The sequence below is a fragment of the Schistocerca serialis genome, chromosome 6 (genome assembly GCF_023864345.2).
Source record: "Schistocerca serialis cubense isolate TAMUIC-IGC-003099 chromosome 6, iqSchSeri2.2, whole genome shotgun sequence".
Taxonomy (NCBI): domain Eukaryota; kingdom Metazoa; phylum Arthropoda; class Insecta; order Orthoptera; family Acrididae; genus Schistocerca; species Schistocerca serialis.
This window is the reverse complement of record NC_064643.1, coordinates 83277407-83565764: the sequence shown is the minus strand read 5'-3', so window position 1 is coordinate 83565764 and position 288358 is coordinate 83277407. Positions and strand designations below refer to the sequence as shown.

The following is a 288358-nucleotide window of genomic DNA, read 5'->3' as shown; positions in this document are numbered from 1 at the left end:
ATCACACTTCCACACACAGAACAGCTACACTTGTGCTTTGGTTTCGTAGGTTTTATAGTTGCTGGGGACTTAATTAATTAATTGTGTTAACAGGAAATTTTCATTTCATTCATTGTTGTTGTTCTATGCAGTCAGATTGCGTACTAAAACTAGTCAGGGCCAACCGTTTACGAGACACAGCGTAATCGGACTTACAGCTACCCAAAATATTTGCATTGTATATAATTAAGCCCCCATGCACGTGGCGACCTTGCCAGGATTCGAACCTGGAATCTTCTGATTGTAAAAATAGTAGACAGTAGTATTGTTGTAGTAATTTGTAGTTTAGTAATTGTAGTCTATTTTGCATGTGTAGATTTGGTAATTGTCATTCTTCTAATGGTATTTCAGAATTTAATTTTATTGTCTTGTATACGCGTTTGACAATTTAGAGCAATTATTTCAATTGTTCGATTAATCGTGTTTGAGGGAAACATTTCGTGTGAATGGTATTGTTGGAGATAAAGAGTCATTGTGTGTAATTTTCGTACAGTGACGAGTTTTGTATGTTTTGTAAATGATTACACGATCGATGAGAAAGGCAAAAATGATGGATAGTCAGAATGACGAAATTGTTGACATGGCGAACTCGCCAACACAGGGGAACAGTATGATGAATAATGAAGTGGCAAACAATTTAATAAGTCGGGAAAATAGTCCAGAACCATTTCAAAATTTTTCTCAATCAGAAAATTCACAGAATCCGAGATTAACGACAGAAGATTCTGGTATAGTATCGTACACAGATAGCTTTATGGCTATGCAGAAGGAAGTTAGTTTTGCGGGAAATGTTAGGGGCGAAAAGTATTTTGAACCATTTAATATGGAGCAGTTGATGGGTGCAATATTAAATTTGGGATCACGCTTAGACTCACTGGGATCACAATTACGATCTGAATTAAAAACAGATAGGGGAACAATGGAAACACGGTTAGACTCACTGGGATCACAATTACGATCTGAATTAAAAACAGATAGGGGAACAATGGAAGCACTGTTAGACTCGCTTGGATCACAGTTGGGATCTGAATTAAAAACAGTGGGATCACAAATAGGAACAATTAAAACAGAGATGGAAACAATGGAAACACGGTTAGACTCACGAATAGGGACATGTTTCAAAAACATGAAAGATGAATTAAAGAAAGAAATCAGAGAAGAAGTACAACCGATTTTGAATGCTCACAATAATAGATTAATTGCAGTAGACATTAGACAAAGGGAACAGGATAGAGAACAGGAAGAAAGAGATCGCGTGATAGTACAGAAATTTTCAGAGTTAAATTTACAACGTGCAAAAGATAAGGAAGAAATATTTGAGAGAATCGAGAAATCTGTACCAAATGACAGAATAAATAACCTAACACAACAATATGAACAGTTAACTACCAAATGTGTTAATACTGAAACCCGAGTCGCGACACTTACGGAAGACGTAAATAAACAGAAAGAACAAATAGGTGATTTATCGGAAAGAGTTGAGGAGATTTCAGACAAATTGACAAATCTTAGTTTAAATGGGGACAGAGATTCGGATGATACAGCTCCATTACCATTTGCAGAAACCGAAGAGTACCAGAACATAAATAAACATGTTGAAAATCAGGGAAAATTTAATGAACACGTTAAAAGGGAAGTTGAGGCATTACGAAAGCAAGTCAAACAAATCGAAGGCGAAATTGTAGGAAAAGACAGTAGAAGAAATTTAGAATCACAGATAACAGAGGGGTTAGAAGAAAATAATTTGTTTCATTTACGGGATGCAACAAGAGAGCGCCAGGCACGCGAACTTGACAATAATCAACATTGGGACTGGGACAGACGCGGTAGGTCTTTGTCGCCACGAGGCGAAAACTTTGACTATAAACACTTTTTGACTGTTCGGAAATTTAAGATCTTTCGCAATTCTAAGAATGACATACATCCATGTGCATGGTTAGATCAATTTACGTGCGCACTTCCACCAAATTGGCTACTAAGTCACAAACTGGAAATTATGTGCGGCTATTAAGTCCTCAGGGGATTCACTACTCTAAGTGAATATGTGCCGTAGCGTGCATAGGGCCCCGAGCTGTAGTGGTGCTATTTCCCTTTTAGTTTTCTGCACCGCTGCCTACTCTTTTACTATTCTTTGCATCTGTCAAAACAACTCTTCGACTATCAATCTATCTAGACAGTAGATAAACAATAACCGGATATGACTATTTTACCTAAAAGTGATTTCGGAAATTACCATTTGGACTTACTGTATCTTCAGCAGCATCCATTCGTAGCTTAAATGAAATTTTACCTGTTTATCTTCGTGACAATATTACTTCATATGTTGACGACATTCTTATTGCTAAACATTCTTGGAGTGAGCACAACAAAATTTTGGATTCATTATTACGTATCTTTGCAAGAGTTGGCATTACAGTGAACTTGGAAAAATTTGAATTTGGTCGTTCTCAGGTGAAATTTCTCGGTCACATTATTTCTGCAGAAGGTATTCTTCCTGATCCAGAAAAATTAGACGCTATACCACAAAACGTGAGGTTCGTAGTTTCCTTAGTGTCTGTAATTTTCTTAGACGCTTTGTTAGATTGGACAATTTGGCCACACCTCGTTTATGTGAACTATCCGGAATGAATTCTAATTGGTGTTGGGATGAGGAAGCTCAGTCAGAATTTGAACAGCTTCGTGATGCTTTAGTTGCTGCTCCACTTCTTTCACATCCGGATTTATCTAAAGATTTTTGTTTGGCGACGGACTCATCATACAAAGGCCTAGGTGCACATTTATTTCAAGAGATAGAAGAAAACGGCGTTGTAGTACAGAAGACTATTGCATTTGGAAGTCGTGTTCTTTCTAAATCAGAAAAGAATTATTCGATTACGGAACTTGAAGCTTTGGCTGTTGTTTGGGCTTTTACAAAATTTCGGACATTTTTGTTTGGCATACATACTAAGGTTTACACCGATCATCGAGCTCTGGAATTTCTTATGTCGACAAAATTAACTCATGGCAGATTGTCACGATGGGCGTTGTACCTACAGGAGTTTGACTTTAGTATTGTTTACATACAGGGTTCTTCAAATATTGTTGCCGAAGCTTTATCACGTGCACCTATGGGTTTGAAACAAAGTGCTGAAGAGGACTGCATAGAAAACAATTATTGTTTGATGTATATTCAAGGTGTTGCGTTTGAGAACTTTATTTCGTCTTCGCTCCAGGACATCGCTAAGGAGCAAAATAAGGATCCAGTCTGGAAGGACATTAAGGAGAAGTGGAGGAGAAAGGAAAGCGTAGCATTTGGCAGCATTATTTAGTCCGCAATGACATTCTTTTTAAACGAAAATCGGTCGACAACTCTGTTTGGTTAGTTTGTATTCCTGATGAGTGGGTTAATAAGCTGATTTGGTATACGCATTTTAGTTATGCACACTTTGGTCCCAGAAAATGCTTTCATAAATTACGGGAAAATTGCTACTTCAGTAATATGGAAAAACGTATTCGATCTGTTCTGGCCAAATGCAAATTATGTCAAAAGGCTAAGCCACCAACAATTTCTCACAGAGCACTGTTGTTTCCTACCATTCCAGCGAAATTAAAGGACATGGCTGCAGTCGATTTGTTCGGTCCAGTGGTTCGTTCTACTAATGGTTTTGCGTACATTTTCGTAGCAGTGGAGTTGACATCAAAATATGTGTGTTTTACACCGTTACGCAAAGCAACAGCTCGTTCAGTATCTAATGCTTTCATTAACCATTTTCTTAAAGAAGTTGGTCATGTTGATAAGGTTATATCAGATAATGGATCACAGTTTCGCTCTAAAATTTGGCTTCATACTCTACGGCGTTGTAAAATTAAACCAATCTTCATTTCACTTTTTCACCCTCAATCTAACGCTTCAGAGGGATGGATGAAGGAAATCAGTAAATTGTGTCGTCTTTATTGTCATCAGAATCACAGAACGTGGGATCAGTATCTTCATATTTTTCAAAACATTCTGAATGAACTCCCTAATGATTCAACTTCTTTACTGCCAATACTGATATTAAAAAACAAAGCACCGACAAATCGCATATCTGAAATCGTTCCTTTTCCGCCTTCACGGAAACTGCGGCATTCTGAAGTTGTGAACATGGCTCTGCAAAATATTGCATCTGCGGCTGCTAGAAGAGAGAAATCAGCTAAACATCCTGGTCGTTTAAAAATCTTGAAAGTTGGTCAGAAGGTGTTAATTAAGTCTCATCGTTTGTCTCACAAAGGAAAAGGCTTGTGTCGCAAATTTTTTCTGCTTTATAACGGTCCATATAGAATTCGCAAAATTATTCATGATAACACTGTTGAAGTAGAAACTCTTAAATCACGACGCTCTAAGGGAATACATCATATATCAAACGTTAAAATTTTTGTGGAATGACGTACTTTAGAGAAACCAACAGTTTACGTAAACATGCAGAGAATACAAGGATACCGCGCTGTGTTTTGCCGGCGGCACATACTCAAAGCAACAGTCAAGTCTGCGCGCCGCACAAGGCAGTCGTTGACCGCAAACAATTACTTCCTACGTCACGCGCCTACAGCTGACCGAGCGCTCAGTGCGAATGCACTGACAGCCGTAAACAAATACACAGTTTAATTTCTCCGATTAAATTCAGTATAAAGCTATAGTGACTTGATGAATTATGTTATTAACGTTCAGTATTTTTCAGGATACGGTTGTATAAAATATTTAAGAACTTCAGGTAAATTCTGTGTGTCTCCGACGTTAAGAGGACTTGCTGTCGAGAAAATTTCAGAAAGAATGTAATTTCGAAGAAAAAAGTAATGAACTAAAAAGGTAACTATTAATTGAGTTCATTTTTCAGGTAACATATTTGGCTCAAATGGCTCTGAGCACTATGAGACTTAACATCTATGGTCATCAGTCCCCTAGAACTTAGAACTACTTAAACCTAACTAACCTAAGGACATCACACAACACCCAGCCATCACGAGGCAGAGAAAATCCCTGACCCCGCCGGGAATCGAACCCAGGAACCCGGGCGTGGGAAGCGAGAACGCTACCGCACGACCACGAGATGCGGGCTAACATATTTCCACTTAGGTACGTACTTTAGACGTAATTTGCTGTTCGCAATTACGTGATTCATACTTTGTGCTAAATTTCATGTTCTATGAAATTACTTGTGAAGCGACGTGCTTGCGTACGTTAACTGATTTTGACAATGATTATTAATGAACAGGGTTGTTATTTGTGTATATTATGCATCGCTTGGCTGCACTGCTTTTTCACTGATGTCATATTTTTTTTATTATGTGCCTGCTGTGCTTATTTATTTAAATTATAATTGTGCTGATGTAGTTAGGTATGTAAGTTATACTTTGTGATTTATCTGCTTGCGCCTTCATGTTTACTTATTAAGATTAAATATGAACATTTATTTGCTTATGCTGATATGATGCTAATGACCTGTTTATTATGTTAGATAACATATTTGCTGCCTTGCTTATGGATTGCATATTTACACATTTCTGTTTGTTGTCATAATTACTCTTTAATTTGGTATATAGAAATGCTGATATACTGTGTACGAACATAGAGTGTAGGTCACACTATTGTATTAATTATAGATTGTTCGCTTGGCAGAGCCTCGTTGTAAGAATTGTGCTGTATCCACTTGTTGACATTTTGTTCTCTACTGGTATATTTACTCGCTGTTGCTTGTTTTGCTTACGCTCAGTGCCTTATATTTTTAAGATAAGAAAATGAACTTCTATAATTCGACGAACGACATTAGTACAAGAAACTTCATAGAAGTCACATGAGCTGAGGTTTTATGGAAGCTGTATAAATTTATGCTAATAGGAAGGAAGCTAACGACATGACATACCAAAACTAGGTTTAGACCATTGACAGTTATTACACTGCATTTTTCGTGAGCAATTGAAATAGGAAGTGACACTTGACACAAGAAATACTCCACATGTTTGCTTCTGTTTGCCATAATTCTTGAAGTGGTGTACACACTGTGAAATATTGTGATTATTCACACTCCGTAATCGTCCTTAATTACTGAGAGTTCTTCGAACTAAGTCTGTTAGAGGTCATGTATGCATTTCTTTGTTTATAATTCATAATGAGTAGAAGATTTGGCTCAGATGGATTACACAGAGGTTGTGTGTTGACAGTGTGTCTTCGGATTGTATGGGATGATGAGGTTTGCATTAGGATTTTATCTGTACTTGTTCGAGGAGACTGACTAGAGGAAAGAGTTGTTATGGAAGTGAAATGATATTAGCGATAAGGTTTATATGTGTCGACGTATTGAAGAGATATTATTGAGGTATTGAGATTATTGAAGTTGATGATTATTGGAGTTTTTGTGGACAAGAGGTAAGGTAAATGATATTGATGATAAGATTTATATGTATCGACGTAAGAGGTATTATTGAAGTATTGTGATTATGTGATGCTGATGATTATTGGAGTTTTGGTGTATAAGAGGTAAAGTAAGTGAGGTGTATATTTTTTTTTTTGTTGGTCTATATGGAACAAGGAGGATGAAGATAGCAGACTAGAACACTAAAGTGGAAGGAAGATTGTCTACACACACTTTGTTAAATCACTAAGCAGTACATATTTTAATTTTTTGGAGAGAGGAAGTAATTGCATATCTTGGCTCACTGACAGTTGTTCAGCAACCGTACATTTTGATCTGGCTTGGCAAACATTGGTCTTGACATGATGACTATGAGTTTGACTTAACTATTATTGACTGTTATACATTGCTGCCACTACTACTTGATACACATGATGAACACCAAATTTTGACAGAATTGCATTTACACAGTTAACACTATTCAATTACACAGTAGTACTTAATGTGGATGAAAGATGAGTGAGTGTGTTTTGTGTGTTTTCCTTTCCTAATCCCAAAAAAAAAGGTACCGACCTATCTCCTGAATATTATTTTACTTGTTTGTTGTGGCTTGCACTGACACCCATAAATATTATAGGTTTACTGATATTTGAGTATTTGTAATAGTTAATATGACAATTATCTGATATCATTTGTGTGTTTATTAGAATTTATATGTTTAGTGTGTAAAAGCATTTGTATGTGTATTCAAACTATTGTTCATGCCTGAACTGTCTGATTAGTGATGGTGAATATTATGGACTGTTACCTGCACTTTTTCAACATAATGGGTGCCATTTAGAAATGATTAATTTCTGCTGATGAACTGTGTGATTAGGATAGTGAATATTATGGACTGTTACCTGCACTTTTTCAACATAATGGGTGCCACTTAGAAATGATTAATTTCTGCCAATAAACTGTATGATTAGGATAGTGAGTATTATGGACTGTTACTTGCACTTTTTCTACATAATTGGTGCCACTAGGACATGTTTAATTTCTGCTTATAAACTCTGATGAACAGTGTGATCAGTGATAGGGAATATTATGGACTTCTCTCTGGACCTGCTCATCTTTACTGGGTGCCACTGATGGACTGCTTCTACTGAAATAATGTCACTTGTTGGTGTCTGCACCTACTCAACATTGCTGGGTGCCACTAATGAACTGCTTCTACTGACATAATGTCACTTGTTGGTGTCTGCACCTGTTCAACATTGCTGGGTGCCACAGATGGAACTGCTTCTACTGAAATGACGTTGATTCTTGCTGTCTGCACCTGCTCAACATTGCTGGGTGCCACTGATGAACTGCTTCTACTGAAATGAAGTCACTTGTTGGTGTCTGCACCTGTTCAACATTGCTGGGTGCCAATGATGGACTGCTTCTACTGAAATGAAGCCACTTGTTGGTGTCTGCACCTGGTCAACATTACTGGGTGCCACTGATGGACTGCTTCTACTGAAATGATGTCACTTGTTGCTGTGTGTACCTGCTCAACATTGCTGGGTGTCACTGATGGACTGTTTTTACTGAAATAATGTGACCTGTTGCTGTGTGCACCTGTTCAACATTGCTGGGTGCCACTGATGGACTGCTTCTACTGAAATAATGTCACTTGTTGCTGTGTGTACCTGCTCAACATTACTGGGTGTCACTGATGGACTGTTTTTACTGAAATAATGTGACTTGTTGCTGTGTGTACCTTTTCAACATTGCTGGGTGCCACTGATGGACTGCTTCTACTGAAATGATGTCACTTGTTGGTGTCTGCACCTGTTCAACATTGCTGGGTGCCACTGATGGAACTGCTTCTATTGACATGATGTCACTTGTTGGTGTTTGCACCTGCTCAACATTACTGGGTGCCACTGATGGACTGCTTCTACTGAAATGATGTCACTTGTTGGTGTCTGCACCTGTTCAACATTGCTGGGTGCCACTGATGAACTGCCTCTACTAAAATGATGTCACTTGTTGGTATTTGCACCTGTTGACCATTGCTGGGTGCTACTGCTGGAACTATCAACTACTTGTTTTTTTTTTGAATCATTAAAATCATTTTATGTGAACATTTGTATAAACTGATTTTTTGTGTATTGTGTAAACTATTATGTAAAGTCACATGTATAAAAGAATTTGTATTGCTTACTGTATTTTATATATTAGGTTATTGAAAGGTCAGTGCAAAGCCAAAATTTTATCTAATTATGTGATAGTTACGTATTAATATTATCTTTTATTTTTGTCTGTATTTTTGTGGACGAATTTGGTGGTACTTTCACCACCAATGCTGGCGAAAATACCATCAAATTCTGGCCCGTGGAGGAGGGGCATATGAAAGGTGGCTACACTGAGCCACTGCGCCAGAGATTGCGCCAAAGAGTATTATTCAGCCGCCTCCACAGGCAGTGCTTGGGGAGAACTCGTGGTAGTCAGTGCTTCGGGAGAACTCGTAGTAGTCAGTGCTTGTTGAGATGTGCTAGTGAAAAGTGCTGGTCGAGAACTCGTAGTAGGCAGTGCTTGCTGAGATGTGATACTGAAAAGTTCTTGTTGAGATGTGATAGTAACGAGTCAGTGTGGAAATATTGTAATGATTAGAGTGCTTTTCGTCAATATATGAAGGTAAAAGAAAAAAAAATTTTCCTTTTCTTTTTATTATCTCAATGTCTTAAATAATGCACCATTACAGGTTCAGTCAACAAAGCATCTGGCTTGTGTTCTTGTATTAGAGTGTAATTCTGCTTTCCTTACGCAGTTATAGTATTTCTATTTTTTAGTTACTTCAGTATAAATGATATTTAAAATTTCTTGTCTTAGTGAAGAAGAACCGTGCCAGATGTGTACGTTGAATCACACTTCCACACACAGAACAGCTACACTTGTGCTTTGGTTTCGTAGGTTTTATAGTTGCTGGGGACTTAATTAATTAATTGTGTTAACAGGAAATTTTCATTTCATTCATTGTTGTTGTTCTATGCAGTCAGATTGCGTACTAAAACTAGTCAGGGCCAACCGTTTACGAGACACAGCGTAATCGGACTTACAGCTACCCAAAATATTTGCATTGTATATAATTAAGCCCCCATGCAACGGGTGAGGAGGATCGAGTTTGCGGGAGGTGTACAGGATCCGTATCCTTTCAAGGAAAAGGAGGAGGTGGGGGAAGGGGATGAGATCGTACAGGATCCGCGTGGGGGAGTGGAGACAGATGCAATAGGCGTGGCGGAGAGCATGATGTTCAAGGATTTGGAGGGATTTATAAAAGGTAGGGGGGGGGCAGAGATCCAAGCCGGATGGGCATAACAAAGGATAGGGCGGATGAGGGACTTATAGGTGTAGAGGATGGTGGAGGGGTCCAGACCCCACGTACAGCCGGAGAGGAGCTTGAGGAGACGGAGTCAGGAGCGTGCCTTGGCTTGGATTGTTCGGAGGTGAGGAGTCCAGGAGAGGCGACGGTCGAGGGTGACGCCAAGGTACTTAAGGGTGGGAGTGAGGGTGATAGGACGGGCATAGATGGTGAGATAGAAATCAAGGAGGCGGAAGGAAGGGGTGGTTTTGCCTACAATGATCGCCTGGGTTTTGGAGGGATTGACCTTGAGCAACCACTGGTTGCACCAAGTGGTGAACCGGTCAAGATGAGATTGGAGAAGGTGTTGGGAGCGCTGTAGGGTGGAGGCAAGGGCAAGGAAGGCGGTGTCATCGGCAAACTGGAGAAGGTGGAAGGGGCTGACGGCGGCGACATGTCCGCCGTGTACAAAAGGTACAGAAGGGGGGAGAGGACGGAGCCTTGGGGCACACTGGCAGAGGGGAAAAAGGTGTAGGAATTTGTGTTATGGATGGTGACATAGGAAGGACGGTGGGAGAGAAAGGAGCTGATCAGACGGACATAGTTAATGGGAAGGGCGAAAGTTTGGAGCTTGAAGAGGAGAGCGGACTGCCATACGCGGTCATAGGCACGTTCGAGGTCCAGGGAGAGGAACATTGCAGAGCGACGGGAATTAAGCTGCTCGGAAAGGAGATGAGTGAGGTGAAGGGGAAGGTCGTCAGAAGAGAAGGACGGCCGAAAGCCACACTGGGTAACGGGAAGGAGGCGGTGCTGGCAGAGATGCTGGTGGATGCGTCGGGTGAGGATAGATTCCAGGACCTTGTTGAAGACCGAGGTAAGGCTGATGGGACGGTAGGAGGAGACGGCGGACGGCGGTTTGCCAGGTTTAAGGAACATGAGGATACGGGAGGTTTTCCACAGGTCGGGGTAGTAACTGGTGGACAGGACTACATTGTAGAGCCTGGCCAGGGTGGAGAGAAAAGAGACAGGAGCTTCACGAAGGTGACGGTAGGTGACACGATCATGACCAGGAGCGGTGTTACGTTTTGTGCGGAGTGTAGCAATGAGATCCTGTGTAGTGATAGGGGTATTGAGTTCCGTGTGTGCAATGTGGTCCGAGTACTGGAAACCAGGAGCGAGGATAGGGACAGAGGTGTCAGTTCGATCGCGGATATCCGGGAAGAGGGTGTAATCAAACTGGGGATCATCAGGGATGGAAAACACATCGGACAGGTAGGAGGCAAAGTGATTGGCCTTACTAAGGGCGTCAGGGAAGGGATGATCATCATGGAGAAGAGGATAATAGGGGGAGGACTTAGTTCCGGTAAGGCGACGGAAGGCTGACCAGAACTTGGACGAGTTGATAGGTAGAGTAGTATTTAAACGGGTGCATGTCTGTCGCCAGTCCCGGCGTTTTTAGCCGCGAGCAAATTACGAATGTGTTGCTGGAGTTGCCGGTGGCATCGTAGCGTGTCCGGGTCACACGTGTGGAGGAAGGCACGGTAGAGACGGTGGGATTCACGGAGGAGGAGGACGGCCTGTGGGGGTAAGGTAGGACGGTGGGGGTGGATGGCGACAGTAGGGACGTGGGCCTCCACGGCCTCAGACAAGGTCTGCTGGAGAAAGGAGGCAGCATGGGTGACATCATCGGGGTGGTGGTAGGTGAAAGGGTGGCTATCGACCTGGGTGGAGAGGGTATCCTGGTAGGCATTCCAGTCGGCACGGGAATAGTCATGGACGTACTTAGGGGGAGGGTCATTACGAGGGTCAGGTCGGGGGCGACTTCCATCTGAAACGGTGAGGAGGACAGGGAGACGGTCACTACCAATAGGCTCCAGGACATCCACCGTTATGCGACCATGGAGGTTCGGGGAGGAGAGAATAACATCGGGAGTGGAGTTGGATTCGGGACCGGTGTGCTGGGGGATGGGGACGAGGTCGCCTTGAAGGGTGGAGAGGAACCGATGCCACCGCCGTAACTGGGCAGCGGAACGACTATGGATGTTGAGGTCGGCGGCGATCACATAGGAGGAGAAGGTACGGTCGACATGGGAGAGGAAGTCGAAGGGAATAGGAGTGTTGGGGCGGACATAGATGGTGGCACAGGTAACGGTAAGTCCGGGGAAGAAGAGACGAAGGATCAGGTGTTCGGTGGGGTCGGGAAGGAGAGGTTGGAGCCGAACGGGGATCTGGCAGTGGTGACCAATGGCTACTCCGCCACGCGCAATTGGGAGGGGATTATCGGAGCGGTGGAGGAGATAGGGTGAAGTGTGGATGGTGTGGTGGGGTTGGAGGAGGGTTTCATTAAGGAGGAAGGCATCCACGCGGTGGGTGGCAAGGGTGTGCAGGAAGAGGTTCTTGTTGGCGGGTAGGGAGCGGATGTTGTTGAAAAGGATACGTTGCTGTCGCGCCATGACAGGGATTTAGACGAGGGTGTCAAGGCGGGAGAAGGTCAAATGGGCCTGGTTGTTGGAGTAGCTGGCGTACATTTTGAGGTGGAAAATGGAACGGGCAGTGAGGGACACCTGTTGGAGGGTGTGGGGCCCTGAAAGGGATGGACATTCTGGAGGACGATGGTGAGGAACTGGATGATGTCTTCAGCGGTGGGGGGGTACGAAGGGAATTTCCAGGAGGGGTGGGGGCGTCCAGAGGACGGACAGGGACGGTGAGTTCAGGAGTGGTCGGAGGGGGTCGGGCTTTACACTTTTGGGAGTAGGTGGGATGGGGAAGATTGCAGGTATTACAGGAAGGAGGGGATTGGAGGTTAAGGCACTGCCTGAGGAAGTGCGCTTGCCTACAATGCGGGCAGGTGGGGGCCTCGCGGCACTCAGCTGTGGGGTGCTCGTTATAGCGCAGACACCTCTGGCAGCGCAGGGACTGAGGAGGGGAACAGGAGGGGTCGACCCTGTAACGCTGGTGGAAGAGGAGGGCACCCTCCTTCAGGAGACAGTCAATGCAGGGGGCGTCCTTGGAGATAACCCGCATAAGGCGGGTGGGGCCGGCCGAGTTGAAAATGCGGCAGACTGCCCGCACCTCCAGCATGGGATGCGCCTTGAGCTCCGCCAACACCTCCTCCTTCGTGATCGACGGACTGAGCCGAGTGATCACGGCGGTGAGGGTCGGCGGGTGATGTGGGGGTTGGGGTTGGCGGGTAGGAGATGGGGAAGGAGCAGGGGTGAGGGAGGCGTTGGGGCCAAAATGGGTGATGGGGAGGCGGGAGAGGATGTCAGTATGGAGGGTGGAGCTGGGGGAGGAGATGAGAACGGAATCCCGTCTGGGAGTGAGGAGAGAGATGGGTGCACCAGGGAAGTGTTGACGGAGGAGGAGGGAGAGATTCCAGGCCTCAAGAAGGGAAGGATCGGGACGAGAGAGGAGGTATTTGTAGAAAAAGGGGGGGGAGGAGGAGGAGGAGGAGGAAGAGGCGGAGGGAGCAGGGCCAGGTGGGGAGACATCCATGGCACCCTGGGGGGGGGGGAAGGAGGACGGGGCGGGGCCTTTTTGGGGGCGGAGGAGGTGGTGGTGCCACTAGGGTGCTTAACGGCGGCAGAAGGGCGGGTGGTGGCATGAGGGACGGGAGCTATAGGGAGGTGGTGGGAAGGGACAAGTCCCAGAGTGGACGCAGCAGGCAGCGCCGGAGATGGTGACGGTGACGGTGACGGCGACGGTGACGGTGGCGGCGGTGATGGCGAAGGCGACGGGGAGAGTTGGGCATGGACAGTGGCCCGACGGGGCACCACCCGAGCCGGAGCTGCAGTGACAGGCTGGGGGAGTGGGGGGAAAGGATCAGATCGAGAGGAGCAGGAGGAAGAAGCTGGAGAGGGGGCGACAAAGAGCGAGGGCGAAGGGAGATTGAGAAGAGGAGGGATGGAAGGAGGGGGGTGGGACTGGGCACACCATGTTATAGTGGTGGAGGCGGCCGAAGGGGAAGTATAAACGATGGCGGTGGTGGTAGCGGTGGCGGTGGTGGTGGGGGCGGACATGACGACAGGGAGAAACAATAACGAACAGAACGAAAAGGAAAGGACACAAACTGGGGACAGACGAAGACGAAGACAAAGACGGATGAAGGCGAAGACGGCCGAAGACCAGGGTCAGGACGGCGACGGCGACGGCGACGGCGGGGGGCAGGAACGCCTCAGCTGCTGCTGCTGCTGCTGCCGCGGACGGGGCCGGGGCGGCGGCTGCTGCTGCTGCTGCTGCTGCTGCTGCTGGCTGGACCGCTGTTGCTGGCTGGACCGCTGCTGCTGCTGCTGCTGCCGCAGGAGGACTGGCGGGCTGCTGCCGGCTGGACCGCTGCTGCAGACTGGGACCGGGGCCGGAACCGGGACCGCTGCTGCTGCTGCTGCTGCTGGCTGGCTGGACTGCTGGCTGGCTGGTTGGACTGCTGGCTGGCACCTGCAATACCTAACGCTTCGATTAAACCGAATGGTCAATCGAAGGGCGGTATCCTACCGGATTACCGCCGAAGATTTTACCCTTGCATGGAATGATTGAATTAATCACTGATAAATGCTCCAAACCAATGCAGCGAAGCTAGATATTTACTTCTATCAGGGGGCCTTTTAAAGGAACTGACTGACATTTAAACCTCGCTCTTTGAGCACCACGTAGTAATTAATTTAGACTCGGCAGGAACGACCAACAAGGCACCCAAATATTCATACTGACGGCCCACAATTGCATTGCCGTAACAGACTCCTTCTCGTTTTCGTGACCCACACCGATAGCAGCGCACTAAGCGGCCAGTAAGCAACACTCTGAATACGACACCGGATGAGTGAGGGTACTAACGTTTATAGTGCTCTGCAGCACTGTTTTTACAATAGAGCGTCTATTTAGTGCAGTGGTTTCTGGGACCAGTACCCCCTGAGAGCAATTACATATCTGCTAGTACCCATCAGCATTAGCAACTGACCAAATTTTAGAACGAAACAGAACTTGTTTTGAACAGTTTTATTTTTAAAATGATAAAAAAATAAACATTATTTAGATTTTGTAGATGTTCCATTAAACCACAAATTATTGATTCAATGAGATAACTGCTAGAACATTTTTAATAGAATGGTGGAGCAGCTGACAGAGCGTCACGATTGCTACCTAAAGTCCCTCTCAGAGAAGAAAGCCAACTACTCACATTGAGGGTAGTCACTTGTTACAAGGCATGGTTTCTCTGCAGCAGTCCTCTCCCTAGCAGCACATGGCTTCACCCACATACTGCATCCCTATTTCAAATCAACTATACATAGTTTGTAAATCCTTCATTGCTGGACTCTTTTACTTCAGAAATGAAAGCGATTAGCATAATTCAGGCTGACAGTGTTTAGTAATAATAATAGTAATAACAGTAGAGTGTAGGCCTTACAGCAATATAATGGTCATATCTGTAATAATTGTTGCGTTGTCAATTAGTTCCTTTAGCTGCTGCCAAATGAATAATGAAGCCTTTTAGAGTTTATTGCGAAACTACCTACAACTCGGAGGTTTTTCATGCGATGTTTAAGCATATTTTAAGTATATATCTCAATTTTACTCTCATAGATGAATGGTATAAAGCACAAAGTAATGATCAATACCTTTCAGAAGGTGTAGCCTTCACCATATTGAGCCAAGGGCCGATGCTAGTACGTGAAAAACTATGTAATTAGTATTACAATCTTTTTAAATAGTGTGGCAGTACTAGTTTGTCACAAGTCACGAAGTGACAATATACATATACATATAAGTGGAAGAGCAGGGTCTGTGGTTTCTAGCATTTTAGCTCCTGTTTCTCCCAGCTGCTGGAATGTGGCGAGACGTACCACCTGCAGGTTTTACGTGTTGGGAAGACAATGGCAGAAATCCGAGAGGTTTACCACCAGGAGTTCCCATGGACAGTGGTCGTGTGAGTGAGCCACTGTGAGTGCCTCTTAGGCCAGAGTACTTCAAAAGATTCTTTTAAAGCTGTGAAAGTCACAGGAGATCGTCAGAGAGTTTCAATAAAAGCTCACAGGTTGCCCTAAAAGCGGAAGGGGACAAGTTGGGTTGGGTTGTTTTGGGGAAAGAGACCAGACAGCGAGGTCATCGGTCTCATCAGATTAGGGAAGGACGGGGAAGGAAGTTGGCCGTGCCCTTTGAAAGGAACCATCCCGGCATTTGCCTGGAGCGATTTAGGGAAATCACGGAAAACCTAAATCAGGATGGCCGGACGCGGGATTGAACCGTCGTCCTCCCTGAATGCGAGTCCAGTGTCTAACCACTGCGCTACCTCACTCGGTGAAGGGGACAAGTGAACACCGCTATGTTTCTGTGAACGGTATGGGAAGCGAACTGCATTTATACGCCCAGACATCATGCCGCCAATCGTAAGGTGAGGGCCAGGACACTGGCTACTTTTAGTTTGTTGACAGAAAACACAAGTACTGGGGAAGATTATTCTGCAAGCTTTCGCTACATGCAGCAACAAAGAGGGAGATTTTCAGTTGTCACAGTGGCAACCCTGTGATTTTTCTCTCCTCTTGCGGTAATTTGGAGAACTATGTCAGAGCAGGTAGTCAGTAGTGCATTTTGGGGCGAGCACACCTTAGCGGCGGTTCGTGTCTCTTTCGAAAGTCTGTCTGCGGCGCACTGCTGCAGCGTCACGCTCCTTTCACTGTTTCTGAGTGAGACTCGCGTTTGCGTCGTCTGCGCACTGCGTAGCTGACACTTGGCGAGTCTTTTTCGTGAGTTTGTGGCTGATTTATGTCGTTAGTTCTCTCTCATACTGGGATCAAAACTCGAAGCCATCCAGTATACGTTGCTTTTGTGAGTTGAGCAGCCTTTGGGAGGCGATTCGCATGTTATTACGCTAGTGCTTCAGAAAAATCTTAACCTACTACGCATATTCCAGTTTAAATTTTTTGATGAAAGTAATTGTAAATCAATCCAACTTCAACTTGAAAAATATTGATTGAGAGAAAATAAATTAATTATTTTCATATGAAGCGACCTTTTTAATGAAAAATATCGTCAGAAGACTCTAGCTCACTAAACTGCAGTCTCAAATGACGCTGTTTCCGATATAATAGAGGTGCATTTACAGCTTCGTTTCTTTTAATTTGGAAAGTTAGCTGGATACTTTCTAATTATACGAACTGAATTAAATTTTATTTTGGGAATAACAAAACTTCACCTGCATTGGCATTTAGCAGCATTAATAATTATCAATTTAACACTTGTATTATTGTGTTGGATTCTGCCTGAACTTAGAATCGCTTGTTCGTCATTTGTGTGTTGAGTTCACGTGCGTGGCAAGCAGCCTGCAAAACGAAACCACTGCAGAACCTCAGTCGACTCGCACAAAGTACAACAGGTGCGGCAAAGAGTCATAAACAATTCAGTGATAATAATAGAAATAATTTTATAAATAATTTAATATCGTGACGAACACAATCTAACCCTTTCTGTTTTCATCCCTCAGAAAATTTCATTTTGTCCCTCAGGGGCAATTACCCCCAGGTTGGGAAACTTAACTACCATAAAAAGCGACAATAACTACAAAGAAAATGGCTCTGACCACTATGCGGCTTAGCTTCTGAAGTCATCAGTCGCCTAGAACTTAGAACTAATGAAACCTAACTATCCTAAGGACATCACACACATCATTGCCCGAGGCAGGATTGGAACCTGCGACTGTAGCAGTCGCTCGGTTCCAGACTGTAGCGCCTAGAACCGCACGGCCAATCCGGCCGACTAACTACAAAATCACACCACGTTTGTCATTCTTTAGTTTCCTAAGGACCCTGGAAGGTACCATACGGTACAACACAGAATTGTTTATTTACACTTCTGTTGTACCGTACAAATATTTACCGAATAATGTTTTCCTTTAATAACAAAAAACTGTTAGCAAATACCAGAAGACCTGACCCTGAACATAATGACATTATATGTCTACACTAAAAACTCGAATTTTGTCCACCACACTTCAGGCCAAATCAATGAATTTGGATCATGATTGCACCTACATTACTTAATGTACGAAATACGCCACCACAGCTGTAGCTTGAGATAAAACGCCTCAGACGTGATAATAAATCATCAAAAGCAATAGAACTGTTTCCCAATAAGGAATGAACCGGTTCCACACATCTTGCTAAATTTGAACCACAAACGGCAAGGAACATCAACACGTTCGTTTTTGAAACAAAAATAACTTGATTTACAATATTATTCGCGTGTTAGAGAGACGAGTGAAGTTTAAGAATAGGCGAATCGTTTGACTCCATGAACTTGTTTAAGTGTCAAGGAAAGTATTTATGAAAAATAACAACAGACAACATGAGAAATATGGACTTCACATGCTCGAAACACACGTTTATATTCCCTTGTGTTTAGCGGAGTAAGCTGCATATATGTACGTACTTGAACGTACATCTTTACAGATAAGTTGTAGCTTATGTTATTGAATTAACGTAAATCGGTAGGTTTCACACGAGTGTCACTATAATTCATGTCTTTAGGTAATTTACTAACGTAGGGAACACAAAAGTATAACAACCGTTTCGTTAATGGAATAGAAAATAAGTAAGAACCAACGTTATCGCCAAGACGCACCTGGCTGTCTGCGTTCTCACCGCTTGGAGCGCTAGTGTCACTGCGTCCGTCAAACGATGACAGACAGTAAAATCGTGGATCTGTAAGAAGACCGATGCGGAAAACACAAAACCACCATCATCACCTAGCGAAAGATCTTACCGAGAACCCGAGAAAGTTCTAGTCGCACGTAAAATCTCTCTACGGGGCTAAGACATCTACCTATCACTTTGTTACCAGTCTAGTGTGGAAAACTTGCCACGTAAGTCAATGAAAGTAAAGCCGAAGTTTTAAACTTAGCGTTTAAGAAATTATTCGCCCAGGCATTCGAGGGTTGGATTCCCTCTCTTCTTCATCGAAGAGTATTACTGCCTGGGCTACTCTCAGGGTGCACCTTCGACGTGGAAGATTCCCGCCGTGTCGTCTGCTTGCCGTCGCCGCCGCCGCTTGGTCGCCGCCTTCCGGTCCTCGCCGCCGCCTGGTCGCCGCCTGCCGGTGCTCGCCGCCGCCGCCGCCGCCGCCGCCGCCGCCGCCGCCGCCGCCCGCTGGTCGCCGCCGTTGTCGTCTGCGCCGCCGTTTGGCCGCCTTCCGGTCCTCGCCGCCGCCGCCGCCGCCGCCGTCCCCGTCTGCCGGGGCTCGCCGCCGCCGCCACCGCCTGCCGGTCGCCGCCGCCGCCCTTCTAGCGCGCCGCCGCCATGTCCCAACCCACCACCACCACCACTATCATTTTTACCTCTCCCTCCGCTGCTCCAACCACCATCACATGGAGCTCCTCCTCCACCCCACTTCCCGTCCTTCCTTCTCTCCCTGTCCACCCCACCCCTGCACCACTTTCGCTTGTAACCACCCCCAACTCCTCCTCCCCTATCACTGTCTCCCCATCGACAGCTACTGACTTTCCGCCGCTCCCCGCACCGCCTCCGACAGGCTCCAAGCCAGCACGGATCTCTGCTCGACGTTCCACAGTCTCAGTGACACCCACGCCCCCTCCGTCTGCGTCATCCGCTGCTCAGGGTGGTCCTGCCCCCCGCCATCTCCCCCTGCAACCCGTACCCCTGCCCCCTCTCCACCCGGTCGTGCCCACGAAACCTTCTAAGCGCCCGAATGCTGACCCTTCCCCTGCAGTCTCCTCCAAAAAAACCCCCAGCCCCCGTGACCCACCCACCCCCATGGACGAGGCTCCGACCCCCGCACCTGCCCCGCCTGCCACCCACACCTTTGTCCTCTCCAATCCTGACCCTCAATTCCTTGATGCCCGCTCCCTCACCCTCGCCATCCGGAAATACTACCCCAATGCTCCCATCTCCCAACTGATTCCACGCAAGGACTCGGTCCTCATCAAATCCCCCAGTGCTTCCCTCCACACCGATCCCCTCTCCCGCATCCCCCGTATCCAATTTGGCCAACGTGCAACCCTCACCCCCTACCACACCCCGTCCTCTCCCCGTCAGCCTCAACCTCCCCGGCGTCCGCCAACCTTCACTGCTGTGATCACGAAGCTTAGCCCCGTGATCACGGAGGCTGAGGTGTTGGCGGAACTCAACTCCCGGCCCGACATTGAAATCCGCTCGGCCCGTCGCATCTTCAATGATGCCGGGCCGACTTTTCTCATGCGGATATTCACCGAATCCTCCTCCTCCATTGACCACCTCCTCACCGAGGGAGCCCTCATCTACAATCAGCGCCATAAGGTGGACCCCTCCCGTTCCCCCGTCCAATCCTACCGCTGCCAACGCTGTCTCACCTACAACGACCACGTTACCTCTGCCTGCAGGAACCCCCCTACTTGTCCCCACTGCAAAGCTTCCCACTTCCTCAAGCATTGCCCCAACCTCACCTCTCCCCCCTCCTGCAACACTTGCAATGAACCACATCCTACCTACTCCTCGAAGTGTAAAGCGAAACCTCCACCAGTAACCCCTGAGCTCACCGTGCCTGTCCGTCCTGTTGATGACCCCATCCACCCCAACAACTCGCTCCGCCCTCCCCCTACTGCTGAGGACATCATTCGTTTCACCACCATTGTGCTCCAAAACATCCACCCCTTCCAGCGCTCACACACTCTTTCCCAAATCGCCCTCGCTGCCCGTTCCATCTTCCATCTTACCACCTATGCCACATACTCCCACAACCAGGCCCACTTCACCTTCACCCCCCTCACCACCCTTGTCTAACTCTCCACTCCCATGGCACAACAACCGTACCGTATCCTGTACCACAACATTCGCTCCCTGCCCACCCACAAACTCCTCTTCCTCCACACCCTACGTCAGCACCGCGTGGATGCCTTCGTCCTAAATGAAACCTTCCTTCAACCCCGTCTCTCTGTCTCCACGGCTCCTTACACTCTACACCGCACCGATAACCCGTACCCTCTCGCGCGTGGCGGAGTTGCTATAGGCCACCTCAAGCACCTCCCTGTGCGTCCCCAACCTCTCCTTAACAATCCTGCCGAGCATCTCACCCTCAGCCTCTTCTTCCCCACCCTTACCATCACCTGTGCCACCATTTATGTCCGCCCTCGCACCCCTATCCCGTACGATTTCCTGGCCCACATTGACCGCACCTTCTCCACCTACGTGATTGCCGCCGACCTCAATATCCACAGCCGTGATCCTGCCGACCTCCAGCGGTGGCATCAGTTTCTCACCACTCTCCAGGGAGACCTGGTTCCCCTGCCTCAGCACACCCGGCCCGAATCCAACACCACTCCTGATGTGGTCCTTGCCTCTCCAAACCTCCTTGGGTGCATCACCGCGGATGTCCTTGACCTCATTGGCAGTGACCATGCTCCTGTCCTCCTCACTATCTCTCACGGTCGCCATCCCCGCCACGCTCCTCGCCCTCACGTCCCTCCTAAACTTGTCCATGATTTCTCCCGTGCCAACTGGGATGCCTACTGGGATTCCATTCACACCCGGGTTGATGGCCACGACCTTACCCTCCAGTCTCCTGATGACATCGCTCGCGCTGCTGCCTTCCTGCACCAGACATTGTCTGACGCCGTCGCCACCCATATCCCCACCAAAGCCATCCACCCTCACCGCCCCGCCCTGCCTCCACAGGCCGTCCTTCTCCTTCGAGAGTCCCGCCGCCTCTACCGCTCTTTTCTCCACACTCGTGACCGGGATACACTTACCCGCCACCGGCAATTACAGCGACACATCCGCAACCTGCTTGTTGCGAAGAAACGCCGAGCCTGGCGCCAGACATGTACACGACTCAACACCACACTCCCCATCAACTCTTCCAAGTATTGGTCTGCTTTCCACCGCCTTACTGGGAACCGCCCCACCCCCCAGTACCCTCTCCTTCTTAATGACCGCCCCTTTCCTGACAACCTCAGTAAGGCCAACCACTTTGCCTCCCACCTCTCTGATGTTTTTTCCATCCCAGATGATCCCCACTTTGATTATTCCCTCTTCCCTGATGTCATGGACCGTACGAATACCTCTGTTCCTCCCCTTGCTCCTAGCTTCCAGTACTTGGGCCACACCCCACCTTCTGCACTTAACACTCCCATCACTACACAGGACATCAGCCTCACACTCCGCACTTAACGCAACACTGCTCCCGGCCACGACTGCGTTACCTACCGCCACCTCAAACACTGCCCTCCCTCCTTCCTTTCCCTCCTTGCCACCCTCTACAATGTCATCCTTGCCACTGGCTTCTATCCCGACCTGTGGAAAACCTCCCGTATCCTGATGTCCTCCAAACCCAATAAGCCTCCATCTGATGCCTCTTCCTATCGTCCTATCTGTCTCACATCGGTGTTCAGCAAGCTCTTGGAATCCATCCTTTCCCGGCGCATCCATTTCCACCTCCACCAAAACCACCTCCTCCCAAACACCCAATGTGGCTTTCGACCCTCCTTCTCTGCTGATGACCAACTCCTCCGCCTCACTCATCTCCTCTCCCTCCAGCTTAACTCCCGTCGCTCCGCCATTTTTGTCTCGCTTGACCTCAAAAAGGCCTACGACCGTGTCTGGCATCCCGGTCTCCTGTTTAAACTCCAAACCTACGCCCTTCCTATCAACTACATCCGTCTGGTGGCCTCCTTCCTCCCCCACCGCCCCTCCTATGTTACCGTCCATCATGCCACTTCCCACACCTTCTACCCCTCCGCTGGTGTGCCCCAGGGCTCTGTCCTCTCCCCTCTCCTCTACCTCCTGTACACGGCAGATATGTCCCAACCCCCCCCCCCCTCCAGTACACCTCTTGCAATATGCTGATGACACCGCATTCCTCGCCCTCGCTCCTACTCTCCAACGGTCCCAACGCCTTCTCCAGAATCACCTTGACCTTTTTGCTGCATGGTGTAACCAATGGCTCCTGAAACTCAATCCTTCCAAGACCCAGGCAATCATCGTAGGTCGTACCACTCGCTCCTTCCGGCTCCTGGATTTCTCCCTTACTGTCTGCGCACATCCTGTCCGCCTCACCCCCACCCTCACCTACCTTGGCCTCACCATTGACCGTCACCTCACCTGGATACCTCATCTCCGCTCCATCCAATCCAAAGCCCACAACCGCCTCCGACTCCTCAAACTCCTCTCTGGCCGGACATGGGGGTTGCACCCCTCTACCATCCTCCACACCTACAAATCCTTCATTCGTCCCATCCTCTGTTATGCCAGTCCTGCCTGGATATCTGCCCCCCCCAAATTCTATCAGTCCCTCCAGATCCTTGAGCGTCATGCACTCCGCCTCGCCTTCCGTATCCGCCTCCCGTCCCCCACGCGGATCCTCTATGATCTCATTCCTTTCCCCCATCTGCTCCTATTCCTCGAACATATCCGCATCCTCTACACCTCCCGCCGTCTTGAACCCCCTCACCCCTTGGTTGCTCCTCTCCTATCCCGTCCCCGCCCCCTGCCACGTCTTCACCGTTGTGTCCCCCCTACCCTCCATCTCTACACCCTACATCTCCTTTCCCAAGGTGGCTTCCGTCAACTCCCCCTCCCGGATGATGCCCTCTCTCCCTCCATTTATCCTTCCTATCAACTCTGATCCTCAATCCCCCTCCTTTCCTCTGTCCTTTCCCTGGGCTCCCTCTTCCCCCCCCCCCTTCCGTCCTGTTTTTCCTCCTCACTAAACCTCTCCCTACCTCCCTTCTCCCCCCCAGTCCTTTTGTATTCCCCTCCTCTGCCTACCCCACTCCCTGTCGCGTCTGCCCCCCACCCCTCTTATGGGTCCTCATCCTACTTCAGCTCCTTTCCCGGCTCCCCCCTTCGTTTTTACTCTCCTTTCCCCCCCTTTTTTGTTTTCCCATCTTCTGTCCAGTTTCCCCCCACCTGCTCTCGACTGTGGTGTCAAATTTGCCAACGTTTTAGTGCAGTGTTCCAGTGACTATTCAGTGTTGTTTGTCTTTCTCGTGTTGCGAACAGAAACCATGCTGTCGCTCGGTGTGAATTTTATTTCCTTTGCGAATAGAATCCAGACTGTCGCCGTGTTTCTTTTTAATTGTCTATTGTTTTCCCTGTCTACTTCGTATGTATTTTTATTAGCGTCATCATCCCTGTGTTGTTGTTTTAAGTTCCACGATTTCTTTTCGCCTTGTTACTCTCTAAGTCTCCGATTTTATCGCCTGTTTTTTATTATTTGTTTCTCTTGATCTTTGTCACAAAATCTGTCGGCTGAAGAGCGGCGTACTAAGCTGCTGCCAGCCCGCCCCCTTCGGGGGGAATTGAAATTCAATAAATGAAAAAAAAAAAAAAATTCGCCCAGGAGGATCGTACAAACCTATCGTAGTCTGACCGTCGCACAAGTTCCCGTAGAGAGGACAGAGTAATAGGCTTCGCTGATGTACAGAAGCAACTGAAAGGGTTGAAAACAAAGAAGTCACAAGGTCTGAAAGGAGTCCCAGTTCGATTTTACACAGAGTTCCTACGGCATCTGGCCCTTACTTAACATACATTTATCTCCAGTTTCTCACCCAGTGCAAAGTCCCAAGCGACTGGAAACAAACGGAGGTGACTCCTTTTTATAAGAAATGTGAAAGGACCCATAAAATTACAGATCAATATCCATAACATGCGTTTGCTACAGGATTCTCAGTCGAATATATATATATATATATATATATATATATATATATATATATATATATATATTAGTAGATTTCCGGAAACAACTTGACACAGTGCCCCATTGCAAACTGTTAAAGAAAGTTCGAAGATACAGAGAATGCGAGAGCGTTCGAAGGATTCTTAAATAAAAGAACTCAGTATGTTGTCCTCGACGGCGAGTGCTCATCACAGACAAGGGCACCGTTTGCAGAGCTCGAGGGAAGCGTGACAGGACCGCTATTGTTATCTATATACATAAATGATTTGGCGGACAGGGTAGGCAGCAATCTCCGGTTGTTTGCTGATGATGCTGTGGTGTACGGTAAGCTGTCGTAGTTTAGAGACTGTATGAAGGTACAAGACGACTTAGACAAAATTTCCAGTTGGTGCCATGAATGGCAGCTTGCTCTAACTATAGAATAGTGTAAGGAAATCCAGATGACAAGGGAAACAATCTCGTAATGTTCGAATACAGCATTAGTAGTGGACTGCCTCACACAGTCGCCTCGATTGAATACCTAGAAGTAACATTGCAAATCTGAAATGGAACAAGAACGGAAGGACAATAACAGGGAGGGCTAACGATCGAAATAGGTTTGTTGGGAGGATTTTAGTAAAGAGTGGTTCATTTGTAAATGGGACCACGTACAGAACACTAGTGCCACCCATCCTTCAGTATTGCTCAAGTGTTTGGAATTCGCAACACGTTGGATTAGAGGAAGACATCCAAGCATTTTCGAGGTTTATTGCTGGTGGGTTTCATTAACTGAAGTGATTCTCGAATTCAATTTAGAACGCGACTGAGAAAATTTATGAAACCGGGTTTTCAAACTGTCTGCGGACCGATTCTACTGTCGCCAACGTACATTTCCCGTAGGGCTTATAAAGACAAGAACAAGGAGGGCTTGTATACACACATACGAGAGAGCGGCTCTTACGTGCCGCCCTGTTTGCAAGTTGAACGGGAAAGGATATGGCAAATAGAGGTATACAAGGTACCTTCCGCCACTCACGATATCGTGGCTTGCGGAGTATTTACTGCATGTAGATGTTCGTAGTGGGCCTAATAGTGGCCCAGGACTGTGCGAGGAAATAGTACGGTGCAATTACACCCAAAACCTCAACATCCAAAGTGAAAGTCTCCTTCCAGCTCCAGAGTGTTTCATAGAGTCCACATATTGTTTGGTAGCATCATTTTAAGTGTCGGGTTTGGGGGAAGGGGCGGAGAAGTTGGTAAAGTAGTAGTTTTTATCAGTTTTTCTTAAATATTTCGCAATTTAATCTACATTAAATTGTGAACAATTATAGCAATGTGCACATTCTTGTTAAACTGAACGGTTCCAGAGTTACATAGGGATTCAAAAGTAAAAATGTTTCGTACTTTCTACATGTTTTTGTATACATATGACATTGTCACTAACGAAACTAATTTTTCAAATATTCTTTTGCTTTCTAAAAGTAAATCGTAAGTTTAGTGGCCGGTGGTATGTTAGTGATAAGCCCTTGAAGGAACGACCTCACCACTTTCTCAAGGGGCGCTACTTTTTAAGGGAAAAGAGGCTTCCACAGGCCTAGGCCATATAAACCTGTGGTACGGAGAAACCCATTCTGAACTTTCTCTGGACAATGCCACATTATGTATGAGTATCTCTTCAGGATAAATGATTTTAAATTATGAAAATATGATGTGTATAATAATTATGTTATATAATTATACCACTTTTAATCATAACGTTTTTAAAACTGAGGCTTTTGGAGGTGTTTCTTTAGAAATAGGCATATTTGATTGTATATTGCAACCATATTTTACTCAAATTTTTGAAGTTCAGGAACCGAGTTCAGGAGTAATATTGAATAAAAATGTAGAGTGTTAAATGCGACCTAAAATTAATGTATTCATCAGTATTCAGTACCTCATCTACATCTTCATGTATGATATTCGTGTCCCTGTTATCATATCCTAGGGCTGAACAACTACCACATATTTAGTTTAGACCCCTCTTTCTGCACTCGCAGTTACGGACGCATACGTCTTTGCAAGCACACGCTACGAGGGACAGTAATTCCCAGGCAGCTGCAGGACGTACTGTTGTAAATACTCTCAGGTGTTCGCCAATCTTCTTCCACCCGCACTCGAGCGTATTGTTCTCATTCAGCCACTACTGCACCTGGTAGGGTGGTAGATTCTGAACGAATGCTGCCTGAAAGCTGCTGAAGGGGGAGGGGGAAGGTGGGAGGTGAAAGGGCAGCCAACTTCAACAACAGCCTACAAGTAACACTGGTAGTGAAAACAATCTAGATCAGACGTTTCTTGCGAAGAGCGTTGTTGGCTAGCACTTTTCTGTACAACGCAGTTTTCCCCTTGTTGTAGATAGTTGACACAGTGTCTCTTCCTGTGAAGGCGTGTGTTGCTAAGGGTATGCCTTTCATATCCCCAGTGCGTCGCCGAACGTCAGAAATAGTGTACACATTTTGCTGCTGATTGCCTTTCTTTGGTACCACCATTTTCAGTTTATTCTGTGACGGTACGTGGACAGTCAACGGGTCTGTGTCATCACCAATCACACAAGATTCAAATCCTTTCATAACTTCATCTATCGTTTTAAAACTATTAATAAGTCATCATCATCCGATGCTTGATGAACTGTGAACCATCTCTTTGCAAGTGCCCAGTAAGGAGGGAAATAAGGCCCATTTTGCTTTTAGCGTTAGCTAGAAGTTCTCTTTGATTGACATTTACATGGATGGATCTTCTACTATCACATCAATCTTAGTGGTTGAACGTGATCGGCGTAAGTGTTCTTCATCTTTTGTGTTTCCTTGCTTGTATCCATAAAGTAAAAAAGTTGCTTGCCCATAACGATTAATTATGTAATCTGCGTACTGCTTGAAACCTGTCTGTAGGTAGCTGGGTGTCACCAGACATCACAATGAAGGAGGTGACCTCCATCAATGACGTAGGACACTTACTCTGAATGTGGTGTGATACATGATTCATTTGGATCTGGAATCAAGCCAGCCACCATTGAAGACTTGCTTCCCTTCCTCATTAAGCCAGATTCGTCGTAGAACGATGGAGGATAAGCACATAATTCGGAGCGAAATATTTCTTCAAGTCTCTCATCATTCCTTACTGTGCACACCATCTGATATAAGAGAGTGTTAGGGTTCACACATAGTGTTGTAGTTAGTTGTAATAAACTTGGCTATAGCGGATAGAGATTTAACAGCTAACTTTCTTTTCAAGTGTATCTCATTGAATGTATGGTTCTCAATCTCTTTCAAGGCTAGTGTTTCAACTTCAAGTGCTTTATCAGAGTTCACGTTCTCAACTGCTACAACCTCTGCCGACGACGGAGGGAGTTCGGGTGTTTTAGAAAACGGATTGTGTTCCTCATTCCAAGAAATAAAAGTTTGCAAGTCCTTGCAGTTTCTTTTCTGCCTTGCCTTCCGTAGCTCCACGTTCAGCTCTGAAGAGATGCTGCACACACCTGCATATTCTTCCCTTGCTTCTCAAAACCGAGAACAAGCTGGCATGGACTAAATTCAAGTTGCAATAGTTTTCGCTGTTATTCCTCTGCCTCCGGTCAATCCACAAATGCTATTCGAGGATCTCATCGAATCCGGTTCACTGGTTATGTCTCTCCAGACTACACATCAAAATTTTCAAGTACTTCGGATCGTGAAATAATCAGAGTTAACGAACAAGTCGTTTTCTGGTCTCATTCTGTTGTGAAGATCCAGCGAATCTTGCAGGTAAACATGTGCACATTTAGCGGTGACGAGAGAGTTCCAAACGTCCTCTATAGTTCCTCTTTCATTCATCAACTTGGCTTCTTTAAATCCGTCACCAGGTTATACGGCTCTTCTTCAAGCTGCCACAAAAGGGACCAGCAATGGATGTAGCATAACACCAGCGTCTTTTAATCAGCCTTTGTACGCTAAATGTCGTGTAATAGTAGCGAAGGCCCCTGGTGATAGCCTATTGAAGTCAGCCTTCATTCGGCTAGGAAGATTGCACATGTTAATGCATTTCCATGCAGCCACTCTAATTAGGTTTACATTCTTCGGGACCTAGCCAGGTACCATCCAACCAAAACAAATTAAGTGTTCGGGCTTGTTCATATGACTGTGGTTTTATTTTCAGGGAAGACATTTTTGTAGCAACTGTTTTCGAATACCCAGATGTACGTTGGGCTCTGTAAGTTTGGAACTTAAACAGGCCACGTTCTCAGCGTGAGCAGTAAAGGGAAGTGTCAAATAAATCCCTCCCTTCTCTATTCCTTTCACTCATGCCTACTGCTGCTAGCACTGACAATTAGAAACCCACATCCCATAACTTATATTATGCTGTTTATAATGTGCGAATATAAACTTTGTATATGTGTCTTTTTTACACGCACTATTATAGCTTGTTGTTGTTGTTGTGGTCTTTAGTCCTGAGACTGGTTTGATGCAGCTCTCCATGCTACTCTATCCTGTGCAAGCTTCTTCATCTCCCAGTACCCACTGCAACCTACATCCTTCTGAATCTGCTTACTGTATTCATCTCTTGGTCTCCCTCTACGATTTTTACCCTCCACGCTGCCCTCCAATGCTAAATTTGTGATCCCTTGATGCCTCAAAACATGTCCTACCAACCGATCCCTTCTTATAGTCAAGTTGTGCCACAAACTTCTCTTCTCCCCAATCCTATTCAATACCTCCTCATTATTTACGTGATCTACCCACCTTATCTTCAGCATTCTTCTGTAGCACCACATTTCGAAAGCTTCTATTCTCTTCTTGTCCAAACTGGTTATCGTCCATGTTTCACTTCCATACATGGCTACACTCCATACAAATACTTTCAGAAAACACATCCTGACACTTAAATCTATACTCGATGTTAACAAATTTCTCTTCTTCAGAAACGCTTTCCTTGCCATTGCCAGCCTACATTTTATATCCTCTCTACTTCGACCATCACCAGTTACTTTGCTCCCCAAATAGCATAACTCATTTACTACTTTAAGCGTCTCATTTCCTAATCTAATTCCCACAGCATCACCCGATGTAATTTGACTACATTCCATTATTCTTGTTTTGCTTTTGTTGATGTTCATCTTATATCCTCCTTTCAAGACACAGTCCATCCGTTCAACTGCTCTTCCAGGTCCTTTGCTGTCTCTGACAGAATTACATTGTCATTGGTGAACCTCAAAGTTTTTACTTCTTCTCCATGAATTTTAATACCTACTCCGAATTTTTCTTTTGTTTCCTTTACTGCTTGCTCAATATACAGATTGAATAACATCGGGGAGAGGCTACAACTCTGTCTCACTCCTTTCCCAACCACTGCTTCCCTTTCATGCCCCTCGACTCTTATAACTGCCATCTGGTTTCTGTACAAATTGTAAATAGCCTTTCGCTCCCTGTATTTTACCCCTGCCACCTTCAGAATTTGAAAGAGAGTATTCCAGTTAACGTTGTCAAAAGCTTTCTCTAAGTCTACAAATGCTAGAAACGTAGGTTTGCCTTTTCTTAATCTTTCTTCTAAGATAAGTCGTAAGGTTAGTATTGCCTCACGTGTTCCAACATTTCTACGGAATCCAAACTGATCTTCCCCGAGGTCCGCTTCTACCAGTTTTTCCATTTGTCTGTAAAGAATTCGCGTTAGTATTTTGCAGCTGTGACTTATTAAACTGATAGTTCAGTAATTTTCACATCTGTCAACACCTGCTTTCTTTGGGATTGGAATTATTATAGTCTTCTTGAAGTCTGTGGGTATTTCGCCTGTCTCATACATCTTGCTCACCAGATGGTGGAATTTTGTCATGACTGGCTCTCCCAAGGCCATCAGTAGTTCTAATGGAATGTTGTGTACTCCCGGGGCCTTGTTTCGACTCAGGTCTTTCAGTGCTCTGTCAAACTCTTCACGCAGTATCTTATCTTCCATTTCATCTTCATCTACATCCTCTTCCATTTCCATAATATTGTCCTCAAGTACATCGCCCTTGTATAAACCCTCTATATACTCCTTCCACCTTTCTGCCTTCCCTTCTTTGCTAAGAACTGGGTTGCCATCTAAGCTCTTGAAATTCATACAAGTGGTTCTCTTCTCTCCAAAGGTCTCTTTAATTTTCCTGTAGGCAGTATCTATCATACCCCTAGTGAGACAAGCCTCTACATCCTTACATTTGTCCTCTAGCCATCCCTGCTTAGCCATTTTGCACTTCCTGTCGATCTCATTTTTCAGACGTCTGTATTCCTTTTTGCCTGCTTCATTTACTGCATTTTTATATTTTCTCCTTTCATCGATTAAATTCAATATTTCTTCTGTTACCCAAGGATTTCTATTAGCCCTCGTATTTTTACCTACTTGATCCTCTGCTGCCTTCACTACTTCATCCCTCAGAGCTACCCATTATTCTTCTACTGTATTTCTTTCCCCCATTCCTGTCAATTGTTCCCTTATGCTCTCCCTGAAACTCTCTACAACCTCTCGTTCTTTCAGTTTATCCAGGTCCCATCTCCTTAAATTCCCACCTTTTTGCAGTTCCTTCAGTTTCAATCTGCAGTTCATAACCAATAGATTGTGGTCAGAATCCACATCTGACCCTGGAAATGTCTTACAATTTAAAACCTGGTTCCTAAATCTGTGTCTTACCATTATATAATCTATCTGATACCTTTTAGTATCTCCAGGATTCTTCCAGGTGTACAACCTTCTTTTATGATTCTTGAACCAAGTGTTAGCTATGATTAAGTTATGCTCTGTGCAAAATTCTATCAGGCAGCTTCCTCTTTCATTTCTTCCCCCCAATCCATATTCACCTACTATGTTTCCTTCTCTCCCTTTTCCTACTGACGAACTCCAGTCACCCATGACTATTAAATTTTCGTCTCCCTTCACTACCTGAATAATTTCTTTTATCTCGTCATACATTTCATCAATTTCTTCATCATCTGCCGAGCTAGTTGGCATATAAACTTGTACTACTGTAGTAGGCATAGGCTTTGTGTCTATCTTGGCCACATTGATTCGTTCACTATGCTGTTTTTAGTAGCTAACCAGCACTCCTATTTTTTTATTCATTATTAAACCTACTCCTGCATTACCCCTATTTGATTTTGTATTTATAACCCTGTAATCACCTGACCAAAAGTCTTGTTCCTCCTGCCACCGAACTTCACTAATTCCCACTATATCTAACTTTAACCTATCCATTTCCCTTTTTAAATTTTCTATCCTACCTGCCCGATTAAGGGATCTGACATTCCACGCTCCGATCCGTAAAATGCCAGTTTTCTTTCTCCTGATAACGACGTCCTCTTGAGTAGTTCCCGCCCGGAGATCCGAATGGGGGACTATTTTACCTCCGGAATATTTTACCCAAGAGGACGCCATCATCATTTAATCATACAGTAAAGCTGCATGTCCTCGGGAAAAATTACGGCTGTAGTTTCCCCTTGCTTTCAGCCGTTCGCAATACCAGCACAGCAAATTTGTAATGTATTCTGTCTTCTCAAAGGGAACCTGTAATCTTACTTTCTCAGCTATCTCTGTTAGCTGATGAATCTTAGTGATTGGTGAGTTAATGTTGTTGAAAAAAATGGCTGTGTTTGGGTCCTAGTTTGAACAATTATTCATTCCCATCCTTTTAGCTCCATTCTCGAATGACCTTTTCCAACATACAGATAAAAAAACGAGTACCTAACAGACATTTTACTCGTATGCCTGATAATGTTTGTGAAGTTGAAAATCTGCTCTAGGCAGGTCGTCCTTTCCTGATATTAGCCTGTTGCTCATTAGTCTGTTTATTAATATAATCTTCAATTCAGTTCTGTAGTGTTTACGAGATCATCTCCCATAGAACAGATACTAATGTAATATGCCTTCAACGGCTGATCACCTTTCGAGCCACCATTTTATGGAGAAGGCGGAGTAGGGCCGATAGCCAAACAGAGGATACCCGACCAGATCTCTGTATCTCCTCAAAGAGTTCAGCTGGTATCTTCAGAATATCTTCATTCGCCAGCTTCAGGAACTCTGCAACAATTGATTCCCTTCTTGCTGCTATATTATTCGTTAGGCCATCCATGTTTTGTTTAATATCTGTCTTAGATGTGTGGATGCGGCTTTGTCGCTATTCGAGTGGTTTGTCGTATGAGTAATTTCCATTTAAGTTCATTCCTATTACGCAGTTTTCTTAAACACGCTGTCAAGGTATTAGAGTATTAGCCTATTAGATTTTTTGTTCACGATCAGCGTTCCATTTTTTTTCTCTGAAGCACTAAACTGGGCGTTGATACACTTTCAGCTTAGACTTAAAAATTTGTTTGAAATCCCTGAAATTGTTCTTTAGCGTATCCTGATCAATACGCTCCATCTGTTATTTCTAAAATAATTGCGTTACGAGTCGAATCAGAGGGGCTGTGTGCTTCCGACTTTTACAAAATGAGTTAAAATCTTCATGTTCCTCCAGCGAGATTCATTTTTTCAACGAATGTGATCTATGTGCGTAATTTTGGTTCCACGTCTAGTTGCACAATCTAAGTTTCCGTTTGCGACCTTTCAAGATTGAAACCTTAGCTGCTTCTTGTACTGTCTAATGTACTTTACTGTACTGTCTGCCCAATTCTTAGACTGAAATGTTGGTTGCTGATGGCACTCTCCCAATACCTGTTAACTGTTTTCTAATTTTTCCACATCATTTCCGCATTTGTTCTTTCCAGCTGTTGGTAATTTTATCCTGGAGAGCTAATTATCAGAATGATACTTGGTACCTCTCTGGACTTTAATATTGTTGATTTCCTTCATCGCATTCCTAGAATGGGGCATGAGGACGATTTTTCATCGTGCGATTTTCCAAGTGGACGCCGTGTCTCCTCCTTACTTAGTTTGCGTTTGATATTAAACTAAACAGTTCGACAAAATCAAATTCAAAATGTGTTGCTCCTTCCCTGCGTAGGGCGTTTTCATAATTTGCTTCTATTCGACGTCAGCTTACAGTCGTCGACGAAAATCTTAATATTCTTCGTAGTTAGTTTCGCCTTCTCCTTCTCTAGGAGGTCCCAAAATTGCTCTATTTTCTCTGGACTATGGCTGTTGTTCTCACAGATGAGATAGCCGCATGAACATTGAACAGGCTGTAGCCGCCTCCCGCAGCAAAATGTGAGTATTGACAGTTATTTGATTCGCTAGAAAAATTCAGTACTGTGTTGATAAACGTTTTTATTACAGAGAAATCTGTTGCAAACATTGATACATTCTTGCTGATATTCATGGCTTCCTTTTTATCATAGAATCTACATTGTCAATAACGTTTTCGTCCTGATTATGTGTACCTTGAAAACCAGGATTGTGATGTTTTGGTAGTCCAACAAATTGTAAATCCCTCGTGTTTACCAAATGTTCCCAAATATTTCATTTTTATCGTACCACTGTAATAATTTTGTTTCGTTTCCAACTTAATATTTCTCGATGCGGAGTATGCAAGTCCCTCTGACTTCTCTTAGAATGCAGCTGCAGGCCTAAATGATCCAAAGATACGCTTGCACTCCTAACAGTGATGGGTTTCTGCCTACAGTTGCCACCGGGATTAGTGGTTTCTTTTTGACGACTTTCCCTGATGTCTGATTGTTAGAGAAATGTGGGTCGGATTTGTTCCTTCCCGGTAGTAGACTCAAAGTATTACGCCATGAAGCTTGGAGTTCGTTTGTACACCTTTGGTACGAATGGTCCTCTTCTGCTTTAAAAACCGCTGACTTTTTCATCTGTAATCCTGGAAAAGTACGCTTTCAAGTTGCTACCAGATGGGGCAGCTCAACCAATATCTTACTTCTTTTTTTTTTGTGACAGGCAGAGCCTGGTTTCGTGTTTTGGTCCAGATTGTGGGATTGATTGTTTGTATTATTGTTTGTTTGTTATTAGTAAGATATACAATTCATTCTGAATTAGCTAACTTATTTCCACATATTTACAGTTGTTCTTTCGTGATATTTAAGACGTTGAGAGTTATAAGTATTTTATCTCCCTGATTATCTGGATGTTTCAATCAATGATATGTTGGTCTTTAATGCTACCAGAGCCATCTTTCTTTATCTTAATTTTTCATTATCATCATATTGTACATTGAGCATTCCTGAGAATTTAATTGGGCTTTTCATTAAAGTGTCCCATCATAATATTTTATCACTTTGTTGACTCATTACCTGCTGTTATGGTAGTCTTCCTACTTACATGTTATTTGGGTTTTTAATCTCAGTGTTTTGTTTACCCTTATGAATAACTTTAACTGTCGCCAAGAGAGGAGGACTCCACAATGTGTGTCTGCATGCATACTACGAACGCAGGATCCAATTTATGGTGTCTGGGGAGGGTGAATTTGTGCAGACTGGGGATGACGGGCTGTTCTTACCATAATCCTTCTACAGGGGTTGTAGTCGGGGCTACCGTACTAAACTAATGGCTGATGGCTTTTACTAAAGACTGCTGTTAGTTGAGGGCAGGAAATAATCAAGGATATGCTTACACTCTTTTCCTGTGGTTAACTTACTGAAAGCTTAAACATTTTCGTAAAACTTCTAGGAGCTCGCTAAGTCGAGGAATTGTCCGTACGCCTTTCATAGTATTGGAAGTCCTGATGTGGAGACGTAAGTCTGCGAGTCTCGTGTACATCACATTGGTTGGTTACTGATCCGTCGTGACCAGTGGAGTTACTTTTGTGAGACAGAATACCTGTGAGAATTATTTTTTATAAGCAATGTCCGGACTTGCTGCTGTATGTTGATAATTTTTATTTTTTTCCCTTTGGCTACACATTTGTTTCGACTTAACTGCCATTAACAAGTGACCTGTTCTACAATGTGGGTGACGTTACTCTCATTATACATTTTTTTGTTATAGTAGGACAGTTTAGTCGAAACAGATCTGTAGAGAAGGAGAAGGAAACAGCAATGAATATCACACAGCAGTGAGTCTTGACATCCCTTACAAATATGTCACATGCTGACTTATACTACTCCCATTATTGTGTAGTATGAAAATAAGGCAACCAGTCTGAAAGTATTCGTAGTTTCAATGAATAAGGAAAGTATATTTAAAACGTACTCCTTGTACGTGGTATCTCTTTTACAATGTAGGCACCTAATTTTGTGGAGAAAATTTCTAAACTCACGCACGAGTGCATACACACACACACACACACACACACACACACACACATGCACATGCAAAATCAAATTTATTCCAAAATTACATAAAGATTGTAACTTGCTGCGTTTTGTAGTATTTTAAAGGGGGTTCAAAAATATGAAACACCCAGCAGCATATTTATCAAAAATATTACGTAAATCAGCATTTCGGTACGTGCATAGCTCGAAAGAATCCTCAAATTAATTGCTCCCACATCTAATTGCTGTCAGGCGTCACAAGGTGGACAGAAAACCAGCGGAAAACGAAGCTTAATGAATCTGCATTTTACAAACCTCAGGGTGTGTGAGGTGAGCACACATGCATTTTTGTCCAGTCGACAAAATATAACATGCTTGGAGATTGCGAAAATATTGACTCGCTGCCTAACAAGGGATCTATCCCAGATGTAAATAAATGTTCTTGATGATATTTGGTGGGTACGTAAACTGGCCCACATATTGCAATACACATTTTTTTCCGTTTTTGCCCATTTTCACACAACCCAAATGTAATTTGGTGCATGGTGAAGAAAAAAGTGTGTGTCCACATAGAACTGTATTAACTTTTCTCTGGTATAAACTGAATTTTTCAACAAACTATCGCACCACTATCAATAAATTTGGAGAAATTAAAACTTCCGTTACAACGTCAATTAGAGACACTCTCTTTCCATATCCATCGACATGTAATAAAGCTTCATCCTAAACGCCATTTTTATGAAATATGTTACACAAAAGAGCTGTAGGAGTATTCTCAACGTATCTAATTGAAATACGTACATCTTCATTATGCTTCTAATTCTTTGCCTTATTTAGCTTCGATTTATGTTTCCAAATGATATTTTACTTTTAGAATTCATGTTTTTTGTCTTTGTTTACCAATTCACACATGTGTAAGATATCAATTGAAAATAATTGGTAACTCTTTCTGATAATGCGAAATCATTACAGTAATGATAACCTGCAAGGAAAAGCTTGACAAATTTTTTCTTCTGTCAGATATCTTTTGATGTGATCAGACGTTAGTTTATCAAATTTCGATGTTGTGACGAAAACATTTGGGGCTTTATACAAGAGGTTCTCGAATCTTCGCTGCAAACTCTCCATTAGTTTCTTTTAAAGGAATGGAAACAGCATAATCCGTTAGCAGGCCGCATAGGCTCTGAGCTGAGTCGTAAAACTCTGAGTAACTGACGACAATGATTGCAAAATGGATGATTTTTTAACCCTTTGGAAGGCATTAGATCCCTAAAATTATAAAAACAAACTTTCGAGATAATTTTTGTCGCTTATATAGTTTCTAGATATAATCTCTATTATTCTCCATAATATAATTGCGTGTATCTGTTTAAAATTGAATAGTGCTTTGGGGCTTGCCTTGAAATACTTTAACTTTACTTTTCTGCTCAATTTCAACGCCCACGTTTGAAGATTAATGTTATGACGATCAGTTGATTATCGATAAACTAATGTTTTTTTAATAAGTTCAGCAGTATAGTACCTTCATCTTACCTCAGAGCCATTGACTAACACACTTTTCCCAGCGAGAAAGCTGTGCCACTCTACTAACTTGAGATATTTACGCTTCAAGTATGAGGGGGACTCTGTGTGTTTGGCAACTTTCGATTTTCTTACTGAAACCCTTTCGCCTACTGAGCAGTTACATCACATACGATACGATTTCAACGGTTACCGTTAAAACCCCTTACAGTAACAAACTAACGCTAAGGGGCTTAAGTCGTACAACAGTGTGAGTAATGTCTAATTTTCCAGGTTTACAAAATAAATTCCTCCGATCCTCATGTCACTTGCAACGTATCACTTCTCTCTCCTAACGTTTGTAGCGTGGTCGAATTCCACAGTTCTCGCGACCTGGTATTTTTTGTATTATTTTTCACTTTCCGGCTGGTTACCCTTCATAGTTGTGACGACCACGGCGGACAGAGCCATCACACCGACGTCATCTCAGACGCCGTCGCAATCTGTTCCACCGCGCGACCGTGGCGCGGGGCGCGGACGGCGGAGGGAGCGCGCCGCGGGCGGAGGTTATTTACATCGGCCGCCGCCGCGACCGAACCCAGTTCCCTCTGAGCAGCCATAGAGTACGGATCTCCGTGCCGGCACGTTCACAGGAGCTCAGTCCGTCAGTTCACCTGATGATGGCGACATGTATGATCGCCGAAATATTGTGCCCGTTGGACACTATAGACCGGCAGCACACCCGTGGATATTTTGATTAACTATATTACATTTTCCTATCTCACTGTAGTTCTGAAGGAATCCATGTTTAATTGAATACACAGACAGCTCGTATGTAACACTCAAAAGGCGTCCTTTTGCTGCTGCATTCCGTAGAAAAAATTTGGGTTTGCTAACGTTTACGACGACAGGCAGAGCTGACCCACCAAACCTACGACACCTGACACAGCTTGTTCTCCTGACACCACAGTAGGGGTCATTTGACACTGTCCCCTAAACAGTTGCAAACATTTTCCGTGAAAAATTGACTAAAATCCATTTCATTTAACGAGGCAGTTAAAAAAACCGGTTTTGCTAGTAATAAATGAAAATGTACTTTCAGTGGGCCTTTCTCACAGAACAAATCTGTTAATGAAAGTTTGGAATAATATTCAAAGTAAGTCGTTTGGCAGTCACGGACAAGAACTTTGATTTAATTCGTATTTTTGATCCAAGGACCTGAATCATCAACAACTGTTGCGGTTCTGCTATTACAGGTGCGCTTCTGCAACTCAAAATATTCTATTCTCTTGTATGAAAAATACCTTTCCGATTACGTCTGCTGGTAATTATGACTTTCCATAGTCTTCATTTTTGAAACACTTTGGCTCCACAACAGTTTAACTGATAACAATCTCCAGTCTTCAGAACCCTTGATACATTGTTTAAATGTGAAGACCTGTTTGAACAGTTATTTGTGTTTTGGGGCGTTAGTGGGGAGGGTTAATAAGTGCTGTTTTTGTTTTGGTTGTTTCCTATTACAGGGACATCCTGCGGTAGGCACATGGCTGACATTTAATAACTGAACTGAGTAAGCATAGCTAGACAACAGATGGAACAGAATCTGTAAACAAACTTATTTAGAATCGTTTAGTTTCTGATCAAATATTCTGATTCTGTAAAATAAGGGTGTAAACACATACATCAAAATTTCAATTGCACATCAGGTTGAGACACAACGATTTGGTCTTTGACATATAACCACATTACTGGGCCTAGTATATATGAACTATTATTTATGTTATTCTTCTACTCACCACTGCTTGCATAGCTAAAGCTTTCACAATACGTTCGTTACCTCTGCCACTGGTGTGTTGTCGGCTTCTTCGTGCAGCTCCTCCATACACCTGTAGCGGTCCTGGGCGCTTCCGAAATGCTTCAGCACCCACGCAGACACCAGCTCTTGCTTCTCTTTCGAGTAGGTTTCCTGCAACTGGAAAACACAGTTAGATTAATTCAGGATTACTTTCCCTGTCAATGAAACATATACCTATCAAAACAAAGAGTTGTCAGTATTTGTATTCCAAAAGATAACCGATTTTCCGATCTTCTGTTATTCATCTCGTCTACACTTCCGTCCTGCAACAGATGAAGACACTGCAGTCAGTATAGATTGAACGAAACGCTAGGTCCGTTTAAATAGAAACGTCTCTCTATACTGAGCGTTAGATCATTGTTGTAAATGATGGCGTGGACGAAGAACACACAGAGAATGGAGAGGGGTAAATATATCAGTCCAAAGCATGGGACCCTCGTCCAGAAACGACCGAAAATAGTTTTGATACCGCTGACAGTATATCACTTCTACTGCAAATTCTTTGCTTTTCGTGTTTTGGGATTAGGTAGTGTGAACCAAAACAACAAAAATATCCAGCAAATAAGGGCTCTAAACCGCATACCTAATGCGCTATGAGTTGCTGTTCAGTAGAAGACATGTATTTCACAGTAGCAAAAGTTAACAACTGCTCATAGCTCTTCAGGTATGCACGTTAGAGTCCATATGTAATGAACCATTTTTCTTTTTCAGATCCATTCTAATTCCTCCCCAAGTGCGGACAACGAAGGGCCTGCAGCAGAAGGGCGACTGCCAGACACACCGGAGCAGTTTTCGCTTATAACTTTCAATTCAGTCGTTTACTGACCATAGCCGCTTTCGTTACGTTGACACATTTACCTTTTTCTATCAATCCTGAGTCTTTGTAGTATCATCATGGAATCACACTGTAGACTGTTATTATCCTCCAATTAAAACATTACCGATAAGTACAGTTTGTATACTGCTTGGCAACAATATTATTAACTTTTTTTGTGATTCAACACTTGATATAGTAGCATCTTTGCTTCCAACTGCTAATATATGAAGATTTGAATGAGAAAGAGAGTATGTTTATTTTAACACATCTTCTTGTATCTGTAATTAACCGTAATGGTCGGTACTCACACAGCCTTTCATTAACGTATCTACAATGTGTGTATCAACGCGTCAGATAAAGTGAGAAAGGCATGACAATTGCGAAATTTTATGTTGATTATGCCTCACTCATTATCGTTTGACGACTGTTCTGTATGTATCAACGTGCGGTATAGAGGAATAAAGACAGGATATTTTCACATTGTAGCCTAGTATGTAACATCCCAGTTCGTCGTTATCTGTAGGAAACCCCAACGTCTAACGCAAGTTCTTGTGTTCCAAAAATGTAGCATTTCTGGTTGACATATGAGAACACATCAGTTTGGATGTTACCCGCCAACCGCTAACGCAGGTACAATTTGACCTTTGTGTTACCCATAGGGTTTAATGTAGCCAGGTGGTTTCTTGGGGTCGTATAACGGAGAGGTGATTGCAATAGTTTACAACCAAGACAAATCTCCGAAAACAGAGGACAGAACCGGGAAATTGAAACCATTTTATTTCTGATTGGATAGGAACATGCCCCAGCAGGAATTATCAAGGTCATATTCATAAGCATGTGTAACAGGACAGATTCGGTGATATTTGTGACGAGTGTTACAAGTAGACTGCAAATGGTGAGAAGATCGTGAAATATACTGGGTTTCTAAATCAAGGCTATCAAAATTTTGTCTATGAAAATGTCATATTCTCTAAAAGTAAATTAAAATTTATTCCTATTCCCCAGTTTCGAACAAGTATTTAGAAAAGCTGACCTAAATTTATAGACTTATTCCAGTCTGGAAAACGTCCCTAAATATTTTCAGATGGGAAACGATCTGATTACTACCAAGTCAGCTGCCATTTGACTGACAAGATCTGGGCTGTTGATTCTACCTCAAACTATCCATCTACTCACTTGGGAAAGAATAAAAAGTATAGAAGGATAATAATGTCAATTTTTCACGTTGTACCATTTCCTTAATTGCGTAGTATCATTTCTTTTATGGGTAGAGCCAAGGTTACATTGTGTCTCATAGATTATACTGCATACGCAGACTGAGTTACTATTTATTGCTAGTCTTATTTAAATTAATCTTCGCCGGCCACGGTGGTCTCGCGGTTCTAGGCGCACAGTCCGGAATCGCGCGACTGCTACGGTCGCAGGTTCGAATCCTGCCTCGGGCATGGATGTGTGTGATGTCCTTAGGTTAGTTAGGTTTAAGTAGTTCTAAGTTCTAGGGGACTGATGACCACAGCTGTTAAGTCCCATAGTGCTCAGAGCCATTTGAACCATTTTTAAATTAATCTTCGCTAGGCGTCTGTTGTGATGAGTACAATAAACAGTGTATCACAATTTTCCTTCAGGTGAAATGATGCCAAGTACTCTCTATCATAACTCAGTTAACTACTAATGAAACTAATGAAACGGCTGTTGGACAAGTAGTAGCATCTTACATGTCTTTATAAAGATAACGTAAGTTCTGTGCGTATTTCTTTCAATACCTACCGGTATTTTGTTGGCAGGGCACTGTTTGTTAGCCCGACTGCGAGGTGTCGGCGTTTCTTCAGGATGAACTCTGAAATCAATTAAATATTTTTAGTTTTATTTATTCATAAATTTAAAATCGCTTTTACACAAATTATTCATACTAGGAATTACACATGTAGCAGCCATGGCAAACAGTTATATAGCTAAGATTACTTTAATTTGATTAATACACATACATGATTATCTCACTTAAATAACTCAAAGTCATTGATACTTGGGTAACTGATACAATTTGAATCTTGGACATTCTTCATAGGGATTCATTGAACTTGGTTGAGCTATTTCCCTACATTCAGAATTCTGAAGAATGAGAACTACACTCCTGGAAATGGAAAAAAGAACACATTGACACCGGTGTGCCAGACCCACCATACTTGCTCCGGACACTGGGAGAGGGCTGTACAAGCAATGATCACACGCACGGCACAGCGGACACACCAGGAACCGCGGTGTTGGCCGTCGAATGGCGCTAGCTGCGCAGCATTTGTGCACCGCCGCCGTCAGTGTCAGCCAGTTTGCCGTGGCATACGGAGCTCCATCGCAGTCTTTAACACTGGTAGCATGCCGCGACAGCGTGGACGTGAACCGTATGTGCAGATGACGGACTTTGAGCGAGGGCGTATAGTGGGCATGCGGGAGGCCGGGTGGACGTACCGCCGAATTGCTCAACACGTGGGGCGTGAGGTCTCCACAGTACATCGATGTTGTAGCCAGTGGTCGGCGGAAGGTGCACGTGCCCGTCGACCTGGGACCGGACCGCAGCGACGCACGGATGCACGCCAAGACCGTAGGATCCTACGCAGTGCCGTAGGGGACCGCACCGCCACTTCCCAGCAAATTAGGGACACTGTTGCTCCTGGGGTATCGGCGAGGACCATTCGCAACCGTCTCCATGAAGCTGGGCTACGGTCCCGCACACTGTTAGGCCGTCTTCCGCTCACGCCCCAACATCGTGCAGCCCGCCTCCAGTGGTGTCGCGACAGGCGTGAATGGAGGGACGAATGGAGACGTGTCGTCTTCAGCGATGAGAGTCGCTTCTGCCTTGGTGCCAATGATGGTCGTATGCGTGTTTGGCGCCGTGCAGGTGAGCGCCACAATCAGGACTGCATACGACCGAGGCACACAGGGCCAACACCCGGCATCATGGTGTGGGGAGCGATCTCCTACACTGGCCGTACACCACTGGTGATCGTCGAGGGGACACTGAATAGTGCACGGTACATCCAAACCGTCATCGAACCCATCGTTCTACCATTCCTAGACCGGCAAGGGAACTTGCTGTTCCAACAGGGCAATGCACGTCCGCATGTATCCCGTGCCACCCAACGTGCTCTAGAAGGTGTAAGTCAACTACCCTGGCCAGCTAGATCTCCGGATCTGTCCCCCGTTGAGCACGTTTGGGACTGGATGAAGCGTCGTCTCACGCGGTCTGCACGTCCAGCACGAACACTGGTCCAACTGAGGCGCCAGGTGGAAATGGCATGGCAAGCCGTTCCACAGGACTACATCCAGCATCTCTACGATCGTCTCCATGGGAGAATAGCAGCCTGCATTGCTGCGAAAGGTGGATATACACTGTACTAGTGCCGACATTGTGCATGCTCTGTTGCCTGTGTCTATGTGCCTGTGGTTCTGTCAGTGTGATCATGTGATGTATCTGACCGCAGGAATGTGTCAATAAAGTTTCCCCTTCCTGGGACAATGAATTCACGGTGTTCTTATTTCAATTTCCAGGAGTGTATTTCTAAAGTGCCAGCACACAGCTTCAGACAATAAATTTGGATAAGCCCAAACACCCCACCCCCACTCCCTCCAACCCTAGAGGTCACTGTGTGGGGCAGTAATTACAGCATATTCACGAATTCAGCTGCGCTACATAGTAAGTTCCACGCTGAAGAATTCTGTACACACGGCACAACACGCCGGACTCACCTGCTGGTCCTCCTGGACCTGCGGCCTCGTGGCAGCCCAATGCAGAGGCAGCAGGCCAGCAGCCGCTGCAGCAGGCCGCGCCTGGTCTTGGCCTCCCTCACGACCTCCTCCTCTTTGCCTCCCTCTTCCTCAACCACATCCCGGTGCTGCTGCGGCGGCTGCTGTCAGGCTGCTTCGCCTCCGCCTTGCCTCTCTTGCACCTTACCTGCTGCCACATTTGGTACTATGTACGTGAGTGCGGGTCTCAGGGATGGCTCAGACTGCACGTCAGACTGGACCTACATTCTGCACCAGTACTTAGGACTTGGAACAGAGGCATAGATGGAATGAGTGTGGGGTATTATGCTATATCCAAAGCGACGGTATTTTCTCAATAGTAGTCAACGTATTGTAAGACTCACATCAAAATTTTTGTCAACGTTCAGTTCAGCAATTATTATAAAAATGTATTTCATCACATACTATCGTTAATAAGAACAAGATAAAGCATGCTTGCACCGATGTGCTAAGATAAACTTTTAAGATTATTCTGTAGATTACGTATAAATCTCTTCAAATGAATGTTTATCAGTCATATATCTAGTTATGACCCTAGCTCCTATTAGTTTACTAAATAATATCACGGATAAGATTTTCTGAAGCGACGCTATATATTTTTATTTCTGTGCCAGCAGAGCTACAAATTATGTATATGTGTCCAAGATGTATAGAGAAACGCAACAGGACGACAAAACTATGCGAAGAGTCACGTGTAAATTGAGGTCGAGTATTTAAATACGGTTTGCAAAGGCAAACGTCTAGTACCAGGTTTCTCTTTACTCGAATTATTGTACGAACCAGAATTCCAAAAATCGAAGCACGCAATCACCCACAATCCGTTGTATGAATTGAAATCTTCTGCTTTTCTAACCGTGTCATTTTGTAACATTACCATACAACCCAATTAAAGACAGAGAATTCTTTTACTGAATGTGACCAACAGATGAAGGGGCCGATACACAGGCAGAACCTCAGTCGCCGTGTTGGTCTTTCGCTGTGTTACAAATTAAATGGCGAGAACACAAATAATATGAAGTTAAGTGTCATACGCTGCCATTAGCAATAATCGACATTTCTTGTCACCTTCGTCGAACTTTCTTGCGTTTTGAGCTACAAAAGTATTTCAACATCCAAACGAATTCAACGTTTCTAATCGAAATTTATTTACGAGCACCATTTTGTAAGGTGCATGGCAAAGTTTGTGAGTTTCTAGCCCATGCTACCGGAAAAGAAATTTTCTTTTCAATAAACAAAAATGGAAGGGACAGTGTGTTGACAGGAAGGTGTAAGATGAACATCAATAGCAGTAAAACGAAGATAATGGAATGTTGTCAAATTACATCAGGTGATGGTGACGGAATTAGATTAGGAAATGAGACACTTAAAGTAGTAGATGAGTTGTGCTATTTGGGGAGCAAAATAAAAGATGATTTTCGAAGTAGAGAGGATATAAAATGTAGACTGGCAATTAAAAGGAAAATGTTTCTGAAGATGAGAAATTCGTTAACAATGAGTATAAATTTAAGTGTCAGGAAGTCTGTTATGAAAGTATTTGCATGGTGTAGCCATGTATGGAAGTGAAACATGCACGATAAACCATTTAGACAGGAAGAGAATACAAGCCTTTGAAATGTGATGCTACAGCAGAATGCTGAAGATTAGACGGGTGGATCACGTAACTAATGAGGAGGTACTGAACAGAGTTTGGGAGAAGAGAAATTTGTGACACAACTTGACCAGAAGAAGGGATCGTTTGGTAGGACAAATTCTGAGGCAGCAAGGGATCACCAGTTTCATACTGGAAGGAAGCATGAGGAGTAAAAATCGTAGAGGAAGACCAAAACATGAATACACTAAGCACATTCAGAAGAATGTAGGTTGCAGTAGTTACTTGGAGGTGAAGAGACTTGCACAGGATGGAGTAGCATGGAGAGCTGCATCAAAACAGTCTTTGGACGGAAGACCACAACAACTACAATAAACAAAAATTTTCACTACTTAGCTTACCATTCCGTCAAACAATTTAATATTTAACATACATCGAAAAGACAATTACCATCTGCTTCCAACAATTCGTTGTTCGCTGTCTAGCTGAATATAGAAGTTGGAGGGTAGCAATGCATGCTGATGGAAATAAAATCACCTTTTACAAAAATGTGTGGAAACTTTGTATCAAAACTGTGGCTGTTGTCAATATCAAGTCAACGTAAAGAATCGTATTACGTTGAAATTTATACAGAGAAAACGAGACACTTAAGTTGCATCTCACTGCACACATAAATATGAATCAATAATTCGTGTCACGATAATACACTCAAACCCATGATTCACTGGCAAGAAAAGTAGACACAGATTCCGGTAAGGTGGTGGTACTTGAGTTCGATATAGTCGAGGCACAATAAACTATTAGCTGGGGAGACCTTTTGAGTTACTGTCTTTTTTGTTCGATTAACTCAATAGTAAATACGAAATTTTTGGATGCCGCTCAGGGAGAAGACGAGCTCGCACTACCTCCGATACACACTTTCAATCCAGACACACAACATCGATTTCGACCACAAGAAGAGAGGCATAGTGTAGCAAGCGCAATTTTGCATCATTGTATTGGTCTTGTAATAAATAATATCGCAGCCTACAACGGTGGATGTTGTTAAGTCTGTAGCAACACGAATTGAGTTTTATTGTGTGCGAAACAACGAGAATCTTTATAGTTCTGTAACTTCTAATTAATGCAGCTACGAACTTGATGTAACACTGCGTGGGGCGTGTTCTTTAGGTTTCCATACCGACGCAAGTGCACGTATTGCTCCTGCTTCTTCACGTCTGGAACAGCAGCTGGAACACTGCTGGTTCGCTCAGCCATTGTGAACCAACCGATGAGAGGTGTTCCTGCAGCTACAAACTTAGCGATCGTCAAATGTAATCAACTGATTTATGTTCGGGTTCGAAACTGCGTATAAATCCCGTACAATAACATTTCTGTTTTCAAAGAAAGTCGTGTTGTAATGTATCGAGATTAGGAAAGGCAAGGCGTCTTTATCAGAACGCAAACATTATGACTTCATGATGGCTCCTTCCACAACTATTGGATAGCAGTTACAAGAGGTGTATTACTCTGATACACTTCACACTCGACTATTATCTAAAGTCAGGATTCTTCGTGGTAGGTGAAGTAGAACTGCAGCGATAAAATTTCGTAGGTTTGACGGGGATATTTTTTCATCATTTTGGAATCAGGGACCCACGGGTTCTGGATGTTTTTTACCGAGCACTTGCATTTCTTTTGGTTTCCTATTCCCGCTCTTGTTTGTATCTGTATTGTAGGGAAATTATATGCCCATCATTGCAAGTGTCCACTGTATGTGCTGTGTTTCTTGTTTGCAAACAAGTTTGTACCATTTATCTATCGTATTTTTTGTTGATAATAATATGCCCGCTAGACTCTTCGTCCTCCATGTTGTATTCAGTAGGGTTCACTAAGTTTCTGCCTGGGTTTGGATTTGCGACAGTGTCACAGTGATACACCGCAGTGCGGATAAGTTTACTGACGAAGAACAGGCCGACTTTCCTCTCGTGTCTGGGCTGACTGAGTGCGGTGGCAGACTGCCACTACTCCGTGCTGACTGTTCCTGCAGCCACAGAGAAACGCATCACTGTACTCTTAGCACTGTCCGAGGGTTTTTGCGCTACAGTGTTCTGTTTCGAATCTTTTGTTGATTGCTTATCACATTGTTTTTTACTATTGTGAGGATCCTTTCAAAGAAATATACGTAAATGTGGTAAAAAGTTGAATAAATCATCATTACATTATTATTCTATAACGAGGGGCTGGTGACCACGAAACCCTTATACTGAAATACTCATAAACTGCTCACAAGAACTTCAAGAGTTCGGATTCGCCCTGTATTTTGGGTCTCATGTCTTGACTGCTTTACCTTGCACAGAGATAATTCAAATCACTGCTGACAGGATAGTAAAATATATTCACACTGTCGCCTTAGACAGCATCACCTGTACGAAGATTTCTTTGTAATTTTGTGAGTACCTTAGTTCATGTTGTTGAGTACAAGTCCTCGCTCCACAGGTTGACTCAAACCTTAACTGTCATTATTACACACGCGATGAGAGATACTAAAATTGGTACTATGTGATACGAAACTAATAGCCGGTAATGCGATAAACAAGTTGACGTCACTGTAAACTCAGTTGGTGATTTGTGGATCTACCTTACGTGTTCGCTTACTACCCCCAAACTAGTTTCAAAGGTAACTCGAATCCTTCCATGTTTCTACTTTGTTAAATTGTTGCACTTTCCTTGCCGGCCGCGGTGGTCTAGCGGTTCTAGGCGCGCAGTCCGGAACCGCGCGACTGCTACGGTCGCAGGTTCGAATCCTGCCTCGGGCATGGATGTGTGTGATGTCCTTAGGTTAGTTAGGTTTAAGTAGTTCTAAGTTCTAGGGGACCGATGACCACAGATGTTAAGTCCCATAGTGCTCAGAGCCATTTGAATTTTGCACTTTCCTTAGCGACATTTCTTGAAGAGGGACATACAAGTTTAGGGGCTTGGGACAAAGGTCTCTGCTACAGTGGCAAATGGTTCAAATGGCTCTGAGCACTATGGGACTTAACTTCTGAGGTCATCAGTCCCCTAGAACTTAGAACTACTTAAAACCTAACTAACCGAAGGACATCACACACATCCTTGCCGAGTCATGATTCGAACCTGCGACCGTAGCGGTTGCGCGGTTCCAGACTGTTGCGCCTAGAACCGCTCGGTCACGCCGGTCGGCTCTGCTACAGTGATTACTGTTTCAGCGCTACATATATTTACGATCGAAACCGCTAAATAAATATATAAATTTAGTGACGCAGACGCTGTTTTCCATCATGATACAGTGGTTACGGTTATCCGACATTATGCTTTGTATTATGCAAAATAATTGTACCGAAAACGGACAACTACAAGTAACATTAGACAACCGAAATGCACGGAAAAATTCAGATTTTTATTGATTACGTGAAATTCGCGAATGAAGATGAAGTTACAGTGAGAAAGACAGCATCCTAGACCAATCTGCAATTTTTTTGCGTAGATGTAAGGGAGATAAGAATGATGGGAAATCTTCTAGGTAAGAATAGAAAGCAGGAGAAGACGTACATACGTCAGTTACTGGCCTTGCGAAGTTTAGAAGGAAATATTAGCTCCGTCTGAGGTAAAAGAGGATAGGGTTAAGATGGAAATGAGTTTTAACTGATCATGCCGAATATATCTAAATACGCGGTATTGCATATAATTATTCATTATTTTTCAAATATATGAAACAAACAAAAACTCCCATAAACATCACAAGTAATATACAACTGTTATCAACACAGAGTGAAATGCATCTTTTGTGATGATTTGTTCCTTGTACATAAAACAACGGTTTTATAAAGAATTTTGACTTATTTTCATAGTCTACGTGATAGATGGTACAACTGTTAAGAAAGTTAATTCACGCAAAGTAGACAACGCCCAGTTCATGTAGAACAGATACTGAGGAAAAACGAAAATCCGAAAACAAAAGAAGTTGAACATTATTTTCTGTTATTTCTAGAAGGTGAATATGTTCCGCCACCTGACTTGACATTATATAGCGAAAATAATGGCATTCCGAACAAAACATCCAGTAAGCCAAAAACCTTTTTTAGATAATCATTTTTAGAACAATTGTTTCAAATCTGTTACTTAGGTGACGATATTGAAAATAAAATGTTTAGTCAAACTGTCTTTCGGACCAGTAACAGAAAATTGACTCCTAAAGTGCAAAAAGGAACCAGTACTAAATTTTATAAACTGATGGTGATTACTTTGTTAGACCTGCCAGGTTAGCCGAGGGAGTTAATGCCTTGCTTCCTGGACTCGGGTAGGCGCGCCAGCCCTGGATCGAACCCCCCCCGGTACATTAGCGACGAGGGAAGGCGTGGCGGCCAGCCTGGATGTGGTTTTTAGGCGGTTTTCCACATCCCACTAGGTGGATAACGGGCTGGTCCGCACGTTACGCCTCGGATAAACTACTCGCAGACATCTGAAAACGTTCGCACTATTTCATGGCTGACACTAGAAACGTACAGGTGGGGTACACTAATTCCATCCTTAACATCGCCAAATATATTGTACAAGGTTGACATCTTGCTGAAGTGGAACAAAGGCCAAAACGAAATTAATGATGACGGATCATGGTGATTACCTTGTTACACTACGTAAATGAAACTTTGGAGAACACAAAAAGAAAGAACAGAGCCGTGATTGGAGATGAAAGAACAGAGTTAAATATTTTCAACATGAAAATCAAATGAATCGAGAAAAATCGACACAAATCCTCATGAGAATTCGAGCTTCCAAAGAAATTCGTGAAATACAATTCGAATGGTAAAAGAATTATTGGAGGACTTGAGGAAAGACTGAAATGAGTGTTAAGTTTGGAATGGCCAAGAGCCTAATTCTTCAAAGGAAGATGATGATGTGATGTGTATCCATCGCCGTAACGCATTTTCGTTTAATCGTTATTGGGTAGAGGGGAGGGTGAGCTCGCATTCCTGGCTATGGTTACAAAGTTAACGTTAAGTTTGTGGATATGGGTTCCCAACCCATTGCGTTCAGACTTGATCGGATGGCCCATTTTTGGATGTACCATGTTCTTGACTATCTATAAAACTGAAGTTAAGAAATACTTTTAGTGTTTCATATACTCCTAACTCGTATTTGCTGCGAAAATTGTAATATTACTGATGTTATGCAAATAATATTACAACCAGTGTCTGCTGACATAAACATGAACAATGATTACAAACCACATATGCAACGGTAGTTTGACGTGTAAGATGCACAAGAAATTGTAAAGGTGCACTTACCCTGTCTACGGCCTTTTTACTGGAAGAGTTCCCGTGAAAAATGATAGGAAATGAACACGGCGAATAATTAATTGAAAATGGATAAAGAACAACACTGCTTCTTCGTAATTTCCCGTGTTTCATAAACGAAGTTGGTGGATATTTTCTTTCACTCGGAGCAATTCTTAGCCACAGTTTCGTGAATGGAGATATAGTCGGAAAAAACCGAACAGATAGACTTTCAATTGCTACCGTGTACTATCACCAGACGCTACGACGTACGACAACGAATTACCAACAGGAACGTACAACGGATGAGTAGCACACGCTGTAAGTTCACGTCAGTTCAACATATTATTAATGAAACGCAAAATAGATACAAAATGGAAGCTACAGTGATTAAATCCTTAGATTCGAAATGTGTCTTAACGATAAGCTAATTTTGATAGTCATACATAACGTCTTTTACATTTCGTCTATTTACAAGCTGCATAGCTCAGAAAACCACGCAAATCGACCCACATTTTAAGCAAAGAAATAACGACTACATTGTGTTTCAGTATCTTTGTCTCTCATAAACAGTTATATCCTTGGATGTAACTTCCAAAGTCGCTGAGTCCGTATTAAAGTAGTTTTATGAAAGCGGAGCGGTGCACACTGCATCCGAATTCTGTAGCTTCTAATCTGTGCCTTTCCACTGCTACGGATCTTACCTGAAACCGTGTGCAACACATCACTTACCTTTCCGTAATCGTGCCACGGCACGTAGTACGGCTTCCTCTTCGCCTCGGGCACAGAGACAGGAACACTTCCGACGCGCTCCGACATCTTGAAGTGAATGAAGGGATGCGTTTCCGCGGATATGATCTTAGCGATCGTCAACTATCATTCATTTATGCATGTGCCGTCTCTTCTGCAATATCAATTTTATTGTTTTTGTAGGATTAAAGCCGAGCCGTCACACGGACTGCATGCCCAAGAATAGCGCTTTTAATCATTTCAGAGTGTTAAACCGGATTGTAGATTCTCGCACACGACATGCAAAACCCGCATACTGGCACGCAGGATGTATTTAAGGCTTCTTTTACACTGTTTGTTTCAGTTGTTTATGGGAATAACTAACCACATCCGTTAGCAATATGTGACCTTCGTCCTTCATTGACATCTAACTATAATATGTGTGTCGAAAAATGAATTTAACTTTGCCTGAAATAGGGTCGATCTAAAATTGCTACCAATCCCCGAGAAATTATCAGTTGGCTTCTTGCCGATGCGTTAAACAACATGTAATATTTAATATAACCATATATGTTAATGGCTTTCTATTCGATCTTTACATTTAATGAAGGTAGTTTCTGGAAAACTGTAGCTGTTCATTCGAAAACTTATATTTTGCGTGGTAAACACGTGTTTCATCTCACTTATTTGATGTTTTCCCTTTGAGAATGCTATATGTCTACAGCATCACTTAGAAAGAGACGTCACGGCTTAGGAATAGTTTGAGGTAAAGTCATGAAACTTAGTTCTTGAAATGATTTTCAATCAACACAGTACGTGACCAGAAAGAGGCCGTAAATAAATTTTATATGTAATGAAAGTTCTGAGTAAAATGTAAGAATAATTCCATTTTTCCTTTCACACGGGAAACGTACTGTTTTCTAAAATTTGCACTAATCATTCTACAAACGACGACCTAGAAGTGAATATACACTACTGGAAATGGAAAAAAGAACACATTGACACCGGTGTGTCAGACCCACCATACTTGCTCCGGACACTGCGAGAGGGCTGTACAAGCAATGATCACACGCACGGCACAGCGGACACACCAGGAACCGCGGTGTTGGCCGTCGAATGGCGCTAGCTGCGCAGCATTTGTGCACCGCCGCCGTCAGTGTCAGCCAGTTTGCCGTGGCATACGGAGCTCCATCGCAGTATTTAACACTGGTAGCATGCCGCGACAGCGTGGACGTGAACCGTATGTGCAGTTGACGGACTTTGAGCGAGGGCGTATAGTGGGCATGCGGGAGGCCGGGTGGACGTACCGCCGAATTGCTCAACACGTGGGGCGTGAGGTCTCCACAGTACATCGATGTTGTCGCCAGTGGTCGGCGGAAGGTGCACGTGCCCGTCGACCTGGGACCGGACCGCAGCGACGCACGGATGCACGCCAAGACCGTAGGATCCTACGCAGTGCCGTAGGGTACCGCACCGCCACTTCCCAGCAAATTAGGGACACTGTTGCTCCTGGGGTATCGGCGAGGACTATTCGCAACCGTCTCCATGAAGCTGGGCTACGGTCCCGCACACCGTTAGGCCGTCTTCCACTCACGCCCCAACATCGTGCAGCCCGCCTCCAGTGGTGTCGCGACAGGCGTGAATGGAGGGACGAATGGAGACGTGTCGTCTTCAGCGATGAGAGTCGCTTCTGCCTTGGTGCCAATGATGGTCGTATGCGTGTTTGGCGCCGTGCAGGTGAGCGCCACAATCAGGACTGCATACGACCGAGGCACACAGGGCCAACACCCGGCATCATGGTGTGGGGAGCGATCTCCTACACTGGCCGTACACCACTGGTGATCGTCGAGGGGACACTGAATAGTGCACGGTACATCCAAACCGTTATCGAACCCATCGTTCTACCATTCCTAGACCGGCAAGGGAACTTGCTGTTCCAACAGGACAATGCACGTCCGCATGTATCCCGTGCCACCCAACGTGCTCTAGAAGGTGTAAGTCAACTACCCTGGCCAGCAAGATCTCCGGATCTGTCCCCCATTGAGCATGTTTGGGACTGGATGAAGCGTCGTCTCACGCGGTCTGCACGTCCAGCACGAATGCTGGTCCAACTGAGGCGCCAGGTGGAAATGGCATGGCAAGCCGTTCCACAGGACTACATCCAGCATCTCTACGATCGTCTCCATGGGAGAATAGCAGCCTGCATTGCTGCGAAAGGTGGATATACACTGTACTAGTGCCGACATTGTGCATGCTCTGTTGCCTGTGTCTATGTGCCTGTGGTTCTGTCAGTGTGATCATGTGATGTATCTGACCCCAGGAATGAGTCAATAAAGTTTCCCCTTCCTGGGACAATGAATTCACGGTGTTCTTATTTCAATTTCCAGGAGTGTAGTTTTAAGTACAGCTATTCCCGTTAGAATTTCCAATTGGGGAATATTAAGCGTTGGCAATTGTACAGCGCCGCTCCTTGTTGATACGACTCACTTAAATTACAGGTGGACTATAGCTGTGATAACATTGTCGGCCAGTCAGTCACTTTCTGTTACTGAATGCGCATCCTGTGCATTTATCCACATGATTAGCGATTTTCATGCACTACCAAGATGTGTCTTACATTCTACCAATTCACGTCTTTCACATATTTATTGTTAGATCTAGTGTGATTATGCAAATCTGGGTAAGGAAAATAAAGTGGAGTGACTCAGATTATCCGAGCGGTCTACGGCGCTGCAGTCATTAACTGTGCGCTTGGTCCCGGCAGAGTTTCGAGTCCACCCTCGGGCATGGGTGTGTGTTTGTCCTTAGGATAATTTAGGTTAAGTAGTGTGTAGGCCTAGGGACTGATGACTTTACCAGTTAAGTCCCATAACATTTCACACACATTTGAACATTTCTTTTGACTCAGATTGTTTTTCATTCTGATGCCAATTCCTTACTATACGCTGAAGCCGTTCAGGATAACTTTTTATATGAATTCTCAAAGAAAGTCATCATTTACATTGAAGGTATCGTTACGTGTTTTCTGTTGTTATTTTCGCCAGTTGCGCAAGTAAATGAATCACCATGCTCTGTAAGAGCAATTCTATTAAAAATAAAAAAAATAAAAATATAAGAATGACCATGAGGCATAGCGCTTCATAACACGCCCATATTAAGTAAGAAACGGCAGCGGGTAGCAGCTTTCAACAGCGAGTCATGGTTATTGCATGACAGATACACTCTGATACAGTAGCTAGATGCAAGTAGTTACGTCTGTGGTCGAAAGACATCAGCTTCTTATGGACTATGAAATTATCTGGCAGTTAATACCTAATTTGGAAACAAAACTGTGGTTATCATACTTATTACGACTGTCATTAATTATTGCTAATTTGTTTAGTAATTTAAATGATGGTGTGAATGGGAAGTAAGACATTAAATGATTATTATTATGGCTATTGAATAAGTACACGTAAGCGTGAGAACTGTGATTGTACAGAAAAAGTAAATTATAGTCTTAAAGATATTTTGTAATGTACAACAAGCCAGGTTATTGGATTGGGAAATCAAGGAATATAAAATTTAGAAAACTCTGTTATTTAACCCTCTGTTAGAAAGGTGGATACTATAACACCCACACAAAGAAGGGGTGGGGGATGCTGTACACTCCGATGTCTACAACTATCCCGCCTCATTGCCGGCCGCAGTGACCAAGCGTCTCTAGCAGGCCGAAGTGGCCGTGCGGTTAAAGGCGCTGCAGTCTGGAACCGCAAGACCGCTACGGTCGCAGGTTCGAATCCTGCCTCGGGCATGGATGTTTGTGATGTCCTTAGGTTAGTTAGGTTTAACTAGTTCTAAGTTCTAGGGGACTAATGACCTCAGCAGTTGAGTCCCATAGTGCTCAGAGCCATTTGAACCATTTTGAACCAAGCGTCTCTGGGCGCTTCAGTCTGGAACCGGGCGACCGCTACGGTCGCAGGTTCGAATCCTGCCTCGGGCATGGGTTGGTGTGATGTCCTTAGAGTAGTTAGGTTTAAGTAGTTCTAAGTTCTAGGGGACTGATGATCTCAGGTGTTAAGTACCATAGTGCTCAGAGCCGTTTGAACCATTTTTGGCGCTGTACCTGGATACCTACTGGCGCTTGTAATGCTGATCTCGAAGAAGGGCGGCGGCGAGGATTTTGAGGTACTGTTGATTGTAAGCGTTGCCCGAGGCGAGTTGCAGAAGGGTATGACTTCCCTGTGATTCCAGGGACGTTGAGTAGCGAGAAGAAGATCGTGAGTGGCCATCTTCTGCACGTTCGGCTTGCGTCGAAAGTTACGCACAACTGAATGACGGTGTCGTTACCGCCATTGGCCTTATTGTAGCTGGTAATCACCACAGGCTTCTTCTTGTCCCCAGTCGATTCGTCTATATGATCATCACGGTGAAAGGTGGGGAGAAGAATCACAACCGTCTTCTTTCTGGGAATGTACGCCAAGGTGATCTGGTTATGAATCCGTACATGCTGCTGTAGCCTGCGTGGCCGATAGTCTCAGTGAATGTCTTTGGGATTTATTTTTTGTCTCTTCTAACCGTTCCAACCAGAGTCATCTCGTGCTTGCGTAGGAGTGCAGTGGGCAGTGGAACGCTAATGTACCAATTGTCCGTCGTTAGGTGTGTTGCCGATCCAGTTACCTGGGCTGTGAGCCGTTTAATCACATCAGATGGTGAGGTACCATTGTGGGAAGCTCGGTCAGGTTGCTCTCCAGCGTTCATCTGCTTACAACAGCTGTAGAACACCTCCGAGTCGCAAGTGTATTGTAATAATTTTGCAGCATAATGATTAAAACACCACAAGGGAGTTCCGCGTAGTGGAACCAGCATGTGCTATGAAGAGGACATTATAAAAGCAAGAAATTAAATAATGATATGAAAGAGTGTTTCTACCTATTTGGGGGACCTTTTGTTGTTAAAAGTATTCCTCACGCTGCGGCAGTAGTGCTGAAAGAAGTTAATAATGATAAGGAAGTAGGGAAACGTAATGTTCAACATATAAGAAGTACTTGGTGGCTAATGTTGTTAAAAGTAATGGTAAACATAATTTTGTGGGAAACCACAATGACGGTTTAGAGAAGGACATCTACCTTGAATTGTGGTAAGAATGTACATATGAATGTGGGTGGAGTCGAAAAGATTATCAACAGAACTGAATTTATATTACTAAATGAAGTAGGGAAGAACAGAATTGTAACAGCGCTAAAATTATTACAATTTGATGTCAACATCTAATCTGTAGATGTATATTAAGAAGTGGGAATGAACGAAAGCTAATGAAAGAAAAGAAGGAAAATACAAAAAAAATTCAACAGAAGGCAGACAGCCTCAGGATTATCAGAAGTATTAAGAAAGAGAGAAATTCGTGGGAGATGTAAACTTGTGGTTATGGTAGAGTCTTCCTGAAGCTTCTGCGGGTACTAACAAAGAATGTGCTCAGAGTAGAGAGTACAAATTTAGGTATATTTTATCTTTACTTGTTTCAAAGGCCTATTACTTGTTTATAAGCATTAAGCTATTTTTCATTTATTCGTGACTTGAATTGTGAAATAATGCTTGATGTAAACAGATGTAAGGTAAAGAATTAAAACCTTACAGTGTCGTTAACAAAATAGAATGTAAGATTTTGTGTGTGAATTTTAGTATAAGCTTCGACCACAAAATATGTAGGAATCTACGCCCAAAGATAAGCTGCAATCGGCCCAATGAAAATTTCTTACCTTACAATGATGTTCGTCGCCTCATCGTGTACCAAAATGTCTGTATTAATATAATAACATCTTATCTACGACATGTGTAGAGAAAACCAGGGGAATTTGATGCAATTTTTTACCATATGTTTGCACAACGTGTTGTTCGATATATTGTAAAATGATTGTAACTAGAGGACTAGGAGTTTGGACGGGCCATACAACAGTTTTGGCAGGGCAGTTTTTGCTCGGGCCGCATGAAATTTCTTCATATCGGGAGCCGTAGTTGCTACGAACCGTCGCTCAACCCGACTGCCGAGCAAATGCAAATTTTATGTTGTTATACGAGTGCAGCGCTGTTCTTTTAGTCGAGTAAATTGTCCTATGCCGGTTTGGATCGTAATAAGGACAGCCCTCTAATCCGAGATCCCGAGGCGGAAATTAGAGCTCAACGAAAGGCAGAAAGTCTATGCTAGGCTCATGTATAGCTACAGCTGTCAGTGATCTCCAGATTGAAGCAAAGTCATTAAAACAGTGACATCGGCCGTGCCGCAGTTGTAACCGGAGTTAAGCGATGTCGGGTTGGGCTAACACTTGGATGGGTGACCATCCGGTATGCCGAGCGCTGTTGGCAAGCGGGCTGCACTCAGCCATTGTGAGACAATCAGAGGACTACTTGACTGAGAAGTAGCGGCTCCCGTCTTGGAAACTCACATACGACTGGCAGAGCGGTGCGCTGACCACATGCCCCTCCGTATCCGCATCCAGTGACGCCTATGGTCTGAGGATGACACGGCGGCCGATCGGTACCGTTGGGCCTTCATGGCCTGTTCGGGAGGAGTTCATTAAAACAGTGCCAAAGACAATATTTGTAGCGCCAGAGATAGACTTACGTGAGCGATTGGTAGCTAGTCGCTGGTGTTGTGGACAGATCACTGAAACTACTAAGCTGTGGCTTTCTTTCTGCGTGTGTCAACACTTTGCTGTTTCAAAATGGTTCAAATAGCTCTGAGCACTATGGGACTTAATATCTGAGGTCATCAGTCCCCTAGACTTAGAACTACTTGAACGTAACTAACCTAAGGACATCACACACATCCATGCCCGAGGCAGGATTCGAACCTGCGACTGTAACAGCAGCTCGGTTCCGGACTCAATCGCCTAGAACCGCTCTGTCACAGAGGCCGGCCTTTGCTGTTTAAAGAATCGCCGAGCCTGAAGGTGACTTCAAGGGTGACCGTGCTTTAGCACGATTAGAGAGCAAGTTCTTATCCACATTTGCGCCAAATTTCCAATTTAGGCATCGCAGTGGGAAGCATTTACGCAGTTTCGACGTAGTGATCCTTTAAACTTATTGTGCAGTGTAGTAGTAGGGGAAGCAGGAGATAATTTTGTGTGGCGTGAACTACTTAATGTGATGTAATAGTAAAGTTGTTTGATTCAAAAATGGTTCAAATAGCTGTGAGCACTATGGGACTTAACATCTGTGGTCATCGGTCCCCTAGAACTTAGAACTACTTGAACGTAACTAACCTAAAGACATCACACACATCCATACCCGAGGCAGGATTCGAACCTGCGACCGTAGCGGTCGTGCGGTTCCAGACTGAAGCGCCTAAAGGTGTTTGAGATATGGCGGGTAGTATGTTCAAGATGAAAAGATACTGATCCTACTGACTGAAGTCGCTAACGGGGTGCATGTGTAGATGATTAAGTTCTTGCATTGGCATGTTTTGCAGTGGGACGATGAGCTATGTGAGATGATAATAAGTTAAGCATTGTACCCAAGTCTGCAACCGTTGTTCTGTCATTTCTTCGAGGTTGGAGCAGGATCTGAACTGTGAAGTCAGGGGCTTTTGATCTCCTGTGAAGTTTCGTGTCATAGAATACATAAGAATTTATTTCCTTGTTTCCATGTACGACAACCACTGTCTCCTGCATACCTTGCGAGCAGTGTAGTTGGGAGGCTGGTAATGTATTAGTAGAGAAATTAATGGTTTTGTTTGGTTGGGCGTTTCAGTGGGATGGAAATATAGCGACGCCGCATTGTGACGAATCTGCTGCGAGCGTGACGATTTGTCAATGCAGAAACGTCGATGTGTACGGAACATTTTTGAAACAACACTTCAGTTGTGAAAGATTTACTGACAGCCGCAGACCATTCTAACTTAATGTCTTTCTTTCCTAGTCAGTTCGAATGTTAGACCATATCGGACGCTTTGGGGATGAATTGGCCGTAATATGTAAAGTTACTCAGTAACGGACTCAGCTCTTTCAAGATTTTGGGGATTGCCAATTTATCTGTGTCGTCGAAGTTCTTGGCCTGAGTCCAGATTTGCGCGACATATGTTCCTAATATTTAATCTCAGGCTGCAAAAAAACTGAAATACTGCCCGGTCAGTATCTAAGAAGAGCGACCAACGAGCCCGAACACTGTTTTGCTACTGCACTATACTGCCAGACCGCATACTGCACGAGTTGACAATACGACCTATGAAGGAGTTTGGTTTGGTGGTCAACACTCTCCTCTGTTACTCTCCTGATTTTGCGACGAGAAATTTTTGCGTTTTTCTCTAAAGTTTCGCAATAGCGTTTCGCGAGAAGAGCCTTTTCTTCCCTCCAGTGATTCCCATTTGTGTTCATGGAGCATGTCTCTGGCACTCGCCTCTTGATCGAACCTACCGGTTCCACACATACAGTATCTGTAAGACATGGTGGGGATCTTAGGCACTCGAGTAGCGCTCAAGAATTGATCGCACAAGTGTTGTGTGCGGTGTAGTACGCAGATCAGATACACAGCCCTACATTTCTCCGAATAAACATGAGTCGACCATTCGCCTTCTCTGCTACCGATCTTGTGTACTTGTTTCGTTTCATGTTACCTCGGAATATTACGCCTCGATATTTAATCTACGTGATTGTGATTATCAACCCACCAATAATACTGTATTCGAAAATTACAGGATTGTTATTCGTGCTCATCTGCGTTAACTTATATTTTCCGTGTATATAACAAGCTGTCAGTCATGACATAAATAACATGTCTGTCCAAGTCATCCAGACACTCGTCAGTCGCTCCACCACTGCAGTTCCCCTGGACCAGAGCCTCCTCTGCAGACAGTGTCAGACCGCGGCTCACCCTGATCCTCTCAGGCAGTAGCGGCTTCCCTGGTCCAGCTAACACGGCCTCTTCTCGCTGTCCTGTTACCCAGGGTGCGTCGGGCCCGCATGGCAGTAACACGCCAATAAACGGCTTACTATCTCCGCCGTTTTAACAGTTTCAGTTCAGATACAAACGCTGTTGTTCGTGGAAAGTGAGGCACAGCATCTCCTGCAGCGCAAAGCGTTCGACGGTGAGACCAGCTGCTTAATGACCCCGGCTATTTACGTATGAGAAAATCCACCGGTGGGACCAGTGTACTCCTTCAAGCCACTGAGTGCATTCAACAGAGTTGTGCACATACTACACAGGTATCTGGTCGTCGTGCTAGCTGTGAGGTACCTCATCCTTTTACAAAAGCATCCACATACCATCTTGGGCTACGCTTTGCAATTAAGTTTCTGATGGTGGGTTCAATGGATCCTTCACAAAGTTTGAATGTCCTCGCCACCGGTTATATGACAAACACAGAATCGACGCGCAAACGACCCTAGGAAGCGAAAACTGCTACATTACGTAACACTTTATTTTCAATTTTCTTGTAATCTATTGGCATTTACTGGCGAATTTCGTGTTTTTTAAGAAAAAAGAAATTGATAGTAAAGAGCAGAGAACCGATCTTTTGTAGAAAGGCGTCATATATCTACTCAGTAACGTGAAATTTTCTTCATTACACTTCCAGTCAAATCAGTGGCTGTGGAACATAGCTACCATGAATAGAATACGATCCTACATTATTTAACGCAGCAGATAAGCGACCACAACTGTAGCTGAAGAAAAAAGATCAAAAGCAATAAGACTGTTTTCCAACACAAAGAAAGCAATTCCATATTTGTTGCTGCATCTGAGCCACAAACGGAAAGAATTTTCTACACATTCACTTCTGAAACAAAAGTAATTACAGTTACAAAAGTATTTCTATATGAGAAAGTCGAGTGAAGAGTAAGACTGCGTGAAACATTAGGCTCCCTAGAAACTTGTTATGTGTCAAGTAAAGTGCCTGCTCTGATGAAGAAAACAAAAGAAATATATTCGTCTCATGCATTAAGTTTGTCTTCCTATTTTCTTGTTTCCACTGGAGTAATCTGCTACTGTCCACATATTCGAAAGTATTTCATAATCATTGAGTTGTAGCTTATGTCACCGAATTAACGAGGCTCAACTGTTTTTACATGTATGTCATGACCACTCATGTCTCTTAAGAATTTCGTGTAGCTTGGAACACAAAAATTTACTATCTATTTCGCTAATCGACTAGAAAAATGATTAACAACACACTTTAATTTTGCGATTGCTTACTCGCCGCTTGGGGCGGTAGTCTCAGAAGGTAACAATTTTCACAACAGTGAAGTCGCGACTGTATTTGTTAGACTGTGGTTAGTCTCTCGAAAGTTAGTCTCAAAAGTTGGTCTCAAGAGTTTGTCTCAATTAGCGAGATGCAATGAGAGGGTCTCAATAAGTTAGTCTTCTACGGCTTTAGACTCTGCAGAGCAACTCAAGTTCTTTTACTAGATACTTTGAAAATATTGCCCACTTGTTGGAGAAACTAATTGCTTCGCTGATTTGGGTAGAGTTTAAGCGTACCATGTGCAGGGAAAAGCGGAAACGAAACTTGTGACGAAACTGAATTTTGTGGGTAGTAGCAGTTTAATTTAAGTCTGAGATTAACTTCTCCTGCCAATTTTGTGTGGACGCAGTGGCTGAACGTTGAGAACACTTGATAGCCATGCGTTTGTAGGTGTACAGTGTCTCTTTCAGTTGGAGATTTTTCCGTTGGTTTGTGGAAGGGGAGGGACGATATCACGGAAAGTCATTATTTGATTTTGTGAGGAGGTTTATCGTATGCACTGAGGGAACAGTGGCGTTGCGTTGGTGTATTGTGGTTGTGGAATAGAAAGCAAGCGTAGTGCCTTTGCGATTTTCTGTTAGGGCATAATTTGTGACTTCAGCGTGAGGGTGGTGCATTGTAATAAATATCGGAAACCTCTTTATAGATGTAATGAAAGCGTAATCTTTGTTGTGAGGAGAACAGACGTCTTTGTTGTTAATGTGATATTGAAACCAGTCGGAAGTTGACAGAGATTTCATACGCAATCTCGATTAATATATTTTCCAGGGTCCTACAACGGTAAAGTAAGAGCCATTTTATAGCGAACTCGCTAGCTGCTCTTATTTACAGAAGGAGAGTAGTGTGTTTAGTTATTTAAATATTAGTGGGTTCGCGGAAAGTCAACGCCTGAGGTGTATTTAAAGGTCACATAGTCTAAAAGTAGTGGTGACACATAATTTCTTTTTATTTTTTTTATTATTATTACGTTACCACTTATAAGGTTTTGTGTAGTTATCCAGCACTCTTAACAAGATATGCTGACTTGTATCTAGTCACTAGATAATAACAGGCAATAAATACAGAGATTTTCTTTTTTAAACTACAAAAACGAGTTCCCGTGAATCATTTACCTCCGAATTACTACTGTAAAGATATTTGAAAATAATGTTCAGTATTAAAGAGACGATTAATTGGCCAATATAGCAAAATATTAAAGAGAATCCACAGGTACGTAAAGAAAAAGTTTGGCATTGTGTCGAATCAAAGTTAAGAGATCTCAACCCTCAAGGTAACTGAAATAATAATTTATATTTATTAATTTGCAACGAGAAGGAAGACATTAACGATTTGAGCAAGAGGAAAGGGTTTACGATTTATGAAAAATAATTCATTTAAAGAAAGATATTTCATTAGTTCAGGTAGGCTGAAATCTTGGAGAAAGAGTTAAGACGCTAAAATTCGATTTAATCAATGATCTTGTCATAAGGAGAATTACGTATAGTCGTTATCGTTTACTAACAACGACTGTTTAGTAAAGATTAAATTATGTCTTTAACAGTTGATTGTATACTTAATTTTACGTAAACGTACATAAAGTTCCCATTGATTGGATCAGTTTGCATGATACTTTGAAGCTTTGGTAGGGAAAGCATTACCTGGGATCAGCGGGTCAGACAGCCCACATTTATCAATGCTATGCGTTGATGGCATATTTTGGTTACGCCGTTGCGTAGCGAAGTGCGTCGCCGTGTTGTCAGCTCATACACTGTCAGATTTCAGTTAATCGTTGCAATTGTTAATGCAGAGTATCTGATTTCTATCCATCGCAAACTCTTGTACTTAGTATTCTATCACTGGGACTGAAATTAGCTTTGGTAGTAGTTAACCTTACGAACCTAGTGAGATCCTGTGAGTCAGATGCACGATTAAGATCCATATTTTAGCATATCCTGGTAGCTACCACTAGCCGCATTATACCACGAAAATAGTAACTGTGGCTATCCTTCAGTACACAACGTCGATGTAGTGATATGTAGTGCGATCTGTATAGAGAGAAAATTAACATCGAAGCTTACATACCATGACTGTGCCTGGATAGACGATCATTTCTGAATACACAGATTACGTCGTTGACCTCAGGCACTGTCTTCTCTGCGCACTTAAACGACGTATTCCAATGCAAGGGAAAGGAACAAAAGCGCCAGGCAGGAGCAGTTTCATGAAGAATAATCAAAGAATGCTCAAGGAAAGGTGAATGAGGAATGATGGATGAGTATGAGTGAGAGCTGATGGATGAGTATGAGTGAGAGCAATCAATTGAGAAATGACGACATAATGAGTCTCAGATCAATGAGTGGTCAATTGGGGCCTACTCAGGCATAATGACCCACTGGAGAGGAAATATCAGTGAGTATCATTTACAGAGCAGTCAGTGAAAGACCAATGAAGAATGACAACTTAGGAAGAGCAATCAATTAGAGAGAAATGAGGCCCGAGAGTCACCTTTTCGTCGCAAGGAATGTGATCTGATTCCGGTTTTGGAGAAAACGTTTCGCTGTGTCAGTTTTCAGACACTGAGCTGGAGGCCTACATTCATTCCTGCACTTGCATTATCACACATCCTGATAAATAGTGCGAATACGACACTGAATAATAAGTGGTACAGTAGGTCTCTTTTTTGGACCCTGATTAATGTAACAAAAGGTTCAAACATTTGATCTAAGCAATCGGTTTTTAAGATAAAGAATAATTACACCTCATTGGTCGCAAATGTAAGGATGCAGTTTCCACTCTTTATTGTGCATGTGCGTGTGAGAGAAAGAGAGAGAGAGAGAGAGAGAGAGAGAGAGAGAGAGAGAGAGAGGCAGACAGACAGATTGTTTTATCCTTGTCTGATCAGTTTTAAATGCCAGGCAGAAGAGTGTCATCCGATTAATCCTATCAGTTAATGCAGAGGTTAATACAATGGCACACACACTAACACAAACACAACTCACTCACACGTGACTGCAGCCTCTGTGTGGCTTCAGTTGGCTATATGCAACTCAGCATCGCTTTCCTTTTCATAATATTGTTACTTCATATTGTAAAATTTAAAAAAAATGTTTATTGCTTTTAATGATTTCTTATACCAGATTCCACAACTATTTCAAATTTTTCAGAAAAACTTAACCCAAAAATTCAAGGATTGGTGGTGAGCATGACTTTCAACAGCAAATGGCATATTCAAATTTTCTGATTCAGGACCTTTCTTACACATCTACATGCCTTTAAAAAGTATGTTGTGTCAATGACAGTTAATGAATTTTTTTAGCACAAACCAACCCCCCACCCCTTCTTGGTAGTGCATGTTATGCAAAATTCACTCATATTGCTAGGGTTAATGAACTCAGAAGAAAGATGAAACAGGAAAGATGAAGAAAAACAACTGCTTTCATAAAGAAAATGAAACATTTACAAATGCAAAATTAACACAGTAAAAGACAAAACTGCTGTATGGGTATTTGGATAGGGCCTTCCTGTGGAAATCCATGATGAAGGAGAGTGTTTTTGGAGTAGTAGTAGCAGGCTCCATTGTATTTGTTACTCGAGTGTCCCTCAAAAACTATGTTGTTTAATTGTTTTGTGTGATATTGTAAGGCATAATCTGCAGACATTTGTCTTTGTTTTGTGAAATGTGTGACTGTCAAGAAATATCAAGTAAATAATTGTGCACACTAACAATTTTGCATACAGGAATTATATTTTTCTTGGATAAGAGATGGATGTTAAAGGAAACAAATACTCTTAACTGTAGCTAAGCATAAAATTGTAATGACAAAGAAATGCAAAGCAAATGTTCAAAAATGGAATAAAGTAAAGGAAATAAAATAAGAGAAGCCTCAAAATGGTGCAGGCAATTGTAGTGTGAGATGCGCTAGTCTGGGCACCATGTAGGTCCCTGTTTCCAAACAGCCAACAAATGTTGTTTGTGTACATTGCGTGATCACGGTCTGCAACTCACTGTTCTAAAGACAGATTGGTATTGGATGTCAAAGATACAGTGTGTCATGGGACAGCAATGTTCCATTAAATGGTGAGGTCGCCAGACGAAACATTAGTACCATGCCACATCACAGTGCAGAGTGCCAGACTGTGAAAGTGAGTTTATTAGTGGCCATTTATAATGCAAAAAGTTAATATGTAGTTTCTGCATTGAGGGATTAGCAGTGACATAGCTGAATTTATTTATGGCCAAATTTGTATTTGTAATACATATCCTTGACAAAAGTTACATGGTATGTGTTCTAACTGGGAACACAAGGAAACAAAGCTGTCAAAGAGATACAATTTCTTGGACCCTCATAAAGTCACTACCCACATCAGGTGTCGCTTGTGTAGTGCTGCACAGCAGACCTGGTGACGGCGGTCCTTGACTAAACTGCTTCTAGGGGCCACTTCGTGTAGTTGTGGGCACACTGTTTGAATGCCAGTGTCCACTTCATTTGTCATAGTGACCTGACTTATGCGTATGCTATGAACAGTAGGTGTAATAATTGGTGAGTTACTACATGTCTCCTTCCTTGTGGGGTGTAAGACCAGGTGTCACTGTCTATAATGCTGTGACTGAAGAGACATCTGTGGCATCTGTAGTGGTGCCAGGGGCGGGAGACAAAGGCACAAGAAGTTCCCAATCTGCCAGGACCAGCGAGTACAAATGAAAGTGCACAGGACCGGCAGCAGGGGGCAGAAGCCGTATGGATGTCAGAGTCTATGACAAGGGAACCTTGCACACAAAGTGATGATGATGGAATGCAGTGGAGAGTTTCTGGTGATAGAGACCCAGCTTCCATCCCTACTGACAGTGTTACCTGCTCAGCCCAGTGAGAGGCACTGGCGACAGGAAGCAAATTGTGCCATCGGTGCTGACGAATCCCTCACTGTCAGGGTAGACGGGCACAGCCAGGCCCATTCGACACCCAGAGTGCCCAAGGCTGACAAAGAATGGGGCATCGGGCCTGAGGAGGGGATCTTGTGCCCATCTCAGGGAGCAGCTGGTTCCGATAGCATACATCGAGTCGATCTTTGGTGCGAACTGTGAGGATGAGGCGACGATGCTGTCAGTGGATGAGGACTTGAATCTGGGGTGGGCACTGTCCAAATACCGTGGCATTGAGTGGTGTGCCAACTGTGATGTTGGCAAAACTGGTACCACTGGGACATGCCTGCCTGGCAGCAAGAGGTTGAGTAGTGTCTGTGGCTGACAGCCATGCAGGAGCTCAGTGGGATTCCTGGCACCAATTGGTGTCACTCTGTAAGAGCTTGAAAAATAAATGTGAGGGCCTTATTGGCTGGGAAATTTTCTATGTATGTACACATACGTTTCTTAAATGTTTGGACAAGGCATTCTGCCCCACCATTCGACTGCGGATGGAAAGCTGGCACTGTGATGTGGCAAATGCCATTGTGTGTATGCAGGTACTCGAAGGATTGTGCCACAAACTGAGGACCATTGTCTGAAACTGTAATGCAAGGCAAGCCTTCTGTGTTGAATATCTTCACCAGGACCTTGACATGCATCTGCTGTCACAGACGAATGATGAACAACATAAGGAAAATGAGAAAAAGCATCAATTGCTAATAACCAGGGAGTGTCTAAAAAGGACTGGAAAAATGTTAGTGGATTTTTTCCTAGGGCTGTGTAGGGGCCATCCATGGCAAAAAAGCATTGCTTGGTAATGCCTGCTGACCCAAACACTTGCAGCAGGCTACAACAAAGTGTTCCACCTCTGGATTGCTGCCCGACAGAAGCACATGGCAGCACGCCGACAGTTTTGTGTGAAAGACCCCCTCATTGACCCTCGTGTAATAAACAGAGGGTCTCCTACCACAGAGCAGCTGTAATCACAATGCAGGGAGTAAATCCTTTGATCGACAGGGAAATAACACCATCCAAGAGGGAGGTTGTGGGATTGAAGGGACGAGACTGCTACGGTCATCGGTCTCTAAGAGGGAGAGGTGGTGGTGCAACTCATAAAATTCCAAAGTGGGTTCAATGCCCAGCCCAATAGATAGTTGGACAACCTATGTTGTGTACTGCATATTACCCCCCGGAGCACTGGGTCCTCCATTGTAGCAGAGCAGTAACGGAGCTGGTGATGGGGAGCCATTCACCATGTGCCTCACCTCTGCATCTAGTTGAAAACCAAGCAGTCCCTCCTGGTCAGACGAGTGATCAGGGCACATGGTGAGCAACGAAAGAGCATCCATGTTTACATGTTGTGATATGGGACAAAAATGTATTTCGAAATTGTACCAGGATAAGAATAAAGTCTATCACTGCAGACAATAAGCAGCTTTGTCCAGTAAGAACACCAATAGGTTAAACAGAGAAACCAAGGGCTTATGGTCGACAATTAAATGAAATTTTTGCACCATACAACAACACATGAAATTTTTTTAAATCGTAGAGCAAGAGCAATAGCTTCTTTTCCCACCTGAGAATAATGTCACTGGGCCGATCTGAGTGTTTTCAACACAAAGGCAGTTGATTCAATGCCATCTGAATGGTGATGGGCCAGGACAACCCATACCTTGTACTGGGATGTCTCTGTGGCCAGGTTGAAATTTTGCAGGACATTTTACAGCATGAAGACTATCCTTAAGCCACACCAAAGCACGCTCACAGGGTGCACACTAAACAACAGGAGCACTTTTCCAAAGCAGTAGATACGAAGGGTGGGCGACAGTAGCTGCTCTGGGAATAAACTTGTGATAGCATGCCACTTTTCCCTCAGGGGCTGAGCATTCATTTGGTGGGTATGGATTTGGCAATCCCAGGATTCCTGAGGTGGGGACTGGTAAGTGCTGCCAGTCCTCTGTCGCCATGAGCTACAGACATGCTTCAGGGACCACTATATGGTGTGGCAGAGGGACGTTCTGTGTCATAGGCAATGGGGATCTCGGCTTGTCTGCCTGGACCATGAAGAAGGAAAAAACCTCTATAAAAAGCCCTAAATATCAAGGTATGAGGTGCATGGCTGTGGGGTTGGAACATTTGTTAGTGGTAACCCGCCGTTCTTCAGTTGTTAAAGCTTACTCAGACATTCAGGGCTCTGTCTGAGTAGACCTGTATTCCCCTAGCTGCTCATATGACCAAGATGGAACCCTCAAAATTAAATTCTTTCACTCCCAGTTGAATGGGAATCAGCACCCAATCCAGCAATAGGGCTTATGTGGCCCGTCCTCCTGACTCAAGAGATCTTTCGGAGTACTTACGTTAATGGTAACAGAATGAATGCTGCTGGTCAGAATGCATTTTATAATTGTTAAGAGGAAGGCATCTTCAACAAAGTTTCCCTTTTTACATTCAAAAAGGTTTACAGGAAATTGCAGTGAATTTAAAATCTGACAAGTGATTGTGCACTGAAACACTTGGTAGAAGCTTTTAATTTCCAACAAGTAAAAAAACCATCAGAAAGTCAATCAGACAATTGTGTTGTGGAATGCTGTTGGTAGCAACTGTTGGTTTCCAACAAGTAAAGAACTTCCAGAAAACTCAATACTTGGGGAGTATGCAATAGAAACTGAACTGCTCAATACCTTGAACTACAGCAAAGGTGTTGTGCCTTGCAGGGATCTGATTGAGATTCTGAGGCAAGAACTGAAAGCTGAGTGGGCCAAAGAAGGTATTGTTGACATGCCAAACATAATGAAAAGGGTGGATGGCAATCTGTGCTTTGGGCACACTATTCTAAGTTGTAAAGGAGAAACCACTTGTTGCAAGTACGGTAAGGCCACCCACAAAGGAGTTGGTTGTTCATCTCCTCCAAAGTGTGTCAGCAGCTCTGGGGATCACACAGTCTTGAGTAGAGACTGCTTGAAGAAAGGAAGAACCAGGAAACAAAAACAACAAAGTGCATCCCTTATAGAGAAACCAAAAAGACCTAGTAGGCCATGCAGCTACCCATTTTTGTTGCCTCCTTTGCTTCCATTCTCAAACAGCCAGTCCAGAATACCAATGCTGCTACACAAACTGATGTTTCTAGTGTCAGCCCTAGTACCCGCATTTGTCAATGCACTTCTGCACTGCAGATTGCAGGTTCAAGATGGTAGGATACCTGCCATCATCAGTACATGGCTCTATCATATAAGCTCCCTGATATTAAGGGAGATACATGGCACTGAAGTAATCTATCTGAAGCTGAGTGGCTTAACTGTTGTTTCAGTCTACAAACCACTGAATATCCAGTGGCCACTCCAGTCTTACCCTCTGTACCTCAGCCATGTATATACGTAGGTGATTTCAACAGCTGTCATGCCACTTGAGGTTATAAAATGATGACAATAATGGAGAGAAACTAGTAGAACAAGTAGAAGAAAAAAAACTTAGTATTAGTTATGATGCCAAAGAAATGAAAACCTTTGGTTCTGCTAGGTGGCAGACTGGTACCAAACGTGACCTGTGCTTTCTCTCCACTGATTAAAACATACTTCCTTTGAGTCATACCAGAAAAGTCTTAAAAAGCTTCCAAAGAAGCCAGCACCACCCTACAATAATAAATACAGGGCTTGAGATACCCATAATAAATTCCACTAACAAGCAAAGATGGGTTCCAGGAAAGTTAACTGGGATCAGTACACTGGAGGTTGACAGCAACCTATGTTGGATAGCCCCAAAGCAGAAAGCTACAAGAGATTTGTGGGAGTCATCATTGGTGCATCCAAATTCAATGTACCACGAGGGCTCAGGAAACATTACATCCCTTGCTGGGACGACACAACAAAAAACATATATGCAGAATACCAACAGACTGAAAACCCTAGAGCACTGAATGAAGCCAGAAAGTGGAAATGGATGGACTTGACTTCCAGTTTAAATTTCATTCATTCAAGCAGAAAGGCATGGACATTATTAAGGAAGCTTGGAACTGCAATGAATGTTTGCTGCCAGCAGCCAAAGAAAACTTCACCAGAACTAGCATTACTCATCGGATCAAGAGCTAAGAAGGTCTCTATGGACACAACCACCAAAGAAAAGATAAAGAATGAACTGAATGAAGAAATAGCTACCTTCATGATAACACCACCTTACCAGATTCCTTTAATGAAAGAGAGATAAATGAGGCTATCAACACAGCAAAATTGTGGCAAGAAGCAGGACTGTATGGCATATTACATGAATTTATAAAACAGACTACGCCGGTGAACATGGAAGAACTTGGGTGAAGAGGTTCTATGGTGATGCACTCAAGTCTGGAAAAGTAGCTCAACAGTTCAAAATTGCACATAACACTAACAATCCTCAAGTGTGAAAAGCAAGTAGACGGCCCCTCAAGTTTCAACCCAGTTGCACTGCTAAGCACATCCTTCAAACTAATGTAGTGACTTATCCTTAGCAGGATTCAAGGAATAATAAATAATATAACTCCAGCATATCAAGCTGGTTTCAGAAGCCAGCGCAGCTGCTATGAACAGGTTTTAGCCTTGACTGCCTACATTGATGCTCGATTCCAAAAGAAACTAAATACATTAATGGCCTTTGTTGATCTGTTAGCAGCATGTGATACTGTGTGGCTAGCTGGACTACTGGTGAAACTAAAAATCATATCCCAAGCAGAAACTGACAAAACTTGCGGGCAGTATGTTAACCAACAATTACTTAAGGGTTAGTGTTGGACAAAACAGAATAAGTTATTTACCATAAAAAATGGGCTTCTCCAAGGACAGATTCTCTTCAACCTGTGTACCAGTGACACGCCAAACACTACTAGCAAAAAGTTTTGCCATGGCGATGACCTCGCTATAGCCACACATACCAGTGCACTTGTCCAAGAGTTTCCCTCTTGGGTGACCTTTTCAATCGACTCAACCTCATGTGCCTTAATGCTGGAGCACCCATGTTCCTTACAGACTCCATGCATTCCTGTTCCCATTTGGACCTCCCACTCTGCACTGCCAAGCTTCCCCATTGTCTCAAGTGGTCCTTTCTCTCTGACACATACGTGAGCGACCATTTCCCATGTGATATCCATTTGCTAACTCTTGCCCCACCTGCATGTAAATCCAATTGGCAGCTTTCTAAGGCTTACTGAAACCTTTACTCCTCCCTCGTGACCTTCGACGAATGTTTGCTCAGTTGTGATGACCAGGTAGAGCACCTTATGAATGTTATCATTATGACTGCAGGATGTTCCATACCTCGAAACTTCATCTTTACCGTGTTGTGTCCTGGTCCCATCGTGAACTGAGGCATGTCGCAATGTGATTTGCATGCAGGAATGTGCTCTCCATGCTTTTAACCATCATCCTACTTTGGTGAACGGTCTTTTTTTATAAACAGTTATGTGCATAGTGCCATTGAATTCTTCAGGAGAGCAAAAAAGCTAGCTGGATTTCATTTGCACATTCTTTTAGCAGTTTCAGTCTCTCTTCCGTCATGTGGGGCAACCTCCGTCAGCTCACTGGAACCAAGGTCCATTCCCCAATTTCTGGCCTGACCATAGCAGGTGATGTTATTGTGGACCCTACTGCTATCTCCAACACCTTGGACCAATATTTTGCAGACATTTCGAGGTCCACCCACTATTGCCACACCTTCCTCCCTCAGTAATGAGTGGAGACTCTGGTGATATCCTTGTCCTCTCAGGATTGTGAATGCCACACTGCCGCCATCGCTATGAGGGAGCTAGACCATGCTCTTACTTCCCTCCGATCTTCCTCCCCAGGTCCAGACCATTTTCACATTCAGATGTTGTAACACCTTTCACTTGCCGGCAAGTACTTTCTCCTTCATACTATCACATTTGTGCCTCCTCACGGGCTCGCCACTCTTAAGCGAGTTCATGCTTGACTACCATGGGGCCCCAGCCTTTGCAGCATTTTTTTCCCTTCCATGCTGCATGTCTATCCTCTTGTTCTTTTTCCCCTTCCTTGGGGAACATGTCAGGGCTATTTTTGTAAATGTATTCTGCGCTTTCGGTAGTTAATATCATAATACTCTCCACTGTTTTTCATTCCTTTTTCCTTTCTTTGTTCACCTTCTCCTACTGTTCCTCCACTTTGGCATTTGAGGTTCCTCTTTTTCTTCTTTCTCCCTGCGCACTCCTGAAGGCCGGCCCATGAGTCTGATGCGTAACAAGTGACTGGGTAACGCATAATTCCCAGCCACAGGCCAACAGGTAGGGTTCGCACGTACCCCCTGGTACAGGGCAGGCCCAGGGAGGCTTGATTAATTGAGCTGATAAGTTCTCAAATTGCTGATTGGTCCCTTTGTCAGCTGTTTGGGAGGTGTGAACAGTCACCTAAGGTGGGTGTGCCCTCTTCTGAAAAAGGCCCCCATTTGGAAGGAGCACACCATCTGGCAGTCATGGGGGATTTCCTCACAATGAACCAATCATCTTCACAGTCAATAGCTACGAAACATAAACGGAATGAGGCTAACTATTCAAAGATCCTCCTAGCTGCACCATGGTTCCTCATGGCTTCACATACTGAAGATGGTCAGTCCTTCACTACAGTAAATCAGTTTGTTATTCAGAAAGGTGTTGATGTAACTGCTGGCCCTGTGAAATCCTGTTCTCATTTACACAGTGGCACTTTGCTTTTGGAGACTACTTCAGATTTTCAAGCACTACAGCTGTTTGCACCTTCATTCCTCCATGGGTGTCCTGTTTGTATTGAGGACCATCAAACGCTGAATTCGTCCTGTGGTGTTATTTACACTAGGCTGCTCAATGGTCTGCTTGAGGCTGAAATCCGAATGTACCTCTCTAATCAGGGTATATAGCAATCCATCGGGTGATGAAAAAAGTAGATGCCTCCTTAGTGCACACACATACTCTCTTGCTCACCTTTGATAGACTGGTTCTTCCATCAAAGATCAAAGGAGGTTATGAAGTATCACAGTCAGACTGTATATCCTGGACCCGATGTGCTGCTACCAGGGTCATCGTTACAGCCACAATTGAGAGTCATGTCGACACCTGGTCAAATGTGTAACCTGTGGTAGCAGTGCTCACAAGGGTGATTGTCTGCCTCCTCCTCCCACTGCATCAACAGCAATGGCGACCATGCCGCCTCCTCCTGCGATTGCTCCATGTATCTCAATGAGCGGGCTGTCTAGGAGATCTGGATGAAGGAAGAAGTGCCTTATCCAGTCGCTCACAAGTTTTTGGCTCATTGGAATCCCTGCGTTCTACCATCTCACACCTACAGTACTGTTCTTGCTACATTTCGCTCCACAAAGGATGTGGCCATGCAGACATACAACCTCAAATTTAGCACCGCGGTTGTGAAGTCACTCAGCATCACAGTGGTGTCCCCGTCTCCTCCTCCAGCTGTGCAACACACCACCAAACTTTTGGCTCACAGTGTGAAGTCACCAGCTACACAATTGGCAAGTTGGAAAGAACAGAAGGAATATTCACATGAAGACTTCCTAAGTCCCTCCAGATAACCAACATCTGAGTCTTTCTCTGCTAACTGGAAACGCTCCAAGAAGTCAAACAAACGCAAATGGTCTTCTCCTTCCCAGACTTGGAGATCCTCTTCAACAGTATCACCACGTGAAACCCTCGCCTGGCCAACCTCCATGTCATTGGTGCACACCATGAACTTTTTTTCTGCCCTGGACTCTGCAGACCAACAGCAGGAGAATGCCAACACTTCTGTAGATATCATGGAGGAGGACCCTCCTGCCTCCGTGCCCTGCAGCAGCAACTCCTTGAAAGCTGGCACTCGGCAGCTGCTGAGGTGACATCCCTTCATTTTTTCCTCATCATGAATCTCCTCCAATGGAACATTCACAGTCTTCGATCCAACAAAGAGGATTTATGGCTACTCTTAGAATCACAGTATCAACTCGTTTTTAGGAAAAAAAGTTCTGTCCCATGACTGCTTTGAGCTCTCACATTTCTTCCCAGTTCATTTTGACCTTCCCCCTGAGGACGGCATTCCATTTGATGGGGGAGTCATGCTGCTCATACGACATGATGTCCATAGTCAGCCCTTCTCCCTGACTACCCACCTTCAAGCTGTTGCATACATTTTCCTTCCTCACTTTACCTTTTCCCTTTGTACCATTTACATCCCTCCATCATACAATGTCATCTTTTGTACTATCTACACGTGGGACTTCTGTTTTTCAGGAATTTTTAAAAGAAAGAGTTTTCAAGGTATATGTGGGTTCTGCCTTGTTGGACACCTTTATCCTGGAAAATGGTGTGCCTCAGGGTTCTGTCCTGAGTGTTGTTCTCTTTGCTGTCGCCGTTAACCCTATAATGACCTGTCTCCCACTGGGCATCTACAGCTCTCTTTTCATTGATGATTTTGCCATCTATTGCTGTTCTCCACAGATCTATCTCATTGAGTGGCATCTTCAGCGGTGTCTTGATCATCTTTACTCATGGAGCATCAACAGTGGGTTTCATTTCTCCACCGACAAAACTGTTTGTGTGAATTTCTGGTAGTGCAATTGGTTTCTTCCACCATCTATACGTCTTGGGTCTGTTGCTCTTCCGTTCATTGAAACTAAGAAATTCCTGGGCTCATGCTTGATAGGAAACTTTCATAGTCCTCCCACATGTCTTACGCAGCAGCCCACTATATGCAGTCCCTCAGTGTCCTAAGTGTCCTCAATGGTACTTCCTGATGTGCAGATCGCAGATCGAATCACCCTCCTCCATTTGTACTGGTCCCTTGTCCATTCGAAACTGTACTATGGGTGTTTCGTTTATGCATCTGGATGTCCGTCCCTTTTACGCCGCCTCAATACTATCCACTATTGTGGCATCTGTTTGGCCACTGGTGCCTTTTACACTAGCCCAGTTGAGAGTCTGTATTAAGAAGCTGGCAAACTATCACTGTCCTACTTCCTTGACTTTCACCTCAGCAGATATGCATGTGGCTTGTTTGCCATGCATAGCCACATATCCTATACCTCTTTCTTCAATGACTGCTTTGATCGTGAATATGGGGCATGTCCTTCTTCTCTGTTACCTCCTGGAGTTTGCTTTCAGCTCTCTCTCAGGCAGCTTAACTTCAAGCTACTTTCAACTTTTTGGTGGGTGCAAACCCTTCACTGCCTTGGCTTTGTGTGTCAGCCTGTGTTCACTTTGGCCTTCATTCGCTTGCTAAGGACACCACTCCAGCCTCTCCCTTTTGCCTTCAGTTTCATGACCATCACATCGAACTGATGGCTCTTTCACATCGAACTGATGGCTCTTTGACTGACCATGGTGTCAGGTGTGCCATTGTCATTGGCATTGATGTTTTTCAGTATTGGTTTTGGAACATTGCTCAGTATTTACAGCAGAGCTCTTTGCCCTGTATTAGGCCATGCAGTACATCCGGCAACACAGGCTTTACAATTGTGTCATCTGCTCAGACTCACTTACTGCCCTTCAAAGCCTCTGTGTACTGTACGCTGTCCATTCCTTAGTGCAATGGGTCCAGGAAAGCTGTCACTTTCTCACTCTTGATGGAGCCACTATGATGTTCATGTGGGTTGCCGGTCATGTCAGTCTGACAGGAAATGAGGCCGCTGATGTTGCTGCCAAGGCTGTAGTCCTTCTACATCAACCCGCTAGTTCATACATTCCCTCTGATGTTCTCCTTGAAGCCATCCGTCAGCAGGTGGTGTCACTTTGGCATCACCACTGGTCCTCCCTTCATGGTGACAAGGTCTGTGTTATTAAGTCTCTCCCAGCAGCTTGGACGATCTCCTCTTGGCTGTGTCACCATGAGGAGGTCATTTTAACTAGGCTGCGTATTGCACATTGTCTTTTTAGCCATCGTCATTTGTTGAGTGGTGATCCCCCACCACTCTGTGCACATTGCACTCAACTTTTGACGGTCCATCATTTCGTGATGGAATGCCCTTCCTTTAACCACTTACCTTTCATTTATGTTTGCCTTCTGAGTTATTGGCTGTTTTAGTGAATGACACGTGAGCTGTCAACCACATTTTACTTTTCATTCGTCATAGCAATATGGTGAAGGCCATTTAATTTTTAGTTCTGGACCTCCGTTTCTTTATGGCATGGTTTATAGACCTTTCTCCATGTCCCTGTTTTTAGCTGTCTTCACTTCTGTTGATTGAGATTGACATGTAGTCGTTTTGAACTCTTCTTTGTCTTGGTGTTCTACAGTTTTGACATGAGCACATATGAAACTAGTGGTTTTTGTGCCCAAAAACAAAACAAACATAAACAGTCGCATTTGTGCATATGGCACGTTTCCCAGATGCTGGCATGAAGCCACTGTAATACCCCTACTTAAGTCTAGTAAGGACAAACACCTTCCTTCTAGCTGCTGCCCTATCTCTCTCACCAGCTGTGTTTGCAAGGTGATAGAAAGTTTTATTCATGGTCAGCTGATATGGTGGCTCGAGTCTCACAATTTACTAGCCATTGCACGGCGTGGATTTTGAGTGCGCCATTCTGCAATGGACCATCTCATCACTTTGTTAGCCCATGTTATGAACAGTTTTCTGTAGTAATACCAGACTGTGGCTGTGTTTATGGATATGGAGGAAGCCTACAACACCTGCTGGAGAACTGGTGTCCTCTGTACTCTATACATGTTGGGGCTATACATGTGGGGCCTCCATGGCCACCGAGTTTTCTGGATACGTGTGGGCTCAGCCTTCTTGAACACCTTTATCCAGGAGGAAAACTAGTGGTTTTTGGGCCCTAAAACAAAACATAATCTTCTTTGCTATAGCCATTGACCCTATCATTGACGGTTTCCCGCCAGGCATCTCTGGCTCCCTTTCCATTGATGACTTTGCGACCTGTTGCAGTATACCTCAGACCTACCTCCTTGAGTGCCATCTTCAGCAATGTCTTGATCATTTTTACTCATGGAGCATCGACAATGACTTTTACTTTTCCACTGACAAAACCGTTTTATGAATTTCTGGCAGTGCAACAGGTTTCTATCACTGTCTTTACGCCTTGGACCTGTTGCTCTTCCATTCACTGAGCATATGAAACTCCTAGGGCTCTTGCTGGACAGGAAAATTCTTGGTCCTCCTATGTGTCTTACCTGCCTGCACACTGTACCTTGTCCCTCAATGTCCTACGTGTCCTAAACGGTACTTCCTGTGGAGCGGATCAAACCACCACCCTCCTCCATTTGTACTGATCCCTTGCCCATTCAAAACTAGCCTATGGCTATTTCGTTTTTTCATCTTCACATCCATCCATCTTACACAGTCTTAAGAAAATCCACCATTGTGGAACATGTTTGACCTCTGGTGCCCTTTACATTAGCCTCGTTGAGAGAGTCTATTCAGAAGCTGCTGAACTGCCACTGTCATATTGGTATGATGTCTTCCTCAGTGGATACACATGCTGTTTGTCAGCCATGCCCCACCACCCGTCCTACGCCTTCTTCTCTGATGCCTCCCTTGACTGCCCTTGACACAGTGGGGCAGGTCCTTCTTCTCTGTTACCTCCCAGAGTTCACTTTCGACTACTGCTTCAGAAACTTAACTTCACACTACCTTCCAAGTTCCCAGTGGGTGTGAACTGTTCACTGCCTTGATTTTATGTGGCAGTCCATGTTTATCTTGGACTTCATTCACTTTCTATGGACACTACGTTGAATTTGATCTGTCACTGTAAGTTGATCCTTGCATGCAACTTAGTGATAGCACCTCTCTGTACATTGATGGCTTTAAGACTGGCTGTAGTGTCAGGCATGCCTTCATCATTGGCACTAACCATTTTCGGTGTAGGCTTCCAGAACATTGCTTGATTTTTACAACAGAGCTCTTCACCCTCTGTCAGGCCACAGTGACACAGGCTTTTCAATTTTCATATGCTCAAATTCTGTCAGTGCTTTTCAGAGCTCTGTGTGGTATACACAGTCCATCTCTTAGCACTGCAGGTGCAAGAAAGCTTCCACTTGCTTGCTGTTGAGGGAGCCACTGTGATGTTCAGGTGGGATCCTGGTCACGTCAGTCAGTCTGACAGGAAGTGAGGCTGCTGACTCTGCTGCCAAGGCTGCTGTCATCCTACCTTGGCCTGCTAGTTCTTCCAGTCCTTTGGATGAGCCCCATGTTGTTGCCTATTTGCAGGTGGTGTCACTTTGGGTTGATCACTGGTTTTCTCTCCATGGAATAAGCTCTGGGGAACTAAACCTCTCCCAGCAGCCTGGCCAACCTCCTCTCGGCCCTCTCATCACGAGCAGATCATTATAGCTAGTTTGCATATTGGGTACTGTCTTCCTAGCCATCACCATTTGTTAAGTGGTGATCCCCCACCACTTTCTGCTTATTGTCATCAACCTTTGAAGGTTCATCATTTTCTGACCAAATGCCTTTTTTTTTCTTATCACTTATTTTCCAGTGTATAGGTGCTGTCTGAGCTATCAACTGTTTTAGCAAATGTCACGCTGGTTTTACTTTTTATCCATCATAGCATTATCGCGAAGGACATTTAACCTTTGGTTCAGGACCTCTGCTGCCTCTGGGGTGTATTTTATTGACCTTTCTTCAAGGGGAAGTCTTTGTTTTTAGCTCATTGCTTCTATCGATTGGGCTTAATGTATAGTCGCTTTTTTTAACTTCTTTTACTTATTCGCACTCTAAGGTAATGACATGGGCACTTATCACTTCAGTTATTTTTGTCCAATTAAAGAGAGAAAAAGAGAGAGAGAGAGAGAGAGAGAGAGAGAGAGAGAGAGAGAGAGAGAGAGAGAGAGAGAGAGAGATGCTGTTTTGATTCCGCGTCTAACAGGATCCAAAGGTAGGATTCCACCAAGTTGATTTCTGAAAAGTATTGATGCCAAGAACAAGGACGGGCAGAGGGTTGAGTGTGATATGTGCCATGAAATAGTTTGTGCAACTTAACTCTCGGGCAAATAGATCTGAAAACTCAGAAGACAAGGGACCCATTTCATTATAAGACATGTGGTCCAACACCAGATGCATCGCATCCACGATAGAAAAACTAAAGGAAGCAAAGGCATCTAACCCAAACAGATTTTCAGTGCTCACATCATTAACAATTATGTGTATAATTGAATAGACTACTGACTTGTAAACTGTGTCAGCTGTGGCTTGGCTGAGAATAATAGGAATCTGCTGTTGGTTATAGCTTGCCAAGTGACACTCGACACATGTCAGTGGTGGTGGGGACCCCAGCCTGGTGTACGTTTTTATGTTGAGTAGGAGCGCTGGTGCCCCCACATCAACTTCTAGGATTAATGGCTTATCCATCACCCACGCTTCAATAAAAAATTTGAAAAATTGTTCTGGCCTGCAAGCAATGGTGAATATAACAATGAAACAGTATGAATATCGTGCCCATTGATTCCTGCAGTGACTCTTTGGGGAGGGGGGGGGGAAGGGGCTTAAAGATTGACGTACCATTGCTATGTGACCTTTTTTTCGTTTGAGGCAAGATACCCAGTACTTGGGTCAAGCCAAAATCTCATGCTGTAGGAAACAAGGAGGACACAAAGAAAGTGGTGTTCACTGTTCCTGTTGCCGACAACATGTTTGTCCATGTCAGCCCAATTGATTGGATTGGCTTGTTTGTATTGCAGCTACCTCCTCTGACCCCCCCCCCCCCCCCCGCTCCCCCCCTGGTGCACCACTAGGCTCCATGTGCCAATACTGCACACTATCAACAATGGCAACATAACTCCAACCCTGTAACTGGCGGCCCACAGCATGGGAGACATTGAACGACTGTGCAATGTTCAAAACCTCTTGTAACATAGGATACTCAAACTGAAGGGCAAGTTGATGCACCTGCTTATCTGAGCCAGGATGAAAGATTGCATCTCTGATCATCGTGCACACATAACACTGAACCGGCATGACTGTGGCCATAAAGCTTGGTCACGTAAGCTTGATACAGTTTCTGCAGCGGTTTGTGACATTGTTGGAATTCACCACGTGCAGCAACCATATGCATATGCTTGTGGTAATAGGATAGGAAACAACACACAGTGACAAAGAAAAGTGCCACTGATTCTTATAGAAGAGGTAACTGGCACAGCAAGTGATACATATGAGGCGGTATCCACCATAAGGAAAGAGCCTCAAAGACCTCCTTGGCGGCACCTGAGTCTGTGTCAACATAGCTAACTACTGATCCAACACAGCTGTTGCAGAAGGGACTGGAATAAAGCCTCCATCGGAGAGTCAAATGGCAGAAAGACTACAGAATCTGAAACCTGCAAAAATTCTACCCTTGATGTCACTACTTGTGTTCTAATTAGCTACACAAGGAAACACATGAAAAAGAGGTACAATTTACTGGGTCACAGCATAACACCCATAAGAAAACAGTGAAAGTAGTTTACATTTCTCGAAGACATTAATAACTGAGGTCCTTGAGCCCCATGCATGCCCATATAAAGATGCTATCCACATTAGGTGTTGCTGGCATGGAGCTGTGTGTGCAGAGCAGACCTGGTATGGTGATGAGTGACAGAGCTACCCCTGGTGACTGCCTCAGGTAGTTGCAGGTACACCGTTTTGAGTGTTGGTGCGCACTATGCTGGCTAAGCGGCTTGACTTACATCTGCTTTGGGCACAAGGTATAGTAATCAGCGTGTTACTACAGTATGTTCTACACAAGGCAAGAACCTCAGTGAATGGAAGAAATATTGATGAGACCTTTCACAACTTCGGTATTTAATTGTTCAAGATAACATATGCATATAAACAGTATAACAATAATTAGAAGGCAGCACACACTTCCTTTACATATCATTTTCTTTTGTGGCAAATAACTTTAAGGAAAAACAAAAAGAAACTGAAATTCTATCCCTTAATGTAGCTAGCTCTTTCACTATTGAAACAAATTTCACAATAAATGTGTTTTATGATGACCATGTGCATTTTTGGATTTTTTGTTAGCCTATGTATTGTGAATATTTCTCTTTCAAGTATTGACTCCATCCCATGGGAGAACACTTACAGGAAAACCATTGACACAATTGAGTCAAAATCTGAAACAGAATTGTCAGTGAAGTACAACACTTAGCACTGAAAGCACATTTGTTAGAGGCATCAATGTATAGATAGAACAGAACTGCCCCTGGGATGGAGAAAACTGCTGTTCATACAAAAATAGAATATTTTAGAGTATGCAAACATTACAAGCAGAAGAAATATTGAGAATCTTCTAGAAATGGTAAATACTGAATAAAAAATATTTGCCGGGGATCAGATTTGAACTGGCAACATACAGCACACCAGACAGTGATGATAACCACTGCTTCTCACTGTGTGCAGTACAGCTCATGGCAGTATCTAATTCTCATGCAACCTTCATATGAAAACAAAGAAAAAAATTAAATTAAGAAGCCAAAAAAGCACAACGTACTTGACTATAATATAAGTGTAGTGAGATTAAGTTAAGTCACTCTCATTATATCACTGTTTGCTGTGGTAATCAGCTAAAGTTGATTCTTTAATTTGTCACACACACAAAGTTTGGACCTGTATCACTCATTTTCTCCCAAATAGATTTTTTCCGTGTTCACAATGTAAGCACTGACCAAGGTGGCACAGAAGTTAGTATAATGAACTCACATTCAGGAAGATGACGATTCAAATTCCAGTCAGGCCATCCAGACTTAAGTTTTCCATGATTTCTCCTAATTACTCAAGGCAAATGGCATAATGTTCCCTTTGAAAGTGGATGACTGAGTTTCTTTCTCATCTGTCCTTGATTTGAGCTTGTACTCTGTCTGTAATAACCTCATTGTTGACAGGATGTTAAACTCCGATGTTCCTTCCTTCCTTTTTCACAATTTAAATGCTAAGCTTTCAGTAAGATTTAATGGTCACACACAGTCTATACTGATGATATTCAGTATGCGATAGAGTATACATTGCAACACAATAGTTACTTCTTTGATTCTGGCTTGACCATGTGATCAGTTCGGATTCTGTGCTCCTGAACCTGCACTGTGTAGCTACACTGGTACAGATCTCTACTGCAGGTTCTTGACTGCCATGATGCACCACCCATAACTGATCAGAATTTCTTCTGTTATTGTGTAACTGCTTTCTACTATACTGCTCCCCACCCTATTTTGAAGCATTTCCTAATCTGTTTCCATTACTTTGTCTCCTTATTAAAAATTTGCTTTCTGTCTTTTTATCATTCTCATATTTTGCTTTTCTGCAGTTGACATTTTTTTAATGTTTATCCCTTATATCTGATAAATAAATCACATTCTATCTTCATTTGATTGGGTTTTCAAATCTTGTCTGATGCAGTCTCCAACAATCAGTCTTTCTTCCTCATCCTGTCTGGTAAGTCTCCCCTGACCCAGGATTCTGGACAACTTTTCCGAACTCTGCCCCCTTTCCTAAACCAACTCTGCCCCTTTTCCTAAACCTAACCAGTCCTTTTCCTTCACCTCTCTTCCTTCCTCTTCAAGCCTTCTGCCAGAAGAAGGAGCGAGCCACTGGCTCCAAAAGCTTGCCCACTTTAATAACCTTACGTGTGTGCTCTCCTGTGCTTTCTGAGTAGATTTTTTTTATCTATCCAATACATTACATTTGCAAAAATTAATTGTTTATATTTGATGATAGCAAAGAAGGGAAAGCAGAAAGGTGGAAGGAGTATATAGAGGGTCTATACAAGGGCGATGTACTTGAGGACAATATTATGGAAATGGAAGAGAATGTAGATGAAGATGAAATGGGAGATACAATACTGCGTGAAGGGTTTGATAGAGCACTGAAAGACCTGAGTCGAAACAAGGCCACGGGAGTAGACAAATTCCATTAGAGGTACTGACATCCTTGGGAGAGCCAGTCCTGACAAAACTCTACCATCTGTGTGAGCAAGATGTATGAGACAGGCGAAATACCCTCAGACTTCAAGAAGAATATAATAATTCCAGTCCCAAAGAAAACAGGTGTTGACAGATGTGAAAATTACCGAACTATCAGTTTAATAAGTCACAGCTGCAAAATACTAATGCGAATTCTTTACAGACGAAAGGAAAAACTGGCAGAAGCCGACCTTGGGGAAGATCAGTTTGGATTCTGTAGAAATGTTGGAACACGTGAGGCAGTACTGACCTTACGACTTATCTTAGAAGGAAGATTAAGGAAAGGCAAACCTACGTTTCTAGTATTTGTAGACTTAGAGAAAGCTTTTGACAATGTTGACTGGAATACTCTCTTTCAAATTCTAAAGGTGGCAGGGGTAAAATTCAGGGAGCGAAAGGCTATTTACAATTTGTACAGAAACCAGATGGCAGTTATAAGAGTCGAGGGGCATGAAAGGGAAGCAGTGTTTGGGAAGGGAGTGAGACAGGGTTGTAGCCTCTCCTTGATGCTATTCAGTCTGTATATTGAGCAAGCAGTAAAGGAAACAAAAGAAGAGTTTGGAGTAGGTATTAAAATCCATGGAGAAGAAATAAAAACTTTGAGGTTCGCCGATGACATTGTAATTCTGTCAGAGACAGAAAAGGACTAGGAAGAGCAGTTGAACGAAATGGACAGTGTCTTGAAAGGAGGAAATAAGATGAACATCAACAAAAGCAAAACAAGGATAATGGAATGTAGTCGAATTAAGTTGGGTGATGCTGAGGGAATTAGATTAGGAAATGAGACACTTAAAGTAGTAAAGGAATTTTGCTATTTGGGGAGCAAAATAACTGATGATGGTCAAAGTAGAGAGGATATAAAATGTAGACTGGCAATGGCAAGGAAAGCGTTTCTGAAGAGGAGAAATTTGTTAACATCGAGAATAAATTTAAGTGTCAGGCAGTCATTTCTGAAAGTATTTGTATGGAGTGTAGCCATGTATGGAAGTGGAATGTGGACGATAAATAGTTTGGACAAGAAGAGAATAGAAGCTTTCAAAATGTGGTGCTACAGAATAATGCTGAAGATTAGCTGGATAGATCACATAACTAATGAGGAGGTATTGAATAGAATTGGGGAGAAGAGGAGTTTGTGCACAACTTGACAAGAAGAAGAGACCGGTTGGTAGGACATGTTCTGTGGCATCAGGGGATCACAAATTTAGCATTGGAGGGCAGCGTGGAGGGTAAAAATCATAGAGGGAGACTAAGAGATGAATACACTAAGCAGATTCAGAAGGACGTAGGCTGCAGTAAGTACTGGGAGATGAAGAAGCTTGCACAGGATAGAGTAGCATGGAGAGCTGCATCAAATCAGTCTCACGACTGAAGACCAAAACAACAACAACAGCTTCATTCTTCAATCATTTTTATTATTCATGTAGTCTATAATGTGGCATACAGGCAAAAGATCCAGTACATTCCTCTATGGCATTTAATGTTCATAGCAAATCTTTTGCTCATTGATTTTTGTTGTGTTAATGCAGCAAATTTCAGGTATTGGTGTGGGAAGCTCAGTCAGTTGAGCATTGCCTGTGAAGGCAAGGTTATGTGGATTGGAGACCCAATCTGGCACACTGTTTTAGTCTGTCTGGAATTTCCAAAACTATGCACACTCGATTGCAGAGTGGAAGACTCACTGTGTAATTATAAGATGCACTTTACATTTGATGTAAGGGTAGAGGTATGACTTATGTAAACAAGGGTAGTCTGATATGGGAGCAGCAACATATTGCAGCTTTCCTTGTGTCATTTGGTTGCTGATATTTCAGGCTATGTAGGACTGACAGCAACATATTTCTCATATTTTTCTAACCAAAGGAATAAATACATTGATGGGTGAGAAGGCAACCATTCTTATCCAAATGAGAATAGCGTTGTGTGTGAATAGTAGACTCCATTGAGATGGCCTGATGATTACGAAAGTAATCTGTCCATCATCATCAAAACAATCAGGAACAGTTTCCACCATTGTTTTGATCTGTTCAATATATTATCTTCACAATTTTCCTGTATTTTCTGAAGTGCTGTTCTACCACCAACCCGTTCCAGTCCCCTCCTTTTTTCTGAATTCTTGGTATTTTGCCCTAGAGCTTCAGTTCATGCATTTTTCTTGAAATTCTGTCGCATGTTATTCTCTCAACACATACGTACTGCTTAAGCCTTGCAGGTTCTATCCACTGTTTCTAAGTGTTTCTGTACCATCTCCCACTTTCTTAATTTCGTTGAGTTCATCCTTGATACTCCCCCTCTGCTTCTGTGAAATTTCATTTTATATGCCTGTATCTTGCTAAAGGAGATCAGATGTGGAAGTGACCATAAAAACTGAATATTTCTTTCATGCCCCACAAAAATAGCAATTTCCCCCACTTTCAAAAGTGTATGGTTTGTTAATATTTGTACTTTTATTTGGCTTAAAATGTTGTGCGTAGCTTGTGGCCTCTTGCTGTAGCCACTTCCTCTTTTGGTTCAGTGATGTTTGGCAAACAGAAAAATGGATTTTTCTTGAGTTTTGTCAGTCACTTTGTCAGAAAGATTCCACATACATGTTGAAGAAAGCCGTGACAGGTAACAGAGCTTATAAACACACTACTTTATTTTTTGTTGTCATGAATTAAGATTTGTAAAGATTGCTTTCTCCATTCCTGATAATATCAGACATTACTACATATGATGTCTGTGACTTTAGCTTTTCAGTTTTGTTTCCATGTTTGTGGTGTACAAAATAAAAAGAGTGAAGAAATTTAATATTAATCTTAAGTTCTGTAGCAATCAGTTTAAAACTGCAACAGTTACCAGGGATGCTGTGGAAGATTGATCTGTGCAACAAGAGAAATCGCCATGTAATAGTATCAAATGCAAACTTCCTTTTATGTGGAGACTCTTCTGGCCATTACGTGTAGTTAATGACAGACAATATTGTAACATAAGAAAGCTGAAATGAAAAGGTCATGTCCAGAAGTGAATCGGAACAAAGTAAAGACATTAATGGAACCACCTTTCAAGTGGAAAATGTATAAAATGGCCCCAGCCCCCTCCCCGTAAAAGGCAGTCATATTGTGAAAATTAATAAAATATTGTTTATGGTAGTGTGTCATAAAACTTTCAGGAGTGTTAATTCCAATTGCTTTATTGTTACTCAAAAAGGCCTTACTTTCATTTGTTTCAGGACCATATAGACTGTGAGGTAGCACTATCGAAATACAAAATTGCTACTCAGTATGCACGTGAATCAGCACCATTGTGGAGTAACATTGGAATGTGCTTTTTTGAAATGAAAAAGTTCATTGCAGTAAGTCATTGTGGTATTACAAATATAAAATGCAAGTTGAGTGTACTGTTCTGTTCTCATTTCTTGTCTTTTCTTCCTGCCCATTCATTGCATTTTGTACAACCTTCACAGAGCACAGACTAAACACCTCGACCTTGTCATCGTGTGTTAAGATTTTCATCATACCACCCTAATTTTGATTTTCTTTGATTTTCTGAGATCAAATTCAGGTAATTTGAATAGCAGGTTGGTCCTTGCAGTGAAACAATGCCCAAGGTTTCCACTATCAAATGTCAGTTTGCATCTGTGCTTCATATTGAATGACCTTATTGCCAATGTGACATTATGTGGTAACAGTTTTTCCATTGTTTTGTTGAATGTTCTTATTCTGTCAATGATCCCAATTCTAAATTATTTTCTCCATTCTCTTCTCAATTGTTTTTTGTCCCTTCTTAGTTATTTAGTGTTATTTTTCGTCTCTGTCACCATCTTAAAAATCTTATTGGCTCCAGTATAAAGAGTACTACCCTTTTTTCCTCCTGCTTAATAATGTGTAACTAATTTCCATTGAGCACTATTTGTAATTTGGTTTGCCACTTCTTAACTCAGCACATTACTTTCTTTTTACAATTATGACTTATGTATTTTCAGGCCATCAGCTGCCTTAAGAGAGCAAATCACCTGTCTCCTTTTGATTGGAAAATATTATACAACCTTGGACTGGTTCATTTAGTGACACAGCAGTATGCATCAGCTTTTCATTACTTGTCTGCATCGATAAATCTCCACCATAGATATGGGAATGCATTTATGCTGCTTGCTCGTAAGTTTATTATACTGAATTAGTTATCAAAATATTCAATGAATTGTACACTGTTTATAAAAAGCTAACTAGTGGCACACAGTGACATTGTTTCAAGGAATATGAATTGTTCAAACTGTATAATTTTGTCACAGAAAAGAAGGGGAACCTGAAATGTAGTGGAAAAATATTGGCCAGCTATGAGTAGGACTCCATACAAACTTCATTATGTATATGTTATAAAATGGGTAGATTGCCACTCACTATACAGTGGAGATGTTAAGTCGCAGACAGGCACAACAAAAAGTCTGTTTGTTTAGCTGTCTTTTTTTTCTGTCTGCAACTCAGCATCTCCACTATGTGGTGAGTAGCAATCTATCCTTTTCATTGTATTGTAATTATGTATACAGACAGTTCATCCATCCTGGGAATTGATGATACTGACAGTTTTTGCTTGTTATTGACATTCATACTGGCAAGATATTGGTCCTGAAAATTCAGTTTTTTGAGAATCTTTTAATTATAATTTTGAAATAAGACAACAAATGACAAAAAAATGTTTGTTTTATATGACATAATTACATATTTACACTTTTCAGATGTTTTTTCTATACTTGCACTGTAAAAAATTGCTGTTTCTGTAATATTGATTCTAGGCCAGTGGGAAGTACCCTATAGGTTTTGATGAGCAAATTTCTGGCTATCAAAGTATGTGACATAAATGGCCATATGTTGTGATTACATTGACTTAGAAGCTTCAGCTTCAATTTTTTGCACCAACAAAGAACCATGTGTGACATAAATTTCAACTTGATATAACTACTTGTTCCTGAGAAAATTGGTTTGTAAGAGTGATATAACTACTTATTCCTTAGAAAATGGGTTTTTAACAGTCTGACAGACAGATGGACAAAAAACAAAGTCATCATATAAGGGTTCCATTTTTACTGATTGAAGTACAGAGCCATAAAAAAGGCAAAAAAGCTAATAACAGACTTCTGTGGATCAGTATTTGCTCCCAAAAAATTTTATATATCCAAGAAACTAATACTTATGACAGGATAGCAAACAGGATTGTTTAAAAACTGACGCAAATGGCAGCTTTCAGAACTAGAGATTTCTTCGTTTGAGAAAACTGTGGAATTGGACTATTTGGGGATTAAGTGAAATGTCATTTGATATCCTGTGTGAAGACACTGGAGTTCTTTCCAGCAGTGGTTCCTATTTTCTTAATTGACAGGAATCCTTGGCATTTGCTTCGAATTACAGGCTTTAGCCTGGCAGTAAGTATCTCACTGTAATGTACACTGTTTATTGTTGTGCCCCTTTCCCTATAATGTTCCAGTACTGGACTTTGTGCATCTCAAAAAACTTTAAGCATCAGTTTTTCAGGGGATGGTTGGGTCTTGCACTTTTTCTTGCACGGTGAATTTGGATGTTTCCATTCCATGTTCTGCCATTTACTCTCCGGCTTGTTATGATGGATCCATTTTTTGTCACCTGTCTATTTTTTATATTACAGGCAATCCTAGAACATTGCCTCATAGGGCCTGTATAATGCCTGAAACTGACAGCTTGCTTAACAAACTAATGTACCTGCAACTGGTATTCAAGAAACTTCAATATTCGTCACAACGTTTAATGAAGTCTTTCAAGAAATAATGATAATCAACCATGGGAAAATGTTAAATAGTATTTCTTGCATGTGTAAGGAATGTTCCTTTAAAAGTGCTAGATTCATGAAAATGTTTGAACAGAGGTTCTCTTCAGCCAATTGACCAAGATGGAAACCTTTTTGAGGGCTGTGAAGGATGAATTTTTTTGTGAACGATAGAAATCTACAAAGTTTTGTGTGACTGTGTACAACAGACATCTAGCATACTAAAAGAATCAACAACATAGGAAAAGATATATTGCTACATATTGTAAAGAACACATGTCAAGTTGTGGACAGTCATGATTAAAAGACACTCACCTGTAGTTTTCGGTCACAGCCTTTGTCAGTAAGGAGGACACACACACAACATTCAGACTTCCACACAAACAAGCACACCTCATGCACTCACGACTGCCAAATCCAGTGTCTCTGGCCACACACATTGTAACTTTAAATTACTTACCAGACAGCAGCGTAATATTTGGTGTCCTACAGAAGAAAGTAAGAACTGTCCAGTTACAATCTCATCATTAGCACCATAAAATTTTTGGCCTATAACCAATAAAATAGTTACTTTAATACCAATAAAATTTATATTGTAGCTCTTCACTCCACATCTTAATCAGGTTTCCAAGTTAATGTTACCCTGAACTGTCAATAATTATATAGAAATAGAAATTCCATTACTGATACTGAGCAGGTAGAAATGAAGAATCAGTTAAAAATCATTGTTTCTGAAGGCAAATTGCAGACATGAAAGGCTATTTTGCTGAATTTTGATATCTGGATGAGCAGGCAAATACAAAATCCAATCAAAATCACTGTGCTCGCATACTGATGGTAACATGTTTTGTCACTCTTGCATTGTCTCATACTCATATAAATAAAAATAAATAAATAAAGTAACAACATCTTACTATACTTCAATACTGACACTGTCTTGCTCTGATCATCTCACATTTCACTTGCCATATTTATTTCTGACAGTCATCGTTTGTGTATTTATTTCAGATGCCAGACATTCATCGTGATGTATGAGTATAAATTAAATTAGTAGCCCAGTCAATAATTATATTCACACGTTAACAAAATAATAATCTGCAGTGCAACTGTCTACACTCAGCCCAGAGCACATCCCAGCAACAATATTACTTGACAAGAACTTCCTCATTTCTTACACTAATTACATGTTGGAACAATTTAGCTCACCTATACATTACTGAGCAATGCAGAGTTACAGGTATCAAGGAATTAACCCTTTGGCTACTGTTGACAAGTTAACTGAACATGCTCTTCCTCTCCCCAGGTGCTGTTATTAAGTGCAGCCTCAGGGTTTTCCTTCAGCACTATTGACAAGTCAACTAAGACTCCCCCGGCTAACCCCTCAGTGTTGATGAGAGGCACCTGCGTTCTGTTGATGAGTTTAAGCATACAGCGAATTTCTATCCTGTAGCTAAATTTTATTTTGGTACTTTGTCTGTTGTGATCTCATATTGTTCCATTCAGCTTATGTTTATGTCTTATTGATCATCAGAATTGCATCACAGTGTGTTTCTCATCATCTGTTCAACAAGGACAACTGTGGTTGCACTGAGGCAGAGATTATGGAGATACAAAGAGCAACAGTGTGGATCAGTTATTCATTGTTGACAAAAGCAGTAACTCCTCCACAGATTCTGAAACTGACTATTCTGCACCACCTGTGTCAGCAAGGGTGAAACTACAGTCTTATGACTCAACTAGAGCTGTAATGATAGTTTTTATCAGTCCAAACAGTTTGAAAGTTTGGATTTTTTGGAGTGGGGTACCAAAATTGATTTGGAAACAGTTGAATGAGAAGTCCTCTTTAAATCTCTGTAGAATTTTAACATGAGTAACTTTGCAAAGAAGTTTCAAAGTTAGAAACTAATTTTTTTACAACTTCAATAATGTTCATTTCAGTGGTGACAAATCTCAGATTGACTGAAAGAGACATGACAAGAAGCACTTCCGAATTAATTAGCACAGGGCAAGGCAGGCCACTTGCTTCATCCCAGCCCAATGCAGGCTACGTAGCACAGATAGGTGGGTTAGATGATTGGATTAGATTAGATTAGTACTTGTTCCATAGATCATGAATATGACACTTTGTAATGATGTGGAATGTGTCAGTTTAATAAAAGGTGTCTATACAAGATATTACACTACACAAAATATTACATGACACTTAATATTTTTAATTTTTTTTCTTTTGTTTCTTTTTTTGTGGGGGTTGGAGAAATTACCCACTTACTATATCCAAAAATTCATCTAATGAGTAGAAGGAGTTGCCATTAAGAAATTCTTTTAATTTCCCTTTAAATGGTATATGGCTATCTGTCAGACTTTTAATGCTATTAGGTAAGTGACCAAAGACTTTTGTGGCAGCATAATTTACCTCCTTCTGAGGCAAAGTTAGATTTAACCTTGAGTAGTGAAGATCATCCTTTCTCCTAGTGTTGTAGCCATGTACACTGCTATTACTTCTGAATTCATTCATATTGTTAATATCAAATTTCATAAGTGATTATATATATTGTGAGGCTACAGTGAAGCTCTCAAGCTCTTTAAATAAGTGTCTGCAGAATGATATGGGATGGAAATGGAAATGAGCGTTTGGCGTCATTGGCCGGGAGGCCCCTCGCGGGGCAGGTCCGGCCGCCATATCGCAGGTCTTATTACATTCGGCGCCACATTGGGCGACCTGCACGCCGGATGGGGATGAAATGATGATGAACACAACACAACACCCAGTCCCTGAGCGGAGAAAATCTCCGAACCAGCCGGGAATCGAACCCGGGCCCAGAGGACGGCAATCCGTCACGCTGACCACTCAGCTACTGGGGCGGACATGATATGGGATGAGCTCCAGCAATTATTCTGATTACACGCTTTTGTGCAATGAACACTGTTTTACTCAATGATGAGTTACCCCAGAATACGATGCCATACGAAAGCAGAGAATGAAAATGGGCATGGTAAGCTTATTTACTGAGATGTATATCGCCAAAATTTGCAATGACCCTAATAGCATAAGTAGCTGAACTCAAATGTTTCAGCAGATCTTCAATGTGGTTTTTCCAGTTCAACCCCTCATCAATGCATACACCTGGAAATTTTGAATATTCTACCTTAGCTACCGATTTCTGATCGAAGTCTATATTTATTAATGGTGTCATTCCATTTACTGTGTGGAACTGTATGTACTGTGTTTTGTCAAAGTTTATGAGAGCCCATTTGCAGAGAACCACTTAATTATTTTCTGAAACACATCGCTTACAATTTCACCAGTTAATTGTTGTATGTTGGGTGTGATCATCGGCAAAAAGTACCAGCTTTGCATCTTCGTGAATACAGAATGGCAAGTCATTAATATATATTAAGAACAGTGCAGTGTTCATCTCAGCGTATAATGTACATGTATGCACCAACCAACTGGGTAATATAACAATTTACACACTAGGGGATATAATTAAACATTCTTAACCCTTCACTATAACAGTTAAACACAATCACTGTTGTTCATACAAGGCACATAGCTTTCATCAAATTAGTTTTAAAATTGTATCCTGATCCTGCATAGTTAAAAAAAATGGATGCTAGGAGTCACTATTATGCAGGCTTACATAAACATCAGATCCAAAGTTCTCCTATATTGATACCAGGTGGCAGTGTCATCTCAAAATCTCCATGACTGTGGGTGAACAAAGAATAGATTATCAGCAGTTTTATAAAGTTCAGAGGTATTTCTGTCACTGTAGCTGAATACTATGTTTCTCACAGCAACTGCATAAATTATGACTTTCAAATGTTTAGCATTTCCTCAGTTTTTAGGATGTTTTGGTAAAGGGAGCAATGTAAATGCCTCTGGAAGACAACATAACCAACTGGGATGATGGCTTCCATTTTATACCGTTCCTGGTGTCCACTAATGCCTTAACTCTAAAAACTATGGACAGACATTTTTGGAAGATCATTGTTTGATATTCTGTGACTTGTCACCAGTTTTTATGGATATCCATCTCCTCATGAACAATGGCATGCTTGCACCTTATACTGAGCAGCAATATGGTTTTTGTAATAATAATAATAATACTTACGCTATACCAATATTGACCTATTCATTTGGAGTAGTGAAATGGAGCAACACAGAACTAGAAGCACTTCTTCTACGTGCATCCAGAGTTAATACATTTCATATATGTGCAGGAAACAATGTATTGATGTGACCATAGAGTAAGAATATCTATGGAGTGAGCATTCAGAAGCGCAGAATGAAATTTTTGTTGCAAATACCTGAAAGTCACATGGCTGTAATGCTACTACAGGCAGATACCACTCAAAAGCACTACGGGTTTTGTACACATGTTCATTGTCTGCAGCTGGTGGTCAAGTAGTTAGCATCACTGCCTGTAGATCACAGGGTCCTGGGTTCAATTCCTGGCTGACTCAAATTTTCTTCACAACTGGGTGTTTGTAATGTCTTCATCACAAATATGTGCAAGTCTCTGAAGTAGCACCAGATAGAAAGACTTATACCAGGCCCAGGCAGCCAAACAACCCCAGAGGCTAGGTATGGTCATTTCATAAGTATACTAATAATTTTTGTTTTATAACTGGAATGAACTCAATTTCTTAGACTTATCTGGTGATTTTGTGACATCTTGTTGAATTGGGTGTATTGTTGGTGGTCTGCATTTTTCTAACACAATATTTCGATTTTGTACCTTGGCGTCTTCATCAGGTGCTTTCTGCGACTGAACAACAGGCTGACCATGCCCCGTATTTATATCTGGACCATGTCTGGCGTTCCCTACATCATCCATTCCCACTGTGACCATGTCGGTTGGTCGCCAGATGTTCCATCTTCCGTCTGCGACCACCCCCACTGTTTTCCCTGGTGGCAGCCATTTCATGGCATTTCCTACTAGGTCTGTGCCAGCCAGGCTCATTCCTCGCACTGTTGACAGGCTGTGTTTGTTGCTGGTGACCGTTCCGACTTTCTCCAGTGCCCCTGTCATTCTTCTGGTCTTGTGTTTTCTTCCGTTATCCACTGTTTTCCCCGGTGGCAGCCATTTCATGGCATTTCCTACAAGGTCCGTGCCAGCCAGGCTCATTCCTCACACTGTTGACAGGCTGCGTTTGTTGTTGGTGACTGTTCCAACTTTCTCCAAAGCCCCTGTCATTCTTCTGGTCTTGTGTTCTCTTCCGTTGTTTTTGTAATAGGTCCAAAGCTGGGTTCCACACCATGCCGAGTTGGTATCCAGTTTCCCGGTTTATCAAGTTCTCTGCAATCTTGATTTCAATTGATTCAGTGATGACACTATCCAAAAATATGGGGGCTGAGATAAGATCCTGGTTTTATCATAATTCATGGTGTGCTCAAGTTCCAAGCAATGTTCTGCTACTGCCGATTTAGTGGCTTGTCATAGCCTGGTATCCCTTTGGTGCTCTTTACATCTTATGTCTACGGTCCTGGTGGTCTGGCCAATGTGAGACATACTGCATTCATATGGTATATGGGAGATACCAGGTTTTCTCAGTCCGAGATCATCCTTAACCATTCCAAGAAACACTTTGATGATCTTGTTTGTTGGGCAGAACAGGCTCTTGATATTGTGCTTTTTCATTATTCTGCTGATCTTAGAAGATATAGGTCATGCTTATGGTAGAAAGGCTACCATCCTGGTCTCTTTATCTTATTCTTCTCCCTCAGTATCAGGCCATGTGGAGGGGTTTAGTGCCTTGCGGATGTCCCTTGTTGAGTATCCATTGTCTGCGAACACTTCCTGTAGATGTTCTAACTTTGCTGCAAAGCTGTCTGAGTTGGACAGTGTTTTGGCTTGGTGAACAAGTGTTTTCAGCGCTCCATTCTTCTGTGCTGGATCACGGCAGCTTTCAGCTTGTAGGTATAAGTGGGTGTGTGTAGGTTTTCTATACACACTATGGCCTAATGTGCCATTTGTCTTCCTTTTCACCAGGACATCCAGGAAAGGAAGTTGACCATTATTTTCTAGTTCCATTGTGAACTTAATGCTTGGGTGTATCGAGTTCAGATGCTCAAGAAACTCGTGCAGTTTTTTCCGACCATGTGGCCAGATGACAAACGTGTCATCAATGTACCTAAAGAAATAGGTCGGCTTGTAGGCAGTGGTCATAAGTGCCTCATCCTCGAATCTCTCCATAAACAGATTTGCAACTACCGGAGATAAGGAACTACCCATCGCCACTCCTTCAGTCTGTTCATAAAATTGACCTCCACATAGGAAAGAGGTCGAGGTTAAGACATGCTTGAAAAGGTCCAAGACAGCTCCACCAAATTTTTCACTGATTAATCGAGTGTGTCCTGAAGTGGTATCCTAGTGAACAGAGACACAACATCAAAGCTGTCCATGATGTCTGTGTTAGAGATTAGTAGGTTTTTGAAACGTTCCACGAAGTCTGATGAGTTACAGATGTGGTGGACGCACTTTCCCACATACGGTGCTAACATCTTCTTAATGTGGGTGACTGTAGGATAGGTGGTTGCACCAATATTGCTTACAATAGGATGCAATGGTATACCCTCTTTATGGACCTTGAGCAATCCATGTACTGGTGCCTTAGCTTTCAGTTACTTGATAAACTTCTCAGACCATCCTGTTTCCTTGACCAGAGCTCTGGGTTTCCTGTCCACTCTATCGGTGGGGTCATTCTCTAGTGGACTGTAAGCAGGTTCCTGTAAAAGCTGACTGATCTGCTCATTGGCGGTCTTCAACAGTACGACAGTAGAGTTTCACTTGTCTGCTGGTAACACCACTATGCTTTCATCTTCCCACAAACTGTTGCAGGCCATCCTCTCATCTCTTGAAATGTTTTTTTTGGGTGGTCTGGCTTTGGTGAGCGCCCTGTACATCTCTCTCCAAATCTCTTCTGCAACACTTGGTATTTCCGCAGAGCTGATGAAGCTGGGGATTGGCAGGTTTCTAGGAGTGACTGCAAAGTTGAGGCCCCTTCTGAGCACTTTTAAGGTGGCATCTTCTAATGGGCAACCACTCAAATTTACCACCTTGTGAGTATCATGTGGCTGTTGCACTTTTTTTATTCATGCTCTCAAATTTCGCCAGTTGTCGAGCTGTAGCATTGTGTTTAATGCATGCCATCAGCGACCATGTCATACCGTCCATCCTGTTCCAGTCCTCTGGTACTAAGTTGTTTGCCAAATCCAGCTGTAGTCGAAGCAGATCCCTGTAGGTAACGTCCAGTCTATGCCGCATATCGCGGATCCTTTCCCTTACCAGGCCCATACTGGTGCAATGCTGGATTCTGTTAGCAGCCTTAGATGTTATATGGTGTTTAGTTTTGGCAAAAAAAGACACCAAATCATCTTCTCTGCACTTAAGCAGGAAACTGAGCACGCTCCCCATCCTCTCTTTGCACTGTCGTAACTTCTCCAGTAACTTCATCTTCTTGCATATTTCCTCCCCGTAGACTCTTGCAATGTAATTTCTTAGACTTTCCCAGTGATTTTGTGACATCTCGTTGAATCAGGTGTACTGCTGGTGGTCTGCGTTTTTCTAACACAATATTTCAGCATCGTACCTCGGCATAAAGGGGTACGCCATGAAACGGCCACCACTGGGGAAAACAGTGGAGGTGGGCGCGGACGGAAGATGGAACATCTGGCGACCAACCGACACGGTCACAGAGGGAGTGGAAGGTGTAGGGAATGTCAGACATGGTCCAGACATAAATATGGGACATGGTCTCAGCCTGTCATTCAGTCACAGGAAGCACCTGATGAGGTCGCCAGAGGGCAAATGTAAGGATGTAGAAGCTCATAACACTAGGGGTAAGATAGATATTGCCTACAGGAAAATTAAACAGGCCTTTGGAGAAAAGAGAACCACTTGTATGAATATCAAGTCATAAGCAAACAAAAGCAAGCGGAAAGGTGGAAGGAGTACATAGGGGGTCTACACAAGGGAGACATACTTGAAAGCAATATTATGGAACTGGAAGAGGATGTAGATGAAGATGAGATGGGAGATATGATACTATGTGAAGAATTTAACAGAGCACTGAAAGACCTAAGTTGAAACAAGGTCACAGGAATATACAACATTCCATTAGAACTACTGATAGCCTTGGGAGAGCCAGCCATGACAAAACTCTTCCAGCTGGTGAGCAAGATGTATGAGACAGGTGAAATAACCCACAGAAGAATATAATAATTCCAGTTACAAAGAAAGCAAGTGCTGACAGTTGTGAAAATTACTGAACTATCAGTTTAATAAGTCATGATTGCAAAATATTAACATGAATTCTTTACAGACAAATGGAAAAACTAGTACAAACCGACCTCGGGGAAGATCAATTTGGATTCCTTAGAAATGTTGGAACACATGAGGCAATACTGACCCTACGACTTATCTCAGAAGACAGATTAAGGAAAGGCAAACCTATATTTCTAGCATTTCTAGACTTGGAGAAAGCTTTTGACAATGTTGACTGGAATACTCTCTTTCAAAATCTGAAGGTGGAAAGTGTAAAATACAGGGAGCGAAAGGTTGTTTACAATTTGTACAGAAACCAAGTGGCCATTATAAGAGTTGTGGGGCATGAATGGAAAACAGTGGTTGAGAAGGCAGTGAAACAGGATTGTAGCCTATCCCCCATGTTGTTCAATCTGTATATTGAGCAAGCAGTAAAAGAACCAAAAAAAACATTTGGACTAGAATTAAAATTCATGGAGAAGAAATAAAAACTTTGAGGTTTGCTGATGACACTGTAATTCTGTCACAGACAGCAAAGGACCTGGACAGCTGAACGGACTGGACAGTGTCTTGAAAGGAGGATATAAGATGAATGTCAACAAAAGCAAAATGAAGATAATGGAATGTAGTATCAGGCGATGATGAGGGAGTTAGATAAGGAAATGAGACAATTAAAGTAGTAAATGAGTTTTGCTATTTGGGGAGCAAAATAACTGATGATGGTCGAAGTAGAGAGGATGTAAAACGTAAACTGGCTATGGCAAGGAAAGCGTTTCTGAAGAAGAGAAATTTGTTAACATTGAGTATAGATTTAAGTGCCTGGAAGTCCTTTCTGAAAGTATTTTGTTTGGAGTGTAGCCATGTATGGGAGTGAAACAAGGACTAAAAACAGTGTAGACAAGAAGAGAATATAAACTTTCAAAATGTGGTGCTACAGAAGAATGCTGAAGATTAGATGGATAGATCGTGTAAGTAATGAGGAGGTACTGAATAGAATTGGGGAGAAGAGGAGTTTGTGGCATAACTTGACTAAAAGAAGGCATCAGTTGGTAGGACACATTCTGAGGCATAAAGGGATCGCCAGTTTAGTATTGAAGGGAAACATGGAGGGTAAAAATCATAGGGGGAGACCATGAGATGAATACACTAAGCAGATTCAGAAAGTTTTAGGTTGCAGCTGTTATTTGGAGATGGAGAGGCTTGTAGAGGATAGAGTAGCATGGAGAGCTGCATCAAACCAGTATCTGGACTGATGACCATAACAAGAACAACAATAAAAAGGGTAAAAATGTTATTTAAAAAAAAAAAAACTACTTGAAAATTAAGGTGTGTCTGTAGCATATTATGGTCTATAAAATACTATATGTAACTTCATAAAAATACTGAATTTCCTGCAGAAGGTGACTGAAAAAGTGAGTCATTTCTTCTGCTTACTTTCTTAACAAACATGTCAGAAATTGTATCAGTAATTGTTGTCCATTGTTGCTGTTAAAGATATTTATTGCTATTGGACACTTAATTGTCATGAATGCTATCAGAACATCAGATATTTAAAGTTTACTGTTGCTAAATGTAAGTATTTTTCACTGATTATGTTTACAGCAAGCTCCCAATTACAAGGGATAATGTATATCTGAGACTGCAATGATCAGGATACTGAAAGCTGCTATTTACTGTATTTAGAGAACATGTTACATGCCATATTTGAAAGCTCACTGTAAAATGAAGACTTCTTTGCGAAATTACACTTATAAAATGCACACTATTTTGCCTCACTCACTTTCAGTTCACCTTCTTTCTTTTTCTGTGTTTTTCACTTTTTTTCCTGGTAATTGTTTTTAATTTCTGGAGAGCTGAAACAATGATAAGGTCAAATAAACTTTGTCCTGTATAATCTAATTACAGACCAGTGCGCTTCAGTGTGGAGGTGTGCTTTATAATGAGCGCCTTATACACCTCGTCTTCACTCTCTTCCTCTATCAAGTATACTTCGTTCACTAAATTTGTATCACATAGCTGCTCAAATCCCGGATTGTGGGAGTTGTTATTTATTCACTTGCAGAAGTTTTTGCCATAAAAGTCTTCACTACAAAAAATTTGGTTCATAAGAATGACAATCAATGATTGCAGTTTGGTAAGTGGAGGGGAGGGAGGGATTGTGTTGAGTGGGAAGTATAAAGGCAAAAAGAGGCAGGAAAGCAGGAAGAAGTGTTGCAGATGGGTTGCTAGAGGCTCGGAGCAAAGCAGCAGGTGTGCAGGATAGGAATGCGGGAGGGAACTGTGACAGATGAATGGGCTAGGATGTGGTACACAGGCCGCAACTCATGAGTTTGTGTGGCGTACAGTGAAGACACAAAGCTATGTATCCACTGAGGGGAGGATACATAAACAAATCTGTAACATAGCTATGGGCATCACCATGGCACCCTCGTATGCCATCTTATTTATGGGCCATCTAGCCTCCCAAAACCCCAAACCACCTTGTCTGGTTCATGTACGTTCATCCTTGTGATTGGAGGTCTGAGGGACTTAGCCATTTTCTTATGTAGTAAACTGGAACACCTCCAGGCATCCTTGTGATGCTATTTATTATATGGCTACCAGTTTTGGTGCTTCAGGGCACCATCTTCAAGCCTTAACTGATGCTGAGGAGTTAATTCACTGGTGTACAAAATTAAAGCAACAAACAGAAATTTTGCAAGTTTGTGTATATTTTGCTACAAAATAGTATAAACAGGTGATAGTAAAGTAGAAACATGGTGAGAATACAGAATGTAAACAACTTCAATATGCATAATGGTAGACAAAAGTGTTCTTTGTTTTTTTCCAACTTAACAGATTTTCACACACATTCCGACAACTGCCTAATGTGCTCAGTATGGGGTACGACCATCTCTGGCAGCAATACGGGCCTGACAACAATGGAGCAGGCTGTGAATGACATAATTACTCTCATGTTGAGACAATAACACCCAGTCTTACTGGAGACCTGCTCACAAGTCTTGGGGAGTGGTTGGTGGATGCTGACATGATTCAGCCTGTCTCCCTAGTGCACTCCAGACATGCTCCATGGGTTTCAAATTGGGAGAGTGAGCTGGCCACACCATGTGTGCAGCATCTTCCATTTACAAGAAAACATCAACTTCTCTTGCTCTATGAGGTCAATCATTATCGTCCATGAAGTCTGGGCCCGCCCCACCTTGCAGGAACTGCACATGAGGCCCCAAGACCTCGTCGCAATACCTGACAGCAGTTAAACTGTGCCGATTCACCCATACAACTTCATGAAGAGGTGTTCATATGGTCAACATAATCCCTGCCCACAACATTAAGCATCCTCTTCAATGTCAGTCTCTTTCCATAATGTTTACATCATGAAATCGTGTTCGATGTTCCCTCCAGATGTGACTCTCAAGACCAAATCGGGACTCATCTGTGAAAAGAACATTGGCCCACTATTCAGCTGTCCAGATAGTATATTGATGACTCCACTCTAGACATTCAATTCTGTGAAGACATGTCACAGGTACACATACAGCAGATCTCCAACAATAAAGGCCATTCTACCGAAGTCTTCAGTAAACCATTTGTCTCGATACAACGTGTCCAGTGGATGCTGCTAGGTCAGATGCCAGGTGCCATACAGTACTAAGGCGATACTGTCATGCCCTTATATCCAAACAATCATCCTCTCTTTCTGATATCACATGTAGTCGGCCCTGTTCTGGTCTTTGGGGTGTTGTTTTCCACATATGAGAAACAACAAAACGATTCACATTAAGCCATCGGGCCTCCTCACTTTACGACTGTCCTGCTTCCATTCTCCTTACGATCCTCCACCCCAGGAAGTCTGGTAGGTGTCTTCTCTGTGCCGTACCGCACCATCAGTGATTGTTTATACAGTCACTGATGCTCCAGTATGATTGTGGACGTGGGACTACCCAGCAAACACTACCTCATTTGGTACGTGCCCTGATGTCATCGTTGATGTGGTTGTCCATTGAGCAGAATGCTGTTTTTCATGCAGAACGTGATTGTATGGACATCTGTTGACAATTTGTATGATTATAGAATGAATTAGACACAAGACAGGGGAATAGAGGTTTGTTGCTTTACTTTTAAACATCAGTGGTCCATCTGCATACACACTTTATCATTGGCCAACATCTATGACTGGTTTTCACAGACTACCTGTAACAGCGATGTTATCTCTTCAACCATCAACTTTCAACTGTAGCTGATGGTTGGAGAGACAATATCACTATTACAGGTAGTCTGCAAAATCCGTATCATTTACACAGGGGGTGTTAACCCCCAGTGTCAATTAAGGCCTGAAAATAGTGCGCTGAAGCACTGAAACTTGTAACCGTATAATAAATAACATCGTAAAGATGGCTGTAGGGGTTCCATTATATTACATTATCTGGTTCAGGTTCATTGATGACATCTTCATGATCTGGTCACAGGGTCAAGACCCCTATCCTCATTTCTCCACAACCTCAACAGCTTCTCTCCCATCCACATCACGTGGTCCTCCTCAACCCAGCATGTCGCCTTCCTGGATGTTAATCTCCACCTCTGTGATGGCTCCATCCATACCTGTGTCCAACATCTCTGACCGCCAATAGTACCTGCATTTTGATAACTGTCACCCCTTACACACAAAAAAGTTGCTGTCATATAGCCTGGCCATCTACAGATGGCATATCTGCAGTGGCAAGAATTCCCTTTCATAGTATGCTGAAGGTCTCTCATATTCCTTCAGAAATAGGTGCCACATGTAGTCTGCAAACAGATTTTCCCCTATCGCATCCACACACAGCCCTGATCCTCCAACCAAGAATCAGATTGTAAGGAGTATGCCCCTCTGTGTCAACCAATACCACCCGGACGGGAGCAACTGAACCATGTCCTTCACCATGTCTCTGATTATCTATCACCAGCCCCAGAAATTAAGAACATCTTACCTACGATCCTTCCAGCCCCTCCTTCAGTGATCTGTCATCCACCTACACAACCTACACAACATTGTGGTCCATCCCTAAGCCACTTGCACTCACAACCACATGTCGTAGGTCTCATATCCCTGTGGAAGAACCAGATTCAAGACCTGTCAGATTCACTCACTGAACACATCCTACTCTAGTCCTGTCACAGGCTTTCCCATTGCATTAGATGCTGCACTCACATCAAAGCAGCCATGTTATATACCAGCTCTGCTGCAATTACTGCACAGCATTTTATGTGGGCATGACCAGCAACCAGCTGTCAACCAGAATGTATGCCAACTGCCAAAAAGTGGGCAAGGACAGAGTGGACAACCCAGAGGCACAACACACTGCTGACCACATGCTATAATTCAATGGCTGCTTCACAACCAGTGCCACCTGGGTCCTTCCCTCCAGTGCCAGCTTTTCAGTACTGTATGGATGTATCCTTGCAGCACTTCTTTTGCTCCCATAATCCTCATGGCTTCAATCTCTGCTAACCCACTGTCTCCACACATTCTGTCCAACAGTTTCCCCCTCCTCTATCTTGTCACCCACTGCATGAACTCATCAGCTCCAGTGCTTGTGTGTCACATGCCTAGCCCATGTACCTGCACCCTTCCCTCCCGCATTCCTATCCTACACACCTGCTCTGTGTTGCTCCAAGCTGCTAGCAATCTGTCCCAGCACCTCCTCCTGCCTCACGTCTATTTCTTCATCTAACAGCCCCACCTGCTGAATTGCCATCCTGGAATTGTCGTTCCAGCCAGCACAATATAGGAATGTAGGTGTACAGCTATGAGTGTGCAAGCTAGCAGGAGTCTGCAGTCTTCTTTTTTATGTGCCTGTCATTGACTCAATACTTAAAATTTTTTATTGCGTATTCACTCTTTGCAACATATAGATAACTTCTAATTTCCTTTTGATCATTAGAATAACACTTCCACGTTTATCTGTCAAGTTGCTAACACGTATAAACCACCCATTACTTCAACAATATACTACACAACGTGATATATGCTAACACTTTACCGAGAAAGGTGGCGCAGTGGTTACCACACTGGACTCGCATTCGGGAGGACAACAGTTCAATCCCATCTCCAGCCATCCTGATTTAGGTTTTCCGTGATTTCCCTAAATCGCTTCAGGCAAATGCCGGGATGGTTCCTTTGAAAGGGCACGGCCGATTTCCTTCCCCATCCTTCCCTCACCCGAGCTTGCACTCCGTCTCTAATGACCTCGTTGTTGACAGGACGTTAAACACTAATCTCCTCCTCCTGCTAACAATTATTGTCAATGATACATTTTTGAAGCTACCGTGTTATTGAAATCTGTCGGTGTCATGAAAAGTACAATGAACAATTGTGTTTCTCTTGACAGTGTGTAACAGTATATACTTCCATTCTGTATCTACACAAAGCATCTGAAGGAAGCTTTCTAACAAGAAAAAACGAAATCATTTTCTTTTCTTTTACTATTGGCTTTAAGTTTGTAATTATCAGCTCTTAGCTCTTCCATTCAAATTATGACAGAACATCGAGCTTCTGCCAAACTGAGAATGGATAAGCTGCAAACTGGATATTTTCATCACGATGATCAGGTGTTTGTTGTACTAATCATTGAATCAGCAGCATGAACCGATGTGTGTAAGTTGATTATGCTAATAGCTTGCCTTCCAAATTGTTAGAATGGCCCACATATCTAACTTTTAAATTTGTGAACCAGTATCTCCACTGAAGGTTATTATTCAGCCATTTTATGAAGTGGTAAACTATTATATTTCATGCCTCCCAGAGCACTGACCCAATAATTTTCTTTGAAACTATATAGTCTCTCCTTATGGAATTCCACAGCTCCATCAGCTCAGAAATTGTCCCGTTTACTATCTCACAATGATCAATTCTCTCACTTCAATGACATGCCACGTTTCATGAGAGCAAGTCAATTTCTGGTTGAATTATCAATAAAAAATGTTTCCTTTTATCCTGGAAAAACAACACTATGTACTGCAGTAGATCTTTTTTTGTTACTGAGAGCTAATACAAATTTCTAAGACTCTATGGACGTACAGACAATGTCTACTTGATGGTGCTACTGCTGGTACAAAATTAGATTAAGATATTTTATTCTGGTCTGTACTTATTGCTGTCAGGGCACATTATTTAGGGCAGATTTTCACTTCTTTTGCCATTATTCCCATCCTCTTGCCCTTTTGCCTCTTACCTCCCTCTCCTCTCCCTCATCCTCTTCCATCGCAAGTAATTCTGGACACAGGTCATAGACAAACAAGACATGTTGAGCACCTATTTCTTGTTTTATACCTTGTTTCTGCAGTCACATATTGAGAGGCCAATGTAATTTTACCTTAAGCTGATGAAGATTACTAACTGGAGCTGTACAGCCATAAATATCATATTGTTGGATGTTACATTCATATGTCTTGTATAGGCATAGTTCTCCCATTCCTATCCAAGTGCCACATAGGTTAACCTATGAAGCAAAACACTTCAGCTTGTGTGCTGTAAGCTCATCCAGAAAGTTAGGTCACCTGGTGCTGTTATCATAACAATTATAGTAACACGGGAACATTTATTTAAAAACAGATAGATCGATCATTAGGCGGGTTGATAACACACTCGGCACTGAAATTGAAAAGCTTGTAGTGTCAAAGCCAGATGCCAGAAACTGGAACCAGTTTGTGACAGCTACTTACACCTTTTGGTCTTTGTTGTTATGTTGACCAGACAGACATTTCTACAGATTTAAGAAAATATGGAAAGCACTGGGAACTAGGTCAGTACTTCATGATGAACTGTCAATCACCCCAGTATAATTTCTGCAAGAAATGTTTGCGCACTGAGGTGTATGTTGAAAGAAATTTTCATGGTTGAGAACAACATGTACATACAGTGAGTACCCCACACTTCTTTTGAAGTATCCATTGAAAATTCCAAATTATGAATATCTGTGACAAATTCAGTTGTAAAGGGAAAATTCTCTATTTGGTATATCTCACTTACTACACGAGGTCATCATCAATGAAGCTGCTCCCAAGCGTGGGTAAGAAAGGAGGAAGGGGAGGACTAACACCCATTAAAAAACTTCAGCTTACCTACCCCTCGTGATTCACCTCACGAGGTTCCCTTGCTGGGACTGCAGCAGAAACTTCTGTTGGCAGTGAAATGGGTGAGCTGGCAGATTAAGCAATCCTCCTTTCAGGGGTAGTTTAAAGGCTCGGGAGAAGGAAAATTCTGAAGTAAAAGCTGTGCAGTGTCTGTTTCACAGGTTAGGAGTGACTGCAGAGGCATCTGTTCTCCAGGTTAGAAGCAGCCTAAAATTAACTTTGAAGTTCACAACCTCAGTTTTAAATCTCGAGAGTGGGTTATGCCCACCCTCTCAACTGCCTTTGAGAAAAATGTTTGGTAAAGGGAACTACAAGAGGTAATTGGAAACAGAAATCCTCCACTGCCATGAATGGTGTGATAAAGCCATGAGATTCTGGAGCTTCCCACAAACTCAGCATGGGGGATAACATACAAACAAACACATCCTCTCAAAACCCTGAACGTTGATGTGTTCTTGAAAACAGGATCAAACTTATCACTGTTTTGGGGATGTACATCTACATGACTACTCTACAATTCACACTTAAGTGCTTGGCAGAGGGTTCATCAAACCATTTTCACATTACTTCTCTACCGTTCAACACTCTAAGAGTGTAGGGGAAAACAAACGCTTAAATCTTTTCCTGTGAGCTCTGAATCTTCTTATTTTAATACAATGTTCATTTCTCCCTTTGTAGGTGGGTGTGAAAATAATATTTTCACTGTTTGAGTAGAATGTTGGAGACTGAATTTACACAAATAGATCTCATCACAATAAAAAATACATTTGATTTAATGATTACTAAGCCAAATCTGTGACTTTCTCTCCTATTTGACAATAAAACAAAATGAGCTGCCCTTCTCTGAACTTTTTCAGTGTCCTCTCTGAAATGTGTCTGGTAAAGATCCAATACTGCACAAAGATGCTCTATCAGATGTAAGTGACTGATAGAGATGGGTTGGGGGAAGGGGCCTCACAGTGTCAATCAAACAGCCTACAATTCCAAATGTTTTATTATGGTACCCCACTGTATCTCCGTACAAGAAGTGTTAGCTCAGCAGCGGCATTCAGCGGACTCCTGCACATTGTCGCTTTGCAGTGCTGACAGAGCGTATCATTGACCCGGCAGTGGCTGGTGATGCAACTCCTTCTGTCAGCAGCAAATCCAGGAGCAGATAGCCTCAGCTAGCTGTGACCGTGTTTGCTCTGGCAAGGCTCACACACCCCATGCTGTCTGGAAGGCAGAAAGCTGGTGATGGATTGATCCATTGCAGTGAGTTGATGGCCAGAGAGATGCTTCACTGGGCCAGTGCAGGTCCGTTGTGGTGGTGGCTACATGTCCCGCTGTCTCTGGGTGAACTTCCCTGACGTGGATTTAAACCATGGTCCACGAACAGCATTCCATGCAGCAGCCAAGTTACACAGCTCTATGATGATAGAGCTGCAATACTAACAGAAGTGGCTTTATTATAAATGGCTAGGTATTTAGAAGCTTCCGAGTTGTGCTTGTTTTGGGTTTACTATGCATTGTGGCACGTGTGCTAAACATTTTGGTAACTACCAGTGTGTATAGGCTTTTGACACGTACTGGTTGGGTACTGCTGTGTCAACTGTTTCCACATTGTGCCAGGTCAAGTCGCCTTGCAACATGATCAGTGTTGTTTCTTTCTGGTACTGTTTCTCCCTGTAGTACTGGTCTACATGCTGAGTTAATGCCTCCATGGAAATTTGCCCTTCCTGTTCATTAATGAGTTTGGTTATGGACTGAATTAACTCAGCTCCTAAAATCTGTTTCAAAGCAGCCAGATTAGTGGCTGGTAACACTTCCATATGTTCCTTTGACTAGTACAGCCAAGGCTATGAAATGCCCAGATGTGTTATTCCTGAAACTGAGGCAGGTGGACAGAAAGTAGGTCCCACTGTTTTGCATGATGTTCTGTTTATTAGCAAGTCATTACCACCCAGTTCCATCCTTGTTGCGGCCATGAGGTTCTCCTGTTCATAGCAACTGGCTACTGCTATCACTTTATCGAAGACAGAGTACAACCAGTGTGCCCAACGTGTTAGAAATACAACTCAGACCTAATCACCTCTTTTGTGCAATCCTTGCCTGTTTTCTGACCCAGCAGTAACTTCACTGTGCAGGAGTTTTGACTCTGTCTCACAGCTCTGTTCAGACAAACCCTAACTTCACCCTGTAACACTTCTATAACTCTCCTTCCTCCATTTCCACACAACTACTCTAATCCTCTGCAATTAGCAACAACCCCTTACCCCAACAAACTTCCTCAGCATCCCCCACATGACAGAATACACATTGATAATGTAACATTGGTAGCATGCCTGCTTTCATGCTACTGTGAAAGGAGACTGAAAAATTGAAAGGCAAGTTTTCATGGCTTTGTTCCATTAACATCTGTAATTTGGGTGGTAGTTCTTTTTGCACATTACCTTCCTGCTTCTGAGCATGTTTCAATAAGTGCATCACCAGTTGTCCTCGCATGGCATCTCGAATTTCAATACTGATCCGCATTCACCTCATACTCTGTTCACCAAGACTGCAGCCACTTCGTTATCACTAATTCCCTACCAAATCACTTTGGCTTGCAACATCTTTGGATAATTCCATGTCAGTTTGGCGCAGCACTCAACCAGCCCTACTCAGATTTCATTCAAATTTGATGCATCCAGTGATTCAAATAAGAGATGGAAAACTACTGATTTGCAGAGGTGTTTCACAATTGTGATGAAAGTTAGAGGTCTGGAAAGTTTGGAAATTGTGTGAAGTTTACATGTGTGTGTCTAATCATAAATGACTATAATTCTGCTTCTAATCCACATGCAGTGATAAAGCTTGTGTCACTGAAGAACTAATGAGTAGGGCTTTACCATTGATATGCAACATAGCAGGTTTCTAAGAATTTTCACATTCTAGGTCACTGTCCTCAACCTTTGATCATGAGTATCTATTGTGTCAGGACAAAAAACAGAAAGGTACTGCTCCAGTATGCTAACATAAATGTGATAAATGTCTAGATGATACGCCAAAGGCATCATGATAAAAAATTTATTTCATCTACGTCACTACACTAACAGAATGCAGTACTGTAACAAGCACTGTTGTTCCGACAAATATAGTAAAATTTTTTTGCTGTGAACAGCCAAAGAGATTTTATTTCAACCAATCATGCTTGATTCATGCATGTAGCTTTTTTAATCAAACTGTATTGTACATACGCTGACAGTGTAACGGTAACACCGACAACTTTAAACAGCAATCGATGCTAACATTAAACTCTGCGAGGAATTTCTGACCATGAGATAACCTAATGGGAACAGAAAAATCAGACTAGGATTCATTTCCGAAACACTCCAGCAGAGTATAACCAACACCAAACAGGTGGGTCAGGAACAGACGTCTCCCAGCACAAAAGCAAGTTGTAATATTACGTATTCATATCGATCGCCAGCCTAATTTGACATTCTTGTGTCAAGCAATATAATAAAGCAGAAGGCAGTGCTAAGATTAATCTAACCTTCCTTGACACACACACTATATCTAGTCACACTACAACACAGTAACCTAACAAGGCAGATAAATGCACTGCCAACTTGGAAGTCAGACAAACAACTGGCCAATGACATAGAAAACAGTAACATATTCCTCTCAACAATGTGTACCTTAAATGAACAAGATGCAGCAGTTTATAAAACTAATCGCCAACACACATGAAACTAATAGCAATACTAAACAGGGAAGGGCATAAAATGATTCTGACTTAAATCAAGGGATCATACTCTGTAATGATCATACTCTATAATTCCCATACAATCATACTCTACAACACCATTGCTTAGTACAGGGTCTCTATGCCTGTGCATTAACCAACTTGCAATAGAATCGCTAACACAGTAAATATTTCTTTCTTACGATTAGTTTGAAGCAGTTAAACAGAAAGCAAATCTAACTACACTGGCTCTGAAGGAGTGTTTGCTTTGCTTCATTAACTAAGTAGCATAGCACATGAGGGCCCTTAAACTTTCATGGTTTGAAGAAGTTCAAACACTTTCTCATGAAATGAACCCTCATAAAACTGTAATTCTGATCAAAGTGCATAAATGCAACAATTAATAATCTTCTTCACTTCAAATTAATACTATTTTTCTTTAAACTAACAACTTAACTATTTTCAGGCAGCTTTTCAAGTAAGGCAAATTATTCAAGAAAATGACTGCAGATTGATTTTAAAATGTGCTGGAAGTGGTGTATTTCTCAAACTATAAAACTGAACTTTTAACACTATCACTCCACACATTAGGAAATAATCACACCTATTTTTACAGCTGTTGATTAGGTCTTTCCATAATAAATTAGGATACTTAAATTCACTAGGATGGGATTCCTGTCCAGGTTTGTGGTTTGGGATAATCATGGGTGTAAGATAAGAGTTTTAAGCAACACCATGATTAATATTAAAATCAACCAAATTTCACGAATACCTGGTCCATTAACAGAGTGCCAAATATAAACAATTTAGAAGAAGGCTGGTGGCACTGGTGGCATAATTTTCAGTGGCTGTTAACATGGCGGCAATGCAGTCATGGCAATACTATTGGCCTCACCCTGTTACAGATTTTCTTGGTGTCGAAATTATATTTTTACAAGGCCAGAAACCATGCCATAATAATAGTATCACCAAATGCAGCATCTGAAGCCCATACATACTGCTCTTAAGCTCCTCAGGCCTCAAAACTCCAAGAATATGAGTCACAATGATTCACTACTGCTAGTGAGATGTTAACCACAGCACATCTCAGCCAAGTCTGCTTACCCACTTGCCACTTGTGTGCCAACCACACCTTTTCAACTCTGCCAGGCTACTTCATAGTTTTGGGGCTTCCCCACATCTTTAACATCCACCCTAGATTCCTGTGGTGTGCGTACTGTAAGACCTTCGGCACACACACCATCACATTATTTGACTTGTCGCTCTAACGAAGTAGGCGAGTGTCAGCAATATGTCTTGTGGTCTTATCGTGGTGTGTTTATCTTCTGCCATTAGGTCAGACGATAGAAATGCCACTTGCACGCTTAGAGTAGCGGTTTGACGGTGACTAACTGTAAATAGAACTTGATTAATTTTCACACACATTTATTAAAATAATAAAAAGCATAGACATTACGTAACTTGATTCTGGATGCTGTTTACAATTGACAATCTGAAGTTCCTTTGGTCTTGGTACGTTAATCTTATTCTCACATACCTCTGATACTGGACAAAGTGTATATTCATTTATCTTCATGGCTATGTGCAGGAACATGATAACCTCATTAGGTGCAGACTGAAACTTGACTATAGACTGGTACAGACAAATGTAGACTGGTACAGACAGGTGCAGGTAAATGCAGAAGCATACAGACTAATGCAGACTGACTGATCGGAGGTCTGTACACTCGTTGTAATACCTCGCGTGTTCAGGTATCACTGCGCGAGTGTGATCCGCGAGGAGAAAAAGTTCTACGTTAGCAGCAATCTCATTGGCTGTGTTACATATTAATACGCAGATTGGCGGAAGCAGAATTTGGTCCGTCTCTAAGGCAGCGCCATCTCGTAGTGCAGAGACGGACGAGAGCTGCGCCTGCGCTGTTGTGCGTAGCGCGGCACGCTCTAGTGGGAAAGTTGTGTACGCGCTGACTATGCAGAACTATGTACACAACAATTCCCTAACTATGGAACAAGTCATTTACAGTACATTATATAACAATCATTCCAGTAATTACTTAAATCCACAAGCCCAGTCTAAACAACAATGTTCAAAAAATTCACATAACTGAAATATGTATTCTTAGTCAAAGAATTTCCATGACAGATATGTACAACACTCACAACAAATTGACATAGAAATATCGATACAGATACAAAATAGATCAAAAATAGGTGTTACAATGGTATTCAGTAGTAGCCTGTAAAAAAGAATTTAAGGTCAAAATTCTGCTGTTGCAATCCATTTAAAAAAGAAGATAATGCAAAAGTATAGAAGAATATGAAGAATGTTGAGTGGATGCTAAAAAAGTCCATGAAATGTGTTCGCTGTTGCAAATATGAACAACCATCAGCATTATAATGGAATGGTGACAATGAAACTTTGTGTCAGGCTGCAACTCGAACCCAGATTTCCCACTTATTGTGAGCAGTTGGCTTACCATTAGGCTGTCTGGGCATGCCTCACGGCCAAACCCACACATGCATACATTGTCAACACATGTCTACAACCTGCACTGGTAGATCCATTATGTACATTCCCATACAGGGGAGACATTTTAATTGATAGTCACTTGCTTGGTGTCAGTGGATTAGCTGGGCAAGTGACTTTCAACTTTTCTGGTACCATTTCTCATGGTCCCAACGTAGGTCCTGTACACAGCAACTGATCCTGCATACAAAACTGTGACTGTTTACATTTGTCACTCGTCTTCTGTTCTGTTCACCATTTCTTAAACTCATTACTTACTATTTGCAACACTGCTACATTCCTGTATTTCTTTCTAGGTTTATGTATAACATGAAAATCAACTTCACTCAATTGTAATGCCCATCATGTCAATCTACTAGATGGATCCTTCAGCCTCTTCAACCATTTCAATGCTGCATGATCTGTTTGCACCCAAAACTTCTTTCCATAGAGAAAAACACTTGATGTAGGTGATTCAAACAATGGAAAATCCAGGATGGAATGTAACAATACCAGAGAAGGAAAGTTGCTACTCACCATATAGCGGAGATGCTGAGTCGCGATAGGCACAATAAAAAGATTCACACACTCATAGCTTTTGGCCATTAATGCATTTGTCAGCAATAGACACACACACACACACACACACACACACACACACACACACACACACACACACACACACACACACTCATGCAAACGCAACTTGCACACACATATGCAGTCTCAGAGAGCTGCAGTGTAGTTTCAGTTCTCTGAGACTGCGTACGTGTGTGCTAGTTGTGTTTGCATGAGTGTGTGTGCGTGTGTGTATGTGTGTCTACTGCTGACAAAGGCCTTAATGGCCAAAAGCTATGAGTGTGTGAATCTTTTTATTGTGCCTATCTCGACTCAGCATCTCTGCTATATGGTGAGTAGCAACTTTCCTTCTCTGGTATTGATGTAGGTGATTCCATAGATATGGCTCAACATTTCCATTGTGTGGTCTTCTTTCTCAATGCATAGACCACAGGATGTTCTGCATCTTCAGCCACCTTCCTCAGCACACACTGAGGTGTGGTTGGTTGCATTGCATGACTGAATGAATTCCTTATTTAAATTTGGAGACACTAAGACTGAACTCACTCTCAAAATTTCTTTCAGTTTCCCAAACTCATGACAATCTTCCAACCATATAAATCTTGAGGCAATATCTGAAAGTCCATTTATGAACCTTCTATAATAATTCACAATGCCAAGGAACGATTGCAGTTCCTTCACTAACTTAGGTACAGGAAATTCACATGTAGCTGTAATTAACTTTGGGTCTGTCTTAACCCTATCCTTATTTACTATGCAACCAAAGTATGCCACCTATTCTAGTACAAAATTACACTACTCTGTACTCATTGTTAAACTTATAGCCCTTAATGTCAAGAATACGTCTCTTAGGCATTGTATGTGCTGCTCCATGTTACTCACAAACATGATTATGTTATCAAGATACACCATGCACTTGTAAAATGTACACTTTCACATCAGGAAATATCACAATTAATAAAATGTTCTGGGCTCTTATGCTGTGGTCAAATGTATTTCACATTTAAACCTAATGTTTTGTCCCTATCTGCGGAGTACATTTTCAAGAGGGATTGTAGTTCCTTTGAATTCTGATTCACACCTGGCTCACTGCTGAATGCAGCAAAATTTCGTTTACGTATGCTTCCACACAGTGGTGTGACATCACATGTCTTGAATACCTGAGTGCTGTTGGCTGTTCTTGATTCCCATCTGCTGTTTATAGCACCCCATGGTAGAAGACTGGTACACATCTTCTTCAGTAGTGGGATTCAAATGTCATTCAGTTTCATGTTATCCTTCGTGTTCAAACACCTGGGTTATTTTACAATCTCTATGACCTCTCCTATTATCTTTCATGGTATCTGCTTGCGGCTGCCAGTACTTGAGTCCTATCAAAATGAATGTGGTGATCTCCTGGCAGCAAAGCATGTTCCGCAACAGCTGATCTGTCAGTCTCCCCCCCTTCTGCAACTGCCCTTGTGCTCTTCTAGACATTTTTGACCATTCTTTTTATAGGACCCATGTACACCTAGTCACAACTACATGGAATCCTATAAATTCTTCTGCACATGCCTCACCATTTAACCAGCAGTCCTGTTGACATGTCAAATTTCCTTGCATTCTACTGCTGATCTGACAGCTGCGCACAATTAATTGGAACCATCATACTTTCCTTGACATTTATGAAGGCAAGACTCTTAAAAAAGTGTCAAGCGCCCTCTACTCAGCTTCATGTAAAATTAATTCATTCACCACAGCATTCTGTCCCACCCATACAAACAACCATTGATCTTCATTATCCAGTCAACAAATTATTCCACTAATTCTCCATGCCTCTTTATTACCATGCCCTACTGTTGTCTAAAATGCCTGACACTGTTCTGATTTCTGTATGTTTAAATAACTGCCTTTCAAATTCTTCAACTGTTTCAGCTCCTTTGAGAGCCTCCGTATAAGCATTAACATTTGATTTTCCAATTAATTTTAATCTTGGTACCTTAAGACCATTTGTCCATCTGTCCCAAACTCCTAAGGGCCTCCACAAATGCTTGCACATACTCAGTTCACTTACCAGATAAAGGAACAGTTAAACTTGCAATTGACAAATCTATATTTCACTGTACTCCAAGTTGGCCACATAACTCCCTATTGCCAGATGTCAGTTGTGCTACCCTTTTCAAAAATATATGTAGTGCCCCTGGTTCTGGTACTCCTTGCAACTCTGACTCTGCCAATGCCTAGCCCTTCTCCATCTCATTTTGGAATACCAGCAATTACAAAATGTACAAATTGAATTACATTAACTTAATTCTTACACCTAATCATCAGCCATTTTTAATTCCTGCCACTGTCTAGCCATGTATCTGTAAAGCTTAAACGGGAATCATACTACTGCTACTGACTGAACATGACACTGAATGACCATCCAAGTTACACTGCGTGTATCTGACAGGTACTAACCAATCATAACCCCATTACCTCTAAAGTGTGACAAATCCACCAGATCCTTACTTTTTACAAAATTTATGTTACAAAAAGCATTGTGATCAAGTTTTTTTCTGTGACAAATACACTTTCATGAAAATTAAATTTCTTGACTCACTGTAAAGTTGGTTTAGACGTTGAGAAAGGTGATGACAGTAGTCTGATAGCAGTTGTAAGCAGACTCGTGGAGATGAGATTGGGGGAGAGGGACACCCAGTGCCAATTAAACAGGCTGCAGTTCCAAATGCTTTATTATGGCACCTTGCCTTAGCCCAGTACAGAAAGCAGCAGTGGCAGTCAGTGGCCTCGTGCATGTTGTTGTTCCACAAAGCTGTCAGAGTGCAGTGTCAGCTGGACAGCAATGCACGACCCAAGTGTTTTTGCGTGGTTCATGAACTGTGCACTGTCCAGAACATGGCAGACCGGTAATTTAATGGCAGTAATACACTGCTGCCTAGTCAATGGCTGGCAGGCTGCCAGCCAGGGCCAATACTGGGCTATTGTGGCAGCATCTCCAGGTCCTGTGGTCTTTGAAGACATTGCCCTGATCCTGAGTTGAACTGTGGCCCCCAAACAACATTCCAGGTGGCAGCAGAGTGATGATGATAGCGCTGTGATACTAACAGAAGAAATGGCTAGGTATTGAGCTGCTCTTGTTTGGGGTATACTATGCCTTGTGGATCGTGTACTAGACATTTCAGTGGCTCCTTGTGTAGAAAGGCTTGTGGCATCTACCACTTGTCTATTGCTGTGTCAACTGTTTCCACACCCTGCCAGGCCGGCTCGCCTCACAATGCTATGATGGCTGTGTTATATTTCATAAAGCGTAACACCCGAACTTGACTGTGGCTGGTACTGTTGTAATTCACCTCCAACTTCGCATGTCTATGACCAAAAACGGCCTGTGCACTATGTTGAGGATGGGCAAGTGTATTGTAGGCAGTGTCTTTAGTAAACCTATTGCATCTTCTTAGTGTTCTGCCAGATTAGATTGTTACTTCTTCCATTGATCATGAGTACGACACTTCGTAATGATGTGGAACATTTCAGGTTAATAAAAGGTGTCTATACAGGATATTACATAACTCAAAATATTACATGACACTTTTTTTGTGGGGGTTGGGGAAATTACCCACTTATTATACCCAAAAATTCATCTAATGAGTAGAAGGAGTTTCCAGTAAGAAATTCTTTTAATTTCCTTTTAAATGCAAAGTGGCTATCTGTCAGACTTTTGATGCTATTAGTTAAGTGACCAAAGACTTTTGTGGCAGCATAATTTACCCCCTTCTGAGCCAAAGTTAGATTTAACCATGAGTAGTGAAGACCATCCTTTCTCCTAGTGTTGTAGCAATGTACACTGCTATTACTTTTGAATTCACTTGGATTGTTAATAACAAATTTCATAAGTGAATATATATATTGTGAGGCTACAGTGAAGACCTCAAGCTCTTTAAATAAGTGCCTGCAGGATGATCTTGGATGAACTCCAGCAATTATTCTGGTTACACACTTTTGTGCAATGAACACTCTTTTACTCAATGAAGAATTACCCCAGAATATGATGCCATACAAAAGCAGAGAATGAAAAAAGGTGTGGTAAGCTAATTTACTGAGATGTATATTGCTAAAATTTGCAATGACCCTAATAGCATAAGTCGCTGAACTCAAATGTTCCAGCAGATCCTCAGTGTGTTTTTCCCAGTTCAACCCCTCATCAATGCACACACCTAGAAATTTTGAATATTCTACCTTAGCTACTGATTTCTTATTGAAGTCTATATTTATTAATGATGTCATTCCATTTACTGTGTGGAACTGTATATATTGTGTTTTGTCAAAGTTTAATGAGAGCCCATTTGCAGAGAACCACTTAATGATTTTCTGAAAAACATCGTTTACAATTTCACCAGTTAATTCTTGTCGGTTGGGTGTGATAGCTATACTTGTATCTTCGGCAAAAAGTAGCAGCTTTGCGTCTTCGTGAATATAGAATGGCAAGTCATTAATATATATTAAGAACAGCAGAGGGCCCAAGACCGAACCTTGCGGCACTCCATTCTTGTTTGTTCCCCAGTTTGAGAAATCAGTTTTTTGCATATTATGTGAACTGTTTATTTCAACTTTCTGCACTTTTCCAGTTAGGTATGATTTAAACCATTTGAACACTGTCCCATTCATACCACGGTACTTGAGCTTATCTAGAAGTATTCCATGATTTACACAGTCAGAAGCCTGTGATAGATCACAAAAAATCCCAACGGGTGACTTCCGGTTACTCAGAGCTATTAATGTTTCATTAGTGAAAGTATATATAGCATTTTCCGTTGAAAAACCCTTCTGGAAACCAAACTGACATTTTGTTAAAACTTTATTTTTACAAAGGTGTGAAGCCACTCTACAATAAATTACTTTTTCAAGAATTTTGGATAAGGCAGTCAGAAGAGAGATTGGGCGGTAGTTGTTGACATCAGACGTATCCCCTTTTTTATGCAGTGGTTTAACAATGGCATACTTCAATCTATCTGGGAAAGTACCCTGCTTCAGAGAGCTACATATGTGGGTAAGAAGCCCACTTATTTCTTGGAAACAAGCTTTTATTATCCTGCTGGAAATGCCATCAATTCCTTGTGAGCTTTTATTCTTGAGAGAGTTTATTATCTTCCTAATTTCAGAAGGAGAGGTGGGTGGAATTTCAATTATATCAAATGGTGTGGGTAAGGCCTCTTCCATTAACTGCCTTGCTTCTTCTAATGAACATTTAGATCCTATTTTCTCTGCAACATTTAAAAAATGATTATTCAAAATGTTTTCGACTTCCGGCTTGTTTATCAAGTTTTCATTCACTTTGATGGTGATGCCATCATCCTGTACTCTTGGTTGCCCTGTCTCACTTGTAATAATATTCCAAATTGTTTTGATTTTGTTATCAGAGGTATTAATCTCAGACGTGATGCACATGCTTGTGGACTTTTTAATAACCTTTCTTAATGTAGCACAGTAGTTTTTATAATATTTGGCTGTTTCTGGGTCATTACCCTTTCTTGTTGTTAGATACAGTTCCCTTTTGTGGTTGCAAGATACTTTTATTTCTTTAGTAAGCCAAGGTTTTTTGCATGGTTTCTTATAATTAGATTTAACTACTTTCTTGGGGAAACAGTGTCAAATTCTCTTACAAGTGTATCATGAAATAAGTTATATTTTAAATTAGCATCGGGTTTCTTGTACACCTCATCCCAGTCTAACTGCTGAAGATTGTCTCTGAAATTTCTAGTTGTTGAGTCATTAATTGAATTCACAACTTTGGAGGGTAGTTTCGAATTACTGAATGGAACTATGTCATATACTGTAACTAGCTGAGCATCATGGTTAGATAGGCCGTTCTCAACAGGACAAGAATTTGTGTTTTTAAACCTATCTTGGTCTATGAAAGTGTTATCTATCAACATGCTGCTGTCCTTTACTACCCGAGTAGGAAAATTAATGACAGATGTCATATTGAAAGAACCGAGCAAGACTTCCAGGTCATTCTTCCTATTACACTCTTTCGGTGAATCAACATTGAAGACCTCACAAATAACAATAATTTGCTTTCCTCTATCTGACAGATAGCACAACAAGGCATCCAAGTTTTCCAGGAATAAATGAAAGTTTCCTTAAGGGGCCTATATAGTGTTACAATTGTAAAAGAGCCCTCCTTCAGTTTAAGTTGACAGGCACATGCATCTATATGTTGCTTTAGACAAAATTTTTAGTATCTAAGCTTTCTACACAGTGATAAGTTTTGACATATATGGCAACTCCTCCTCTCACCTTATTCTCTCTACTCATATGTGCAGCTAGTTTATAACCACTGATATTTACCTTCTCCATATCAGACACAATGTCTTCAGTTTGCCTTCCCCATAACGTTATCTGTGTTATTGTTCCAATTTAAAATGTTTGTGATTGTAATTCTTAAGTATTTAGTTAAATTGACACCCTTTGGATTTGTGTGATTTATCATTTAATCTAAATCTAATGGATTTCTTGTAGTACTCATCTGGTGATCCTACATATTTCATTATTTAGGGTTCATTGCTACTTTTTGCACCATACAGATATCTTGTTTAAAGACAAGGAAACATTTACATACTGACTTTTCAAGAGATCAGATACCTGAATGAACATCCAATAGAATCAGAAAGGTACAGAATCTATAACGGAAAACCTGTTATAAATATAGCTCAAATGTGATGACTCTATGAAGCCATTGTAGTCAAAAATAATATAATGGAATCCATCCACAGTTTTACATCACCATCAAAGAGGAATAGATGAGATGAAAAAATAACAGGTGAATGTAGGGAATCAATGGTTATCATCCATATATACAAATATAGAGATAATTGAAATCAGAAGAACTGAGGGGGAATTTCACAGCTAGTCACAACATACAAAATACTGTCATGTATTATATTGCGAAGACTCACATTCTTTACTGATGACATAACAGGCGACTACCAGAATGGTTTTTGAAAAATAGATCAACAATAGACAGCATATTCTGCATCAGGACCATCAATGAAACAGTATTGATATACAACAAAGACATTTATTACCCATTATCGACTTTTTAGAAAGCCAACGATTAAGTGCACAGAGAAACTTTATGGGAGATCATGTCAGAATACAGAATCTCTAAAAAACTTAGCATCCTGGTCAAAAGTTGTATGGGGGAGATAGTAAGCAGCGTGACATACTGCAGCTCAATAAAATTTTCTCGGGCTTCCAGGCGCATCAGGTGCTTAAAATCCCACGAGCTTTCGACTGAGCTCTCCTCCGTCATTGTCAAGTGGTAAGACTGACTGCTGTGTCACCGTGGCCGTGTCGTTATATAGCTGCACTGCTGGTTGTGACATCACTAGTGCTCTCTTCCTCACCATATATAGTAATGTTTTCATCCCGTGTCTGTCGCACCCGTTTTAACCTCACGATGGCCAAGCCCCAGGCTGTGCTGAGCTGCAAACCACCATCCTTGTTGATGGTGTTTTCAGAGGTTTTTATTTCAATAGCTTCTTTTATGACACTATCCCAAAATCCCTTTGTCCTCATAACGACAGATGTTTTGTCGAATAGAATTTGGTGTCCATTTTCTAAGGCGTGTTCTACCATGGCTGATTTTTCTAGATAGCGTAGGCGTAAGCACCTCTCATGTTCTGTCCGGCATTGCTCCATAGTGCGTACTGTTTGGCCGACGTAGTAACAGCCATACTGACATGGTATCTTGTACACTACAGGCGTTCTAAGCCCTAGATCATCCTACACAGGTCTCATAAGCTATCGAATTTTAGCCGGCTCCTGAAGAGATATAACCTTTCATCGGTGTTCAGGCCCCCAACAAAAATTCGACAGCTCAAGTTACCAGAGAAACCCAGAAAATAAATGGACAACTTTTGGGAAACTTGACGATGCAGCAAAATTCCTCACCATGTTAAAATGTTGCTCAGTGAACTCATTGCCCAAGTGATTTGAGAAAATAAAAGTAGAACAATAGTGGGAGACTACCGAGGACATGTAAGAACCAATGGTGAAGGGGGAAGACTTGCCGCCTTCTGTAGATTATCCAACCTGCAGCTGAACATACTTCAAAGCCCACCAAAGAAAAAAGAAAATGTGGAACACAGTGTCCTTCCTTCAGCAAATGTTCGGCACAGGTGGAGTCTGACTTATGCAATCTCCAGCTGTATTTGTGTACCATCAGCCTAGTTGTTATGGTCCTGCCTGTGTGACCAATATACAGTTTGTTGCAATCGTTGCAAGTGATTTTGTAAACACCACTTTTAATAAAGCTATTTTGTCCTTGCTGTTCAATAGGCTATGGACTCTAGTGCTCTTACATAAAATGAAGTTTTTTTAATTGCAGGATTTGAGGATTTCGGCTAATCTTTCAGATAGCTTTGCTTAATATGGGGTACTACACTTGGTTGGTTTTAGATATGACTGTTGCTGCAGAGGAGGCATACACAAAGGGTAAGACCAGGGCCGGCCAAACGCTGCACAGTGTGCAGACGTGCGGAAGTGCTGCACATGTGCGCACATGTGCGACAGCAACATCTGTTATTAGACATGTGTCCTAAGTGAACGGCGGCAGCTCCACTTACCTGTTTATGTGGTACAAGCAAGAGCTGGTTTGTGAAAGATTTTTCTCGGTGATGAAAATGAATAAATCAAGGTTTTGATGAAGCATAAGTGATGAAAATCTTCGCAACTTCTTGCGTTTGTCAATGAGTCGTGCTTTTGTGCACGATTTTAACTATATCATTTGTCATGACCAGTGATAAACATGTTCGGATTTATTCCTTTCATAATTAAAAATTACTGTTAACTAATTGTGCATTATTGCCTCATTCTGCTTCATGTTACATTATTATAAGGAAAATTGGTCATTAAACCGATTGTTCCAATGTATACTTACATTTAGGGGTTTTTATTAATGTGTGAAGGGCTACGCTCAGCTGAAGTCGATAAAACATAACATTCATCTAATTGTCGGTTATTATGCAGATTTCAGACGGAACTGATGAAAGATATAGCAATAATGGTACTGAAATAACAGGGCATCATCGAGAGGTCTGCGGTTATCATTCTGTTCAAAGATCAGTGAGACAGAAATTATGTGGGTGTAAGTCAGGGCACTGAGATTTAGTTATAAGAGACCTTGCATTAGTTTAATGTTATTTGAAATCATGAATAAGGTTCGCCGGAAGTCGCTAAGTGCTCTCTTTCTTAAATACTAGCTCAAAAACATTACACGTATTTACGTGCCGTCAGTCAAGCTGCCTTAATAAAAACCCACGGTTGTTAACTGTATTGCTTGTCTTACTGGGTTAAACTGTTAACATAAACGTAGACGTCTCAATGAGCAGTGACAGTAATGTTAAATATGCGAAATACCTTCCCATGGTTGGCTTGCAAGCTATGGAAAGAGCACTAGAATTCGCCGGGACAGAGTATCCCAGCAAGTGGATAAAGCGACATCTGTGCGTAGAAACATGCACTACATGAACGCTGACGGCTGCGGCGTGCACGCTGTGACCCGGAAGTTGCACATGTGCAGGAGCACCGCACGCATGCAGAATTTCTGGCCGGCCCTGGGTAAGACTTTCTTCTTTGTTCTTTTTATGTAAAAAGTTGTTAATTAATTCAGGGGTAAAGCCATTGTTCAGTGTAGTACATTTAATTGTGTCTGATTCTGTTGGAAAATTCTGTTTTGACATTGGTATCTACATAAGACAATATACCATGAAATAGAAGGCAACATGTTTGTGTGATATTAAATCTTGGGAACATCAGGGTCTGTGTATTTTCGTTTTGTGAGTTTAAATGTTCAAGGAATGCATTCCCAATTGTCTTTTGGTTCCAGTCCACAGACACAGTACATCTTCTACATATCTGTACTAATATTTGATATTATCACTGAGAGGCTCATTATGTAGGAACTGTTTATCGAAATGGTCCATGAAAGTTTCTGCTAAAAGAGGACTGAGACGAGGCCCCACTGCAAAGCTAACTATCTGTTTGCATTGAGTATCTTCAAAATGAAAATAATTTGTTGTAAACATGTCTGGGTGATCAGTTTTGTGTCTTCTACTTGTACAAGGCTGATACCTGCCCTGTATAGTAGTTCTGTCAAAATATCAAGGTGCTGTTTCACTTTCTATGTTTGTAAATAAGCTGCTAACATCAAAAGATACTAGTTTTATGCTATGTGGAATAGGGTGGTCTTTAATTTTGTCAACAATGCCCATGAAATTAATAATGCCAATCTAAGATTTAAATTTGTCTCAGTTTTGATACAGAAATGTACTTCTTTGATAATTTTGTAGTTTGGTTTGGTGTATGTTGGCACAAAAGATCATAAAAGTGGGCCTTTCCTGTGTTGTTTACGAGATTCACATGCCACTGGGTTCATGTTGTTGAAATACTTAGCTTCATATTCACAAGTTACACTTTTGCAGGTCTTGGTTAAGTCTTTAATGTCTCTGTTGGTGGTTTTGGTGGGATCTTTGGTGTAGATATGGTAGCAATTGAGTGTGAGAAATTGTTTCACTTTCTTAACATAATTAATTTCATCTGCTTTTGTGATAATGTTGTCATTTTGAGTAATTTTCTTCGTTATGTTCTTCAGTGCGTTGTGGTCCACATATTGTGATGCAGAAGTTTCTAACTCAAGCCATTTTTGTATATCATGACTTACTGTGTACTTGTTTGCAATTTCATTGTTTTCTACATCTTTCATTGTCTTTCCCGTCCATTTTTCACCACCCCCTCCCACCTCTGTTAGGTGCAATGCACTTATTCTCACTCTTATTAACTCATGCATGATGTTTTAGTAGTAATTTCTATCTTGCATATTACCCTTTTTTCTTCCTTTAAGCTCTCAGGTTTTCAAATCTCGTCTGATGCATCCCCCAACAATCAGTCTTTCCTTCTCATCCCATATGGTAAGTCTCCCCTGAACCACAGTTCTGGTTCACTTTCCCAAAATCTACCCCTTTTCCTAGATCTCTCCATTCCTTTTCCTTCACCCTTCTTCCTTTCCCTTCAACCCTTCTGCCTAAAGAAGGAGCCACTGCCTACAAAAGCGTCCAAATCACGACAGTTTTTTATATGTGTGTTCTGCCACCGCTTGGTAAGTAGATTTTTGATCTATGCAATTAAATAATTTTAATAATATATAGTACAAAAGATAACAAAAGCTGTTTCAGATACATAATACAAAAAAAGAAATAATTTAAATTTATTTGAACAGATATTCATTTACCAAAGGAAATAATTTAAATTTATGTTAACGGATGTTCATTTGCAGTATAATAGCACCTGTCGTGTAAATATGTTTTCAAAGCCACTTTGAATATTTGTGTTCCTTTTATTTCCTCAATGTGGTATTTCCAAGTAGTTTTTGGCTTATGAGACTATCTTCAGCTTTAGGGAATGAGTATAAAAGTTACCTGAAACAGTTCTGTGGTGTCACCACCAGACACCACACTTGCTAGCTGGTAGCCTTTAAATCGGCCGCGGTCCGTAAGTATACGTCGGACCCGCGTGTCGCCACTATCAGTGATTGCAGACCGAGTGCCGCCACACGGCAGGTCTAGAGAGACGTCCTAGCACTCGCCCCAGTTGTACAGCCAACTTTGCTAGCGATGGTTCACTGACAAAATACGCTCTCATTTGTCAAGATGATAGTTTAGCATAGCCTTCAGCTACGTCATTTGCTACGACCTAGCTAGGCGCCATTATCAGTTACTATCGATATTGTGAATCATGTACCATCAAGAACGACGTTCATCATTAATGGATTAAAGTTAAGTGTTCCACCAGCTACGTCCGTTTTTCTAAATTCTAATTTCCTTGTCCTGTTCCAGACCTCACGCCAGCATGCGTGAGCTAAAACGCGTGCCTTTCGGCCTCCTCTAGTATCACGGTGTTGGCTCTCCTGCCAACCACAACAAGTTCTTTCCATGAAAGAAATGGAAGTGCTAGTAAAAGGTTTCAAATATGTTCCTCCCCATAAACCTTCTGAAAAACAATTCTATTTTTTAAAAGTTGATATAGAATGCAGTGTAAACAATGACATTGCAACCAAACACATAGTGAGTCATGATATACAAAAGTGGCTTGAGTTAGACACTCCTACATCACAATATGTGGACCACAACACGCTGAAGAACATGAAGAAGGAAATTACCCAGAATGACAACATTCTCACAAAAGCAGATAAAAGTGATTATGCTAAGAATGTGAAACAATTTCTCACACTCAGTTGCTACCATATCTACACCAAAGATCCCACCAAAACCACCAACAGAGAAATTAAAAACTTAACAAAGACCTGCAAAAGCGTAACTTGTGAATATGAAGCTAAGTATTTCAACAACATGAACTCAATGGCTCCTAAACTGGGTGAATCTCTTAAACAACACAAATAAAGGACAACCTTTATGACCTTTTGTGCCAACTTACACCACACCAAACTACAAAATTATCAAAGAAGTACATTTCTGTATCAAAACCAAGACAAAATTTAAATAAAAGATTGGAATTATTAATTTTATGGACACTGTTAACGAAATTAAAGACCTCCCTGTTCCACATAGCATAAAACTAGTATCTTTTGATGTTAGCAGCTTGTTTACAAACATACCAGTTTAAGAGTGCCTTGATTTTTGACAAAACTGCTGTAAAGGGCAGGTATCAACCTTTTACAAGTAGAAGGCACAAAACTGGTCACCCAGACATGTTTACAACAAATTATTTTCAATCTGACGCTGGTCAACACAAACTTTGCAGTGGAGCCTCCCCTCAGTCCTCTTTTAGGAGATATCTTCATGGACTGTTTCTAAAAACAGTTCTTACATAATGAGCTTCTCAGTGATAATATCAAATATTAGTGCATATATGTAAGAGATGTACTGTGTCTGTTGTCTGGAACACATTCCTTGAACATCTGAACTCACAACACGAAAACACACAGTTCACTATGGAGATCGGTCCGCCCCTGGCAGCTGAGTGGTCAGCGCGACGGAATGTCATATCTAACAGCCCAGGTTCGATTCCCAGCTGGGTCGGAGATTTTTTCCACTCAGGGACTGGGTGTTATGTTGTCCTTACCATCCTCATTTCATCCCCATTGACACACGTCTCCAAAGTGGCGTCAACTCAAAAGACTCGCACCAGGGGAACAGTCTACCCGACGGGAGGCCCTAGCCACACGGCATTTCCATTTACTATTGAGATCGTTGAAAAATCCATTAATCTGTTAGATCTTCACCTACGTACCACTAAAAACACACAGTTTGGTAATTTACAGAAAACCTACCTCAACAGATTCTGTAATACACTCATGTTCACAACGTGCTGCCTTCTATTCCATGGTATATTGCCTTATGTAGATACCAATGTCAAAACAGACTTTTCAAACAGAATCAGACACAATTAAATGTACTACATTGAACAATGGCTTTACCCCTGAATTAATTAACAACATTTTACATAAAAAGTACAAAGAAGAAAATGTTACCCTTTGCGTATGCCTCCTCTGCAGTAAGAGTCATATCTAAAACCAGCCAGTGTACTATCCCATATTAAGCAAAGCTATCGGAAAGATTAGCCAAAATCCTCAAATTCTGCAATTAAAAAAACTTTATTTTGTGTAGGAGCACTAGAGTCCATAGCCTATTGAACAGCTGTACAGAGCAGGTGCGGGCCTCACACACTGAATGCCTCCGAATGTCATGGCAACCTCGGCCGGCGTCCTCCCGAGAGATAGTTACGTGAGGCCGCGCTGCCAATCATAACAGGACACGACAAGCGGACTCGGTTACGCCAGGTGTATTACTCCGCCACTTGCCCTATATAGCCGCATACACCGCCACACCTGGCACTCTCATGTTGGGCTAACTACTTGCTACGTCGATGTCGCACCCAGGAACGACGCTACACTGTGCTACGACTGTTTACTATACCGGACTTGGACTCTGCAGCCGAGTCACTGCCCTTGATCAAGCACCAAGTTGTGATAGTATTGTGGAACTGTTGGCAATAAACAGAATTTGGAACTCACACCAATCGTTATTTGTTGTTTCTTTAATTACAGATACAACATTATTAACAGTGGTGTTTACGAAATCACTTGCAGTGATTGCAACAAATTGTATATTGGTCACACAGGTAGGACCATAACAACTAGGCTGATGGTACACAAACACAGCTGGAGATTGCATAAGTCAGACTCCACCTGTGCCAATCATGTGCTGAAGGAAGGACACAAATACCAAATCCACAGTGTAGTGCTACATGTAGGCAACAGAGGAAGAAAACTAAGCCTATTAGAAGCACTTGAGATAAACAAACATTTAGCTTAAAATCCCCAGCTGGTTCTGAATGCTCAATTTCAATTGACTAGATTGCCACTTTCAAGCTTCATGTGTTGCTATCAACCAGCCATGTACCCACAAACCACCACAATGACACAAACTGCTACACAAAATTAAAACATAACAGAATTTCATATTCCTCACCACACAATCTTCAACAATATAGATTGAAATACTTTATATTTGAATAGTGGACTATGTTCAGTATTGCAATTGCATAACATTGTTGTTTACAGTGTAAAACATTTTTGTTTCTCAACATAAGTTACTAGTACTGTGTTAGGTAGCTTTCAACCAATTTCACGATCTCACAGACTATGGCATTGTAGCCATATATCCCATAGTAATGTAAGATTATTTATTCCAATTATTGTGTATAATATTGTCCATTGCCTAGAGTTTAATTTACAGTGTTGGAAAACATGTCTGTTGCAAAACATAAATGAAGAGTACTCCATTTAACGGTATCTCGGGTTAAGAATCAAGTTTAATACACAACACTATATGCAAGAAATTGTATCTTCATCTACAATGTTCTATTACCTGGAACAACTGTCCTTTTCAGATGTTAGTTCGAAAAACAAAAATGAGTGGAGGATAAACTGTGTACTTATTATTCAAGCTTAAAAGAGTAATGTGTAAAAGGTGGAGGAAGAGTTCAAAAAGAAGAACGCGAGTGACTTTTACAGGACCTCCAGAGAGATACTACAAAGAAACCAGCCACCATGTCTGTGTTTTAGGCAAATGAGTGTTAGCATATTAAGAGAACAGTCAGCTCTTGACTGTTTCATAGTGCTGTCAAACTGTGAAGAGCCTCTGTAAAGATGGGATTCTCAGAAACAAATCCACTGTAATTTAGACTCCAAACCTTGGTAAAATTAAGCATGTAATCACAGAACTCAAAAATAATAAAGCACAAGGTGAAGACAGTATTGCAGCAAAAATGTGGAAAATTGGAGAGGAAGTTGCTGCAGATGGAATACATCGCCTTATAGAAGAAACATGGAAAACTGAAAAGATACTAAAAGACTGGAAATGTTGGTTTCCAAAATGCAGGTCATGGGTGGAACAGATATTCAACTTCAAGTCCATTCTGAGAATTGAGCAATAAGAAGGAAGAATATAATAGTAATTTTTGATTCCAAAAGATTGCATGACTCAGTTGATGGTCAAACTTTTTTAGGGTTTCAGAGGAATTCTGACTATTGGAAAATGATGGAAACTGTAATACAAACCCTGAAAGACACCTTCCCAAAAGTTAAGTATTTTTTGAGAAATCTGAGAACCTTTGAAATAAAGACAGGGGTCAGGCATGAGAAATATTAACCCCCAATTCTCTTCAGTATCATCCTGAAGAAAATAATGAAAATCTGGGAAGAACTCTGAAGTTGGGAGGAGTGAGTGAAATACACCTTGGGAAGAAAGGAAACAACTTTGAAATCAGGTATTTAGCTTTTAGCAGTGACCTGGTCCTTTTAGATGGAAACTGGAAATCTTGCATGAAATCACTGGAAAAATAGGTCTAAAAGTCTCATGTGAAAAGGTGGAATTATATGGAACATAGACAGCAAGGATAGAAATACTTGGAGGTAAAATATGGGAAGATTAAAAGACAGATTAATTTAAATACCTCAGAGAATGAATCCAGCCCAGTGGACTGAATAGAAGTCAAAGTAAGAGCCAGAAAATTAGACCTTGCGTGACACTAACACAGAACAAGTACAACAAATGAACAATATCCTAAAGGCCAAAATCAGGCACTGTAATCCAATTATAAATTCAGAAGGCATTTGTGTTTTTATGTGTCTGTTTATTTAGAATAAGGAACAGTCATGGAAGTACTTGAAAAGGAGGAAAGGAAGAGTCTGAGGAAAATTCCAGGACCCCAAAAGACTACTGGTGGAACTTCAAACAATAGGAAAAAATGAAGAGATCCATAAGAACATCAAAAGGATTGTGGACTAAATGTGTAAACAACAGTTGAAATTTCATCGACCCCTAGCTAGAATGGACAAAAACAAACTTTTTAAACAGACCTTGTCATATCACACATTTAAAAGTTCACTTTTAAGTAGTGGCAGCTGGTGATCATGTGCTGCAGCACACTATAATTTCACACTAAAATTGTGCCATTTCTCTTCAAGTGTAAGCTGTAAATCATGCTAAAATTATGCCAATTCGTTTCGAATGTGAGCTGGACATCCCACTAAAATTATGCCATTTCTCTTCCAATGCGTGTTGGTATACAAATAAAATGGGCAAAACCATGATTTGTGGTGCTGCCTCCATGATGACCAGTACCAGTATAACCAATATCGAGTACTGAAATGATGGTCAGCCACACTATGATAAAGTCAGAGAAGGGATGCAGATGTCTGTTGTCAATAACACATGCTCTGATCTTATATCATCCCTGCTGGCACTGAGGGTGCTGTGTTGCCCGCAGAACCAGGTCAATATTGTTTGATGAAAATACATGAAAATTATTGTGAAAGTATAGAGTACAAGCAATTTTAGAGGAGCAGCTGACATATTGGTACTGTAGCCCAGTGGCTAAGGGCGCCAACTGGCAGTTTGCTGAGTTAGGTTCGATTCCCAGTGCTACCATCATGTACTTTTTTAATTTCTTGTGGTGTTAAATGATTATTATAAGATTTAAATATATTTCAACAGTTCAATTTATATATGCAAAATAAATGTTCAATTTAGCTACAATTACTACCCTTATAAGTCAAAAGGCTATTATAGGGAGTGGTAAAAAAGAGCAAATATATGAGGAAATTTAGTATTTAAGTCTATGGAAAGAGTTGTATATGTGGGTTTGATGTTCGCAATACACTTTTCTGTTTTCTTTGTTTATTTTCTGTAACACTGATATGTGTAGTACTGGGGAAGTGAAAGATCTATGACATATTAAAGCATTAATAATACTAATAATAATAATAAATAATGGAAATCATAGCAACATACTTGATCTATTGCATTATGTAAAACTAATATTGCAACAATTTTAAGTCATGACATAGTGCAACACAGTCTGTTTATTTTTGTAGTATTGTAGCACATTGGTAAAATTTTGCATGAACCGCCACTGCTTCAAAGTGGGTGGGAGAGGTGTAAAGAGATCCACAAGAAAGTGGCATTATACTAGAACTGATTGAAACTAAGAAGGATTCAGGAGCAAAATGCAGGGGGGGAAATCATTTGAAGAAACCATTAAAAAAGAGGTCCACACATTACATTTTTAAGAAGGAGAAAAAGCGAAGAAGTGAGAGACTGAATAGGTTCCAGGAAGATAGGATAAGAGTAGCCAAGAAGCCTACCATGAGGTCCACAGTTGGCCGAATTCAGAATAAAGAAGGAGGATGACTGGCCATTGGGTTCATTGTAGTGAACATGTTGATGACTTACACTGCTTTGGCTATGAAACTGTATATGTACCTAGTACGGGTAACCATTGTATTATGTGAGCTGAAAAATGTTGTCATGTACTATCTCTTGAATGCTATTCACCCAGAATAGTGGCAATACTGCAAACACAAAGTATCCACTCAAAAGCCACATGTTACACCTTCACTCATGTGGTGTGGGAACTTACTGTCTGGATAATACTTGTATTGTTGTTGTTGTGGTCTTCAGTCCAAAGACTGGTATGATACAGCTCTCCATGCTACTCTAACCTGTGCAAGCCTCTTCATCACCAAATAACTACTGCAACCTACATACTTCTGAATCTTAGTGTATTCATCTCTTGTTCTCCTTCTACGATACTATAATGCTTGTATTCAGTCAGCATTCTCTGTATTAACTTTGTGTGTTGGGAGTTACTATGAATATTAAAAGTTAATTCATTGCTAAATATTTCAGGTTGCCTTAGTGAATGAGATTTTAATTTCCAAGACACTCCTGTGTCTTTCCAGCTTCTGTACAAAGAGTGAGTGAGTGAGTGAGTGTGCGAGTGTGCGCATGTGTGCATAGCCACAGTTTTGTTGTTGTTGTTGTTGTTGGTGGTGGTGGTGGTGTAATATGTAATATATTTTAGTGTAAAAGTTGTGTGTGTGCTGTCTTTTAGTGCTTTGTTTTTATATGCACAAATGTAAAGCATTTTAGGTGTTAATCATAGTAGAGTAAGATAATATGAGACTGAGTGAAAGACCAAGTAGCTGTTGTCTGTAAAAAAAAATAAATAAATAAATAAAATAAAATAAAAAAAATAAGAAAAAAATTAAGTGGTTCAACAAGTTATGAGAAGGTGCTGTTGATTGAGAGGAAATAAGTGTTGAAAGTAGTGGTTGTATAAAACATGTTAAAGGACACAGGTGCTAATTTTTCTGTTCCAACAAAACAATTGAAACCTTTAATAAGTGACAGGTGGTTGTTAGTTTTGTGGTAGGTCTCAGTCAATGACAAGGACGGGGAGGGGGGGAGAGAGAGAGAGAGAGAGAGAGAGAGAGAGAGAGAGAGAGAGAGAGAGAGAGAGAGAGAGAGAGAGAGAGAGAGAGAGTGTGTTGGAATGTATCTGTTGTGATGTTTGATGTTGCCAAAAATTGAATGGCTCAGATAATAAAGTGTGTTTGGTGTATCCATGCATTATAGACAAATTCTTGTAGATGGAAAATTCAACTGTGATGCTTTAAAAGCTCCGATGTTCTGTTTTTGACATTGGGGGAGGCATTTCTTCCATGCATCATGAAAGCCCTTCCATTTGTTTCCCATTAAACTGTATCTTCATTTAACATAGAGTCTTTTGCATATGGGACTGTGTCATAAAGCCTTTTGTGTATGGTACTCCACCGTATTGTAAATAACTGTCACCTGGGTTTCAGCTATGGTTGCAGTGGCTTCCTCTTGGGTCTGCTGGTGTATTTTTTATGGTAAAGTCACGTATATTTTGTGTAGATTGCTCTGCTTTGCATGACATTGTGTCATAGTTCTAAAAACTATTGTGTCATAGTTCTAAAAACTAAAGATATTATTGGTTGCTACTGGCGGGAAACATCTCTTGTTATTAGTGCACCCTGTTAGGCTCTGATTGCTGGCAGTCAGGATGGTGCAAGCTTGAGTCTATCCTCTCTATTCATGCTGGGGTGTTTTAATTTCTGAATGGCCTCTCATATCCTATATTTCACACTCCCTGGGTGTGTGATAAGTACACAGGTTTCAAGAATTTTATTTTCTTGCGTCAGTCTTCTACTGTTTGGCCACTGCATATTTGTTGTGCTGCCAAAGTTGAATGTACCACTCATACTTCTGTATGTTTGCTGCTGCAGGCTTGCTGGTTTTACTGATGTAGACTGGCCCAAACAAAAGAATGCACAAAAGACTGGACATCAACCAACTAAAGCTAGCAGCACACTTACCGTATGTGAAGAATGTCATCAACAGAATTGGTAAACATCTGCATGAGTTGGTGTCCAGGCCATCCTCTACAACACCTGCAAGATTCAGAATGTATTAGGCTCGAACAAGGACAAGGTAAAGTGTCTGCAGATTGCAGGTCTGCACAATGTAGACTATGAGTGTGGAGAAATCTACATCGACAGAACTTTCAGATCTGTAGCAATACACTGGAGCATGAGCAGTACATTCAACTTGGGCAGCACAACAAATCTGCAGTGAGCAAACGCCATGAAGGCTGTGGCACGAAAATAAAATTCAATGAAAGCTGCATTCTGGGATGGTAAAACACAGGATCAGAGAGGCCAATGGGATATTAAAACATCCTAACAACATGAACAGAGAGGATGTACTCAGACATGCACCATCCTAGCTGTCAGACATCAGAGTTCAGCTGGCTGCACTAACAACTTGAGACAGATCATTATGAGCACTTAACTGCCACTGCATGGCCTTTGTCCTGCATGAGGAAAATGAGAGTCCATACGCCAGTTGTCAGAGTTTAACAATCATAGCGCACTTTGTGAGGAACAATAGAAAACAGCAGATATGCACTTCTTCTACCACAACCTATCATGTAATACCTTAGTTTTTTTTAGGACTGTGACCTTATTTTATGTTCAACACACCATTTTTGCCAAAATATAAGGTGCTGTACAACAAGAATACACTGGCTGACCCAGAAATGACCAAAACGTTGGTGATAGTTATTTACAATAAAAGGCAATTCCATAGCCCAAAGGCTTATGTTAACTGATTCTGGCTGTGGAAGCTTATGCAGTTATATCTTTCTTCATTTGTATGTCCTGAAACAGAGAAAAAGAGGGACATTGGGAACATTAACTAGGAAAGTTTGTGTGTAAGTTGCACTGCTTCATACATGTTTGGTTACTGCATGGTAGTGTAAGGATAGATTAAATCCTAGATAAGACTGAGAGATAAGAAATTCATTATTCTTCTTTGTTTACAGATGCTTGAGGTTGCAAGCAAAATGTTGGAAACACTTTCTGTAGAAAGTGCTGCTTCTTTATCAGACAATAAGCCTGCTGATGTTCATACACCCACACCTGATTACCCCCGTATGGGCCCTGATGAAGTCTGAACAATTGTAACAAATTAAAATGTAATTAGTTGGTGTAATAGCAATTAGGTGGCTTTTATATTTTGTACATTCTGTGAGATGAAATTAAAGTATAAGTTATTATGAGAAGGGTGATTCTGTTTTCTTTTTTTTCTGTCAGCTGTTGCACAGCTATGTACATTATCATCTAAACTCTGACTTTGATCAAGATAGGAGATATAAATGTTAAGTATTATTGTACAGAGACATTAATATAACGTAGGTTAGCTGCAAAAAAAAAAAAAAGGGGAGGGAGATGTAGTTTATTTCAGCCTTTAGTGAAGTGTACAATTTTATGTTAGCTCATGTAAAGCAAGGAACAGTCTTTGCACAACCTTGAAATCTTATCCAGATCAGAACGAATACTTGCACAGCTTCTTCCAGACAGTACTTCACTGTAGATAAATGATCATCTGCAAAACACCAGAAGTTACATCTGTATCTATTAAATGAACATGTAGATAACACGCTAGACACTCCCTACCAAGAAGTCCTCAATCAATAACCAAGTCATGAAATTTATTTGATTCCCCATTCGCTCATACTTTACTTAACAAATGTTGTAGTGAGACAAGTGCTTTTTGAAAATCAGGAAATATTACACTCAGTTAATCTCCTCGATCTATGGATTTCAGGTTGTCACATGGGAAAAGTATTGACACCAGCGATATTGGATGGTAATTTTGTGGATCATTTCTCCTATCCTTGTTCTAAAAAAGCTGACCTGTGATTTCTCCCAGCGACTCATCATAATAGTTTGTTTGAGTGATCTATGGTGTATTATGGTCAAAAGAGGGTCTAATTAAACCTCAAATTCTGTATAGAATCTAATGGACATCAACTATGATTCTGTGTATGCGTCACATAATAGTACATTGGTAATGTCATATGCAATACAGGACCTGGCCTATTTAGCCTCTTCACTCTCTGGTGGTCTTCCCACCTTCACGTGCCCCACTGATAAGCTCTGTGCTTCTTAACATCAAATGGAAGACTGTTCCAGGTCTTAGGGGGATTACCACCCCTCGTATTATCCTCTTATGGTTGCGACAAATCAGCAAGAAACCCCATTAAGTGGTTCATCTGCTGAGGTGCCACCCTAATTATCTCAAATCCTGGATGGCCAACCGAGCCAGTTTTGGCAGCTGGTGAGATCACTTGCACAGATGTGATGAGTGCCTGTGCTCCTTCTCACCAAGACTGGACTGGAGATCATCTGTCACCATACCCATCCTGTGGTGGCCAACCTGGCATCCAGACAGAGAGACATGGGGTGTGCATTACCTGAGGTGTACCTGCTCCTTTGCAAAGCTTCATAGATCACCACTTCCTGCTCTTGTTTCCTAATAGGAGACTTTAAGGGATGAAGAGACGAAGGAGACACCCAGTAGGCACAGCAAGACTTTGACATCACAGTGGAGCATCATCTCTGAACATCTGAAGGAATTTACAACCATTTGGGGCAGAGGACAGTGTGTTTCCACCAGAGGACAGTATAACACAACCTATACAACCTGCTGACACTGCCATTTTTGGAGCATCTAACAGGGCTTCCTGCTTGTGCTCCATGTTTCTCAGCTTTGGACAACATTATCAGCCTATGCTGAGGTCCCAGCTTCACCCTCTTAGGCCTAGTCCACATGTGCTAAGGGCAGTAGGCTTGAGGAAAGAGGTGAAGACCTGGCGACCTCAGTGTTCTCGAAGCTGCCATGAGAGGTGGATGTGGTACTGATTGCAGTTTACCAGAGTCATCGTTGCCTTCAGGAGGAATCATGGGAGCTGTGTATATTGACTTCTAGATAACACCCAATACCCTGGGGCTTGTGGACTTCCAAGTGGACCTCTTCACCAAGAAGCTAATCTCTATTGCTGGCTCCATCAGACCCTCAGGAGATCATCATTTGTTTGCTGGGTACAAGTTTTGTGAACCCAGGGTTCCTGAAGTGGGGACTAGTAAGTGCCACCAGTCCTCTGTTGTCGTAGGCTCTGTTGGCAAGGCAGAGGAATATTGTGTACCCCAGGGAACAGAGATCTCGGCTTGGCTGCCCTGATTGTGAGAATGGGACAAAGCTCTCTGTCTTGAGATATGTTGTTCACTGATGATACACGTCACTGTTGATGTTGAACAGTCATTTAGTGGGCAACATTTGGGGAAAGTGCAACACCTCAGTGGTGTAAGGCTTACTGAGGCAAGTGGGTCTCTCTGAGTAGACCCTAGCTGCTCATGAAACCAAGAGGGAATCCTTGAGATCTTCTCCTCCTCCCAGCATGATGGCTGTACCAGTTGGGAGTACTCACACCTATTCATCCAAACGAATGAGGGAGGCTAGTCCTTCTGATAGTCAACATGTGTTTGGTAATGGGGCTGAAGCAATCATAATCAGAATGTTTTTTAAGTGATCAAGAGGAAGAAGGGGATGTTTGAAAACCCCGTCTATATTCATAAAGGCTTAGAAGGGTGTGTTGGCACCTTAAAGTCTATCAAGTGATTGTGAAATAGTTATTTACTGGTGTAAACTAACAGCGTAAGGCAGGTGGAACTACTTAGGAAGTCATATAAATTTGCTGATTGTGACATAATTGTTGAGTTGCGTAACTCAGTTAACTCCAGCAATGGTGTAGTCACACACCATGACATTAGGGAAACGGATGTAACAGAGCTGAAACAAGAGTGGGTATTAAAGAGAATAATGGACGTGGGGCAAAGGACATAGGAATAATGGAGAAACTGAGACTGGTGAAGTGACCTGTGGCAGTGTGGAGAGGAAGGCCATGAAGCTGGGACTTACTATCTGTCTCCAGCTGTCTGTTTTAACTGCTCTGAGAGTAACCCAGTCTGGAGCCAAAACTGCCGTGTTCTTTGCTGAGGAACGCAAAATTCAAGAAATAGGCAGCTACGACAGAAGAGACCAGCAATGTTCTTGCATTGAGCATCAGGAAGGCATCCCAAAGGAAAATGCCTCAGAATTCCCACTTTCCTCAAAACAGAGTGCCTCTCAATACCCTCTTTCCCCCTCACCCTTGAGGGAAAAGATCTCAGCATTCAGGTCAAAAGCTGTCCCGGGCATCATCAAACATCATTCTCATGTGTCTGACTCATGGTGAGGACATCATGTATTTTGATGCCTCATCTTCAGACCCCTCATTTTAAGCAGATTGACGTACCTGTACTTGGATGCTACAATGTACCTGTACTTGTATGCCATCACCCATGCAGGAAAGACGAGCTTACTGGTGACAGGGCAAAAGATGGCGTAGCAGTATTTGTCAACGTCACTTTCCACTCCTCAGCTGTGCCCTTAACCACAACACTACAAGTGGTTGCTGTTTGGATACTGGCCCATGTTGCACTCATGGTCTGTTCTGTGTACCTGCTGCTCCATGAGCCCATTGACAGTGAGATCCACACACATCATCTTGACGAACTAGTCTGTCCCTTCTCCTTATAGGGTATTTTAAAACACTCAGTGCACTATGTGGTTCTAACACCACTTGCCTCAAGAGTCAGATACTTGAGGATCTAACATGCAGTGCAGGTATTACATTGATGAACAGGTGTCAAGGTATACATTTTAAGACCACTAAAGGTTCATCTACAGCCATAGACCTCTCCTTCTGCTTGCCTGTCCTTGCAGACACTGCTCAATGAGGAGTGGGCGACAACCTTCATGGCCACTACCCTGTCTGGATTCATCTGCCCAATGGAGCAGATGCCGAAAGGAAGCTGCTGACCCAGTTCTTCAGAAAGGCCAACTGGATGATTTACAGGCAGTTAGTTGTTTTTGAGTAATGCAACGGTGTCCAGAACTGGGTGGATCGCATTACAGCTGTGAACCATGCCACTGGTGCATCCATCCCAAAGTTTGTGGGGATGTCTAGGAGACAATGTGTCCCTTGATGGAATGATTGTTGTTCTGCATCAAGGACAGGAGAGCAGCTATGTGCAGATTCAGTCTGTGTCCTATGGATGCGAATCTTGCAACCTTTCGAATGGCACATCCAAAGACGAAGAAAGTAATTTGGGAGAGTATGCTCTTGGTAAGACTCCCTGAACTCCATCAGTCAGCATCATTTATTCTGACAGTCAATCTTTCAAAGTTGCCAGACTGTATTGGAGCAGGATTTCTCTGCCTCAAAGTATGATCATATGCCCCAAATCCAATGTGCTACTTGAAGTGCCAATGCTTCGGTCACACCACTATTGGTTGTAATGGTCAGGCTACATGTGGCTGATGTGGCAGCCCAGCACATGAACAGGGTTTCCAGTGCACTGCACCACCCAGGTGTGTTAATTGTTCCCAGACACATCCTGCTGGGAGCAGGGATTGTCCTGTATATGCTGAAGAAAAGAAGATTCAGGACATAAAAGTCACCCAATGTATCTCGTACTCTGATTCAAAGAACGCATTTATGGCCAGTCAGCCACCAATTTTCATCAAGTCTTTCATCTTGGTGTTGGTGCAGCCCGTACAGGTCAGTGTTGGCACCCAGACTATGACTGTTGAGCAGTGCACATCTACTCGTAACTGTAAATGTTGCTGCCAGTCTGCACTGGTGGTCCCTATCGCTGAAGCATTGAATGTTCCTGAACATAATGTCTGCATAGTCAGCAAACCTTAACAGCTGACATTGGAAGAGATTCAGCTGGGAACGAAGGCCAAATGGCTGAAGTGGTCGTTTTGAAGCTGTCGGACCATGGGACCTTGCTGTTGTCTGATGAATCTGAGGAAGATCATACCATCACTGGTAAGGACATCAAAGTTTGCCTGAGGGTACCATTGAGTCCTCAAGTGATTCCCCCCTCCCTGCCAGACAGAGTGAACCTCCATTGTTAAAATGGCTTCCATACTGCAATGGAAAATCAATGGGATCAGGACTCATGTGGAGGAACTGAAACTTCTAGCACACACGTGCCCCTTGTGCTTGTGTTCACAAGAAACACATTACAGGTGACCCTGTGCTACAGGGTTATGCGCTATACCACAAGGATGATGTATTGAGGGAAAGAGCCAAGGGAGGGGTTGCAGTGATTGTCAATAATGCACACTGCTCCTCTGCTCTCCCCCTGGCTACATACCTACAAGCAGTTGCAGTTGAAATTTGTGCCGTCAGAGGATTACTGTTTGCTTGCTGTATTTTCTTCCACTAGATGTACACTCTGAGGCATTCACAGCTCTTTTGGAACAACCATTTCTCCACCTGGGAGACTTCAGTGCCCATCATGTGTTGTGGGGCTTCACCACCTCTACTTACCCTCGTGGTCAGGTCTCGGAGAGCCTCATGATGTCTCATGAGCTGTGCATCCTCAACATAGGTGCTCACAATCATTTCTGTACTGCTACTGGGTCATTCTCAGCCACTGACCTCTCTCCTCTCCCGTCATTGCAGACTCTGTTCCGTGGGAGGTCACTGATGACCTTCATTCCAGTGACCATTTTTCACTCTGTATCCACCTACTTGATGGAGCACTACCTGAAGAGAAGCCACCAAAATGGATAGTCAGCAAGGCTAAATGGAAGCTCATCAGCCAGCTGGCTGTGTTAAAACATTCAGCATCCATGGGTGAGTGGACCACATCACACGAGTTATCCATTATGTCACTGACCTATCCATCCAGAAGTCCTCAGGCCATCATAGAATGCAACCTGTACCTTGGTGGACAGATGAGTGCTGCTTACAATCCAGGACAGGTGTGTGATTCTTCGACATTTTAAATGCCAATCAACAGCAGACAACCTAAGGGCCTTTCGAGCCACGAGGACCAAAGCTTGATGCGCCATTAGGAAGAGTAAGAAACAGTCATGGTAAGCATTCCTGAACTCCATCAATTGTTTCACTTCCTCTACAGAAGTATGGGAAGCCATCTGGACGATTTTGTGTGAACACAGTCATTTACCAATCACAGCAGTGCTGAAAGAGGGGTGTCTCCAAACAATATCTGGAAACATCGCTCAGATGCTGGCCAAGCATTTTGCAAAAACTACTGCCAATGTAAGCCAGGATCCAGCATTTTGTCTCAACCACGTGACTGTAGAGAGGGGTAAATTGGATTCCAGATCCAACAGTTCTGAGGCCTACAACATGCCTTTTTCTCCATGTAGGAGTTAAAATCTGTACTGACTGATACTTGAGACACTGCACCCAGTCACAACCAAATCTGGTACTGCATGCTTCAACATCTGCCAGCAGGACAAAGGAAATCCTCCTAGCATGTTTTAATCACATGTGGTGGACAGGCAACTTTCCCAACTCGTGGAAGGGGGACCAATTCTGATACCTCTCCTCAAACCAGGAAAAAACTGCACATGTCCCACTACTTATTGGAGTATCGCCTTAGGAAAGACCATGGAGTGAATGGTTAACTGTTGTCTAGTCTGGTTGTTAGAGACCAGGCAACTTGTTAACCACTCTCAATGTGAAGTACAGAGATTTGAGTCCACTGTTGACAACCTGACGCTACTAGAGATGGCTATTCAGCAGGCTTTCCTACATAAGCATCACTGTATTGGCATATTCTTTGATATCAGTAAGGTGTGTGATACTGCTTTGACACACTGTATTCTCACACAACTGCATCAGTGAGGCTTTCATGGCCACCTCCCCATCTTTTTTACAGTCTTTCCTGTCTAAGCGGTTTTTTAGGACCTGACTTGCTGACACACTGTCAGATTGATTTGAGCAGGCAACTGGTGTCCCTCAGGGCATGTTTTGTGTGTTACCCTCTTTGCCGTAGCCATAAACAGTATAATGTTTAAGGTAAGGAGTCCTGCACTGTACTCCTTATTTATGGACAATTTTGCTGTTTTCTTTTCCTCCTACAGTGCTGCAACAGCAAGCTGCCAGTTGCAACTTACAGTCCAGTGGTTAGAGGAGTGGGCTGCAAAGATGGGTTTCCAGTTTTCTGTGGACAAGTGTGTGTGTTTCATTTTAATCATTCTCGTCAAATTTTTAATTTACTTGGTGTCAGTGAGGTTTCTGGGCCTCATTTAGAACTCCAAATTGTCATGGTAGCCATACCTAAGAGACCTGAAAGCCAGAACCTTGAAGGCACTGAATATCTTGAAAGTGCCTTATCCACAGTTCTTGAGGAGTGGACAGGGCATGCCCCCTCCAGTTTTGTAGGGTTTTCATGCATTCACAGCTACATTATTGGTGCATGGTGTATGTGTCAGTGAGGCCCTCTTATTTGAAGATTATCGATGCTATCCACGATGAGAGGACTCGGCTGGCCACAGGTGCTTGTAAGAACAGTCCTGTACTCAGCCTGTGTGCTGAGGTGGGGGAACTGCCACTTATCATCCAGTGGCAGCTTCTCATAGTGCATCAGGCATATAAGATCCTGTTGCTCATCCATCTCTGGACTGCCTTTTCTCCAACTGTTCTCGAGCCACAATACTGTTTGGGATACATGTGCAGTGTGTGCTGGAGTCACTCGGTGTGGAGCCAGTATGACCTGAAATCCTGGGTTTTAACCATCTGCTGCCCTGGTTACCGGAGAGGCCCAGAGTGATTTTAGATTTGATGCGGCATGGGAGACATTTCCCTCCCCCCCTTTTTTTTCTTCAATGCGATATTTTCTGACATTTTATCTGAGCACCACGACTGCGTCACTGTTCATACACATGAGTCAAAACAGGGAGATTCAGTTGGTTGCTCTGTTGTTTCCCTGGATGGTGTCCTCGAGCTCTGACTACCTTAAGTCTTTACTATGCAGAATTGTATGCAATCTTACGGGCACTGGAGCTGGCGCGATATTCTTCCAGTGCTAAATTTCTTGTCTGTTCTGATTCTCTGAGTGCCCTTCACTCTCTGAAATGTTTGTACCCAGCAGATAAAGTAGTCCACACTATCCATGATGCCCTGCTCCACCTACAACAACTGGGCAAGGAGGTGTCTTTTTGCTGGGTACTAGGACACCTGGGCATTGTGGGAAATCAAAGGGATCTAACAGCCAAGTAAACATGCCTTGCTCCTCAGGTATTTCAGTGTGCCATCCCTCTGCATGCTATGACCTTGCTTTCAAGTTCCAAAGTCGTGTGTCAAGTGGGAGGATGAGTGGCTGGAAGTGAATGACAATAAGCTCCATGTCTGGAAGCTCACAACTAGGCAATGACGTACCTCCTTCCAGCCATGTCAACGGGATGAGATTCCCCTCACTCACCTTTGCACAGGTCACAGCCCTATGATGCATGACTGCTTGTTCCGGTGAGAGGACTCTGCAGTGTGTGGTGCTTGTGGCGTACAGATCACTGTGCGCCACATTTTATTAGACTGCATTTTGTTTTCTGAACAGTGGGCCATGGCTGATTTGCCAACAGATTGCCAGCCTAATTTAGGTAAAAATCAAACAAATGTGGTTAGACTTTTAAAGTTTTGTTAATTGTCCAACATTTTTACCAAAATTGTATGGAGATGGTTTCAATATGTTTACAGGGTGAGTGTCTCACCCATATTTTGTTAAGTGGTCAGCGAGTGACATTTTCCTGTGCCTTTTTCCCTGTGCCTTCCTTTTAACCCCTTTGTCGTTTTATTCGTGTTTAAGTCTCCTGTATAGCATCTTTTATTATTTCCCACTGTTCTAATGTGTATGATCACATTTTATTAATTTTTTTCCGTGTTCGTTTCTTTTAACTTGTGCAAGGGTGGTGATGACCTCGCCATTGAGTGCCCATAAGTACCAAATTCACACACACTGATCTCCATCAGTAGGTCCACATCCACAAGTAAAGTATGGGAAGCCATCAGAAGGATCTCAGGGTGCAACTCAGGATGGCCAATAGCAGCAGTGCAAGTGCAGGGGTCTCTCCTAACATTGCCAACCTCAGTAGTTATCATAGCATTAGCCTGGTAAGCTATGGAGGAAAGACACTAGAGTGCATAGCCTGCTGGCACCTGATGTGGGTTCTCAAAACCAGATCCTTACTACTGGGGAAAAAAACTCACTGATGCAGCTGCCAAGGAGGCTTGCTCTCTTCCACCTCCTGCTGACTGTTCAGTCTCCATGCAGACTGTCATCTCATTTTTGTGCAGGGAGGACATGCATTGGTTTGAGGCTCAGTGATTGGAAGTGAGGAATAATAAAATACATTCCACGTGTGATGGTGTGAAGTAGTAGCCTTTACATGGCTTACAGTGGGACAAGTGGCTTCCTCTTACATCACAAGCAGCCGCCAATATATCATAGATGCAGGACACAACTATTGATATGACATATTTTACATGAGTGTGTTTTGTATGACACATTGGGGTTGATGTGGGTCTCCCGCATGACTTGCCTTCTGTTTTAAATGATAATGAGGCAAATGTTGTTCATGTTTTAAGATTTTGTGTGGTGTTTGGAATTCTGCCAAAATATTGGGTGTGATATTTTAATGCCACAGAGCAGGTCAGTCAGTCACTATTTACAAGATGTCATCCAGCCACAGTCATCTATTCCCCCCTTTAACCATGTCTTTACTGGTATTTTAGCCATGATTTTATCTAGTTATTGTGTTGTGTGTCGTTGAGATTTTACTACAGGCTTTTCTGAAGCTCACCTTATCAAGGTTGCCTTTCAATTCTTGTGGGGGAATGCAACTTTGTTTCCTGTTTTACTCTCATTTTTAATAGACTTTCGCCATGCTCATCAGTGTATTATTAATGCAAGGATGCTGATGACCTTGCTATTTAGTGCCCTCAGTCATAAATCATCACCATCAGTGGCTCCATCAGTGGTCATCTCCTGCTGCAATCGAAGCCAGTCAACTTTGACAGCATCTGGAGGCCAGTCACAACTGAAGAGGTTGCAGCTTCCTTGCCATCCAGAGGGTTTGCCATTTTGGCCCTTATAGCGTCACACTGATGCAGCTCCATTGCATGCCACATGAGATACTGGAGCAGAGCTCAAATGTATTCCTTCTAGAGAGGATGCCTCCCTCCTCCATGCCCAAACCACACTGCTACCCAACAAGGCTGCCTTGACATCACTTCATTGACTTTCACCCCAGTACAGTTTGTTTTCTGCTTGCTACAGTCTTCACATTTATCTTGGATCATGCTCTTTCCAATGCTCTCAGTTCATGCCAATCTGTCACCGAACTTTTCCGAAGCATTTGACTCACTGGACCATGTCACCCATCACCCAGCATTTAGAGTGCATGGCCTGCATGAGGATCGAGTGAGGTGGCACAGTGGTTAGCACACTGAACTCCCATTTGGGAGTATATGGTTCAAACCCATGTCTGGCGATCCTGACTTAGGTTTTCCATGATTTCCCTAAATCGCTTCAGGCAACCGGGATGGTTCCTTTGAAAAGGCACAGCTGACTTCCCTCCCCATTCTTCCGTAATCAGATGGGACCGATGACTTCACTGTTTGGTCCCAACCAGCAACCAACCTGCCTGAAGAATTTACAGAATACATTGAGGGGTGCTATGAGAGCAGCGCAATGGAAATATTGGGCAGTGCTGGTGAGTCCATGTTTCCAGTTGGGTACATCAGGGTGATCCCTTCTCTCCCTTCCAGTTTAACTTGGCTGTAGATACTGTTTTAGGCCTGTGCTGTCACACATCTGAGCCCAGATACTCAGCTGCAGAATCACTGCTGCAGTCTTTGCTGATGACATTCTATTCTTCACTTTGAGAAGAGAAAATTTCAGAGCAGTCAAAGTTTTACAAATAAACATTACCCAATTAAAAAAATTAAAAACCAACTGATTTAGCACTGTTGCTGTGGCAAACTGGTATATCATTCTTTACTGTGATATTAGTAAGAAATGAAAAAAGGCCATGTTATAACCAAGACCTCACAAACAGTCAAATACCCCAGTTCCCCAGAACTAAAACACTGATATCAGTTTTAACTGGTCAGGTTTTCCCATCCCAACTAAGGACTGTTAATGCTGGCACTGTAGCAAAATATATGAATAATTTAACTTCAAGAATTCATGATGAATGGAGTGTTCATTACCGCAATAGGAACCAGCTTTTTCTCATGCTGGTGATATTTATTCATTATCCTGTCTATTCCACAACACGTTATTGGGCTGTATAACTATTACCCTTTACAATATTTCTGTTGTCGCAGCAATAAAATCCTGATGCTATCCACCATTGCACTCTATATCGATCAGCACAACCTTTTCAAATGAACTCTTGGGTAGTGAGGAACGATTGTCCAAGTCTCCACAACTGTTCAGCTCTAGGGAGCTGTTTAGCAACACACTTTCACATTACAGTCGAGTTGGCAAATAAATTGCCAGCGTCAGTCACAGCACCATGAATGTTAGCAACAACACAGTGTGCATGTTGTATCCACCTGTTTATATGGACTGATTCAATGGGAAAATGCCACCCGCATCATCACTGAGTGAGTTGATGTGTGACTGTCACCCCTCTGTGGACCATACTTGGGTGGACTGGAAAGGTGACCAATCTGCTGTGCACTTTAAAGGCAGAATCTAGCTAATGCATGAAACTAGCACTGTGAAGGACAACCAGATGTTGATGCAATGAACTGATCCAGTTACCTTCCATGATATGTTATGCATCAGTGAAACCCCATTACACTCGTGACAAAGTTAATCTCAGTGCACATGTGATGACCCAAAATAATACTACCATAATATCAGGTTCATATTCAGTGATTTGTGTTCATTACATAAACATTCATGTTGGATGTCAATGATTTTTGTGTTCATTGTCATGTATTTTGTTCCATTTCTTTGCTGTCTTGTGTCTTACCAATTAACTGTTGATTTGACAAGTTTATACACACTCGTTATTAAGAATGCCATGCTCACACAAAGATTTGTTCTAAATTTGATTGGCATTCTCACAGTACTCATACCGTATTTTCACAGAAACTATTTAGTAAGTTGAAATATTATGCTGTAATGTGCAAAATGTCATTTAGTTTCAAGGCAGCTGCTCAAGTATTTACAAACACGGCTAAATTTAAACATAGCATTGTAAGGTTGATATTTTACGTTTTTTCAATGTTACTCAACTTGTGTTCTGTGTGTCATTGATTATAAAATAATGTATTTTTGTAAACAGCTTTTGTGAATTTGTGTCGTCATGACATCCATAAGATGTTTCAGTATTTGCAAAACATGACTAATATCTACATATTTTCTAGATGACATGTATTGTCCATATAATTTGAATTAATATAGATATTTTTTAGTTATGTCATATGAGTCAATCTCGTATCACAAATCTTTTCATCCTTTAATGAAATGAATGAACAGGGAACCACATTTGATGAAAGGCAGAGCAACAGATTTAGTTTTATAACATAATTTGGCTATGACCTTAATAATGAGATTCTTGAGTTTGATCAGCTGCATGCACAGCTTCACTTTGTGGTGGTCAAAAAGCACCCACTATCACGGGTGCAAACTATTCTCTCCACACCTTGCAGCAGCCCCCTGACTCTTAAAAAGTGACATGGCACAGGTCTCTGCTGGTGCCTCAACCACTGTGGGCTCGACTGAAGGATTGGAAATGCTGTTTCTGCGATCGGCAAGGTGAAATTGCTGCTGGGCCCACGATCATTTGCCAGCAAACAACATTATAGCCAGCTTAAAATGCCTCCATGAACAAACCAAAACCAGGACAACCACTGTTAACAGCTTGTTTTAGTATGCTCCTAATCGTGCAGCACAATTAATATGAAATTACCAGTGCCTTACTAACATGTGCTTACTAAACTGTGATTTTTAAAGTGCAACGAATTCAAGTCTAAATGACTTGCTATATATGAATATAGTAGAGGGAAACATTCCACGTGGGAAAAATATATCTAAAAACAAAGATGATGTGACTTACCAAACAAAAGCGCTGGCAGGTCGATAGACACACAAACAAACACAAACATAACACACAAAATTCAAGCTTTCGCAACGGTTGCTTCATCAGGAAAGAGGGAAGGAGAGGGAAAGACGAAAGGATGTGGGATTTAAGGGAGAGGGTAAGGAGTCATTCCTATCCCGGGAGTGGAAAGACTTACCTTAGGGGGAAAAAAGGACAGGTATACACTCGCGCACGCACACACATATCCATCTGCACATACACAGACACAAGCAGACATATTATCCTTTGGAATTCTTAAGTTCAGGACCCATAGGTAGGCCCATAAGTTCTTCATGTTATCAATTCAATATTGTACAGTAATTACAGCATGCATCTGAAAGGAGTGTCCAGATCTTAATTAACTTTCTGTGTCAAGGTAAACATTTTTACACACAAGGAATTTTGTACCCTATAACGAAAACATCATCACCTAAGTGAGGCCAGATGGCATCCCATAAGTGATAGAGTGTACTTGCCAGATCTGTTTCTCCGCCATGGCTACCAGCCATCGTTTCACACCCATTGCTGTTCAGAATCTCTGCTGAGAATGCCAGTTCCCAAGATATCATCCACCACAATTAATTCGGAATATTAAAGAAAATAGGGTATGAAAAACCAAACTAATATTCCAGTACCTGACCCACTTAGACACTCACTGTGGCATTAGTAAACAAGACAATACAAAAAAATCAGCACAAAAAAACCCATAATTCGACTACAATTTGTCTGCCGTGACGTGCAAGATTGGGAGGAGGAAGACTCAAATGTACCAATGCCTCTGATTTTAAAATGTGTTTTCTACAATAAAAAATCATGAATATAACTCACCCTTACAGACAGATCAGTGGTCTTTGGGCATTTGTTGTTGTTGTGGTGTTCAGTCCAGAGACTGGTTTGATGCACTCCCCATGCTACTCTATCCTGTGCAAGCTTCTTCATCTCAAAGTACCTACTGCAACCTACATCCTTCTGAATCTGTTTAGTGTATTCCTCACTTGGTCTCCCTCTACGATTTTTACCCTCCACACTGCCTCCAGTACTAAATTGGTGATCCCTTGATGCCTCAGAATGTGCCATACCAACCAATCCCTTCTTCTAGTCAAGTTGTGCCACAAACTCCTCTTCTCCCTAATTCTATTCAGTACCTCATTAGTGATGTGATCTACTCATCTAATCTTCAGCATTCTTCTGTAGCACCACATTTCAAAAGCTTCTATTCTCCTTTTGTCTAAACTATTTATCGTCCACGTTTCACTTCCATACATGGCTACACTCCATACAAATACTTTCAGAAAACACATCCTGACACTTAAATCTATACTCGATGTTAACAAATTTCTCTTCTTCAGAAACGCTTTCCTTGCCATTGCCAGCCTATACATTTTATATCCTCTCTACTTCGACCATCATCAGTTACTTAGCTCCCCAAATAGCATAACTCATTTACTACTTTAAGCATCTCATTTCCTAATCTAATTCCCACAGCATCACCCGATGTAATTTGACTACATTCCATTATTCTTGTTTTGCTTTTGTTGATGTTCATCTTATATCCTCCTTTCAAGACACAGTCCATCCGTTCAGCTGCTCTTCCAGGTCCTTTGCTGTCTCTGACAGAATTACAATGTCATTGGTGAACCTCAAAGTTTTTATTTCTTCTCCATGGATTTTAATTCCAACTCCAAATTTTTTTTTTGTTTCCTTTACTGCTTCCTCAATATACAGATTGAATAACATCGGGGATAGGCTACAACCCTGTCTTACTCCCTTCCCAACCACTGCTTCCCTTTCATGCCCCTCGACTCTTGTAACTGCCATCTGGTTTCTGTACAAATTGTAAATAGCCTTTCCCTCCCTGTGTTTTACCCCTGCCACCTTCAGAATTTGAGAGAGAGTATCCCAGTCAACATTGTCAAAAGCTTTCTCTAAGTCTACAAATGCTAGAAACATGGGTTTGACTTTCCTTAATCTATTTTCTAAGATAAGTTGTAAGGTCAGTATTGCCTCACGTGTTCCAACATTTCTATGGAATCCAAACTGATCTTCCCCGAGGTCAGCTTCTACCAGTTTTTCCATTTGTCTGTAAAGAATTCATGTTAATATTTTGCAGCTGTGGGTTATTAAACTGATAGTTTGGTAATTTTCACATCTGTCAACACCTGCTTTCTTTGGGATTGAAATTATTATATTCTTCTTGAAGTCTGACGGTATTTCGCCGGTCTCATACATCTTGCTCACTAGATGGTAGAGTTTTGTTAGGTCTGGCTCTCCCAAGGCTGTCAGTAGTTCTAATGGAATGTTGTCTACTCCTGGGCCCTTGTTTTTACTCAGGTCTTTCAGTGCTCTGTCAAACTCTTCACACAGTATCATATCTCCTATTTCATCTTCATCTATATTCTCTCATGTCTATAATATTGTCCTCAAGAACGTCACCCTTGTTTAGACCCTCTATATACTCCTTCCACCTTTCTGCTTTCCCTTCTTTGCTTAGAACTGGGTTTCTATCTGAGCTCTTGATATTCATGCAAGTGGTTCTCTTTTCTCCAAACGTCTCTTTAATTTTCCTGTAGGCAGTATCTATCTTATCACTAGTGATATGTGCCTCTACATCCTTACATTTGTCCTCTAGCTACCCCTGCGTAGCCATTTTGCACTTTCTGTCGATCTCATTTTTGAGATATTTGTATTCCTTTTTGCCTGCTTCATTTACTGCATTTTTATATTTTCTCCTTTCATCAATTAAATTCAATATCTCTTCTGTTACCCAAGGATCTCTATTAGCCCTCATCTTTTTACCTACTTGATCCTCTGCTACCTTCACTATTTCATCTCTCAAAGCTACCCATTCTTCTTCTACTGTATTTCTTTCCCCCATTCTTGTCAATCGTTCCTTAATGCTCTCCCTGAATCTCTCTACAACCTCTGATTCTTTCAGTTTATCCAGGTCCCATCTCCTCAAATTCCCACCTTTTTGCGGTTTTTTCAGTTTTAATCTACAGTTCACAATCAATAGATTGTGGTCAGAGTCCACATATCCCCCTGGAAATGTCTTACAATTTAAAACCTGGTTCCTGAATTATTACATAATCTATCTGATACCTTGTAGTAACTCCAGGGTTCTTCCATGTATACAACCTTCTTTCATGATTCTTGAACCAAGTGTTGGCTATGATTAAGTTATGCTGTGTGCAAAATTCTACCAGGCGGCTTCCTCTTTCATTTCTTTTCCCCATTCCATATTCACTTACTACATTTCCTTCTCTTCCTTTTCCTACTGTTGAGTTCCAGTCATCCATGACTATTAAATTTTCGTCTCCCTTCACTATCTGAATAATTTCTTTTATCTCATCATCATACATTTGAAGTATTTTCAGTTCGAAGTATTTTCACTGGGGGGAATGCAGTGGGGAAGCCAGTGGGCATTCTGGTGAGATCCTCTCGTGGCACTGCAGGTTATGTAGCAAGAGTAAGTTGATAGAGGAGCAGGAGCGTAAGATCTGTGCCCCTCAGGTGCAGTTGAAAAACGCACAGGAGGAGCTAGACAGGATGAGGAGGGAGAAGGGGGTTAGGGAATGGGAGCTGGCTGTTGGCAAGAGATCTGTTAGGAGAAGAAGATTTTCAGATAGTTTTACTATTGGTGTTTACAATAGATATGACCAACTGTCAGAGTCTAGTGGAGAGGAATCCCTAGTAGCTGTAGATGTAGGAAGTATGCAGCAGACCTCAGTAGTTACGGTGGATAGAACAGTTGCAAAGTCTAAGAGGAAGAAGAAGGTTCTGCTGTTAGGTAGTTCTCATGGCAGAGGTGTAGGCCAGCAGTTGCAGGAAGTGCTGGGGAGTGAGTACCAGGTCACCAGCATTGTGAAGCCTAATGCAGGATTGGCTCAGGTGACTGTTAACATAGGGGGGTTATGTAGGAATTTTACTAAAGAGGATCAGGTAGTGATTGTGGGTGGGGCTGGTAATAGTATTGGTAGGGATGGGGAGTATGAGATAGAGGGTGACCTGGAAAAGATAGCCACTCAGACTGGCAACACGAATGTGCATTTCGTGGAACTGTTTCAGCGTCATGATGGGCCTCATCTTAATACAGCCGTCAGGCATAATAACATGAGACTTGGGGGTGCGCTGATGACAGAAAGCATGGGTCACATTTCAGTGGTGTCGGTGGAGTCTATCAGCAGGACGGGTTTCACTAGACATGGCCTGCACCTCAACAGGTATGGGAAGGGGAGGTTGGCAAAGCTTATACGTGACAGCATAGGTGAGGTTGGTGGGATCACTCATGGAAAAATTCCTGTGGTAGTGGGTGTTAGAGCTGCACCTTTTTTAGATTGAAGTCAGCTGATAGGTATTCCTGCTTAAGGGAAGTCTCTCTAACAAAGGAACCACTTTTGACAAAGCTTAGGTATCCGAGTAATGAGGGAATTAGTATATTTCATCAAAATATACAAGGTATTAGACATAAAGTTAGTGAACTGCTTATAGATGTTGACTCTGAAATTATTGGTATATCTGAACACTTCTTAAATAAGGAGATAATTCAGAGGCTTCCTTTACCAGGATACAGGTTGGCTGGCAGTTTTTCGAGGAGCTCTTTGCGGTGTGGGGGAGTAGCCATGTATGTGAAAAATGGCATCCCATTTGAGTCAATTGATGTTTCAAAGTATTGCACTGAAAAGGTGTTTGAATGTTGTGCGGGCGTGGTTAAATTTAATGGAGCTAAACTTCTAACTGTTGTTATTTATAGATCCCCAGACTCCGATTTCACAACATTTTTTCTAAAGCTAGAGGAGGTTCTTGGTTCACTTTATAGGAAATACAAAAAGTTAGTTATATGTGGTGACTTCAATATTGATTGTATAAGTGATTGTGCAAGGAAGAGGATGCTGGTAGACCTCCTTAATTCATATAATCTAATGCAAACCATATTCTTTCCAGCGAGAGTGCAAGGGAACAGCAGAACAACCATAGACAACACTTTTGTTCATTCCTCATTACTAGAAGGGCATTCTGTTAGCAAAAAGGTGAATGGCCTTTCAGATCATGATGCACAAATTTTAACTCTAAAAGATTTTTGTGCTGCAACACGTGTTAAATATAGTCATCAGCTGTGTAGGATAGCTGATCCAGTTGCTGTAGAGACCTTTGTAAACCTTATCAAGGAACAAGAGTGGCAAGATGTTTATAGCGCTGATACAGTAGATGATAAATATAATGCTTTTCTCAAGAATTTTCTCATGCTCTTTGAAAGTTGCTTTCCGTTAGAACGTTCAAAACAGGCAGCCTGTGTGGCTGACTAGAGGGATGAGAATATCTTGTAGAACAAAGTGGCAATTATATCAAAACGTTAGAAACAGTCAAAATCTAAATGCAGCAGCCCATTACAAACAGTATTGTAAGGTGCTTAAAAATGTTATTAGGAAGGCAAAAAGTATGTGGTATGCAGATAGAATAGCTAAGTCTCAGGATAAAATTAAAACCATATGGTCAGTCGTAAAGGAAGTGGCTGGTCTGCAGAGACAGGTCGAGGATATAGAAACAGTGCGTAGTGGGAATGTCCGTGTTACTGATAAGTCGCATATATGTACAGTATTTAATAATCACTTTCTGAATATAGCAGGTGAACTAAATGGAAACCTAGTCCCAACAGGGAATCATTTAGCCCTCTTAGAAAAAAGTGTTCCGAGACTTTTACCTGAAATGCTCCTCCATGATACTGACAAGAGGGAGATTGAGTTAATAATTAAATCACTAAAGACCAAGAACTCTCATGGATATGACGGGGTATCTAGCAGAATACTGAAGTATTGTTCTATGTATGTTAGCCCAGTACTTAGCCACATCTGTAACTTTTCCTTTAGGAGTGGTCGGTTTCCTGACCGATTATAGTACTCGGTAGTGAAGCCACTTTATAAAAAGGGAGACATTGATAATGTTGACAATTTTAGACCTATTTCTATGCCATTGGTGTTTGCTAAAGTTATCAAGAAGGTTGTATATACAAGGGTACTGGAGCATTTAAATTCACATAATTTGCTGTCAAATGTTCAGTTTGGTATTAGAAATGGTTTAACAACTGAGGTTTTGGATGGATTAAATAAAAGGTTGCGATCATTAGGTGTTTTCTTTGATTTAATGAAGGCTTTTGACTGTGTTGACCACAAAATATTACTGCAGAAGTTGGACCATTATGGAGTAAGGGGAGTAGCTTACAATTGGTTCGCCTCTTTAAGAACAGAAAGCAGAAGGCAATTCTCCTCAATATTGAGAGTGGTAGTGATGTTCAGTCCCAATGGGGCACTGTTAAGTGGGGTGTTCCTCAAGGGTTGGTGCTGGGGCCACTGCTGTTTCTTATTTATATAAATGATATGCCTTCTAGTATTACAGGTGATTCGAAAATATTTCTGTTTGCTGATGACACCAGCTTGGTTGTGAAGGATCTTGTGTGTAATATTGAAACAATATCAAATAATGCAGTTCATGAAATAAGTTCGTGGACTGTGGAAAATAATTTGATGCTAAATCACAGTAAGACTCAGTTTTTACAGTTTCTAACTCACAATTCAACAAGAACCGCTATTTTGATCAGACAGAATGGGCATATTATAAGCGAGATGGAACAGTTCAAGTTCCTAGGCGTTCGGATAGATAGTAAGCTGTTGTGGAAAGCCCATGTCCAGAATCTTGTTCAGAAACTAAATGCTGCTATATTTACCATTAGAACAGTATCTGAAATAAGTGACACTTCAACACGAAAAGTAGTCTACTTCGCATATTTTCGTACGCTTATGTCGTATGGTATTATTTTTTGGGGTAATTCTTCTGATTCAAAAAGGGTATTTTTGCTCAAAAACGGGCTGTTCAAGTTATATGTGGTGTAAGTTCGAGAACCTCTTGTCGACCCCTATTCAATAGTCTGGGAATTCTGACATTGCCCTCACAGTATATATTTTCTTTAATGTCGTTTGTTGTTAGCAATATTAGCCTATTCCAAAGAGTTAGCAGCTTTCACTCAGTTAATACTAGGCAGAAATCCAATCTGCATGTGGAATGCACTTCCTTGACTCTTGTGCAGAAAGGAGTGCACTATTCTGCTGCATCCATTTTCAATAAGCTACCACAAGAACTCAAAAATCTTAGCAGTAGCCCAAACTCTTTTAAGTCCAAACTGAAGAGTTTCCTCATGGCTCACTCCTTCTATTCTGCTGAGGAGCTCCTGGAAGAGCTAAAAAATTAAGCAAATTCCAGTGTTACATTGTTGATTTTCTTTATTTAAACTTACGACTTGTCACCTGAATATGTTTTTTAATATTTCATTTTATCTGTTTCTAATATTGTGTTATAATTTCATGTTTTGACTCGTTCCATGACCATGGAGACTTCTCCTTAATTTGGTCCCATGGAACAATAAATAAATAAAAAAAAAAAAAATTCATCAATCTCTTCATCATCTGCAGAGCTAGTTGGCATATAAACTTGTACTATTGTGATAGGCATGGGCTTCGTATCTATCTTGGCCACAATAATGTGTTCACTATGCTGTTTGTAGTAGCTTACCTGCATTCCTACTTTTTGTTCATTATTAAACCTACTCCTGCATTACCCCTATTTGATTTTGTATTTATAACCCCGTATTCACCTGACCAGAAGCCTTGTTCCTCCTGCCACTGAACTTCACTAATTCCCACTATATCTAACTTTAACCTATCCATTTCTCTTTTTAAATTTTCTAACCTACCCGCCCGATTAAGGGATCTGACATTCCACACTTTGATACGTAGAATGCCAGTTGTCTTTCTCCTGATAACAATGTCCTCCTGAGTAGTCCCTGCCCGGAGATCTGAATGGGGGACTATTTTACCTCCGGAATATTTTACCCAAGAGGACGCCATCATCATTTAACCATACAGGAAAGCTGCATGCCTTCGGGAAAAATTATGGCTGTAGTTTCCTCTTGCTTTCAGCCGTTTGCAGTACCAGCACAGCAAGGCCGTTTTGGTTAGTGTTACAAGGCCAGATCAGTCAATCATGCAGACTGTTGCCCCTGCAATTACTGAAAAGGCTGCTGCCCCTCTTCAGGAACCAAGGTTTGTCTGGCCTCTCAACAGATACCCCTCCATTGTGGTTGCACCTACAGTACGGCCATCTGTATAGCTGTGGCACGCAAGCCTCTGGACCAAACACAGTAATAGTTCTTTTTTACAGAGTTGGCTAATGGCAGAAGTAAACAGAAGAGAGGTGGACACTTGAAATGAATTTTTAGGATGTGAATGCTACCTCCCTGAAAGACACAAAAGAGGCATACACAGATAAGCAGTACTGTACAACAGCTTGAGATCACAAATTTGGATTTTCACTGCACAACTGGAAATTTATAAATTTGTAACAGGAGAAATGTGATAATTATAAATAATACATTAAGAAGCACAAATGTATCATTCCATAAAGCTAATAATCACTGACAACTGTATTTCTTGACTAACATTCGAAGCATTGTAAATGTCTAGAGGACCATTTACAACTACTTATTTCAGAGATGGCATCTAAGGAACACGTTGTGTTGTGTTGTGTTGAGGTCTCCAGTCCGAAGACTGGTTTGATGCAGCTCGCTATTCTACTCTATCATGTGTAAGGCTCTTCATCTTTGAGCAACTGCTGCTACTTACATCCATTCTTCTGTAACACCACATTTCAAAAGCCTCTATTCCCTTCTTCTCAGAACTGTGTACTGTCTGTTTCACTTCCATACAATGCTATACGCCAGACAAATACCTTCAGAAAAGACTTCCTAACATTTGAATGTATATTCAATATTAACGAATATCTCTTCTTCAAAAATGTTTTTCTTGCCATTGTCAGTCCACATTTTATATCCTCTACTTCAGCTATTACTTTACTGCTTAAATAGCAAAACTCATATACTGGTTTCAGTATATCATTCCGTAATCTAACTCCCTCAGCATAGCCTGATCTAATTGGCTACATTCCTTTAGTATTATTTTACTGTTGTTGATGTCCATCTTACAACCTCTTTTCAAGATACTATCCACTCCATGCAACTGCTCGTAAAAGTCCTTTTCTGTCTCTGACATAATTATGATGTTGTTGGCAAACCTCAAAGTTTTGTATTTCTTCTCCCTGAACTTTAATTCCTTCTCCAAATTCTTATTTGGTTTCCTCTACTGCTTGCTCAATGTACAGACAGAACAACATTGCAGGTAGGCTACAACCCAGTCTCACTTCCTTGCCAACCAGTGCCTCCCCTTCACACCCTTCGACTCTTGCAACTGCCATTTGGTTTCAGTACAAGTTGTATATAATCTTTTGCCTCCTGTATTTTACTCCCTGCTACCTTCACAAATTAGAATAAAGTATTCCAGTCAATATTACCAAAAGTTTTCTCTGAGTCTACAAATGCTATACACATATAATTGCCTTTCCTTAATTTGTCTTCTAAGAGAAGTCACAGGATCAGTATTACCTCACGTGTTGCTATGTATGTTAGAAATCCAAACTCATCTTCCCTGAGGTAGACTTCTACGAGTTTTTCCATTCTTCTGAAAGTGATTTGTGTCAGTATTTTGCGACCATGACTTATAAAACTGACAGTTCAGTGATATTGACACCTGTTAGCACTGCTTTCTTTGGAATTGGAATTATTACACTCTTCTTGAAGTGCGAGTGTATTTCAGCAACATGAGTAACTTAGAAGTACAGCATTTCAGCTTAAATCAATTAATCAAGCCAAGGCCTCCAGTCCTGATTGTATACCAGTCACGTTCCTGTCAGCATATACTGATACAATAGCTGCACATTTAGCAAACATATACAACCAATCACTCGTTGACTGACTAGAAAGTTGCACACCTCACACCAATATCCAAGAAATGAAACAGGACTAATCTGCTGAAATAGACTCCAGCAATTTGTAGTAGAATTTTAGAACACATACTGTTTTCAAAAATTGTGAGTTACCTCGAAGAAAACAATTTACTGACAAACACCCAACATGAATTCAGAAAATACCATTCTTGTGCAGCACGACTAGTTCTTTATTCTGACGAAGTAATGAGTGCTATTACCAGGGGATATAAAAGTGTTCCATTTTTTTTCCAGAAAGCTTCCAGAAGGTCACAGTTCATGGTAACTGATGGGAAGTCATTGAGTAAAACAGAATTACTATCTGGCGTTTCTCATGGAAGTGTTACAAGCCTTCTGGTGTTCCTGATCTACATAAATGATTTAGGAGACATTCTGAGTAGCACTCTTAGATTGTTTGCAGCTGATGCTGTAATTTACTCTTATGTAATGTCATCAGATGATCAAATGGAATCACAAAATGATTTTAGACAATATATTTGTATGGTGCAATTGACTCTAAATCATGAAAAATGTTGAATCATCTACATGAATACTAAAAGAATTCCCATTTATTCCAGCTACATGACAAATCACAGAACTCTAAAGGCTGTAAACTCAACTAAATACCTAGGGATTAAAGATATGAATAACGTAAGTTGGAACAATGTGATAGATAATGGTGCTGGTTAAGCAAAGCAAAGTCTATGATTATTGGCGTAACACTAAGAAAATGTAACAGGTCTACTAAAGAGACTGCCTACACTGCACTTATACGTCCTCATCGGGAGTATTGCTGTACGTTGGGGGATCTGCATCTGATAGGATCGATGGAGGAAATAGAAAAGTTCGGACGCGAGCAGCTCATTCTGTATTGTTGCCAAACACCAACAGATATGATACATGGATTGGGGCACCAATCATTAAAACACAGGCGTTTTTTGTTGCGACAGGACGTCCTGAAGAGATTTCAATCACCAGCTTTCTCCTCGGTGTGTAAACATATTTTTTTAGCACCCACCTAAATGGGAGGAATGGCCATCATGATAAAATAAAAGAAATCAGAGCTCGCAGAGAAAGATTGAAGTGTTCATTTTTCCTGCGTGCTTTTCGAGAGTGAAACAGAGAAATTTTTAACAAGGAAAAATCGCCAACAGCCATATGTCTTGAAAAGTTTTTTATTTAGACAAGCAGTTTCAGCATCTCGATAATGCCATTTTCAGGCCCCATATGCACTTCATGTATCAACAATCAGATGTATGTACACTAGCATACTATGAGTATCTGGATACTCTGAATTCATTAATTGAGTGTTTCCTTCGAAGACTTGACAATATGAAGTGCATATGGAGCCTGAAGATAGGTATCGAAACTGGTTGTAGAAATAAAATAACTTCTCAAAATGTACAGGTGTTCGGCGATTTTCCTTGGTAAATATTTGACTAGCCGCTGTCCCCCATCCATAATGGGTCAACAGAAACAGTAGAGAAATAGCTTGAAGGTGGTTCAGTGAACCCTCTACCAGGCACTTAATTGTGAATTGTGCAGTAATTGTGTAGATGTAGGCATAGATGTAGACTCACAGATCTTACACCGCAGGTGGAATAGTTTTGTCATGGCTTATTCTGCCAAAGATATGACCGGTTCTGTCATCGAGTGTAGAAAATAAGGACTGGTGGTAACAAAATCGATCCTAAAAGAACCCATGTCACTTTTACTTGTATGTGGTGAGCGATTTCAATTAAATATCCATATTCAGATTAGAATGTCTGTGTGGGAAGTATCATTATGTTAGGTACGCCTGAATTGTGTAAACTGCAGTCGAAACCAGTACCAATCGTAAATAAAATCAGCTTGGGCAGAATTAAATAATATTTTTACTAATTGTTATGACAGTTTCTGCCATGTCATCAGGTATATATGATATAAAAAGTCAGCCGGCCGTTGTGGCCGAGCGGTTCTAGGCGCTTCAGTCTGGAACCGCATGACTGCTACGGTCACAGGTTCGAATCCTGCCTCTGGCATGGATGTGTGTGATGTCCTTAGGTTAGTTAGATTTAAGTAGTTCTAAGTCCTAGGTGGCTGATGACCTCAGATGTTGAGTCCCATAGTGCTCAGAGCCATTTTGAACCGAAAATCGTCGGCGCCAATGACGAAGGCACACCAAACACCATGAACAGTCTGAAAGCCATCAGTGTACATCAGTGTGTCTTCCATACGAAGGTAGCGAAACTGAAGGCGATAGAGTGAGGCTGGAGTAGTATCCTTTGGAAGGAATGAAGGCCAAGGTAAACAAGGGCCGCCACGTGAACCCAAGGTGGTGAAGGGTTAACATCCACTGGGCTAGTTGCAGGCAGCTTCAAGTTAAGCTGCCAGAACAATATCTGAATGCGAATTCCAGAGGGTAGCTGAGAAGAGGGACGTGCCCCATACTGATGATCAAAGGAGTCATCAAAGAAGGAGGCAGAGGGTGGGTAGCCACGTTTGGCAGACATATGGCATGCTGAGGACAAAGTCATAGCATTAGGACAGCAATAGTTTAGTAGCTTCTTCATACACACTGTCAACTGGGCTAGTGTAAAAGGCACCAGTGGCCAAATGGATTCCACGATGGTGGATAGTATTGAGATGGAATAAGAGAGACGGATGTGCAGATGCATAAACAAAGCACCCATAATCTAGTTTCGAATGAACAAGGGACCGGTAGAAAATGGAGGAGGATGGTTTGATCTGCACTGTAGGAAGTACCATTGAGGACACCAAGGGCACTGAGAGATCGTGTACAGTGTGCCGCCAGGTATGACCACGAGAGGACCAAGAGAGTTTCCTATCGAGCATGAGCCTTGGGAATTTCGTAGTTTCAACGAATGGAAGAGCAACAGGCCCAAGATGTAAAGATGGTGGAAGAAACCAATTTTGCCGCCAGAAATTCATACAGTCGGTTTTGTCAGTGGAAAAACGAAAGCCATTGTCGATGCTCCATGAGTGAACACGATTGAGACATCGCTGAAGATGCTGCTCAATGAGACAAGTCCGTGGAGAACAGCAATAGAGGGCAAAATCGTCAACAAGAAGGGAGTTGGAGATGCCCAGTGGGAGACATCCTTTGGAAGGATTAATGGCGCCAGCAAAGAGGACGACGCTCAGTATGGAACCCTGAGGCACACCATTTTGTTGGATGAAGGTGTCTGACAAGGCAGAAACCACACAGACCATGAAAACTCAGTCTTTTAAAAATTCCTCAAGGAAATGGGGCATGCAGCCACATAAACCCCACGTGTAGAGAGTATGGAGGATACCAGTCCTCCAGCAAGTGTTGTAGGCTTTTTCCAAACCGAAAAACAAGGCCACAGTCTGAGATTTCCACAGAAAGCCATTCATGACATGAGTGAACAAGGTGACAAGATGGTCAACTGCAGAAAGGCGTGCTCAAAATCCAGCCAGGCATGAATCATATGTTCCATCACCTTGCAAACACAGCTGGTGAGAGAGATGGGGCGGTAGCTAGAAGGTAGATATTTGTCCTTACCAGGCTTAGGTATGGGTATGACAGTGGCTTCACGCCAGTATCTGGGAAACGTGCCCTCTGACCAGATGCAGTTGTACATATTAAGCAGAAAATGCTTGCCTGCAAGAGAAAGGTGCTACAACATCTGAATGTGAACATTGTCTGGCCTTGGGGGCGGAGGATGGAGGTGAAGTGGGAGCGTAATCTAACTCCCTCATAGTAAAGGTGGCATTTCTAAGACGATAAGGTTATCGCCCGAGCCTCCTCCACTGTTTATACTGAATGCAGTTTGCCATCGTTAGATGATGTTTAAAAATGCGAAGAGCTTGCCTCCACGCACGAATTGCGCCGTGGCATGCCTCAGTCCACCAAGGGACCAGGGAATGGCGTGATAAAGAGGAAGTGTGGGGAATGAAACGTTCTGCAGTGGTAAGGATAACATTATTAAGATAGTCCACCAGGTCATCACAACTGAGGAAATCGTATTTGTCGAAGGTCGCCAGAGAGGAGTAAGCCAACCAGTCAGCCTTAGTAAGCTGCCATTTGGGTGTGCACACGGGTGGGGTAGGAGTTACCAAACGGGTAGACATGGGAAATGCTCGCTAGAGTATGTGTACGAAAGAACAGACCACTCGAGACGATGGGCAAGTTGGGCAGTGCAGAGGGATAGATCCAAATGGGAATAGGTGTGTGAGGACTCTGAAAGGAATGTGGGTGCTCCTGTGTTAAGGCAGAAGAGGTTTAGTTGATTAAGAAGGTCAGCCGAGAGAACATCTGTCTGACAGATTCTAGGAGAACCCCAAAGGGGATGGTGGGTATTGAAGTCACCAAGCTGCAGAAATGGGTGAGGTAGCTGCCCAATAAACTGGAGCAAGTCTGCCCTGGTAACATGGAATGATGGACAGATGTAAGTGGTACAAAGGGAAAACGTTAGGTGAGGAAGGGAAAGGTGAACTGCAACAGCTAACAGCTTGAGAACGGGTAGTCAGGGATGTGGGTTGACTATGAACATCATCCTGTATGAGCAGCATGACTCCCCCACAAGATGGAATGCCGACCTCAGGGGGAATGTCAAAATGGACTGGGAAGAAATGTGAAAGCTCAAAGCGGTCATGAGGTCGCAGTTTTGTTTCCTGAGGGCAGAGTACAAGTGGATGCTAAAATTCTAAAAGCATCCGTAAATCCTCTTTGTTCGATCGAAGGCCACAAACGTTTCATTGGAGGAGAGTCATGATGAGGAATGATGGGGTGTCACCTCAGCGGCTGCCGAGTGCCAGTTTTCGAAAAATTGCTGCTACAGGACATAGCGACAGGAGGATCCTGCTCCATGAGGTCTTTCTTGTGCCACATTTCCCTCTGTGACGTTCAGAACCGATTTTCCCACAAACCCTATGATTTTATCACAATTAGAACTTTTCTTAAATTTGAAAACTATAAGCAGTTACTAGGTATATTCCTACAGAAATGGTAGTAAGCAAAATATCTTAGGTAAGGTGTGATATGGCTGGTAGTATATAAGGGAACAACACCAAAAAAATATAAAAATAACAAATGAGCAGGGACCGAAATGTAAGCTCAGAAAGACAAAAAGTTAAGCAGCTGTGGAGACAGAACCCAAAAGGGATCAAACCCCATTAAGTTTGTAAATAGTTTTTTATACATTTCCAGAAATTAATGTTTTTTACTTACATCTGTGTTGATTGTCTTCTCCGGCTGATATTTGCAGTGCAGAAATTGAAAGGCTTTGAAAGCGAACCAGTTCGGAGCGTCCACTTCCTCAACCCTGGCGCCAGGCTTTTCAGGCTCATTTTTCTTCTGGCAGGCTTTCCTGTAAGTGGCTAAGAAGCTGGTCATATATATATATTTTTTTAATTCGGCCACATCCACGCGGCGTTCTGTCGTAATCGAATCCCACGCTTCGCTTTTCTTTTTTAAATTTTACTTTATATTAGGAGTCTGTTGCATCCCACAACACAGGATATTGTTAATAAGTATTTATGAATGTAAGGACAAAATTGTCGGTCCACACCATTTTAAAAGAAAAACTGACGTCCACTACAGAGAAAAAGAATAATACGAAGAGCAAGCTGTATGAGTGCAGCGAGCCAACTGGTCAGTGCTTGTTGCCGCCCACACCACTAGCGCAGCTCGCCGCGCATCCCTTTGATGTACCGACAACAGCCGGAGCCAGACAAGCCATATGCTCGGGCGGCTCGCAAGCCTGTTTCGCGGCGAGCCCTCGGAGCCTACCTCCGTCCACATTACTCGTAAGGCTCACAAGTACACGACCTTACTATTAACGGTAAGAGAACATGGTCTACCGCACAATTAAATCAAAAGGCATCTCAATCGACGAATGCCGACTATGGCGCACAGTCTGTAACTTGAGCGTACAGTCGGTCTAGTTCGGATACGATCGTATATCTTCGATTATGCCGAAGTTATTGATTTATTTATTAATATCAACGATTCCTGGCACTGTAAAATTACTGAAAGATAGTATTTATGACCTGTAGACTCCTGCTAATGTCAGAGTGGCAGAAGGCTGACGTAACGCGCGGCACCTCATGCTGCTGTTCTGAAAGCGCCGGATGGCCAGCCGCCTTCGCTAGCCAGCGTGGCAACCTGCTGCCCGCTCCTTCTCCTTACTCCGTACGAAGTGCAGCGCCGATACGTTCACTTCATTTGTGTGAAGTGGCAAACCTGGAAGTAAAATAAAATGCGCTCTTATCTGCAGATAACGGTATCCCCTTCGGCATTTTTATTTTTTCAAAATTGTCATTTTTTTTTCGTTCAGACAAAATCGGAATTTTGGAAACTTTAGAAAGGTGGTATCTTCATTCTTAGGAGCAGCCTTTACACCATAGCCATTTTATTTTATGCCAGTTACTTTAAACAACCTTTTTCTCTTCAAATACAATTTTATTTGTTTGACAGACATCTTCAAAATGCAAAATTTACTGGTTTATGAAATCTTACCACGTTTGTACCCATTGAAACAGCTCTCCTCGCTTCCAGTTATTTACATAGTCTGTGTTTTGACTACCATGCTTATCAAATTTTTAGTACCATAATTCTTTCCAAATATCGCATTAATATGTATGAACAAAACATATAACAGAAAACACTTCAAGTATACTCACAAACAAACATTAGCTTTTGAAACATTTATCAAGCACCTAAAATTTATTTCGCGAAAATCGTAGTACTACAAATTGTTTAACTGAAGTCTAAAAAATTTTACAAACGTTTAGCCCATGTTTTCAAGCGGCTAGTTAGCTGTCCTGCAGCATAATTTACCAAAATTTACACATTTCATAAAACCAAATAAGAAAAAATGGTTCAAATGGCTCTGAGCACTACGGGACTTAACTTCTGAGGTCATCAGTCCCCTAGAACTTAAAACTACTTAAACCTAACCAACCTAAGGACATCACACACAGCCATTCCCAGGCCGGATTCGAAGCTGCGACCCTAGCGGTCGCGAAGTTCCAGACTGTAGCGCCTGAAACCGCTCGGCCACTTCGGCCGGCCACATAAGAAATTTTTTTCTTTTTACATCGCAGTGGTGTTTGACTGATCACCATTGAAGTTTAAGAAGCACTTACGGCTCAGGGGCGTTCTTTGATAAATCACTGCACTGACACTCTTATTTGGGAAGAAACACTATTATTCACCGGCTGAAATTATTCGTCTTAGGTGACCCGTTTGCATTGCTGGATGATTGCAGTCATAGTTTGCACGTATGCCAATAGCGTCTCTGGTTCCTGACTGGCCATCAGGCTTGATTATCAGTGCACTTAATCTGAGTAATGTATGCTCGAATTCCCCATGTTTCCATCATCAAGACATATCAAGTATGGATACATGAAACAAATACGTATTTTAGAACCAACATAATGAATTACATTTCCCAGAGACTGGATTGTTTCTTCTAACTAACTATACTGGTTATGCCTAAGTGGCCAAAATTCAAAAATTTTAATTATCTACTACCTTCTTGAATTAGTGAATTCTTTTCAAATAATTAATATGTAATAAACAATTTCAAGTTACAATGCAGTCTATTAATTTCATTAATTCTCTAAAATTATCATGTTAATAACTTCATTCTTTAATTGATTCTGTAATGAGAACTATTAACAACTGGTATTAATTTTTTTGGGTTTATATTGTTGGTTTATCTATACTTCATAAAGAGTCGCTATGTTTACCAGTGTTGCAGTCGTGACGTGGTTCTGCTTACGTCACACCTGCCCTGTCACATTGATCATCTGGATTGGCTGTTTCAGCTGCCAGCATAGTATGCTGATGCATAGCTTCACACTTAATTGTCTACAACCGCGTGCTCGATGAGAGATCTACGAGTATACCAAAAAACTGGAAAGTTGCACAGGTCACACTAATGCACAAGAAACGCAGTAGGAGTAATCCACTAAATTGCAGGCCTATATCGTTAACGTCGATATGCAGCAGGATTTGGAACATATATTGCTTTCGAATATTATGAATTACCTTGAAGAGAACGGTCTGTTGACACATAGTCAACAGGGGTTTAGAAAAAGTTCTTGGGAAACACAGCTAGCTCTTTACTCACACTAAGTAATGAGTGCTATCGACAATGGATTTCGAATTGGTGCTCTATTTCCAGATTTCCAGAAGGCTTTTGATATCGTAACAAACTAGCGGTTTGTTATCAAATTGCATGGGTATGGAATATCTTCTCAGTTGTATGACTGGATTCGTGGTTTCCTGTCAGAGAGGTCACAGTTCGTAGTAATTGATAGAAAGTCATCGAGAAAAACAGAAGTGATTTCTGACGTTCCCCAAGGTAGTGTTATAGGGCCTCTGTTGTTCCTTATCTACATAAACAATTTTAGGAGACAATCTGAGCAGTAGTCTTAAGTTGTTTGCAAATGACTCTGTCGTTTACCGCCGAGAAAAGTCATCAGAAGATCAATGGAAATTGCAAAACGATTTAGATAAGATATCGGTATAGTGCGAAAATTGGCAGTTGACTCTAAATAATGAAAAGTGTGAGGTCATTAACATTAGTGCTAAAAGGAATCCGTTAAATTTCGGTTCCACGATAAATCAGTCTAATCTAAAGGCCGTAAATTGCGCTAAATTCCTACGAACAACTTAAATTGGAACGAACGCATAGGAAATGTTGTGGAGAGGGTAAACCAAAGACTGCGTTTTATTGGGCGGACACTTAGAAAAATGTAACAGATCTGCCAAAGAGACTGCCTAACTACGCTTGTCTGTCCTCTTTTGGAGTATGCGGGATTGTTACCAGATAGGATTAACGGAGTGCATCGAGAAAGATCAAGAAGAACAGCACGTTTGTATTATCGAGAATTAGGGAGAGAGTGTCACGGACAAATACAGGATGTGGGGTGGACATCATTAAAACCAGACGTTGTTCGTTGCGATGGGATCTTTTCATGGAATTTCAATCACCAAATTTCTCCTCCGACTTGGAAGATATTTTGTTGGCGCCGACGTACAAAGGGAGAAACGATCGTCATTATAAAATAAGGGAAAACAAGGCTCGGACGGAAAGATACAGCATTTTTTTTCCGCGCTCTGTTCGAGAGTGTAATAATAGAGAATTAGTGTGAAGGTGGTTCAATGAATCTTCTGCCAGACACTTAAGTGTTATTTTCGGAGCAGGCACGTAGATGAAGATGATCCTGAATTATGGAAACATTTGGATATTAAAAAAGTTTGCTACTGAGAGTTAACAATAAATGAGAATTACCTTAATTAACAATACAGTTGCTGATTCTCACGAGACGAATATGTCTGCGGTAGTAATAACTACGTTTACTATTGTAATATTAATGTGTTATCATATTATAACGAAGTCAGAAATACAATCTGAGTTTAACGTATCTTAATATACATTACCTGACAGAGAAAGTAAAGCACCAAAAGACATTAAGTCCCTACATGTACACGCCATCGGTGGTTACGTAAATGATTAGCTCTGCAATTCTCTGTGGCAGGTAGCGCGTTTAGCGTTCTGACCAGGCCTAATAAAGTACGCAAGGGGCGTAAATACCATCAGATACTGAATGATCACTATGAAGACACAGAGATACCGCCTAGTTGTGTCAGGCAGCGTTATCAGCAACTGACAGATTTTGAAAAGAGTCTCGTGGTGGGTCTTTATTTGGCCAGCTAGCAGAATCGTACAACTTTCAGATTTGTGGTCCGTTTAGATGTGACAGTGGCCTGATTTTGGACTCGTGACACATGAGGGCAGGACTAATCGTCGTCAGTGCTCTGGCTGACCAAGTCTAACCATGACAAATGAGGAACGCCGTGCTGTGGACCAGCCACATCGTGACCCTTTCACACCAGTGCCTGTCACCCGAGAACGAGTAATGGGCTCTCTGCAAAGTTCTCCATCATCCCACACTACTGGTCGGCGACTGTCATCAGCCTGACTACCCAATTACCGTCTCATGCGTAGGCTAACATTAAGACAACAGAGACGACGGATGCACTGGGAGTGTTGCTGTGACTGGGAAGCATGGGCTGCTCATAAATAGCGACACATATTGCTCAGCAATCTACATCTACATCCATACTCCGCAAGCCACCTGACGGTGTGTGGCGGAGGGTACCTTGAGTACTTCTACCGGTTCTCGCTTCTATTCCAGTCTCGTATTGTTCGTGGAAAGAAGGATTGTCGATATGCCTCTGTGTGGACTCGAATCTCTCTGATTTTATCCTCATGGTCTCTTCGCGAGATATACGTAGGAGGGAGCCATATACTGCTTGATTCCTCGGTGAAGGTATGTTCTCGAAACTTCAACAACAGCCCGTACCGAGCTACTGAGCGTCTCTCCTGCAGAGTCTTCCACTGGAGTTTATCTATCATCTCCGTAACGCTTTCGCGATTACTAAATGATCCTGTAACGAAGCGCGCTGCTCTCCGTTGGATCTTCTCTATCTCTTCTATCAACCCTATCTGGTACGGATCCCACACTGCTGAGCAGTATTCAAGCAGTGGTCGAACAAGCGTAATGTAACCTACTTCCTTTGTTTTCGGATTGCATTTCCTTAGGATTCTTCCAATGAATCTCAGTCTGGCATCTGCTTTACCGGCGATCAACTTTATATGATCATTCCATTTTAAATCACTCCTCATGCGTACTCCTAGATAATTTATGGAATTAACTGCTTCCAGTTGCTGACCTGCTATATTGTAGCTAAATGATATGGGATCTTTCTTTCTATGTATTCGCAGCACATTAGAATTGTCTACATTGAGGTTTAACTGCCATTCCCTGCATCATGCGTCAATTCGCTGCAGATCCTCCTGCATTTCAGTACAATTTTCCATTGTTAAAACCTCTTGATATACCACAGCATCAACCGCAAAAAGCCTCAGTGAACTTCCGATGTCATCCACAAGGTCATTTATGTATATTGTGAATAGCAACGGTCCTACGACACAACCCTGCGGCACACCTGAAATCACTCTTACTTCGGAAGACTTCTCTCCATTGAGAATGACATGCTGCGTTCTGTTATCTAGGAACTCTTCAATCCAATCACACAATTGGTCTAATAATCCATATGCTTTTACTTTGTTCATTAACCGACTGTGGGGAACTGTATCGAACGCCTTGCGGAAGTCAAGAAACACGTCATCTTCCTGGGAACCCGTGTCTATGGCCCTCTGAGTCTCGTGGACGAATAGCGCGAGCTGGGTTTCACACGATCGCCTTTTTCGAAACCCATGCTGATTCCTACAGACTAGATTTCTAGTTTCCAGAAAAGTCATTATGCTCGAACATAAGCCGTGTTCCAAAATTCTACAACTGATCGACATTAGAGATATAGGGTTATAGTTCTGCACATCTGTTCGACGTCCCTTCTTGAAAACGGGGATGACCTGTGCCATTTTCCAATCCTTTCGAGCGCTACGCTCGTCTAGAGACCTACGGTACACCGCAGCAAGAAGGGGAGCAAGTTCCTTCGCGTACTCTGTGTAAAATAGAACTGTTATCCCATCAGGTCCAGCGGCCTTTCCTCTTTTGAGCGATTTTAATGGTTTTTCTATCCCTCTGTCATCTATTTCGATATCTACCATTTTGTCATCTGTGCGAAAATCTAAAGAAGAAACTACAGTACAGTCTTCCTCTGTGAAGAGCGGTTCTAGGCGCTTGAGTCTGGAATCGCGCGACTGCTACGGTCGCAGGTTCGAATCCTGCCTCGGGCATGGATATGTGTGATGTCCGTAGGTTAGTTAGGTTTAAGTAGTTCTAAGTTCTAGGGGACTGATGACCTCAGATGTTAAGTCCCATAGTGCTCAGAGTCATTTTCCTCCGAGAAACAGCTTTGGAAAAAGACATTTAGTATTTCGGCCTTTAGTCTGTCATCCTCTGTTTCACTAACATTTTGGTCACAGAGTGTCTGGACATTTTGTTTTGATTCTGCCAAGTCAGTACATAGAACTTTACTTTCGAATTCATTGAACGCCTCTCGCATAGCCCTCCTGACATTACATTTCGCTTCGCCTAATTTTTGTTTGTCTGCAAGGCGTTGGCTATGTTTTCGTTTGCTGTGAAGTTCCCTTTGCTTCCGCAGCAGTTTTCTAGCGCGGTTGTTGTACCTCGGTGGCTCTTTTCCATCTCATACGATCTTGCTTGGCACATACTCATCTAACGCATATTGTACAATGGTTTTGAACTTTGTGCACTGATTCTCAACACTAGCTGTATTTGAGATAAAACTTTTGTGTTGAGCCGTCAGGTACTCTGAAATCTGCTTTTTGTCACTTTTCCTAAACAGAAAAACCTTCCTACCTTTTTTAATATTTGTATTTACGGCTGAAATAATCGATGCAGTAACCGCTTTATGTTCGCTGATTCCCTGTTCTGCGTTAACTGTTTCAAATAGTTCGGGTCTGTTTGTCACCAGAAGGTCTAAGATGTTATCGCCACGAGTCGGTTCTCTGTTTAACTGCTCAAGGTAGTTTTCAGATAAAGCACTTAAAAAATTTCACTGGATTCTTTGTCCCAGCCACCGGTTATGAAAGTTTGAGTCTCCCAGTCTATATCTCGTAAATTAAAATCTCCACCCAGAACTATAACGTGGTGGGGAAATCTACTCGAAATATTTTCCAAATTATCCTTCAGGTGCTCAGCCACAACAGCTGCTGAGCCAGGGGGTCTATAGAGACATCCAATTACAATGTCTGAGCCTGCTTTAACCATGACCTTCACCCAAATTATTTCAGATTTCGGATCTCCGTCAATTTTCTTCGATACTATTGCACTTCGTATCGCTATAAACACGCATCCCCCTTCACTGTCCAGCCTGTCTCTGCCGTATACATTCCAATCTGAGTTTAGAATTTCATTACTGTTTACATCTGGTTCCAGCCAACTTTCTGTCCCTAGTACTATGTGGGCATTGTGACCGTTTATTAATGAGAGCAGTTCTGGGACGTTTCTATAGACGCTCCTGCAGTTTACTATTAGCAGATTAATATTGTTATTCCCTGTTGTATTTTGCCTACTCCTACCTTGCCGCGTCTCAGGAGGCGTCTTGTTGGGCCTAAGGAGGGAATTCTCTAACCTAAAAAACCCACATGTGCACTCCACACGTACTCCGCTACCTTTGTAGCCGCTTCGTGCGTGTATTGCACGCCTGACCTATTCAAGGGGACCCTGCATTTCTCCACCCGATAGCGGAGGTCGAGAAATTTGCACCCCAGATCTCCGCAGAATCGTCTGAGCCTCTAGTTTAAGCCTTCCACTCAGCTCCAAACCAGAGGACCGCGATCGGTTCTGGGAACGACACTACATATTGTTAGCTCAGATTCCACCCCGCGGGCGAAGCTTTCCGCCTTCACCAACTCCGCCAACCGCCTGTATGAACTGAGGATGACCTCTGAACCCAGACGGCAGGAGTCATTGGTGCCGACATGAGCAACCGCACCCGGTATCCGCGAAGATGTCTCGACAGCAGGGACCGTGGGTGAAGCATGTAACACCTGGGGTGTACCATGCGACGCACCAGACTCTCCACTGCCGCTACATTCCGAGGCAGCAGCCTGAAGACGGCTGACCGCGGCCATCAACACGTTCAGCTGTTCGCGAACAGTGGCCAGCTCATCCTGCGTCCGTACACAGCAGTCACACATCCTATCCATGCTAAAAAATCAATTTACTGTAGAGAGTTAATCAACTTTTAACTAGACTGCTAATTCACTAAAGGCGGCTGATAGTTGACTAAACTGTGGTTACTAGACACTTCTTGTAGAAAACAATGAAAATAGCACTACCTGTCTCTGGACTGTATTGAAAACAAACACTGGCACTACTGGCACTATGGCTGACTAAAGGGACTCTCTCTGACTCTATTCAAAACAAACACGAAATCTATTGAACGCTATTACTAGCACTCAAAAATTAAAGCTTCCTAAAAGGAAAAACACACGGAAGAGGAAGTGACAAGTAAGAAAAATGCAGTTAATACTTAAATTAACGTAGCTCGCTGCACAGCAGACGTGAAGCAGACGGCAGTTACGACGACACTGACAGTTCATCACGTTCTGCACTGCCTTGAATGACCGTTGTCAATGAGTATTGGGGCAACACAGGAAGAGGTCTCATTCTTCCAATGTTTTAGGCAGGTGCAGTTGTGTTACTCTGGCTTCAAGGTCGTCGGATATAACTTCAGTTTATGGATGGTAGTTGATTTAAACAACTCTTATTGCATAATAGTACATCACCCACATCCTCCATCCTCAGGTATTTTATAGGACAGTAGAGTCGTATCATATTTCAACATGACAATGCTTGTCTACACATGGCACGTGTCTCTATGGCCTGTCTGCTTGATTTTGAGATACTCTCATGGCTAGAAAGGTCCCAGATGTGCCTCCGATAGAATATATGTGATGGAAAATAAGTGGGCCCAGCTGTGGCGCCAACTCCGTTGCATCAAGATCATACATGGTGCAAGTCGTATTGCCAACTGCTTTATAAATCTGATTCTGTTTTGTAATCATAGAAATAACGTCACACAGCCTCCTTAAGTTTCATCGCAGATGCTCCTTTAGTAGTATACGAATGAGAGATCTGGCTCAAAGAGCACATTGATTAAAAATTCCGGGATATAAACAAAGATTTTAATTTCGTTGTATCCCCCAAACAACAATTTATTTGTACCCGCTAAACGAAATTTTCATTTAACAAAAAAATAAATTATGTTTAAAATTTAATATTCTAAAAACTAAATTTAAAAGAAAGAAATAAAAATTCTACAATTTATTCAAATTCAATAACATGAATCGATCGATTTTTATTTTTTTTTTATTTTTTTTTTACCTTGATGTACAAAATTCAATCCAACAATGATCTCTAATTTCTCATTTCTAATTCTCAAACTCCTCGCCGGCTCCGAGCCACGTCCCTGTTGAACGAAACGGCCTGGCACTTCAGGCACACCAAGGGAGAGATGGCACAAGGGTGGATCGACGCATCGCGAGCGAACCAAAAGGTCAGTCTAACAGAACAGTCGTCATACTCCGTCTCGTTTTCGTGACCCATATCGATAGCAGCGCCCCAAGCGGCCAGCGAGCGATACTCTGAATACGGTCTCACATCAGTACGAATACTAACGTTTATACTGATCTGCAGCACAGTTTTTACAATAGGGCGTCTATTTAGTGCAGTGGTTCCCAACCTTTTTGACACCAGTATCCCCTGAGAGCAACCATATCTGCTAGTACCCATCAGCATTAGCAACTAACTAAATTTTAGGACGAAATAATCATCTTGGGATTGAATCTCTTTTATCTGCGTTCGCTTTAACAACACATTTGTGTTTGGATGGTGTTCACCTTTAGCAAACCATAACTTTGATTTTTATACCAAACATGTTGCAGCATCATCAGTGAGCTTTTATTATGTGGCTTTTACCACATGGTGTGGTTTTGATGAAGTGTTATATTTTTACAGTGACCGATTTCTTTCACAGTTTGTTATGTTTTCTTCCGTATCTTCTTCACTGTAACGTTCTATATATTGAGCTGTCACTGTCACTGTTCCACTGTTTACCAACCGCAGCACTGTAAAAACATAACACATCAGGAAAACCACACCATGTGGTAAAAAACCATAAAATAAAAGCCCACTGATGATGCTGCAACTGCAGTGAAACATGTTTGGGATAAAAAACATAGTTGTGATTTGCTAAAAGCGGACCCCATCCAAAAAACGTATGTATTTAGGATGAAATAGAAGTTTCGTTGAACAGTTTTATTTTTAAAATGATAACGGATAAACAGTATCAAGATTTTGTAGGTTTTCTAATAAACCACAAAACAGTGAGTCAATGAGATAATTGATAGAACATTTTTATAGAATCTTGAAGCAACTGTCAGAGTATCACGAGTGTTACTTTAAGTCCTCAGAAAAGAAAGCTCACTGTTCGCATTGAGGGCAGTTAATTGTTACAGGACATGTTTTCTCTGCACCAGTCCTCTCTCTAGCAGCATCCACATACTGCATCCCCATTTAAAATCAACTATGTATGTGTACTATACGTAGTTGGTAAATCACTTCATTGCTGGACTCTTTACTTCCGAAATGGAAGTGATTAGAAGACTTCAGGCTGCCAATGCTTAGTAATAATAATAATAATAATAATAATAATAACAGTGTAGGGCTTACAGCAATATAATGGCCATCACATAGTTATTGCTCTGTAGTCAATTAGTTCGTTTAGCTGCTGCCAAGTGAATAATGAAGCCGTTTATAATTTATTGGAGAATTACCGACGACAGCCGGCCGGAGTGACCGAGCGGTTCTAGACGCTACAGTCTGGAACCGTGCGACCGCTAAGGTCGCCGGTTCGAATCCTGCCTCGGGCATGGATGTGTGTGATGTCCTTAGGTTAGTTAGGTTTAAGTAGTTCTAAGTTCTAGGGGAGTGATGACGTCAGCAGTTAAGTTCCATAGTGCTCAGAGCCAACTACCGACGACTCAGGGAAGGTTTTCATGAGCTATGTAAGCATATTTTATGTATATATCTCAATTTCACTGTTGTAGATGCATAGTATAAAGCACAAAATATGTGTGTAGCAGTCTAGTGGATGGACTAGGTGAGGACAATGACGTTCACAAATTCGTTTCAGAAGCTGTAGCCTTCACCATGTTGTGTCAAGGGCGAATGCTAGTAGCTGAAAAACAACGTAATCACCGGTGACTTATGTAATTAGTTTTTGTTGCTGTTGTTGTTGCAGCATGGTGTAAGGCATCCCAGATGTGCTCAATAACGTTCATGTCTGGGGAGTTTGGTGGCCAGAAGAAGTGTTTAAACTCAGAAGAGTGGCCCTGGAGCCACTCTGTAGCAATTCTGAACGTATGGAGTGTCACATTGTCCTTCCGGAATCCTCAAGTCAGTCGGAATGCACAATGGACATGAATGGACTCAGGTGATCAGACAGGATGCTTACGTGTGTGTCACCTGTCAGTAATATCTAGAGCTATCGCTCCAAAAGCACACGCCCCACGCCATTACAGAGCCTCCACCAGCTTGAACAGTCCCCCGCTGACATGCAGGGTGCATGGATTCATGTGGCTGTCTCCATACCTGTACATCTCCATCTGGTCGATACAATTTGAAACGAGACTCGTCCGACCAGGCAACCTGTATCCAGTCATCGACAGTCCAATGTCAGTGTTGATGGGCCCAGACGAGGGGTAAAGCTTGTGTCGTGCATTCATCAAGGGTACACGAGTGATGTTTCGTTGAATGGTTCGCATGCTGACACTTACTGATGGCTCGGCACTGAAATCTGCAGCAATTTAATTCTGAAATTGCTGATAAAGACTGTTGCGCTTTCGGTACGAAACAGAACTCGCAAATGACGACAGGCATTGAAATGATGCATCTGTAAGAACACCGATGCGCGAGACACACAGCTACCACCATCATATATTAGCGAAAGATCTTGCTGAGAATCCGAGAAAATTCTGGTCCTATGTAACATCTCGCACAGGGGCTATGACTTCTATCCAGGAACTTAGTGACCAGTCTAGTGTGGCAACAGAAGTCAACAAAGGGAAAGCCGAAGTTTTAAACCTAGCTTTTAAGAAATCATTCACATAGGAGGTTCGTACAAACATATCGTCGTCTGTCCGCTGCACAAGTTCCCGTATAGGGGACAGGGTAATAGGTTTCACTGGAGTACAGAAGCAACCGAAAGGGTTGAAAACAGAAGTCACAAGGTCTGAATGGAATTCCATTCTACGGCATTTGCCCGTTACTTAACTTGCACTCGAATTTCTCGCCCAATACAAAGTGCAAAGCGATTGGAAAGAAACGGAGGTCACTCTTTTATATATGAAGGGTAAGAGAACGGACCAATAAAATTACAGACCAAAATCCTTAATATCGGTTTTCTGCAGAATTGCTGAAGGTATCCTGAGTCGAATATGATAAATTTATTTGAAACGGAGCGTCTTCTGTTCACAAATCTGCTCGAATTTAGAAAGCATCGCAAGTGCAAAGCTCACGTTGCCCTTTTCTTACGTGATATACTGCAAACCATGGATGAGGGGCGACAGACAGATTCCATATTCCTAGATTTCTGGAGACTGTTTGACGCAGTGTCCCAAAGTAAACCGTTAACGAAGGTGCGAAGACACGGAGAATGCGAGAAAGGCGCGAAGGCTTCTTAGATAACAGAACTAAGTATGTTGTCCTCGACGGCGAGTGCTCATCACAGACAAGGGGACCGTTTGGAGTGCTCGAGGGAAGCGTGACAGGACCGCTATTGTTATCTATACACATAAATGATTTGGCGGACAGGGTAGGCAGCAATCTCCGGTTGTTTGCTGCTGATGCTGTGGTGTACGGTAAGCTGTCGTCGTTTAGTGACTGTATGAAGATACAAGACGACTTAGACAAAATTTCTAGTTGGTACCATGATTGGCAGCTTGCTCTAAATATAGAAAAATGTAAGGAAATCCAGACGACTAGGAAAACAATCCCGTAATGTTCGAATACAGCATTAGTAGTGGACTGCCTCACATAGTTGCGTCGATTAAATATCTAGAAGTAACATTGGAAACCTGAAATGGAACGAGAACGGAAGGACAATAACAGGGAAGGCTAGGGATCGAAACAGGTTTGTTGGGAGGATTTTAGGAAAGAGTGGTTCATTTGTAAAGGGGACCACGTACAAAACACTAGTACTACCCATTCTTCAATACTGCTCAAGTGTTTGGAATTTGCAACAGGTCGGATTAGAGGAATACATCGAAGCATTTTCGGGGTGAGCCGCCAGATTTACTACTGCTAAGTTCGATTAACTGAAGTGCTTCTTGAACTCAAATGGGAACGTGACTGAGAAAATTTAGGGAAACGGATTTTCTAACTGACTGCAGACCGATTCTACTGCCGCCAACGTACATTTCCCGTAAAGTCTATAAAGACAAGATGAAGGAGGGCTTGTACACACGCATATGAGAGAGTGCCTTTTATCCTTCGCACTATCTGCGAGTTGAATGGGAAAGGAAATGGCAAGTAGAGGTATACAAGGTACCCTCTGTCACTCACGATATCGTTACTTGTAAAGAATATACTGCATGAAGGTGTTCGTAGTAGGCCTAACAGAGACCCAGGGCTGTACGCGAGAGCAGTACGGTGCAACTAGAGCCGAACCTCAACACCCAAGGTAAAAGTCTCCCTCCAGCTCCAAATTGTTCCAATCAGTCCACACATTGTTTGGAAAAAAGTTACACCATTTTAAGCGTCAGGTTTGGTAGGAGGAGTGAAGTTGGTAAAGAAGTACCATATAGATAAGTAATCTACATCAAAATGCGAACAAAAATGGTCCCATGCATAATCTTACTAAAGTGAACAGTTTTAGAGTTATGGGGGGGTGATAAATATGTCATTATCACTAAGGAAACTAATTTTTCTATACAGGATAGTGTTTTATAAAAGCAAATTGCGATTTTAGTGGCCGGTGGTATGTTAGTGATAAGCCCTTGAAGGAACGACAACCTCACCACCTCCTCAAGGGGCGCTACTTTTTAAGGGAAAAGAGGCTTCCACAGGCCTAGGCCATATAAACCTGTGGTACGGAGAAACCCACTCTGAAAATTCTCTGGACAATGCCGCAACAAGTATGAATATCTTTACAACATTTTTAATGTTTAATTTTAAATTATAAAAATATTATCTGTATAATAATTATGATATATTATTATATCATTTTTAATCATATTATCATTAAATTTTCAGATTTTGGAGGGTTTTTCTTTAGAAAATAGGCATATTTGGCTGTATATTGCAACTATATTTTATTAAAATTTTCGAACTGCATAAACTGAGTTCAGTAGCAATATTGAATAAAAATGTGGAGACGACCTTCACTGCCCTCCTAACATTGGGAATGATTCCCACTGCTAAGCTAACCCTGAATAACCTGTTTCAGGAGAGCCAGAAAAATTCCATCTGGGCCAGGTTACTTGAACGGTTGGAATGTTCCCACCGCCCATTGGATTTTATTAAAGTCCATACACTCCTTGGCCGATCCCCAGTCCTCTCATCGAGTGCCTGAGAACCATTGTCTCTCTGGGATCACATTCTGGTCTGTGTTGTCCGGCAGAGCATATTGAGGAAAGTGAGTTTTGAGGAGCAGTTTCAGTAAGTATCATGTTCTGTCTTTGTGTATTCCCCATCCTCCTTCCTCATCGTACCTCCTGGGTTGATTAGTATTCTAGCGAGGATTCTGTGAAGTCTAGCTTGGGCAGCTGTGCTTTCCACATCTTCACAGAATGCCTTCCAGGATGTCTTCTTTGCTTGTCTGATTTCAAGGTTGTAGTTGACAAGGGCCTCACGATATATAGCCCATTGTCCTTTGCGTCTCGCAATGTTAAACAGTGTCTGTATCTGTTTTCTTTGAATTTCCGAGTTATTATTCCACCAAGGCACACTCCTATTTGTGCACTTCTTAGTGACTGTGCAGTTGTCCTGATATGAGGTCACTATGGCAGAGGTAACAGCCTCTGCTACTTCCTCAAACTCTACTGCATTCCTTATCGAGATTTTAATTTCCGATAAGCCTAAGTCAAGGTCCCTCCTATATGTCTCCCAGTCTGTTTTCCTGGGATTACTGTAGGTCATGACACTATGAGGGAAAGTATTTCCTGGGGAGCTGCAGGACGTACTGTTGTAATTGATCTGAGGTGTTCTTTCACCCGCACTCGATCGCATTCTTCTTCTCATTCAGCCCCTGCTGCCAGTACGCTGATTGGAGGGGGGGGGGGGGGGGATGCAGTAAACATGAACAATAAACAATGAATGTATAGACTGAAACTTCCTGGCAGACAAGACTAGTAAGCCCATGTCATCACCAACTTATCAAGCTTCAATTCCTTTCTTCGCTTCATCAATCGCTATTGAAACTTAATAAGTTAGCATCACCCGATGCTTGATGAATTGTGAGCCACCTCTTTGCATGTGCACTGCAAGGAGAGAAATAAGGCCGATTTTGTTCTTATCGTTAGCTAGAAATTCGCTTTAATTAATATTTACATGGACTGAGTCTTCTACTTTCACTTCAATGTTAGTGGTAGAACGTGATCTGGGTACGTGTTCTTCATCTTTTGTAATTCCTTGCTTGTATCCATGAAAAACAACAGTTGTTTGCCCATAACGACTAATTATGTTTTGTGTGTATAGCTCTCAAATCTATCAGAAGACAGCTGGGCGTTGCCAAACAACAGGATAAAGGAGGTGACTCCATCAATGATGTAGAACACTTTCTCTGAATCTGGGATGATCGATGATTCATTTCAGTCTGGAACCAATACAGTCCCCATTGAAGATTTCCTTCCCTTCCTCATTCGTCGAACAAGGATGAAGGTTGAGCACATAATTCAACTTCAAATATTTCTTCAAGCCTCTCATCAGTCTGTACTGCGCACACCCTCCGATGTAAGAGAGTGTTAGAGTTCACACATGCAGTGTTGTTGTTAATTGTCATGGACGTGGTTAGAGAGGCTAGAAACTTAACAGCTGACGTTCTTTTCAAGTGTATCTCATTGAATGTTTTGTTCTCAATCTGTTTCAAGGCTAGTATTCCAGTTTCAAACGCTTCATCACAGTTTATGTTTTCATCTGCTTCAACCCTTACTGACAAGGAAGAGAGTTCGGGTGTTTCAGAAAACAGATTGTGTTCCTCAAACCAAGAAACAAAAGTTTGCAAGTCCTTGCAGCTTCTCTTCTGCCTTGCCTCTCGTATCTCCACGTGCTGCTCTGAAGAGACGCTGCACACACCTGCGTATTCTTCCATTGCTTCACACACCTGAGGACAAACTAGCATGGACTTGATTCAAGTTGCAATAGTTGCCGCTGTTATTCCTCTGCCTCCAGTCAATACACCAATGTTACTCAAGGATGTCATCGAAACCTGTTCAACGGTAATGTCACCCCAGACTCCAGACCAAAGCTTTTCAGAACGTCGCATGGTCAAATAACCACAATTAACGAACAAATCGTTTCTGGGCTCATTGAGTTGAGAAGTTCCAGCGAATCTTGTAGGTAAACGTGTGCAGATGTAGCGTAGTTTAAGTGACCAGACGCATGGAAAGTGGGGAGTATTTGATGTACACAGTGAAGGTGGAGGAGAAAGTCTCCACTCCTCTCAGCTCTAATATACGTTCGAACAAGTTCAACCATTTCCGTGAAGCGAATCCACAGTCTTTGTGTTTGTTCTGATTCTTCTGAACTTTGAAGTTGGTTTTCCAAAATTTCAACAAAACTGCTCACTGCAGCTGCCTTCGTAAATTCTTCAGAAGATTTATTACTATGCTTGAAAGTTGAATAGACAAAATTAAGCTAATCTTTAACCACACGAAAGAGAGCTTCAATAGTTTTCAAAAATATAGCCATTAGTGCCTCTTCGACTAGGAAGAAAGCACGAATAAACTTCGTGTCCACTTTCACGTTCATCATTTGTTGAACACTGTTTTTGGTATAGACAGGAATGTACAACTCCTCCAAATCATTTCCTACCATGATGAATCCAAAGACAGAAAAGACATTAACAAGTGAGAAACTCCTAGTCGAATGAAAAGTGACTTCAAAAGGCTGTCATTATGTGCTGTACCTACTATTTCACGAGCTTTAGCGTACAAAGACTGATCAAAAGTCACCATTGTTATTCTTTGTCCATTGCTGGTCCCTTTTGTAGCAGGTTGAAGAACAGCCGTATAAATGGTTGACGGATTTGAAGGAGCCAAGTTGATGAATGTAAGAGGGAGTAGAGCGGAATTTTGGAACTCTCTCGTCGCATACAGCATTTCCATGCAGCCGTTACAATCAGCTTTACGTTCTTCTGGGCCTTCTAACCAGGTACCATTCAACCAAAACAAATTAAGTGTTCTGCCATGTTCATATGACAGCGATTTTATTTTCAGGCAAGCCATTTTTGTAGAAATTATTTTACAATCGCCAGATGTACTTGGGGCTCTGTAAGTTTGCAATCAAACAGGCCTCGTTTTTAAACAGTATGAGCAGTAACATACTTTCGAGGTACATTGTCCTCTACCTAAACAGCGGTTTTAGGTGTTAAGCAAGCAGCTCCAGCCATGACATGAAACGTGTCATGGCTCCCCATAGTGCGGACATTGTAGTCTCCATTATCGAAAACAAACTGCACGTATCCGTTCTCTATGTTTATATGTAGGTGTATTAGAGTAACTGTACCTAATTATCTGATTTCATAGCGGACATGAACATAAAGATTACTTATCGATAATGCAGTGTCTGCAAATGCTTTTTTTCTCACAAAAGCCAGAGCTCATTACTCAGATTTTAGATGCTTTTGTTTCAGCTCTTATTCTAGCCACACAAACGATTAACTATTAAAGTTAGTTTTTTATTGATTATATGTGACAGAATGACTTCAGTGAAATTTTTATTCTTAGTTTGGGGTATCAAAATACGTGAAATAGCTTTTCTTTGAAGGTGTAGAAAGACCGGTTCCATAATTACGGAACTGATACCGAAAGTTAAATTTCCTGCCTCTGGTATGAATTTTTTTTTTTTTTTTTTTTTCCAAGCATGTTCTCTGCATTCGTATTTCTGATTTCCCCACACATTCTCAGTCAGAATTAGAATGGATGGTAGTAGCTACACATTTATGTCATATTTATAAACTTATTTGAAATATTCATTGTATTTAATTATAATAATTTCATAGAAAGTAAATACTTAGTATGTACTACACTGCAGTGCCCATTAGCCAGTGTACTGCATTTCTCCTCATTTTCGGATAAGAAATGTCGTTAGTGTAAAGTAAAAACGTCACTGAAATCGCGAGGCGCTTTGTGTTTTAGGAAGGCGATAGGCGCAGAGCAAACCAGTCGGTGGATGTCCGTATCTTCCTTGTCGCGGGTACTTGTAGTTCACACGATAAGGCCATGTAGTCCGCGCCGACGTCGATAAATTGGGAACTGTATTCAAATCACAGTCAACTCTAGGAGATTAGCTTTCGACCACGATCCGTCGCTGCCGGAACATGAGTGTACAATGCGCATTCCGAGAGAGAGAGAGAGAGAGAGAGAGAGAGAGAGAAGACAGAGAGAGAGAGAAAGAGAGAGAGCCTGAAGAATATCGTGAGGTGCAGCTGTTGTGCGACGATGTAGAATTCCGCAGGAGTAGCAAGTGGCGGAGGAGACCGTTGAAGAGTTGGCGGCAGCGGCTTATACAGTGGAAGGTGGCGATTGGAAGACGCCGATGAGTGCAGCTCTCGGCAGATTCGCGACGTGGTCTGCAGCTGCTGGCTGGCGAACCTCAATGGAGTCCTGGCCGCTCGCAGCCTACTGTGTCTGTTGGCAGCGGCAAGTGGCAGGCGGCGCCGCTAAGGGGCTGGGCACCGGCGGTGGTAAGAAGACATGTTACTGCAAGATGCAGCTCTTCTATATTCTACAAATAGTTGTCTTTAGAAACAGCTACTAATTTCAGAAAAATGCCCTGAAGTCACAATCCTTGTGTCGTGAAGAGCTTGTTCCAGCCACTGTCCTCAGTGGATAATGCTTTGACCAGCAAGTAGTCAAATGCAACGCCCCAGTAGACTGGAGTGCGCTAACAGTACACACGCTGTTTGACTCTTTGTACGATCCTCTTCGCGAGACGCTACAGAGGCGCGCCACAAAGAGAACTTCACTCACACGATTCAGAGTATAGGCTTTATAGGCTTTGCAGCTGGCAAATTGCTTACCTCCTTTTCATTGTTTTAAAGGAAACTAATGGAGACTTTGGACTGGGAATTTGAGGATCTCCTTTTAAAGCACTAAATGTTCTTGTGACTGCATCGAAATCTGCTGAAACTACCGTCCGACCAAATCGATACATTTGACAGAGGTTTCTTCCGCAGGGTGGGAAAATATTGTATTATAGTTAGATTCCTGGGATGATAAGAATGAAAGAACAATTTTGAGTTCTGCACGTGAGCATATGGAACTTGTTCATGCGGAGATCCCAGTACCTTGATGCGTCGGGTAAAGCTGTTGGACTCGGATGGCTTTCGAAGTTTGAACAACTTTGTGAGAACATTTTCATACTGTATCTAATACTGCTGAATGACTATGATGTACATCTCCACTTGAGAAGCAATATTATCAAGCTCAGTCACTACCACATAATCAGTTTCATTCACCAAGGACCGCCAGTGTGGAACACATCATTATACCTACAAGATGACCTCCACAATTTGACACTCCTGCTTAATTTTGTATAATATTCGCTGCTTGTTGAGTGTATCAGGTGAAGAAATTTCATTCATGTTACGTTTCTCGCGTAACGATACGTTATGTTTTATACATTTCTTTACAGATTGTCATTATTGTAATGGTTTTTTAACATAAAATTTTATTTTCAAGTAACAAAATAAATGTTTGTGAAATTGTCGACTAAAAACAAAGAAATAACTGAACTTAAAATTTAAAATTAGAATTTGAAACACAAAAAATAGCTAATAAAAGGAAATAAACAGAATGATAATGGACGTTTTCGTTTTTCAAGTAGGTGTCGAAAATATTTCGACAGTGCATTATTTACAACTTATTTTCAAAAAAGGCATTTCAGGGACGAGCTTCATTACATGTCGATGGATGTGGTGTGAGAGCTTCTGTACTTTATGTTGTAACGAAAGCCTTCATTTTGCAGTATTAACAAGGTATTGTTGTGGTAAGGTAATTTACAAAACTTCAAATGTTAACAAAAATTGATTATACTGGCTTGAAGAATGTTAATTACATTTCAACAATTATATTAACACATTTCTTTTATATTTTGTGGTTTTGAAGATATTCCCTCTAATCCTAAAATGACTCTTTAACTTTTGGGTTTGTTTATACCCCTTAAAAGTGAAAATGGCCCAAAACGACACAATAACTATACCATTATTTGCACTCTATGTATCCACCAAGTTTCATCAAAAATCTTAGAATTTTCCCTTGTGAGTATTTCTGCTCTTGAAGAGAGTAAAAATGTTCTTACTATGTTAAATCTCGTCTGATATCAAAGTCATTCTAACAGTACAGAAAACTCCCTCAGACCAATTAATTTCCACAAACTTGTCAAGTATCACAACACTGTTTTCACATTTAACACATCTGGAAAAGATATTCTAGTTATGCAAAAATTACAGTCTTTATGTTGAGTATAATAATGCTTAAGTCAAATATTACTCTGTTACTTACCACACATATTCATCATACTGGTACCTAAAAAATGACAGTGAACTCTAGAGTATACTCTTTCCATGCCTAATCACAAGTGCTATAAGAAAAGTAGCACAGTAAACCTTATAAATTAGGTGTAAAAGACGTAAACTATAATATCACGATACAGTTCTAGGCATGCAGTGAAAGAAATTACGCATTCTCGGCGTACTCTTGGTGTAAGAGACTATTTTTCAGCACCATTTTAGTAGAGGCAAAGATAATGTGTATTAGGACACACAAATCGATGGCAGTTATTGCACATGACCGGATATAGTCGGGGCTAGTTAGGAAACAAACTTTTGAAATCGGAATTATGGCTCCATAAAATGTTTGTAAGAGGGACTAAGGCTCTCCAGATATGGAAGTATTTAAAATTTTAATCCATTGTTCTTGCAAAGTGTACGAAGTCACTTTAATCAGCTGTAGTGCCAGTAGTCTTAGTGTCGTCGTAACTGCCATCTGCTCCACAACTGCTGTGCAGCAAGCTACGTAAATTTAAGTATTAACTGTGTTTTTCTTACGTGTCACTTCTTTTTCCGTGCGTTTATGCTTTTAGGAAGCTTTAATTTTCGAGTACTAGTAATAGTGTTCCATAGATCCAGAGACAGTTAGTGCGTATTTTCATTGTTTCCAACAAGAAGTGTCTAGTAACCACAGTTTAGTCAGCTATCAGCCGCCTTTAGTGAATTAGCAGTCTAGTTAAAAGTTGATTAACTCTCTGCAGTAAGTTGTTGATTTCTTCGGATGGATAGGATGTGTGACTGCTGTGTACGGACGCAGGAGGAGCTGGCCACTGTTCGCGAACAGCTAAACGTGCTGATGGCCACGGTCAGCCGTCTTTAGGCTGCTGCCTCGGAGTGTAGCGGCAGTGGGGAGTCTGGTACACCCCAGGTGTTACATGCTTCACCCACTGTCTCTGCTGTCGAGACATCTTCGCGTGTACCGGGTGCGGTTGCTCATGTTGGCACCAATGACTCCTGCCGTCTGGGTTCAGAGGTCATCCTCATTTCATACAGGCGGTTGGCGGAGTTGGTGAAGGCGGAAAGCCTCGCTCGCGGGGTGGAATCTGAGCTAACAATATGTAGTGTCGTTCCCAGAACCGATCGCGGTCCTCTGGTTTGGAGCCGAGTGGAAGGCTTAAACTAGAGGCTCAGACGATTCTGCGGAGATCTGGGGTGCAAATTTCTCGACCTCCGCTATCGGGTGGAGAAATGTAGGGTCCCCCTGAATAGGTCAGGCGTGCACTACACGCACGAAGCGGCTACAAGGGTAGCGGAGTACGTGTGGAGTGTACATGTGGGTTTTTAAGTTAGAGAATTCCCTCCCTAGGCCCGACAAGACGCCTCCTGAGACGCGACAAGGTAGCACTAGGTAAAAAGCAACAGGGAATGACAATATTAATGTGGTAACAGCAAACTGCAGGAGCGTCTATAGAAACGTCCCAGAACTGCTCTCATTAATAGACGGTCACAATGCCCACATGGTACTAAGGACGGAAAGTTGGCTGAAACCAGATGTAAACAGTAATGAAATTCTAAACTCAGATTGGAATGTATACCGCAGAGACAGGCTGGACAGTGAAGGGGGAGGCGTGTTTATAGCGATAAAATTGCAATAGTATCGAAGGGAGGCGTGTTTATAGCGATAAAAAGTGCAATAGTATCGAAGGAAATTGACGGAGATACGAAATGTGAAATAATTTGGATGAAGGTCACAGTTAAAGCAGGCTCAAACGTGGTAACTGGATGTCTCTATAGGCCCTCTGGCTCACCAGCTGTTGCGGCAGAGCGCCTGAAGGAAAACTTGGAAAATATTTCGAGTAGATTTCCCGACCATGTTATAGTTCTGGGTGGACATTTTAATTTGCCAGCTCTAGACTGGGAGACTCAAACTTCTATATCTCGTGGCAGGGACAAAGAATCCAGTGAAATTCTTTCAAGAGCATTATCTGGAAACTACCTTGAGCAGTTAAACAGAGAACCGACTCGTGGCGATAACATATTAGACCTTCTGGTGACAAACAGACCCGAACTATTTGAAACAGTTAACGCAGAACAGGGAATCAGCGATCATAAAGCGATTAATGCATCGATGATTAAAGCCGTAAATAGAAATATTAGAAAAGGTAGGAAGATTTTTCTGTTTAGCAAAAGTGACAAAAAGCAGATTTCAGAGTACTTAACAGCTCAACACAAAAGTTTTATCTCAAGTACAGATAGTGTTGAGGATCGGTGGACAAAGTTCAAAACCATCGTACAATATGCATTAGATGAGTATGTGCCAAGAAAGATGGTAAGAGATGGAAAAGAGCCACCATGTTACAACAACAGAGTTAGAAAACTGCTGCGAATGCAAAGGGAACTTCACAGCAAACATAAACATAGCCAAAGCGAAGCAGAAAACAAAAATTACACGAAGCGAAATGTAGTGTGAGGAGGGCTATGCGAGAGGCGTTCAATGCATTCGAAAGTAGAGTCCTATGTACTGACTTGGCGGAAAAACCTAAGAAATTCTGGTCTCATGCCAAGCGGTAGGTGGATCAAAACAAAATGTCCAGACACTCTGTGACGAAAATGGTACTGAAACAGAGGATGACATACTAATGGCCGAAATACTAAATGCCCTTTCCCAAAGGTGTTTCACAGAGGAAGACTGCACCGTAGTTCCTTCTCTAGATTGTCGCACAGATGACAAAATGGCAGATATCGAAATAGACGACAGAGGGATAGAAAAACAATTAAAATCTCTCAAAAGAGAAAAGGCCGCTGGACCTGATGGGATAACAGTTCGATTTTACACAGAGTACGCGAAGGAACTTGCCCCCCTTCTTGCAGCGGTGTTTGTAGGTCTATAGAAGAGCGTAACGTTCCAAAAGGTTGGAAAAGGGCACAGGTCCTCCCCGCTTTCAAGGAGGGACGTTGAACAGATGTGCAGAACTATAGACCTATATCTCTAACGTCGGTCAGTTGAAGAATTTTGGAACACGGCTTATGTTCGAGTATAACGACTTTTCTGGAGACTAGAAATCTAGTCTGTAGGAATCAGCATGGTTTTCGAAAAAGACGATCGTGTGAAACCGAGCTCGTGCTATTCGTCCACGAGACTCAGAGGGCCATAGACACGGGTCCCCAGGTAGATGCCGTGTTTCTTGACTTCCGCAAGGCGTTTGATACAGTTCCCCACAGTCGCGTAATGAACAAAGTAAGAGCATGTGGACTATCAGACCTATTTTGTGATTGGATTGAAGAGCTCCTATATAACAGAACGCAGCATGTCATTCTCAATGGAGGGAAGTCTTCCTAAATAAGAGTGATTTCAGGTGTGCCGCTGGGGAGTGTCGTATGACCGTTGCTATTCACAATATAAATAAATGACCTTGTGTATAACATCGGAAGTTCACTGAGGCTTTTTGCGGATGATGCTGTAGTACATCGAGAGGTTTTAACAATGGAAAATTGTACTGAAATGCAGGAGGATCTGCAACGAATTGACGCATGTTACAGGGAATGGCAATAGAATCTCAATGTAGAGAAGTGTGAGGTCATGCGAATACAAAGAAAGAAAGATCCTTTATAATTTAGCTACAATATAACAGGTCAGCAACTGGAAGCAGTTAATTCCATAAATTATCTGGGAGTAGGCATTAGGAGTGATTTAAAATGGAATGACCATATAAAATTAATCGTCGGTAAAGCAGATGCCAGACTGAGATTCATTGGAAGAATCCTAAGGAAATGCAGTCCGAAAACAAAGGAAGTAGGTTACAGTACACTTGTTTGAACACTGCTTGAATACTTCCCACCGGTGTGGGATCCGTACCAGATAGAGTTGATAGAAGAAATTGAGAAGATCCGACAGAGAGCAGCGCGCTTCGTTTCAGGATCATTTAGTAATCGCGAAAGCGTTACGGAGATGATAGATAATCTCCAGTGGAAGACTCTGCAAGAGAGACGCTCATTAGCTCGGTACGAGCTTTTGTTGAAGTTTCGAGAACATATCTTCACCGAGGAGTCAAGCAGTATATTGCTCTCTCCTACGTGTACTCGCGAAGAGACCATGAGAATAAAATCAGAGAGATTAGAGCCCACACAGAGACATACCGACAATCTTTCTTTCGAGGAACAATACGAGACTGGAATAGAAGGGAGAACCGATAGAGATACTCAAGGTACCCTCCGCCACACACCGTCAGGTGGCTTGCGTGGTATGGATGTAGATGTAATTGTAGAAATCTTCCATATTTTGAGAAATAATGCAGTTCCATCTTGAGCTAATTGTCATAGTGATCTGGAGTTATGCTTTTACGATGAACAGCTTCCGTGTGTGTGTGTGTGCGCGTGGTTTACTATTCGATAAACTATAAATAATTTTATAGATGATTTTGGTTCTGAAATATCAGATCTCTGATTTTCTTTGTCATGTTATATCTCTGTCACCCACCTATGACATGTGTGCATAAACAAAGCAGTTGTTCTCCATTTTAGGTAATATATCACAGTAAAGCACCTTATACCTTTCTTCTTACATCAGTGTTTGTGTGTGCTGTGTGAATGTGTGGTGTTTTCATTACATGTTTGTGTTGATTATAGGAAATGCTGTCTGTAAATGTGTTTCTTTGAGACATCGCCTCGACTCGGTATAATCATTTATAATAATCGCAATCTGCAGTATGATCTATTATCTTCATCCTTCCTAAATTGGCGCTATTACTCAATGAGTTGACTCAATTATACATTCAAAAACGCGTATTTTTTGTGCTCAAATAGTACTTATCTTGGTTAGGATAATTTCAATGTTGTAGGCCTAACTTAGAACGTGAACTGTCTGTTACTTTTCATAAACGACATGTATTTTGGCATGGAAATAGTATACTTACGATTCACAATAATGATTTGGCAATCCGTATGACAAATACATGTGGGTAATAACAGTGTGATAATTAATTTAGACATTGCGATACACGTTGTCAACACTGCACTTCTTGCACTGCTGGCATGTTTTTTGCAGTCATTCTATATGTGAAAAAATATAATGATACATGGAAGCATCCCAGATGTGGAAAATAATTAGTTTTAGGAGTTCACTATAATGTTTGACTGTCTTTGATATCAGAAGAGATTTGGCATGGTGGGGACACTGCTTACTCTTGTCGACAAGTGCAATATAACCTCTAGCGCCTATGTGTGTCTTGTAAAGATGCATGCATTCCATGTTGTGCTGACAGGATGTGAGAGTTGTGGATACGAGGAAGAGTAGTTCCTCAGTGGTTCAATACTCTCGAAATATCGAAGCATATTTTACATCGTAAACTGGATAAAACTGCATGTGTTCTACTCTCAGACTAGCTGAGGCGTGTAAAATGCACAGTCATCTGTTTACTCTTGCCGCTGCTTTCCTACCCAACTTTCGAAATGTGACAGGAGTTTAGATTTGGGAAGTAATTAATTTGTGCGTTAGTTCAGTCTTTGCAAATACGCAAGTGCTGCTTTAAGTAACGTTTGGGGAAAAATACGGCAAAAAAAATTCAGAGCATTTCTATACCTCTGAGCACCCTTGGAAGTACTATGGAATACTGCAAGTTCCACATTTTACGCAAATTTTAGATAAATATGTAGCTATCTATTATTTATAATTAATACTCTCATTGCACATTCTGGAATATAAGACCTGTATTTTCATATACTTTGCGCCATCACGATTTTAAAATTTTTGTGCCTGACAACTTCGTTTTCTTACTGAAACATTTCCTCCTACTGAACAATTCAGTTACCGTAAAAAACGATTAGAGTAAGAAACAAATATTAAGAGGTTTAAGTCCTAAACCAGCGTGCGTAATGCCTAATTTTCAAGGTATACTAAATAAATTATACCGATCCTCACGTCAGTTGCTACGTATAATCTCTGTCTCCGAACATTTATAGCGTGGTCGACGTCCACAGTTCTCACGACCTGGTAGTTTTTTGTTTTTAATTTTTACTTTCTGGCTGGCCACCTCAGCCATAAGTTAAGTGTAATGGAGGAAACCTGTGTTCACCACCTGTCTGCGAATCCTGTAAACACTGTTCTTTATAGAATGAGATCTTCACTCAGCACCGGCGTGTGCGCTGATATGAAATTGAAGCTATGAGGACGCTTGGGTGGCTCAGATGATAGAGCACCTGCTCACAAAAGACAAAAGTCCCGATTTCGAGTCTCAGTGTGGCACACAGTGTTAATCAGCCAGGAAGTTTCACTGTACGTTATGTTTTAGTATTCCAGTTGCTTGTGTATACGTTGAGGCAGAGACTGGGGACCAGCACAGCATTCGCCTAAACGAGCTTGAAGAACCGCCTAAAAACCTCACTGAGGCTGGGCAGTGAATCAAACCAACATCTGTAAGTCCAGCGTATGGCATGCATTCGTGTCTGGTCCAGCTCCCTGTCTTGCGAACTAGCTCGCCACACGTGGAAACTGTACGAGCACATCTGTAGCTCTGCTGATGTGGAGTCCACATTACACTCACGTTGATTGAGTGCAAGTACACTGTTTCAATCCGGTATTCTTAACTCAATGTCTGCTGCTACAGTTCGCTATGATTTCTTTTAGGTCAATGATACAAAAATATTAATTCAGTGTCTATCGCTGTTCTTCTTATGATGCAAACACCGCCTATAAACTACTTTAATTTATTTTAGTATTTCAGTTAATGTGACATTTAAAACGTCAACAGCTCTGTGTTGAAAAGATCGGCCTCGGTATTTTTGTAACAGATCTGACACAGATTCAAGGAATCTAGATACTTAAGATGGTCGTCCTCTGTTGGTGCAAAGTGTTTGATATTTACGAGGAAGTAGTGGTTACATGGATTTTTTTAAATTTTTTATTTTATAACAAAATGTATTCACTATTTCACGTCCTTTCTCTATCTTGTGTTATAGTACTGGTAACTCGACTACGATAATTACATTTCAAGATTTTTTCCTGTTTCCTCTTTTAAAAGATGGAACTCACACTACTGAACTCATTATCTATGAACTACTACAGTTTATAAGAGGAAGTGTACTAATATGTATTTGCTTACGTTATTTCATGCTATGCATTATAAAGTACGCCCATGACAACAATTACTCTGCGGAATTCAGGATGAGGCTGGCAACAGATAATTTAACCGTTTAACTGAAAGGTTTTTACTACCATTACCGAGACTAAAGTTTTGTCCTTCAAATAAAACAGTTTCAGTTGAAAATCTGAATGTGACGCAACGATTAAGTCTTTGATGTAACACCACATTATATTTCTAGTGTACTGTGCCTAGTGTATACGAATTTCTGTTTGTATTATTGTCCTACTCACCACTGCTTGCGTAGCTGAAACGTTCACAATACGTTACCTCTGCAGGTTCTGCGCTGACGGCATCTTCGTGCAGCCCTTCCACCCACCTGCAGCGGTCCCGGGCGCTCCCAAAATGCCTCAGCACCCATGCCGACACCAGCTCCTGCTTCTCCTTCGTGTACGTTTCCTGCAACGGGAAAACACAGTCATATTAATTCAGAATTACTTTCCCCGTTAATAAAACGTATACCTATCCCAACAAAGACCTTTCCCGTTCTTCTGTTATTTGTCTCGTCTAAACTTCCGTCCTGCAACAGATGAAGACACTGCAGTCAGTATAGGGTTAACGAAACGCTAGATCCGTTTAAATAGCAATTTCTCTCTATGCTGAGTATTAGATCATTGTTGTAAATGGTGGTGTGAATGACGAAAGTACAGAGAACGCGAGCTACAAGTGGTTTGTCCCTGATTATGTTACAAAGTTTCAGGAGTGATGGAAACGGATATATATATCACTCCGACGCATGGGACCATCGTCCAGAAACGACAGAGTCTAAATTTGCAAGCGAAAATCGTTCTGATACCTCAGACAGTGGATCACTTCTACTGGAAATTCTTTGCTTTTCATATTTTGGAAGTAGGTAGTTTGAACCAAAACAACAAAAATATCCAGTAAACAAGGGCTCTAAAATACATACGTAATGAGCTATTAGTTGTTGTTCAGTAGAAGACATGTATTCCACAGTAGCAAAAGTTAACAACTGCTCATAGCTCTTCAGGTTTGCACTTTAGAGTCCATATTTAATGAACCATTTTTTTATTTATCGATTCTACTTTCTTCGCAAGTACGGACAACGAAGAGCCTGCTGCAGAAAGGCGACTGTCAGAGACACCAGAATAATTTTCGCTTATAACTTTCGACTCGCTCGTTTACTGGACATGGCCCCCTACCTCACGCTGATACATTTACCCTTTTCTGTCAATCCCGAGAGTTTGTCACATCATTATGAAATCATTCTGTAGACTTTATATTATTCTCCAATTAAGACTTTAACGATAAGTACAATTTGTACACTGCTTGGTGAAAATGTTATGTACTTTGTTTGTTATTCAACACTTCAGCATCTATGGTTCTGATTGTTAATATATGAAATGTTGAATGACAGACAACGTATGTTTATTTTAACCCATCTTCTTGCATCTGTAACTAATCGAAATGGACAGTACTCACACAGTCTTTTATCAACGTATGTTCATCTACAATGTGTGTATCAACGCGTCACGTAAAACGAGAAAGGCATGACACTTGCGAGATTTTACGTTGATTACGCATCTCGCATTATCCTTTGACGACTGCTGTGTGTGTATCAACGTACTATATAGGGGAATACAGACAGGAATTTTTCAGATTGTATCCTGGTGTGTAACATTCTAGTCCGTCGTTATGTGCAGGAAATAGCAACACCTAACTCAAGTCAATCTGTTCTAAAAATGCAGCATTTCTGGTTGACATATGAGAACACACCAATTTGAATGTTATCAGCCAACAGCTAATGCAGGTACAATTTGACCTATGTGATACGATACCCAGAGGGTTTATTGTGGCCAGCGGGCTTCGTGACTTGGAATAACGTAGAGGTAACTGCAACAGCTTACAACCAAGACAAATCTCTGAAGACAGTGGACATGAGCAGGAAATTGTAGCCATTTTAAATTTCACTGGCGAGGAACATGTCCCAGCTAAAAATATCAAAGGCATATTCCTAATCCCGTGTAACAGGAAACAGTCTGTGACTTTCCTGACGAGTGTTACAAATAGACAGCACATAGTAAGCTCAGAGGTTAATTAGTTACAAAACTAAGTATCCAAGCTACCAAAATTTTTTCTAAGAAAATGTCATATTTGCTAGAAATAAATTACAAATTATTCCTATTCCCCATTCCCAAGCAAGTATTTCGAAAAACTGACCTTAATTTCAAACATATTGCAGTCTGAAAACCCTTTCTAAACATTTCCAGATGGGGAACCATCTGTTTCACTACCAAGTCAGCTGCCATTTGACTGAAGAAGTCTGGGCTGTGGATCCTACCTCAAAGTATCCACATTACTCTCTGTGCTAGAGAATGAAAAACATAAAGAGATGATAATTTCAAATTTTCACTTTGTACCACTTCCTTAATCGCAGAATATCATTTCTTTTAGAGGTAGAGCCAAGGTTACATCATGACTCATAGATTACACTGCATAGACAGACTGAGTTACTATTTACAGCTAGTCTTATTTAAATTAAGCTTCCCTAGGCTTCTGTTGCGATGAGTACAATTAATCGTATATTACAATTTTCCGTCAGGTCAGAAATGATGCCAAGTTCTCTCTATCATTACTCAGTTAACTACTAATCAAAATAATGAAATGGCTAGTGGACAAGTAGTAGCATCTTACATGTCTTTACAAAGATTTTGTGAGTTCTGTACATGTTTCTTTCAATACATACCGGGATTTTATTGGCAGGGCTCACTTCCCTAGCCTGACTGCCAGGTGTCGGCGCTTCTTCAGGATGAACTCTGAAATAAATTAAATATTCTTAGTTTTGTTTATTCATAAATTTAAAATCGTTTTTACACAAATTATTCATACAAGGAATTACACATGTAGGAGCCATGGAAAACTGTTATATACTTATGATTACTTTAATTTGATTAAAAGACATATATTATTATCTCACACAAATAACCGAAATTCTTTGATACTTGAGTTATTGGTTCAATATGGATTTTGCACATTCTTCATATCCATTCTTTGAACATGATTGAGCTATTTCCCTACAATCAGAATTCTGAAGAATGACAATGAATACTCAAGTCCCAGCACACAGCTTCAGAACACAAATTGGGATAAGCCGAAAAGCCCCTCCCCCACTCCCTCCAACCCTAGAGGTCACTGTGTGGGGCTGTAATTACAGCATATTCACGAATTCAGCTGCACCACATGGTAAGTTCCACGCTGAAGAATTCTGTACATACGGCACAACAGGCCGGACTCACCTGCTGGTCCTCCTGGACCTGCGGCCTCGTGGCAGCCTAATGCAGAGGCAGCAGGCCAGCAGCCGCCGCAGCAGGCCGCGGCTGGTCTTGGCCTCCCTCACCTCCTCCTCCTCTTCGCCTCCCACTGCCTCAACCACATCGCGGTGCTGCTGCGGCGGCTGCTGTCGGGCTGTTTTGCCTGCACCTTGCCTCTCTTGCACCTTACCTGCTGCCACGTTTGATATTACATACGTGAGCGCGGATCTCGGGGACGGCTCAGATTGCACATCATGTCGGTAGCAGTGGCCTGTGAAATAGAAGTTCACCATCAGTCTAAACAACATCTATCTGCAAAAGCTCACTGTCATCTACTGCTACAAACTAATAATGTATCATAATTGCAGTATGTACATAGACAGCTATAGTACTTATCATTACTGCTCTTGCATGTCAGAAAAGGTGAATACATCTTATAGTACTTACTGCTACCCAATGTTGTCGACACTGTTAGTGGACAAATAATAATGAAGTTAGCACCCTCTGTAAACAGAAATTTATTTGATGTGATAAATAGTTATGAACTAATCTAGTGTTTAAGAAGTACGAAACACCAGTGATGACCATCACAGAGGTCTGTGTTATGCCCATTACCAGTACAGTATTTAGTGGAAATAAGACTCACACTACGGTGGTTCTAAACTGGAGAGCTATGAAGCTTTCCTCAGCGTTTGCTGTAACTCTGTTACTACCACATGGATTTAGTTGAAAGTTCCATCAGGAGAGAGTTCACCTACTGACAGACGCAATTAATGGAATCTGTCCTTGCTACTTAGCTATCAGGCTAATGAAGAGACCATAACCAGTAAAAATTTCATACCCTTAAACGTGACCTTTCCTAGCATCACTCATAATACAAATGATCGGTACAGTGCTTTTTGGTGCAAGACTAGCAGAACCGATCATCCTTAGCAAATATCACAGAATCCTCAGATCATGTTACGTATGAAGCAAACTACAACACAGTAACAGAGACGTTGCAACGCTACATTCATTTCGTGTTTACTATAGCAGACGCAGATGGGATATGGAAACAAGTTGCTGATATCAAACGCAACCTCTGTAACAAAGCCACTTCATCAAAACCGTTACACTATTTGAATCTTTACTACTTGTATCCTCAGCACACAAAAAGATACTCACGGTATTTGAACAAGATCTCCACGTCTTGCTCCCGTACAGGTCGTAGAGGTGGAACGGCCCTACACTCTGCATCAGCACTCATCAACTGTAACAGATATAGGGAATGCAATGAGTAATGGGCATTACGCTAAACTGCAAGACACGGAATTTTATGAAAAGCAGTAAATGTTTGTAAGACGCTCGGCAAACACGTTTGATCGATATGCAATACTGCAATCAGTCCAATTAAGTGATATTAGGACAAAATGATATGTGATGTTGTTAATGTGAAAAAAGATAGAACACTAGCTTGTGTGGTTGTATTAAGGAATTTCTTCAGCTATATTTCGCAAATCATGACGATAGTTTCAATACAGGGCATGTCGGTGGAATGGAGCTACATTCGGCTGAAGTCCTTACGACCTGGAACAGAGACGCAGAATGCAATGAGTGTGGAGTATTACGCTATATCAAAAGCGACGGTATTTTCTCAATAGTAGTCAACGTATTGTAAAACTTACATCACAATTTTTGTCAGTGTTCAGTTCAGTAATTATTATAAAATGTATTTCATCACGTTCCATCATTAATAAGAACAAGATAAAGCGTGCTTGCACAGATGTGCTAAGAAAAACTTGTAAGATTATTCCGTAAATTACGCATAAAGCAATTAAAACGAATGATTATTAGTCATATATCTAGTTATGTCCCAACCTCCTTTAAGTTTACTAAATAATATCACGGAAAAGGATTTTCTGAAGTGACGCTACATATTTTATTTCTCTGCCAGCAGGGCTGAAAATTATGTATTACTGTCCAAGGTGTAAAAAAACGCAACAGGACCACAAAACTATGCAAAGAGTCACGTGTTAATTGCGCTCGAGTATTCAAAAGCGGTTTGCAAAGCCAAATGTCTAGTATGAGGCTTCTCTTTACTCGAATTATTGTACGAACCAGAAATACAAAAAACCGAAGCACGCAATCACCTACAATCGGTTGTATGAATTAAATTCTTCTGCTTTTATAACCACGTCATTTTGTAACATTTCAATACAACACAATTAAAGACAGAGAAGTGTTTTATTGAAAGTGAGCTGCAGGTGAGGAGGCCGATCAACAAGGGGGAACCTCAGTCGTCGTGCTGTCTTTTACTATGTTGCAAATTAAATGGCGAGGACGCAAATAATATCAAATTACGTGTCATACGCTGCCATTGCCATTAATCCACATTTATTGTCACCTTCGTTGAATTTTATTGCGTCTTGAGCAACAAAAGTGTCTTAACACTCAAAAACAATGTAAACGTTTCTAATGGAGATTTGTTTGCCGACACCATTTTGCGTGGTGCATCACAAAATTTGAGTTTCTAGGCTGTGCTACCTCGAAAGGAATACTCTTTTGAATGAACAAAAATGGAATGGACGGGGTGTTGAAAGGAGGATATAATATGAACATCAAGAAAAGGAAAACGAGGATAATGGAATGTAGTCAAATTAAATCAGGTGATGCTGACGGAATTAGATTAGAAAATGAGACACTTAAAGTAGTAGATAAGTTTTGCTATTCGGGGAGAAAATAACTGATGATGGTCGAGATAGAGAGGATATAAAATGTAGACTGGAAATGACAAGGAAATTGTTTCTGAAGAAGAGAAATTTGTTAACAACGGGTGTAAATTTAAGTGTCAGGACGTCTGTTCTGAAAGTATTTGCATGTATGGAAGTGAAACAGGGACGATAAACCGTTAAGACAAGAAGAGAATATGAGGTGGATCACGTAAATGATGAGAAAGTTACTGGATAGAATTGGGGAGAAGACCAATTTAACACTGGAGGGAAGCAAGAGGGGTAATAATCGTAGAGATGAATACACTAAGCAGAGTCAGAGAAATGCAGGTTGCAGTAGTTACTCAGAGATGAAGACAGTTGCACAGGATAGAGTAGTATGGAGAGCTGGATCAAAGCAGTCTTTATACGGAACACCAGAACAACAACTACAAAAATTTTCGCTACTTGGCTTACCATTCCGTAAAACAATTTAATATACAAACAATTACAATGTGCTACTAATAATTTATTGTTCGCTATCTCACTGAATATGGAAGCTGCAGGCTAATAATTCATACTGACAGATATAAAATCAGATTGATTGCACCTTCTACAAAAATCTGTGGAAACTTTGTCGCAAAACTGTCGCTGTTGCCAATATCAAGTCAATGTGAAAAAAAGTGTTGCGTTGAGATTTATTCTGAGAAAACAAGACACTTAAGTTGAATGCCACTGCGCTCATAAACAAGAATTATTATTCGCGTCACGATAATACACTCAAACCCATCATCTGCTGACAAGAAAAACAGACATCGATCCCGGTAACGTGGTGGGACTTTAATACGATATAGCAGAGTCACAATTAATTATTAGTGTTAACTGTGGAGGTGCTTAGAGTTACTGTATCTTTGGTTCGGTTAACTCAATAGTAAATACGAAATTTTTGGATGCCGGTCAGGAAGAACATGAACTCGCACTACCTACCACACGCACTTGGAATTCAGACATACTGGTGCAAGTAATACATCGATTTTCACCACAAGCAGAGAGGCCTACTGTAGCAAGCGCAATTCTGCATCTTTGCATTGGTCTTGTAATAAGTAATATCACTGCTTCCAACGCTGAACATCACAGACAGCATTACATCTATAGCAACTCGAACTGAGTGGTATTGAGTGCGAAACGATGCTAACTTTAGTATATATGTAACACCTAATACATGTAATTACTGCAGCTACGCACTTCATTTAACACCGCACGGGTTGTGTTCTTCACCTTTCCATACCGACGCAAGTGCACGTATTGCTCCTGCTTCTTCACGTCTGGAACAGCAGCTGGAACACTGCTGGTTCGCTCGGCCATTGTGAACCAACCGATGAGAGGTGTTCCTGCAGCTACAAACCTAGCGATCGTCAAACGTAATCAACTGTTTTATGTTCGAGGTCGCAACTGCGAGTCAATCTCGTGTAATAACATTTCTGTTCTCAACAGAAATTCGTGTTGTAATACATCGAGATGAGGAAAAGTAGGGCGTCTTTATTATAACGCAAGCATCCTGGTTTCATGATGGCTCTTTTCACAACTATTGGATAGCAGTTACACGAGTTGTATTACTCTGATATACTTCATACTCGACTGTTACCCACAGTCAGGATTCTTTAGGCTAGGTGAAGTAGAACTGTACCGATAAAATTTCGGAGGTTTGACAGGGACATTTTTTCATCATTTTGGTATCAGTGATCTACGAGCTCTGGTAGCTTTTCACCGAGTAGCTGCATTTCGTTTGGTTTCCTACTCCCATTCCTGTTCGTATCTGTACTGCAGTGAAATTATACGCGCAACATTGCAAGTGCCCACTGTACGTGTTGCGTGTCCTGTTTGGAAACAATTTTGTACCATTTATTTATCGTACTTTCTGTCGATAATAATAAGCCCGCTAGACTCTTCGTCCTCAATGTTGTATTCAGTACGGTTCAGTAATTTTCTGCCTCGGTTTAGATTTGCGACAGTGTCACACTGATACACAGCAGAGCTAATAAGTTTAGTGACGAAGAACAGGCCGACTTTCCACTCGTGTCTGGGCTGACTGAGTGCGGTGCCAGACTACCACAACAGTTCTATGCTGACTGTTCCCGCAGCCACAGGAGACACATGACTGTACTCTAGCATTGTCTGAGAGTTTTTGCGTTACACTGTTTGGATTCGTATCTCTTGTTGATTGCGTATCACAGGGTATTTACTATTGTGAAGATACTTCAAAGAAATATCGGTAAATGTGGTAAAAAGTTGAATAAATCATCATTATAATATTATTCTGTAACGGAGGGCTGGTGACCACGAAACCGTTATACTGAAATACTCATAAATTGCCCACAAGAATTTCGGGAGTTCGGATTCCCTCCGTATTTTGGGTCTCATGTCTTCACTGCTTTACCTTGAACGTAGATAATTCAAATTGCTGCTGACAAGAAAGTAAAATATATTCACACTGTCACCTTAGACCGCATCACCTGTACGAAGGTTGCCTTGTAATTTTGTAAGTTACCTTAGTTCATGTTGTTGAGTACAAGTGCTCGCTCCATAGGCTGACTCACACCTTAACGGTCATTATTACACACGCGATGAAAGATACTAAAATTAGTACTATGTGATACGAAATTAATAGCCGGTAATGCGATAAACACGTTGACCGGTAATGCGATAAACACGTTGACCTCACTTTAAACTCAATTGGTAATTTGTGGATCTATCTTAATGAAAACGTATTCGCCTACTACCCCTCAAAGCTAGTTTCAGAGGTAACTTATAAACACCTGCGGTATTTCTGTTCCTGCACATTTTCTAGTCCTTCCATGTTACTACGCTGTTAAATTGTTGTGCTTTCCTTAGCAACATCAACATGTCTTGAAGGTCGACGTACAAGTTTAGGGGTATGGGACGAAGGTGTCTGCTGCAGTGATTAGTGTTTCAGCACTATATATATTTATGATCGAAACCGCTAAATAAAAATATAAATTTAGCGACTTATACGGTGTTTTCTACCATGATACAGCGGTTACGCTTATCCCACGACATTATGCTCTGTATTATACAAAATATTTGTCACGAGAACGGACAACTAAAAGTAACATTAGAAACTCGAACGCACAGAAAAAATTTCAAATTTTTATTGATTACGTAAAATTCGCGAATGACAATAAAGTTACAGTGGGGAAGACAGTTTCTTATCCCAATCTGCAACACAACTGCATAGATGTAACCGAGATAAGAATGATGGGAAAACTTCCAGGCAAGAACAGAAAGCAAGAGTAGACGTACACACATCAGTTACTGACCGTGCGAAGTTTAGAAGAAAATATTCACTCTGTCTGAGGTAAAACAAGGCAGGGTTAAGATGGAAATGAATTTCAACTGATCATATACCATCCTGCCTATTATATCTACATACGTGGTATTGCATATAATTACTCATTAATTTTCACGTATATGAAACAAAATATAATTTCCCATAAGCATCACAAGTAATATACAACTGTTTTATAAAGAAATTTGACTTATTTTCACAGTCTGCATCATAGACGGTATAACTGTTAAGTAAGGTAGGCCTAATTCACGCAAAGCAGGCAACGCCGAGTTCATGTAGAACAAATACTGACAGGAAAAACGAAAATCCCAAAACAAAATAGGTTGAACATTATTTCAGTTATTTCTAGAAGGTGAATATGTTCTGTCACCTGACTTTAGATTTATAGCTGAGCATAAGTATGATTTATATGCTTATCCTGTATCAGAGCTGTCTCCTGAGTATGCAGTTTAAAAAGTTTCTAGCTATATGACGAAAATAATGCCATTCCGAAGAAAATATCCAGTAAGACAAAAATCTGTTTTAGATAATTCACTTTTAGAACAAATGTTGCAAATCTGTTATTTAGGCGACGATATTGAAAATGATATTGAAAAAAATATATATAATCGAACTGCCTGTGGAACCTGTAACAGAGAATTGGACCCTAAAGTGCAAAAAATGCATCTTTTGTGATAGTTGGTTCCTTGTAAACAAAACAACTGTTTTATAGAGAACTTTGACTCATTTTCACAGTCTTCATCATATACGGTATAACTGTTAAGTGAGGTAGGCCTAATTCACGCAAAGCAGGCAACGCCGAGTTCATGTAGAACAAATACTGACAGGAAAAACCAAAATCCGAAAACAAAAGAGGTTGAACACGTTCTGTCACCTGACTTTAGATTTATAGCTGAGCATAAGTATGATTTATATGCTTACCCTGTATCAGAGCTGTCTCCTGAGTATGCAGTTTAAAAAGTTTCTAGCTATATAACGAAAATAATGGCATTCCGAAGAAAATATCCAGTAAGAAAAAAATCTGTTTTGGAAAATTCACTTTTAGAACAAATGTTTCAAATCCGTTATTTAGGCGACGATATTGAAAATGATATTGAAAACAAAATATATAATCGAACTGTGTGTGGAACCTGTAACAGAAAATTGGACCCTAAAGTGCAAAAATATATCACTACAGAATTTTATAAAGTGGTGGTGATTACTTTGTTGGACCTGCCAGGTTAGCCAAGGGCGTTAATGCGATGGTTCCTGGACTTGGGTAGGCGCGCCGGCCCTGGATCGAATCCACCCAGCAGATTACTGACGAGGGCCGGTTTGCCAGCCAGACTGGATGTGGTTTTTAGGCGGTTTTCCACATCCCACTAGGTGAATACCCAGCTGGTCCCCACGTTCCGCCTCAGTTACACTACTCGCAGACGTTTGAAAACGTTAGCACTATTTCATGGCTTACACTAGACACAGACAGCTGAGGTACACTAATTCCATCCCAGGAGATAAGGGCTGTGACAGGAAGGGCATCTGGCCACCCCCTGACATCAACATCGCCAAATATATTGTAACAAGGCTGACACCGCGCCGAAATTAATGATGCTGGATCATGGTGATTACATTGCTACACAATGTAAATGAAACTTTGGAGACCACAAAAAGAAAGAACCGAGGTGTGATTGGAAATGAAGGAACAGAATTAAATATTTTCAACATGAAAATCAAATGAATCGTGAAAAATCGACACATCATCTCATGAGAATGCCAGATTCCACAGAAAATCGTGAATTACAATTCGAATGAAAAAAGAGTTATTGGAGGACTTCGAAAAAGTTTGAAATGATTCTGTTTGTTAAGTTTGTAACGGCCAATAGCCTAATTCTTGAAGGAAGATGATGATGTGATGTGTATCCATTAGCGTAACGCATTTTTTGTTTGTTATTGGGTAGAGGGGATGGTGAGACCACATTCCTGACTATGGTTACAAAGTTAATGTTAAGTTTGTGCTCATGGGTACTCAACCTATTACGTTCAGGCTTGATGGTATGGCGCATTTTTGGATGTACCATGTTCTTGACTATCTATAAAACGGAAGTTAAGAAATACTTTTAGTGTTTCATATACTCCTAACTCATATTTACTGCGAAAATTGTAATATTACTGATGTTATGCGAATGATATTACAACCAGTGTCTGCTGATATAACCATGAACAAAGATTGAAAGTCAACCACATATGCAACGGTAGTTTGATGTGTGAGATGCACAAGAAAAAGTAAATGTGCACTTACCCTGTTTACGGCCTTTTTATTGGTAGACTTCCCGTGAAAAATGGTGGGAAGTGAACACGGCAAATAATTAATCGGATGTGGATAAAGAACAACACTGTTTCTTCGTAACTTCTTGTGTTTCATAAACAAAGTTGATGGATATTTTCTTTCACTTGGAGCAATTCTTAGCCACAGTTTCGTAAATTGAGATATAGTCGGAAAAAAACCGAAGAGACTGATTTTCAATTGCTACCGTATACTATCACCAGACTGGCTACGACGTACATCAACGAATTACCAACAGCAAAGTACAACGGATGAGTTGCACACGCTGTAAGCTCGCGTCAGTTCAACAAATTATTAATGAAACGCAAAATAGATACAAAATGGAAGCTACAGTGATTAAATCCTTGCATTTCGAAATGTGTATTAACGATAAGGGAATTTTGATAGTCATACATAACGTCTTTTACATTTCGTCTATTTACGAACTGCATAGCAATCAAAACTACGAAAATCGACTCGCATTTCAAGCAAAGAAATAACGACTACACTGTGTTTTTCAGTATCTTTGTCTCTCATAATCAGTAATATCGTTGGATGTAACTTCCGAAGTCGCTGAGTGCGTATTAAAGTCGTTTTATGAAAGCGGAGCGGTGCACACTGCATCCGAATTCTGTAGCTTCTAATCTGTGCACTTTCCGCTGCTACGGATCTTACCTGCAACCGTGTGCAACATATCACTTACCTTTCCGTACTCGTGCCAAGGCACGAAGGACGGCTTCCGCTTCGCCTCCGGCACGGAGACAGGAACACTTCCGACGCGCTGCCACATCTTCAAGTGAATGTAGGGATGCGTTTCCGCGGAAATGATCTTAGCGATCGTCAACTGTCGTTCATTGTTGCGTGTGCCGTCTCTTCTGCAATATCGATGTTACTGTTTTTGTAGGATTAAAGTCGAGCCGTCGAACGGACTGCATGCCCAAGAATAGCGCTTGTAATCAATTCAGAGTGTGAAACCCGAGTGGAGATTCTCGCACGTGACATGCGAAACCCGCATACTGCCACGCAGGAAGTATTTAAGGCTTCTTTTACACTGTTTGTCTCAGTTGTTTATGGGAATAACTAACCACACCCGTTAGAAAGATGTGAGCTTCGTCCTTAATTCACATCTAACTATAAAATGTGTGTCGAAAAATGACTCTAACTTTGCCGTAAATAGGGTCGATCTAAAATTGTTACCACTCTCCGAGAAACTATTAGTTGTCTTCTTGCCGACGCGTTAAACAGTATGTAATATTTAATAGAACCATATATATAAACGGCTTTCTATTCGATCTTTACATTTAATGAAGATAGTTTCTGGATAATTGAAGCTGTTCATTCGAAAACTTTTTTTTGTGGTAACCACGTAATTCATCTCACTTATTTGATGTTTTCCCTTTGAGAATGCTATATGTCTACATCATCACCTAGAATGAGACGTCACGACTGAGGAATAGTTTGAGGTGTAGGTAAAGCCATTAAACTTAGTTTTTCACTCAAAACAGTATGTGACCAGAAAGAGGTGGTAAATAAATTTTATATGTAATTCAAGTTCTGAGTAAAAAGCAACAATAATTCAATTTTTCCTTTCACACGGTAAACGTTACGTACTCTAAACTTTGTACTAATCATTGTACAAACATAGACCTTGAGGTGAAGATAGTTTTAAGTACAGCCATTCCCGTTAGAACTTCCAATTTGTAAATATTAATCTGAATGGCTGTAACGCACAACAGAGTTGGTTGGTGGTTGTATTGCTAAAGTAATCACAGGTTTTTTGACTATACAGCGGCAAATCACTGCTGTTTCCAGACAAAACACCAAATGCAAAGTTTTCATAACAAATTGTGCTGTCGCCCTGCAGCATACTGCATGTGTCAAGTTATGGAAAATTGTCTTGTTTAAGTAGTAACGTTCGCGCAAGTTTCGTACCAGATTATAAGGCAGTAATTGTACAGCACCGCTCCTTGTTGATACGACTCATTTAAATTACGGGTGGACTATAGCTGTGATGACATTGTCGGCCAGTCAGTCACTTTCTTTACTGAATGCGCAACCTGTGCATTTGTCCACATGATTAGCGGTTTTCATACACTACCAAGATATGTCTTACATTCTACAAGTTCACGTGTTCCACATATTTATTGTTAGATCTAACGTGATTATGCAAATCTGGCTAAGGAAACTAAACTGGAGTGACTCAGATTGTTTTTCATCCTGATGACAATTCCCTACTATACGCTGAAGCCGTTCAGGATAACCTTTTATATGAATTCTCTAGGAACGTCATCATTTACATTGAAGGAATCGCAAAGTGTTTTGTGTTGTTATCTTCGCCAGTTGCCCAATTAACTGAATCACTATGCTCTATAAGAGCAATTCTATGACAAAAAATAAAAATAAAATAAGAATGACCATGAGGCACAGCGCTTCATAACGCCCCCATATTAAGTAAGAAACGGCAGCGGGCAGCAGCTTTCAAGAGCGAGTCACGGTTATCGTTACGTCTGTGGTCGAAAGGCATCAGCTTCTTATGGACTATGAAATCATATGGTAGTTAAAACATAATTTCGAATCAAAACTGTGGTTTTTATGCTTATTACGACTGTCATTAATTATTGCTAACTTGTTTAATAATTTTAATCCACTCAGCTTGCAAGATCCGGGCAATCATAGAGGGTGGGATAATTGGTAACTGGGAGCTCCAACGTTATGCGCGTTATGGGGCCCCGTAGGAATTGGCTGACAATATGGGAAAGAAAACCAATGTGCACTCCGTGTGAATACCGGGTGGAGTCAATCCAGGTGTGCAAATGGTCCTCCTGGATGCCATGAAGAGCAGAGGGTGCAGCCAATTGCAGGTGGTTGCTCACGTCGGTACCAATGATGTGTGTCACTTCGGATCAGAAAAGATTCTCTCTGGTTTCGAGCGGCAAACAGAAGTGGTAAAGGCTACCAGTCTTGCTTGCAAGATGAAAGCGGCGGTGACCATTTGCAGAATAGTCGACAGGGCCGATCGCGGAATGTGGTACAGAGCCGAGTGGAGGGCCTAAATCAGAGGCTCAGACGGTTCTGCTACCGTGTAGGCAGCAGATCCTCGACTTGCGCCAAAGGTTGAATGAGTTTCGGGTTCAGCTGAATAGGTCAGTGTCCACTATATAGTAAAAGGTTGTGAAAACACACTAGCCCTCTTAGCAACAAATAATTCTGAGTTAATAACGAGCACCAAGAGCGACGCAGGGATTAGTGAACACAGGGTTGCCGCAGCGAGAATGGGTATTGTAATCCCCTAATTCTCCAAAAATAAGCGAAAAATATACCTATTCAAAAAAGCAGGTAATAATTCACTTGACGCCTTCCTCAGAGACAATCTCCACTCATTCCAAATTAATAATATAGTTGTGGACAAGGTGTGGCTTGAATTCAAAGAAATAGTAGCGGTGGCAATTGAGTGATTTATACCAATTAAATTAACAAACGACGGAGCTGATCCTCTTGGTACACAAAAAGGGTTAGAACACTGTTGCAGAAAAAACGAAACAAACATGCCAAATTTAAACAGACGCAAAATCCCCAAGATTGGCGATCTCTTACAGAAGCTCGAAATTTAGCACGAATTTCAATGTGAGACGCTTATAACAGTTTCCACAAAGAATCTTTGTCTCGAAACCTGGCAGAAAATACAAAGAGATTCTGGTCGTATGTGAAGTATGTTAGCGGCAAGAAACAATCAATGCCTTCTTTGCTCGATAGCAATGGAGATACTATTGAAGACATAGCTGCCAATGCAGAGTTACTACACACAGTCTTCCGAAATGCCTTCACAAAAGAAGACGAAGTAAATATTCCAGAATTGGAATCGAGAACAGCTGCCGACATGAGTAACGTAGAAGTAAATATTTTCGGAGTAGTGATGCAACTTAAATCACTTAATAAAAGCAAGTCTTTTCGTCCAGATTGTATACCAATTAGATTTCTTTCGGAGTATGCTGTTGAATTAGCTCCACACCGAACAATCATATACAACCATTCGCTCGACGGAAGATCCGTACCCAAAGACTGGAAAGTTCAGGTGACACCAATATTCAAGAAAGGTAGTAGGAGTAATCCACTAAATTACAGGCCTTTATGGTTAACGTGGATATGAAACAGGATTTTGGAACATATAGTGTGTTCAAACATTATGAATTACCTCGAAGAGAACTGTCTATTGACACACTGTCAACATGGGTTTAGAAAACATCGTTCCTGTGATCCACAACTAGCTCTTTATTCACATGAAGTGTTGAGTACTATTGAGAAGGTATTACAGATCGATTCCGTATTTCGTGATTTCCGGAAGGCTTTTGACACTGTACCACACAAGCAGTTTGTAGCGAAATTGCGTGCTTATGGAATATCGTCTGTTATGTGACTGGATTGTGATTTCCTGCCAGAGAGGTCACAGTTCTTAGTAACTGACAGAGAGTCACCGAGTGAAACAGAAGTGATTACTGGCGATCCCCAAGGTAATGTTATAGACCCTTTGCTGTTACTTATCTATGTAAACGATTTGGGAGACTATCTGAGGAGCCGTCTTAGGTAGTTTGCAGATGACGCTGTCGTTTATCGACCAACGAAATCATCGGAAGTTCGAAACAAATTGCAAAACGTTTTTTGAAAAGATAGATGAATGGTGCAAGAACTGATTGACCCTAACTACCGAAACATGTGAGGTCATCCACATGAGCCCTATAGGACTGACGGAGTACATCGTAAAAGTTCAAAGAAGGGCAGCACGTTTAGTATTATGGCGAAATATGGGAGAGAGTGTCACAGAAATGATACAGGATTTGGCGTTGACATCATTAAAAAAAAGGCGTTTTCCGTTGCAGCGGAAACTTCTCATGAAATTCCAAACACCAACTTTCTCCTTCGAATGCGAAACTATTTTGTTGACACCGACCTACATAAGGAGAAACGATCGCCACGATAAAATAAGGGAAATCAGAGCTCGTACGGAAAGATGTAGGTGTTCTTTCTTTTCGCGCGCTATACGAGATTGGAATAATAGACAATTGTGAAGGTGGTTCGATGAAACCATTGCCACACACTTAAATGTGATGTGCAGAGTATCCATGTAGTTGTAGATGTAGAATAATGGTGTGAATGGGAAGTAAGATATTAAATGGTTATTATTATGCCTATTGACGAAGTACACATAAGCTTGAGAACGGTGATTGTACAGAAAAAGTAAATTATAGTCTCAAAAATATTTTGTAGTATACAACAAGCCAGATTATGGAATTGGGAAAACAAGAAATATGGTTCGAAAATTCTGTTATTTAAGCCTCCGTTAGAGAGGTGGATACTATAACACCAACAGAAAGGAGGGCTGGAGGATACTTTACATTGTTGGAAGTGTGTGAGCGCTCGGATGTAAGGAGTTTATATAGTTTGAAACGGAAATGAGGGAATGAAACCAGACGGACCATAAGTGCATGGTAAAATGGTTATCACAATAATAGCTTCGAAGTGTACCATCACACTTGAGATCCATGTAAACCAGTTCAGAGTTACATTAATTAAACGCTAGTGACGATTCGGCATTGCAGTCTATTCCACAATTAAAATTTCATGGATATAAGGGAGAATATGACACAGGAAAATTAATACAAGTTGACCTACTCTCTCTTTCTTTCCAAGCATTAATCCCGACTTGCGGGGTCTGCTGTTTTGCTACATCTCCTCCATTTCTCCCTCTCGTTGACATCTTCTGGTCTTAAGTCAACAACGTGCATGTCTCCCCTGACGTTGTCAGTCCATCTCTTTGCCGGTCTTCCTCGTAGTCTTGTTCCTCCTGGGTTGATGTGGAGCGCTGTGTTTGCGACTGAGTTGTCGTGCCTCCTCATGACACAATCTAACCTACTGCACCAGAAAAAAATTTTCACTTTTGTTTACGGAAAGTACTGGAACTATAGAAGTTCAGAATAAATTTTAGCGTTGACTCCGATGCAACGCTATGGTATCAAATCAACAACAGGAAAAATATAAAGCATTAATTCCTTGTGCACTTCATTCAATGCGTTCTCCCAAAATACAAAAATGGCATACAAAGAACACATATTGAACAAGTATAGTTTATGAGAATACAAGCCTTGTACCAGCACTTTGGCCCAGGTATGTGTAGCTATGTCACGTACAAGATGTGTAAGAGGAGTAATGAGAGTGATCTTTTTTTCTATCATAGTTTTAATTTTTTCAAACAAGAATATCGTCCATTCCAAAGTAGTTCCCTTCAGGAGGTGCAATCCGGTGGAGTCGTTTGCAGTACTGGTATCAGAGTTGAAGGATTTCATTTGGTAGATCATTTAACATGTCTGTCACACTCTTTTGAATGTTCTTCAGTGATCTAAAATGATGTCATTTTCAGATATTTTTCAGTTTCGAGAAAACCAAAAGTGGCGAAGACTCAAATCAGGTGAATAGTGGGGCTATGGAAAAACAGAATTCCGTTTGAAGTCAAAAAATCCGTGATGGATATGACCACTTGAAGTGGAGTGTTGTCACAATGCAGTATCCACCTGCCTGTAATGTCCGGCCTCACTCGAATCACACTTTTCCTGGCTTTTAAAGGACATCTTTGTAAAACACTTGCTTGACGGTTTTGTCGTGGAGGAAGAATCTCACAAGAGCCCACACTTTCGATGTTTTGGCCGGATGTTGAAGTTGAAGTCTCTGTCTGAGCACAGTTCTGCTTCAACATGTTGTCGGCCTTCCTAAATCTATTTGCGACAGTGAAAAACATGCGCTCTTGATAGAAATGTTTCCTAGGGACCGGTTTCTAGTGATCTAATGTCACACACGCTGATTCCCCAATTCAACATCAAACTTGGTGGCATAACGTTGCTCTAAATTCCGCTGTTCCATTTTCGTAACAGACAATAAAAACGCCACATCACTGATGCGTTCTCAGAAGTCACATAATGGGTGTACGGAGGTGAAACTCAGACTGAGTATCAGGAAGGGATGAAAGCACTGGTCTGCACAAGAAGAACAAAACAACGTTACCAGATCGCTCGCATTGTTGCCCGTCTCGATACTTTTCTCACACGCCTCGTGCATTTCACGTATTCTCTTCTGCTCTCTCTGATTTTGCACCTCTGTCTGTCTATCTCGTCTTGCCCCCTCTCATGGGCAGAACGAGCGTTGTACTTGCTTAACGCTGCGTGTAATACGTTACACATACTCTACGAATCTGAAGAAGTACTATTAAATATCAATCGATCTTTTTCATACTTGGTATACCAACTTCTACGGATAGCGCAACCATACTGTTACAAGTTTATATCAAAAACTTCCATACTCTCGGAGATGTAAATTTTTACATAATACACCCAACATCCGTGCTGGCATTGAGAAACCGTATTATGGTTGAAATGGCACTAAGCACTATGGGACTTAACATCTGAGGTCATCAGTCACCTAGACTTAGGTTAGTTAGGTTTAAGTAGTTCTAAGGACATCACATACATCCATACACGAGGCAGGATTCGAACCTGCGACCGCAGCGGCCGCGTGGTTCCGCACTGAAGCGCCTAGAACCGGCCGACCACAGCGACCGGCCCCGTATTAGGGACTGTAGTGTATTCATCTGTAGAATCAATTCAAACTTCAACCAATAGTATGGGTTCGTATAACCTAATTTCATCAAATTTCTCTAGTTTCATTACCACAGATTTCTGATGTAATTAGAAATACGTTGGAAAATTATTATTTCATTGTATTTTGGTTGTGTGAGTGCTTTGGCGAGACAGAGACTAAATTAAGGACATACGTAAAGTGAGAATGTGACATTTTACTAAAAGTATCTAAATGCATGCGTGAGAAAGTTGCTGTGCAATAGGACAATTTGTGACGTATGTCCGAGTGAGCTTGATTGTGTAAAAGGCAGCCAGAAATGCCATGGAGTATTAAATTTATTAGTAATGTGTTTTGTGGAAAGAAATCGCATTTTGTTTTCACTAAATTTTATTTAGTTTTGGAATTACGGCATTTCTAGTCTAAATTACTTGTGCTAATCTGAGTAGCTGGCATTAGAAATACCGCGAGTATAGAAGTGCTGGGGATGATCCGATTGGCTGCTTAACATACTACCCGAAAGGTGTTCATAATTTCCCACGCGTTTGAGTAGGATGGTAAAGACCCTGTGTATATGTTTGCTGATGAAATTATTGCGATGATAATACTAATGAGAACTGCGGTTCGTGACTTATAATAGGATTTCCCCAAGTGCACTGTGTACTGGAGCAATTACACAGTTGGGAGTTCACTCTGAGCCTTACTTAATTGTATGTGGCCAGGCTGCGTGTTCATTGGCATGTTGATGACATAAATCGACTGACTGCTGATTCGTTGCTAAAGTCAGGGTTGAAGGCGGATTAGGTGACTCACCAGGTCAAGAGGACACAATAGGTGATGCGAGACTATTTCACGGAAGAATTTGTTGGAAGTTTGTTAAGTGGAAGCTATTCATATGCTCCACGTAATTAATTGACGGTGATTTTTGGGGGATGATGGTGAGGTTGTGGCCCTGCTCGATTTTAGAAGACGACACCACTGTTACGGGTACAGGAAGTCGACTTCGATAAAGAGACTAACAATGCTGAATAATATCCAGAGATCCCCGTGACAGTGAAAGGATTTCTGTAACTATTTATCAATAATTTTTTCACACAGTACATTCTGTCATGCATTTTAGGACTGCCGAGTGGTCCAGCGGAGCCAGAGTAGATTACTGGCGTGTCGGTAGATTTTTGTAGCCAGTGCCTGAGGAGGCTGAGTTTTTGTGTGCTCATTTATAATTTCTAGTAGTTAATGTCAGGGTCCAAAGAGGTGATGGCGATTATTTTTTTATTTTTTTATAAATGGAGTTCTGTGTAGAGAAATGTTTGGAGGACACTCGTGACAAATCTTTGGTAAGCACCCTGCAGTAGTGTTTGTTTCTATTGATTAAACCCGTTATTATTTGTTGGAACAAAAAAAGTTCTTGTTCTAAAATTAGAGTATAGATCCCTACCTACACATATCTTACCCATAAAATAAACCAGTTAAAGAAAGAAAAGTCTCAGTAAGACAAAGCACTGAAGAAAATTACGATTTTTACAGGAGGAGGAAGAATGGTTATAGAATATGTGGAAGCTTCTTTCTACAAAAACATTAAAGACAGCTGTTTTATTTTCCTCAAAAACAGACAAATAAGTTATGTTTGCAACTGGACTCATATTATCATTACAAAAATTGGCAGAATAACATGAGTTCTGGATTGCATGGTGATGTCAGTTTCTGTCATATAGCATTGATATTCGTGTACTGATATGTTTCAAGTGTATGAAACTGTATTGGAATGTGATTTCTGATCACGAATAGGTTGAAATATTCCGTAAATTTCGTGATTTTGAAAGTAAGAGCACGCATAATGGATACCTTCCGCGGCTGATCGAGAAAGAAGGGGTGGTGCACAAAAGACCCCGGAAAAAAATTATCGATATCGCATGTTAACTACAGAGGCCGGGAGTGTCAAAGTGTGCAAACCGGAATTTTGCAGCCTTTTTGGCGTTGAAAATGAACGCGTGCGACGATTTTTGTTATTGTGTGAAAAACAATGTTGAGCCCTATGACAGATAGGATGTGCTACTGCAAGCAATGCGGTACCATAGTCAGACCTGCAGATAATTGAGAAGCATTTTAAACCATCCCATATGAAAATCACGCATTACTCTAGCGAAGAAGTGTGCTACTTAGATGCTGAGTTGTTTGTAAAAACTATTTGTGAAATGCTCACAACGTTACATGTGCACGTCATATGGAATATATTTCAGGGGTTTCACTGAGTGTTTATATTATGGTCTGAGCAGCCACTAACCGAATTCGATGCTCTTTTAAGTGACTTACAGCGAAAATTAAGAGGAAATCGTTCAACGATATAGCATACCCTGCAGCTATTAGCAATTAACGGTACACAAAAGAAGTAGTAGGGAAATTCAGTTCAAAGATGGATGCAGTAAAGAAGATGTGTGCAGAAAATGAGCATGTGGTGTCATTATGTTTCTGTTACATGCAGTATATGTAGATTCCTGAGATCGCAGTGCAGGAAACATTTAATTTGCGTCGACTTAACGTTAATGCACTCTGTGTTACATACCTAAAAAGCAACAGATCCAAGCTATATCTGTACCATGAAGATACAGCTGACAAAGGACCTAACGAAATATGATCGTTTTTGGTTGATTACATTAAGACAGTGGTTAATAAATGTGTTTCTGAATAGCACGTGTTGTCTGACGTGTCCCGAGCACAAAACAAGAGCAACTCAGTGGTTGAGCTAATGCTAATCCTGTGCGTGGTCATGTAGTTTTGGCATGTCGTCGTAAACCTGCTTGCGGAAAAAGGGTGATAGGAAAACAAGACAGAATATACTCCTTGTAGGGTTATGTCGGAAAGATGGTCACTTGGTCCAAAAATCAAAATATTCAAGTATAGCTTGTTAACACAGAAGGGATTTTGGTTTACAACAAATCGTGGCCCAAATTTTATGAGCAGTACTGTTTGTCTGATGACAGTTACTTAAACTGTTTGGATCAGAACAGTACAGTTTAATTCACAGGGCCCTCATTACGAGCTTCCATCACAGTTTATTGAGTGTTACTATCATACTGATGGTCTCAAAAAATTTCTTTGCGACTCTCGTTATAGGCACAACCAAAGTTGCCTTCATAAAATGCACATATCAACATAGTTCCAATCAATGCCAAAAAGCTGAAAGGCATAGGACAACTAATGCTGTATATTCCTGAAGGGCACGAAGCCTTTTATCTGGAACTGGCTCAGTGGCCTCTGTGGACATCCCTGGACATGATTCATAAAAAAATCTGTTGTTTACAACAAGTTTTGAGTAGATTTTTATCAATGTCCCTTAAAAAAAACAATTGGCGTGAAACTATCCTAGAAGTAATATTGTATATTAAGTTTATATAATAAACTAATATTTTGTAACATAAATAAACTATGGTATTAAAATGTCAGTATAAAATGTTCAACCTCCGAAACCACATAAGGTAATAAATTAAAAAAAAAATGGTACATGCAACGTTGTACATTTACAGTTCATTATTTTATTGTTAAAGTTTACCTTACAGATACAGCTGATTTTTAAATGTATGCACGCATCCTACATTTCATCATATAGCTAGTATACAGTTCCTTCTTCTTTTGAGAAATTTGCATTTTTGGACAAATGGTGTTTACGCAATTACTGATTCGTACTTACTTTTCGTTTCGGCAGCTGAGAACACGGCACCGCTGTAAGCATAAATTTCAAGTATCTCAAATAAATTTTCACTATTAGAGTGGTTGTTGTTTTATTCCCGAGTGTTTATACTTTTTTTTACTTCCGTGTGGAACCAACAGTACACGTGAAGTGACGGGTGTATTGATTTCTGACCCTTAGAAGAAAGACTGTTAACGAATGGTTAAAAATTGCATTAAATGGGTAATAATCTTAAAGTTCAGAGAGATAATAAGTGAACTAGTCTTAATTTTTTTTTTTACTGTGAATAGAGAGCAGCTACTGTCTCATGTAACTAGGTTACTGTATTCTTCATAAAATGTACACCTAGGACAGCGTTTAATAAAAGCATAAATAACCTACATTCTGAATCATGATATATGTTGATATATACAGTCAGTCCATTGCGCGAATAGTCTGCTGCTTTGTCTTGAGCTAGAGCTAATCCCTGTTTCTGCATATTCTGAGCTATGTATATTGCTGACTGTGACAGGCTACCGAGAAACAGTTCACCTGGGGCTGAAACAGTAGCTGGAGGTAACATATTTGTCCTCTACTAAATAAACAGGTTTTGAGTGACTGTTGGAAGTAAATACTCGCTAGTCATATGGCCTTTAGCGGTTCGGGAACGCATTTACCTTAGTGGCAGTCCATCTGGACAGGAGTGGGGTTGTCCCTTTTGTCTACGGTATAGAAGATGCAGCGAAACTTAGCAGCTACCCAAAAAGCTGTTTCTTTCCAGAAACAAGGTACAAACTAATCGTTCAGTACTTTTAATGTGAGAATAGTATAGTTGTCTGTTATGAGGACACGTCACAGCAGTAAGGAATAGTACAGGCGTCCGTAGACAATGTGGTCCAGGATGTACTGTTAAGTGTACATAGTAAAGTTGCTACATTCTGAGGGTGTTAGGTGATAGAAAAACAATTTTACTAAAAAGGATACAGAACATACATGAAGGAGGGAGTGGATCTGTTCACAGTGGAACGTGAAAGAATATTGGTTTGATTGGTTATAGTACTTCAAATCACTTTAGGATAAATGAGACATAGTCGAGTACAGATAAGGCGTGACGAGGACGCAGCCTGATTGTACTTCATGCTGTGCCCCTCTGCTGTCTTCACTGCGCCTACCAACGGTGAGCTGTTTGTAGCCACCTCGAAAGGTTCCGGAGAATGGAGAACAAATAACGTTAAGTAATAAAACAAGAGTTATTTGTTTATACTTGTTTTTTGTAAAGTTCGGATATTTAAAGGAAATACTAGAGTATTTTTTAAAATGACAGAGCAGTATCCACTACTCTTAGCAGAAATTCTAGAGGAGATTAAACAGTTTCGTAAGAAGACAGATGAAGATACTAAACAGTTCCGTGGGGAGACAAAACAGATTATTGAAAATTTGTCACAAGGTCAACAATGTTTCAAGGAATGAGTTAGAGCAAAAACAGGACTTAAGCAGTTTTAAATAATACGATAATCTTGACTTTACATATGTTAGTACAAACGTAGGAAATCTTGAGGAAAAATTAAATGAAGCAAAGAGGAACAGGAAACGTCTACAAGTCCCTCGCTTCAGGATGTGACTGACCAGATAAGTAGCAACTATGTTAAAGTTAATTCCGAGATTAATAAATTAAGTACTAGTGTATAAGACTGAATAACTAAGGCACACAGATAGGTAGTAGAAAATGTGAAAAATGCTAACATTTTAGTATCTGAATTCAGTTATAACCGGAATAAAACCAACACTAAGCGAAAACCTGACGTGGTAATCGGAGTTGTGTGTCTTCCACTCCATGTAGTAGTACAGATAGTGTGCTGATAGTGGATCGAAGGAAATCTGAGAAGGATCATTAGGATTTTCACGCACCTTTATTAAAAGTAAGTCTCACTGTAGTGAGTATGTTCGCATAGTGTAACTACAACTGGGAATGAGAGACAGTAGTAATCATTTTCGTACAGTCGATCCTATTGGTTGTGTGCATCTCTTAATTTTTCTTAAAGCGTTTACAGGTGTTCTTCCAGAGTCATGGGGTAATAACAGAAGTGTGATGTTAAATTTAAATGTATTTTGAACTGTTCATCAATTTATTAAAGCTTTTAAACAAAGTATTCGTCATAGTGTATGCAACACAGACTAAGACTAGAGTAGTTTGGCCCACAGAAATACAACGAGAGCTGGGAGGATACCGCAATTTTAGGAACTGCCGTTCAAATGAATTAAACGTGTTGCATCTCGTCGAAGAACTTGTTACTCGACTACCAGATGGTGTTAGAGAATGACTGATAGAGCAGAGAGGGACTCAGGTCCAACCACTCTTGGAAACATTAGATCAGTTACATTATTTGAACTGATGTAATGAGGAAACTGTACAGGGCGACTTAATTGGGTGTCTGTAAAGTACATATTTAAGTATGGTTGGTTTCATGGCCGGCCATTGCCAGGTTACACTCGCTGAGGAATTGCGGAATTACACGACTCTTCTATTTAACAGGCGAAATTATTAGTTTAAAGTTCTACCATTTGGATTGAATTGTGTGTATCAGAGTTCATTCAATTATTAGACCTTTCCTTAGGAGATTAATTATTAAGTAAAGTATTTGTATATGTTGATGGTGTATTAGTAGTGTCTAGAACATGGAAGAAACACACAGAAATGTTATTTAAAAGTTGAAGATCTTAGGGAATTTTTGGGAAACATTGTAAGTCAGGAGTCAACATTACCTAACCCAAGGAAATTGTTGGCAATTAAATGTTGTTCTTTCCCTAGAAGTAGGTAACAGCTGAAGGCTTTTCTAGGTTTTACAGAAGGAATATTCCTCGTAATATAATGAACTGTGTGCACCTTAATATGTTGTTATAAATGACTACACCTTGGAGAGGGGGTGAGAGTTGTCAACAAGAGTCTGATGCTTTGGTACGAGAACTTAGTGATTCTATATTGTTAGGGCATCCAGGTATGACGAAAGAGTTTTGTGTGGTTGCTGATGCGTAAGGATTTGGATTGGGTTGTCAGGTAATCAAGAAAACGGTAACTGATGGAAGAACAGTGACATTAGCATTTGCCAGTCGTATGTTAATCAGCTGTGAGTGGAATTACTCAGTTACTGAAAAGGATACTTTAGCAGTAGCAACGTCTATAAAAAAGTTTAGGTATATGTCCTATGGGAGAAAGATTGGATTTCATACTGTACAAAGACCATTGATATTTTTAAGGAGAAGGAAGCTTTTGCACAGTCGTTTGATGCGATGGTTTCTTTTTCATCAGGAGTATGATTTAGAAACACGATATATTATAGGAAAGGACAATTGTGCGTCAGATGCACTATCTCGCCTGTCTGTGGAATGGAAAGCGAATGAAGTTGTGAACTGGGGAAGGAGTTCAATTTCCAAAGTTCGTCATTTAGAATATGGGTAAGAGTTAGAGACATTGCAAAAAAATCTTAGTAGAGAACAAAAGAAGGATAAGTATTTTAGAACATTGAAGGAAGATTGAAAAGGAGGGAAACCAATGAAGGGGAAGTGGATTTGCTGTAATGACGTTTGATCCGTTAGCAACTTACCACAACTTTTTAGAGGAAGAGTCGCAGTACCAACTTAATTTGTAACAGAGTTTATGGGTATTTTGGTATAAACTAGTGTATTGCACCCTTACATAACTATTATTTTGCATGCAAAGGGTAAGAGTGCCAATAAACGAAGATCAAGAATCAGAAAGATACAGTGCAGCCTGTTGCAGTAGTACCCAAGGGTTTGTGTGAGATATTTCAGCAGTTGATATTCTAGGACTATTGTCAAGAGAGGTTGGTGGAGAGATTTTTGCTGTGCTTGTATTGGAGGTTTAGTCCAAATTTGTGAAATTGTGTCAAGTGAAGGTGGCGACCAGTAATACGGTTATACATATCCTGGAGAGTCGTATTTCTCTATCGTAGGGACACCATCGCGACTCTTGTCAGACAATGAAGTGCAATTTGTGTCTTATGAATTTCAAGATTTCTTGAAACAGAACAAGGTACAAGAGTTGTTAATAGCTAAACGTCACTCAAATCGAATCCTTGAGCGAGCATTATCCGCTTAATTGGGAGGCCTGGACATACTTGTTGTGCGAAGAGGCATTTGACTTGGCCTAAATTTATTCGAAAATTTGAGAGGGTACTGAAAGATAAACCTCCTGTTACTATTGTAGTGGCGCCTAGAGAGATAACAGAAGGCAAGATACAAATGTATCGTCTTTTTGACAAGATTAAGTATCCACCTGTAATACCTAGCTTTAGATAAAAGGTAATTAAGCGTGTAGATACCAATTTAAAGAAGAGTGCTGAAACCAGACAAAGCAGATTTGGAAGAGAAGGGAAAGCAAACCCTTACAGGATAGGAGATTTAGTGCTATGATTATAAAAGCAAGAAATTAAATAATAATATGGATAAGTGTTTCTACCTGTTTGAACGAACATTTATTGCTAAAAGTTGTCCTCATGCTACGGCAGTAGTGCTGAAAGAAGTTAATAATGATACGGAAGTAGGGAAACGTAATGTTCACCATATTAAGAAGTACTTGGTGGCTAATGTTGCTAAAAGTAATGGTAAACATAATTTTGTGGGAAAGACGGTGTGGAGAAGGACTTGCACCCTTTCGTTGTGGTAAGAATGTACGTATGAATGTGGGTGGAGTAGAAAGGTTATCAACAGAGCTGAATTTATATTGCTAAATGAAGTAGCGAAGAATAGAATTGTAACAGCGGTAAGATATGATAAGAACATCTAACCAGTAGATGTATATTAAGAAGTGGGAATGAACTAAAACTAAAGAAAGAAAAGAAGAAAAATACAAAAAAATTCAGTCAGAAGGCAGACAGCCTCTGCATTATCAGAAGTATTAAGAAAGAGTGAAGTTTGTGGGAGATGTAAACTAGTGGTTATGGTAGAGTACAACGTGTTGTTCGATATGTTGTAAAATGAGTGTAACTAGAGGACTGGGAGTTTGGACGGGCCTCACTACACTTTTGGCAGGGCAGTTTTTGCTTTGGCGGCAGGGAATTCCTTCATGTTGGGAGCCGCAGTTACTACGAATCGCTCCTCAGTCCCCCTGCCAAGCAAATGCAAATTTTATGTTGTTGCACGAATGTAGTGCTGTTCCTTTAGTCGAGTAAATGGTTCTACGTCGGTTTAGATCGTAATAAGGGCAGCCTTCAAATCCGAGATCCCGAGGCGGAAATTAGATCTCAAGGAAAGGCAGAAAGTCTATGCTAGGCGCATGTATAGCTACAGCTGTTTGAGGTTTGTAAATTAAAGAAAAGTCATTAAATCGATACCAAAGAAAATAATTGTAGCGCCAGAGACAGACTTACAAAAGCGTTTGGTAACTATCCTCCGGTGCTGTGAATTAATACTTCGAGGTTAAGAACGACATTGGTGAAGGTTCTATGCATGTGGTTATTGATGAAATATTTCGGATGATAATATTGGTAAAAATTGCGGTTCTTGACCGATGTTAGCGTTTCGCGAGACGCAGTGTATGCTGGAGAGATAACGTAGTGGGGAATATGAAAGTAAAAGTCCTTGGAACGTAGTGGGGAATGTGAAAGTAAAAGTCCTTGGTTCCCAAGCTTAAACAACTGTATGAGGGCAGGTTGTCCGTTTATCCGTTCACTGGTTTACTGTTGAGAGAAAATGGTTGATTACCAATTCGTTACTAAACTCAAGATTGTAGGCGGAGTGGATGACTGGTCTGGTGGGGACACAAAAGGTGATCGACGACTGTTTTATGGATGGAATTGTTGGAAGTTTCTTATGTGGAAGCTATCAAAATTCTGCGCAGAATTAATTGAAGGTTTTTTTCCTTGTGTGTGTGGGGAGGGGGGGGGGGGCGGGGGGGGGGGGGGTGTCAGCCCAATTCAGTTTTAGAAGACGTAAGAACAGTGATTGATGATACCTCGACTAAGAGGTGTTTTATTTTTTTAAATGGGATTCTGTATGGAGAAGTAAGAGAACACTCGTCACAATCCTTCGTCAAGCAACACGCAGTTTCTCCTCGCTTTAGATTAGTAAAGCAATGGCTATTTATTGAAAATAAAACAAACCCGTGTTCTAAACTAGAAATTTGGATCCCTACCTACTCACACTTTAACCCTAAAATGAACCCATTAAAGACTGAAACGTCACAATATGGCATTGTAGTATTATTGTAAAATGTTAGTATGTAGCTAAGGAAGGAAGAGTTACTACAAAATATAGCTAAGATTCTTTCTATAACAACACAAAACAGAGTCTTTTTAATTTTTCTCGAAATCTTGCTAATAACCTTCACCCGCGACAAATTACAAATTATATTCATGAACGTCAGCAACGTGATAGCTATTTGGTACTGTCGTTCGGAATAGAGTTTTAAAAGATTATTTTATCGTAGGGTCACGACTACAGAAACACTAGCTATCAATAATGAAAGTAGATGCCTTAGATATCATAAATAATCTGAAGTAATAACCACAAGAAAAGAGTATTAATATTTTTGAAAGAAAGGAACATCAGGAAAGATACATTTTTAGTTGTCTTGTATGTGTGAGGAGAACGACCGTAGCAGTAATCACTGACCTTGTCGTTGGTATTGTTAACACTGTGCTGGATACAAGGAACATCTCTGCTCTAAGGTGGCGTATTTGTCATTCAAAGAAATAAATTGAAGTTAAACACAGAAAAAAACTTAAGATATTCTTGTGAGAGGAGGGATAAGGTACAACTTCAAGGTAATTATTTCTACTTACCACTCATAAGGCAGCAAAAGCAGTCGTTCCATTTTAATTATTAATAAAATTAGAGCTGTAGCAAACACTACTGTGGTGTGTGTGGTGTCACCGCCAGACAACACACTTGCTAGGTGGTAGCTTTTTAAATCGGCCGCGGTCCGGTAGTATACGTCGGACCCGCGTGTCGCCACTGTCAGTGATAGCAGACCGAGCGCCGCCACACGGCAGGTCTAGAGAGACTTCCTAGCACTCGCCCCAGTTGTACAACCGACTTTGCTAGCGAAGCCCCACTGACGAAGACTCTCTCATTTGCTGGGACAATAGTTAGCATAGCCTTCAGCTAAGTCAATTGCTACGACCTAGCAAGGCGCCATCACCAAGTTATATTGAGATGGTAATACTGCATGTACAATCAAGAGCGATGTTCTACAATTATGGATTAAAGATAAGTATTCCAGAAGCTACATACTTTTCTATATAGCATTCATTACGTATCCTGTTTCAGACCTCATGCCAGCCTGCATGAGTTTAAGCGCGTGCCTTTCGGCTTCCTCTCATTGTGTCTAGGCTGTCTTGTCTAGACACAACATTTTTGGCGACGAGTAAAAAAAGGTTCTTGTTCTTTATACTTGCTTAAATTTCATTGTGTCATGGCTTTGCCACAATCTCCAGATGTCCTGTCCGAATTTTATCGCTTGCAGAATCAGCAGACGCAGGCCTTATTGGATGCCCTTGGACAGCTCGTCCAGGGTGAACGTGTAATGCTAAACGATGCGGCCGCCGCCGCTCCACCGCTACCGCAGCCACAACACGCAGTTGCGCCACCTTTTCGTCAATTTGATGCGGCAATGGAAAGCTGGACGGAGTGGTCACGCCAATTTGGATTCCATCTCGCCGCCTACAGAATTCAAGGTAATGAGCGGCAGCCTCACTTATTGTCATGTGTCGGTGTCCAGACGTACCATGTGATAGTGAAATTGTTTCCCCGCCGCGACGTAGCAACTCTGTCCTACGAAGAAATTTTGTCTGCATTGGATGCATATTTCAAGGAATCAGTCAATGTAGTTGCAAAACGGTATACGTTCTTTCGTACAAAACGTACGGCCGGTCAAACTAATCGGGAGTGGGTTGCAACTTTGCAAGGCCTTACTAGGGATTGTGCTTTTGAGTGGGAATGTGGACTCCCTTATTCAGATACTATGGTGCGTGATGCAATTGCACAGAACGTTTCTGATGTTCGTATATGGGAGCAAATTTTGAAACTAGTCAATCCCTCCCTTCAACAAGTGATAGACATATTGGATAGGCAAGACACACTTGACTTTGCTCAGGAATCGTTTGAACCTTCGCCAGCTGTGTGTCACGTTAACCGACCCGCCGGGCGAGCTGCACGGAACAGTAAACAGCCCTCGCGCCCGTCCGCTGAGCTGCCGCCAAGCTCTCAACTACGTGTCCCGCGGCAGCAAGAAAATGCAGTGCTAAGATCATGCCCGTGGTGTGCAACCAGACATTCGCGTGAAAATTGCCCGTCACGCCAACCTATTTGCTTTTTCTGTAATAAAAAAGGACATGTTCAGAGTGTTTGCCAGAAAAAGCTCAGATTGGACACTAACAACCATTCCAGGCCCTTTGCTTCGCGCCGGAATCGGAATCGAACCAAGAATACTCTGGCTCGTGAACCTTCGCCCATGGACATTCATGTAGTTAATTCCACTCCGCCCAGTGCCACTCTCTCTAAAAGTGACTGTGTGCGTCCCACAAAAAGTGTGCGTCGACGTCGCCGGAAATCACGTCAATTAGCAAGTGATTCTGTACCAGTGTCTGTTCAAATTGCACGAGACAGTCACTCTTGTCGTCAGCAGGAAAATAAACTTTTTGTAGACTTGGACATTCATGGCAACGTGATCCCATTCCAGCTCGATACCGGAGCTGCAGTTTCATTGATCAATAAAGACACGTACAAACAACTGGGCACACCTGCATTGCGTGCCGCAAATGTTAAGTTAATTAGTTATTCTGGTCAGAATATCCCTGTGTTAGGATAGTGCAGCCTTCTTGCAACATACAAGGGACAAACAAAACTTGTGTCTTTTTACGTCCTTCGTTCTTCTGCAGTGAACTTGTTTAGTTTAGATTTATTTCAGTTGTTTAACTTGTCCATAGTAAATCAGGTCCTCTCAGTGAACCAGACTGTGCCTTCAGCCAGTGTTTCTAGTCTATGTGAAGAATTTGCAGACATTTTTGCACCGGGCCTAGGTTGCGCTACGAACTATACAGCACATTTGGAACTGCAAGTTAACGTGCAACCGAGATTTTTCAGAGTGCGCAATGTTCCTCATGCATTGTGTGATGAGGTCGCAAGAACATTAAACGATTTAGAAGCACAAGGTGTGATTGAACGTGTGCAGGCTTCTCTCTGGGCATCACCCTTAGTAATTTTGCCAAAACCTTCCGGAAAATTGAGACTTTGTGTGGACTTCAAAGCTACCGTGAATCCACAACTAGTGATTGCAACTTATCCTTTACCCCACCCGGGAGATCTTTTTGACAAATTGTGCCCGGGTAAATATTTTTCGAAGTTGGACCTAGCAGATGCGTACTTACAAATACCGGTGGACGAAGAATCCCAGCAGGTTTTGGTGGTTAACACGCATCTTGGTTTGTACCGAATCAAAAGACTGCCATTCGGGTGTGCATCCGCCCCTGCATTGTTTCAGCAGTATCTACAAACTGTTTGTGCCTCGGTCCCTACTGCAGCAAACTATCTGCACGATATTGTGATCTCCGGAAAGACGGAAGAAGAACTTTTAGCCAACCTCAGGACATTATTTCAGGTCTTGCGACAAAATGGTCTTCGCTTGCGGAAGGACAAATGTGTGTTTTTTGCTCGTGATTTACCATATCTGGGACATGTAATCACTGCCCAAGGCATACATCCCAGTCCCGAGCACCTCCGTGCCATACAAGACTTGCCTTCGCCGCAGAATTTGAAGCAGCTACAGAGTGTGCTGGGAAAAATTAATTATTACCATAAATATATACCACATGCCCCTTCCATTTCAGCTCCGCTTCATCGCTTACGCCATAAAGGTGTTCCGTTCGTCTGGACGACGGAATGCGAACGCGCCTTTCGCCAGTTGAAATCGGCGTTGCTTTCAAATACTTGCCTTACGCCATTCGATCCCCAGAAGCCCCTTCTGTTGATGGTAGATGCATCGGATTTCGGGATCGGTGCTGTGCTTGCGCACAAAGATGGTTCGCATGATCGCCCTATTGCCTTTGCGTCCAAATTGATCTCGTCTGCGCAAAGAAATTATTAACAGATAGAGAAAGAAGCTTTGGCTCTCGTATTTGGTGTTACAAAGTTTCATGATTTCTTGTATGATCGTCACTTTACCATCATCACAGACCACAAACCTTTGACGTCGCTTTTTCATCCAAACAAGCCTGTACCTCCACGTACAGCGCAGAAATTCATTCGCTGGTCTATATTCCTCTCTCAGTACCGCTACGATATCTCGTATCGGTCCACTGCTAAGCACGGAAACGCCGATGCGTTGTCCCGTTTGCCTGTTGCTGAGGATCGAGCATTCGATTCTTCCGAACTTGCTTGCATGTTCATTGATGCGGAAACCGATGACGTGGTCGAATCGTTTCCGATTGATTTTCGTCGTGTAGCTACAGCCACAGCTGCTGACCCTGTCCTTGCTACCGTTTTGCGTTTTGTTGCTACGCAATGGCCCTTGTCAAAGTCACGGATCGGGGATCCGTTGGCTCGCCGATTTTTTGCTCACAAGGAGAGACTTTTTGTCCGACGTGGTGTTTTGCTGTTGCGTTCTGATCATGATCAGTCCAGGGTCGTGGTCCCACGTTCGTTACAGTCCTCTGTCTTACGGCTTCTCCACCAAGGACATTGGGGTATAGTGCGCACGAAACAACTTGCTCGTCAGCACTGTACTTGGTTCGGAATCGATGCTGCGATTACGAATATGTGCTCTTCTTGCATGGCGTGTGCCGAACAACAATCCGCCCCACCGCGGAAATTCTTTGCATGGCCAAAAGCCACTTCCCCTTGGCAACGCTTACACATCGATTTTGCTGGTCCATTCTGGAATGCTCGATGGTTGGTTGTGGTCGATTCTTTCAGTAATTTTCCTTTTGTTGTCCGGATGTCTTCCACGACGTGATCTGCCACCATCCAAGCGTTATCCGCTATCTTTTGCATTGAAGGTCTTCCACAGACTATTGTTTCCGACAATGGCCCACAATTCATGTCCGCAGAATTTCAGTCATTCTGCAAGGTCAATGGTATTCAACATCTGACATCCGCGCGTTTTCGCCTCAGTCAAACGGTGCCGCTGAACGATTGGTCCGGACTTTCAAGTCACACAGGTTGAAGTTGAAAGAGTCGCATTCTCGGGAGGACGCGTTATTGCTCTTCTTGTCCTCGTATCGCTCTCAGCCCCGAGATGGTCACTCGCCGGCTGAGTTGCTCCACGGTCGTCCTCATCGAGCCTTGATGTCTTTGCTACATTTGCCGCATCAGGTTCCTGTGCAGCGGCCGCCACCTGTTTCTGCTCCTGGCGACGTTGTATACTATCTCAACTATCGAGGTTCACGGCGTTGGCTCGCAGGGCGCATTCTTCGCTGTCTCGGCCGCGCTATGTATCTGGTTTTGGGGGCCTCTGGTGAGGTGCGTCGGCATCTCAATCAGCTGCGCCTCTGTCGTCGCACGGGTTCTGCCGCTCCCCGTCTGTTTTCAGCGACGGTGCCGTCCGGTCAGCGCCCTGGGGACCCCTCTACTGGCTCGCCTAATCCCCAGGTGTTACCGACGCTGCCTTCCATTTTGCCCCATGGCGACGCGCCGCCGCCGCCGCCTGTTCTCCCGCCGGCGACGCTCGCAGTGGACGCTTCGCTGCAGCCGCCAAGCGCCTCCCTGGGTCACGCGCCGCCGATCGCTTCCCGTGACCAGCTGTCCTCCGACATGGAACTCTTGCCCGCTCCGGACCACATGTCGTCTACGCCCGTCGGGTACCCCGACGCGATGGAGGTCGACCCTTCGGCCCCTCCTGTCTCTCTACGGGCGCATACACCGCATGTTGACGTGCACCCTGGACTAGGTTTTCAGGCGTTTCCTAGCTCCCCTCGGACCGAATGGCCGGGTGCGGGTGGCACAGCCTCGCCTGTTGTTAGGCTCCCCACCTCGTCGCATACGTCAACATGGGGTCCTCCCCACGGCGGGCGGAAGCCTTATAACACAACCGTTCGCTGATTTGCGGGGGAGGAATGTGGTGTCACAGTCAGACACCACACTTGCTAGGTGGTAGCCTTTTAAATCGGCCGCGGTCCTGTAGTATACGTCGGACCCGCGTGTCGCCACTGTCAGTGATAGCAGACCGAGCGCCACCACACGGCAGGTCTAGAGAGACGTACTAGCACTCGCCCCAGTTGTACAGACGACTTTGCTAGCGAAGCCACACTGACGAAGACTCTCTCATTTGCCGAGACAATAGTTAGCATAGCCTTCAGCTAAGTCAATTGCTACGACCTAGCAAGGCGCCATCACCAAGTTATATTGAGATGATAATACTGCACGTACAATCAAGAGCGATGTTCTACAATTATGGATTAAAGTTAAGTATCCCAGAAGCTACATACTTTTCTTTATAGCATTCATTACGTATCCTGTTTCAGACCTCATGCCAGCCTGCGTGAGTTTAAGCGCGTGTCTTTCGGCTTCCTCTCATTGCGTCTAGGCTGTCTTGTCTAGACACAACAGTGTGTTCACGAAAACTCTGATTATCTATCGAAATAAACTACGTGAATAATTAAGCGGAAAGTTACGTTAACACATTGGTGGATGAAAATATATTTATTTTTCTGTAATATACGACACCCACTGGATAGGGAGATCCTATTGCCCTTTTATGAGCATAATTAATATACGATCAGAAAGTATAACTCTAGATCAAACACCTTTATTTGTATGATCTGTACTTTTTGTTTCACCACCTGAGGACACTGCTGCGCTATCAGCATAAATCCCAAGTATCTACAATAATTTGTAACTATTAAAAGTGGCTGTTGAAGTATCCTCGAGTGATTAGACTCTGGTATTAACTGAGAAATATTAATTCTCTATTTTTTTTTTACTTCGGAATGGAAAGAACAGCAAACTTGAAGTGAAGTGCGTATTGGAATGGTTCATAAAAGATAGACGGCTGATGAGTCGTTAAATTTACACTGCTAAATTTGTAATAATCAATCAGTTCAGAGAGATGATAAATAAACTAAATATCGATTTTTTCTGTGAATAAACAGCGCTCTTAGGACTACACTGTTGTATTCTGTAAAACGTACTCTTGGGACAGAGCTTAATAAAAGCATAAATAACTACATCCTGAATCATGATATATATAGAGAGTCCACTGCAGGAATATTCTGTCACTGTGTCTTGAGCTCGTACTCATCCCTGTTTCGTGGTATTCCGCGCTGTGTGTGCTGTTAAGTGTGATGGACTACTGCGAAACAATTATCTGGGGCTAAAACAATAGCTAAGGTAATTCGCTCGTCCTCTACTAAATAAAAAAGCTTTGAGTGATTGTTAGGAATAAACACTCTACGAGTGTTACGAGTACATACTCTATAATCACACGGCCAGCGGTGTTCGGAAACGCATTTACCTTAGTGGCCAGTCCATCTGGACCAAAAGGGTAGCTGTCTTCTTTGTCTATGGTCTAACAGATTCACCGAGACTTAATAGCCATCTAACAGGGTATTTCTTTTCCGAAGCAGTTTCCAAAATGATCCGTCAATAACGGCAGTGAGAGGATAGTAATGTTGCACACTATCACATCAAATCACCCTGGTAAGGCACAAAAGGAAGGGTTGCTTTCATCGACGCCGTTATGACACACCCTGAGACGATTTTGTGTCGATTCTCAGCGTAGGGACGTCTGAAATATTTTCCCGTCCACCCGTCAGCAAACCGCGTGATTGCAGCTCTGGGTGTCCCGGTTCTGACGTTTATCGCAGACTCATCAATAGACGGGGTGAAATTTGGGTAAGAGGCGGTGTGTCACCCTCCCCATCGTGTGCCGCGTCCACGGTGGCACGGGGCAGAACTGTGGTGACTCTTTGGTGCCAACGTGACGTCATTAATAGAACTGACAGCTCACTGGAACGTCTGAACTGTGACCTTCTTTCAGCGTATGTCAACACTTTGCCTTTTCAAAATGGTTCAAATATCTCTAAGCACTATGGGATTTAACATCTGAGGTCATCAGTGCCCTAGACTTAGAACTACTTAAACCTAACTCACCTAAGGAAATCACACACATCCATGCCCGAGGCAGGATTCGAAACTGCTACCGCAGCAGCAGCGCGGCTCCGGACTGAAGTACCTATAACCGCTCGGCCACAGTGGCTGACTGACAAACTTCTATTGCGATAAAGTTATAGTAACGAATAATGGTTCTGCAATAAAGCTGGTATTAGTCGAATGTGCATTTAGCGAAAAGAACTCAAATCATTGTCTTAACCCCCGCAATACCAAGGTTAGATAGGGGCGGGGACACTTTATGCCCACCATTTAGAAATATTTTTATTTAGTCATTTACACTAAATTTTAAAATTTTGAAAAAATGTTAACGGTTTTTAACGAATTATTCTTCCAGATCTCATATTTTAATTCTTCAGTTAAAGTTAACACGAAAATTTAAGCGTTAAGTGTAGAAGTTACTTCGCTGATGAGTGTTGTACTCAGTATTTCCAGGTTCAGGACTTCACTTATACATCAACATCTCTTTAACTAGCAAGTTGTCAGTAAAATTCAAATTTGCGTTTCTATAAATACTTTTTTCCTTGGACGTAAAGTACTCCGACGTCCCGTTGGTATTACACATTACTCTAGGTGTGTTGTTGTTGGTAAGAGTATGCTAAGAGACATTCTCAGGTTGCGGTCTCTACTTACACATCATTATGTCTTCAAAAACTATGTTGTTGATATAAGACAAAAATAAATAACGAATTTTATATTTTTTTCACTATGTTTTAGGATGGTCATTAAGTGCGCCCCACGCCCCACCCTTGATAATGCGCGCTATGAAATTGCATTGGTATTAATAAAGCTAAGTTTCTCAATAAATGAGTATTGTCATTTGGTCGGTATCCAGTTGAAAGTGAAAGTTGTTATCATGTTTTTTTTTTTAGTTTTATTACCAAAGACATGTTTATACCTTTTTAGAAATGCAGAAGTAAGTTCGTTGTGTTGATCAGGCAGAGAAAGCGGCAAAAGAGATTTATTTAATCTATTACAGCGTCATTCATAAATATTTTCAGAGTACCCAGATGTGATTACATGTTTTCCTTATCTGTTTGTATGAGAGGAGCATAGCAAGTTCATTGTTAAATCCTACCCTTCACCATAGGTTTATACAGACAGGATAGAGGCAGAAATAGATAAGATATTACAGCAGCTTGTCATTGAACCTACTGTTAGTCCTTACAATAATCAGTTGTTAGATGTCCCAAAGAAAAGAGTCAGAGTTCTATTGTCCACTGACACGAGATATGTTATTGGCAGATGGGGTTGCATCTGCCATGTCCAAAATATACGTCATCTTTACGTAATGCCTCTCGTCATCATCTGACAAATTGGCATTCGGACTTATGGTGAGTTCGGCTACGTCCATTAGAGGTTAGAAAGATTTAAGAAAGAGTGTAACAACGTATCTTTATTAAATCTTAGAAGCTGAAAAATACCTGGGACGGGCACATTGATCTACAGCATTTAATTTAATCTCTGCCCACTGACAATATTTAGCACATCAGAGCATTTAAGCAATAAAAAGTAATATAAAACTGAACCATGAGATATTATGTAGTCTCCATTTTGTTGTAAGGAAGAAGTAATAGAATTAACATCAAGAGACCCTACGGAGTAAAATATATGGGCATGGAACAGTTTTGCGTGGGGTAAGCGAGATTATCAGTCAGAGTGAAGGCGATGATGCAGGAGAGAGACATGAAAAAGAGGAACATCAGACAGATCGTTGGCCGTAGATGCCCTGATGGGGAAATGTATATTGAAGGTTAATTTTTGTAGGCACACCAGATGTAATGATGTGCTGAGCAAGAAGCCAGGGTGCTCAGTGAGTAAGGTTTTCGCAGACTCGAAGGGACGTTGCCAAGTTAGGTTTTACCAGATGCGTAGAGACATTGTAAAGTGAGTTTTAGCAGACGTAGGGCGAGAAGCTGCCATTTCAGAACGATTCTCTATGGAGGTATGTCAGTCCAGTACGCTGAAGTTTTTTATGATGTGATGACTTACTGTATCTGCAGGAATTGTTGATGTAAGAGAAAATTGAACGAAGAGGATATCCATGTAATATAGACTTCAAACAGTGGAGACAATAAACGAGGACATCCATATCAAAAGAAGGTGTGTTCACAAATATTGAGTCTGCCCCTGAATATGGAGACAGACAAATAACAGTGTGATGGGGTACAAAGGGTAAAACAAACATATAAAGATCGAGATGCAAAATGCACGGGTAATCTAAAGATAAGATTTGAAATGAACTGATATGGATAAGATGTATGTGTTGAGAGCCAGATTATGCTTCTGATCTTTTTGCTGACTGATTTCCAATCTGAAGGCATCCCACAATGAGTAAAGAAGGAACTTAAAGGGTGGAAGGGCGCATGACGAATTTTAGAGTCTAGATGATAAATGAAAAGACTGACGACCACAACGAACAAAAGTGGGGGTTAAATTAAAAGCTTTTGTGTCGCCACAGTTGTTTTGAGGTTAAGTAATTTATGACAAATGTGGGTATTAGGGGGAGGCCTTTAAATCATTGGTAGCTTTTTGGTATAGCATAATATGGGTCGCATCCAGAAAGTAACTTTCCTGATGTTTCCTTTGAAGTAGCCTTTTTTACACGGGAAAATTGCGCATGCGTAACAGATCTATGACGTGACAATCAAATGTCGGCCAGACAGGTTCCGCCTGGTGCTTGTACCGCGGTAGCAGTGCCCCAGAATGGCTTTTCTTTATTCATTCTCCCGTCGCCTGCGAGGTTCTGCCAGTGATGAGGTTCCTCAATGCACAAAGCACAGCGCTCGTCTAAATCGATCGTCAGGCTTTGTCATGTCTACAGGCTTTTCTCCAAAGGTCGTCCAAGTGTCCATGATTAAGAGTGCAGTGGGCGACGTCCCTCATCAATGATCACCTGATTCAGCTGGTGCAGCACTGCATACTGGAGAACAAATTGTCACTAAGCAGCAGCTGTTCGAGAAACTGTGTCAGGTGGCTGCCAAAACACCTGACACCCGAGCAGACAATTGGCTGCTCCAAAGCGTTACTAACATTTCTGCAGGGTTGCGACAAGTTCCTCCAGAGGATCATCACGGGCGATAAGACGAGGATTTCTAACTTGATCCCGGAAACCAAGCAGTAGTCAACGCACTGGCCTCACGCTGGATGTACATCTACATCTACATTTATACTCCGCAAGCCATTTCTGTAATACTTGCATGATGATCAAACCTACCAGTAACAAATCACATAAAGGTCATTACTTCTGCAAGTATTTTATAAGCACCAAATGTAATAATTTGAATATAATTAGATCTTTATGTATCTTGAGGAAAAGATAGAACAATAATCTGAATATGTTGAATCTCAGTGTAACATGATGTGAAAGTTAAGTAATGATTGAATATGGTGAGAATAGTTATTAAAACGTTATCGGAAAGGATTGTGTATTTGTATGTATTTGTGCCTCTGTAACTTCGTTGTAAACTTGTTTTGAGGCCGCAAAATTACTCGACGGGTTGGGCTCTGAAAAGAAAAATGCAAATGGAAAATGGTACCTTTACTTGTATAGGCGTTGAACCTTGGGCAGGCATGAGACACACATGCAACTAAACTGGCTCAACAGGCCGTGTCTCTAGTTTGTGGATGCAGTTACTGTACATCACTTGGAGTCGCTACCAGAAGAGAGGCCCATGAGCCAAAAGCTTAAGCTGACTACAATACGCTAGAGAGGAAAGGGTCACTGTCTGCCAGCCTCAAAAAACCACCGGGAGATCCCTGATCTGCTGTTGTCGCCACAGGGAGTCTTGCCACTTTGTCACCGCACAAATCAGCTAACGGCAGCGACGTTATTTACAGATGCACTGTCTACAATACCAGGAAACACTTAAAGTTGCCTGATGACTATTTACTGAATGTTTCACAGACCATTTGGTAAGGAAAATACAACTCTAATGTTACACGAATGAACTAAAACTGTTACTGTGCTAGAAAAGATTTCTGATCACTTCCCTTGCATAAACACTGTCAGTAGCCCATAATATCAAATCCTATTGAACAGCAACCCTTCACTATCAAAAGACACTACGCAAATCATTCAATACCTGCAACCAAAAATTTCAATGCACTCAGGTGTGCTCTAGTCAAAGACTTGAATTTATCTAACCATATCTAGGTCACCTACGCTGTGAATAAAAGAGTTTCGATTAGTATATGTGTATGTGCAACATAGTAAGGATAAATGTCATGCTGTGGATGATCATGTATCGCAAACAGGTTGCCTTATGTCGATCTGAGCTCAATCTGCTGCTTTAAAATGAACAGACTTCGAACGTAAAATGATTATCTACCCAAACTGCGTCCTCTTATACCCAGACAAGTGATACTCTGCTTCTCATGACGCATTAATTGTGCCTTGAACTGACGTAAATTTTTCTATGGTGTGATGATTTTTCAGGAATGATATTGTTTGTACTGATTTGTTAATTGTATTGTACTTTTAATTGGACAGTTGTGTTTCCAGGAGAACTAAATTGTGAATGCACTAACAAGCAAAATTCGAAAAACATGTATATTACATCTTTAGACTTTTACGCCAATCCGTACCCAATGACATTCGAATTTGTCATATAGAATGATGGTTTAACCGTGAGTGTGAATGAACAGTAGTTTTCATGAATTACTACTCGATACTGTGTACAAATATCTTGTACGTCCACTTAATTTTGTGATGTGTTTTATGAAGATTTATTTTTGCAGTTTTATGCACTTTGTACTCCCAGTTTCATCTCGTGATGTGTATATTTTTCTTATGTCTTATTGTGAAGTATTAAAGTTTGTCATGGTATTGGATGTTATATGAAGTGTCGGCAGAAGTGCCAACACCGTGTTGTTTGAGGAAGCCGAAATGCACGCTATAAGCTCACGCAGGATGGCGTGAGGTCTGAAACAGGATACGTAATGAATGCTATAAAGAAAAGTACGTAGCTTCTGGAATACTTAACTTTAATCCACAATTGGTGAACATTGGTCTTGTTACTGTACATGCTTCATTAGATACATAGCAAAGGATAAATGGCGCCTTGCTAGGTCGTAGCAATTGACTTAGCTGAAGGCTATGCTAGCTATCGTCTCGGCAAATGAGAGCGTAATTCTCAGTGAACCTTTCCTAGCAACGTCGGCTGTACAACTGGGGCGAGTGCTAGTAAGTCTCTCTAGACCTGCCGTGTGGCGGCGCTCGGTCTGCAATTACTGACAGTGGCGACACGCGGGTCCGACGTATACTAGCGGACCGCGGCCGATTTAAAAGCTACCACCTAGCAAGTGTGGTGTCTGGCGGTGACACCACATTATAAGTCTTGTGAGAGTGGGAATGGAGTAAATATGAAATTGTCTGAAGAGTAAATGGAAATTAATTGTTCTTTAAAATGATGGAATGAGTGCATGCTACAAATGATCAGTATGTATGAATAGAGAATATGATTTCATGTAAGATAAGTGAGAATTAGCTGTAAAGGAAATTTTCAAGATACATAAATGAGTATAATGTGGGACAATAATGCAAAGTATGGATTCAGTACACCAGCAAAATTGATGGGTGCATATAGTCAACAGTTTCAACTGTGCACATAATTCCAATGTCACACAGCACCAAAATGTCTTTGATGCACTGGTGCTTTAACAAGTTTTGGGCACAACTGCATTGGCATAAATTTAAAAACGGAAGGAAAGGGCGATGTTATGGTACCTTTCTTCCAGAACCACTCACATAACGTATGCTGATTCATAATGCAACTCCCATTTTATTAGAATATTTAAGTTACACAATAAGCAGCAGTTCTAGTGATTGTCAGATATTGAGTGATATAACCTTACTATTCTTTTACCCCTAGTTCTAATTTGCATTTTGCTTATCTGGTAGAAGTGAGAAAACGTCGAAAGCATTCTGAATGGTGAGGAATAACATGGACTGCCGGGGTCAGTAGATTCAGCAGCCCCTTGGACAGAATTCGTGGAGGGTTGACGATGGAGAGCCGAGTATCAGTATCAAAACGGACTTCTGTCATCTCATTGCTGTCGCCCTAGGACGTCCAGCCAACTTATATACGAACACTGATAACATTTCCCGTAGAGTGAACTCCTGGCAAAAACATTTTATGACCTGAGAGTGGAGTGAGAGGGCTTCTGTAAGTGGAAAATAACATTGTTCTGAAAATCTAGAAAATTAGCAGTATTTCCAGAAAATACTCAAAGCTACAGATAAACTTCTCAATATGTGTTGGCCATCCACAGTCCTGGGCCTCTGAGAACTTGCGTCAGGACTGAACATTTTGTCTCATCACTGAGTAAATATTTATGCAACACAAAATGCATCAGCAGTGGTTAATGTAAATAAACTGTAAGTTAGAGACACAGGACGGTGACTGCAAGAGTACCTCATTAGTCCCAGAGAGAGAGAGAGAGAGAGAGAGACACGTGGCTTTTCTATAGAGAATGGTAGAACGAGGATGTAAGTTACTGGTTAACCACCTAGAGGAAGGAGACTAGTATCTTGTAGGGAGCACTTCTAGCGGTCACCGCTCAGAAGATCCAGCGTCAAGTCAACCATAATTTAATAACCGGCTAGTGTGACGTTTCCTTTTGATCAACATTGGATCAGAAATCACTGAATCATCGGGAGTCTCTGCCTTTCACGTTGATAACTGCTGTCATCCCACCATGGCATCTTGACTGATGAATAGGGGAATTAGAATATTTTTGGGCTTCTCTTTACCTAGGCGCTAACGAAATTCTTTGGTTCCATCAATGATTGACCCTGCAGAAATCTCATCAGATCCTGGAGCAGTGTCTCTAGCTGCAGACAAACCTTTTTCCAGTTCCCACATGGAGAATGGATGATTGTAGTCTTCCTCATTATGCAAGAAGAAGCTGAACTTCCTCTCTGCAGTGTGATGGAACACCTGAAAAGCAGGAGCTTCTGTAGATGATGTAGTGGCAGTAAGGAAGTGTTCTGCTAAAACCTGAGCCATGTCATCTGGCGTGGTCACCGAGAGCCCATTACTTGACAAGGCCGTAAGGGGATGTGTACTACTACTCTTGCCCGAAATCCATCTTATTGATTCCCAAACTTGCCCAGTGGAAGTGGACCGATTAATGGAAGTCGTTAATTCCCTCCAGGAAGCCCTCTTTCATTCTTTTATCACTTGCCTCGCATGTGCTCTCGCAGATCTGCTGCACGAAGATTTTCTGTAGTTGGACAATGTTTGAAATTCTGCAGAGCTTTTAACCTGGCCCTGGTTGCCAATCGACAGCAGTCATTCCACCAAGGTACAGACCATCGTCTGAGATGATTACCAGATGTAGGAAATGGACTCTGCTGCAGCCTATTGGATCTCACAAGTGATATTGGCCACCGTCTTCTCTGCACAATCCTTTTGTTCAAATATAGCCTGTCGATTGTACTGCAAGCAGTTTGCCCTTGGTATCACCCATCTGCTTGGTCTCCTGTCAGCCACCATCCTAGTCGGCAGTTGGAGCCACATTGGGAAGTGTAGACTTGAATGTGAATCTGTATCCACTTCCACTGAAATGAGTCTGCAATCGCTGGAGAACAAAAACGGAGGCCAATGACTGAAAAAGACCCTGTAACTACAGAAAAGTGATTCGTCTGACCTGCGTTCAGAAGGTAGACAATCTCAGAATGGACGAGTCACTCGATCATCCGTCCCATGTAGCAAGTGGTAGTCGGGCCCCACAGTACATTGTGTGCATTGAAGTCCCCCACAAGGCGGAATGGGCATGGGTGTGCCCAAAGATTTCTGCCAGTGCGTCTGCATTCAAAGCTTCATTAGTGGTAAGGTACAAAGAGCACACAGTGTTATAGAAGGGTGTGATAACTTTCGCAGCAATTACCTCTATCGTCGTGGTAAGAGGGACAGAAGAGAAGTGACATCTGGTATCAATGGAAACAGCCACTCCACCTTTAGCCCCGTCTCCAATAGTATCGTTCTTCCTATATGTGTGGTAACCCTGCAATGCAGGTGTGTAGGTGACTTTAAGATGCATTTCTTGTAAGCAGATGGACAACGGTTTCTCCTGGATCTGGAACTATAATACTCCCAAATGTGAGCGATATGCATTCGAATTCCATTGTAACACGCAAGTCCCTGGGAAGCCAGTGTATAGCGATGGTTGTTCTTTGCTTTCTGCCTCAGGGGCGGTTGTTTACGGCAGAGGACAGGGAGAACGTTAGCTGGTTCCCTGCTCTCTGCTTCTTCTCACTGGAAGTCCATATCCTCAAGAGCATTGTCCCATCAGAGAGGGAGAGGAGGTCAACGATCAGAAGGTTTAGCTACAGCTTTCTTGGACTTGGAACTACTTTTTGAAAGACGTTTTTCTTTACTGATGTGAGGAGGTGGTTGCCTGGATTGCTGGGACAGCTTTGTTGGCTTGTGATGTTGGGTAGTGGTATGTGTCTTTGGTGGTAAGCCCATTGTTGATGGCTTCCGAACGACTTCAGTTTCAAGTGGAGCTTTTCCCCCACAGGTACACTGACAAGTGTATGTGCTCGTAGTTGAATCTGTGGTCTGAGTTTGTGTGGAGGCATCACACTTAAGGGCTCATGCAAAAGAAGTAGCAAAAACCGGGAGCTGCACGGATCTGAATTTTCCTTTCGTCACACTTTCTGCACCACACTGGGTGATCCCCAGAGCAGTTTACACAATTTGAAGTGTAGAAGAATTGCCTGATTCCTGAGCTGAGCCTCCACAATTTCCACACGTAGCCCTCCAATTACATCCCATTGTGGTAATCTCCAAATCTTGACATTTGAAGCATCTTATTAGATTAGAAACAAACAGGCGAACCCTAAGACGGATATAGCCTGCAAGGATTTTTTCAGGTAATTCCCGAGTAGTAAACGTTAGATTGAATGTTGCCGATTTTTCCTATTTGCCATAGTTCTGCACTTCCGTGACGGCCATATTTTTCCATTCTTCACGTAACTCTGAGTGGTTCACATCCGTTAGATCGGCAGGTAACCACGCCCTTACTAAAGTTACAAGCATTGTGCAACTCAGACTCGATTGGGTAGTCCCCCAAGGCCTTACATCCCAGGAGCTCAGATATTTTGAATGTATTAGCAGTTTCAATTAGTAGTGTTCGATTACAATGTTGTTTGACACTTTTTAGAGATCCCGCAATATCTTCCAGTGCCTTGTGAACATAGTAACGGTTTCCTCACTTTGCTTGATTACAATGACAATGTTATGACACGTTAATGTGTTTTCCTGATAACTCTCCCACAAACTAGCTGAATAGAATCAATTTCTTTCAGAGTAAACCTGCATTTTCCGGCTAGTGCTTTTCCATCCGTAATCACATCAAAACGTAAATAAAACACGTGCATGAAACATATCAGCCAAAGATATAGATGTCACTCAAGGGAATCGAAAGAAATAGCTTTTACACTCACAAAAAGTTCGTTAAAGCAAACAGTTTCCCAAATGTCGGAAAAGGTGGTAGTGTCTATCAGTGCAGAGTTTAACCGTTTCATATTTTACAGGCATTTCTAATCCTGCAATCACTATAAAATTCACACTCTGCATTGATCAATCTCTGTAGATTAAGAAAACAATGTTACTGAAAAATGGATTTTTGGACCCAAATCTATTACATCTCCCCTTGAACAATAAATGGACATAATTTATTTCCGGTATGATATGCGTCAGTTTAAATTAAACAATAAAAAAGGGCGACGCAAGGAGCAGCTCACGAGGGTGGGGAGTGGAGGGCTGAGCGAGGTAAACATACAAGGGCAGCAGCATTCACAGTCACACACACACACACACACACACACACACACACACACACACACACACAGTCCCTTATCGTCTAAACTAAATAACGTTTCCATCAGAATTTATTATCAAGTCAAGAGTTATGCCCGTAGGCCATTCAGTTTTGAACAGTTACATTTATCAGCGTCATTAAATGATCAACAAGCATTCAAATTTCAACTGATAACTGACCTGTAACACAAACATTAATTACTTATGCAAGACAGTCCTATTCCCTTAGAATTATGTCAATAATCACAACCGAAGAGTTGTATAATCACAAATTCAGAATTTTAACCAAACTCAGGTTGCAGTAATCTTGCACCCAAAATGGCTTTATTAGTAACGGTCATGATTAGTTACTCAGACTTTAAACGACTGAAAATTTTAAATCAACTTCAGTTACAATACTTGACAATGACAGTAATAAATACTTATAACCAAATGGGTCCCCCATGAACCATTGGTGAGGGGCTTTTGTCCCTCAGTGATACAGATAGCGCTACGGTAGGTGCAACCAGAGTGGAGGGGTATCTGTTGAGAGGCCAGACAAACGTGTGGTTCCTGAAGAGAGGTAACAGCCTTTTCAGTAGTCACAGGGGCAACAGTCTGGATAACTGACTGATCTGGCCTGGTAACATTAACCAAAACAGCCTTGCCCTGCTGGTGCTGTGAGTGGCTGAAAGCAAGGGGAAACTAAAGTCATAATTTTTCCGAGGGCATGCAGTTTTACTGTACAGTTAAATGATGATGGCGTCCTCTTGGGTAAAATATTTCGGAGGTGAAATGGTCTCCCACTCGAGTCTCTGGGAGGAGACTACTGAGGAGGACGCCATTATCAGGAGAAACAAAACTGGCGTTCTACAGATCGGTGTGTGGAATGTCAGATCCCTTTAATCGTGCAGGTAGGTTAGAAAATTTAAAAAGAGGAATTTATAGGTTAGAGTTAGACATAGTGGGAATTAATGAAGTTCGGTGGAAGGAGGAAAAAGACTTCTGGTCAATGAATACAGGGTTACAAATACAAAATCTAATAGTAGTAATGCAGGAGTAGGTTTAATAATGAATAAAAAATTGGAATGCGGATTAGCTGCTACGACCAGCATAGGTTGGTTGTTTCGGGAAAGGAGACCAGACAGCGAGGTCATCGGTCTCATCGGATTAGGGAAGGACGGGGAAGGAAGTCGGCCGTGCCCTTTGAAAGGAACCATCCCGGCATTTGCCTGGAGCGATTTAGGGAAATCACGGAAAACCTAAATCAGGATGGCCGGACGCGGGATTGAACCGTCGTCCTCCCGAATGCGACCAGCATAGTGAATGCATTATTGTAGCCTAAATAGACACAGAACCCACACCCACCAGATTAGTACAAGTTTATATGCCAACTAGCTCCACAGATGATGAAGAAAGTGAAGAAATGTATGATGAGATAAATAAAATTATTCAGATAGTGAAAGGAGACGAAAATTTAATAGTCATGGGGTACTGGAATTCGACAGTCGGAAAAGAAAGAGAACGAAAAGCTGTAGGTGAATATGGACTGGGGAAATGCAATGAAAGAGGAAGCCATCTGGTGCAATTCTGCACAGAGCATAATTTCATCATCGCTGACACTTAGTTTAACAATCATGAAAGAATGCTGTATATGTGGAAGTGACCTGGAGACACAGGAAGATTCCAGATTGATTATATAATGGTAAGACATTTCGGAACGATATTTCAAATTGTAAGGCATACACAGGGGCAGATGTGGGCTCTGACCATAATTTATTGGTTATGTACTTGTAATGTGACAACGTGCCATCTAGTGAGTGCCAGGCATAGTCAAGGCGCAACGATAGAGAAAGTGGACGCTTATGCCATCTGTGGCCCAGAATCGAAGGCAATGCGGATGTTCTTCCGACTGGTGGCAGCTAAATTAAAGAACGCTATGCGGGAGACTGTCTGGCTTGTGCTGCACTCTGACAGCGAATTAACAAAAGAATTAAACCAAACAATATTGTTACGTGTAGTAAAAATATAAATGTAAAATTACTTCTATATATGAAAATGACTGTAATTGAATATTGCAATGCTATGGTATGTTTAACTGTAAATAGAGAACTTGGCGTAATGTAAAATAACGTTTAGGTGTGGGCAGAATCCCCGACAATGAGAACAGTGTACAGGCTGGTGCGTAATATTGGTGGTAGAAGTAAGATGGCGTTGCTCTGAGGCAGAACAAGTGTTAAGTGGCGTAAAAGTGACTGCCGGTGTGTGCTATGGTAACGTTGCTGACAGACCGTTTAGAAATGAGCTTAAAACAGGTATGGACTTCGTTTATCGTATGGCTACAAGATAAATGGACACTAAGGCTTGTAAGACGCGGTATTTCGACGGAGATGGGCTGTGAGTGGCAAAATAGTACGGTTTCCCGCTCTGAGGTACATGGCACTGCATGGTGCAATGCTGTGTCAATTGCGACGAGTCGTTTGTGCCAACGGCGAAGTGTGAAGGGACCAGTAGCCGCATCCAACGGCGTATTGTGATCTCAATAACTGATGAGGTCCATTGGTGAGCTCACTTCGGTAGCAACGAGCTAGCAGTTATCTTACAAGAGTATTATTATGAACAGTGGTTATTACACCGACGCCATTACCAGTACATTTATATTTTGCGAATCAGTTTGTGCAATAGTCAAACTGAGTGTCTACAGCATGTAAAGTTAGGAGGCAATAATAATTTTGTGGTTTAAATTGCATTCCACGAGTGTAATCAATTATTTAAAGGAGATAGCTCATTCTTATCCCATATCCAGTGATTTCTATGTGCTGCAACATCAGTGAAAAGTTATGGTGCGTGAGTATCGGCGTAGCTATATTACAAGAGAAAATAGTCTGAATTAACGCCGAAACTGTCAGTAGACGGCGCTTCATGCAACGGATGGAAGATGCCAGGTACTGTGCGGGCTTAATTACTATCCAGATAGATGTGGTGGCTTTTCAGTACATTACCATAGTCAAAAATTACTCGGTTCCGTCCGAGTAATGTTATTCTCAATTAGTGTTTTCAGTAACTATATTGACAAGCAGATCTGTATTGTTCTTTAATTAAGCGTTCAAGGAAATTGCTGCCACCACAGTACACATTGTGCCTTCAGCACAATGCAAGCTCAATAACATTAAACTCAGTAATTACAATTTGTGTAGTTTAAATTAACCTAAAACAAGTTCAAGTATTTATCATGTGTGTTTATGTATTGTGAAACGATTTCAGGCTGTGGTATTGTTTTAAATGAATAATGTCCTCCTGCTAGGCAATATCAAACATACAGAATTAAGTGCACCATCTTCAGTCACTTCAAAGAGATTATCAGTGCTACTAATAATCAAATATAGACGTAAAAGTAAGTTTGTTACGCGCCATTGTCATCATTTATTCCAAAACTTCCGTGTAGTTATTGGATTACCATAAGGTGTCTATTCAAACCTATTAACGCGAGAGCCCCTTTCCGGAAGTCCGATGCCGCATGGTCTAATAATAATAATAATACAGTAAATTCGGGTAGTGGCATCACAAACTGCAAATTAAAACTGGAGTAACTCCGAAAAGACATGAATTTAAGGATATGGACATGAATAAACTGAAAGAAATAGAAGATATAGAATTTAGAGAAAAAGAGAGCTACCTGTACAGATATCAAGCTCTCAGATGGAAAACCAGTCCTAAGCAAAGAAGAGAAAGCAGAAAGGTGGAGGGAGTATATAGAGGGTCTATACAAGGGAGATGTACTTGAGGCCAATTTTATGAAAATGGAAGAGGACGAAGATGAAGATGAGAAGAGAGACATTACACTGCGTGAATAATTTGACAAATCACTGAATGACTTAAGTCGAAACAACGGCTCAGGAGTAGATAATTTTCCATTAGAGCTACTGACAGCCTTGGGAGAGCCAATCTTTTACAGAAGAGTGGAAAAACTGTTAGAAGCCGACCTTGAGGAAGATCAGTTTAGATTCATGTGTAAGGTAGGAACACACGAGGCAAAACAGACCCTATGACTTATCTTAGAAGAAGATTAAGGAAAGGCAAGCCTATGTTTATAGCATTTGTGGACTTAGAGAAAGCTATTGACAATGTTGACAGGAACACTCTTTCAAATTGTGCAGGTGGCAGGGGTAAAACACAGGGAGAGAAAGCCTATTCAGAATTTGTACAGAAAGCAGATTCCAGTTAGAATTGATGGACATCAAAGGGAAGCAGTGGTGGAGAAGCGGGTGAGAGAGGGTTGTAGCCTATCCCCAGTGTTATCAATCTGTAAACTGAGCAAGCAGTAAAGGAAAGAGAGGAAAAATTTGGAGTAGGAATTAAAATCCAGGGAGAAGAAATAGAAACTTTGAGGTTTGTTGACGACATTGTGATTCTGCCAGATAAAGCAAAGAACTTGGAAGAACAGTTAGCAGAATGGACAGTATCTTGAAAGGAGGATATAAGATGAACATCAACAAGAGAAAAACGAGGATAATGGGATGTAGTCGAATTAAATCAGGGGATACTGTGGGAATTAGATTAGAAAATGAGACACTTGAAGTGGTAAATGAGTTTTGCTATTTGGGAAGCAAAACAACTGATGCAGATCGAAGTACGGAGGATACAAAATGTTGTGGCGTAAGCACAAGCGGCGGAACGAAGAACGCAAGAGAAGAGAAGGCGGTGGAACGAAGTCGGCCAATGACGCACTGATTAGGACTGCACCACGACAGGGGCGGCCTCTACAGGAGGAGAATATAAGAGCCGCTCCTGCCAGCCTCGGCCGCTCATTATCGGCTCAGTATTCGGACAGGCCTAGCAGAGAACGCTACGCTAGCAGTTATTAGTGATCCACAAAATGTGTGTCAAACTTGCATGAACCTTGTATACAGAAAGGACTCTGACTTGTTTGCATGTCGTCCATGGCTTGCGACACCACTGTTACTTCAAAGTCAAGAGCTGTCAATATGCTTCATTGAAATAAAACTACTAACGGTATTTGCTTGAATTTCTGTACAGCATTCCGAGAACGCGGCATCTCTTAGGCACTCTATACGCGACAAGTCCGTAGGACCCCACACAAAATGTAGACTGACAATGCCAAGAATAGCGTTTCTGAAGAAGAGAAATTTGTTAACATCGAGTATAGATTCAAGTATCAGGAAATCTTTCATGAAAGTGTATTTACAGAGTGTAACCATATATCGAAGTATAGCATGGACGATAAACAGTTTAGAGAAGAAGAGAACAGAGGCTTTTGAAATGTGGTGCTACAGAAGAATGCTGACGGTTAGATGGGTAGCCCCTGTAATTAACGGCAGCAATAAAAATTATGTGCACAAATAGGGTTAATAATAAGCCAGCCAATTTTACAATACGGCAATAGAATAACAAAGCGATTGCCCCCCAATATGTTGCCAAACAATTTGACAGCACGACGCTTTCACTGCACCCGCGATTGGAAAGGCCAGAAAGGTGCAAAGGTAGATCTACAAACACTAAGGCTCTGCGTCAACGACCAGTGACGGCAAAGATAACATAACAAATTACACAGACACAATCCATGTAAGAACAGGTTATCAGATGAGATGTTTCAACATACAGAGCGGCCATAAACAAGCCCCAGAGCGGATCGCACACAAGCGTCAGTGGCGGACAGGCAGATCCGAGTGAACTGCAAACAGTGCAGTCCGTCTAAACGATAAAACGGTCGGCCGCCTAACGGTTGTAGTGAGCAGTCGTGGTCGAAATAAACCTGACGCCAAACATGATTAACTCATTCGGATGATATTAAATTAAATGACACTTGATTTAAAGATATTACGTATTCACTGTAATTTACCCTTGCATGGTATGATTGAATTAATCACTGGTAAATGCTCCAAACCAATTCAGCTAAGCTAGATATTTACTTCTGTCAGGGGGCCTTTTAAAGGAACTGACTGACATTTAAACCTCACTCTTTGAGCACCACGTAGTAAATAATTTAGACCCAACAGGAACGGCAAACAAGGCACCCAAATATCCATACTAACGGCCCACAATTGCATTGCCGGAACAGATTCCGTCCCGTTTTCGTGACCCACACCGATAGCAGCGCAGTAAGCGGCCAGTAAGCAACACTCTGAATACGACACCGGATGAATGAGGATACTAACGTTTATACTGAACTGCAGCACTGTTTTTACAATAGAGCGTCTGTTTAGTGCAGTGGTTTCTGAGACCATTACCCCTTGAGAGCAATCACATATCTGCTAGTACCCATCAGCATTACCAACTAACCAAATTTTAGAATGAAACAGAATTTTTAAAATGATGAAAAACAATATTTAGATTTTGTAGGTGTTCTATTAAACCACAAACTATTGAGTCAATAAGATAACTGCTAGAACATTTTTAATAAAATGGTGGAGCAGCTGCCAGAGCTTCACGATTGCTACATAAAGTCCTTCTCAGAGAAGAAAGCCAACTACTCGCATTAAGGGTAGTCACTTGTTACAAGGCATGGTTTCTCTGCAGCAGTCCTCTCCCTAGCAGCACATGGCTTCACCCACATACTGCCTCCCTATTTCAAATCAACCACACATGGTTTGTACATCCTTCATTGGTGGACTCTTTTACTTCAGAAATTAAAGCGATTAGCAGAATTCAGGCTGACAGTGTTTAGTAATAATAATAGTAATAACAGGACAGCGTAGGCCTTACAGCAATATAATGGTCATATCCCTACTTATTGTTGCGTTTTCAATTAGTTCGTTTAGCTGCTGCCAAGTGAATAATGAAGCCTTTTATAGTTTATTGCGAAATTATCTACAACGCGGAGGTTTTTCATGCGATATTTAAGCATATTTTAAGTATATACCTCAATTTTACTCTCATAGATGAATGGTACAAAACACAAAGTATGTGTGTAGTGGATGGACTAGCTGAGGTCAATGACATTGCTAAATTCATTTCAGATGGTGTAGCCTTCGCCATATTGAGCCAAGGGCCAATGCTTGTAATATAAAAACTATTTACAACTTTGCACAGTATGGCAGTACTAGTTTGTCACATGTCACAAAGTGACAAAGAGCAGGGTCTGCGAATTCTAACATTTTAGCTCCTGTTTCTCCCAGCTGCTGGAATGTGGCGAGATGTGCCACCTGTGAGATTTGCGTGTTGGGAAGACAATGGCAGAAATCCGAGAGGTTTACCACCAGGAGTTCCAATGGACAGCGGTCGTGTGAGTGAGCCACTGTGAGTGCCTCTTAGGCCAGAGTTCTTCAAAAGATTCTTTTAAAGCTGTGAAAGTCACAGGAGATCGTCAGAGAGTTTCAATAAAAGCTTACAGGTTGACCTAAAAGCGGAAGGGGACAACAGAACACCAGTATGTTTCTGCGAACGGTACGGGAAGCGAACTGCATTTACACGCCCAGACATCATGCCGCAAATCGTAAGGTAAGAGCCAGGACACTGGTTACTTTTAGTTTGTTGACAGAAGACACAAGTACTGGGGAAGAAAATTCTGCAAGCTTTCGCTACATGCAGCAACAAAGCGGGAGATTTTCAGTTGTCACAGTGGCAACCCTGTAATTTTATGTATGTCAGTAGTGCATTTTGCGGCGAGCACACATTAGCGGCGGTTCGTGTCTCGTTCGAAAGTCTCTCTGCGGCGCACTGCTGCAGCGTCACGGTCCTTTCACTGTTTCTGAGTAAGACTCGCGTTTGCGTCGTCTGTGCACTGCGTAGCTGACACTTGGCGAGTCTTTTTCGTGACATTGTGACTGACTTTTATCGTTAGTTCTCTCTCAAACTGGGATCAAAACTCGAAGCCATCCAGTATACGTCGCTTTTGTGAGTTGAGCAGCCTTTGGGAGGCGATTTGCATGTTATTACGCTAGTGCTTCAGAAAAATCTTACCCTTCTACGCATATCGCGGTTTAAATTTTTTGATGAAAGTAATTGTAAAACAATACAACTTCAACTTGAAAAATATTGATTGAGAGGAACTAAATTAATTATTTTTGAAATGACTTTTCCTCAGTCTAATTTTTATGAAGCGACCTTTTTAATGAAAAATATCGTCAGAGAACTCTAGCTCAATGAACTGCAGTCTCAATATGGCGCTGTTTCCGATATAATAGAGGTGCCATTACACCTTCGTTTCTTTTAATTTAGAAAATTAGCTGGATACTTTCTAATTATACGAACTGAATAAAATTTTATTTTGGGAATAACGAAACGTCACCTGCATTGGCATTTAGCGGCATTAATAATTATCAGTTTAACATTTGTATTATTGTATTGGATTCTGCCTGAACTTAGAATCGCTTGTTTCGTCATATGCGTGTTGAGTTCACGTGCGTGGCAGGCAGTTTGCAAAACGAAACCACTGCAGAACCTCAGTCGACTCGCACACAATACAACAGGTACGGCAAAGAGTCATAAACAATTCAGTAGTAATAATAGAAATAATATTTTAATAAAAATTTAAATTCGTGACGAACACAATCGAACCCTTTTTGTTTTCATTCCTCAAAAAATTTCATTTTGTCCCTCAGGGGTGATTACCCCCAGGTTGGGAACCTTAACTACCATAAAAATTGACAATAGCTACAAAATCACACCACATTGTCATTCTTTAGTTTCCTAAGGACCCTGGAACATACGAAACGGTACATCACAGAACTGTTTATTTACGATTCTGTTGAACCGTACAGATATTTACCGAATAATGTTTTCCTTTAATAACAAAAAAAAAAAAGTTAGCAAATACCAGAAGATCTGACCCTTAACACAAAGACATTGTATGTCTGCCCTAAAGAGTCGAATTTCGTCCGCCACACTTCAGGCCAAATCATTGAATTTGGAACATCATTTCACCTACATTACTTAATGTACGAAATACGCCACCACAGCTGTAGCTTGAGATAAAACGCCACAGACGTGATAATAAATCATCAAAAGCAATAGAACTGTTACCCGATATAGAAGGAACCAGTTCTACACATGTTTCTAAATTTGAACCACAAACGGCAAGGAACATAAACACGTTCGTTTTTGTAGCAAAAGTAACTAGATTTACAACATTATTCGTGCGTTAGAGAGACGAGTGAAGTTTAAGAATAGGTGAATCATTTGACTCCAAAAAAATTGTTTAAGTGTCAAGGAAAGTATTTATGATAATAACAACAGACATCATGAGAAATATGGGCTTCACATGCTCGAAATACACGTTTATATTCCCTTGCGTTTAGCGGAGTAAGCTGCAAATATGTACGTACTTGAAAGTATATCTTCACAAATAAGTTGTAGCTTACGTTATTGGGTCAAATGGCTCTGAGCACTATGGCACTTAACATCTGAGGCCATCAGTCCCCTAGAAATTAGATTTACTTAAACCTATTTAACCCCTGGACATTACGCATATCCATGCCCGATGCAGGATTCGAACCTGCGACCGTAGCGGTCGCGCGGTTCCAGACTGTAGTGCCTGGAACCGCTCGGCCACTACGGCCGGCTAATAGGCTTCACTGATGTACAGAATCAACTGAAAGGGTTGAAAACAAAGAAGTCACAAGGTCTAAAATGAGTCCCAGTTCGATTTTACACAGAGTTCCTACGGCATTTGCCCCTTACTTAACATGCATTTATCTCGAATTTCTCACCCAGCGCAAAGTCCCAAGCGACTGAAAACAAATGGAGGTGACTTCTTTATATAAAAAGAGTGAAAGGACCCATAAAATTACAAATCAATATCCATAACATCCGTTTGCTACAGGATTCTTGATCGTATTCTCAGTCGAATATAATAAAATTGCTTGAAACGGGGCCTCTTCTGTTCACGAATTTAAAAACCATCGCAAGTGCAAAGCTCACGTTGTCCTTTTCTCACGTGATATACTGCAAACCATGGATGAGGGGCGACACACAGATTTCATATTCGTAGATTTCCGGAAACAAATTGACACAGTGTCCCATTGCAAACTGCTAAAGAAGGTCCGGACATACAGAGAATGCGAGAATGGCTTGAAGGCTTCTTAAATAAGAGAACTCAGTATGTTGTCCTCGACGGCGAGTGCTCATCACAGACAAGAGCACCGTTTGGAGTGCTCGAGGAAAGCGTGATGGGACCGCTATTGTTATCTATATACATAAATTATTTGGCTGACAGGGTAGGCAGCAATCTCCAGTTGTTTGCTGATGATTCTGTGGTGTGCGGTAAGCTGTCGTCGTTTAGAGACTGTATGAAGGTACAAGACAACTTAGACAAAATTTCCAGTTGGTGCCATGAATGGCAGCTTACTCTAACTGTAGAACAATGTAAGGAAATCCAGAAGACTAGGAAAACAATCCCGTAGTGTTCGAATACAGCATTAGTAGTGGACTGCCTCACATAGTCACGTCGATTGAATACCTAGAAGTAACATTGCAAATCTGAAATGGAACGAGAACGGAAGGACAATAACAGGGAAGGCTAACGATCGAAATAGTTTTGTTGGGAGGATTTTAGTAAAGAGTGGTTCATTTGTAAAGGGGACCACGTAAAGGGGACCACGTACAGAACACTAGTACCATCCATTCTTCAATAATGCTCAAGTATTTGGAATTCACAACAGGTCAGATTAGAGGAATACATCGAAGCATTTTCGAGGCGAGCCGCCAGATTTACTACTGGTAAGTTCGATTAACTGAAGTACATCTTGAACTCAAATGGGAACGCGACTGAGAAAATTTAGGGAAACGGATTTTGTAACTGACTGCAGACCGATTCTACTGCCGCCAACGTACATTTCCCGTAAAGTCTATAAAGACAAGATGAAGGAGGGCTTGTACACACGCATACAAGAGCGTGCCTTTTGTCCCTCGCACTATTTGCGAGTTGAATGGGAAAGGAAATGGCAAGTAGAGGTATACAAAGTACCCTCCGTCACTCACGATATCGCGACTTGTAGAGTATTTACTGCCTGTAGATGTTCGTAGTGGGCCTAACAGAGCCCCAGGGCTGTACGCGGAAATAGTACGGTGCAATTAGAGCCAAACCTTAACATTCAAGGTAAAAGTCTCCCTCCAGGTCCAAATTGTTCCAAACAGTAAATATATTGTTTGTTAAAAAGTTACACCATTTTAAGTGTCAGGTTTGGTGGGAGGAGTGGAGAAGTTGGTAAAGAAGTGCAATATACAAAAATAATCTATATTAAACTACGAACAAAAATGGTCCCATGCATAATCTTGCTTTCAAAAAAATGGTTCAAATGGCTCTGAGCACTATGGGACTTAACATCTGTGGTCATCAGTCCCCTAGAACTTAGAACTGCTTAAACCTAACTAACCTAAGGACATCACACTCATCCATGCCCGGGGCAGGATTCGAACCTGCGACCGTAGCAGTCGCGCGGTTCCGGACTGAGCGCCTTAACCGCGAGACCACCGCGGCCGGCAATCTTGCTTTCGTATTTTTTTTTAGATTTTGTGGAATAAATATGTCATTATCACTAAGGAAACTAATTTTTTATACAGGATAGTGTTTTATAAAAGCAAATTGCGATTTTAGTGGCCGGTGGCATGTTAGTGATAAGGCCTTGAAGGAACGACAACCTCACCACCTCCTCAAGGGGCGCTACTTTTTAAGGGAAAAGAGGCTTCCACAGGCCTAGGCCATACAAACCTGTGGTACGGAGAAACCGACTCAAAACTTTCTCTGGACAATGCCGCATCAAGAGTGAATATCTTTCCAACATTTTTAATGTTTAATTTTAAATTATAAAATTATTATCTGTATAATAATTATGATATACAATTATATCATTTTTAATAATCCTATCCTTAGAACTGCATTTTTTGGAGGTTTCTGTTTAGAAAATATACATATCTGGCTGGATATTGCAGGATATAATTTTCGAACTGCATAAACTGAGTTCAGTAGTAATGTTGAATAAAAATATAGAATGTTAAATGTAAAGTATTCATCAGTAATCAGTCCTCTTCAAACATAGCACCCTCCACATCTAGATCTTCGTGTACAATGTTCATGTCTCTGTCGTCACATCCTCGGCCTGAGAAATTACAGCATATGCTTGAGCAGTTGAGACCGCTCTTTCTGCACTAGCAGTTACGGACGCATTCGTATTTGCAAGAGCACACTATGAGGGACCGATTTGATATGATTTGATTTTGACAGGGAAGCTAAAACAGCTTAGGCCTAACCCGCCACTGCCCACACCGAAACCGAGTTTATGGTGTGGTATCGCTCCGTATGTATCTAGTGAAGCCAACCAATGCCCTTAAATAGTGCAAGGAGTCCCTTTTCCAGATTTTTGTTAGACACAATTTCTTCAGGTCTAGTTGTCCTGAAGATTCTGTATTTTGTGCTCTCCAGTGCCACGCATTCGAAGATTATGTTTGTTGCAATTTCATCACCCTCATCACAGATTCTACATTTAGGGTCTTCTTCCATTATACCCACTGTGTGTAGGTGTTTTTTGAAATTCCCATGGCTGGTCATCTGTCCAGTCATGAGTTTGATCTCTTTCCTGTTCAATCGCAGGATTACAGAGCTTCTTTTAAAACATGGCTTGGGCATCATTACCTTACCATGTTTTTGTTGATGGGCCTTGGTCCAATATTCTACGACTGTTTCCTGAGCCAGTTCCGTAGTTCTAGTTTGATCATAGCCTTGGTGAGTGTCAGTACAGATTCCAGTCCAATAAATGGAGTCGTTGCCACCGTCCTGGCCAATCTGTCAGCTTGTTCATTGCAACAGATCCCTGAGTGGCCAGTGACCCTACTAGGTTAACCATACTGCTTCCCCCTAGCTCCACCAGAGCCCTATCGTATTCTGCAACAATCGTAGATCTTGTTGCAGGAACTGCCAATGATTTCAGGGCTGCCTGGCTGTCTGAATAGATGTAGATGCTACGGTCATTGTAGCACCTACACGTATTCTCCTCCACACATGCCCTGATTGCAGTAATTTCAGTTTGGAATACAGAGGAGACTTTTCCTAGAGAGATGATGCTCTCCAGTCTTGGCTGAACCCCGTGCACCCCCACTGCAATGCCTTGGTCTGATTTCGACGCATTGGTGAACCAAACAATGTCCCCCCCCCCCCCCCCCACGGTGTCGAACTGTTTTTTCCCCACTGCTCGCTGCTTCCAATTATTAATTGTAAGGCTTGCTGAAGCAGTTAGGAGTTATTATATAGTCGGCAGGCATTTCCCCAGCCATTCCTATGTTTACCTCACTCACTATGTTAGTGTGCGATTCTGGATATCCTGATGAGATCCAGTTTTTGCCAATATGCCCCAGCTGCTGCCTCCATCTTGATCCAAAGGTGTAGTGGAGGCATGTCCAGCATGGCTTCCATCCCAGCGGTTGGTGTGCTGCCAATTCTGCCTGTTATGGCTAAGCAGGCCAGTCTCTGCACCTTATCACGCTCCTTAGCTGCAACTCGCTTCTTCCACCACACTATGGCCCTGTAGGAAATCCTAGGTCTAACCACTGTCATGTATATCCAGTTCATATATCTGGAGCTTGGGCCCCAGTTTTTACCACAAGCCCTTCTGGTATTCACTAGAGTACTTCTGGCCTTGGAGCATATACTCTTAATGTGAGGGGTCCATGTTAGTTTCTCATCTAAGGTTACCCCTAGATATTTCACTATCCCCTTCACAGGTAGAGTTTCATTGAAGAGCCTTAGATTCCAACTTGAGTATTGGATATGCCTCTTCGTAAATGGAACCACAACAGTCTTAATAGGATTAACCCTCAGATCCTGTTTAATGCTCCACTTTTGCACAATCCTCCTTGTGCCATATTTCTAACTGTGTCAGTAAATTTGCCAATATTACTATGACAAGATCATGTGCGTATCCTTGCAGAAGCATTGTCTGGAATTTAGTTCCACAATGAGTTCGTTCACTACTAGATTCCACAATAAATGGGTCACAACTCCTCCTTGTGGGCAGCCTGTAGTGGTATTAATTACCGTCTTTTCATTCTTCATGGTATCCTCTACCTTCCTTCCACTAAGCAAGGCCCTGGTCCACCTACATATAGTGGTCCCTGGGTCATGCACCTCTGCTACCCTTACCATGGAATCAAAGGTCATGTTATTGAAGGACCCCTCGATATCCAGGATGATGCAGAGGGCTATTTCTTGGAAGTGAAGTGCTTTCTCCATCCTCCCAACGAGTTGGTGGAGAGCTGTCTCACATGATTTACCTGGTTGATATGCATGTTGGTTTGAATGTAGAGGGGACCTAATTAGCCTCCTCTCCCAAATGTATTCATTAACCAGTTTTTTGCAGTGTTTTGAGAATGAAAGGGGACAGACTGATTGATCTCATAACCTTGGCCTTGGTATGATCAGTTCTCCTGGCTTTGGAATGAAGACAACCTTCACTGCCCTCCAAGCATTGCGAATGATTCCTCTTGCTAGGCTAACCCTGAATAACCTGTTTTAGGAGAGCTGGAAAAATTCCGTCTGGGCCAGGTGCCTTGAATGGTTGGAATGTTCCCACCGCCCATTGGATTTTATTAAAGTTCACACACTCCTTGGCCGATTCCCAGTCATCTCTTCGAGTGCCTGAGAACCATTGTCTCTCTGGGACCACATTCTGGTGTGTGTTGTCCGGCAGAGCATATTGAGGAAAGTGAGCTTTGAGGAGCAGTTTCATTATCTCGTGTGCTGTCTTTGTATATTCCCCATCCTCCTTCCTCATTATACCTCCTGGGTTGATTGGTACTCTAGCGAGGATTCCGTGAAGTCTAACTTGGGCAGCTATGCTCTCCACTTCCTCACAGAATGCCTTCCAGGATGTCTTCTTTACTTGTCTGATTTCAAGGTTGTAGTTTACAAGGGCCTCACGATATATAGCCCATTGTCCTTTACATCTTGCAATGTTAAACAGTATTCGTACCTGTTTTATTTGAATTTCCGAGTTATTATTCCACCAAGGCACACTCCTATTTGTGCACTTTTTAGTGACTGTGCAGTTGTCCTGATATGAGGTCACTATGGCAGAGGTAACAGCCTCTGCTACTTCCTCAAACTCTACTGGATTCCTTATCGAGATTTTAATTTCCGATAAGCCTAAGTCAAGGTTCCTCCTATATGTCTCCCAGTCTGTTTTCCCGGGATTCCTGTAGGTCATGACACTATTAGGGAAAGTATTTCCTGGGGAGCTGCAGGACGTACTGTTGTAATTGATCTGAGGTGTTTGCCAATCTTCTTTCACCCACACTCGATCGCATTCTTCTACTCATTCAGCCAGTGCTGCCAGTAAGCTGATGAAAGGAGGGGGGGGGATGCAGCCAACTTGAACAATGAATGTATAGACTGCTTTGCAACACCATGCAAGTAACACTGGTAGTGAAAACAATTCAGATCTTCAGTGTTCTTGGCTCCTAAAATTGCGCTGGCCGAAGTGTCCGTGCGGTTAAAAGGCGCTGCAGTCTGGAACCGCAAGACTGCTACGGTCGCAGGTTCGAATCCTGCCTCGGGCATGGATGTTTGTGATGTCCTTAGGTTAGTTAGGTTTAACTAGTTCTAAATTCTAGGGGACTAATGACCTCAGCAGTTGAGTCCCATAGTGCTCAGAGCCAGTTGAACCATTTGAACCTAAAATTGCAAAGAAGGAAATTCTGTCCAGCATCAGTCACTGCCCTGGGGTCAGATTTGGTATCGTTCAAGACCAGAAGTTTCGTACAAAGAGCGTTGTTGGCTTTGCACTTTCCACTTGTTGTAGACAGTTGATAGAGTGTTACATCCTGTGAAGGTGTATATTGCTAAGAGTACACCTTTCATATTCCCAATGACTCGCTGAACGTCATAAGTAGCTATAATTTTTCCTATTGATTGTCTTTCTTTGGTACCACGATTTTCAATTTGTTCTCTGATAGTGTGTGGAAAGTCAACAAGAGTAGTAAGTCCATGTCATCACCAAGCGAACAAGCTTCAACTCCTTTCTTCGCTTCATCAATCGCTATTGAACCATTAATAAATTAGCATCAGGAGTGAGTCTTCTGGTTTCACATCAGTGTTGGTGGTAGAACGTGATCTGTGTACGTGTTCTTCATCTTTTGTGTTTCCTTGCTTGTATCCACCAAATACAACATTTGTTTGCCCATAACGAGTAATTATGTTTTCTGTGTATAGCTCTCAAATCTATCAGAAGATAACTGGGCGTTGCCAGACAACAGGATAAAGGAAGTGACTCCATCAATGATGTAGGACACTTTCTCTGAATCTGAGGTGATCGATGATTCATTTCAATCTGGAACCAATACAGTCAACATTGAAGATTTGCTTTCCTTCTTCATCAAGCCAGATTCGTCGAAATAGGATGAAGGATAAGCACATAATTCAACTTCAAATATTTCTTCAAGTCTCTCATCACTCTTTACTGTCCACACCCTCCGATGTAAGAGAGTGTTAGGGTTCACACATGCAGTGTTGTTGTTAATTGTCATGGACGTGGTTATAGAGGCTAGAAACTTAACAGCTGACGTTCTTTTCAAGTGTATCTCATTGAATGTTTTGTTCTCAATCTGTTTCAAGGCTTAGTGTTCCAATTTCAAACGCTTCATCACAGTTTACGTTTTCATCTGCTTCAACCCTTGCTGACAAGGAAGAGAGTTCGGGTGTTTCAGAAAACAGATTGTGTTCGCCAATCCAAGAAACAAAAGTTTGCAAGTCCTTGCAGTTTCTCTTCTGCCTTGCCTCTCGAATCTCCACGTGCTGCTCTGAAGAGACGCTGCACACACCTGCGTATTCTTCCATTGCTTCACACACCTGAGAACTAACTGGCATGGAGTTGATTCAAGTTGCAGTAGTTGCCGCTGTTATTCCTCTGCCTCCAGTCAATGCACCAATGCTACTCAAGGATGTCATCGAAACCTATCCAACAGTAATATCACCCCAGACTCCAGACCAAAGGTTTTCAGAACGTCGGATGGTGAAATAACCACAATTAACGAACAAATCGTATTCTGGGCTCATTGAGTTAAGAATTTCCAGTGAATCTTGTAGGTAATCGAGTGCAGATTTAGCGTAGTTTAAGTGACCAGAAGCATGTAGAATGGGGAGCGTTTGATGTACACACTGAAGGTGGAGGAGAAAGTCCCCACTCGTCTCAGCTCTAATAAGCGTTCGAACGAGTTCGACCATTTCTGTGAAGTGAGTCCACAGTTTTTTTGTTCGTTCTTATTCTTCTGAACGTTGAAGTTGTTTTTCCAAAATTTCTACAAAACTGTTCACTGCAGCTGCCTTCGTAAATTCTTTAGAAGGTGTTTTACTATGCTTGAAAGTTGAATAGACAAAATTAAGATAATCTTTAACCAACGAAAGAGAGCTTCATTAGTTTCCAAAACTATAGCAATCAGTACCTCTTCGACCAGGAAGAGAGCATGAATAACCTTAGTGCCAGCTTTCACGTTCATCATTTGTCGAACACTATTTTTAGCATAAACAGGAATGTACAACTCCTCCAAATCATTTCCTGCCATGATGAATCCAATCGCTGACAGAAAGGACATTAAAAAGTGAGAACCTCCAATTCGAATGAAAAGTGACTTCAAAAGGCTGTAACCATGTGCTGTACCTACTATTTCACGAGCTTTAGCTTACAAAGGCTGATCAAAAGTAACCACTGTTATTCTTTGTCCATTGCTGGTCCCTTTTGTGGCAGCTTGAAGAGCAGCCGTCTAAATTGTTGACCGATGTGAAGGAGCCAAGTTGATGAATGTAAGAGGGACTACAGGGAAGTTTGGAATTCTCTCGTCGGTTACAGCATTTCCATGCAGCCACTACAATTAGATTTACATTCTTCTGGGCCTTCCAACCAGGTACCACTCAACCAAAACAAATTAAGTGTTCGGCCATGTTCATAAGACAGTGGTTTTATTTTCGGCGAAGCCATTTTTGCAGCAATTATTTTACAATCGCCAGATGTACTTGGCACTCTGTAAGTCTGCAAATCAAACAGGCCTCGTTTTTCAACAGCATCAGCAGTAACATACTTTCAAGGTACAGTGTCCTCTACCTGAAGAGCGGTTTTAGGTGTTATGCAAGCATTAGCACACACGACATGAAACGTGTCATGGCCACCCACAGGGCGGACATTGTAGTCTGCATTATCGAAAACAAACTGCACGTATCCGTTCTCAATGTTTATATGTAGGTGTATTAGAGAAACTGTTCCTAATTATCTGATTTCATAGCGGACATGAACATAAAGATTACGTACCGATAATGTAGTGTCTGCAAATGCCTTTTTTTTCACAAAAGCCAGTGCTCATTACTCAAATTTTAGATGCTTTTGTTTCAGCTCTTATTCTAACCACACAAACAATGAAAGACTAAAGTTAGTTTGTTATGGATTATATGTGACAGAATGACTTTAGTGGAATTTTTATTCTTAGTTTGGTGTATCAAAATACATGAAATTGCTTTTCATCGAAGGTGTAGAAGGACCGGTTCCATAATAATGGTACTGAAACAGGAAGTTAAATTTCCTGTCTCCGGTATGAAATATTTTTTTTCCAAGCATGTTTTCTGCATTCGCATTTCTGGTTTCCACACACATTCTCAATCAGAATTAGAATGGATGGTAGTAGCTACACATTTATATCATATTTAAAAATATATTTGAAATATTCATTGTATTTAATTATAGTAATTTCGTTGAAAGGAAATGCTTAGTATGTACTGCACAGTAGTGCCAATTAGCCAGAGTACTGCATTTCTCTTCATTCTCGGATAAGAAATGTCGTTAGGGTAAAGTAAAGACGTCACTGAAATCGCGAGGCGCGTTTTGTTTTATGAAGACGATAGGCGCAGAGCAAACCAGTCGGTCGATGTCTGTATCGTCCTTGTGGCAGGTCTGGCACAACGACGTTGCTGCGAGATGCATGTTGTGCTGTCGTTACGGTGTCGGGTATTTGAAGTTCACTCGATAAGGCCATGTAGTCAGAGCCGACGTCGATAAATCGGGGACTGAATTCAAATCACAGTCAACTGTAGGAGATTTGCTTTCGACCACGATCGGTCGCTGACGCAACATGAGGGTGCAAAGCGCATTCCGAGAGAGACAGAGAGAGCCTGAACCATATTGTGAGGTGCAGCTGTTGTGCGGCGATGCAGAATTCTGTAGGAGTAGCAAGTGGCGGAGGAGACCGTTGAAGAGTTGACGGCAGTGGCTTATATAGTGGAAGGTGGCGATTGGAAGACGCCGATGAGTGCAGCTCTCGGCAGATTCGCGACGTGGTCTACAGCTGCTGGCTGGCGAACCTCGGTTGACTCGTGGGCGCTCACAGCCTACTGTGTCTGTTGGAAGCGCCAAGTGACAAGCGGCGCCGCAAAGGGCTGGGCACCGGCGGTGGTAACAAGACATGTTACTGTATGATGCAGCACTTCCATATTCTACAAATAGTTGTCTTTAGTAACAGCTACTAATATCAGAAACATGCCCTGAAATCACAATCCTTGTGTCGTGAAGAGCTTGTTCCAGCCACTGTTCTCAGTGGATAATGCTTTGACCAGTAAGTACTCAAATGCAACGCCCCAGTAGACTGGAGTTCGCTAACAGTACACACGTTGTTTGACTCTTTGTGCAATACTCTTCGTGAGACGCTACAGAGGCGCGCCACAAAGAGAACTTCACTCACACGATTCAGAGTATAGGCTTTATAGGCTTTGCAGCTGGCAAATTGCTTACCTCCTTTTTATTGATGTAAAAGAAACTAATGGAGACTTTGGACTGGGACTCTGAGACTCTCCTTTTAAAGCACTAAATATTCTTGTGACTGCATCGAAATCTGCTGAAACTACCGTCCGACCAAATCCACACATTTGACAGAGGTTTCTTCCGCAGGGTGGGAAAATATTGTATTATAGTTAGATTCCTGGGGTGATAAGAATGAAAGTACAATTTTGAGTTCTGCACGTGAGCATATGGAACTTGTTCATATGGAAATCCCAGTACCTTGATGCGTTGGACGCAGATGGCTTTCGAAGTTTGAACAACTTTGTGAGAACATTTTCATACTGTATCTAATACTGCTGAATGACTATGATGTACATCTTCACTTGAGAAGCAATATTATCATGCTGAGTCACTACCACATAATCAGTTTCATTCACCAAGGATCGCCAATGTACTGAAATATGCGTGGTACATATCATTATACCTACAAGATCGACTACCACAATTTGACACTCCTGCTTAATTTTGTATAATATTCGCTGCTTGTTGAGTGTATCAGGTGAAGAAATTTCATTCGTGTTACGTTTCTCGCGTAACGATACGTTATGTTTTATACATTTCTTTACAGATTGTCATTATTGTAATGGTTGTTTAACATAACCTTTTATTTTTAAATAACAAAATAAATGTTTCTGAAATTGCCGACTAAAAACAAAGAAATAACAGAACTTAAAATTTAAAATTAGAATTTGAAACATAAAACATAAAAATAAAAAGAAATAAACAGAATGATAATGGAAGTTTTGGTTTTTCAAGTAGGTGTCTTGCAAATATTTCGACAGCGCATTATTTACAACTTATTTTCAAAAATGGCAATTCAGGGTCGAGCTTCATTACATGTGGATAGATGTGGTGTTAGAGCTTCTGTACTTTATGTTGCAACGAAAGCCTTCATTTTGCAGTATTAACAAGGTATTGTTTTGGTAAGGTAATTTACAAAACCTCAAATTATAACAAAAATTGATTATACTGGATTGAAGAATGTTAATTACATTTCAACAATTATATGAACTCATTTCTTTTATATTTTGTGGTTTTGAAGATATTCCCTCTAATCCTAAAATGACTCTTTACCTTTTGGGTTTGTTTATACCCCTTAAAAATAAAAATGGCCCAAAACGAGACAACAACTATACCATTATTTGCACTCTATGTATCCACCAAGTTTCATAAAAAATCTTAGAATGTACCCTTGTGAGTATTTCTGCTGCTGAAGAGAGTAAACAATGTTCTTACTATGTTAAATCTCGTCTGATATCAAAGTCATTCTAACAGTACAGAAAACACCCTCCGACCAATTAATTTTCACAAACTTGTCAAGTATCACAACACTGTTTTCACATTTAACACATCTGGAAAAGACATTCTACCTATGCAAAAATTACAGTCTTTATGCTGAATATAATAATGCTTAAGTCAAATATTACTCTGTTATTTACCACACATATTCGAAATACTGGTACCTAAGAAATGACAGTGAACTCTGGAGTATACTCTTTCAATGCCTCATAACAAGTGCTATAAGAAAAATAGCACAGTAAACCTTATAAATTAGGTATAATAGATGTAAACTATAATATCACGATACAGTTCTAGGCTTGCAATGAAAGAAATTAGGCATTCTCGGCGTACTCTTGGTGTAACAGACTATTTTTCAGCACCATTTTAGGAGTGGCGAAGGTAACCTGTCTTTGGAAACATAGATCGATGGCAGTTATTGCACAAACTTCTGGGATCGGAATTATGGCTCCATAAAATGTTTGTAAGAGGGACTAAGGCTCTCCAGATGTGGAAGTATTTAATTTGAATCCAGTGTTCTTGCAAAGTATACGAAGTCACTTTAGTCAGCTGTAGTGCCAGTAGTCTTAGTGTCGTCGTAACTGCCATCTGCTTCACATCTGCTGTGCAGCAAGCTACGTAAATTTAAGTATTCACTGTGTTTTTCTTACGTGTCACTTCTTTTTCCGTGCGTTTATGCTTTTAGGAAGCTTTAATTTTCGAGTACTAGTAATAGTGTTCCATAGATCCAGAGACAGTTAGTGCGTATTTTCATTGTTTCCAACAAGAAGTGTCTAGTAACCACAGTTTAGTCAGCTATCAGCCGCCTTTAGTGAATTAGCAGTCTAGTTAAAATTTGATTAACCCTCTACAGTAAATTGTTGATTTCTTCGGATGGATAGGATGTGTGACTGGTGTGTGCGAACGCAGGAGGAGCTGGCCACTGTTTGCGAACAGCTGAACGTGCTGATGGCCACGGTCAGCCGTCTTTTGGCTGCTGCCTCGGAGTGTAGCGGCAGTGGGGAGTCTGGTGCGTCGCATGGTACACCCCAGGTGTTGCATGGTTCACCCACGGTCCCTGCTGTCGAGACATCTTCACGGGTACTGGGCGCGGTTGCTCATGTCGGCACCAATGACTCCTGCCGTCTAGGTTGAGAGGTCATCCTCAGTTCATACAGGCGGTTGGCGGAGTTGGTGAAGGCGGAAAGCCTCGCTCGCGGGGTGGAATCTGAGCTACCAATTTGTAGTGTCGTTCCCAGAACCGATCGCGGTCCTCTGGTTTGGAGCCGATTGGAAGGCTTAAACTAGAGGCTCAGACGATTCTGCGGAGATCTGGGGTGCAAATTTCTCGACCTCCGCTATCGGGTGGAGAAATGTAGGGTCCCCCTGAATAGGTCATGCGTGCACTACACGCAGGAAGCTGCTACAAGGATAGCGGAGTACGTGTGGAGTGCACATGTGGGTTTTTAAGGTAGAGAATTCCCTCCCTAGGCCCGACAAGACGCCTCCTGAGACGCGACAAGGTAGCAGTAGGTAAAAAGCAACAGGGAATGACAATATTAATGTGGTAATAGTAAACTGCAGGAGCGTCTGTAGAAAGGTCCCAGTACTGCCCTCATTAATAAACGGTCACAATGCCCACATAGTACTAGGGGCGGAAAGTCTACTGAAACCAGATGTAAACAGTAATTAAATTCTAAACTCAGATTGGAATGTTTACCGCAGAGACAGGATGGACAGTGAAGGGGGAGGCGTGTTGTAGCGATAAAAGTGCAATAGTATCGAAGGAAATTGACGGAGATCCGAAATGTGAAATAATTTGAATGAAGGTCACGGTTAAAGCAGGCTCAAAGACGGTAACTTGATGTCTATATAGGCCCCCTGGCTCGGCAGCTGTTGTGGCAGAGATCCTGAAGAAAAATTTGGAAAATATTTCGAGTAGATTTTCCCACCATGTTATAGTTCTGGGTGGAGATTTTAATTTGTCAGCTCTAAACTGGAAGACTCAAACGTTTGTAACACGTCGCAGGGACAAAGAATCCAGTGAAATTCTTTTAAGAGCATTATCTGAAAAGTACCTTGAGCAGTTAAACAGAGAACCGACTCGTGGCGATAACGTATTAGACCTTCCGGTGAAAAACAGACCCGAACTATTTGAAACAGTTAACGCAGAACAGGGAATCAGCGATCATAAAGCGGTTACTGCATCGATGATTTCAGCCGTAAATAGAAATGTTAAAAAAGGTAGGAAGATTTTTCTGTTTAGCAAAAGTGAGAAAAAGCAGATTTCGGAGTACCTGACAGCTCAACACGAAAGTTTTATCTCAAGTACAGATAGCGTTGAGGATCAGTGGCCAAAGTTCAAAATCATCGTACAATATGCGTTACATGAGTATGTGCCAAGAAAGATCGTAAGAGATGGAAAAGAGCCACAGTGGTACAACAACCGCGCTAGAATACTGCTACGGAAGCAAAGGGAACTTCACAGCAAACATAAACATAGCCAAAGCCAAGCAGACAAACAAAAATTACACGAAGCGAAATGCAGTGTGAGGAGGGCCATGCGAGAGGCGTTCAATGAATTCGAAAGTAAAGTTCTATGTACTGACTTGGCGGAAAATCCTAAAAAATTCTGGTCTCATGCCAAGCGGTAGGTGGATCAAAACAAAATGTCCAGACACTCTGTGACCAAAATGGTACTGAAACAGAGGATGACCGACTAAAGGCCGAAATACTAAGTGTCTTTTTCCAACGCTGTTTCACAGAGGAAGACTGCACCGTAGTTCCTTTTCTAGATTGTCGCACAGATCACAAAATGGTAGATATCGAAATAGATGACAGAGGGATAGAAAAACAATTAAAATCTCTCAAAAGAGGAAAGGCCGCTGGAACTGATGGGATAACAGTTCGATTTTACACAGAGGAAGCGAAGGAACTTGCCCCCTTCTTGCAGCGGTGTATTGTAGGTCTATAGAAGAGCGTAACGTTCCAAAAGATTGGAAAAGGGCACAGGTCATCCCCGTTTTCAAGGAGGGACGTCGAACAGATGTGCAGAACTTTACACCTGTATCTCTAACATCGATCAGTTGTAGTATTTTGGAACACGTCTTATGTTCGAGTATAATGACTTTTCTGTAGACTAGAAATCTACTCTGTAGGAATCAGCATGGGTTTCGAAAAAGACGATCGTGTGAAACCCAGCTCGTCTTATTGGACTCAGAGGGCCATAGAGACGGGTTCCCAGGTAGATGCCGTGTTTCTTGACTTCCGCAAGGCGTTTGATACAGTTCCCCACACTCGATTAATGAACAAAGTAAGAGCATATGGACTATCAGGGCAATTGTGTGACTGGATTGAAGAGTTCCTAGATAACAGAACGCAGTATGTCATTCTCAATGGAGAGAAGTCTTCCGAAGTAAGAGTGATTTCAGGTGTGCCGCAGGGGAGTGTCGTAAGACCGTTGCTATTCACAATATAAATAAATGACCTTGTGGATAACATCGGAAGTTCACTGAGGCTTTTTGCGGATGATGCTGTAGTACATCGAGAGGATGTAACAATGGAAAATTGTACTGAAATGCAGGAGGACTGACGCATGGTGCAGGGAATGGCAATAGAATCTCAATGTAGACAAGTGTGAAGTGCTGCGGATACATAGAAAGAAAGATCCTTTATCATTTAGCTACAATATAGCAGGTCAGCAACGGGAAGCAGTTAATTCCATAAATTGTCTGGGAGTGCGCATTAGGAGTGATTTAAAATGGAATGACCATAAAAATTAATCGTCGGTAAAGCAGATGCCAGACTGAGATTCATTGGAAGAATCCTAAGGAAATGCAGTCCGAAAACAAAGGAAATAGGTTACAGTACACTTGTTCGCCCACTGCTTGAATACTGCTCACCGGTGTGGGATCCGTACCAGATAGGGTTGATAGAAGAGATTGAGAAGATCCAACAGAGAGCAGCGCGCTTCGTTTCAGGATTATTTAGTAATCGCGAAAGCGTTACGGAGATGTTAGATACACTCCAGTGGAAGACTCTGCAAGAGAGACGCTCAGTACCTCGGTAAGAGCTTTTGTTTAAGTTTCGAGATCATACCTTCACAGAGGAGTCAAGCAGTATATTGCTCTCTCCTACGTATATCTCGCGAAGAGACCATGAGAATAAAATCAGAGAGATTAGAGCCCACACAGAGACATACCGACAATCTTTCTTTCCTCGAACAATACGAAACAGGAATAAAGGAGAGAACCGATAGAGTTGCTCAAAGTAGGCACCGCCACACACCATCAGGTGGCTTGCGAGGTATGGATGTAGATGTAGGTGTAAAAATCTTCCATATTTTGAGAAATAATGCAATTCCATCTTGAGCTAATTGTCATAGTGATCTGGAGTTATACTTTTACGATGAACAGCTTCTGCGTGTGTGTGTGTACGTGCCTTACTACTCGATAAACTATAAATAATTTTGTAGATGATTTTGGTTCTGAAATATCAAATCTGTGATTTTCTCTGTCATGTTATATCACAGTAAAGCACCTTATTCCTTCCTTCTTACATCAGTGTTTGTGTGTGTTGTGTGAATGTGTGGTGTTTTCATTACATGTTTGTGTTGATTATAGGAAATGCTGTCTGTAAATGTGTTTCTTTGAGACATTGCCTCGACTCGGTATAATCTTTTATAATAAACGCAAACTGCAATATGATCTATTATCGTCATCCTTCCTAAATTGGCGCTGTTCCCCAATGAGTTGGCTCAATTATACATTCAAAAATGCGTATTTGTTTTTTGTACTCAAATAGTACTTATCTTGGTTAGAATAGTTTCGATGTTGTAGGCCTAACTTAGAACGTGAACTGTCTGTTACTTTTCATAAACGACATGTATTTTTGCAAGGAAATAGCATACTTACGATTCACAATAATGATTTGGCAATCCGTATGACAAATACATGTGGGTAATAACAGTGTGATAATTAATTTAGACATTGTGATACACGTTGTCAACACTGCACTTCTTGCACTGCTGGCATGTTTTTTGCAGTCATTCTATATGTGAAAAAATATAATGATACATGGAAGCATCCCAGATGTGGAAAATAATTAGTTTTAGGAGTTCACTATAATGTTTGACTGTCTTTGATATCAGAAGAGATTTGGCATGGTGGTGACACTGCTTCCTCTTGTCGACAAGTGCAATATAAGTTCTAGCGGCTATGTGTGTCTTGTAAAGATGCATGCATTCCATGTTGTGCTGACAGGATGTGAGAGTTGTGGTTACGAGGAAGTGTACTTCCTCAGTGGTTCAGTACTCTCGAAATATCGAAGCATATTTTACATTGTAAACTGGATAAAACTACATGCGCTCTACTCTCAGACTAGCTGAGGCGTGTAAAATGCATTGTCATCTGTTTACTCTTGCCGCTGCTTTCCTACCCAACTTTCGAAATGTGACAGGAATTTAGATTTGGGAAGTAATTAATTTGTGCGTTAGTTCAGTCTTTGAAAATACGCAAGTGCTGCTTTAAGTAACGTTTGGGGAAAATATGGCGGAAAACATTCAGAGCATTTCTAGAGCTCTGAGCACCCTCGGAAGTACTATGAAATACTGCAAGTTACACATTTTACGTAAATTTTGGATAAATATGTAGCTATCTATTATACATAATTAATACTCTCACTGCACATTCTGTAACATAAGACCTGTATTTTTATATACTTTGCGCCATTACGATTTTAAAATTTGTGTGCTTGACAACTTCGTTTTCTTACTGAAACATTTCCTCCTACTGAACAATTAAATCAGATACGATACGATTTTAAAGGTTACCGTAAAAAACGATTAGAGTAAGAAACAAATATTAAGAGGTTTAAGTCCTAAACCAGCGTGCGTAATGCCTAATTTTCAAGGTATACTAAGTAAATTATACCGATCCTCACGTCAGTTGCTACGTATAACCTCTGTCTCATTTATAGCTTGGTCGACTCCACAGATCTCACGACTAGGCAGTTTTTTTTTTTTTTAATTTTTACTTCCTGGCTGGCCACCTCAGCCATAAGCCTAATGGGGGAAACCTGTGTTCACCACCTGTCTGTGAATCCTCTAAACACTGTTGTTTATAGAATGAGATCTTCACTCAGCAGCGGAGTGTGCGCTGATATGAAACTTTCTGGCGGATTAAAACTGTGTGCCAGACCGAGACTCGAACTCGGGATCTTTGGCTTACATGGGCAAGTGTTCTACCATCTGAGCTATCCAAGCACGACTCACGACCTGCCCTCACAGCTTCAATTCTGCCAGTACCTCGTCTCCTACCTTCCAAACTTCACTGCGAACCTTGCAGAACTAGCACTCTTGGAAGAAAGGATATTGCGGGGACATGGCTTAGCCACAGCTTCGGGGATGTTTCCAAAATGAGATTTTCACTTTGCAGCGGACTGTGCGCTGATATGCAATTGAAGCTGTGAGAACAGGTCGTTAGTCATGCTTGGGTCGCTCAGATGATAGAGCACCTGCCCGCAAAAGACAAAAGTCCGGAGTTCGAGTCTCAGTGTTGCACACAGTGTTAATCTGCCAGGAAGTTTCGCTGTACTTTATGTTTTAGTATTCCAGTTGCTTGTGTATACGTTGAGGCAGAGACTGGGGACCAGCACAGCATTCGCCTAAACGAGCGTGAAGAACCGTCTAAAAACCTCACTGAGGATGGGCAGTGAATCAAACCAACATCTGTAAGTCCAGCGTATGGCATGCATTCGTGTCTGGTCCAGCTCCCTGCCTTGCAAACTAGCTCGCCACACGTGGAAACTCTACGAGGACATCTGTAGCTCTGCTGATGTGGAGTCCACATTACACTCACGTTGATTTAGTGCAAGTACACTGTTTCAATCCGGTATTTTTACTCAATGTCTGCTGCTGAAGTTCGCTGTGATTTCTTTTAGGTCAATGATACAAAAATATTAATTCAGTGTCTATCGCTGTTCTTCTTATGATGCAAACACCGCCAATAAACTATTTTAATTTACTTTAGTATTTCAGTTAATGCGACATTTAAAACGTCAAGTGCTCTGTGTTTGAAAAAAGCGGCCACGGTGTTTTTATAACAGATCTGACACTGATTCAAGGAATCTAGATACTTAAGATGTTCGTCCTCCGTTAGTGCAAAGTGTTTGACATTTACGAGGAAGTAGTGGTTACATGGAATTTTTTTTTTTATTTTTTATTTTATAACAAAATGTATTCACTATTTCACGTCCTTTCTCTATCTTGCGTTATAGGACTGGTAACTCGACTACGACAATTACATTTCAAGATTTTTTTCCTGTTTCCTCTTTGAAAAGATGGAACTCACACTACTTAACTCATTATCTATGAACCGCTACAGTTTATAAGAGGAAGTATACTAATATGTGTTTGCTTAGGTTATTTCATGCTATGCATTATAAATTACGCCCAACACAACAATTACTCTGCGGAATTCAGGATGAGGCTGGCAACAAATAATTCAACCGTTTAACTGAAAGGCTTTTACTACCGTTACGGAGACTAGAGTTTTCTCCATGAAATAAAACAGTTTCAGTTGAAAATTTGAATGTGACGCAACGATTAAGTATTTGATGTAACACCACATTATATTTATAGTGTACTGTGCCTAGTGCATACGAATTTCTGTTTATATTATTGTTCTACTCACCACTGCTTGCGTAGCTGAAACGTTCACAATACGTTACCTCTGCAGCTTCTGCGCTGACGGCATCTTCGTGCAGCCCTTCCACCCACCTGCAGCGGTCCTGGGGGCTTCCAAAATGCTTCAGCACCCACGCAGACACCAGCTCTTGCTTCTCCTTCGAGTACGTTTCCTGCAACAGAAAAAGACAGTCAGATTAATAAAACGTATACCTATCCGAACAAAGACCTTTCCCGTTCTTCTGTTATTTATCTCGTCTACACTTCCGTCCTGCAACAAAAATGGCTCTGAGCACTATGCGACTTAACGTCTGAGGTCATCAGTCGCCTAGAACTTAGAACTATCTAAGCCTAACTAACCTAAGGACATCACACACATCCATGCCCCAGGCAGGATTCGAACCTGCGACCGTAGCGGTCGCTCGGTTCCAGACTGTAGGGCCTACAACCGCACGGCCACTCCGGCCGGTCGTCCTGCAACAGATGAAGACGCTGCAGTCAGTATAGGGTTAACGAAACGCTAGATCCGTTTAAATAGAAATTTCTCTCTATGCTGAATGTTAGATCATTGTTGTAAATGGTGGAGTGAATGACAAAAGTACAGAGAACGCGAGCTACAAGTGGTTTGTCCCTGATGATGTTACACAGTTTCAGGAGTGATGGAAACGGATAAATATAACCAACCGACGCATGGGACTCTCGGCCAGAAACGACAGATTCTAAATTCGCAAGCGAAAATCGTTCCGATATTTCTGACAGTGGATCACTTCTACTGGAAATCCTTTGCTTTTCATATTTTGGGATTAGGTAGTTTGAACAAAAACAACAAAAATATCCAGTAAACGAGGGTTCTAAAATACATACCTAATGAGCTATGAGTTGTTGTTCAGTAGAAGACATGTATTTCACAGTAGCAAAAGTTAACAACTGCTCATAGCTATTCAGGTATGCACTTTAGAGTCCAAACTTAATGAATTTTTTTTTAATTTATCGATTCTACTTTCTTCCCAAGTACGGACAACGAAGAGCCTGGTGCAGAAAGGCGACTGTCAGAGACACCAGAATAATTTTCGCTTATAACTTTCGACTCGCTCGTTTACTGGACATGACCCCCTACCTCACGCTGATACATTTACCCTTTTCTATCAATCCCGAGAGTTTGTAGCATCATTATAGAATCATCCTGTAGACTGTATATTATTTTCCAATTAAGACTTTACCGATATGTACAATTTGTACACTGCTTCGTGAAAATGTTATGTACTTTGTTTGTTATTCAACACTTCAGCATCTATGGTTCTGATTGTTAATATATGAAATGTTGAATGACAAACAAAGTATGTTTATTTTAACCCATTTTCTTGCATCTGTAACTAATCGAAATGGACAGTACTCATACACTCTTTTATTAATTTATGTTCATCTACAATGTGTGTATCAACGCATCAGGTAAAACGAGGAAGGCATGTGACTTGCGAGATTTTACGTTGATTACGCATCTCTCATTATCATTTGACGACTGTTGTGCGTTTATCAACGTAGTATATAGAGGAATAAAGACAGGAATTTTTCAGATTGTATCCTGGTGTGTAACATCCCAGTCCGTCGTTATGTGTAGGAAATAGCAACTTCTAACTCAAGTCAATCTGTTCTGAAAATGCAGCATTTCTGGTCGACATATGAGAACACATCAATTTGAATGTTACCAGCCAACAGCTAATGCAAGTACAATTTGGCCTGTGTGATACCCAGAGGGTTTAATGTGGCCAGTGGGCTTTGTGATTTGGAATAACGTAAAGGTAATTGCAACAGCTTACAACCAAGACAAATCTCTGAAGACAGTGGACAGAAGCAGGAAACTGTAGCCGTTTTAATTTTCATTGGAGAGGGACATGTCCCAGCTAAAAATATCAAGGGTATATTCCTAAGCCTGGGTAACAGGACAGAGTCGGTGACTTTCCTGACGAGTGTTACAAATATACAGCACATAGTAAGATCAGAAGTTAATTAATTACAAAACTAAGTATCCAAGCTATCAAATTTGTTTCTAAGAAAATGTCATATTTGCTAGAAATGAATTAAAAATTGTTCCTATTCCCCAGTCAAGCAAGTATTTCGGAAAACTGACCTTAATTTCAAAGCATATTGCAGTCTGAAAAGCCTTCCTAAACATTTCGAGATGGGGAACCATCTGATTCAATACCAAGTCAGCTGCCATTTGACTGAAGAGATCTGGGCTGTGGAATCTACCTCAAAGTATCCACACTACTCTCTGTGCTACAGAATGAAAAGTATAAAAAGATGATAATTTCAAATTTTCACTTTGTACCATTTCCTTAATCGCAGAATATCATTTCTTTCACAGATAGAGCCAAGGTTACATCGTGACTCATAGATGACACTGCATAGACAGACTGAGTTACTGTTTACTGCTATTCTTATTTAAATTAAGCTTCGCTAGCCTTCTGTTGTGATAAGTACAATTAACCGTATATTACAATTTTCCTTCATGTCAGAAGTGATGCCAAGTACTCTCTATCATTACTCAGTTACCTATTAATCAAACTTAGGAAATGGTTAGTGGACAAGTAGTAGCATCTTACATGTCTTTACAATGATTTTGTTGTTCTGTAAATGTTTCTTTCAATACATACCGGGATTTTGTTGGCAGGGCACTGTTTGTTAGCCTGACTGCCAGGTGTCGGCGCTTCTTCAGGATGAACTCTGAAATAAATTAAATATTCTTAGTTTTATTTATTCATAAATTTAAAATCGTTTTTACACAAATTATTCATACAAGGAATTACACATGTAGCAGCCATGGCAAACTGTTATATAGCTATGATTACTTTAATTTGATTAAAACACATATGTGATTATCTGACATAAATAACTCAGACTCTTTGATACTTTAGTTACTGTTACAATATGGATTTTGCACATTCTTCATAGCCATTTTTTGAAACTGATTGAGCTATTTCCCTACAATCAGAATTCTGAAGAATGACAATGAATACTCAAGTCCCAGCACACAGCTTCAGAACACAAATTTGGATAAGCCGAAAAGCCCCTCCCCCACTCCCTCCAACCCTAGAGGTCACTGTGTGGGGCTGTAATTACAGCATATTCACGAATTCAGCTGCGCCACATGGTAAGTTCCACGCTGAAGAATTCTGAACACACGGCACAACAGGCCGGTCTCACCTGCTGGCCCTCCTGGACCTGCGGCCTCGTGGCAGCCTAATGCAGAGGCACCAGGCCAGCAGCCGCCGCAGCAGGCTGCGGCTGGTCTTGGCCTCCCTCACCTCCTCCTCCTCCTCTTCGCCTCCCTCTGCCTCAACCACATCGCAGTGCTTCTGCGGCGGCTGCTGTCGGGCTGTTTCGCCTCTGCCTTGCCTCTCTTGCACCTTACCTGCTGCCACGTTTGATACTACATATGTGAGCGCGGATCTCGGGGACGGCTCAGATTGCACATCATGTCGGTAGCAGTGGCCTGTGAAATAGAAGTTCACCATCAGTCTAAACAACATCTATCTGCAAAAGCTCACTGTCATCTACTGCTACAAACTAATAATGTGTCATAATTGGAGTATGTACATAGACAGCTATAATACTTATCATTACTGCTCTTGCATGTCAGAAAAGGTGAATACATCTCATAGTTCTTACTGCTACCCAATGTTGTCAACACTGTTAGTGGACGAATAATAATGAAGTTAGCACCCTCTGTAAACAGAAATTTATTTTCTGTGATAAATAATCATGAAATGATCTAGTGTTTAAGAAGTATGAAACACCAGTGATGACCATCACAGAGGTCTGTGTACTACCCGTTAGCAGTACAGTATTTAGTGGAAATATGACTCACACTACTGTGGTTCTAAAACGGAGAGCTATGAAGCTTTCCTCAGCGTTTGCTGTAACTTTGTTACTACCACATGGATTTAGTTGAAAGTTCCATCGGGAGAGAGTTCACCTACTGACAGTCGCAATTCATGGAATCTGTCCTTGCTCCTTAGCTATCAGGCTAATGAAGAGACCATAACATGTAAAAAATTCATACCCTAAAACGTGACCTTTCCTGACACCACTCCTAATAAAAATGATCGGTACAATGTTTTTTGCTGTAAGACTAGCAGAACTGAATACCCTTCTCATAGCAAATGTCACAGTATCCCCAGATAATGTTACGTATAAAGCAAACTACAACAAAGTAACAAAGACGTTACAACGCTGCATTCATTTCGTGTTTATTATAGCAGACGCAGATGAGATACGGAAACAAGTTGCTGATGTCAAACGTAAGCTCTGTAGCAAAGCCACCCCATCAAAACCATTACACTACTTCAGTACTTACTACCTGTATCCTCAGCACACAAAACGGTACTCACGGTATTTGAACAAGATCTCCACGTCTTGCTCCCGTACAGGTCGTAGAGGTGGAACGGCCCTACACGCTGCATCAGCACTCAGCACCTGTAACAGAGATATAGAATGCAATGAGTAATGGGTATTACGCTAAATTGCAAGACGCGGAATTTTATGAATAGCTCTAAATGTTTGTAAGACGCTCGGCAAAAACGTTTGATCGATATGCAATACAGCAATCACTCCAATTAAGTGATATTAGGACAAAACGACATGTAATGTTGATAATGTAAAAAAAGTGAGACGCCACCTTGCGTTGATGTACTAAGGATTTATTTTAGCTACAGTTCGTAAATCTTGACGATAGCTTCCGCGTTGGACACGTCGGTGGAATGGACCTATATTCGGCAGCAGTACTTAGGACCTGGAACAGAGACACAGATGGAATGAGTGTGGGGTATTATGCTATATCCAAAGCGACGGTATTTTCTCAATAGTAGTCAACGTATTGTAAAACTCACATCATAATTTTTCTCAACGTTCAGTTCAGTAATTATTTTAAAAATGTATTTCATCACGTTCCATCATTAATAAGAACAAGATAAAACGTGCTTGCACCGATGGGCTAAGAGAAACTTTTAAGATTATTCCGTAGATCACGTATAAAGGTCTTCGAATGAATGTTTATTAGTCATATATCTAGTTATGGCCCTACCTCCTATCAGTTTACTAAATAATATCACGGAAATGATTTTCTGAAGTGACGCTATATATTTTTATTTCTGTGCCAGCACAGCCGCAAATTATGTATATGTGTCCAAGATGTATAAAGAAGAACAACAGGACGACAAAACTATGCGAAGAGTCACATGTAAATTGCTGTCGAGTATTTAAATACGGTTTGCAAAGCCAAACGTCTAGTACGAGGCTTCTCGTTTCTCGAATTATTGTATTAAGCAGAATTACAAAAAATCGAAGCACGCAATCACCCACGATCGGTTGTGTGAATTAAATTCTTCTGCTTTTCTAACCGTGTCATTTTGCGACATTACCATACAACGCAATTAAAGACAGAGAATTCTTTTACTGAATGTGACCAACAGATGAAGGGGCCGATAGACAGGGAGAACTTCAGTCGCCGTGCTGGTCTTTCACTGTGTTACAAATTAAATGGCGAGAACACAAATAATATGTAATTACGTGTCATACGCTGCCATTAGCAATAATGGACATTTCTTGTCACCTTCGTCGAACTTTCTTGCGTTTTGAGTTACAAATGTATTTCAACGTTGAAACGATGTCAACGTTTCTAATCGAGATTTATTTACCAGCACCATTTTGTAAGGTGCTTGACAAAGTTTGTGAGTTTCTAGCGCATGCTACCTGAAAAGAAATTTTCTTTTCAATAAACAAAAATGGCATGGACAAGTGTTGATAGGAAGGTATAAGATGAACATCAGCAGAAGTAAAACGAAGATAATGGAATGTAGTCAAATTACATCAGGTGATGGTGACGAAATTAGATTAGGAAATGAGACACTTAAAGTAGTAGATGAGTTTTGCTATTTGTGGAGCAAAATAAAAGATGATTTTCGAAGTAGAGAGGATATAAAATGTACACTGGCAACGAAAAGGAAAGTGTTTCTGAAGATGAGAAATTCGTTAACATCGAGTATAAATTTAAGTGTCAGGAAGTCTGTTATGAAAGTATTTGCATGGAGTGTAGCCATGTATGGAAGTGAAACATGCACGATAAACCATTTAGACAGGAAGAGAATACAAGCTTTTGAAGTGTGATGCAACAGAAGAATGCTGAAGATTAGACGGGTGGATCACGTAACTAATGGGGGGGTACTGGATAGAGTTTGCGAGAAGAGAAATTTGTGGCACAACTCGACCAGAAGAAGGGATCGTTTGGTAGGACAAATTCACAGGCAGCAAGGGATCACCAATTTCATACTGGAGAGAAGCACGAGGAGTAAAAATCGTAGAGGAAGACTAAAACATGAATACACTAAACACATTCAGAAGAATGTAGGTTGCAGTAGTTACTTGGAGATGAAGAGACTTGCACAGGATAGAGTAGCATGGAGAGCTGCTTCAAAACAGTCTTTGGACGGAAGACCACAACAACTACAATAAACAAAAATTTTCACTACTTAGCTTAGCATTCCGTCAAACAATTTCATATTTACCATACATCATACAGACAATTACCATCTGCTTCCAACAATTCGTTGTTCGCTGTCTAGCTGAATATAGAAGTTGCAGGGTAGTAATGCATGCTGATGGAAACAAAATCACCTTTTACAAAAATATGTGGAAACTTTGTATCAAAACTGTTGCTTTTGTCAATATCAAGTCAACGTAAAGAATCGTATTATGTTGAAATTCATACTCAGAAAACGAGACACTTAAGGTGAATGTCACTGCGCACATAAATATGAATCATTATTCGTGCCATGATAATACACTCAAACCTATCATTTGTTGGTAAAATAAGAAGACAAAGACTCCGGTGAGGAACTTGAGTACGATACAGTCGAGGCACAATATATTATTAATGTTGGCTTGGAAGACCTTTAGAGTCTTTTTAGTTCAATTAACTCAATAGTAAAACGAAATTTTTGGGTGCCGGTCAGGGAGAAGACGAACTCGCTCTACCTCCCATACGCACTTTCACTCCAGACACAAAACATCGATTTCGACCACAAGAAGAGAGGCTTAGTGTAGCAAGCGCAATTTAGCATCATTGTATTGGTCTTGTAATAAATAGTATCGCAGCCTACAACGGTGAATGTCGTTAAGTCTATAGCAACCCGAATTGTTTTATTGTGTGCGAAACGACGGGAACCTTTATAGTTCTGTAACTTCTAACACACGTAATTACTGCAGCTACGCACTTCATGTAACACTGCACGGGTCGTGTTCTTCACCTTTCCATACCGACGCAAGTGCACGTATTACTCCCGCTCCTTCACGTCTGGAACAGCAGCTGGAACACTGCTGGTTAGCGCAGCCATTGTAATGTGAGGTGTTTCTGCAGCTACAAACCTAGCGATCGTCAAATGTAACCAACTGATTTATGTTCGTGTTCGAAACTGCGTATAAACCCCGTACAATAATATTTCTGTTTTCAAAAGAAAGTCGTGTTGTAATATATCGATATTAGGAAAGGCAAGGCGTCTTTATCAGAACGCAAGCATTATAGCTTCATGATGGCTCTTTTCGCAACTATTGGATAGCAGTTACAAGAGGTGTATTACTCTGATATACTTCACACTCGACTGTTATCTAAAGTCATGATTCTTCGTGGTAGGTGAAGTAGAACTGCAGCGATAAAACTTCGGAGGTTTGACGGGGACATTTTTTCATCATTTTGGTATCAGTGACCCACGGGTTCTTGTTCCTTTTTACCGAGCAATTGCATTTCGTTTGGTTTCCTATTCCCGTTCCTGTTTGTATCTGTATTGTAGGGAAATTACATGCGCACATTGCAAGTGTCTCGTTTGCGACAGCGTCACCGTGACAGACAGCAGTGCGGATACGTTTACTGACGAAGAACAGGCCGACTTTCCTCTCGTGTCTGGGCTGACTGCGTGCGGTGGCAGACTGCCACGACTCCGTGCTGACTGTCCCCGCAGTCACAGAGAAACGCATCACTGTACTCTTAGCACTTTCCGAGGGTTTTTGCGCTACACTGTTCTGTTCAGAATCTATTGTTGATTGCTTATCACATGGTTTTTTACTATTATGAGGATCCTTTGAAAGAAATATACGTAAATGTGGTAAAAAGTTGAATAAATCAACATTACATTATTATTCTATAACGAGGGGCTGGTGACCACGAAACCCTTATACTGAAATACGCATAAACTGCTCACAAGAAATTCAGGAGTTCGGATTCGCCCCGTATTTTGGGTCTCATGTGTTGACTGCTTTACCATGTACAGAGAAAATTCAAATCGCTGCTGACAAGAAAGTAAAATATATTCACACTGTCACCTTAGACCGCATCACCTGTGCGCAGGTTGCTTTCTAATTTTGTAAGTTGCCTTAGTTCATGTTGTTGAGTACAAGTCCTCGGTCCACAGGTTGACTCAAACCTTAACTGTCACTATTACACACGCGATGAAAGATACAGAAACTGGTACTATGTGATACGAAACTAATAGCCGGTAACGCGATAAACGCGTTGACGTCATTGTAAACTCAGTTGGTGATTTGTGGATGTACCTTAATTAAAACGTATTCACTTACTACCCCAAATTAGTTTCAGAGGTAACTCATGAACACCTGCGGTATTTCTGTTCCTGCACATTTTCTAATCCTTCCATGTTGCTACTTTGTTAAATTGTTGCGCTTTCCTTAGCAACATCAGCATTTCTTGAAGATGGATATACAAGTTTAGGTGTATGGGACAAAAGTGTCTCCTAAAGCAAAAATTTGTGACTGTAGGTGCGAATTATCTATTTCTAGTCGGCGATATGGTAAGTGAAATCCATAGCCTAAAGGCTGAAGTTACTCTCTTAAATAAGAAGGTGAGTGAATTTGAACAACAGCGCCTGATGAACGACTGCAGGCCTAAACTAAAAACCAAGGAAAGCTTTCCTGCCGTCAATACTCAAAACAGGTTTCAAATTCTCGAAGAAATAGTGGAACAAGAACAAGTTCAGTCCGTGCAAACTAGAGGTAATCCTTCAAGCAGCAAAAAAACTGTCAGTGATAAGTTCAGAAAACACGAAGTCCGAAACTCGTGTGCAAAACGTGAAACTGAACGTAAACAAACCGTCCAAGGAAGTGGAATCTGTGAAATTACATGCAAGAAATCGTCCCTAGAGAAAAACAGAAGAAACGACGACAATCAGAAACACAAGCAGGGCCGGATTCTATTATATGGAGACAGCCATGGACGTGAAATAGCGCAAAACATCGCAAACATGCAAGACAACTTTGCAGCTGTAGGCCACATCCAGCCTGGAGCCCCTCTTTCTGCTGTGGTGAAGCCGTGCATGCAGGAGTGTGACTCCTTCTCATCCAATGACTGTGTCGTTATTATGGGAGGTTCATTTGATGTAGCAAGAAATCAAGCAAATGATGCAATTAGACATATGAAAATGGTACTGGGTAAGTTAAATCACACGAAAACAGTTGTTGTCAACATTCCACAGAGGTATGATCTTATGAAACAGTCTATTGTGAACCGGGAAGTTCATAAAACAAATGACAGGATTAAAGATGTATGTAGTAAATTTCAGAATGTGTCTCTAGATGTCACATATCTAGAAAGGGAGGTGCACACATCTCATGGTCTGCACATGAACAAAAGAGGCAAAAAGATTATTAGTAGCAAAATTATTGAGGAAGTCAGGTGACAGTGTTCACAAAGTGATGAAAAGAAGTCCATTGCCATGAGGTGGTACAACCCATCTCAACAAAATCTGCCACAACACCAGCCACCGCTGGCAAGCCAGGGAAACTTGTGAAGCCTGCTGGCCTCATTGCTAGTCCAAAATTATCCTCTAAGGTCCAGCAGGTAAAACTCAGCCTTAAAATCATACACCAGAATCTTGGTAGTCTTAGAAATAAGCATAATGATCTAGATGTAATTTCATGGATTGACAAACCCGATATATTAGTTGTAACTGAACATTGGTGCAATGAAGCTCTGATTAACATTAGTCAACCACTGTGTATGAAATTCTGCACAGCCTTCAGTAGAAAAGACAAGACTGGGGGAGGTGTAGCAATTTTCACTGTAAATGAAAGTAATTTTAATGTTATTGATGTGAGTGCCTTCTGCTTGGAGGGAGTCTCAGAATTTGCTGCAATAAACCTGAAATGGGGTAGAGATAACATAACACTTATCTCGTGTTTACAGGCCACCTGCAGCAAATACAGATACCTTTTTTGTAAATCTTTCTGACTTGCTTGTATATATAGGTACAACATTTTCTGGGCCAAATGGTCATGTAAATATTATAGTTACGGGGGATATAAATATAGATTTATTAACAAATGATGTCAGCACCAAAAAGTTACATCGTCTGTGTGATGAATTTAACCTGACCCCACTCAATCAGGAACCCACTAGAGAAATTGGCAATAGTAAAACATGTCTTGACAACATAATAACAAACATGACCCACCTATCCCACAGTGCATCGGTTTTAAAACTAGCCATCTCAGATCACCATGCAGTACAGCTTAAATTGGAACACCATGAGGCCCCCACTGTCACCACAAAGCAACAGTTTGTAACTAAAAGAATAATGTATAATGACAACATAAATAGACTAAACTGGATGCTAGCACAAATAAAATGGTTTGAAAATAATCGCTTTTCATATGATAACTTTGCTGCTGACTTCTATTACTGCTTTGATACCACATGCCCAGTTGTAATCACAAAAATGAAACAAACAAAAAATATTTGGGTAAATAGTAATGTCACTGAAGCGAGGGAAAAATTAAAACTACTCCACAGTGCAATGCTGAATAATAGAGAGATTCCTGAGCTAAAGGAAGCCTTCAAAATATATCAAGCACACTATAAGGACTTACTTACACAGACCAGGAGCAACTATGTTGCAAATAAGCTTCAAAACTCACACAACATAACTACTGGCATCTGGGCAGTCATAAACAGTTTTAGAACCAGCAATGACAAATCCTGTATGGACTTTACTATTAACCACAATGGCATGCTCATAAAAGACCAACTGGAAATTGCAAATATTTTTAATGAATATTTTTCTTCCGTAGGGGAAGCCATAAATGACAAACATAAAAACATGAACTACAGTTTTAAAGGTAATACGTGTGACCATAGTATATATCTAGCCCCCACAAACTGTGCAGAAATAATGGGCATCATTAGCTCTCCAAAACCCTCTAATTCAGCTGGGCATGATGGCCTAAATACTAATGTTTTAAAAGCCTGTAGCCAAAATGTCTCTGTACTTCTGTCTGCAGCAGTCAACAATATAATAGAATCTGGCACCTTTCCAGACAGACTCAAAATAGCACAGGTAACACCCATTTTTAAGAAAGGTGAAACAACAAAATAGAAAACTACAGACCAGTCTCAATCCTTCCTGTCTTTTCCAAAATAGTTGAGAAAGTTATATACAACAGGATTATAAACTTTCTTAACAAACACAACCTGATGTTCGAAAATCAAAATGGATTCGTAAAAGGTAAATCAACTAGCACTGCAGCTGCTCAACTACTTGAAGAGGTGTTAGGGGGTATCGAAAGCAAGGAACATGTGGCAGGTGTATACCTAGACCTGGAAAAAGCCTTTGATTGTGTGAACATTGATATCCTATTAGACAAGCTATGGAACATGGGCATTAGAGGTGCTGCTTATGACCTAATAAAGTGTTATGTGAGCAATAGAAAGCAGTTTGTTCTACTTAAAACGGAAAGTGGTGTCTACAAATCAGAGATCACTTGCATAAAATATGGGGTGCCCCAGGGCTCGGTATTGGGCCCCCCTCTGTTCTTGATCTATGTAAATGATATTAAATACTGTACTATAAATTCCAAAATTGTTCTGTATGCCGATGACACATCCATTGTATGTAAAAACGAATCATGTAATGAACTAGAGGCCAAGTGTAATAACGTGACAAAAGAAATTGTTCAATTTTTTAATGAAAGCCACTTAAATGTAAGCACCAGTAAAACATGTTTGATGGAGTTTAACAAAAGTAGTTTGAATAATGAAATTAAATTAGACATGGGCAACAAATTGGTAAAGAAAGAGTCTAGTGTAAAATTCCTTGGTGTAACAATCCAAAGCAACCTGAAATGGGACACACATATTGACACTCTAGCAACTAAGTTGTCAAAAAATATATTTGCAATCAGTACTATTAGCAAGTTCTGTAGAGACACCGTAGTCCTAAAGACTGCATACCATGCTCTTTTCTCCTCTCACTTGAACTATGGTATTGAAATTTGGGGGGGCAACAACCAAAGCTAATCTAGATAAGCTACTCATTCTTCAAAAAAGGGGTGTGAGAATAATCTGTGGAGCAAAATATAGGGAATCTTGTCGCAGCTTGTTTCCAAAAACAGAGGTGTTAACTGTTATAAACACATACATTCTAAAAGCCATATTGCTTGTGAAAAGACTGCACCCAAACACTTATTCAGATTTCCACCAGTACAATACTAGAAATAAAGAAAGATTTTACATTGGCAGCCACAGAACAGCACTTTACGAAAAGGGGCCTCAGTATGCAGGTATAAAATTAGCTAATGCACTGCCTAGAGCAGTCATGGCTCTTCCTACAATTAAACTGAAACATCAGCTTAAGAAATTTTTTGTAAAACACCCTTTCTACACATTAGAAGAGTACCATACTTATATGAAGAACAACAAATGCTTTGTGAAATTATGTGAACAGAAATAAGTAAACACCTTATTGTAATTTTGTTGTAATTTAATGACGTATTCAGAAGAATGTGTCTTGTGTATTGTACAAATAACTTTAATCATTACTGTTTCTTTGTACATGTGCAGTGTACCATTCGATGTTGAATAAAGCTATTATTATTATTATTATTATTAGTGTTTCAGCACTAGATATATTTATGATCGAAACCGCTAAATAAATATATAATTTTAGTGATGCAGACGGTGTTTTCCATCACGATACAGCAGCTACGGTTATCCCGCCACATGATACTTTGTATTAGGCAAAATAATTGTCACGAAAACGGACAACTAAAAGTAACATTAGGCATCCGAAATGAACGGAAAAAATTTCAAATTTTTATTGATTACCGGTACATGAAATAAAGTAACAACATCTTACTATACTTCAATACTGACACTGTCTTGCTCTGATCATCTCACATTTCACTTGCCATATTTATTTCTGACAGTCATCATTTATGTGTTTATTTCAGATGCCAGACATTCATCATGATGTATGAGTATAAATTAAATTAGTAGCCCAGTCAGTAATTATATTCACACATTAACAAAATAATAATCTGCAGTGCAACTATCTGAACTCAGCCCAGAGCACATCCTAGCAACAATATTACTTGACAAGAACTTCCTCATTTCTTACACTAATTACATGTTGGAACAATTTAGCTCACCTATACATTACTGAGCCATGCACAGTTACAGGTATCAAGGAATTAACCCTTTCACTACTGTTGACAAGTTAACTGAACATGCTCTTCCTCTCCCCAGGTGCTGTTATTAAGAGCAGCCTCAGGGTTTTCCTTCAGCACTATTGACAAATCAACTAAGCTGACCCCTCAGTGTTGATGATAGGCACCTGCATTCTGTTGATGAGTTTAAGCATACAGCGAATTTCTATCCTGTTGCTCAGTTTTATTTTGGTACTTTGTCTGTTGAGATCTCATTTTGTTCCATTCAGCTTAGGTTTATGTCTTATTGTTCATCAGAATTGCATCACAGTGTGTTTCTCATCATCTGTTCAACAAGGAAAACTGTGGTTGCACTGAGGCAGAGATCATGGAGATACAAAGAGCAACAGTGAGGATCAGTTATTCATTGTTGACAAAAGCAGTAGCTCCTCCACAGATTCTGAAACTAACTATTCTGCACCACCTGTGTCAGCAAGGGTGAAACTACAGCCTTATGTTTCAACTAGAGCTGTAATTGATAGTTTTTATCAGTCCAAACAGTTTGAAAGTTTGGAACTTTTGGAGTGGGGTGCCAAAATTGATTTGGAAACAGTTGAATAAGAAGTCGTCTTTACATCTCTGTAGATTTTTAACATAAGTAAATTTGCAAAGAAGTTTCAAAGTTAGAAACTAATTTTTTTACACCTTCAATAATGTTCATTTCAGTGGTGACAAATCTCAGATTGACAGAAAGAGACATGACAAGAAGCAGTTCTGTATTATTTAGCACAGGGCAAGGCAGACCACTTGCTTCATCCCAGCCCAATGCAGGCTGTTTAGCACAGATAGGTGGGTTAGATGATTAGATTAGTACTTGTTCCATAGATCATGAATACGACACTTCGTAATGATGTGGAATGTGTCAGTTTAATAAAAGGTGTCTATACAAGGTATTACATGACACTTAATATTTTTTTTTTTCTGGTGGTTTGGGGAAATTACCCACTTACTATATCCAAAAATTCATCTAATGAGTTTAAGGAGTTGCCATTAAAAAATTCTTTTAATTTCCTTTTAAATGCTATGTGGCTATCTGTCAGACTTTTGATGCTATTAGGTAAGTGACCAAAGACTTTCGTGGCAGCATAATTTACACCCTTCTGAGCCAAAGTTAGATTCAACCTTGAGTAGTGAAGATCATCCTTTCTCCTAGTGTTGTAGCCATGTACACTGCTATTACTTTTGAATTCGTTTGGATTGTTAATAACAAATTTCATAAGTGAATATATATATTGTGAGGCTACAGTGAAGATCTCTAGCTCTTTAAATAAGTGTCTGCAGGACGATCTGGGATGAGCTCCAGCAATTATTCTGATTACACACTTTTGTGCAATGAACACTCTTTTACTCAATGATGAGTTACCCCAGAATATGATGCCATACGAAAGTAGAGAATGAAAATAAGCACGGTAAGCTAATTTACTGAGATGTATATTGCCAAATTTGCAATGACCCTAATAGCATAAGTAGCTGAACTCAAACATTTCAGCAGATCTTCAGTGTGGTTTTTCCAGTTCAACCCCTCATCAATGCACACCTGGAAATTTTGAATATTTTACCTTAGCTACCGATTTCTGATCGAAGTCTATATTTATTAATGGTGTGATTCCATTTACTGTGTGGAATTGTATGTACTGTGTTTTCAAAGTTTAATGAGAGCCCATTTGCAGAGAACCACTAAACGATTTACAATTTCACCAGTTAATTTTTGTCTGTTGGGTGTGATAGCTATACTTGTATCATTGGCAAAAAGTACCAGCTTTGCATCTTTGTGAATATAGAATGGCAAGTCATTAATATATATTAAGAACAGTGCAGTGTTCATCTCAGTGTATAATGTGCATGTGTGCAGCAACGAACGGTGTAATATAACAACTTACACACTCAGGGGATATAATTAAACATTCTTAACCTTTCACTATAACACTTACACACAATCACTGTTGTTCATACAAGGCACATAGCTTTCATCAAATCAGTTTTAAAATTGTATCCTGATCCTGCATAGTTTAAAAAAATGGATACCAGGAGTCACTATTATGCAGGCTTACATAAACATCAGATCCAAAGTTATCCTATATTGATACCAGGTGGCAGTGTTATCTCAAAACCTACATGAACTCTGGGTAAACAAAGAATATATTATTAGCAGTTTTATAAAGTTCAGAGGCATTTCTGTCACTGTAGCTAAATACTATGTTTCTCACACCAACTGCATGAATTATGACTTTCAAATGTTTAGCATTTCCTCAGTTTTTAGGATTTTTTGGTAAAGGGAGCAATGTAAATGCCTCTGGAAGACAACATAACCCACTGGGATGATGACTTCCATTTTATACAATTCCTGGTGTCCACTTATGCCTTAACTCTAAAAACTGTGGACAGACATTTTTGGAAGATTGTTGTTTGGTATTCTGTGACTTGTCACCAGTTTTTATGGATATCCATCTCCTCATGAACAATGGCATGCTTGCACCTTATACTGAGCAGCAATATGGTTTTTGTAATAATAATAATAATAATAATAATTATTATTATTATTATTATTATTATTATTATTTATTCTGTGTGTTTGTGCAGTTTCATGTATGATGCATTTCTTGCCTCTGATTGTTACACTTTTTCTGTTGACTCTGTCATCTATGATGCACATGCTCTGATATTTTACTGTATATTTGTATATCACATAATTTTACAGTGTCATGTGATAAATAGTAATGAATTTACACTCATAAGTCTGTCACTGCCTCACCTTAACAATGACTTGAAGGTTTTCTGTCAAAATATCATATGAAATGATGAGTTCCCAGTTGCATGCTCAAAAGTTAGTAACCAAGACAACTTGTTGAAAACACCTGTTATATTTACTTTGCATTAATATTAGTCTGTGAATAGTTTCAGCATATTATGGGTACCCAACTACTTTCCATATTTTCAGAGCAACGGTGAGCTGAATGCTGCAACAGTTTCTGATGGTTTGAGAACAGATTACTAATATCATTAGAGAATGGGGACGAAACATGAAGAAGCAAAAATAACCTCACTACAGAGATTACTTTGCAATCCATCTACATGAATCTGTGTTCATTTACCATTATGTTCAGGGTTCCAATAATTTATTTTATTTCAAATAATCTTAAGTTGAACAATATATGAAAGATAAAGAGCAAGAGGTATTGTGTGCATAGAAATCCAGACGTAGTTTGCAAATATCGTAAATTACAGTAATAAGTGAAATAACGACATTATATCACACAGCTCAACACGAATTATGTAATTTATGTGTCAGACTTACATGTAACAAGTGAGTAATTCTGTAGCATTGCAAATAATAAGAGTTATAATACTAACAATTAGTGCAATGAAGGTTTGAGTGATGTTAATACAGATTATTGTTGTCTAGATATTCATCAACTGAAAAAAAGTGTATAAGTAAGTAAAAATAATCTTAACTTCATTCCTAAATTACTTAGTTGTTTCTGATTCACTTGATTCACTTTCCAAGAGTGGAGCTTTTCTTGACACAGACCAATCTGGTGTAATGAAGGTTCATTTAGTCATAAACTTCAGTTATCAACAGCTGAATCAATCCATTATGTATCATTCCAAAATATATCACTCTCTGTATAAATTATGAGAAATGTGCAAGTTTCCTGCATAATGTGCTCAAATATATGGGGAAACCAGACGTATCCATTGAACAGAAAACAGAGTAAATTTTTATACCAATATTTAGAATTATTTTGATGGCACAAAATATTTCAGTCATGAAAGAGAGTAATTTCTATACCATCATCTTTCAGGCATTCATCTGGCTTAAAATTATTTCTTCTTCCGATGTTTTGGCTGAAAACATTACAGCCATCTTCAAAGTGAGTAGCTTGCTAGATTTAAACCACTTGACACAATACCCCGGAGTAAATGCGACTGCTTGGGAGATAACACTATCAGCACTGCAACAAGAGGATAAAATTTTATGCATCTAAGACCAAAACACAGACCATCTATTTTAATAATCACACGTGTGTGTGTGTGTGTGTGTGTGTGTGTGTGTGTGTGTGTGTGTGCGTGCGCGCGTGCGTGGTGCATGCGTGGGTGTGTGCGTGCTCCACAGTGTTGTCAAGTGGTTTAAATTCTGCCAGCAATTCACCTTGAAGATGGCTGTAAGGTTACCAATCAAAATATTGGAAGAACAAAATATACTGTCCCAGAGGCACACACAAAAGATGGTGGAATGTTCTGTCGATTGGGGAAAAGGCAAGAAATAATGGAAGTTCTATTAACAATTGAGAAAGAAAAACTAGTTTCTTCTGCAAGTTGTTCACAGCTTTTTAGGCCATTTCTCGCCACATCATATCCAACCTTCTTGGTCCATGAATAAAGTCTTTCAAATTTCTTCATTGCATATTTCCCCCACATGATTTTACCATTCTGCACAGGATCTCTGGTATGGAGGTTGTCAAAATAGTACTATTTTCGGCCACATGCCCAAACCATTTTAAATTCCATTTTCCCTCTCTTCAGTGATGCACATGGCAGTCTTCAATCATTTCCTGATTTCTTTGTTTGGGATCTTCTCTTGCCTACATACTCTATGACTTCTTCTCAAAAAACCAAGTTGCACAGTTTCAGGTCTTCTTCTACCTCATTTTGTTATTTCCCAGGATTCCACTCCATATAAAAAATTTTTGTGTTCTTGATTCATAAATCCTTTCTCTTTTTGTTAATTTCATCTGTCCAGAAGATGTTTTTCAGATTATTGTTTGCTTGTTTGGCTCTGCCTTATTTCTTGCTTACTGGAAACTTGATCCGTGAGTACAACTCCTGGATTTTTATATTTTTTATATGCCTCAGTAGTTTTTCCATCTCTGATAATCGTATTTTAGGAAAAAAAAATATTGTTAGTCCAGCTTTATTGTATGTTTCTAAAGTTTTGTCCATCATGTACTCTGTATCATAGTCCTCTGCAGTCAATATTAACTGATTATCAGTGAATAATAAATTCAGTAGGAAATCTTTATATATGCCAAGGACCTTTCCTCCACACTTTCTGATCCATTCCATAAGAACTTAATTCAGATAATGTTTGAACAATGTAAAGCCATTGGTTGCTCATATTACTTGGAAGATTTCATATTGTTACTACTGGATCACTGTTTAAACTTAATACATCAGTGTGTACTCTGATACTGAGCGCCGCGGGTTTTGAATCCACACCAGATGGCGTTGACCTCAATTACCACTAGAGATCTCTAAGCCGTTACGCCGTGGCTGCGCATGTTCCAGGCACGCATATAACGTGTGGGCACCATGGTGGAGCATGTGGTCCCAGCAGCCAATAGCGATGTACCGTATCCTGTGTATATGCACCTGCCTGTCGCTCGGCTAAGCAGTTTGATATTCGTGTGAGTCTAATGACTTCTCGGCTACAGACAGCATGTTTACTGTACTTTGTTTTCATTTAGAAGTGGACATTGTGGATTCGTTTGGTTGTCGCTTATGACTCCGTTGCTTCTTGCATGTTGTCATCGTAAGGTCTTGTTCGGTCGTCGCTGTTGTTCATGTCTGTCCTTTCCCGTTTGTTTGTTTGTTCGCGGGCCACTTCCGTTTGGTCCCATCGCACCTCATTCTCGGCAACCCTCGACTGGAATGGTCGCAGTTGCAACATATACAGCACTAAACAGTGATTCAGTTTTCTTTAGTCAATTGAATAGTAGCAGAATGTGAGACTCAATTTGCTTTTTGGTACTTACTAGAAGATTTTTGGTGTTACTCCACGTCATCATTTACAAACTCATACCTTTGCACTCCTACATATCAACTTAGCCTCAGGTATTTCTTCAGGAATTATTATGTGCAGTTAAAACAATATATGTTCTTCACCCAAGGAGTAATTTGTAGTCCAGGTGAGAGTCTTACATATGTGATAGTACATGCTGGTTTTCTAAGGTTGCAGAAATGTTGGAAATAAACTATTCTCATTATTGTGTGAAATATTTGTATTTGCTAAAATATGCTTAATTTTTTTAATATGTGGTTAAGTATAAAATTTTCCAAATGAAGATGACTCTACAGTTGAAACTGCAATTGTGATAAAGAAATAAAGCTAAAGCAGAAATTTTGCCCTACAAAAAGCATAAATTATTTGTTAATGTGATAATGGAAGAGCTTTGCTGGAATATAAATAATCGATTGATGGGGTACGAATTACTTGTTAACTGTTTTAACAAAGCACTTTGTTGTATGTTTGAAATACTGTATGAAATTATTATTACATTTAACTTAAAAAAGATTCAGATGTGCCTCAAAGAACCACAAACACTTAATGGTTAGCATTTATTTGGACTTGTACTTTGCATTAATATACCTTAAGTCCTACAGGTGATAGATTGCTGGAGTGAAAAAAATATATAAAAATGGTTATTTTTCTGTGTGATAGATATATTTAGGAAGTGTATTTGACCTGCTTCTCTCTCTGAAGCGATCTTCACTTTTATGTAGTGTGTTTATCTCTGTGTGCAGTTGTTCTGTCTTCAAGTCTGGAGCATCTACTAAGCAGAGGATGTCATTCATGTATCGCCATCACTATAGTAGATTATATTTTCTTGATAGCATTTTCTGAAATTTGACATATTGAAGACTTTCACTTGCATTTCACTCTAGTTATTTCACTTGTTGATTTAATTTAATGTTCCTTCTTAACACTAAGGATGTAAGAAATGTGATAGGGTATTGCAGTTCACAACTAGTGCTGCACCATGTTCACAATTAGTGCTGTACTGTGTCCTTTCTCTTATTTTATCATATTATCTTACATTATATTTATAAATTCATTTAAAAAGTACATGCTACAATTTTCTCTGTTGGACAGTTACCTTGAAGAAACTGGGAGATCCAGACAATGCTCAACAGGTTTTTGAACAGGCTGCACACCGGGACCCAACAGATGCTTCCATACCTTTGAACTATGCCATATTTTTGACTGCTAATGGAAGAAAGGAAGAAGCTGCAGATCAACTGAAAAGCTTCCAAGATTTAGCAGAGCAAGGACCAGTTAACCAGGAGGTGAGAATAATTAGTGTATGACAATATATGTCTCAGACATGGTTGCCAGATCCTTCTTTGTCTTTTATGTTAGAACGGTTTTGCTATATTCATAGGCTAAACAGATAATTGTGGCCTAAATTAAGAAGACAGTGGGTGCTTATTCCGGAAGCATCTAAAAGAAAGTAGAATGAGGCAACATTGGACAAAACCTTCCTTTAATCGATGCCTAAAGTAGGAGTGTTGAGAATCTTGTAACTGAATACCACTATTAATTTACCCAAAACGTTCATGGAAGCATAAAAGTGGTTTTACTGCAAAAGCTCTTTCAAGGTGACAGATCATACGTTGATAGGTATCAACTTGCACAGGCTTCACTGGGCAGCTCTAGAACAGAAATGTGGCAAAACAGTAAAGAATAACCAGTAACATTTATTAAGAGTATGTTACAAAACAGTACTTATCTTTAGTACAATTGGTGTATAGCACTTGATATGCTATACTTAATACAGTGAAATCAGTATAAATTTATTGTCTTTTAGCAGCGTATAATTATGTCATTATGACTGAATGTAATAGTGTAGACTCTCACAATTCTACCACTACCCTGTAAATAGCAACTGCTAAGTCGTAACATTGTCTTCTCAGTGGATCACATAGAACTGCACTCCATAGCATAATTGCAAGAGCAGTTTTGAGCTGGCTGCGGTTACTGAACTGTCAGACTGCTCGATCGTAGCTGTGGGTATCTGTAGTACATAGTGTTTTGTGTCTGGTGGAAAGATATCCATCTCTGCCAGTACAAGGCAGAACCAGTGTAGTCAGCACTCCCTTTGGCAGCTCTCCACACTATTGGCAGGTGTGTACAATGTGTAGGTGGACATGGCATGGAAGCAGAAAATGATGTGAATTTGTCAGTGCCATCTGGAGGCTGCTTCTCGGAACCGAGAGGTGCTGGGTGAGTGGTTGTGCTTATGTTGGTGGCACCCTCTTGTATTTGTTGTGTACCCTTAAACCTGACATATGACAAAGAGATATTGTTTTTATGAGAATCCACAGTAAAACAAATTTGGGAAATTAATAAACCCAGTCTTTGGATAAATACAGATGACTTCTTCTAGGTGTATCCAGAATTAGTACATTTCATATATGTGCAGGAAACAATGTATTGATGTGACCGTAGAGTAAATATATCTATGGAGTGAGCATTCAGAAGTGCGAATGAAATTTTTGTTGCAAACACCTGAAAGTCACATGGCTGTAATGCTACTACAGGCAGATACCACTCAAAAGCACTATGGATTTTGTACACATGTTCATTGTCTGCAGCTGATGGTCAAGTAGTTAGCATCACTGCCTGTAGATCGCAGGGTCCTGGGTTCGAGTCCTGGCTGACTCAAGTTTTCTTCACAACTGGATGTTTGTATTGTCTTCATCACAAATATGTGCAAGTCTCTGAAGTGGCACCAGATAGAAAGACTTATACCAGGCCCAGGCAGCCAAACAACCCCAGAGGCTGGGTCCCAGCTATTAATGCCATGTGGTGATTTCATAAGTATACTAATAATTTTCATTTTATAACTGGAATGAACTTAATTTCTTAGACTTTCCCGGCAGTTTTGTGACATCTTGTTGAATCGGGTGTATTGTTGGTGGTCTGCGTTTATCTAACACAATATTTCGATGTCGTACCTCGGGGTCTTCATCAGGTGCTTCCTGTGACTGAACAACAGGCTGACCGTGTCCCATATTTATATCTGGACCATGTCTGACGTTCCCTACACTGTCCACTCACACTGTGACCATGTCGGTTGGTCACCAGATGTTCCATCTTCCATCTGTGCTCACCTCCGCTGTTTTCCCCGGTGGCGGTCATTTCATGGCATTCCCTACTAGGTCCGTGCCAGCCAGGCTCATTCCTTGCACTGTTGACAGACTGCGTTTGCTGGTGGTGACTGTTCCGACTTTCTCCAGCACCCCTGTCATTCTCCTGGTCTTGTGTTTTCTTCCGTTGTTTTTGTAATAGGTCCAAAGCCGGGTTCCACACCATGCCGAGTTGGTATCCAGTTTCCCGGTTTATCAAGTTCTCTGTAATCTCGATTTCAATCAATTCAGTGATGACACTATCCCAAAATATGGGGGTCTGAGATAAGATCCTGGTTTTATCATAATTCATGGTGTGCTCAAGTTCCAAGCAATGTTCTGCTACTGCCAATTTAGTGGCTTGTCATAGCCTGGTATGCCTTTGGTGATCTTTACATCTTATGTCTATGGTCCTGGTGGTCTGGCCAATGTGAGACATACTGCATTCGTATGGTATATGGGAGATACCAGGTTTTCTCAATCCCAAATCATCCTTAAGCATTCCAAGAAAAGCTCTGATCTTGTTTGTTGGGCAGAACATGCTCTTCATATTGTGTTTTTTCATTATTCTGCTGATCTTAGCAGATATAGATCCTGCGTATGGTAGAAAGGCTACCATCCTGGTCTCTTTATCTTGCTTTTCTCCCTCAGTATCAGGTCATGTGGAGGGATGTAGCGCCTTGCGGATGTCCCTTGTTGAGTATCCATTGTCTGCGAACACTTGCTGTAGGTGTTCTAACTCTGCTGCCAAGCTGTCTGAGTTGGACAGTGTTTTGGCTTGGTGAACAAGTGTTTTCAGCACCCCATTCTTCTCTGCCGGATGATGGCAGCTGTCAGCTTGTAGGTATAAGTCGGTATGTGTAGGTTTTCTATGCACACTATGGCCTAATGTGCCATCTGTCTTCCTTTTCACCAGGATATCCAGGAAAGGAAGTTGACCATTATTTTATAGTTCCATTGTGAACTTAATGCTGTGGTGTATTGAGTTCAGATGGTCAAGAAACTCATGCAGTTTTTCCCAACCATGTGGCCAGATGACAAATGTGTCATCAATGTACCTAAAGAAATAGGTCGGCTTGTAGGCAGCGGTCATAAGTGCCTCATCCTCGAATCTCTCCATAAACAGATTTACAACTACCGGAGATAAGGGACTACCCATCGCCACTCCTTCAGTCTGTTCATAAAATTGACCTCCACATAGGAAACAGGTCGATGTTAAGACATGCTTGAAAAGGTCCAACACAGCTCCACCAAATTTTTCACTGATTAAATCGAGAGTGCTCTGAAGTGGT

The 288358-nt window shown here is 41.5% G+C and overlaps 1 long non-coding RNA gene across 1 annotated transcript; it reads left to right on the top strand.

Annotated features, from left to right (window-relative positions):
* Positions 1 to 86375: 86375 nt before the first annotated feature.
* On the top strand, positions 86376 to 285058 carry LOC126484419 (uncharacterized). The gene is made up of 3 exons (XR_007587850.1): positions 86376 to 86439; positions 87070 to 87241; positions 285031 to 285058. It is a non-coding gene; the product is annotated as an uncharacterized LOC126484419 (long non-coding RNA).
* The last annotated feature ends 3300 nt before the right edge of the window (positions 285059 to 288358 follow it).